This window comes from Sitophilus oryzae, unplaced genomic scaffold (assembly GCF_002938485.1).
Source record: "Sitophilus oryzae breed Bouriz unplaced genomic scaffold, Soryzae_2.0 scaffold_111_pilon_pilon, whole genome shotgun sequence".
NCBI lineage: Eukaryota > Metazoa > Arthropoda > Insecta > Coleoptera > Curculionidae > Sitophilus > Sitophilus oryzae.
This window is the reverse complement of record NW_022145749.1, coordinates 6,062,936-6,351,293: the sequence shown is the minus strand read 5'-3', so window position 1 is coordinate 6,351,293 and position 288,358 is coordinate 6,062,936. Positions and strand designations below refer to the sequence as shown.

The 288,358-nt window shown below is 31.4% G+C and overlaps 4 protein-coding genes across 5 annotated transcripts; 3 read left to right on the top strand and 1 right to left on the bottom strand.

Annotated features, from left to right (window-relative positions):
- Positions 1-9,512: 9,512 nt before the first annotated feature.
- On the top strand, positions 9,513-10,127 carry LOC115883326. The gene is made up of 3 exons (XM_030901680.1): positions 9,513-9,868; positions 9,926-10,027; positions 10,081-10,127. The coding sequence occupies exons 1-3, from the start codon at positions 9,538-9,540 to the stop codon at positions 10,125-10,127; spliced, it is 480 nt and encodes a 159-aa protein (XP_030757540.1). The 5' UTR covers positions 9,513-9,537.
- Positions 10,128-85,054: 74,927 nt separating this feature from the next.
- On the top strand, positions 85,055-277,594 carry LOC115884863 (5-hydroxytryptamine receptor-like). Its single transcript, XM_030903575.1, has 4 exons — positions 85,055-85,195; positions 233,891-234,119; positions 240,644-240,782; positions 276,240-277,594. Exons 1-4 carry the CDS (start codon positions 85,062-85,064, stop codon positions 276,755-276,757), a joined length of 1,020 nt encoding a protein of 339 aa, XP_030759435.1. The 5' UTR covers positions 85,055-85,061; the 3' UTR covers positions 276,758-277,594.
- LOC115884854 lies at positions 152,503-154,249 on the top strand. Its single transcript, XM_030903567.1, has 2 exons — positions 152,503-153,654; positions 153,736-154,249. The coding sequence occupies exons 1-2, from the start codon at positions 152,531-152,533 to the stop codon at positions 154,031-154,033; spliced, it is 1,422 nt and encodes a 473-aa protein (XP_030759427.1). The 5' UTR covers positions 152,503-152,530; the 3' UTR covers positions 154,034-154,249.
- Positions 177,577-179,625, bottom strand: LOC115884873. 2 transcript variants are annotated; one of them, XM_030903582.1, is made up of 3 exons: positions 179,082-179,625; positions 178,657-179,027; positions 177,577-177,929 (listed from the first exon to the last, which is right to left on the bottom strand). In XM_030903582.1, exons 1-3 carry the CDS (start codon positions 179,191-179,193, stop codon positions 177,903-177,905), a joined length of 510 nt encoding a protein of 169 aa, XP_030759442.1. In that variant the 5' UTR covers positions 179,194-179,625; the 3' UTR covers positions 177,577-177,902. The 2 variants fall into 2 exon arrangements, 1 of the variants encoding a protein (XP_030759442.1); XR_004050627.1 differs by having other exon boundaries at positions 178,130-179,625.
- Positions 277,595-288,358: the final 10,764 nt, after the last annotated feature.

Here is a 288,358-nt window from a genome sequence, read left to right as displayed (position 1 = left end):
CTCTGCAGCTGGTGCGTTTTGCCAAACATGACTAAAATGCGGTACATTTTGCCACGTTAGCGTAAGGCCTTCGAAACGCAGGTACATGTGCTAAACTTTACTAAAACGTGGTGTATTATGCCTGAGATCGAATGGCATTAACCTTTTCAATTGCCCTGAGAAAAATAAAAAAGAATTGACGGATTGATGACAACTTCGCCAAAAACACGCCGCCGTTATACGCTTCTCTCAAGTAGTTTTTGTGTGTTTGAATAAACTTTAGCATTTTTAATTGATATCTACCATGACATCTGAAGGTTTGACGTACATTTTATCGGATCAATTTCGATACAGTGTAAAAGAAGTTTTGGTTTAAGGCAGCATTATTTATGCAGAACTAAAAACAGCAGAAGATTGCGACGCATGGATTTCAGAATTTTCGCGACTAAATTCAGTTGCCTGGATTGTACGGTGAACTTTTACTTTGTTCTTTCCGTATTGGACAGGCTGTATGTAGGTGGCTTTGGGACAAAAATCACGCAGTTTCCAAAGAAGATCGACAATTATTATACAGGGTGGCGCACCTCATTCGCCTCGGTTGATTAAACGGAAAGATGTAGAAACAAAATTTTTTATGGGTATATGTAGAGAAACAATGTGCATAATTTAAAATTATTTTGAAATGTACAGGGTGTGTTAGAACTAAGATCCATACCAAAGTTATATTTTTTCTTATGGAACATCCAGTATTTTATTTCATTTTTGGATTCTTGGGCATAAAATAAGGCCTTTATTATAAGGGTTTAATATGTTTAGATGCTTTGGTTTTTGAGATATTTAAAGACATTTAAATATGCACGCTCTAATAAAAAAGTTTGTCAACACCCTGTACATTACTTTTCAGAGTTTATTCTTGTGGTGACTTTGAAGCCAAAGAAATTAACTTTACTAAAACAATGTATTGCTTTCTTAAATGTATACAGGGGTATCAAAAATTGCTGGTCTATTTTAAATATTTATTTTACATAAAAAACTTCGTTATTTCTACAGTACGTTTGTCCGTTCTGTAGCTACGGGGTATCCGTGAGAGGGGAAACGATATTCTCTCGATGTTTTTCGTAAAAAATTAAACGACGCGTCCCATCAATAAAAATTCGACAAATTTGCAAGTAGCTAATAAAATGAGTGGGCGGAGCGATTTGCGGTTACGTTCCCGTCAAGTCAACGTATAAAATATATTGCTGTTTATTTAAATGTTTTTTGTCCGCATTCCTTTCATAGACACAGATCCAGCAGACGTACTGTATGTATGACGCAAGCTTTTTTAAGAAGCGATATCTGCGTTTGAGACATGGTGAAACCATTTGATTCTTAAGAGTTGTCTAATATGTCTGTGTTGTAACATGTTTAATGCGTTCATATATCGGCGGTACGGCACCCAGGTCTATATAGGTACACTGCAAGTTTCGTTTTTGTGCTCAATTCATGATTATAGGAAACCCTGTCTTTTAATTTCCGGAATGCTCTTGAGGCGCTGCTAATTCTGTGCTGAATTTCAGAATCGATATTGGCCTTTTCCAAAATCAAACTGCCGAGGTAATTGAATTCCGCTACATATTCCAATAGTTCTTCTCCGATTTTTATAGCATTGTTGTGATCTTCCGGGGTAGTTCACATGATTTTAGCTAGTTAACTAAATGTCATTTAGTTCAATATGAACAGAAAATTTATGATAAAACAGCACTCTTATATATTACATTAGGTATTATTTAATTGTCAAAATCATAATCCGCTTGACGATATTTTTTTTTATCGTACGATATTGCGTATACCATTGCTCGCAGGAGAAACATATAAAATGATATAGAAAGAGCCAGAGGAGCGAGAGAAAATTATTCTACCTGAGGTATATCTTAAGAAGGGGGAGGAAAATATATTGTATACTGTAAATCATACTAAAGCCTAAATAGAGGTTCGTAGAGAAATAGAAGGAAAACAACCCTCGTGGATAGAGAACATTAGAGCGTGAAGTGGCATTCGTAACTTAGCAGAGCCCTTTACTTAGTGAGAAATCGTAAAGGCATAGGCGTAGTCACAGTAAGGCAGAATGGCAGGTAAGACCCGACTCTAGTTGGTTGATAGCACATACATAGTTTCTTGTAGTTCAAGTCAACATTCAATTGCTCAAAAATTTTAATACCAAAAGATAGGAAAACTTATATTTCTAGCAATATCGATATGATTATACGGAGTAAAATTGAATATATTATTATGGAATATAAAAAGAATAATAACATGTGAAAGCCAGATAAAACATATACTTTTTTTGTATATGTTTTGTTTGTATACAAAATTATTATTTTTTGTGACCTGATTGACATACCGTTTTAACGCCTAGGCATAGAAAAAAAGAACTTTTACACCCAAGCATAAAAGCAGTAAGTGTCAATTAGTGTATCCATTGTTGCCCGATTTATACTTACAAGTTATTAAGTTTTAACTCTTCAAAAAAGCCCAATGGGTATTTTACCACTGTAAGAAAATCTACAAAATAAAATAGTTATTTTTTAAACACTGCTGCGTTAATCCAATGGAGACTAATTGTCAGCAGTGGTTTACTAATAACGAAATTTGCCCAACGGCCAAAAAAATGCTTAACGTTTTGGGAAGTATATATCTTCCCGTCGTCGGAAGCAAACAATAACCCAAAGAGCAAAGATGAAAATTTTAAAATATCTATGCAACTATTCGAGTACACTTTAGTTTATTTTCAAACAGATACGCCTATAAAAACCGTTGATGTTTTGTTAAAATGACATTATATCAAGGTGAGCTTTAAAATTAACAATTACTACCTGATAATAATTACATAATAAGGTAAAACCAACAAGCTTCAAACGTTCTGTATGATTATTTTTTAATTTGTTTTTAGTTTTTACGTATGTTATGTTCTTTAAAATCAAAGAAGCGATTGCCATACATTACATACTAACCTCTACAGATGCATGAGCAATATATTTATTTTTATTAGATTGTATTAAAAAAGGCTCTTTTATTTTTCTTTTAGTAGGTTATTGCTTCTTTTATTATAATTTTTGCGTTATTAAAATCGACTTTCTGCCCTGTGTCCCATGAAGCTGACAAATCTTAAATTTGTGAAAATCGCCCTTTTTTTAATAATCTTTATGTTCTTTAATTCGAACATTTAAGGGTCTAGATATTTCACCAATATAAAAATTATCACGTTCACATAGTAATTAGTATATTACATTTTTTGTTTGTTTAGTTGTGGTTTTAGTATTAAGTTACTTGTAACGTTTGGAATTTTTTAAAACGTTATTTGTGACGTTAGAAAAAAATAACATTCTATTCCAAGTAAAGACTTTATGCCTCGTTACCAAATCATTTTTACAGCTTGCAACCTCTTTACGGCTCATAATAAGCAATATACTATTCTTATTAATTTAAATAGAAGTTTTAGTATTATATGGTAACATAATAGTAAAAACTTTCTATTTGATATTGTATTCTAGTAATTAGAAGCAAACACGTGAAACAGAGACACATCTATTCAAATTTAAGTTTGTTCCAAGTTGAATGAACCAGCTAAAGCAATTACAAATGAATTTATTTTATGAAGAGAAACAAAGCTCATTATCATAACGTTGAAACAGTCTCTTGTTCTCTAAGAACTTAATTAAATAACTTATTTAATTAACTAAACTAACTGAAAGTTGCATAATTTTGAATACCTTTTAGCCAAAAGTGTTAGGTATTACGTCACCCGTTTCCGTTAAATGGAATTGAAGTCTAAGTTGGAAAATAAATGGATTATTGCAGGGAAACTTTCCAGGCAGTAGTTAACTCTCGAATAGTCCAATATAAAACTTTATAATATAGGCACATTTAAAACTAAATAGATTTAGTATACTCTTTAATTACTCAGATGAGATTTCGACAGACGATGACAGAAAAAAGACAGATGACGTCCATACCAATCCATTTATTTAACTAAAAAAGTTTCTAATATTTTTTAAGTTAACTATGGATGGGTTTATATACAAATCCGTCATGGGTCGTCTCTTGTTATTTTTAACCAGTTTTATTGGTTTATTTTAAAATTGACAGATCATACATATTTCAATATTATTGGAGTGACCGAACGATGAACGATTCACGGACGTAGATGCGTATGAACTCGACTCGAGAATTTTGAGGCCCATCAAACTCTTGCAAAATTATAGGTTATAATATGTGTAAGATTATCGACAAAATAAAAACACTAAATCACCACAATACACCAAAGCACTTTTACTTTTACACTGAACGCGCGTTTCGCTAACCATGTTAGCATCATCAGCAGATGATTATAAACTAAAGTACCATCTACAAGTTGAGCGTTTATATACTAGCTCAGTGGGCACCGAGTGGGCGTGGCAAAATCTAGCTAACCGAATCAGAGCCCACTAAGCGTAACAGTTAGATTTCCGCCACTACAATAGTAGGAATAAAGAACTTGAAGGAATTGGACAGTTGACTCTGTTCATACTATCTTTACATTTATTAATTCTGATGCTTTCATATGCATCTAATTGCCTGTAATTTGAGACTTGTTTAATTAATTTTAAATTATTAAGATCTATACAATGTTCTTTATCAACAATATGTTCGGCAACGCAAGATTTATCCGGTCTACCATATCTTATCTGTCAAAAAACTCCAAGACGTCAATTTTCATCCAAAGATTGACGTTACTTTAAAAATTATTTGGAAAAAATCGAAATAGAAATGAAACTTCTACACCATGTATCTCCGAAACTAAGCAATTTAGGACATATATTTATACGAACTTTTTTACTTATTCTTGTCTGCAGAATATGCTGCCGATGTTTCCGGAATACAGTTCGAGCCACCCTGTATAATTTATATGGTTTTGTAACAAATTGCTTGCTATCTTATGGCAAATGTTGAAGCTCTGCAAACCTTAATCAAGCCTTAATCCAAGCACGTGTGTTTGGAATTTTGGGTGTGGCTTAACACGACCGGATCGGGCTAAGCTTTAGACAGATTTCTGACATAACATATATGTCCTTCGGCCACACACCCGCTTTAAGGATGATTCACGGTACACCGGACCGTACCCGAGCCGGGCACGTTCCGTGAAGTAGACACCGAGCCACGTCCGGGCCTTCAATATATGCAACACCGAGTGGACAACGGGAATCATGTCCGTGCCGAGAAAACAGTCGCTATAGGCCCGTAGACGAACGAAGTATTTAGCCGCGGCGGCTCATTTATGTTTGCCGCAATGGGGCCGGAACGTAGCGGATCCGAGGAAAAATGTACACCGACATTTCTTGGACGGGGCACGGACGCGTTCCGGCGAAGCTCGGACCGTGCTCGGCTTAGCATGAATGTATAAGTATAAATAACATTTGACAATGTTTGGCCGTGCCTTCACCGTCGCACGGCTCCGGCCCGTCACGGTGTACCGTGAATCATCCTTTACACGACCCCTGAGAGTGACCCGAACAGTACAGCGTAATAGACTTTTAAGGGGAAAACCCGAGGAAAACCTGATATAGTAATAATTGGAAAAAGTGGTAAAAACAGTACGAATCATAAAAATAATTTCTTTTTCGATTTTTCTACTAGATTAAAAGTAATTTACAAGATCCGATAAAAAAATGAATTAATTAAAATCAATTTCGTAGGCGGGCCACATAACACGACACGTTATCGTTATAGAAACATCATCTCTTCGTATCAATAACGAGGACAAAGGGCTGTATCGATTTTCAGCAATCTTTGTCAGCCAGATATTATTTACCGGCTCACCTGATCTTCGGGATTACGACATCACGATATAATGAATTATGGCAACCTTCGAAATACGTTCGGTTATCGGGAAACCTTCGAAAAAAGAAAGAAATAATTAACTCAAAGGAAGGGCTTTATTATGTCCTAGTTTCTATTACTAGGATAAAAAAAATAAAACACTTTGCAATGTATATTAATAAGATGAATTTAACCCAATAATTTCATTAAAAAATATTTTTAAATTATAGAGTAAAAATAAAACTTGATAATTTAGTAGTAATTATACAGAATAGTAGAAATTATACAGAATTTGTATTCTATTTTTTTTTCTGCTTAAGAGTGTCTCATAGTCTAGAAATATATTATTAGGTAGAATTTTTATGCATATTTTTCGTTCAAAAATTTAGTTTATTATTTTTTATTATATACTAGCGTGTACCAGCGACTTCGTTCGCGTCGAATTGATCATTTGTAATGGTGATGATAAAGCAAAGCAACAATTTCCATTAACATACAAACTGGATAAAATTTATATGGCGAAGAAAAAACTATATAGCGATATCATTATATAACTTGGTAATATTTGAGGAATAGTTTCATCTCGTTGGAATTTGACTTTCGAAAAATCCGTTTGCCACAAATAAGCTTTCTACGTCAAGCAGTTTAAGCAGAATCGTGGTTAAGAAATTACCCAACTTTTTGGGACACCCTGTATGGTTTTTTTAAAAATTTCAAAATATGTAAAAAACCAAATAAATCATGCTTGTCCAAGCGTTTTCCCGAAAGACTAACCGTTTTTTAAATAACAAATATTGTAATATTTGAGGGGCGTTTTCGCACTCTTGGAATTTGAGATTCGAGAAACCCCTCCTTATCGAACCTCTACATCCCACAGTCAATCCGTTTGCCAAAAATCAGCTTTAAACGTCAAGCAGTTTAAGCAGAATCGTGATGGTCATATTTTATGTATAAATTTATAAAAAATCTTAAAATATGTAAAACAACAAAATAAAATATACGTGTTTAAGAGTTTTTCCGAAAAATTCACCGGTTTTTAAACAAAAAATATTTTAATATTTGAGGGATAGTTTCACCCCCTTAGAATTCGAGTTTCGAAAAATCCCTTTTTATGGAACCTCTACACCCTAGAATCAACCTGTATGCCAAAACTGAGCTTCTTATGTTGAGTGGTTTGAGCAGGATCGTGATTAATCAGTATGTCAGTCACTTAAGGATTTTATATATTAGTATAGATTTTAGTTATATTAATTATTTGTTTAAACATTAATAGTCTGGCAATACGGCATTGTATCAGTCTGTGGGACCGAAAACAGTAAAACTTTATTTTAATCTTTATTTTGTATTCAGAAAATTATTTTACTTATATAAATAAGATTTTTCTCGGATTTTTCCTAATAAAATTAATACAATAAGAATAAGAAATTTCAATTCGAGACCGTACCGATTTGTATATAAGGTATATTAAATATTATTATATTTCATTTTGGGGGTATACAGTATGTCCACGGACTCTATTTACAAGAAGAAACACTTTTATTATTGACATTTTAATAAAAATGCATTCTTCGTAAAAAAAATTGCTTGTTCTAAAATGGCTAATCCCGTTTAAAGCCCTAAAAATCAAGAGGCGTTTATATGGTAATACAATTTTGATTTCATTCTTTGATAGATGGTTATTATTAATTATGATTAACGTTATATTTTTTGTTGTTTTTTTTTAAGTATTACATTTTCCGATTACTATTTTCATCCTATCCGCATTGATCTAAATAAATTTTGTGCTTCTTTAACATTTTAAAACAATATGAACAAATATGACTTAATTAAGATTCTATCAATAACAAACCCCATCAAGGAATAAAAACAAAATAATATTACCATAGAAAAGCGTTTTGATTTTTAGGATTTCAAGAAAATAAAAATTCAACTATATTTTGATGTTTTTTTTATTTTCTCTAAAACAGTGTGGAAATTTGGGAAAGTAGGATTATTAAAATTAGGATTGATTCTTTGTAGACGTACTCAATTGTTTTCGGTCACTTCCTGTTTCACCGGAAATGACTACAACTTTTGATTTTTAAATGGCACTCTCGGTATTTTGTTACTTTATTCGATAAAAAATAAAAATCTGAATAAAATGGCATATCATATGTCACCTTTTGACATTGATTTTTGAAAAACTTTTTGGAATTTGTTTTAATTTTTAGTTAAAAAACATAATTTCTTGATAATATGGTAGTAGATTAAATTTACAAAAAAAAACAGAAAATATCCAGTGGTTCTGAAAATTTATTTTTTTGGAAATTTTCAAAGAAAAATAACTCGGATATGTTGGATTTATTTGAAAAACGGTAAAGAGAAAATATGTTTCTTTTATCGAGATCTACCATCCCTGAAAATATTTGCATTGAAGTTCTTGAACCTTGTTTCTAATTTACGTTGTTTACAATTTCAATTTACTTGTCATAAAAACAAATAATACTTAATATGATTTTAAAGATAGTAGATAAGTAGATTAAGGATAGATACATTCCACTATATTCAAGTATCTGTTTTACATCCTTAATTCATGTGGAATATTTTAAGTTGCGTAAGGGCCTGTAATGTAAACATAAGGAATATTTTAAGCCTTTACGACCTATTTAAATACCAGTAGCTTCAAATACCGCTAACGAAAACTATGTAATTTTCTATTCCTTCTGTAGAATTAACGTGTGAATTGCCATATAAATATTTATGCATATGGCAACGAAGTTAATTCGTATGCTTCGCGTGAAACCTTTTGACTGTTATGCCGGTATTACTCTGAGCTCTTCGCTTTTATTATTCATAAAAAGAAGTTCTCGAATGAAGATAGTTTACAGAGCCAGGGATGTGTTTAGAAATAGCACTAAATTTCTTTGAATAGCGAACTAGAACTATTTACACTTAGACACATTTAGAAGTAAAGTTTTTGTGAGATTTAATAATAAAAATTTTACTCTTATGATATAAGGAATTGTGTAAAATATTTGAGTTATTTTAAGTCTAGTTTTAATATAATGTTATAACCTTCATTTTATATTTTGTTCGATCTTATACAGGGTGAGTCTTAAATAATTGCAAATATTTTTAGGGACAGTAGGTATAATTCACCATACATTACTTTCCCGTTTGCACCCGCCAATCAAAATCCGTTTAATTCCCAGTGCCCGATTTCGACCGAAAAGAGCCTTCGTGTAACATCGTATTTGAAAAGGTCCTCCATTCGATCAGCTAACTGGGAAATTTTACCGTTCAAGTTGGTTAATTCGTTTAATTTAATATTTAATCCATATTTAATCGTTTGCTAGCCTTTCTGGGTGTTTGAACCATTTTATATACGGTCACTACTATTTTCCCGTCAATTCGTGTTTCATGCAAAGATATTAGTCTTGTTTTTATATATTATTATACATATTCAAGGATATTAGTGTGGTTTAATATCTTTTTAATAACTAAATTTTTTGTGATTTTGGTGCTTTTCATCTTTATTTTATCATATTATAGATGTAGGTACATAGTTTGTGAATTTGTCTTGGAATTAGAATTTATCAGTGAGCAAAAAAGTACCTATATTGCCTTAAGGGTTTAATTAAATATGGATTCGGCAAGGTATGTTATTTGTGCAGTTAGGGTTAGGATTAGTACATTTATTGTATTTTGTAGCAATAACAAATTAACTTGCCCTTATGCAAAATGGTGTTTGCCAATACATTCACAAAGAATAGACATGTAAGTAAGTTCCATCCAGAAGAAGAAACAACAACAACAAGGAAGAAGCACATCAAATGTCCTATATGTCCAAATGAAGAGAATTTTTCGTTCCATGATTGTTTAATTAAACATTTAAGTACCATACATAATCTGAATATTCAACAATCTGTTTTTTATTTTAGAAATCTTGAAGAGTTTACAGCTTGGATGTCGCTGGATAATAAAGAAGGAAACTATGCTCGTCATGATAGACAAAAACATGCTAGTGGAGAAGAGACTATATTATATAACTGTAACAGAAGCAATTCTAAAGGTTGTAGACTTATTTATGTTATACAAATATTTCATTGTTAATAAAATTCATTCTTAGGATTTGTTAGTTCATGCAGCAAACGTAATATGAAAACTGGAGGTAGTATTCGTATAAATGGGACCTGCCCTTCACGAATTTTAGTGAAAATAACTACAGATGGTAATCATGATATTTTTTGTGTCTAATACCTACCTAATGATTAAAAAATACAGGTCAAATTCAAGCCAAATTTTTTGAAACATGTGGGCCATACAGATGAGTTGAGAACAAAGCGATTGTCGAAGGTGGAACAAAGTATTATTGTGGGACAATTATCAGCAGGGGTATCAAATGACAGAATAATTCAAGATGCGAGAAAAAACATTCAAAATAATAAAGTTTAGAGGATAAATTTAGTAACAAGAGGAGATTTGGCATATTTGATTCGCAAGTACAACATTGATAAGAAGAGGGATAATGATGATATGACAGCTACAGCCCTAAAAATTGAAGAATGGAATAAACAAGGAAATAACCATTTATTTTTATTTAAGAAAATTGGTAATTAAATCAAATGTTGATTAGTGTTAATTAAAAGTTTCAAAAGAAGGTTATATTATTATAAGATGTTTATTTAATTTCAGGTGAAAATTATCCAGGTTTAAAAGATGAAAATTTTGCAGTGGGGTATATGAATGCTGTTATGGAAAAAAAGCTGCTGGATTTTAGTCGCATCATATGTATTGACGGCACCCATGGAACAAACAGGAAAAATTTTAATTTAACTGTTATATGCATTAAGGATGAAAATAATTTAGTATTTCCAGTGGCGTTTTTGCTTTCCAACAGGTTGGATCAGATAATTCAAGAAATTTTTTTTAGGGCTCTTTTAACAAACCTAGGTAAACCAATTGATGCAGAATATATTATGAGCGACAATGACCCGAAATATTATGGGGGTGATGGTTATATAATTATTAGTAAATGGTTGTTACGTTAGGTTGTAATATAGTAAATTTAAAAATAACATTAATCAGTGTAGACAGAGCAAAAAGAGGAACATTCAGAGGCAAACATTATCCAGGGGAGAAAATATATGTTTTGTGTTTCACCTTCACCATTTTTAATAAGTTTTATATAATTTTGTTTTTATGTATATATTAAGTTTTTATTTTTAGAACGGGTGATGGTTATATAATTATTAGTAAATGGTTGTGGTTATTATTATTAAAAAATTGTTTTGAGAGGTTCATGGCTCAGAATGTAGTAAATTTAAAAATAACATTAATCAGTGTAAACGCTGCATAGAGAGGAACAATCAGAAGCAAACATATTATTCAGAGAAGAAAATATATGTATTATTTTTCACTATTATGAGTAACTATTATTATACTCTTTAATTGTTTTTTATGCATATAAGTTTTTATTATTTTTAGAATGGGTGATGGTAATCTGCTTGTTAAGTTTTTAGGATTTTGGAAAAACAGATTATGACTAAAATTTGATATAGTTTTTAATTATGTATTTAAAATAGTCTTTTCTCATATAACTACCACTACTGTTGTTATCTGTGTTAGGTATATTGATATTTTATTGGTTACGGTTTTGCTTCAATATATTTTCTTAAATATTATTTGTCATATCTCTGTACTTATTATATTTTGGGCTGACAAGGTTTGGTTTATAAATATATGTTTGAAATAATTTAGTTGTATAAATATCACTGTAGTTTGTATTCATGTCTTTATTACTAACAGAAATAAATTTTATCAACAAATTCTAATCTTGTGTTTTTCACCCTCATTCATGCTAAGCCTATTTATGTATGTTAACATTTTTGTTAATACATTATGGACCACAAAATAAATAATGTAAAGTTCTTTAACCAAAATGAACCATTACAAAATTTTTGCAATAAATGTAGGTAAATACAGTCTGTTCGGTATTATTATTAATCTAGGTTCTGCTACCTACTTTAAAATTTAGAAATAAAAAACTCCTAATATAGATCTTAAAATTTACAGGAATTTGTTTTAAAAATTATAAAGATACTGCAGAATCAAAAAAGGCAACTCAAATATTGACACAAATTATTTGAAAAATGGCTGTAGTATCTCCTATGGGTATATCTAAAAGTAAATATAACACACTCCTGATCTCTACATAAACCAACATATTAATTATATGTAAACGAATAAAATAATGATTACCTATAGGTATAGCTTTTTTAAATTGCACCCTCCCATTTTTCTGTATTTTAATGAAATAAAATATATAGTTATCTTTTGAAAAACAGCAATTCTACGTCAAACGTATTTTCATGGGAAATTTGTCCATTTTTTTAATTAATATTAAAATGGTATAAATAATCTCCTCATTTTCAAATAACGCGGGAAATTTGCTCCGCCCCCATTTGTGCTGAAACGATTTGATTGGCGGGTGCAAACGGGAAAGTAATGTATGGTGTATTATTCGACCTTAGAAAACACATCTTTTTTTTCGCGAAAAAAAAATTTGGAATTTTTTGAAAATTGTTTCGATTTTTTTTTAATTTTTAGTTAAAAAAGATATATCTTTATAATATGGCAACATAGGTAGTATATTAAATTTACAAGAAACAAAACCTAGAAAAGATCCAGTGGTTTCAAAGTAAAATATCTGAGGATATTTTGAACTTTCAATTGGAAAATTTGAAATACGGTAAAGAGAAAATATGTTTCCTTTATCATCCAGTTCTACCAGTCCTGAAAATATTTGCACTTATTTAAGACTCACCCTGTGTAGTTTTGTTTTATATACAGGATGAGTTTTCTACTATATTCTCCATGGGTATCTCGCAAATTTCGAAAAAGACAAATTCTGGCTATTTTAAGAATGATCACTAATTTCATTATACATATAGTCTATTATAAACAAAAAATTATTAGATAAAAGTTGTAGATAATCACATCCTTAATGAGACTGTGCTCACCGTTTTTTTCGAAAGTTTTTCATTTTTGACATATGACACAAACATGTTTTTTTTTAATGGAAAACTTAGTTGACCATAACTTCCTGAATTATAGCCAATTCTTATCTTTTTTGACTAATTTCACTTAGTTGGCGTGGCACACATATTCTATTATAATTTATAACTTACCAAAAGACAGGATATGTTATTAAACGGTTCTTTACAATTTACATTAAACAAATTAAAACTTAAAAAACTAATATCGCTACATACACTTTAAGTTATTTTAATAAATGTTCAAAAACCCGTCATTGTTTTTAGTACATAAAATGTATGTTTTTAATATTGAATTACCAGCTTTTCTCACAAGTGTTCAACATTACTAAACTTCTCCCGGACCGCCTCTTCGAGTGCCTTTCTTGATTCAAAAAAAAAGTTTTCTTGTAAACCTTGTTGTTAACCATACCGCATAAGAAGTTTGACGATGAATATCTTTTAAACGGTTAATCTAATCGACTAATCATAAGGAACCATTTTTGTAGAGCAGTGAATTTCCTACAAAACAGTGAGATACGCGATCATAATGATTTTTATTAACGATTTAAAAAATTCATAAGAAAAAAAAATGCCTTAAAATAATCAAACTTCAACCTTTAATAACTCTCCAACGGTGAGGTTTTACAAAAAAATTGAAACAGAGTTTTTTTGTAGAGAATTCAATTTCCTACAAATACATGAGACGAGATATATTTTCCAAATATTATATATACCGAGATATGAATTTTTCTTTCTAATAATAAGGAAAAATAGAAAACTGAAAGGCAGGTTTTCTATTAAAATTAAGAGCTCATACTTGGAAAGAATTTTTTTGAGGTGTCTACTAACCTTTTTTTCGAGTATAAAGTGAAAAAAAAATAGTCGATTTTTTTGATCCACCCTAATGGGGAATATCATCGATCGTCAATTTCAAACCAACTCGACGCCTTTTTTTTATTTTCATTAATTCATTTTATCATATGGCTCATATACATGCAAGAAAACCAGACACTTAAACATAGACATAAAATAAACTACAATGTAAATGAAAACATTACAATGTAAATATAAAAAAACAAGTATATTATAAAAAGACAACATAAAAAACGTATTTACGAACACTATATATAGATATATCTAGATGTCCTATCCATTCCAAAGTTGATGGAGAAGCTTTCAGAAAGTCCCTCCAGTCTTCACCATAAGCGCGTAGGTCGCACTCTCTAGTTATGTGATGGATGGTTTGGTGAGGGGATCCGCAATCACATTCTGGGCAAGGTATTTTTCCCCACTTATAAAGGGAATCCGCACATCTTCCATGGCCAAAGCGTATCCTATTCAAAGTTGACCATGTTTTCCGGTTTAGATCGGTACCCGGTGTCTGGCAATAGTTATTGTTGAACCAGGAGCACAGCTTACAGAATAATATAGCTTGGACACTCGCCAATTTTTCCCACGCTATAATTTAAAACGCCCTACTCCGACGATGCGCTAAATGAATTAAGCGACCGACAGTCAGCCTCATTCAGTCGATGCATAGCCTCCACCGGTGGCGCGTAGGGCCGTATTACGGAAGATTTTAATTCGATTTTTTTTCTTATATTTAACCATAGGTATTTGTGCTTTTATTTCAATTTTATTTTTATTGATGGAATGGGAAAAGGTTTTCCGGGATGTGCGGCTGCTGGTTGCACAAATAATTATGGAAATAATTCAAAATATAGTCTGTTTAATTTTCAATTCAATTCAAAATTAATGTTCAATTCAAAAGTATATTCACACTTTAGTGCTTTTCAAAACGATGAAGACTACTTATTTGGAGGCTTGCTAATGCCAAGTGACCATTTTTTTATTTAGTTTCCTCATTGGAGGCTAGTTTTATAAGCTTTTATTTAACTTGCTTTGTATGTAACTATCTATGTATGTATGTATGTTTGTTCGGGGCAAATCTTGTAAGCTAAATTAAAACCACTTCCTTTTATTGTAGGAGATTGAAATTTGGCATGTAGGTTCAGTCCCGATGACAATACATTTTTTTGCAAGGCATGACCCGAATTTTTGACAGCTGTCAAAATGGCGGCATTTTTGAGGTTTTTGATTTTTTAAAATTCTATTTATGAATGGATCGGGCTGAAATTATATATATATATACAGGTTGTTAACTCGACAGTTACTTATAGGGAAACAGAATGGCAACACTGCCTATTGAGAACGTATGCATTATTGATTTTTCTGCCGACTCGTCCCGTCCCGTCGTCTATCGACGAGCGGGCCGAGGTTATTTCAACCATAAAACTCTTGCCGCGAGTAATGAACAATTTAACAACCTGTATAGGTATATTGTGGGTATATACATATGAAAAAAATATATGGGCGGCCATCTTGAAAAAATGACAGTTTAATGACATGTCAAAATTTCAAAGTCAACCGATTTTCATAAAAATTGATATATGGGATGGCCATGGCTAAAATGAAAGAAAAAAATTTGAGCTGTCAAATTTGACAGCTGTCAAAAAAATTTCAAAGTTGTCCGATTTTGATAAAATCGATGATGGCCGTGGGCTAAAATGAAAGAAAAAATGTTGAGCTGTCAAATGTGACAGCTGTCAAATAATTTCAAATTTGTCCGATTTTGATAAAAATCGATATATTGATGCCCCTACCCCATAGTCGGTTTTCATTTTATTTGTCTCACATTTGAACTGTCAAATTTGACAGCTGTCGTTTTCTAAGTTCTCCTTTTTAATGAAAATCGATATACATATTATTAGGATACCCGTAGAAAGTTATTTAAGAAAAAATTGAGTTTAAGTGTGTGGCACTGAGAAACCAGCATAACTAAAAAGTAGAAAATAAATTTTATAAAAACCTTTTTAAAAACAAGCTTTTATTTAAATACACTAAAAAGAATAAAATAAACTCTTTTTCTTTAAAACTTTTATTATGAACTTAGAACGTCATTACACAATTTTAATATTAGATATATAAAAGCTTGTCGCGAGATTTCTCTACATCGATAAACAAGTAAATTAACTAAAACCTGTGTCTACCCTGTCTCATTTTCAAAGTTTGTGTTATGATAGACCACTAGACCAGGAATTACAAGATAAAGTTGTCGTACCAGATTTTTATGAGTGCAACTGTACACTCAAATCTCGCGACAAGCTTTTATATAATATTAAAATTGTGTAATGACGTTATAAGTTCATAATAAAAGTTTTAAAGAAAGAGTTTATTTTGTTCTTTTTAGTGTAGGTGTTTAAATAAAAACTTGTTTTTAAAAAAGTTTTTTTATAAAATTTTTCAGAACAATTTTGAAGAACTTTCCTTAAATGAAAATATATTATGTAAATTCGTTAAATTATTTCAGACAATTAAATTCAACCATCAATCAAAATTTTCCTATAATGTACTTTTTGTTAAAATTATACGCAAAAGTTAGAATTTATTATACCTTAAAGAATATTAATAAGAACTTAAATGTAGCAAACAAAAACCGAAAGCTCCTAATTTAGAAACATTCGTAAATAACTATAAGTAATCAATGTACCTATTTCATTTTGCTGTTATTTCTAGAAATAAATTAATTAATTTGTTTTTAAATGTTTTCTTTGAGAATGCATATTTATTTAAAGTCAACAATTTAAAAACGTGTATCTAAATTATGTTCTAGCACCAGTCGTATAATTTTTACGTCACGTGTAAATTTTTTTTGAATACATCTCTGGGCTGACTGGCGCTTAGGCGGCTATTGGTTTTGGCGAGAGAGCTCGCCGCTCTAGTGTTCCCCCTCTTTCGAATCGCAAATCCGAGCGTAAAAAGATCAAAGCGGCACGCTACACTGTCCGAGCTGGTTTTTACTTAAGCTGTGCCAGGAGTATAGGTGCGCATCGGCCATTTCTCTCCATAACTAAAGCCACTGTTCTCGAGAATTGTAGTTACTGCTTTTTAGTTGTTCAGCTGTTCGCAAAGGTGGATTCCTCGACTTAAGTCTATTCACCTGTAAAGCAGGAAGTGTTTCATGAACAGGTAGCGTTGGGGTAGCTATTATTTTATCAAATTCTCTAAGAAGAGCCTCGTTTCTGCGTAGATTTGGAGATAGAATGTTACTCAGAACTGGAAGCCAGTAACTAGGTGTGCATCTGATTGTCCCTGTAATCAGCCGCATGGTATTGTTCAACTGTCTGTCTACGAGATTTGTGTGGTGGCTGTTCAACCACACGGGTGCACAATACTCTACCACACTGAATACCAGACCAAGAGCGGAGATCCGAAGTGTTGTTGCTTTTGCACCCCCAGAAGTACCACAAAGTTTTTGTATAATGTTGTTTCGTGTTTTGATTTTCCCAGCAACATTTTCTAGGTGTTTTCGAAATGAGAGTGTACGGTCTAAAGTAATCCCCAGATATTTTGGATATTTGTTATTACGCAGAGTGGTGTTACCAAACTGGACGTTTGTTTCAGTATTCGCCAGCTTGTTATTAAGATGGAAGGTAGCCACTTCTGTCTTATTTGCACTGGGTTGAAGATTTTTTTTGATGATACGGTACAATACATTTTATTTATAATTTTCATTACACTAACCAGTCCTGTCACGGTATTGTGCATTTTAATAATTAATCTCGACTAAAAAATAGTAAACGGTCAAATCTTTAATTTTAATAAGAATGTATATTTTTTTCTTATATTATATAACTGTAGAAGTTTGATTGCCTTGGCAAATCGTGTTCTGCTATTGTGCATATATTAATTCTGATTAATCTCGACAAGGCAGTGACAAGAAGATTCAATGCCGTCAGCTCTACGAATTCGATCTATTAAGCTGCACTGCAATCTGTAATTTGTCCTTTAGACATATTGCGGTTTAATACAGTAGTTGCATGTGCTTTAATTACTTGGCGGTAATTTAGTTTTAGGCACAAACAACTATTTAGATTATATTGATTACTACACAGTATGGTATGGTATCAATAGTTCCTCACACCTAAGAAGCTTATTCTCAAACCCCGAATAGTTTGGCTCATGAATATAACAATCAGTGGCGTATCTATATTAACTCCGTTGGAAAGGTTAAATAATAATTTATTCAACAAGAAAATATATAGCGACAACTTTCTTGTCATTTTGATTCATATCTTTTAGGTGTCTTTTCATAGGTATAATCTCATATTCTTGCGTTGGACAAACTATACTCGTCTTTTATGAATAACTTATTCTGTATTTTGTTAGCGGTTATTTTTATAGGCGCATATAAATCATGAAATTAAATGAAATAAAAAATAATAATCAATTTTAACATTTATTATACAGGTCTATTATTATTTTTGACAAGTTTTAAGCTAATTTTTTTCATCAATATATTCTCAGAAAGTCAGGCGGCACTTTGGGCGCTTATGAGCCCAAAGGTATCGTCGAGTCTCGTCTGGGAATGCCTAGGTGAACTGCCGGACCACAGCGGCTTCCAAGGCAACGAAAAAGCCGATGAGCTAGCTAGTCAAGGATCATCGGCATCCCAGTCCATCCTATCTTGGTCCAGAGCCAGTATTGGGAATACCCAAATGTACGGCCCGTAATGCACTCTGGATCAGGGAAAAACAGAATGTCCACTGGAGAAACAGAAGAGACACAGGCACAGCAAGGCTTTTATCCAAGGACCTAGTCTAAAATAAAGTGCGGATTACAATAGGACCTCTTGACAGGACACATGGTTGCCAAGTGTTACCTGAACAAGCTCAACCTGTATCAAGGAAGTCTTTGCTTGTCTTTTATAGACTCTGCGATAAAGATCCTAAAACAGCGGAGCACATAATATGTCACTGCGAGGCTCTGGATCGCAAGTAACACATTTTATTTGGGAAAGCTAGGCTAGAATCGGATGACCTATGCTCCCATCCTATCAAGGACCTGCATAAGTTAGTGCAGAGCATAAGGATAGGAGAATGGGTGCTGATATATAGACTAGATATAGAGGACAAACACAATAGGCCTCACAGGTCGCAGTGTTTCCGGCAGAGGACGGCCCCTTGTTATGGAAAAAAAGCCAATTTTTTATAAATGACGTCTAGAGATTTATCTCGCAAAAATTATCATCGATTGTCATTCCCCAGCTGTCTTTGATGCCGTTTTTTTTCGATCATTCCAGTATAAAGAAACTAATTTTAATTTCAACTTTCAATTTGTTTTAAAAATATTTCTTAAGTTTATCTGTTTAGAAGTTAAATACCAATGTTTAAATTTACTTTCAAATTGAGATCAATATCCACTTTAACTTACATGTATAATCCTGGATGTAAATTTAATGGGACCTAACTAATTTATAGTCAACGAGATTAATTTTAAACTTATCTAATGTCTTAAAATTAATTAGGATCTTAGAGTTGAGATTATTAGTGTGCTAACTAGGTAATTTCCTTCTGATAAAAGTTTGTAATTAAAGTCCTTAATAATTTTATTGTAATAAATTCAAATAATTGATTATACTGCATACTGATTTAAACTTGAAACTTAAATAAATGTGTGCTAATGAAAAATGAAAATTAAAATACAAAATTTACTAACGGGAGTCAAAGAGAAATGAATTAACAAAATAAGTAATTGCTTTGTTTTGTTTGTTTTTCTTTCTTGCAAAATAAAACACTAAATCACTTCATTCGTTAAATCACTCAATCAATTTAATTTTACTTACGTAAAAGTGTTTTGGTGTATTGTAGTGATTTAGTGTTTTATTTTGCTGTTCCAAAGGTTCCAACCCCCAACTGTAATTTTCTTTGGAATATTTTGAAAATGATTTCATTCAAACATTTTTTCCGCAATAATGCATGTGGTAATGCATGGTTCAGCAATAATGCTTCGGGCATCTGTAGCTTCTAGAATATTGGTGCTAGAATAATAATAGAAAAATTGAAATTTTGTTTAAGTGGAAACCTAAAGCACAATGTACGATGTATTTCAGGAAAATATTTTAACTCTTGGAGAATCGGTATATTTTTTTTAAATTGGAACACTCTGTATATTATTGCATTTTTGGCTTCTTTTCAGATCACTTTATATAATCCCAATACATGAGTAAATATATTTCGATAGATAGAGACATTAATAAATAAATAATAAATAAATAAATATAAAAATGTTTTTAGCGTTTCTTAAAAAAATATTACGAATAAAAGAACTGTCCTGAAATCAAAATTAGATTAGGTATTTACATTATAGTCTATATTGACTTTGCTACAAAGATCATAATCTTAAATCATACTGGTTGTTCAAAATTCTACGCCAATCGAAAACGATCTGAAATAAATTAAATTTTAATAAAATTAAATAAAATTTTCAAGTTTTTTATTCTAGAAGCTACAGATGTCCGACGCACTATTGCCGAATCCTGTACATATTTTGACCATAATTGTAGAGAACCTGCTTTTTTATAACAATTTTTATATAAAAGTTTCATTTTTTAATTGATACATGTTTAACAACTAGAATTGAATCACAATTAAAATTTGTAAAACTTGGAAAATAAGTTGGTTATAATAATGGTTTTATAATTCGGAAACTCTCTATTTATTTATCTAGTAATGCTAAAACACTCTATTTTAAAGTCGATTAGAGAAAATAGTATGATTCATTGGCAAGTAATGTAAACATTTACGATCCGGTAAAATTGTGATGTAAGAGGAGGCTTAGCTTGCCTTCGGCGGTTCAGTAGTAGACTGGCTAGCCGGCTGTTGTGTTGTGTTTTGTCATAGAGGTGATATTTGGGGGTTGAGAGTCTTTTGACTATAAACATTGCAAGTACTGTAAGGCAACGGGTCGTTTGACCGGAAGAAAACCTCTGGTGACGTCTTTCCTTCGAGATTGGTCTTGAGAGTTTGAGGTCCACAGTTGAGGTCTCCCTTGTCTTCTCGATTGACACGATGCGGCGTTGGGGTAGAGAGACTAGTGAGGTACCCCAATTAGCTTATTCGATTGGGATGCGAATCTGTTTAGCGGCAGAGTTGCGTCCGGGGGAAGCCCCTATACTATTTCAGGTGACACTAGCTAGTTGTTGAAGATTATTAACCAATATATAACCGAGTGATATTTGAATTAGATGGAAAATATGGAATGGGATATATTGAATAGAATATATCAGTGGCTAGGGGGCGGAGTACCCCCGGGTGAGTCTTACTATTTAACTATTAATTTTATCCAGATCAGTAAATGTTTGTTTTGTTATTTTCATGTACAATGAGAGAGTGCTTGCCAATGATCAACTAAATGGATATTTGAGGTGAATTTGCATTGTGAGACCCGGTTGAGTAAGCCCCAGACATAAGCGATTTTACAAATTGAATATTAATGTGGTGCTGAATATTTAGAAAATTTTGGATGCATTCTAGAATCTAATATATATGTATAAATTATAAAAATGGCTATAGTAAAAAAGAATAATATAAGAAAACTATTAATTGCTATATACGCTCTATCTACACAATTTTTTTGCAAAGACAATTTTGTTTGCAAACTCTTTGCAATAATTCTATAGATGTAATTTCAACAATTTTGTTTCTAAATGAATTGTTGCATTTTTTCATTTCTTGTGCAGGCTATATACTTTTCAATAAAACATTGCTTACTTTTAACTAAAAAATGGTTAAACCTGTATTTTAATCACTCGCAGCAAACACATCTACTGTCATCAATGAATGTAGTTACCTTAGTTTCTTCTGCCTATGCTATATTTTCAAGCAATAATGTAAGTTAATTCTCACTGAAAAAAGCAAATTGTACGTATTATTTAAAAATTCGTAATTCGTAATACAAAAAAATTAAATATTCTACGATTCAAAAATTGAAATAATTCTAGTACGTCTAAGTCCACACCAAAGAGCTTGTTCACAAAACTATCCTCCTCAATTTGCCTACAATGTGTATACAAAAGCAATAATAATTAATCGATCTAAAACTGGATTTATTATCATGAAAATCGTATGAAAAATAAAATGTTATGATACGTACATCACAGTTGACAACAATTTCATTGAATCGCATTTTTTTGCTGACTGTATATTTTAATCCCTTTAGTACTGAAACGTTAAAACCAGTAAGAAAATGTTTAATGTATGTTCCAATGAAAACGACTTCAAAGCATGACTAAAAAAACATTTCAATTCGAGCTTGAAAGAATAATATTTTAGAAACAACATTTCATTTTGAGCTACTCTTCGAAAAATATGCTCTATAAAACTTATTAAGAAGAATTATTAGAATTTTTTTTTATTTTTATATGATGTACATATCCCATACAGCACATCAAATCACATTTACGATGTGTTTACATTATCAGATGTAAGACACAGGGTGGCACAATTCCCCCGATGTAAATATGCTACGTTTACACATTGTAGTTCAACGCGTATGCACAAAGGTTAAACGTCCGCCTCACGATGTAGCCACAGTATAGCATTTACGTATACACAAAGTAAGGGATACACAATGTGCCGTAGGATACACAGTGCTTGTGTATTACGTTTAAACTCTGTTTACACATTGCAGTTGTGACTACCGTGTGTATACGTATGTATTTTGCTTCGTGTATACATCTTGTGCTAGATAAAACTACTTCTTATGAACGAATTTAGGAAATAATACAAGTTTTGATGCCTCACTTTTCGTTCTTTTTAAGAAATATTTATTCAATGATACCAATTATATCTTTTTAGAACAAAAATTAGGAAGGCAAAACTTTGTATTTTCCAAAAGTATCTCGATCGTAAGTTCAAGAGAAGTAGCCTTAAAATTGTTCCATTTTTGTTTTGTATTAAATGTACCATTTTTCTTCCATGAAATGGACTAAGTGGTTAAAAAATAAAATTCTTATATTTCTTTATATCATGGAACGCAATAGCGCAAATAACATAATAATAATAATAATTATTTACACTGCAGAAACCAGAAGTAAGGAAACACTGTAAAAGAACAGAATTTGTATCAAAATGTATTAAAAATATAAGTACCTAGTATAACAACATACTAAAATGTTAAACACTGGTATATCGCCACGATTTGGTGGACCTCGTTTAGTCATTTTTTCTCCTCTTTTTCCTCCAAGCAGTTGGTTTGTTAGCATACTCATTCATCGAGCACTCTGTTGGACTTTGTTGTATTTTATTTCCAGATTAACAATATCACCCTTAAATTTTATATGAAACTGATTATTGAATATTAAACATATTTGTGTATATTGATCCATCAATAACTTACAGAATATCAGTGTAAGAAGTTCTTTGAAGTGTTTGAAATCTTTCCAATCTTTATCATTATACGAGAATATTTGGAGTTTTCATTCATTGGAGTCAAAATTTGGTAAATTGGGTATCGAGTAAGGGAAGAGTCGCTGCTATAATATTAATAATACTCTTAGGAAGGTGTAACAAGGTAATTAACAATTTGTGCTTACCTTATATAAAATCTCTTTTAAACTACACACAAACAGAACATTTATATAGAGCTTCCAAATGCTAAAACAATAATGGCTGCTAACACATACCACTCCTAGAAAGGAGAAAGGAGAGAGGACACATAAGATACACTTGGTCGGTGTATCTACGCTGAGGCTATCCGCGCGTGCGCAACCTTCATTTCATGCTAGAATGTAGACACAACAGTACACTATTACAACGTGTCTATATAGATATTTATACTATGTGTATACGTCACATTTTTACAAGGTTTGTACTATAGGCACAACTATGATACGAAGTACCATACATACATATGACTTATACATTGTATGTCTCATATACCGACGTCAGATTTCATCATTTTAATAATTATTTGTTACGTTACAAAAAACTCTTTACAATCTTGAGTGCATACGGTATACAACTAGTAAACATTGTATCACACAATTCTATCAATATAAATCTGCGTGTATCTCATATGTATATGTTAGAACTAGATGAACACTTAGGTTCGCTTTAACATATTTTGTTTCTCATGTGTCTCCCTTGTAGAAACGTAATTTCATTTGGACGTGCTGTATGGGATCTTTGACGTTTCACAGGAACGTAAAATAAATAACAAGCAGCTGCCCGTGCACGAAGCTAAGTAATATACATAGGAAAGCTGGAACCAAAATAACATTTCTACATCTTCTGTGAAAATTTGATACATATATCAATTTTTAAAAAATACCTATATCATTTTTTAAAATTTTATTAATATAAAAATAGATAGATAACTTTGTATAAAAATTGCTATATAATAAATATTACTTTTTAAATAGGTATATGCATTTCTGTTATATGCTTTATATGTAAATTTATATGAGAAATGTCATCCACCGTTAATTCCCAGCCAACTGGACGCCGGTTTTTTTTATCATACGGTACTTAGGTGTATATCGATAGCTATGAAATGAAAATCTGTCATTTTATATACAAAATTAAAGCGGGAATGCCGTTGATGTTCATTTCCAAGCCATCTGGATGCCGTTTTTTAGATATGAAGATAATTTTACTGCTTGAAACAATTGAATATTTGAGTTTTTGGATGCCGACCTTACTAGTTGAATCAATCACCATGTGACAGCTGTCAAACTAGACAGAAATGAATGTCATGACACTCCTCATGTAATTTTACATATACACAATGACAGCGATCTTCAATTCAAGGCCGCGTCTATTTTTCGGCCGTATGGTATTTTGCTATCAATGGCATCGAGTATAGTTCCTTTTTCTCTTATAAGTTTTTCTCTTATTATAAGTTTTTCTCTTGTTGGTTTCTCGTAATCTTCGATTTGAATTGTGTTGTAATCTTAATAATCGACAGCTTCCTCGCTAAAAATTAATTTCAAGAGACTGCAACTTATTTAAAAAAAGGTGTAGCTATACTACTATGGTCTCTACTATGGTCTACTATGTACTATGGTCTCGACAACGAAACTGTGACTGAATATATTGCATCCCTTACATCGCTATGTATTGAACAAAATTCTTTTCAATTGAATAACAACTTTTTTGAACAACGGAAAGGTACGGGTAATGGGGTAATGGGTAATTCATTGTCTGCATCTTTGGCTAATCTATTCATGAGCAGGTTCGCAGTTGAGGCTAAAAATCAGTTTGAGTATTTTCCAAGAGTATGGTTTAGGAATGTGGATGATATTTTTGCTGTTTTTGACACACATACTGACACCATAGATAATTTTCTTTCTAAATTAAATAATAATTTTCTTTCCATTAAATTTACCTGACATTGAGAACAACGATAGATTACCATTTATAGATGTATTAATTATGAGAAATACTACTAATTGCCTGGAATTTAATATCTATTCTATAGAAAAAATACCACTACATGCAGATACATTCCTAATAAGGCGTGTCATAGTGTTGAACATAAGATGGCTAGTTTAAATTTCTTAGTTTATAGATTACTTAGTTTTCCACTTACCAATGAAAGACATAAAATAAAAAGAAATTACATCAGGAATGTAGCTGAGTATAATGGATATGCTTCTTCACTCGTTATATACGAATCTCCCAATACTAAAATATAAAATTTTTGAAAAATAGGCCGAGCATAATCTATATTAATTCTGTACCAAGGGTTAGAAAGAAATTCCCAATTTTTTAAAGGAAACTAATTTAAAGGAGGTAAATTCTGAGTTTTTATACGATATTTACAACTTTTAATCAATTGTTCAATATCTGCATTTATGTTATAATTAGAAAATGTAGGTACAAGTTTGCGATTGCTGAAAATTCGACTTTTCAAGTGGAAAAAGATACGTCAAAATATTTTTCAATACCGTTTGACAAAGAGTTATCCCTTGGGTTAGGGTTAATTTTTAACAATGTCAATTATAAACTTGTGTATATTTTCAATACCGTTTGATAAAGAGTTATCCCGTGGGTTAGGGTTAATTTTTAAGAATGGCAATTATAAACTTGTGTATAGTACTAATAATAAATTACAACAATTATTAGGTAATCCTAAAGATAAAACACATCCACTGGAAAGGACGGGTATTTATGAAATTTCATGTAAAAATTGTAATCAGAAATATGTTGAGCAAACTAGAAGATCAATATTAACCAGATTTAAAGAACATATAGCTCAGATAAGATATGGTAGACCGGATAAATCTTGCGTTGCTGAACGTATTGTTGATAAAGAACATTGTATAGATATTAATAATTCAAAATTAGTTAAACAAGTTTCAAGGTACAGACAATTAGATGCATATGAGAGCATCAAAATTAATAAATGTAAAGATGTGAACAGAGTCCCAATTCCTTCCAGTTCTCTCTGTTCCTGCTGCTCTAGTTTCGTTAATTAATTGTTACGCTCGGTTGATTTGACTCGCTTGGCTAGTTTTGCCACGCCCACTCAGAGCTAACTGAGCGAATATAAAAACGCTCTATTTTGTAGATATTAGTTTAGTTTTAATCATCTGCTGGTGATGCTAAACGCGCGTCCAGTGTAAAAGTAAAGGTGTTTTGATGTATTGTGGTGATTTAGTGTTTTATTTTGCTATTGTACGATGAGTTATAACTCAAAAAAGGGAGACACAATAGATCTGTAAGTCGCAGTGATTAACTCCCCTCCCACTCATTCTACAAATTAGATCCTATCATAATTTTGATGACTGGTTTCTGTAAAAAAACTGTAGAAAAAGGTTTTGAAAACAATTTGAACAATTGGTATATAATACAATAAGTAGATTTTATATTCAAACATTCTCTCGTTATAGTGCGGTTGTTGTTATATTATTCTATTATTAAAAAACTTTTTAGTATTTTCCGTCAATCATATTTGTCCTAAATAACACTTTCTTTAACGTCGACATCCAGCAGAGCGTCTAGAAATTTTTCCAATTTAGAATTCGTGAACAGCAGCACACATTGACTCCAGAGATCGTCTCGATTCACAAGGAGAGAAATAACAGACGCAAGAAAAATAAGAAAAATCGTAGTCGATGAAAAGTTGTTTGCTCGAGCCAATATTTTTTTAATAAAACTTCATTTACTTTCTTTTTAGTTTGTAATATTTGTTCCTTTTAACTAACGCGATGTAACAAATCGATGTTGATGTATTTCTAAGAAACTTTTATGTAGTTTTCTGTAGTATATTAAAAAATAAATGAAAAGCTACAAAATAATTCTTATTTTATTCCTTTCAACAGTTTATATTATTCGGGTTTTTTCTATTACTTGATTTATTTTTGCTTGACTATTTCTTTAAATGTAATAATCCTAGTTTAAAAGGGTATCATAATTTTATTTTATTTTATTTAACCAGTTAATTTTGCTTTCTATCGTGTTATCTTAAAAAACTGCACTGACAATAAATATGTGCAGTTTTAGATATAATGCTGCCAATCAGAGCTACTGATATTTTTAATGCACTTGTCTAATAATTTTACACAAAAAACTATACTATGTATTGTAGTGTAACAATCCATGTTCGTCAACAAAGTTGAAGAGGTAATATTTTGGCCAACTGTATAACAAACAATTTAAATGAAAGAAAGGAACCTACGTTGTGTTAAATATTTCTTATTGTGATTACCTCGGATGCGCCTCGACAGAAGCAATATTTTGGGAAATTTGAGGAGAATCTTCTTCTTCAAATGCCTTCTTCGTTGCAAAGGTTGGCAATCATCAGTACTATACGTATTCGTGACACAGCCGACCGAAATAGTTGGTTTGTGGTGCACACTAACCAGTCACGTAAGTTTCTCATCCATGAGTGGCGCCTTCTTCCTACACTTCTCTTTCCTTGAACTTTTCCTTGTAATATCAGTTGGAGTAGGTGGTACTTTTCTCCTCTCATGACGTGTCCAAGGTACTAAAGTTTACGCTTTTTTACCGTTATGATAATTTCTTTTTCCTTTTTTATTCTTTTCAGGATTTCCATGTTGGTCACTTTATCTGTCCATTTTACCCTAAGTATTCTACGGTACAGCCACATCTCGAATGCCTCTAGTTTCCCTGTGTCAAGTTTCTTCAGAGTCCAAGCCTCTACACCATAATACAGCACCGACAAAACATAGCATCGGAGGAGAACATATGTAAATAAAACGCTAAATTTGTAAATAGCCCTACTTATTTTATTAAATGAAATGCATGGAGTGCCGTACTCTGCCTGGAATTCACATGTAAAAGAGCACGGCAAAGAAAACCCTGATCACTTCCAGAGAATCAAACTATGCTGTTCTGGACTTTAATAAAAGAGAAATAATAATAATATAGAAACTGTCCTCGTACCTAGGTTTATAGTTTAATACATTCAAAACATGCCACATTTATATCGTTCAAAACTAAAGAGAGTAGCGGGTCCCCACCGGTAGGTACGCATTCCCGAGGTGCGTAGATCGACGCTAAAGTTGAAGTTCTGGTGCAAATATCTTTAGATCATAAGTTATTCTATTTATTGTTTCTGGTTGCTCTATTGCGAGCTAAGATATCGCCCAGGCACGGTCAAAAACCACAAACATCGGCACGAAGGAACAGTAAACAATTTTATTTAGATTACTATTAAACTGAAATTATTTACAGCATAAATAGATTCCATTAAATGCCATGTTATATATTTTATACATATTTTATATATCTTTGTTAGATCAAATAAATAAAGAAAAGCTTTAGAACGGAATCACAAAAGGAAAAGTGAAATATATTCTTTAATTAACAATAGTTAAATAATGAGAAAACATTTACTTTACCTTTAATAACATTCTTTGTCAGAAAACTTACGAACCAAAATAACATCAATGCGTCTCGAACAGTACCTAGTCTAAAAGCTATTATTTAACAACTATCATCTCTGGTAATCGCCTGATCTCCTCCTCCCTAGTTTGTGAATAATATTAAATTCAAATAAAAATAAATAATTTTATTTATGTATACAGAGTGTCTTAAAAATGAATGTTTTGAATTTAAAGAAATATGTCTATTTTTAAATATGTAGGCGGTTCATCTCAGTATTTTAGGGTGGGTCAAAAAAATCCACTATTTTTTTCCTTTATACTCTTATTACAGTTGAGGGTTGGAACCTTTGGTGTTACACAGCAAAATAAAAACACTAAATCACCACAATACACCAAAACACTTTTACTTTTACACTGGACGCGCGGAAATAACCATGTAAGCATCATCAGCAGATGATTATAAACTGAATTTTGAGTTTAACATCATCTGCTGATGATGCTAACATGGTTAGCGAAACGCGCGTCCAGTGTAAAAGTAAAAGTGTTTTGGTGTATTGTGGTGATTGAGTGTTTTTATTTTCCTTTATACTCTGAAAGAAAGGTTAGATAAGGTTAGGTTAGGTTGCAGAATGATAATCAAAAACTGTTAAAATTATTGAGCATTAAAGTTTAACCATGAACATATTTTAAACGGTTAATTTAATCAAAACTATGAGTTGCACGTGTCATAGTGATTTTTGTTAACGAGTTATAAAATTCATAATAAAAAAGAAATCTGCCTTAAAATAATCAAATTTCCACCTTTTATAACTTTCGAACGGTGAGGTTTACAAAAAAAATTGTAAGAGCCCTTTTTTGTACAGAATTCAATTTCCTACTAACATGTAGGACGAGATATTTTTTCCAAGTAGCAGATACCGTAGATATCAATTTTTCTTTTTAATAATAAGGAAAAAATACAAAACTGGAAGGCGGAGGACCTTCCTAATAAAATTAAGAGCTCATACTTGGAGTGAATTTTTTTGAGGTGTCTATCAATCTTTTTCTCAGAGTGTAAAGTGAAAAAAAATAGTCGATTTGTTTGATCCACCCTAATGTATATGCAGACCCCAGTTATAGTAAACCTACGAAAATAAATAATTTAATAAAATTGATACAATGCTGAACCAAAAGATATCTTTTATTATGACAAAGGTAGTGTTAACAAAATAGTTGCAATTATACTAATTGATTTTATCCATTTCTAATTGAAACTAGGTAAAGATTAATATCCTCTAATGGCGTTTCCAGTTCAAACCTGTTAGAAAATAAAATGGAAATTAGCAGCGTCATGTACAACAACCTAATGCCGCTTTATACGCAAACCAAATGGATTTGGTCTAGTACGAACACGATAGAATTAGTCTCAATAACGTAATACTAAATTGAATTACTACTTTGGAGTTGGTAACACTTTGATCGGCATTGAACATTTAGTAATTAAGGAATTTCCGGGATTAAATGCGTACCAAATTCTCTATTCGAAAGTAAAATAAAAAATTAAGATCAGATAATTAACAGAATATATTCTAATCTTCTATATTTACTGACTAACCACTAAAAATGATCAAAGAGGTAATGAAACTTGATGTTAATTATCAATAAACAGTCCAAAAAGATCCAAAATCAACCATAATTATTGAAAAACAAATTAATAACGATATTAGAGTCTGAAAATTTTTGAAATAATTGCATATAACCATTTTCTCATTACTAAAATTCTATATTCTATAAACATATAAGTAATTTACAGATTATAACTATCTATGATGACCAGTGTATTATTGTAAAATATCGTCTCATTAAATTATGTACCGGGTGGCCAACTAAGAATGGACGCCGGCTGTATCTCAGAAACTACTTATCGTATAACTTTGGGAAAAAAATTCGTAAAGTAAATCAACCAAGAGAAATCGCTGGAAATTATTTTCAAGTTCGAAAAATGTCCGCAAGAGGGCGTTTCTCTGATAGCCAATCAGAAAACAGGGTTTTTCTCAAAAATATGCAGGTGAACAGGTATTTTTAATATTACTGTTGTAATCATCAAGAAATTTGTGATTTTTTTGATATAGAATGTTTTGCTCAATCTCATAAAATAAAGTGGTGGGGGAAGGTTAAAATAGCTTTTTTTTAATTTTTAAAAGACAACAAAATAGCGTTTAGGTTAACCGATTTAAACAAACTAGGGCTCGTTTAAAAGAGCTTCTCTTCCTTAATGATATCCTGTATAAATTTTGATTCTATAGTTTTTTTCGTGGTAGTTAGAGGGCGCTGTTTGACATCATAACAGATATTGCGCTTTTGCATAAAAAAATTAAATAAGAGGCTATATTTCTCTTTACACAGTTAAATAGAGCACAAAATTTCCAAAATATCAGCGCAAACCGCCACTTTCTATCTTGTCTCTAACCGGAGATATTAAGAGAACAAATCATGTTAGGATGCCCCTTAGGATTATATTGTCTAAAAATTATAGTAGTAGGCTAAGAAACAAAAAAAGGTAAATTGGTTACGTCAAAATATCAAAACGTTTAAGTTCAGTTTTCATGCATTCGAATTTCTGGCGTTTTCTTAAAAAAAATGACGTCATAAATTTTTAAACGTGTTTATATAACATTATCGTCCATCCACATAATTTTTATGAATTTCTTGGTTAATTATACGTAGGTATTTCTCAGGTTAAAATGTCCAAAAGTCGGACAATCAATAATTTTCTTAAAATATTTAGGAATTTTGTGTCGCCATATTGCTTTTAACAATAACAAATTTCGTATGGCCAAAAACTTCATGTAATTTCATTTAGCTATTAATCCAAGTTCGTCCTTGACTTCACTTGTTTTCGTGTTTTACCTGTTGTTTGTGTTGTTTGCTATTATAATATAAAGTTTATGTCGTTTGAGTCACTTTTCATATAGACCCGAAGGTGCGAATCTTAACAATATGCACTACTGGTCCAAATCTACCTTGAATGCAAGTAGTTCAGCACCAAGACCGTTGGTCGGTACAAGTTTAGGCAGGATTTCTAGGATGGCGAATGATTGGACTTTTTTAATTATCCGAATGAAATAAACTATGCATAATTTCTAAGACATGAATTGCCAATTTTGTTAGGGGATCCATCATGATGAAATTGCATTTGTTGCAATTTCATTAGCATGAATGCAGTTGGTGTAGATGATGCAGTTGGTGCAGCTTGGTCGCTTTTTCAGCTATGAATGTGTGAGGCTTTTTGGAAACGACTTACTTTAGTAGATAGAGACGCTGGAGTGGCATATTTCCATGGCCAGCTAGGTCATCGGATTCAATATGCCTGGGTTTTAATTTATGGGGTCGAATCAAGAACGAACATGGATAAATAACAATTAAATGGTATTAAAATGAAATTAAAATATATGTTTTGATATTTTGATGTAACCAATTTACCTCTTTTTGTTTCCTAGCCTACTACTTTAATTTTTAGACCATATAATCCTAAGCGGCAGCCTAACATGATTTCTTCTCTTAATATCTTCGTTTAGAGAGAAGATAGAAAGTTACGGTTTGCGCTGATATTTTGGAAATGTTGTGCTCTATTTAACTGTGCAAAGAGAAATATAGTCTCCTATTTAATTTTTTTATGCAAAAGCCCAATATCTGTTATGATGTCAAACAGCGCCCTCTAGCTACCACGAAAAAACTATGGAAACAAAATTTATACAGGATATCATTAAGGAAGAAAAGCTCTTTTAAACGAGCCCTAGTTTGTTTAAATCGGTTAACCTAAACCAGAGTTATCCTTATTTTAATAAAAGCTATTTTAACCTTCCCCCACCACTTTATTTTATGAGATAGAGCAAAACACTCTATATCAAAAAAATTACAAATTACGTGATGGTTACAATAGTAATATATAAAATACCTGTTCACCTGCATATTTTTGAGAAAAACCCTGTTTTCTGATTGGCTATCAGAGAAATGCCCCCTTGCGGACATTTTTCGAACTTGAAAATAATTTCCAGCGATTTCTCTTGGTGGATTTACTTATTAGATTTTTTTCCCAAAGTAATACGATAAGTAGTTTCTGAGATACAGCCGGTGTCCATTCTTAGTTGGCCACCCGGTACACAGGTTGGTCCGAACTGTATTCCGGAAACTTCGGCAGCATATTCTGCAGTTAAAAATAAGTAAAAAAGTTCGTATAAATGTATGTCCTAAAAGGCTTACTTTCGGAGATACAGGGTGTAGAAGTAGATTTTTTCTAAATAATTTTGAAGTAACGTCAATATTTGGATGAAAATTGGTGTCTGGTAGTTTTTTGACAGGAGAAATTTGATTTTGATGTCAATATGACTGCTATTAGTAGAGAGCGCCACCTACATGCGTTTTAACTGTTTTGAAGCGTAATAATTTTTTGTCCGTACCTGTATAAAACTACTGAGCGAAAAAAATTACATCTCTGTGACTTTCTACGTAAAAAATATCTCTTTGTAAAAATCGCTACGAGCAACCGTTCTTAAGATATTTAGCATGGAAATAGGCAATACATGTCATTATTGACGAAAAATAAACACGTTGAGTAGACAGTAATTTCAATGAAATAATAATTTTAGGATTTTTTTTAAATTAATCATAATTTTTTTTTTTTTTTTGGTACAAAAACATTTCAAATTTATGATTTCAGTGTAATAACTGTTTAGTCAACATGATTAATTTATGTCAATGTTGACAGGTATTAATAATTTCAATTCCAAATATCTCGAAAACCATTACTCGTAGCGATTTTTATCAAGAGACCTTTTTCACGTAAAAAACGTCGTAAATGTATATTTTTTTACTCAGTAGTTTTATACAAGTACGGACGAAAAGTTATTACTCTTCAAACCAATTAAAAGATATATAGGTGGCGCCCTCTACTAGTAGGAGTCATAATGATATCAAAATCAAATTTCTCATGTCAAAAAACTTCCAGACACCAATTTTCATCTAAATATTGACGTTACTTCAGAAATTATTTAGAAAGAATCGAAATAAAAATGAAATTTCTACACCCTGTATCTCCGAAACTAAGTATTTTAAGACATACATTTATACGAACTTTTTACTTATTTTTATCTGCAAAATATGTTGCCGAAGTTTCCGGAATGCAATTCGGACCACCCTTTTGAGGTGTTTAACACGGATCATGGCTATGCATGCGGAACCTGGACACTTATAACGGACATCATAAGGAAACTGGAGGTCGCACAACGTTCATTGAAACGAAATATGCTGGGAATAACTAAGCGAGACCGTAAAAGAATAGAGTGGATACGACAAAAGACCCAGGTAATAGATGTCATCCACAGAGTTAAATCCTTCAAATGGAAATGGGTAAGACACCACCAAGAAGAACGGACAACAGACGCACCACAAAAATTACAGCATGGTACCCACGAATAATTAAGAGACCTAGAAGAAGATCGAACCTGCGATGGCACTATGATATCAAGTAAATTAGTAGGGATAACTTGGACCCTCATTGTTGGCTATGCGGGCCCAAGACAACAATAGACAACAATGGGCCCAACTACAAAGAGAGTATCTAAATATGTGAGAGAGGCTACACCACAATTGGAAATGGTTGAATAAGCTGAGAATAGTGATGATGATGATCATGGCTAGTTATGAGCTAGTCACTAATATAATTTAGCAAATATCATTTTAGTAACTGAAAAAAGTTAATTAGCCATGGACAACTTTATTTTAATTTTTTTTTCGATCTCTTTTATTTAAAAAATAACAGACTTTTTTATAGTTTTTATGTCTAACATATCACACAGAATTATGTACTAGTGATGGGATAACTCGAGTGAAAAATACTCGGTCACTCGAGTATTCAAATCCTCGGTATGTGTCGAGGAATTTTGTCGATCCTCGAGAGTTACTCAGCACGAAACTAACAACGTGTCTGACATATTGTGCTCTTGAGAATCGAGAATACAAGGCGATTTATGGTTTATGCTTTATTCCCCGAATTATTTTTATAGAACTGTTATGATTTTCTGGGGTTCTCATGATTTTAGTTTTATAGATGTTCAGCTTAAGGCCCAAACTCTTGGATATATGTATTCAGTATTTCTTGTAATTGATGTAACGTTTTTGCAACTAGAGCGCAGTCGTCAGCGTATTGAAGTTCTGTGATGAATTTTATACGTGTTTTTGCCATGAGTCTTTTTATGTTAAAAAGACCGCCGTCGTACCTGTATCTAATACCCATTCTTATTTCCTGCAGTGTAGAGACTCATTATACCTAATTTCTGTCTTTGTCAGGAAGGGATCGCTCAGTGATTTGTTATGTGACACACCCGAGTTGTTGTTATGGAGGCTTTTGTAAGAAATTTGTTGGGTACTAAAAACTTTTGCATAATTGCTCAAAGTGCATCTCTGTTTACAGAATCGAAGGCTATTGTTAGGTCGGTTTACTCTGCTGCTACTTTACTTTTTCCTGTAGTTGGCGGATGGAGAATACGGACTCAATGGTACCGCGGTTGGTGCGAAAGCCCGTTTGTTATTCTGTGAGGATTTTTAGATTAAAAGTAATTCGTAAAGTAGCGATAAGAGACAATAATTCTCAACATTTATTCATTCAGAAAGGTACTCAAAGTAATGTGCGCTTTTCAAAGTGTTTGTTAATCAGTGGTTCAAATTGTGATGAGGCCTATATGAAAAAAATGTGTTGGTTATTTTAGCTGTTATTATAATAGCATGTACAAGTAAAGTAGCATAGTGAAGTGTATTTTAGTTAAGTGTGTATCGAAAAAGAGAACTGTCACAATTATATCCATCTGTCATAAGTATCTTTATTCAATGTTTGGTAAGTTTTTTCTTTTAATTTATTTTCTAATTTAAAGAAGGCGTCCATTCTTCTCAAAAAGACCTGGTTTAAATTAAAAAAGAAAGTAGGAAAAAGACCGAGTCTTTTTTCTACTTCTTTTTTAACTTCTTTTAACCGTAAAAATATAATGCTTATCTGCCAAACTCCTCAGGTGGTGTGATTTTATGACTTATTTTTAAACATATACTTTCTTGTCCATGTGACAACACAGGGCGTCGAATTACCGGAGATCCGGGCTTGATCTGGGTAATTGGGTGTAGTTGGCGATATCTGCCGATGCGCGGCGGTTCTCAAAATGTTGTTATTCTTCCTTCTTCTTCCTACTCTATATTAGGCAGATTGCCTGTTCATTCTTCACATCATGCCTACAGTTTTAATCGATGGTAAGGTTATCACACCATCTTTTTCTTGGCCTTCCCGTGCTTCTTCTTCCCAGTGGCGATTTGTCTCAAGCTGTCCTTACTATTCTTCCCTCGTCCATTCGGCTTATATATTCATTCCATTCGCGTTTTCGATCTGCTCAATACCCATTCGTTAATGCTATCCATCTTGCTTGTTTGCCTTATGTTGTCGCTTCGTTCTCTATCTAGCAGCGTTCTACCTGTGATTTTGCGGAGAATCTTCATCTCACCTGTTTCCAAAAATCTTTTTTGTTTTGGCTGTATCCGGTCTGGTTTCTGCTGTGTAAGTCATTATGGGTCCGACGACAGCCTTATATATTCTTGACTTGACCTCAACACCTATGTATTTATTTTTCCATATGGTGTCGTGCAGTCATCCAGCCACTCTCATTTCTTTTGTTGTTTGTTGTCTTACCCCTGTTTCGATATCGCCATCACCGGATAACTCTATACCGAGATATTTAAATTTTATTTCTTGCTGTATTATTGTGTTATCCACGACAATCTTGCATCTGATAGGTATTTTTTATGTAGTCAGACTCCTTGTTTTGGATGCAGAGATTATCATGTTATAAGATTTTGCTACTAGATTGAAGTGCCTTTGGAGATCGTTCTCATTTTCTGCGAATAGCACAGCGTCGGAGTCGTCGGCATAACATAGAATTATTGTAATATTGCGATCTCCCATTTTGTATCCATTTAAATGGCGCACTTGTTTTATTATTTCGTCCATGATTATATTAAAAAGAAGTGGGCTTAATGAATCGCCTTGTCGTATGCCTTTTTGTTGCTATTATTTTTATAAAATTTCAAAGTTAAATAACTGGGTTATTTTCAATTTATTAAAAAATTAATAATAATTTTTATTTTTAAAAATACCAAAGAGAAAATATGTTTCTTTTAACCAGATCTACCACCCCTTAAAATACTTGCACTTATTACTGGGACACCTTGTATTTAGAAGTGTTAAAAACATACATAATTTTTTTCATTTAAACTTTAAACACGACAATGGTCGATTACGTCCTGATGCGTTTAGTTCTGACCGCTTAAAAGGGGAATTCGTTTTATCTGTCAACGTTTCTTTGTAACCTTTATTTTTGCTACATAATAAAATCGCAGACGGATGAGCAACGAAAGCGTAAAGCGTATATTTCCGGCACATTAGCGCGTTAGGTTTGGTCGAGTTAGTCAATTGTCGGCTGCAAATAAACCCTATCACAGAAAAAGTTCGAAATTTGTGTTGATTATGAAACACATTTCGTTGCAGCGGAAAGATAAACATTTTATTTGCGGCTGATAATAACAGCGGCATATATATTTAACAATTTTCGTTTATTTTAAATTCTAAAAAAGGGAACCTTTTATTCCAACGTTTGTTTTATCAGTCATTTAAATAATAGCTAGTTATCTCTGTTATCTACAATCCACCTCGTTTTTTGTTCCAAAATTTAAAAAGCCCACATAATATAATATTTTTTTTTCGGCAAACAATAACAATAAATCAATCGATGGATAGGGGTTTGTAAATTTACAAAATAACTGATATAATTTTGAACAAACAAATATGATCAATTATTGTGCTTTTGTATGATGACAGATAATACGTTCTACTGAGAATTTGCATTAAAACATTTTTACTTATAAAAGTCAGTCACAATATGGGAGGGGGTTAAAAATTTAAAAAAATCGTAACTCCAAAATTACAGTAGCTAGCGAAACGCGGTTTTCAATTTAAGATTAGGAATAATATTTGCAACAAAATTTGTAATAACATAAAAATCAGTCAAAGTCGCAGTTTTTGAGATATCCCGTGTTTCCGTAGTCCGTTTTTAAGAAAATCCGTATGGAGAACTCCAAACTCCCATCGGATGCGACCCCAGGTTGCTGATAGGGGAAATAACCGCTGACCAAAATTGATAAAATTCCTTTACTTTGAAACTAAAAAAACTGCCTACCAACTTTTTATTAACATATTTTAGTATTGGCGGCTATACGTGCCTCCCGGCTCCAATTCTTTTACTTTATTCGATAGAAAATGACGTTCTGAATAGAATGACATAACATATGTCAACTTTTGACATTCTTGCTTAATAAAATATCGTATTTCAAAATTCAATCTAGAGTGCCACGGCTATCTTAAAAACATTAATTCTTAATCAATGAGCCTTGGAAAAATAGATTTGAACATCTAATGTTTTTAGTGTCTTGTCCTGGTCAGTTAGAATATGCTCAAATGATATTTCTAATCATATCTCATTTTTTTCAAATGGAACAAGGGTGGCTCATTAGCATATTTGAAAAAAGCATTTTTTACGGATAATTTGATACCACACACTTGGTATGTCGAGTCATATTTTCGTTACGAACCGCAAGTTATAATTTCAAATAAACCATATGCGAAAATGTCAAAAGTTGACATATGATATGTCATTCTATTTAGAGTGTTATTTTCTACTGAATAAAGTAAAAAAATACCGAGGGTGCCATTTAAAAATCAAAAGTTGTAGTCATTTCCGGTGAAACAGGAAGTGACCGAAAACAATTGAATACGTCAATCAATCCCAATTTATATCATATACTAACATACCAAATCTCGTTGTTTTAACTGAAAAAATTAAAAATTTATAGGGGTGAGCCACTTTTGAGACGCACCCGGTATACCCTTTTAATTCTCAAATAATCAATTATTCTAATCTGGTTAAATTATAATTATGTTTACCCTTTTATACTATCTAAATCCAAAAAATGAATTTGCATAATTTTTTTCAATTCATTATTTAATTTTAATTCGATACCTTTATACGTATCTATTGTTAACGAAACGAAATATTTTCATAAAATTAAATTGAACTTACGGCTTAACATAGAACGAATCGAAAATAATTTTCATTAAATTTGCATAAATTGAATAAATTTGCTAAAGGGATTAAACCTTTTATTTTGTCAATTATTTTGGTACTTGACATTTACATTTAGCTTTTGTATAACAGTACAAATATGATAAAATTAAAAACAAATAGTAAATTGAATTAAAAATGTATAACATTTTGACCGGCTTCGTAGCATGCAATAAAATTTTTGAACTGATCTAAAATTATCGATATGATATTAAGCTCACATATAGGTCAAATTTCAGTTACGCCTACGCGGCTCTCAAGATTGATATTTTCAGAGTAAATGTAATAAGTCGCTCGCTTCAGTATATATTATTGAAGATTGTGGGCTTTAATGTACAAAATTAATTACAGTTAAATTACATAAGATAATAATTACAGTTAAATTATAAATTACATAATATAAGGTAATTCTGTAGTTAGTAGAAATTCACGCTTTATTGTGAAATTTCTTTCAAAATCAATTTATTTAATGAAAATGTTAATCCCTACAGAGATACCTTTATTCTTTCTGACGACAGTGAAACCCATTTATGGACTGTCATAACCAATTTTACCAGAGTTTTGATTGTATGAGTGTCTTGTATATGGTAGATTAATATTGGAGGGGGAAAGTTATTCACCGCGACCTTATGGGATCTATTGTGTCCCCCTTTCTTGAGTTACAACTCATCATACACTCTCAGGACAGTATCTGAATCTGAAACAGAATCTTTAGTATCAGTTGTACTAAAGTATACAAGGTGGTGACAATTTCGATGCTCAACATTGGAATCTGAGAAAGTACGAGAGATACGAAATAGATTAAATGGGACAAAAGTTGCGTAATTAGAAGTTTGACAAACACCTATGAAGAAAACCCCGGTATCTTGATTAGTTTCGGATTTATGTCAAAAAAATGAAAATAATACGTTTATTTTAAATGAGAATATCTTGAGAACTATTGTATCTATTGCAACGTAAGTTGGTAGTAATATTTTTGACCTCGGCGAATTAAATGCCGGTTTCAGAAAATTTCTAAGCCTTCTAGATTTCGCACAACAATAGTCAAGTTATTATTTTCTTATGGCCGCCATTTTGAATTTTTATACTATTAGATGGAGCGAAAAAAAGTCTATACGGCGGTATCTAATTTTTATTGATTATTATGTAAATTCACTAAAAAATAGATTTTTTTTTAAAATTTGCTCAAAATATCAAGTCTGTCTTGGAAATTTTATTGACACTTTATATGTCAGCAAGTTATTTTTTGTTTATTCTATTAAGTGTCAAATCTGTACGCACAAAAATTGTATAGCAGAGCTCAAATACAGGTCAATACAGAGCCTAAAATTTTATTGCCAAGAATGCCAGCTCAGATGTTCAAAGAATATCTTATTTGCGGTCTGATTTCTCATATAAATGAGAATTTTTTGCACAATAATATGATTTTTTTTTCTGTTAAATGTACCAGAATTTATAAAGATTCATCCGTTCATAATATTTTTCTGGAAAAAAGGGGCTATCTTGAACACTTTCCCGAAACCATTTGCAAAATTGTAATCTTCTCTCGTGATCACCAGCATGTAAAAAATCTAAACTTGGTACACAATTTAAATTAAAAGTTGCGATATTTATGTTTTTTGATAATTTTCCCTACATAAGAATCACTTACACAACACTCGCGACTTATTTTACGGCTAGAAGTTTCCGGATTTATTTCAATCTGAGCTGGCACATTAATATCAATAAACCTTTTAAATATTGCTCTCTGGTTTTTTAAAACTACCAGCAACTGCCAAATTTCTTGAAATCATTGCAAAAATAGTACGATGAGGCTGTATCCTTTCAGGATACAATGTTCTATAACTTGTGCATACCATATCGGAATTTCTATTATTTTTTAATTAAGATCATATATATCTCGTATTTCCTCACTTGTAAACATATTGTTGACTGTTAATACTTTGACTTCACACTATCTACTATAATTTTTGTGTCCAGATTTGACACTTAATAGAGTAAACACAAGAATTAACTTGCTGTCATATAAAGTGTCATTGGATTTCCAAGGTAGACGTGATCTTTTGAGCGAATTTTTAAAAAAATTATTTTTTTGTGAATTTACCTAATAATGAATAAAAATTAGATACCACCGAATAGATTATTTTTTGCTCTGTCTAATAATACCAAAATTCAAAATAGCGGCCATAAGCAAACAAAAACTTGACTGTTGTTGTGGGAATCTAGAAGGCTTAGAAATTTTCTGAAAACGGCATTTAATTGGCCGAGGTCAAAAATATAAGACTACCAATTTACGTTCCAATAGATACAATAGTTCTGAAGATATTGTCATTTAAAATAAACGTATTATTTTCATTTTTTTGACATAAATCCGAAACTAATCAACATACCGGAGTTTTCTTCACAGGTGTTTGTCAAACTTCTAATTACGCAACTTTTGCCCCATTTAACCGAATTCCAATGTTGAGCATCGAAATTGTCACCACCTTATAAAGCATAGTTGTCGTCTCGGTGATGAGGTGTTCTGGTGTTTCCCCATTTCCCCACAGATTCTGCATTCTCCGTTGTTTCTTAGCTTCAATTTACTGAGGTATTCATTGAGGAGTCAGTGTCTTATTAAAAATCTCGTGACAATCCGAAGATTGTTCTTCCCAATCGTAAGTCATGATAAATTTCTGGATGGAGTCTTCCATGTTCTTCAGTTTCGCTTTAAGTTAGTTTCCACTTGGAAAGCCGAACGGTTCTGGTTCAGTTAGTGGTGTCTTTTTATACCGTTTGCTTTTTCACTACCTTCTATTTTTTGGTAAGCTGGCTTCCAAAGTAAGAGGACTTATTTTTTTTTTGTCTATTTTTTTCAGCTTCTTTAGGTATTCTTTAACTAACTTCAAATTGATGGTTACTAGTTGATCGCTTTTAATGCTTGCCTATCGTATAAAACAGTTATATCTTCTCTCCAATAGTTCTATCTAAGTTCTATCTATATGCGTGCAACTTATGCACGCATCTTTCAATAGCGTAGAACCTTTTGCCTGAAGGATACTGGGGTAGTGTTCGGAGTACTTACTTTTGACCCAAGTACTTCTATCCACTGTCCCTGCCGTGCTTTTGGAATCATCAGTACACATAAGAGTCTTAATATGAGACTTCTATATACACTGAACGCCAAGAAAAATAATCACATTAAACTTTTCATGTACCTATTTTAAAGTTCAACATATTTAATTCTAGTGAACCGATAATGACGATTCTTTAAGGCAGTAATGTGTAGCCAAGGTATGCAACATTTAACCCTCTTTTTATATTAAAAATTAATATCCCCATTTGTCTATTATCCGGAAATAAAATAAAGTATTGTGATTTAAGCAAAAGTTTGAAACATCCTGTGGAATAGTTTAACAAAGTAAGGTATTTAGAGACCATTTTATCAACATTTTTTTTTGACAGTTTGCTTTTGAATAATTTCTATAGCTTCATTTTTATTGGAGATATTTGCCTTTGAAAACATTTATAATATATACATCAGTTTTTTTTTTAATTTAGCATTAAAAGCATCACTTTGCTTTTGGTCGAAATCAATACACCTAGAATTTAGTGGTTATCGTTTTTTGCTTAGCATTCAAAAGGCATATTATTATTATTATTTGTTTGTTGTTACTCCGGCAGAAATGGATTTAAGTCCAAAAGTTGGATATCTAGTATGTTGAATTAAAACAAAAATAGCCAATACAACTTCTGGATTTAAAACCATCTCTCTGCTATGGTAACTCTCAACAAAAAATAATATGATTTTTTTAATGAATATTATTTTTTATAAGGCCTGTTAATAGTTACTTAAGTAAAAAAATAAATTTATCTAAACTTACTAATAATAAAATTTTTGCAAAAAATGTAATGCTTTTTTGAGAAGTTCAATTAATTTTTGTACTGAATGTGAGAAAATATACAGCGTGTGCCATTTAAAACGAAAGAAACATTAGCAAATAAAGAAGAAATAATAAATTGTGTGGTGACTTTAAACGTCAATATCTATATGTTATACCATGTTACTAATAACAGTATAAATACACTTCGCTTTACAAAGGTAAATTTATTTTAAGAAAACTTACAGAAATTTCAAGGATCTTGCACAGCTATAGATATTATTTCTTCATATAATTGAAGCCGGAAGCAAAGAAGTTTAATACAATATTCCTCAGACCCATATTATCTACGTTGTTTCCGAAAAGCTAAACGAAAATCCCTTAAACAATTACCAAGTTACCAAAACATAAATTTAATATTGTTTTCCTCGTCATCCTATTCGTAGAATCCGTTTCAATTTGGACCGCGCTGGCTTATTAAATGAAGGATTTTGTAATTCGTTTCGTTACCTCAGTATTTGAAATAATGCCCCCGTCGAGACAGCCCATTGAGATCCTGTTTCCGAAATTATTCTCTTCGGCTGTCTCCTAAACCAGAAATAATATTAATAGATAATATTACGGAACAACGGTACACAATAAGTTGACGTTTAATTACGAGCAGATGGTATTGTGAGTAGACCACATTTTGACGTAATATAACAGGCGCCTGTTTTTAGATAAACAAGTTCTTAAATATATACTTACTTAAAAGTATTTACTTAAAAAATTAGGTATTTAAAGTTATTTGTATATGGTGTTATTTACGTTAAGTGTCTTTAAGACATTTATGGATATTGATGTATAGTAAAAATCTAAAATGTTGTTTTTTTATGAATACTGAAAGATAGAACATCTATAGGATAGGAAAACAACCTTGATAAAAAAAAATTAAAAAGTTATTGAGGTAGGCCACTTTTTTGAGAAACACTCGGTATAATATTTAAAAATAAAAACTTATTTTTCATAATTATTGGATGTACGATTGCCATTCCTTTAAATAAGACTTTATTGTTACGTTTAGACTTAAGCACGCACGAGCTGAGCGTGCGCGCACGGCATTCGTTCGCGCTCTCGGCTCCGTTCAAATTAAAAACTTATTTTTCGACGAATGAAGTGATCCATTTGTGCGCGCACAGCAGAGTTCTGTTGGCGAAAATAATGGACGACCAAGAAATAGTCGAGGCTGCAGTCTTTGTTATGCAGAGCTTAATTATTAAAAAGGAGAAAAATCGAAAACATCGTCGCTGGGTGGCAAACCCAAATTTTTAGAATTCGATATAATTTACTGCAACAACTTAGTGTCTGAGGAGGGCTATGATCAGTTCAAAAACCTTACAAGAATGACCAGACCCGACTTTGAATATTTACAAAATTTAATAACACAAAAAATTACGAACAAAAGATACAAATTTTAGAATAGCAATTTTATTAATATTGACATATTCAATATTAATTTTATTTACAAGATCTTGCCATGCGTTTTTTTTATTTTTTAATAATACAAAGAATGTTTAACATCCCATAATATAGGCAACTTTTCATATTCTTCAATTACTAATAACGAAGATTCATTGATCCACTCCATAATTTTAATAAAGGAAACGAAAAAAAAATCACACACGCACGCACTAACGCAGACAAAACAAATTGCCGGTGCAAACTGAGCGTTCGCGCAAACATAAAATCTCTTTGAGCACGGACCAAAAACCGACACCAGACGGCTCACGTTCGCGGCTGCTCGCGCACAGACAGATTCAGAGTGAGCGTGCGCGCACAGCCGTTTACACTTGAGCATTCGCGGAGAATCAGTGCGTGCGTGCTCAAGTCTAAACGCACCATATCAAGCCATTTATGTCACGATATCTTGATTGTTTCTCAATATATGTTGAGTGGATATGTATATCTTATATTTGAGTATCTAAATATTTATAATATATCAAATAATAAAGTAAAAAAATTATAATAACGTTAGTTCGAAATGTATTTGACCCTAGGGAAGTATATTCAATTTAGTTTGTATAACTGGTAATACATACAAACAGTAGTAAATACGAGGAAAAATAAAATATTGCTATTTAGGCGAAAGTTTGAAACATCCTGTGGAATGGTTTTAAACAAAGTATGGAATTTAAAGACCACAATAAAACAATTTTTTAGTTTGTTTTTAAGTTTTAAGTAATTTCTATACCTTCATTTTTATTGGAGATATTTGCTTTTAAAAACAATAATAATTTACAATTTTTTGGTTTGGTATTATTTTGCATTAAAAGCATCTCTTTGCTTTTTGTCGATCTCAACATACCTACAAGTTAGTGGTTATTGTTTTTGTCTTATCGCAGAGATGTCTAGCAGAGACGGTTTTAAGTTATGTAACTTCTGGACTTTCTGGACTTCGATGTAACTTCTGGATTTAAAACCATATCTGCTAAAGTAATTGCCAACAAACAAAATATATCACTATAACTTATAAGGCCTTTAGTAAATTAAGTAAAAGACTAAAATTTACCTAAACCTACCAATAATGAAATTTTTGTAAAAGTGAAATACGTTTCTGAGAAGTTCAATGCATGTTTGTGTTTAATGTTATAAGATATACACTGTGTGCCGTTTTAAAGGAAACAGACTTTAGGTAATATAAAAGAAGGCGTAAATTGTGTCGTGACTTTAAACGTCAATATCTATAAGTTAAACATGTCCCAAATAACAGTATAAATATACTTCACTGTACAAAATATAAGATAAACTTATTTTAAGAAAATTTATAAAAATTACAAGGAACTTGCACAGCTTAAAGATATTATTTTTTCATATAATTGAAACCGGATGCAAAGAAGTTTAATACCTCAGAACCATATTATCTACGCTGTTTCTGAAAATCTAAACGAGAAACCCTTAAACAAAGCCAAGTTACGAAAATATAAATTGAATATTGTTTTCCTCATTGTCCCATTCGTAGGATCCGTTTCAATTTGGACCGCGCTGGTTTATTAAATGAAGGATTTTGTAATTCGTTATCTTCACTCTTGGCTTTTCCCGTTTCTACCAGCCATCTTTTCCATCTATTTGAAATAATGCCTCCGTCGAGACAGCCCATTGAGATCCTGTTTCCGAAATTCTCCTCTTCGCTTTCTCTTCGGCTGTCTCCTAAACCAGAAATAATATTGATAGATAATATTACGGAACAACGGTACACAGTAAGTTGACGTTTAATTACGAGCAAATGGTATTGTGAGTAGACCGCATTTTGACGTAATTTTTTTAATTTTCAATTTTGTTAATTTAATTCAAAGTAATGGTCCGTAGAAAAGCTACAAATCAAAAACTACGAGAAATTATCATTCGTCAATACAGTACGGGAAAAACAATTCGAAACATTTCTGATGATTTAAGTATTCCAAAAACCACGGTCTTTAATATAATAAAAAAAAATACGGCAATCTGCCAATGTAGACGTTAGAGGTAAAAGTTCGGGAAGGCCAAAAGTTGTATCTCTTGGCTTTTGGTCGAAATCAACACACCTACAATTTAGTGGTTATTTTTTATGTCTTATCACTCAAAAGACTTATATAGAGATATTGTTATTATTTATTAGCAGTTTACTCTAGCAGAGATGGTTTTAAGTTCAAAAGTTGATATCTAGCATGTTCAATTAAAGCAACAATAGTCGATTGAACTTCTGGACTTAAAACCATCTCTGCTAGAGTAATTGCCAATAAACAAAAATATCACTTTCATAACAAAAATATCACTTCATAAATTGTGTTGTGACTTTAAATGTCAATATCTATATGTGAAACTTGACACAAATAACAGTATAAAACTACTTCACTCTCCAAAATATAAGGTAAACTTATTTTAAGAATAATTATAGAAATTGCAAGGATCTTGCACAGCCTATAGATATTAGTTCTCCATATAATTCAAACCGGAAGCAAAGATGTTTAATATAATTATTCATCAGACCTATATTATCTACATTGTTTCCGAAAAGCTGAACGAGAATCCCTTAAACAATTACCAAGTTATCAAAACATAAATTGAATATTGTTTTCCTCGTCGTCCCATTCGAAGAATCCGTTTCAATTTGGACCGCGTTGGCTTATTAAATGAAGGATTTTGTAATTCGTTATCTTCACTCTTGGCTTTTCCCACTCCTACCAGCCATCTTTTACGTTTATTTGAAATAATGCCCCCGTCGAGACAGCCCATTGAGATCCTGTTTCCGAAATTCTCTTCTTAGCTTTCTCTCCGGCTGTCGCCCAAACGAGAAATAATATTAATAGATAATATTACGAAACAAAGGTAGACAATAAGTTGACGTTTAATTACGAGCAGATGGTATTTTGAGTAGACCGCAATTTAAAATATAACAGACGCCTGCTTTTAAATACACAGGTTCTTAAATAAATAATTACTTAGAAGTATTTATTTAAAAATTTCGTTATTTAAAGTTATTTGTATATGGTGTTATTTACGTTAAGTGTCTTTTAGACAATTATGAATATTTATGTATAGTAAAAATCTCAAATGTTGTTTTTTGATGAACACCGAAAGATAGAACGTCTATAGGATATAAAAGCAACCTTGATAAAAAAAATAAGTTAAAAAGTTATAGGGGTGAGCCACTTTTGAGTAGGTATAATTAAAAATAAAAACTTATTTATCATAATTGTTGGATGTATGATAGACATTTTTTTATATAAGATTTTATCAATCCTTTTATGTCACGATATTTTGATTGCTTCTCAATATATGTTTAGTGGATATGTATGTCTTATATTTGAGTATCCAAATATTTATTATGTATCAAATAATAAAGTTAAAAAATAATAATGAAGTTAGTTTGAAATGTATTTGACCCTATGAAAGTATATTCATTATAGTTTGTATAACTAGTAATAAATAGCAACAGTAATAAATACGAGAAAAAATAAAATATTGTTATTTAGGCAAAAGTTTGAAACATCATATGGAATAGTTTTTTTTTGACAAAATATGGAATTTAAAGACCACTTTGTCATATTAAATCATTTTTTTAGTTTGTTTTTAAGTTTTGAGTCATTCCTATACCTTCATTCTTATTGAAGATATTTACTTTTTGAAGACAATAATAATTTACAACAGTTTTTTGGATTGGCATTATTTACCATTGAAAGCATCTTTTTGCTTTTGGTCGAAATCAACACACCCACGAGTTAGTGGTAATAATTGTTAGGTCTTGTCACTCAAAAGACTTATATAGAGATATTGTTATTATTTATTGGCTTATTGGCAGTTTACTCTAGCACAGATGGTTTTAAGTTCAAAAGTTGATATCTAGCATGTTCAATTAAAGCAACAATAGTCGATTGAACTTCTGGACTTAAAACCATCTCTGCTAGAGTAATTGCCAGCAAACAAAAATATCACTATTATTAATAAGGCTTGTTAATAGTATATAAATTAAGTAAAAAACTAAAATTTCCCTAAACCTACCAATAATCAAATTTTTGTAAAAGTGAAATAAGTTTCTGAAAAGGTCAATGCATATTTATTTGCATCGAATGGTAGAAAAGGTAGAAAATATATACGGTGTGTCATTTTAAAGGAAACAGACTTGAGGTAATAATGAAAAAAGCATAAATTGTGTTGTCACTTTAAACGTCAATATCTATATGTGAAACTTGACGCAAATAACAGTATAAAAATACTTCACTCTACAAAATATAAGATAAATTTATTTTAAGAATACTTGTAGAAATTGCAAGGATCTTGCACTGCCTAAAGATATTATTTCTCTATATAAATGAAACCGGAAGCAAAGAAGTTTGATATAATTATTCGTGACCTATATTATCTACGTTGTGTCCGAAAAGCTGAACAAGAATCCCTTAAACAATTACCAAGTTACCAAAACATAAATTGAATATTGTTTTCCTCGTCGTTCCATTCGTAGGATCCGTTTCAATTTGGACCACGCTGGCTTAATAATTGAAGGATTTTGTAATTCGTTATCTTCACTCTTGGCTTTTCCCGCTCCTACCAGCCATCTTTTTCGTCTATTTGAAATAATGCCCCCTTCGAGACAGCCCATTCAGATCCTGTTTCCGAAATTCTCCTCTTTGCTTTCTCTCCGGCTGTCTCCTAAACGATAAATAATATTAATAGATAATATTACGAAACAAGGGTAGAGAATAAGTTTACGTTTAATTACGAGCAGATGGTATTGTGAGTAGATCGCAATTTGACATATTATAATAGACGAGTGCTTTTAAATACACAAGTTCTTAAGTAAATACGTACTTATTTATTTAAAAATTTAGTTATTTAAAGATATTTATATATAGTGTTATTTATGTTAAGCGTCTTTTAGACATTTATGTCAAGATATAAGAACAGCCTTGATAAAAAAAAGTTAAAAAGTTATAGGGTTGAGCCACTTTTGAGAAACACCCGGTATAATATTTAAAAATGAAATCGTATTTATCATAATTATTGTATGTACGATTGTCATTTTTTTTAAATAAGATTTTATCTCGTTTGCTTTTCAATGTATGTTTAGTGGATATGTATTTTTTATATTTGATAATTATAATATATATAAACTTATATTTAATATTTTTAATATATCAAATAATAAAGTAAAAAAATAATAATATAGTTCGAAATGCATTTGACCCTATGGAAGTATATTCAATATAATTTGTATAACTAGTAATAAATACAAACAGTAAAAATTTGGGAAAAAATAAAATATTGTTATTTAGGCGAAAGTTTGAAACATCCTGTGGAATGGTTTTTAAGAAAGTATGAAATTTAAAGACCATTTTTTTAGTTAAAAAATTCATTTCCTTCATTTTTATTGAAGATATTTGCTTTTGAGGACAATCATAATTTACAACAGTTTTTTGGCTTGGCATTATTTAGCATTAAAAGCATCTCTTTGCTTTTGGTTGAAATTAACACACCTACCAGTTAGTGGTTATTTCTTTTGTCTTATCACTCGAAAGACAAATTGTTATTATTTATTGGCAGTTCACTCTAGCAGAGATGGTTTTAAGTTCTAAAGTTGATATCTAGCATGTTCAATTAAAGCAACAATAGTCGATGTAACTTCTTTGACTTAGAACCATCTCTAGTAGAGTAATTGCCAACAAACAAAAATATCACTATTATTTATAAAGACTGTTAATAGTAAATCAAGTAAAAAACTAAAATTTACCTAAACCTACCAATAATCAAATTTTTGTGTAAAAGTGAAATACGTATCTGAGAAGTTCAATGCATGTTTATGTTGAATGATAGATAATATACACGGTGTGTCATTTTAAAGGAAACAGACTTTAGGTAATAAAGAGGAAAGCATACATTTTGTCGGGACTTTTAACGTTAATATCTATATGTTAAACATGTCACTAATAACAGTGTAAATATACTTCACTGTACAAAATATACGGTAAATTTATTTTAAGAAAACTTCAAGGAACTTGCACAGGCTATAGATAATTTCTCCATATAATTGAAACCGGAAGCAAAGAAGTTTGATATTTAATTATTCGCCAGACCTATATTATCTACGTTGTTAAGTTACCAAAACATAAATTGAATATTGTTTTTCTCGTCGTGCCATTCGTAGAATCTGTTTCAATTTGGACCGCGCAGGTTTTTAAATGAAGGATTTTGTAATTCGTTATTTTCACTCTTGGCTTTTCCAGCTCCTTCAAGCAATCTTTTCCGTCTATTTGAAATAATGCCCCCGCCGAGACAGCCCATTGAAATCCTCTTTCCGAAATTCTCCTCTTTGCTTTCTGTCCGGCTGTCTCCTAAACGAGACATAATATTAATAGATAATATTGCCAAACAAATATAGACAATAAGTTGACGTTTAATTACTAGCAGATGGTATTGCGGGTAGACCGCAATTTGACATATTATAATAGTCGCCTGCTTTTAGATAAACAAGTTCTCAAATATACTTACTTAGAAGTATATATTTAGAAACTTAGGTGTTTAAGGGTATTTGTGTATGGTGTTGTTTACTGTAAGTGTCTTTTAGACTTTCATGGATATTTATTTATAGAAAAAGTCTCATATATTAGATGTTTAAGAACACTAAAAGATAGAACAATATCTATAGAATATAAAAAACAACCTTGTTTTAATAAATACGACGAAAAATAATATGTTGTTAAATAACATAATAGTAATCGCCTAAATAGGCGAAAGTTTGAAACATCCTGTAGAATGGTCGTCTGTGGATTGGGTTAACAAACTAAGAAGTTTAAAGACCACTTTGTCATAACTTTTTTTTTTGATAGTTTTTTTTTGAGTTTTGAGCCATTCCTATAGAATATTATTATTTTTTTTATTGGAGATATTTGCTGTTAAATTTATCTAAACCTAATAATAACCATAATTTCTGATTTCAGTCCATTTTTGTACTGTATGTGAGAAAATATACCGGGTGCGTCTCAAAAGTGTCACCCCCTATAACTTTTTTATTTTTTCAGATAAAAAAACGAGATTTGGTATCTTAGTATATGACATAAATTAGGATTGATTGACGTATTCAATTGTTTTTAGTCACATTCTGTTTCACCGGAAATTCTGAAAATGTCTACAACTTTTGATTTTTAGCACCCTTCGTATTTTTTTACTTTCTTCGCTAGAAAATAGCACTCTGAATCGAATAATCGCTCAAAAACAAATTGTATTTTAAATTTCAATCTAGAGTGCCATGGCTGTGTTAAAAACCCTAATTTTTAATCAAAGAGCCTTGGAACAATAGATTTGATCCTCTAATGTTTTTAGTGTTTTATCCTGGCCGGTTAAAAGATGCCCAAATCGTATTTTTAATCATATCTCAATTTTTTCAAATGGAACGAGGCGAGGGTGTTCATTAGCATATTGGAAAAGGCATTTTATTAGGAATAATTTGATACCACAAACTTGGTATTTCGAGTCAAATTGTCGTTATGACCCGCAGGTTAGAATTTCAAATAAACCATATGCGAAAATATCAAAAGTTGACGTATGATATGTGATTCTATTCAAAGTGTCATTTTTTATCAAATAAAGTAAAAAAATACCTAGTAAATAAATAAAAGAAACATACATATATGTTAATATCCTACATTAATAAGCAACGTCATCTCTGAAAATATTAACTCAAATTTAAAGCAAGATTCTTGTAAATCAGCTTAAACTGAAATCTCAGCAAGATTTCTTTAAATCTGCAAAACGCCTGAACGAGTGACCGAAAAATAAGTTTTAACTAACGAGTTGAAATTTAGTTTGCGGAATGGCGAATATTCTATATTAGCTTAATTTCAGTTTACCTAAGGAAATGTTAATAAATCATTACATACTATTTACTTTTCTAAAATGAGCCATTAAAAAAAGTCATTAATTTACTTCTTCTTTCAGTGTCATGCTCTACCGGGTGCATCTCGAAAGTAGCTCACCCCTATAACTTTTTTATTTTTTTATATAAAAAAACGAGATTTGGTCTGTTTTACCGGAAATGACTACAAGCAACCTTATATGGGACATGTCATCGATCGTCACTTCCAAGCCAATTGGACGCCGTTTTTTTTCGATCATACGGTACTTTTGCTGTATTTTCCTTAATTTGTGTTAATGTTTTTAAAAAATGTTGTCACAAAATAGTGTATCTAACTTCGGTGGCTGATTCTACAGACAAAAATAAAAAACAAAAAGTTTCTATAAACATATTATGGCCTAAAATGCTTCCAGAGGAAGTTACAGCCCTCGAAAGGTTAAATAAAAATAAAACATTTTGTTTATTTTTAAGAACATTGATAAACCGTTTTTTTCCGAAATTTGGTACCCTTGCTCATATTTTAATACCAAGGCGAATGACAATCTTGTAAAATTCCTTAACAGCCCTGAAGTGGTACTTTCCACTAGGGTAGATAGTATTGTTGGTGGTAGTTCTTTTTTTATTATGATTACAGTAGTTTCAATAAATGAAATAAAAAGCTAGTACTTTTTTTATGAAAAAAAGATGCTCTTTGTTTAGTTCGAAACGGTGAACGGTTTTTAAGATATTTGGATTTAAAGGATAACGATGCATCGACTTTAGTATTAGTGAAATGATAAAATGTAAAAGAAAATAAATAAATTAATTTGCCGATTTCGCTAATGATAAAATTTTTGCACGGGAACCTTTAAACGGAAATGTCTTGAAACCCGTTGACTGTTTTGGAACTAAACAAAGAGAACCTTTTTTAGGTAAAAAAGTTCTAGCTTTAATTTTCTTACTTTATCTATAAGTACAAAAGAAGTACCACCAGTAATACTCACTACACTAATGGAAAATGTGACGGAATTCTACGCTATCGCCATCTGCTTTGGCATTTAAATGTGTGTAAGAGTACCAAATTTGAAGAAAAACAGTTTAGTAATTTTGTTAAAAACAGACAAAATGTATTATTTTTATGTCCCTTTTCGAGGGCTGTAATTTCTCCGGGAAGCATTTTAGGGCATATGTTCATAGGAACGTTTTGTTTTATTTTTCTCTGTAGGATTACCTATCGAAGGATTGCCCAACGACAGTGACAGTGACAATTTATTAATAACATTTTATTAGTGACAATTAATTTCGCAGACTTTTTGGACAGACTTTATTCATGCTAGTTGTATATACAAGAGTTAAGAGTTCTATCCTATTCCAATTGACTTCGGAAAAACTATAACTAGCTCAATGTATCTCAAAGTTCAAACGAAAAATTCGAATACGAATTCTATTATATTAATAAATTCGTTAATTTTAACTCAGTCTATAAAAAGTAAGTTGCGCTAATATTCCGGTTCCTTCAACATTGTGAGACACCCTGTTATCGAGTAAGGAAAATCTGTTACCTTCAATGAAAAAACAAAAGCCAACCAAATTTAACCAACTGTCAAATATACAGGGTGTTGCAAAAAACATGTGCCATCTCTCGTGGGGAGATTTCTCACGTAAAAATAAAGTAAAGAAAAAGATTTCAGTTAACGTCTTAAAAACTTAATAATCTTTCGATTTATTATAATTTTCTTCCAAGTACTTTTAGTGATTTGAATGAAATTTTGAGGGTAAAAATTACTATAAGTCCTACATACAGGGTAAGTTTCCTACGATGTTCTCTATGGGTATCTCGGAAACTACTGGAGATAGAGAGTCGGTTAAATGGGGAAAGAATTGCAGTTTTATGGGGTCATAAATATGCGCCTTGCAGATTTTTGAAAAAGTTTATGGCTTACTAGATATTTCGAAAAAAACAAATTTCGGCTATTTTAAAAATTGTCCCTAACTCCAATATAAGCTGTTTTAGACAAAAAGTTTTCAGATAAAAGTTGTAGATAATCACATCCCTAATAACAGGCCCTCCGTTTTCTTCTAAAGCCTGTCATTTTTGACATATAACACAAACATATATTTTTTTAAATGGAAACCATAGTTGGCCATGACTTCATAAAAAGCACCATTTTTTAAGCTTTTCATTTATAGCTATATATTTCACTTATATATGGAGTTATAGCCAATTCTTATAATTTTTAAACAATTTCACTTAGTTAGCCACGAGAACCAGTTTAATCGTCTTTGCTCTCGGAAATGTGAAGCTGTCACATCCAAACTTTGTAAATTAAAATAAGCAAAAATTGTAAAAATTAATTTTTCAAATCAGAAAAGCGTGTAGGATTATCGGTTCAACTTTTCTTGACCATACATTTTCGAGGATACGTTAACCGGTGAATGTTACGTTTTTTAGAGAACGGGTTTCAAGACATGTTAGAAAAGTTACATTTAGTTATAGCCAATTCTGATCTTTCTTGATTAATTTCAATTGGATTGCATTGTATTTTTATTCTATTATGATTTATAAAACTTATAAAAAGTTAGAATATATTACTAAATGGTTCCTTTCAATTTACATTACACAAACTAAAACTTAAAAAATAATATCACTGCATACACTTTAAGTTATTTTAGAAAATCCGCCATTGTTTTGAGTTGCATCTTTTTAAAACTGAATTACTACCTATTCTCATAGAAGGACCGGTGGACTTAATTAAACTTCTCTCGTACCGCCACTTCGAGTGCCTCTCTTAATTCACAAATTCTTTTGTAAACCTTATTGTTAACCATACCGCATAAACAAAATCTAAAATGGATAGGTCAGGTGATCGAGGAGGCCCATGCAATTGGTCCACCTCTTTCTATTCCTGAGTTTGTATAATTATGATGTAAATAATTTTTAACATTTCTTTCATTATGAGGGGGGGGGGTCGTAATAAATGTCATGTTGGAACCACTCTATTGATGCGGGAGTATCTACACGCTTTTCTTCATTTCAAAAATTCATATTTACAATTTTTGTTTATTTTAACTTACAAAATTTGGATGTGACAGCTTCACATTTCCGAGAGCAAAAACGATTAAACTTGTTTCCATGGCTAACTAAGTGAAATTGTTTAAAAATGATAAGTATTGACTATAACTCTGTAATTTTTCGAAGAAAACATATTATAGCTTATATCGCTGAAAAGCTTAAAAATGGCGCTTTTTATGAAGTCATGGCCAACTATGGTTTCCATTTAAAAAAACATATGTTTGTGTCATATGTCGAAAATGACAGGATTTAGAAAAAAACGGAGGGCACAGTCTCATAAAGGATGTAATTATCTACAACTTTTATCTGAAAACTTTTTGTCTAAAATAGCTTATAATGGAGTTAGGGACAATTTTTAAAATAGCCAAAATTTGCTTTTTTCGAAATATCTAGTAAGCCATGAACTTATTTAAAAATCTGAAAGGCGCATATAGACCCCACAAAACTGCAATTCTTTCCCCATTTAACCTACTCTCTATCTCCAGTAGTTTCCGAGATACCCATAGAGAACATCGTAGGAAACTCACCCTGTATTTTAATGCTAAAGAAGTGTCGACAAATTCATCAGGGACTCGCATATGGGTTATCAGTGGAATATTTCATTAAAATTTAAAATTATCATTTATCAAAAAATCAAGTTACTGATATTAATATTTTTAAAAAGTTTGCTATTAGACTTGGATCAAGGCAAATTAAATTGGGTTTATCTCATCAAAAAGGTCGAAATCAACAAAATATCAAGAGAAAACTTTTAATCCGTTTAAACTGTTTACACTATTTTGCTAACAAGAGAAAAAAAGTCAGTGACGTACATGCTGTTTTTTAGAAAAATATACCAGTGATAACCCATATGCACGTCCCTGGTGAATAGTCTACACTTTTTTAGCTTTAAAATATGTGTATGTGTTATTTATAGTAACTTTTACCCTCAAAAGTTCATTCGAAACGCTAAAAGTACTTGGAAGAAAATTATAATGAATCGAAAAAATATTAAAACTTTAACACCCTGTAGCTACGAAACAAAGCAGAATCGGACCTATGTTGATATGAAAAATAAGTCTTATTTTTACGTAAGGAATCTCCCTACGAGAGATGTTCTGAAACACCATGTATAACATGTATAGTTATTATCCAAACCTTGAAAACAGAAAACAGAAATATTTGAAAATTCTGCTTTAATTTGACAAAAATTGCTTTTGTATTATAAATGTTTCCGTTGATGAGGGAAAAATACAGGTTGATACCGGTAAACAAGTAACCCAGTGTTTTAAATTACCGTTTACTGGTAAATTGAAAAGTCGGTAAATTTGTAATCCCTAAATGAAAAGGGCCGTTGACAACATCTATCCAGTTTTCATTTGAAAAATTAACTCCAAAATGATGTAAATATAATCGTAAGTTGGTGTTAACATAATTTTAATCAATTGAATGAGAAATTTTAGCAATTTAATATAAATATATAATTACCGGCTGCTATGTGGCGAAATTAATTCAATCTTTCGGATGGGTTTATTCGATTTTCCCAAGCGTTATTAATTTTGCCATAAATTTAATAAACCGTTGTTAAATCAACGATAAACTCGTTAGGCGGTAATAAAATTACTGTTCGTTATGTGCGGTTTTAATAACATTTAAAGGTTTTTAAAAATTATATATTCTCGATTGAAAAAAGGTATAATGGAAATAATTGAAATAGTTGAAATAATACAAGTAGAAAGAGCTCCAATTTTCTTCTTCTTTTATTTATTTATTTATATTTATTTACATTTATTTTTGATAAAATTTATTAATTTGATGATATATTTATCATCAAATTAATAAAAGTCTTCTATAGTCTACAGGGTGGCCCACCTTATTCACCTCGGTTGATTATACGAAAACAGAAACATGTAGAAATAAAATATTTTATGAGTATATGTGGGAAGGCAATGTGCACAATTTAAAATTATTTGGAAATGTACAGGATATGTCAGAACTGAGATCCACGCCAAAGTTTTTTTTTTCTTATGGAACACCTGGTATTTTATGTCATATTTGGATACTTGGACACAAAATAAGGCATTTATTATAAGGGTTTTAAATACGTTTACAAGCTTTGGTTTTTGAGATATTTAAAAATATTTAAATATGCTATAATAAAAAAGGTTGTCAATACCCTGTACATTGCTTTTCAGAATTAATTTTTTTGCTGACATTTAAGCAAAAGAAATAAACTTTACGGAAAAAAATGCTTTGCTTAAGGAATATCAAAAATTGCTGGTCTATTTTAAATATTTATTTTACATAAAAATTTCATTATTTCAAATACAACAACCTGTAATTTTTAAAATAAATCGAAGCGTATTCAAATGCTTTTTCACACTATATTAAGGTTTCTAAGCGCTAATAAAGAGCAGTTTTTCAATAAGATGGCAACCAAGAGGGCTAGTGTCGTCATGGCAAGTTTCTAGTGACAGTTAGTAGCTATTTTCAAGATCGAAATTAGTTTCTGGACTTATTTAAATTTATACCAATTTACTTAAATAGTATAATAAAAATATTTATTAAATATGTATTTATTATTCTATCAAGTAAAATGAAGAAGCAGTTCTTTAATTTATTTTACAATGACTTGTAGATAGAGCCAATTGCGGCAAATTCATTTTCTTACACTTCCAAAGACAGGTTTCTGTCTAATAGGTTTTTTAAACACACGACCAGCTCTACGAAATAGGACAAGTAATTTTTGAAAGGAACGCTTATCATGAAGATTTCTATTTGGATATCTTTGAGCATAAGCCCTTGAGGCCAAGAAAAACAATTTTCGTCACAAAATAATATCACTAAACATATCAATTCGTTCCGCCGCAGACACTGCTTTATTTTTCTTGATAAAATAATGATAGTTACTTATTAAACTATCGTAGGTACATTTTTAAGTAAACTGTTGTAAATTATAAATAATAATGTACATAAACTCATGTCGATTTTGAAAATAGATACTAACTGTCACTAGAAAATTATTGCCATGGCGACACCACCCATCTTGATTGCCATTTTATTTAAAAACCGCTTTTTATTCAAAATCTGGGCTAGATAAGTATAGGAAACGCTAATATAGTTCGAAAGAGAATTTGAATCTGCTTAGATTTATTTAAAAAAATACAGGGTGTTAATAGATCAGCAATTTTAGTACTCCTGTCTAAATTTAAGGAAGCAATAACATTTTTCAGTAAAGCTTATTTCTCTACCTTTAAACTCAGCACAAGAATTAATTTTGAAAAGTAATGTGCTGGGTGTTAATAATCTATTCTATGGCGAAATACTCAAAGGACTTTTTTTTGTTTGAAGAGATGAATCCGCCACAGAGGTTAAGGCATTTTTTAACAATTATTATATATTTAAATAAAAAAAGTTTCTTAAAAAAAAATGAATATAATAATAAAATTAAATAATAAATTCTTTTGTTAGACAAGGTCTAGTTTATATTTATAGGGTGGCCTAAATTAGGCATATTATAAATTATAGTGCTGACCTAGGATGGCTTATTTTTCAGAGATAACTTTGTTAACGATTTACTCACAATAAAATTTTAATTAAAGATAGTCGATAATTATTAAATTCTTCAAAAGTTTTTAATTGATTCATTTTTCAAGCATCAATATTCAGAAGAAAAAACTTTAAAAGTTAATTAAGATACGAATCGATTAAATTTAATAATGATAATAAAAAATAGTTCCTCGGTACGGTATAAAGAAAGCTAAAAATATAAAAGTAATCTATACTAATATATAAAATTTTTAAGTGACTGACTGATTAATCACGATCCTGTTCAAACCACTCAACGTAAGAAGCTCAATTTTGGCATACAGATTGATCTAGGGTGTAGAGGTTCGATAAGAAGGGATTTTTCGAAATTCCAGTTCCAAGAGGGTGAAACCACCCTTCAAATATTACAAATTTTTTTATTTAAAAAACGGTCAAGTTTCCGAAAAAACGCTTAAACACGTATATTTTATTTTGTTTTTTACATAATTTAAGATTTTTTAAAAATGTATACAGGGTGTTTCGAGAAATCTGGTAATTGATTAGTCACGATCCTGCTTAAAGCGCTTGACATAAAAAGCTGATTTTTGGAAAACAGATTGACTTTAGGGTGTAGCGGTTCGATAAGAAGGGATTTTTCGAAACTTGAATTCTTAGGGGGTGAAACTATCCCTCAAATATTAAAATATTTTTTATTTAAAAACCGGTGAGTTTTTCGGAAAAACTCTTAAATACGTATATTTTATTTTGTCGTTTTACAGATTTTAAGATTTTTTATAAATGTATACAGGGTGTTTCATAAAATATGACCATTGAGTAATCACGATTCTGCTTAAACTGTTTGACGTTTGAAGCTGATTTTTGGCAAACGGATTGACTGTGGGGTGTAGAGGTTCGATAAGGAGGGGTTTCTCGAATCTCAAATTCCAAGAGGGCAAAAACGCCCCTCAAATATTACAATATTTGTTATTTAAAAAACGGTTAGTCTTTCGGGAAAACGCTTGGACAAGCATAATTTTTTTTTGTTTTTTTACATATTTTGAAATTTTTAAAAAAATCATACAAGGTGTTCCAAAAAGTTGGGTAATTTCTTAACCACGATTCTGCTTAAACTGCTTGACGTAAAAAGCTTATTTTTGGCAAACGGATTTTTCGAAAGTCAAATTCCAACAAGATGAAACTACCCCTCAAATATTACCAAGCTATATAATAATATCGCCATATTGTTTTTTCTCATGTTGACATAAATGTGAAAAAATTTTATCCAGTTTGTATGTTAATGGAAATTCTTGTTTTGCTTTATCATCACCATTACAAATGATGGGGGAAATGGATAATGGATTATTATATTGAATGTAGCTGCTCAGTGAGATTCTATTTACCTATAATCAAATTTTATAAACCAACAAAAAACGTTTTTTTTCAGAAATGAACTCGCTACAAAGATAGATATGCAAAATGATTTATCTATTTTGTCATAGACCAGGAATGCCAAAGGGTTGCAAAAATTTTTTTTTAGTTGTGCAATTGTTTGTCACTCGTCCCATCGTGTGAGCACTATAAGCCCATTCTCACGACTCGTGTACTTGACAAACATTTGTTATTGGAATATACTCGCCATGTCGTGAGAATGGTTTCCTTGTGCAATTATTTGTTCACTCGTCGCGTTCCCACTCTCTATCGGTAATCATAGCCCGAATCAAAGGATCACAATTATTCGTATACTTGCCAAGTGTAGACTTGGCCAGCCTTGGCTATACTTGCCGAGGCGCAAAAAAACGAGTGCGCAAATAATTCTACTGTTATACCTTATGTCCCGTTTATTTCCGGATCGTAGTGCTTTTCGAGGTAATTGCGGATAATTTAAAACGTTAAAACAATAATAGATTATGTAATATCAAATTTACATTAATAACTTCAATATTGGCGACATATCTAAATCGTTTTCACAGCAATAAGTGGAGTGGACAAATGTTAACGTCATTAAACGTCATAAAATAATACGCTTAGTTCCAGATATATTACAGCTTGGTTATTTTGTCGTACAAGGGAAAAACCAAAATAGTCGACGCATAAATGGTAAAAACCAGAGATGTCTTCACACATGGACGACAAGCATGCACCTTGCAATTAGTATTACATGTAGTAAATAAATAAATGTAGTAAAAAAATAAAAACCTACTTAGATATTATTTTTTTCCTACAAAAAAAATAATAGTTTAGATTTAGGTTTTATACAACCTTTAATTGGACATCCCTGGTTTTTCCCCTGTTTTATTTTGCATATTGACATTTTTATTTCGGTATTTTAGAATAAGGCGATAATTATCAATACTAATAATTCAGAATTGGTAGTAATATATTTTTTCTAATTATTATTCAACCGAAAATAACATATTTCTTTAACAGCACTAAATTGCATTTTTCTCGATTCCAATTAAAATGGACAAAGCTGGTTTTCCCGTGTAGTCTTCAAATGATGCTGTTTTGGAATTTATGGATTTATACGAAAATGAGCCAGCCCTTTATATGGATGGCGAAACATAAAGAACATAGAAATCGTATTGCAGTGTACAGTAAAAGAACTTAAAAAGAAAAAAGAATCACTAGCAACGACAATTTCGGGACTTCGCCAAGGATTTAAACAATGTTTGTGCTGGCGTACTTGTTGAAATGAACACTGCGCGTCGTGTGAGCGCCACACTTGCCAATGTTGTTTACAAAGTGGGGACAGGTGGGACTACTTGCCAAGTATGCAAATATTGGCGTACTTGCCAACTAGACGAGTCGTGAGAGTGCGCCTTAAGCTTGCCATTGTTTTTTACAAAGATGATAATAAATAGGTGTTCCATTAGTTTAGATTGTTTTATTTGAGTTCTACTAATAAAAAAGATAAAAGTTCTTGTCTAATTTATATCCTTCTAGTCTTATCTCTACTTCTGCATTTAATATAAACGATAGCTGGGCCTTTAAAAGTGTAATGAGGAAAATGCATGTTTTTAAATAATGGTTTTAAAAAATAGTTCATATAATTACAAATTGAACAAAAAATAAATCGTTGATATCGGTTAAGAAATGCCTCTAATATAAAATAATTAAATATTGTTAATTTAAATGGCCGGGCAAACGCTCTCTACCGCGCCTTGCCGCTGTGACGTCACCCGCCGTTCTTCTGGTTGAGTGGAGCCAGACGCGTGTTTATTTTACACAGTTTGCTTTTAAACGCTGTTGAATCCGAGTCAAAATTTTAGTTATTTGTGTTAATTAATACATAATTAGTAATTAGTGATATTTATAAATAGTAATGGATGAGCGAAAACAGAAAAAAATGGTCCAAGGCCATGAGAAGAGATGAAAAGAAAAACGTTAAATTATCCACTATTTTTACGATTTATTGTTGTGAAGATCATTTTGATGTAAGTTCATATATTTATAAACAAAAATACTAGTAGCGGAAAAAAGGGGCCAAAAAGTCATATTCGGGCCAAAAAGTCATAATTTTACTTTTGCAATAGTGCGTGTTGCGTTACCAGCACAGAAATACTTTTGTATTTAAATGGTTATAATTAAGAAAAAATTCACAGTCCTTTACAAAGATGCAACGGGGGGGCATTGAAAATGATGAATAAAAACGTAAAAATATGATTAGTGTTAATATGAGTGTATTACATACATATGTTTAAATAACGAACTTAAAAAAAAACAACAGATTTAAAGATTCACTGAAAAAGTAGTAATGTTAAAATTAAATAAAACATTATCAATAATAATTATGCGATCGCACCTATCCGTAAAACAAGCAAGCAAAAAAACCTCGAAAAAAACAAAATAACATACAAAACATCAGGTTAACATGATGACAGATCATGATCAATGACAGATAAAGAATTCTTACGGAAAGTTACACTTTACGATATAATTTTAACTGTTAAAGGCAAACCCATTTAAACACAAAACTTTTTAATAGCTACTACTGTATCTAAAAGACTTTTTTTAAATTACTAAATTCTTAGCCACGCTTCTGTTTTTTTTTGGCTGTTGTGCGTCACGTCACAGATTAACAGGCCCACGTTTGCACCACAAGGCGATGCTGCAGACCACTAGGTAGATCGGTCGTAGAAATTTATGTTATACAACTTGTAGTCAATCTACACAAATATTATCAAAAACTTTCAAAAACTTTTTTCTTTTAAAATGTGTTCAAATTTTGTAAAAAGTATAAGTCAAAATCGCAAAACTTAAATTTGATATGAGTTTCTTAGGTTTTAACTAATATAGTGGCGAATTACAAAAATTCCTTTTCAATGAAAATTAATGAGTTAAATAAAATAATTTAATAAATTACTAGCTTTTTCTCGCGACTACGTTCGCGTTACACCTCGAATCGTTCATGCATTGATTTAAATGATTTTTTATTTTTTTTATTTTAGATGTTTTTTATTTTTCATCTTTTTTTATTTATTAAGAGCACTAATACTCTCTTTATAGGTTATTTTTTATTCTTTGAAGCATAATTGAGGAAGATATATTTCGTAATGATGTCACTAAATAAACCCTTATATAAAATTTTATACTGTCTGGTTTATAATGTTATAGTATTGCATTTTCGTACAGCAAACTTTCATTCCCTATTCTACTCCCTAAGGGTATAAATTTCATAAATTCGCTTTACCTTTGTGCCAATTTTTATGTGTATAATCCAGAGCTTACCAAGTTTTATATAAATTTTTACTAACATTACCCATTTGGTTGATGAATTTCAAAAATTTCTTCTAATTCTTTTTGTGGGATTTCATTCTTCTAGACCAAATAGTAAGGAATTTTCATACAACAAACTGTTCCGAGATAATTTTACTCTCTAAGAGGACGAATTTCCTAAAATCGCTTTGTGTAGCTAATTCACTAATGTCGTTTAAACGAACCTTTGTGCTAATATTTATGTATCTAAAGCTGGCGGCATGAACTCACTCTAAAATATCTAAAAACGTAATATATAATCTAACTGACACACCACTGACAATGACAAATAATTTATTTCTGGAGGTATTGTGTGTAGGTGTTTTTCAGGTATGTTTTAGTATTTAGTCGTTTTACACAAAGAAATAGCCATTAAGCACTATAAAAATACTTCATAACAAATCTACACATATATACCTTTCATTTAAAAAAAGAATCATCAAGATTGGTAAAGCGGTTTCGGCGGGATGGATGCAACAAAAAAACCCTTTGAGCTTTTATATATGTATGGATTAATTATTTTTCCAACATATTTTACTTTGCAAATTTTTATAAATATTCAGACTCGCCAATATCGTACTCCACCGTGTCCAGCCTGTTTAGCCAAACGTAGGCCGATTCCTCTTCGGCGGCGTCGTGACCCTGGCCGAAGGAAGAGTCTTGAAGACGCTCATCCGCGCATAGGAATAAGTTGACTGCGTAGCGTATTGCGTATTAATCGATTCTGAAACTTTCTATCTCGTGTATAACATGTTACGCAAGTTTATTATTTTAATCTCGATTTTAATAGATAAATGTGTGAAATGCCACCTGAATATCTTCCGCCATGACATGTTTTTACTTTTTTGTTATGGTAAAGTGATTTGTATAAACTTTATTCAATAACGTATATTTTCCTCCATTTGTGATTTTTTAATTTTAAGCGAAAATTAAGTATAACATTTTAGGAAAAAGAAACACTGTAATATTTAAAAGAATAAGAAGAAATTAGTCTTATTTTGAAAGGAAAATATAGAAAAAACTCTTTCTATAGAAAAAGTCTTTATACTAACCAGAATCCGGTGACATATACGCGGTCTCACCGGAAACATTACTTATTACTTCGCATAACTTGAAGAATATCTACTTTTAATAATGAACACTTCAGAAATACACCAGTAAAAACATTTATTATTTGAGATTAAAACTCGAATTAAATTATAAATATTAGTTACCTATGTTGTTATAGCTTTTATAGGCCTGTTTAACGACTTAATAAGTTACCTAGCGAAAAAATCTGTGCGCGTACCTACCACTATTGTTACAGGTTAATTCGTTAAAGAAATATGTTACACAAGTTAAAAACGCTAAAATTTTAATGGTATTACTTGTGCATTATTGGCCTTATAATGTAATTTGTTGGAATTATATCTTCTTTAAATATAATTAGACTTTTTAACGACTTTTAAGTTACCTAGGAAAAAATCTGTGCACGTACCTACCAGTATTGTTACAGGTTAATTCGTGAAACAAATGTGTTACATATTATTCGTGGTATTAGTGGTATTATATTGGAATCAGCTTGGCATTAGTGGGGCATTATATGAGAAATTTTGGTATTTAATTTGTATTTTTGGCATTACTTTGGCATTAGTATACAGACATTTGTCAGCGGTTTACTCCTTGTAGATAATCAAAAAGTTTTTTGATAAAATTTGCTTTTCATGTCAGATCATTTCTATGAAAAATTACATTAGATTTTTATTAAAGACGCTGGGTAATTAAAACATTGACTAATAAACCTTGTCCACTTTAAATACGGGGTCACGAAATATCCTCCTTGGAGTGTTTGGGTTAAGGGGTGTATAATAAATTAATCGTTGTTTTATAATAAAAACCATAAAACATTTATTTGTGAGTAAAATAATGCAATGGTTGGATATCTCTCCTTTATAATTCGGTGACTAAAAATACACTAAAATAATTAGAAAAAAAATCTTGTACTTATTTAGTAATTACGTCAATATTAATTAATTGACTTTCTAGTCTATTTTATTTTATGTACAAATATATTATTAAATTTTAAGCATTAAGTAATAAAACACTTTGTGCCCTCTTATATCGTAAAAGGTTACGAAATATACTCCTGGTTACACCCCTTACAGAAAACAGTGTAAGGGGTGTAAATAAATTGTATAATCACTGTTTTTTATAATAAAAACTATAAAATATTTCTTATTTGTGAGATTAAAAAAACAAAACAATGCATTGGTTAAAATAAGTACATTCAATACTGTTTTCAATTGTTAATTCAATAATGTGTTATAACATAATATAGCCATTACTATTATACTATTATTATTAAAATAATATGTGTGTAACATATTTCTTTAACGAATTAACCTGTAACAGACATTTATATGCCCAGTATATTTTTGTTTAACAAACCAATCAGGAAAAATCCAAAACCTACCGTTATAGGAGGTATAAGACGATTAAACTTATATAATGACAACTACTTATCGGATAACAAATTAATTACTACTGTCAGCTAGTTCAGCTACTGTCTAGGTAGAATTTACCTAGAGTACCTACACCTACCTATGATGATGTAGGTAGATTAAAGCTTATTTTGACGTTACCTCTCACTTCGGTGTCACAAGCTGAATTTTTCAGGGATGGAAGTACAGTACATCACAGTACATGATATGGGGACCCTTATTCCGAAAGTAGTACAAAATTAAACAGGGTAAAAAGGCACTATCATCAAAAATCGATATATTAATACCACCGTATAGAGAAAACAAATACTTATTTTTTGATCCAGTACAGAATAAAGTCTTCGTAGGGAGTAATTTTTTATAATTATTTACAAAAAAACATTTCCATTAGCGCTTATGACCAAAAAAACTTTAAACATGAATAATAATTTCAATCATGCGAAAATTTGGTTTAAAAATAGATTTTTTTTAATATAACTTTCATTTAACGAAAAACGAAGGCCTAAATGAAAAAAAGAAACAATTTAAAAGTTTCGCTTATGTCTTGACAAGGTATCAAAGCAAACCCCATATTTTTTGCTTTTAAACTAATAAAGATATATCAATAAACAATTAGCGGTTTTTGCGCGCGCTGGCCGACTGCCGCCGCTGCGCCGAGATTTCCTATACCCTTGTATATATAACGTCATGGTGTGGTAAATGTAGCATTTTAATTCGATTTGGGCTCCCTTATATAGGATAACAGAAACATCTTCAATGTTAAAAAATTAAAGTTTTGAAAAATGTTTTATTTTTACAGTATTTGACCCTAGGTATTAGAATAATACACAGAACAAAAATTATGTGTCTGTAAATAGTTTTTGTTAGATTTGTCTTTGTTTTAAATTTAATGAACCACTTGAAATAAAAAGTTTTAAAATACATTTATAAACATTTTCCACTAACTCCGAACATTTCTGTGCTAGACCCTTCTTTTTATATTTGGTTTTTTCTCTCTTCTACAATCAGATTTGCTCCCCTGATTAGTGTCGTTGTTCCAAAAAAAGAAAAACTTGCGATATAATAAAGCGCCTAATTTAAGCTCTTAATGTTCCCAAGCTGTAACACTCTGAACGTAATTTAGAGATAAGATATCTTCAGAAGATATTATTAAAGATAGAACTCGCCAATTTCTCCTAGCCACTTCAAATGAAACTTTCGCGATTACAACAAACATTTTCAGTTCGAGAGGTTTTCACATGAGTGAAAATGTTGTTACCGAACGGCTTCGTTATTGTATAAAATGTACTTGCCTGTTATTAGGATCCAAGTTCCAAGCGCGGATTTTTTGAACCTACATAAAACATGTGTCCAAATACTGTGTTTTAGTTATACTAAAATTTAAAAGTTGATTCTCTCTATTAGTTTTCGTGCAAAATCGTAACGAAAAACGAAGTTTTGTACAATTTTATTGTTATTTCTCAAATATTAATATTCTAATAGGAAATAAGATTCGAACTACTAGATTTCTCCTAGAACATAAAATGTTTTATTATACAGGGTGAGTTTCCTACGATGTTCTGTATGGGCTTCTCGGAAACTACTTGAGATAGAGAGTCGGTTAAATGTGGAAAGAATTGCAGTTTTGTAAGGTCATAAATATGCGCCTTTTAGATTTATGAAAAAGTTCATGGCTTACTAGATATTTCGAAAAAAACAAATTTTGGCTATTTTAAATATTGTCCCTAATTCCATTATAATCTATTTTAGACAAAAATGTTCAGATAAAAGCTGTAGATAATCACATTTCTAATGAGGTTGTGTTCTCCGATTTTTTCTAAAGCCTGTCATTTTTGACATATGACACAAACATATGTTTTTTTAAATGGAAACCATAGTTGGCCATGACTTCATAAAAAGCACCATTTTTTAAGCTTTTGATCGATGTAAGCTATAATATGTTTCTTTTACAAAATTACTGAGTTATAGCCAATTCTTATCTTTCTTGACTAATTTCACTTAGTTAGCCATGGAAACAAGTTCAATCGTCGTTGCTCTCAGAAATGTGAAATTGTCACATCCAATCTTTGTAAATTAAAATAGACAAAAATTGTAAATATTTTTTTTAAATGAAGAAAAGCGTGTAGGTTCAACTTTTCTTAACCATACAAGATACGTTGACCAGTGAAAGTTTCTTACGTCTTTTAGAGAACGGTTTCCAATGGTGTTCTAATTTTGTTATGATTTATAACTGATAAAAAGACAAAATATATTATTAAACGGCTCTTTACAATTTACATTACACAAACTAAAACTTAAAAAATAATCAATACATACACTTTAAGTTATTTTAGAAAATATTCAAAAAATCCGCAATTGTTTTGAGTACATAAATGCATCTTTTTAAAACTAAATTTCTAGCTATTGTCACAGAACGACCGGTCGACTTAATTAAACTTCTCCTGTTCCGCCTCTTCGAGTGCCTCTCATAAGTTCATAAGTTCTTTTGTAAACCTTGTTGTTAACCATACCGCATAATAACTAGACAGGGTGGTCCGAAATGTATTCCGGAAACTTTGGCAGCATATTCTGCAGATAAAAATAAGTACAAAAAGTCATATAAATATATGTCCTAAAACGCTTAATTTCGGAGATATAGCGTGTAGAAGTTTCATTTTTATTTTTATTTTTTCCAAATAATTTCTGAAGTAACATGAATATTTGGATGAAAATTGGTGTCTGGAAGTTTTTTGACATGAGAAATTTGATTTTGATGTCAATATGACTCCTACTGGTAGAGGGCGCCACCTACATATTTTTTAACTGGTTTGAAGAGTAATAACTTTTCATCGGTACCTGTATAAAACTACTGAGTCAGAAAATATACATTTACAACGTTTTGTACGTAAAAAAAGTCTTTTGGTGAAAATCGCTACGAGTAATGGTTCTCGAGATATTTGGAATCGAAATATAAATACCTGTCGTGACTGACATAAATTAAACATGTTGACTAAATAGAAATTAGACTGAAATCATAAATTTCAAATGTTTTTGAACCAAAAGTTCAACAGAAACTGTTTTATCATCATTTTTTCGAAGAAAAATTTATGATTAATTAAAAAAAATAAAAAAGTTCCCAAATTGGTCATTTTAGTCAAATAACTATCTACTCAACAGGTTTATTTTTTGTCAATAATGACATGTATTGACTGTTCCAATTTTAAATATCTTGAGAACGGTTGCCCGTAGCGAGTTTTACCAAGAGACATTTTTTACGTGGAAATATATATTTTTTCACTCAGTAGTTTTATACAGGCACGGACGAAAAGTTATTACAATTCAAAACAATTAAAGCACAAGTAGGTGGCGCCCCCTACAAATAAGAGTCATACTGACATCAAAATCAAATTTCGTGTGGCAAAAAGCTCCCAGTCACCAATTTTCATCTCAATATTGACGTTGCTTCAGAAATTATTTGGAAAAAATTGAAATAAAATGAAACTTCTACCCCACCCTGTATCTTCGATATTAAGCAATTTAGGACATACATTTATACGAACTTATTTTTATCTGCAGAATATGCTGCCGAAGTTTTCGGAATTCAGGTCCACCCTGTATACAGGCTTAATTAGAGCACATTTTAAAAATATATAAATTCATTGAAAATAGAAAAAATAAAATAAACAATAAACATTTCACATTAAAAAATTAAAAATAGTGTCTGGTTTTGTCAAATATTTAACTTTACTAACTAATCCGACATTATTAAAGATTCTTACAAGAAAACTAAAACGTTTTGTTCTTGTTCTATCTCCTATTTGCCTATTGATCGATCAGTAATCTTGCTATTAAATTTTTATTATACCTCTAGCAGGATTGACACTAATTATACCTTCATATTCTCTATATCCGTCCTAATAAATTAATAGTTTTACATTACGACGTGTCATGTTCTGAAAAGAAGCAGTAGTTCAATACTGAACAGAACTAGTTTATTAAAAATTAATAAAGTTATTTTCAGACTGACTCTCCAGACGGTACAAATTTTGCTACAAATGAAGGTCTTTTTTTATGTATTCGTTATGAACTTTACTTCGTAGAGTTTCCGAGCATTTTCAATAAAATAGTAGACAAGTTTAAAAGAGCGGTGTTCAATAAGAATACAGATTTAGAAATAAAGAAGGTTTACTACTGTATTTAAATATAAATAAATATCAACAGAAAATATAGACAGTTGTTTGAATTTTATAGAAATAACAAAACTATACAGCTTAATTGATTGCAATGGTAAACTAGACATATAATTTTTTTTAAACTAGACATATAATTTATCTAAATTATTTTTAGCGTTACGGTGTTGCGCTTTATTTAAAAAGAAGTAGAATACTTATTCTTTTAAATGGAACACTCGCTATGTTATTACATTTTTGAAATCTTCTTTCTTTTCTCATAATATTTTTATTATGCTTTTTTACTCTCTTATTATCTATTTATCGAGAATACTACAAACAATACAATTCTAATAACTGAGAATACCACAAAATTTTAAAAATTAAATATGTACTGCAGAAAATAATCATAGTGACACCATTTATGTTGTTCACCCTGTGTATTTTCAAGAGTCAAATGAGATCCGGTGTAAACAAATATAATATTTGTAACAATAGACAAAAACCAAAATTTGTAAGTAATATTTTAATTGCAAAAAAACTTCTTTGTTACTCTCTGTTTGTCAGATATATTTGAGATATCGTACAATCAAAAAAAAAGTGTGAACCTTTTTAAAATTTTACATTTTTCCAATGGAACAACAGCACAACTGTTAAGAAGCTGGAAACTCTACCAGACTGTCACCCGTCCATTTATTGGCATCGTCTGACGTCGCTTAAAATAGTTGATCCATCGGGAACCGGTGTTTCTAGTTGGCCTGGACCTATTTTGAAAAGAAAGTCGTTGGCGTCATTTCTACAGAAAACTAGAGATCCAGATTATGTATAATACATACCAAACATAGTAGTAGTTTTTTTCTTATGTATAACCATCCCATTCTTCTTCAGAACTCACGAGCCGCTCCTGGCACAAAGTAAAATATCCAATTCTAAAATACAATATCTACAATACTAAAATAACAGGAGCGTGATACCATGGAGTGTCATACCTTGGATATAATTATGATATATAATATCTACTTATAAATAATAAAGATCTTATACCATGTGGTGCATCGGAACATGGGACATAAGAAATCCCATGTAAATTTTGAAAAGGTAAAATATTACCTCCCCAGATGATTATATGCAAAAATTGTATTAGACTTTTTTGAAGAGGCATTAATAATCTTTATTTCTCAAGTCATACAATTTTTTTTGAAACAAAAACAATTTTTTTATGCACCTAATATTAAATAATATAGAATTAACCTAATTAATGCAAATATTTATAAACTGGTAGACGTAATTTGTTTAATAAATACATACCCTTTGAATTCTGCAGTGACTGCATTTTTTTTCCAATTCTAGGACAATATAAATAAAGTATTTAATTAATAATAAAAAAGCAACGGTATATATTTTCATTTGTTTGTTATAGTTTTTTTTTTAATTCACAACATTTAATAAAAATATATTCATCCTAATTCCAACTCAAGAAATAAACTGAAACTCCAGAAGTCCGTAAACTTGTACGGGGGAGTCTATCAAAGTATCTGTGTTAATAAATAAATGTTTGAAATAAATAAGTATTTTTGCTTAAAATACAATAAAAAATGAATACTAAATATACAAGTAACGTACACGTCAGATTAAAGAAAAAATATATATGAATTTAATTACAAGTAAAGAACAAAAAAACAAAACAAAATGTTCAACTTAATGTTATACAATATTATATACATAAAATATAAATATAATTTTCCATAGTACTCGTACATGACAGTGTTAAAACAATACAAAAAAATGCAAAAAATACGTGGTAAAAAAAGTTAAAAATCTCAGACAATGCCATGTTTCCGAAAATATTAACACACTAGTTAATAAAATGTTTACATCATCCCTCATTCACAGCCAAACAATACCTCAAGTGATTGTAAAATTCACGTCTCAAAAGAGAAAGACGTTAAGGGGAGAATCTTTCTGGTCCTGTGATCTGAAAAATCTATGATCTGAAAAATCCTGTGGTATTTTCTTACTGTATCCCCAATAGACGGACAACAACAACAACAACAACAACAAACAACGCTTTATTGTACAAAATACAAATCACAAAAAAAGTACAAACAACAAAAAATACACAATACAAATAATACAATTCAAAAAAATTTAAGTCTTTAAAATTACAAAAAGAATATACATGGACAATTTTAGAACAGTACGCAGTAAATAGATATAATTTTAGAGTTATAAAATATTAAATACTTGACCTTTGACCAGTGTGTGAGATGATCAAAATTTTAAAGTTCAAAATTGTTCATAATTAAACATCAACAAAAAAGTCGTTTACCGCATATAGGGCTCTCTCCAGTAGGTATGATTTTAGAGCTTTGCGAAATGCATGAAAGAATGAAAGCGACTTGATATTCAAAGGCAGATGATTGTAAAAGTTATTGATTGAAGTCAAATGTTTTTCTTTTCTTCGACATGAAGAACATTCAATTTATTGGAAGTTAAGGAATACTATTTCCAGCAAAATGCCGTTAAACCATCGTAGCTTTTTTAGAAGATGCAAAAATCAAATTATTTTATACAAAATTACTCTGCATAAAATTATTTTGGGGAGATAATATTTGATCTTTTCAAAATTTACATAGGATGTCTTATGACCCGTGTCCCGATGCACCACACGGTATATTGATATATAGGGTGAGTCTTAAATAAGTGCAAATATTTTCAGGGGTGGTATATTTCGACCCCAGGAACACGTCTATGAGGTTTTTTTCGCAGAAAAAGATGTTGAAAATCGTGCATTTTCTTTTAAATTTCCCAGAATATTTTTCGAAAATTTTTTAGAACTGCCTGCACTGCACCGGAAATTTTCTCACGGTATAATTTCTTAATCTTTGATATTACCATAGTTACGGATTTATTCCATGGTTACGGCACTAAAAGAATGCAAATACAGAAAAAATCCGGTGGCTCTCAAAATTTTTTCAAACTTAAATAGTTATTTTGGACTTATCTGAAAAATGCCAGAGGAAAAATATGTTTCTTTTATCGAGATCTACCAGCCCTGAAAATATTTGCACTTATTTAAGACTCACCCTGTATAGTATTAGTATTCCTAATATGTTAGCCGCTAATATGTTGTTCAGAAATAAAAAAAAAATTATATGTGCGACACAAAATAACAGCTTACGTCATATTTTATCTAAAGATTTTAAAACAACTAAAATTATATATTTTGTGCCATCCATTATACGAAGAAGATAGTTAAACACACATTTTCCATATGCAGGATATTTCACAAGCGAATGACTTTTCCTACCATAGCGTAATATCACAAAGTACACAAAGTGTCTCCACAAATCGTATTATGATTATATCCCGGAATAACTTTTATACGCTACAGTTAAGCGGACTTTAACTTGAAAAGAAACATACTTTAAAACAACTTTTACACAATTTTCGGCTGTAATGGCTTTGGAGAGGAGCTGACTGGAATGTTCTTTTCGCAATAAGTTTTGTTAACTGCTTTTCACAACGGTATAGCTTTTACAATTCGATTTTCTAGAAAAGAATTTGCATTTCTATGAAGCTAAATGCATTGATCCTATTCGAATTTTATATTTTATATGCTTTTTTATTAAGACATGAAAATGCCTTTTTATTTCATTTGCCTATTTCTATTTTAGTGTCCTGAAAATAAATTCTCTCAGGTGTTTTAATTAACGTTCTTTTTTATATTTGTCCTGATAGTGATTTACACAATCAATTATATTGGATATACAGGGTTATTCACCACATACGACACGGATGTTTAAATGGCAATAAATTAATAGCCAATAAAATAAAGCAATAAAATACAATTTAAAGTTATTTTTAAAAGATACGTAGTGTACCAAATAAAGAAATAAATATCAAAGTTGTATTTTTTTAAACGAAAGACCCTGTATGTTATTACATTTTTGTTTCTACGATTAAAATAAAGGTAAATTTCATTAGGGATTTTGTGAAAATGCAGTAGCAATTTTAATGCTTCATTTCTATAGGCATGTTTAAGTTTTTAAAACCAAATATTGTACTGAAGTTTTTCTATTTACTAAATTTTGTGTTGCAATAATAAAGAAAATGCTACCTTACACAGATTGTCTTAATTTTTTTAATAACTACTAGCTTTAAATGGCAATAACTTGTTTAATTTAAATAGAACACTTTATATTTTTTTCGAGAATCAGATGCACAATTTAATGGTCTATCAAATTGTATTATACCATTTTTTACCTATCTCTTCTTTTTTTTAGAAAATGCATTTCCTTATAATTATGACCTTATTTATCAATATACCCATGGAATCTTGACATTTTAGATTATTTTTATAGATGTAACAAATTTTCAAAGGGTACAGTAATGGGACGGATTGTAGGGGTTTAATTGGAGATGAAAAATACTGTGTAGACGATCAGACTCAGCTTTATTCAATCTATTCAATCTAGTGCTTCAGGCTCGATCTAATAAAAAAAATCCCTTAATCATGGTAACAGGTAATTTGTGATTAGCAAACAGAAAAATTTACCTAATACCGGGATATAGCTCACTAATATACAGGGTGAGTTTCCTACGATGTTCTCTATGGGCATCTCGCAAACTACTGGAGATAGAAAGTCTGTTAAATGGGGAAAGAATTGCAGTTTTGTGGGGTCATAAATATGCGCCTTTCTGATTTTTGAAAATTGTCCCTAATTCCAATATAATCTATTTTAGACAAAAAGTGTTCAGATAAAAGTTGTAGATAATTACATTCCTAATGAGATTGTGTTCTCCGATTTTTTCTAAAGCCTGTCACTTTTGACATATGACACAAACATATGTTTTTTTAAATGGAAACCATAGTTGGCTATGACTTCATAAAAAGCGCCATTTTTTAAGCTTTTCAGCGATATAAGCTATAATATGTTTCTTTTACAAAATTACTGAGTTGTAGCCAATTCTTATCTTTTTTGACTAATATCACTTAGTTAGCCATGCAAACAAGTTCAATCGTCGTTGCTCTCAGAAATGTGAAATTGTCACATCCAATCTTTGTAAATTAAAATAAACAAAAATTGTAAATATTTTTTTTTTAAATGAAAAAAAAATGTGTAGGATTACTGGTTCAACTTTTCTTCACCATAAAAGATACGTCGACCAGTGAAAGTTACTTACGTTTTTTAGAGAACGGTTTTCAATGGTGTTCTAATTTTGTTGTGGTTTATAACTTATAAAAGGACAAAATATATTATTAAACGGCTCTTTACAATTTACATTACACAAATTAAAACTTAAAAAAATAATCAATACATACATTTTAAGTTATTTTAGAAAATGTTCAAAAAATCCGCAATTGTTTTAAGTACATAAATCATCTAGATACAGCATCTTTTTAAAACTGAATTTCTAGCTATTAGGTACCACAGAACGACCGGTCGACTTAATTAAACTTCTCTTGTTCCGCCTCTTCGAGTGCCTCTCTTAATTCATAAGTTCTTTTGTAACCCTTGTTGTTAACCATACCGCATAAAAAAAATCTAAAATGGATAGGTCAGATGACCGAGGAGACCCATGCAATTGTTCCACCCCTTTCTATCCCTGAGTCTACATAATTATAATAATGAAATAATTTTTAACATTTTTTACATTGTGAGAGGGGGTTTAGTGTGTCATAATGAAAGTCATGTTGGAACCACGCTGTTAATGCGCGAGTATCTAAATTTAACTTTTCTACCATGTCTTGAAAACCGTTCTCTAAAAAACGTAAGTAACGTTCACCGGTCAACGTATCCTTGAAACTGTATGGTCAAGAAAAGTTGAACCAATAATCCTACACGCTTTTATTCATTTGAAAAACTCGTATTTACAATTTTTGTTTATTTTAATTTACAAAGATTGGATGTGACAATTTCACATTTCTCAAAGCAACGACGATTGAACTTGTTTCCATGGCTAACTAAGTGAAATTAGCCAAGAAAGATAAGAATTGGCTATAATTCAGTAATTTTGTGAAAGAAACATATTATAGCTTATATCGCTGAAAAACTTAAAAAACGGCGCTTTTTATGAAGTCATTGCCTAACTATGGTTTCCATTTAAAAAAACATATGTTTGTGTCAGATGTCAAAAATGACAGGCTTTAGAAAAAATCGGAGAACACAATCTCATTAGGAATGTGATTATCTGCAACTTTTGTCTGAACACTTTTTGTCTAAAATAGGTTATAATGCAATTAGGGACAATTTTTAAAATAACCAAGATTTGTTTTTTTCAAAATATCTGGTAAGCCATGAACTTTTCCGAAAATCTAAAAGGCGCACATTTATGACCCCACAAAACTGCAATTCTTTCCCCATTTAACTGACTCTCTATCTCCAGTAGTTTCCGAGATACCCATAGAGAACATCCGAGGAAACTCACCCTGTATTCGTGACTAAACTAATATATTCGTTCACTAACACCCTCGTGGCTATTTGATCGGCCATCAAACTGCGAATATCCACACGAGCAGTAAAAACCTACCTACCTTTTAATAGAATAGCAGATTTTTTGCGGGATATAAACCATAATGGTTCATTCGCACTTGCTCAGCGCATTCACCGTTTTTATACTAACAATTTTACTAACAATTTAATAATAACAACAATAATACCAAATAATTCCCGTTACAGTACAGAGTAGTATATATTGTCGATATAGTTCGCTTATTTCATTAAAAAAAAATAAAAATTAACTAAATATTTGTAAAAGAGAACCAATTAATTTGATCCCAGTATTCGAACTACATTAATTGACTACTTCCGTTGATTAATAATAGCTCCAAATACTAAAAAAAATGTTTGTGTATTAGACAGTGTGGAAAAAAGTAAAACCACCTTCTAAATTTCATTTTATTTTTTTACGAATGCTTATTTATAACAACAGGATTTCACAATTGTAACTTATTATTATATTGATTTCTGATTCAAATCCACATATAGGTATATAGAATAATTTATTAAATAACAAAATTAAGTATGTTACTGGTTAATATTTAGGCGGAAATAATGGTGGTATATTTCATTATTATACACTTTTACAAAGATTTATATAGTTTTCTTGTTCGAAACAAATGGGCTAGTAGTATTATTGATTTTAGTACCTGTACATTTTCTACACATCCCGTCTCACAGACGCAACGGACTAGCTGGACATATGACATCTCCCCTCCTCTCCGTTTCTAATTATCATCCAACTATGTAATTTCAATACGCATCAAAACAAGTTAAATACCGGCAGGGCAATTTGCGAAAGTGTGTAGTTTTCAAAATATTTTAGTTTAAACTGTCGATGCCTTCTGACAGACGGAGTGTTAGCGTTAACGTAAGTTTTTTTTTCTAATTTGTGGAATGAATCAAGCCCCTAGTAGCTCAAAACATGTGAAGTATGGCGAGCAAAATTACAAGGATACTCTTCTAAAGTGGTTTGAAGAGATTGACAGCGATAATAGCAAAATAGTCACATAGAATCCGAGCAATCATAATTCTGAATTCGAATTAGAAGGTAAAAAAACGGTTTTTAACTAATATCTAAAGGTATGTAGCTGTGTATGCTTTGTTATAGGTGAAAATATGGATGTGAACGATCAGTATACTAATATCGAAGAAAATGAAGAGAACAATTTGTTTGGAATGCGCAAAAAAGTGTGTAGGGAACAAGCCCATCTTTAGGCATTGTCATTTTGTTTATTTTTTTTTATATTCTTCTTTTGCTTTTTTGTGCTTAATAGATAAGTTTTTATATGCTAAATATCATAACAAGTATATTTTTCCATTTTCCTTTCGTTTTTTTTTCTATCTCGATGATAAACAAAGATATGTCAAAAAAAATACAAAACTAGTACTTTTAGTTCAAAAATATAAAACATGTTTGCATAATATAAGCATTAGATATTTTTTTCCTGTAGTTTTAATGCTAATGATTCACTCCACTTACAAAAAATCTATTAGACACAAACAAAATATGTATTTTTTTAATGCGTCTCTCAGACGGTCTGTTAGTATATGCGCGACTATTTCAATATGTTAGACTTAAGGGTCAAAAAAAAACCTAAAATGTCAAAATTCCATGGATATATTGACAAATGGGGTCTTAATTATAAGATTCTATAAAAACTTGAAGAGATAGGTAAAAAATAGTATAATACAATTTGATAGACAATTAAATTGTGCATCTGATTATCGTAAAATATATAGGGTGTTCATTTGAATTAAACAAGTTATTGCCATTTAAAGCTAATAATTATTTAAAAAAAAATTAAGACACTCTGTATAAGGTTTCATTATTTTTATTATTGCAACACAAAATTTAATAAATAGAAAAACTTTAGTACAATATTTGGTTTTAAAAACTTAAACACGCCTAGAGTAACGAAGCATTAAAATTGCTACTGCGTTTTCACAAATCGCAAATATTTCAAAAATGGTGAGTTTGGTAAGTTTCATATTATGGCAGAATTATGAAGAGTCGACGCAATGCCACATAAAGATGATAATAGGTTGGAAGCGCAAATATTTTGAGATTGCATGGTCGTACGTTTTTAGGAGACATTAATAGTTTATGAGATTACAGTCTCGCTATCAATGTTGCAACCCACAAATGTTGTTTGTCATCGTAACTTTCATATAGAGATTGGATATTTAATAGTGGTCATTAATCAAGACTGAATAGATAGATGAGAGCTTGGTTGATTTTTTTATTATACAGTGCGCGTTATAGGTAGTTCTCGATAATCTATACTAATATATAAAATCCTTAACTAACTGACATACTGATTAATCACGATCCTGCTCAAACCACTCAACGTAAGAAACTCAATTTTGGCATACAGGTTGATTCTAAATAAATAAATAAATAAATAAATGCTTTTATTGTCAAAAAATTTTTCAATTTGTAGACAAAGGTAAACTAACAAACAAAGTAGAAAAAAAAACAAGGTACACAAACAAACAAACAAAAGATAATACAAAACATTATATAAATAATATTGTCAGTCTTATTGTTAAAATAAACATTTATAAATGTTTACAATGTCAAAGAACAAAAAATTTAAAATAATATTCAAAAAGATTTAGCCAGTTTATAGCAAAATATCAATGACCTCTAAATAAATTCATTTCGATGTCATTAGTAAATATAGCAATAGCAAACATTAGACCAGTGTTTTCAAGATCAAATTCGATTTTCAATTCAAATATAATTCATTTACGGCGTAGAAAGCCTTGTCTAGTAAATAAGAGTTCAATGCTTTGCGAAATGAAAAAAATGATGTTATGGATTTGATTTCAAATTGCAGGTGATTGTGCATTTTTTTCGAGTTAATATAATATTGAACTTTTAACTAACTCTGAGCGTGGGGTAGGTAGATAAAGATCTTGCTCCGCGTTCCTGAGTGGATAAGTGTGAGATGGCCTTTCTTGAGAAGCTGATACATGTTTACGTATTAGGCAAACGGATTCAAATATAAATAAGGAAGGAAGAGTCAATATTCTTAATTCCTTAAAAGTCCCGGCAATGAGTTCTGCTGTTTAGTCCTAGTGAATATCGAACAGCTCTCTTCTGGAGCTTGAAAATGCGGTCAAATTGAGTCGCACAACACGTACCCCAGAATGGAAGGGCATACCTGAGGTGCGACTCAAAAAGTGCATAACAAACAGTTCTAGCCACTGACAAGTTAAGCTCCTTAGAAACAGACCTTAATGCAAAACAGGCAGAGCTCAATTTTTTCGACAAAGCTTCGATATGTATGTCCCATTTCAGAGAATTGTCCACAACAAGCCCCAAAAATTTTACAGATTTGACGACGTCAATGGTGGTGTTGTTAAGTACAAAAGGCTGCAACGAGTTTTTATACGACAAAGCTTTAGTTTTAGAAATGTTGAGACTCAGGAGGTTCGAATCGCACCAAGATTTAATGGTGATTAAGTCATTTGATATAATCCTATGAAGTGCCGTGATGTCCTTGTTGCTCCAAGTGAAGCTAGTGTCGTCCGCAAAAGACATATTTTGCCACTGATGTTTATGTTAGCAATGTCGTTAATAAAAAGAAGAAACAAAATAGGGCCTAGTACTGAGCCTTGTGGTACTCCACATTCTATTGGCTTGCTAGAAGACAACGTGGTATCCACCCTCACAAGTTGACTTCTGTTGCTCAGATACGACTTAAACCATTCGAGAGATGATCCCCTGAACCCATAGTGCTGCAGTTTATTAATTAGGATCTTATGACTTACACAATCGAACGCCTTAGAAAAATCACAGAAAATTGTTGCTGTAGAATGATGGTTGTTTAGGCTGGAGTAAACTTTAGCTGGAGTAAACTCTAGGGTGTAGAGGTTCGATAAGAGGGAATTTTTCGAAATTCCAGTTTCAAGAGGGTGACACCACCCCTCAAATATTGCTATATTTTTTATTTAAAAAACGGTCAAGTTTCCCAAAAAACGCTTAAACACGTATATTTTATTTTGTTTTTTTACATATTTTAAGATTTTTTAAAAATGTATACAGGGCGTTTCGAAAAATCTGGTCATTGATTAATCGCGATCCTACTTAAAGCGCTTGACGTAAAAAGCTAATTTTTGGAAAACAGATTCACTTTAGGGTGTAGAGGTTCGATAAGAAGGGATCTTTCGAAATTCGAATTCTAAGGGGGTGAAACTATCCCTCAAATATTAAAATATTTTTTATTTAAAAACCGGTGAGTTTTTCGGAAAAACTCTTAAACACCTATATTTTATTTTGTTGTTTTACATATTTTAAGATTTTTTATAAATTTATACAGGCTGTTTCATAAAAGATGACCATTGAGTAATCACGATTCTGCTTAAACTGCTTGACATTTAAAGCTGATTTTTGGCAAACGGATTGACTGTGGGGTGTAGAGGTTCGATATGGAGGGGTTTCTCGAATCTCAAATTCCAAGAGGGTGAAAACGTCCCTCAAATATTACAATATTTGTTATTTAAAAAGCGGTTAGTCTTTCGGGAAAACGCTTGGACAAGCATAATTTATTTGGTTTTTTTACATATTTTGAAATTTTTTAAAAAATCATACAGGGTGTTTCAAAAAGTTAGGTAATTTCTTAACCACGATTCTGCTTAAACTGCTTGACGTAAAAAGCTTATTTTTGGCAAACGGATTTTTCGAAAGTCAAATTCCAACGAGATGAAACTACCCCTCAAATATTACCAAGTTATATAATAATATCGCCATATTGTTTTTTCTCATGCTGACATAAATGTGAGAAAATTTTATCCAGTTTGCATGTTAATGGAAATTCTTGCTTTGCTTTATAATCATCATTACAAATGATTAATTCGACGCGAACGAAGTCGCTGGTGCACGCTAGTAGGAACATATTTTCTCTTTACCATTTTTCAAATAAGTCTAAAATAGTCGTTTTTACTTTAAAATTTAAGAGAATTTGTTTTTTTTTTAATTTTGAGAACCGCTGGATTACTGCATCAATGTTGCCTATATTGTGTGTGTGTGTATGTTGCCTGTTTACCAATACAAGGTGGCGCACCTCATTCGCCTCTGTTGATTATACGAAAACGGGAAGATGTAGAAACAAAATTTTTTATGGGTATATGTAGAGAGGTAATGTGCATAATTTAGAATTAATTTCAAATGTACAGGGTGTGTCAGAACTAAGATCCATACCAAATTTATATTTTTTCTTATGGAACACTATGGATTACTTATGGTATTTTATTTCATTTTTGAATTCTTGGGCATAAAATAAGGCATTTATTATAAGGGTTTAATATGTTAAAATGCTTTGGTTTTTGAGATATTTAAAGATATTTAAATATGCATGCTATCTAAATATTTATTTTAAGAACTTCGTTATTTCAAATGTAACACTATGTATATTTTTAAATAAGTCGAAGCAGATTTTAATGCTCTTTCAAACTATATTATCTTTTCCTATTTCGCAGAGCTGATAGTGTGGAATATGAAAAACCTATTAAGCATAAACCTGTCATTGAAAAAGAAGAAAATGAATTTGCCTTAATTGGTTCTTTTATAGAAAATCCAATACATCTACAAATCATCGTAATATAAATCACAGGTCTACTTCTTTATTTTTCTTGATAAAATAATAAATACTTATTAAACTATTGTTGGGTAAATTTAAATAAACTATAACAGTTCATTTAAATTAACTAAGTACCCTAAATAATAATATCCATAAACTAATATCGATTTTGAAAATAGTTACTAACTGTCAGTAGAAAATTGTCATGGTGACACCAGCCATGTTGACTGCCATTTTATTAAAAAATCCTTTTTTATTCAAAATCTGAGCCAGATAGGTATAGGAAACCCTAATATAGTTTGAAAGAGCATTTAATTGAGAGCATTGCTTCGACTTATTTAAAAAAATACGTAGTGTTGTATTTGAAATAACGAAGTTTTCATGTAAAATAAATATTTAAAATAGACCAGCATTTTTTGATACCCCTGTATACATTTAAGGAAACAGTAATTTTTTTTTAGCAAAATTTATTGCTCTGCATCAATGTCAGCACAAGAATTAATTCTGAAAAGTAATGGACAGGGTGTCGACAAACTTTTTTATTATAGCATGCATATATTTAAATATCTCTAAATATAAAAAAACAAAGCATTTAAACATATTAAACCCTTATAATAAATGTCTTATTTTATGCCCAAGTATCCAAAAATGAAATAAAATACCGGGTGTTCCATAAGAAAAAGTATAAATTTGGTATGGATTCTTGGTTCTGATACACTATAATATATACCCATAAAATATTTTGTTTCTACATCTTTCCGTTTTCGTATAATCAACCGAAGCGAATGAGGTGCGCTACCCTGTATAATCAAGATATTTTTTTAATGAAAAATAAAAATTTAGTATTTTCACTTAGTCAAAATTTGATAAATTTTTACTAATTGAAAATTCGCCCTATATTTTTTATGATAGAATAAATAATAGGTACAGTGATGCATTTAAAAAAACCATGTTATATCCGCCACACTTTTTCGAATTACCCTGTATAGTCAAAATAATTTTAAATCGTGTATATTAACATTCTCTAGAACCTTGCCATTTGATATTTTTCCGTAATTATATAGTACAATTCTTTTAAAAGTTCCTCAATATGGCCGACCTAGTTACGAAAATTGGTAATTTTTTTTAATGAAAAATAAGTTCACAAATAAAAACATAGATTATTGATATTATTTAATAAGAATAAAGGTATTTTACCGCAGATCCGAAGAGATTTTACTTAAAGGTATTTTATAAACTTTCTCAGTCAGAATATTAACTCCCCTGTTTCTTATATTTCATTTAAAGGGACGTAGGAACTATAGGAAGTGAATTTTTGTTTTCATGTTTTGACGATATCTGAGAGTTCCTAGAATTATCAAGATTATTGAATAAAAATAGTTGTTTGATAAGTGAAATTAATAGAAGACTTGGAAATAGGATGATGCGTTTCATGTTATAGATCACCCCATTTCTCCTAATTTATTTTTATTTCAGTACAGTTAATCACAAATTGAATTGATGTGATCTTATTTAAATAGTTCTTTTATATACTATTAAATTGTATCAACTACAAAGTCTTTAGCAAAAAGTTATAAGGTAATAAATTTTGTAGATATAATTTATGAAAATTTATATATAAAGATTAGAACACAATCCTCTGAGGGAAAAAGAAATACTGAAAAACTCATTAAATATACTTTATTAAAAATAACAACATACAAAAACAGTCATCCATGCAAACTGTAATAATCAGAACATTATCCACATTATACCTTTATTAAATTTGTGTTCACACTCCTGTCAGGAAAGCCAGAAATATTTCTTTAAATATTAACTTATTTTAAATTGCCAGAAACACATCAGAATATGTCACAACCACAACTATAGGTCTGGAATCAGTACTAAATTTTATACCTAGTGATGCGTCAAACACGTATAGGATGAAAAACTAACAAGTATAGGATGAAAAAAAATTATTAATATAGAGTGTACTATACGATGTCCTTCTGCATATTTATGAAATAACTTTCCTTTTAAATGTGAGGAATACCAGTAAAATAAAACATAATTTTTGGTTTGGTTTGGTGTTTGATATTCTAACTACATCTATTACAAACCTTAAGTGCTTTTAGTGAGTAACTGTATTTTTTATTATTGTTTGTGTATCCTGTAAAGTAAAAAAATATATATTTCAAGAAATATAAAAACAATGCAATAGATATTAAACAGATTCATAAAAACTACTTACAATTGTACATATTATATATTTCAAGTGTTATTTGATCTTTGGTCCCCCCCATTACCAACATTACCTTATTTAGGTCTTCTCTACTAACTCAACTTTTAAACCTGTTTTAAACCTTCTTTATATTTTAAAACTAATTTACAACAATCTGTAATTCCCGCGCTGTTTCCTGAAATTAATATAAGTTTTAATCTATTTATTATCATATACATATTACAAACCTGAATATTACTGATACGAGGAAACTTCTCAAAATAATTAGAGACCTTTTTCCAAACATCTGGACCAATTGATTTTCACGAATTTGTGGACTAGTCAATGTTTTCTAATACGTTTTTAAGCGTTTTACACTTTTGAATATCTTCCAGCCTATTCCACAGTTCTTGATGGGTGAAAAGATTATTTATTAGTATATAATTAGTACTGCAGGCTGCAGGTTAAATAAAAGAACAAAATCAAGTAGAATTTGTGAAAAAGACTCAAAAAATAATGAAAATATTTAGAAAAAGGAACCGTAAACGTCAGTCAGCCAAGTGTCAGAGTTCAATTAGATTTACCACAGATTATCAATTTGAACGATTTGAACTACAGTCGATTCCAGTCTAGAGATTTTCGTTTTTTAAGCCTCCCATACTGAAGTCCGCCATATTGGGAAGTTTTAGGTGAAAACAAGTAACTGTATCGTTGAGTTACCTCGTACAATACAATATGGAGAAATAAAATTTTGATAGAATATTTTTGTTACAGGAAACGTTTTTGTAATAGCAGCCATCCTACTGGAAAGAAATTTGCAGAACGTAGCGAATTACCTCATATTGTCTCTGGCAGTGGCAGATCTTCTTGTGGCTTGTTTAGTCATGCCCCTAGGAGCGGTTTATGAAGTCAGCCAAGAATGGTCATTGGGTCCGGAACTTTGTGATATGTGGACCTCAAGCGATGTTCTCTGTTGTACGGCGTCCATTCTTCATCTTGTAGCAATTGCTCTTGACAGGTAAATGTTTTTATTAGGAAATTTTATTATGTATAAATATAAATTAAGAGTCCATTTCACTAGTCCAGAAAAATAGCAAAATAAGCATTCGGTATTTAACGTTTTATGTAAAAGTGGCTAGGTATTTTTACACAAATGAAGAAGGAAATTAAAGATAAAGGATTATACTATATCCGTATTGTAGCACATTTGAGACAACTTCTTTATTTTTAAGATTATGATCGTCAAACATGAACAAAATATTCCTTATGTTTGAACTAAATTTTCTCGAAAATAAAGACAAAATTTAAAATTCCGTTACAATAAGGAAATAGATTGAGGTTTTGCGATTACAGTGATATATAATTTATATGGTTTTGTAACAAATTGCTCGCTATTTTATGTCAAATTACAGAGCTTCAGCATTCACAACCTTAATCGGCTTAATCAAGCCTTAATCAAGGCACGTGTGTTTGGAATTTTGTGGCTTAACACGACAGGAACGGGCTAAGCCTTAGGCAGATTTTTGAAATATACAAACAAAAAAAAATAACTACCTTGAAACTACGAATTTTATTATTAACAATAAAGAAAAATTCTAGTTTAAATTTATAATTTTTTAAAAATGTATTTAGAGCTAATAGTAAAAGGTACTTACCCTTAAGCTCTGCAAACCTTAATCAAGGCTTAATCAAAGCAAGTGTGTTTGAAATTTTGGATGTGGCTTAACACGACAGGATCGGGCTAAGCTTTAGGCAGATTTCTGAAATATAATATATATTTCCTTCGGCCACACACCTGCTTTACCCGGCCCCTGAGAGCGCCCCGAACAGCACAGCCGTAATAGACTCTTATTAAACAACTACTTGTACACAATAAATTAAAATAAATACTGTATTATATGTAGAATTAAGGAGCACAAGAACGATACCTTAAGTAATACAAAAAGAACTGGAATATACATTATATTGTATCGAAAAAAAAACATTTCTCGGAAAAACAACAATATCATTACCATTAATGACCACCAACGTATGTACAGGGTGTCCCACTAAGAATAGTTCTCGGCTGTATCTCGGAAAGTATTAGCCGTAGGGCTTACGAAAAAAAAATATCTATAACTAAAGGGGCTATGAGAAATTGCTGGAAATTATTTTCAAGTTTGTAAAACGGCCGCTAGGAGGCGCAATTGCTATGGAAAATAAGAAAATAGATTTTTTTACAGAATTTTGCCCAGATAATGGGTACTATAAATAATAGCTTGATAATCTTAAGTAAATTTTGGATTTTTTTTGTTAGAACCATTTTCCCCTATCTGCTAAAGTAAAGTGGTGGGGGAAGGTTAGATCTATCTTTATTTAAATGTTGATAACTGCGGACTGGATGATCAGAATCAAACAAACGAGGGTTCGTTTAAAAGAGCGTTTCTTACTCTATATTATACTATAAAAATAATAATAATAAGGTTTTGAACGTAGACGCTAGGGGGCGCTTTCTTACAATTTAACAAACATAGCGAGTTTTTTCAAAAAAATTAAATACGATAGTATGTGTTATTTTAGCTGATAGTAAAGAGTAGTAAAAGCTTAAAATGTCTGCGAAAACCGCATCTTGATATCTTCTTTCAAACCGAAGATATTAGCAAAATTATAATAAATACTAAAAAATAAGCCCTTAATTACCTTATTTTTACAATACAGTATCAGTAGCCCTCTTGATTAGGCCCATTCTAACAAAAAAATAAGATAGAAACAGTTAGTTTATTTTAAAATCGACGAAATACCAGAATACCATAATACCAGATGTATTAATATCTGATAATTAAGATATTAATAATAGTGAACAAGAAACGATGATTAGGTGAAGCCTACCTTGACAGGCTTTAGAAAAAAGTTGCTTTTCGCGTAATAGTATAAACGTCAAATTGTTATTAGATCAACATTTTGATAGTCTTAGCAGCGTTTTTTTTATCTTTTAAATGATTTTTCAAAATGCCTTTATTATTTGAAGTTGTTGGCATTTTGTAAAACCAAATAAAAGATAAAAACGCTGCTAAGACTATCAAAATGTTGATCTAATGACAATTTGACGTTTATACTATTACGTCAAAAGCAACTTTTTTCCAAAGCCTACCATGACTTCACTAAATCATCGTTTCTTGTTCACTATTATTAATATCTTAATTATTAAATATTAATACATCTGATATTATGATATTCTGGCATATCGTCAATTTTAAAATAAACTAACTGTTTCTATCTTATTTTTAGGTTAGAATGGGCATAATCAAGAGGGCTACTGATACCGTGTTGTAAAAATAAGGTAATTAAGGGCTTATTTTTTGGTATTTATTATAATTTTGCTAATATCTTCGATTTGAAAGAAGATATCAAGATGCGGTTTTCGCTGACTTTTTAAGATTTTACTACTCTTTACTATCAGCTAAAATTACATATACTATTGCATTTAATTTTTTTGAAAAAACGCGCAATGTTTGTTAAATTGTAAGACAACGCCCCCTAGCGTCTACGTTCAAAAGCTTATTATTATTGTTTATATGGTACAATATAGAGTAAGAAACGCTCTTTTAAACGAGCACTCGCTCAGTTGGATTCCGATCATCCAGAGTTACTAATATTCAAATAAAAACAGATGTAACCTTCCCCCACCACTTTATTGTGGTAGATAGGGGAAAATGGCTCTAACAAAAAATATTTAAAATTTACTGAAGATTATGAAGCTGTTACTTATAGTACACCTTATCTAGGCATAATTGTGTAAAAACTCCATTTTCTTATTTTTTGTTGCAGTTGCGCCCCCTAGTGGTCGTTCTATAAACTTGAAAATAATTTCCAGCAATATCCCATAGCCTCTTTAGTTATAAATATTTTTTTCCGCAGCCGCTACGGCTAATACTTACCGAGATACGGCCGATCGCTATTCATAGGGACACCATGTATACTAACCTAGAAGTATACTGTAATTTCCACACAAGGCTTTCTCATGTCTATTTAAAATATTGAAACAGAACTTATTTTGATTATTGTCAATAGTGTTGTTAATAATTTCACCTATACCGGGTGCGTCTCAAAAGTGGCTCACTCAGATACAATAAACGAGATTACCAAATTATATTTTTTTAATTTAATTTGTGTCATATACTAATATACAATGTTAGTATATTGATTGTTATGATTGATCGACGTATTAAATTGTTTTCGGTCACTTTCTTATTCACATTCTATTCGGACTGTCATTTTCTGTCAAATAAATTAAAAACATACCGAGGGTGCCATTTAAAAATTAATAGTTGTAGTTATTTCCGTTAAAACAATAAGTAACCGAAAAAAATTGAATACGTCAATCAATCCTCATTTATGTCATATACTAAAATACGAAATATCGATATTTTATCTGAAAAAATAAAAAAGTTATAGGGGTGAGCCCCTTTTGAGACGCACCCGGTATATTTGAAACCTTAATTTAACAGAAAGTAGTATTAAGTTACTTTTAATAAAGCTCTAAGAAGATGAAACATAACAACAGAGAAATCAGTTGGAATAGATTGGGACTCTTAACTTCGGCACTGTCTTTGTCGGCGCCTTTGTGGGCAACTTCGGAACAAAGAAATTCCCAATTGACATCGGAAATACTATACAATCTACCTTCCTATAGTTTAGTATTATTTGGGTTTTATACTTTTGAAGTAAAGTGTAATTTATTTTAGATGAAATAGCAATATTCAAATTTTCATGCCATATTTTTCTACTGTGAAACAGTCGTTTTGAAACAATATAGTTCAAAGTTTAATACATGTATGTAATTTAGTTGAAGTAGACAAGTTAAGGTAACAAAGCAGGGTCTATTAACTTACTACTCCAAAGTTATAAGAAAGTTATTCAAAATCTAAAAGCGAGTCAAATTATGTCTCAAATTATTTCTAGAAATGTATTTAATGTTGAACATTTAACCAAAATTTCTATGTTATTAAGCTCTTTTTTAAGAAAAATGCATTCTTCATAAAAATTTTTGCTTCTTTTGACATGGTTAAGCCCCTTTATACTTTTCCAAATTTCCATAACGTTTAAGAGAAAATAAAAAAAAAACATGAAAATATGGTTGAATTTAATCCCAAAATATCAAAAAGTGTTTCTATGGTAATATAATTTCGATTTCATTTGGTGAAATTGGACTTATCAAGTTTTGCGTGAATGCTCCTCAAATGTTAAAGTACTTAACAAAATATAGATACCCAAAATCTCATTCAGATCGGAATAACGGATCTAAAAAAATCTGAAAAAATTAGTTTTTTTTAAAGTTTCATGCCCTCTAGCGGACAAACGAAGCACTTTTGTATAGAGGCAAATTGTGTCTAATAAACTTATTTTGATTCCAAAAATACGTAGCAGTTCTATGTCCATCGAATATTGGGACACACTGTATACCCAAGTAACAAAATTCGGACTTCCGTCTAGTTTTGATTACGCGCAACGTTGAAATTGGTACTTTTCCCTACCCTATGCATACCCAAACCTCAAATTACGTAGCCAAAACGTCGCTACGACGTTGCACTTAAATAGTTGTATATTTTGACCCTTATCAAAGTTGGTAAACGTTGTAGGGCACAATGTTGTTAGAAGTTGGATTTTATACCGTTGTCATTACGTCGCCAGAAGGCATGTTTATTGTACTACAGAATAACAAACGTAGTACAATGTTGTGCAACGTACTTTTAAATTACGAGTGTAAGTACATGCTAACTACCACGTAATACAACGTTTCATTAAACGACCCAAAGCAACTTCAAAATTATAACCAATTACTACCTTGCATTACGGCGACCAGCGCGACGATATCGATTTTTGTTGTGGAAGCTAAACTATCTACATCTAACACCTAACCTCAAAAAATTCTGTACTGTACTGTCATATTTTTTCTGTTGTATTTACTGTGTAAAGCAAAAAGAAGATGTATAGGAAAAAAGTAGATAAATACTCTAATAACAGTACACCTGAAGCCCATACAACAAAGGAATACTATGAGAATAATGATCCTCCAGAAGAGCAGTCAACTGAAGTTCAGTTTCAGCATAAATTGGAGAGAATATTAGATTTTAATTTTCAAATGAGTGGTAAAATCGACAATACTTCCTGTACGGCTTTTTTTAACAATAAATAAATAGAAATACTGATCTAATGTCAGCGATATTATTAACGAGTATGTGACCACCACAAAGACATTACAAGGATAGACCGAACATCTCATTCATAAATACTCGTTGGTAGTGTATCAAACATTCCAATGTGTCAAACAAGGACAGAAGAGACAGAGAAGTCTAAAATTTCCGACCCCGGCAACTAGGCGCATTTGGATTGTTCTACTGGCCAGTGGCGTATCGTTTTTTGGAACGAATTTAATTAGTAAAGTAATTAGTAAAATTTTTACTCCATATTAATATACTACATTAACACTTTTTCGTCAGATGAGTTTTGTTATAAGGTCTAATATAATAATACAATTAATATCCCATATATACTTACGTTGAAACGTTAGTAGTTTTCGAAAATCGCTCCAACGTCGATTTTCAATTTAAACGTTCAGTTACTTCTATATAAACTTTCAGTTACTTTTGAATATTTACAGGGTGACTCAGGCTTCCGAAACAGTTCTATATTAAGTTTGTGGTTGGTGACTTTTCTTTCAATTTTTTTTTCAGAATGTGGAGGCATTTAGGCACATTTTAGACATTTTTGTAAACATAGGTGGCCGGAACATATTTTCAAACCAAAGTTGTAGATTTGCCATTAAATTTCCATTCCAGAAATACCTAGGGTTGCCACTTGTCCTTTTTTGAAAAGGACAGTCCTTTTTTAGAATAACTTGTTCTTTTGACTTTTTTTGACTTAAAAAGTCATTTTTATTTACGTATTTTCCCTGAGAAAATTACCTACAGCAAACAGAAATATTCTTTTCGCCCAAATTTTATTAGGAATGTTATAAAACTTAACTTATAAATAAAATTTTCTTCTTTAGAATAGACAACATTATTTAGAACTTCCCGTTTAATCTCAAATGATAGTTTAGGTTTTAGTTTTACCTTTTTATCTTAAAAAGAACCTTTCAAAATCAGTACCTAATTAGTAACGATTTAGTTAGTTCGCAATCGATAGCTTCCTGTGAAGTACTGTGTAATAGTTGTTTAATCTTGTATTATTAATAACTTCCTATACCTAAAATCAATATTTAATGAGAAAATTGTGTTTTTTTTTAAATATAAGACAAGATTTGACTTCGGTCTTCTTCTTGTATTATGATGGCTCTGATAAGAGGCAAATGCCTTTTAGTCTCGCAATAGAAGGCATTTATCATTAAAAGTATAAAATCTGTGTGCTACAGTATGGGATTTCTGTCGCATAATAATGAATACCTATTACGTTTATTTACAAATCCATTACTTTTAAAGGTAGCTTCATCAGATAATCAAATTTTAGTTAAATGTCCTAATCTTCTTGAACTGTATTAAGCATATGTATTGCGGTTTGAATCACCCTGTATGTTGACAAAAATATTTTGAAAATGTGCGTTACAATGGCCCCCATCTTATGTAAAAATTTAAATAAAAATCACAAACCAAAAACGTAATAGGTAAAAAGCTTTTTTGGAGGCCTGGGTCACTCTCTATACAAGGTAAGCATAAAACTAGTAGCCTAAGAATTATTTACAGTTCGTCCCATTCTAAAAAAAGTTAAACACACCGTACAAATAACTCTAGGAAGATGTATTTGTATGGTGGTAAAAAATTGTCTAAACAAGGCCGAAGGGGCAGATATAATAAAGCAATAAAATGTAAAAAAGGTCGGGTAAACACCTTTGTTTATTTGTTGAGCAAAATTCCTTTAGAATATCGTATATAATGACCAAAATAGGACGCAATTTTAAGAAAAAAATGTCACTTTCTGGCTTATAATAAAGTTTCAAATGTAACGTTTATATTCAAATTTGTTATGATCTACAACAGTTAGGTAGTAATTGAGACGAATTATAATTTAATTACCGGCTACTACGTTCTTGTTTTAATAGATCAAAATTCAACAAATATAATTGGAAATTATTTTAATTGTGAGAGGCTCCCTTGTGGGACGCCTATGTACGATTACGGCGCGGCGGGAACAATACCTACCTGTGAAAAGACAAATTCGGGTAATTTCAGCTTATTTGTCCACACATTTGACACTGTCGTACCATATTGAATATTCGCAGATTCAAAAGTACATTAAACAAAAACAAAAACTACTGAAAAACACTGAAAAGTTAACTTCGGACTTGATTCCGACTTCAAACACACCGTAAGCTAAACATAGTACGCTATAACGGACCAAGGGCCGTCGCGAGGAGTGGTGGGACGGACGGCTCATTTCATTCTGGAAGACTAGTAGCGACGTTGCCAATAGTTCTAGACGTTTCAGCACATTAAACAGTAAACATGTACTTTAATAGTAACGCATATATCCTCTGGTTAATAACGTATTATTACGCATGCTTCTTTAAAAATAAACTATTAATTTAATTAAGAAATTGAGATTTATTGATATCCGGTGAAGGTTTTAAATTCACCTTTTCTGCAAATCAAACTAAGTAGATAGGCACAAATTTGATATGTGGCAATGTCGCCTTCTCTATCTCAGTTGGTTTTTACAGTACGTAGTCAACCTCCGAATGTTTGATCGGGTTAAAATGCATAATGTGATATCTGTTCTTCCTAAATCTATGGACCACCACCACCAAAGGATGACCCCAGCTTCCTTTTTTATTTTATTATTCCTAGGTAAAAAAGAGCACTGTAAGAAGGAATTTTCTTATTTACCTCCTAGATGTCGGTAGGGTTCAGAAGTCCTATTTCGTCAAAGCAGGTGTCAATTTTTGAACCAAAGGTTGACATAGGTGACCCAAAGGTCGGTTACCGCACCTTATGCACTATATTGGTATTTTAAAGGTTTGCCTTAGGCAACTCCGCCGCCATTTTAATACGATTTATCTTTTCGTGCGTTGTGGACGAATCGAATAAAATATCAAAAACCACGAAATACTACGAATTTCGTTAAAAACTGTATCTGTTAGGGTTGCAAGCTAATTTTCATGATAAATTTCGTATAGTTGTCTCAAAATTAAAAAAAAAGTTAGGTTAACCAAGTAAACTATAATTTTAAAATTAAAACTAGGAAATAAAAAAGGGGTTTTGCCATATTTCGAAGTATCATGGTCACTTTCAACAGTAAACTAATCTTCGTTGATGGATTTCGATTGCCAACATCTCAAAACTTCGCAGATTTGTCGAAGTTAAATTCACCTAGTTATTTCTTAATGGAGCATAATATATTCCATTTCTAATTCATACATCATCAGCCATTACCAATTGCATTGTTTTGGTTTGCCCATGGTTGAATATAGTAATATTTGACGACGAATATTTTTAACTCTTACCTCAAAATATCGCGAATCGTCATGAAAAACAACTTTTGGCACACGACGTACTACGTCGCCTCAAGCAACGTTGACGGCGACGTTGTGGCGACCCTAAAAACATCCACTATTTTGGTGCAAATATGGGTCGCTTAGACGTCGCTTCGACGTTGTCCAACGTTGGGTTGCTCCTGGCGACGTTGTGATTACGTTGAACAACGTAATTTTACTACTTGGGTATGATCATATGTTAGAAAAAAAACTTAAATACGAAAGACTATCATATATTTAATTATTGCAGAAGTTTAAAGCTGCTGTCGACTATAATAATTGTAGTTTTTTTTTCAACAGAGCGTTCAAAATCGAACGATTTTTCTACTTTAGCTCTAGCTTGGATATACAGAATTTTATTTCCGGTGGCTCGGTTAAATCCAGATATATAGGTCCCCAGGTTCAGGTTATTATTAGTTCGGTTAATCCATAGCTACATTAATCAAAAATCGATAAGCTGGGCTTGCGGTTATACAGTATTTAAGCCGAGTAGATATTTAGGTAAGTCTCATATAAAAATGATCACGATTTCTAATACTGAAAACCGTTTTCGTGTATTTTACAGGGCTTCTCGTTTATTAGTAGAGATACGAAAATGCAGTTTTTATATCGCTGTGCTACTTTTTTTAAACTAAAGATACTACACACAGATTTGTCCTAACCCTCTTAGTTGTTGAAATACAGGGCGAATTTTCTAATTTTGCATTTTTTGATTGAGATGGTGCTATTAAATGTTTAAACTGGTAGTAGTTTTCAGGGCTGTATTAAAAACACTAATTTTTAATTAAGGAGCATTGGAAAAATAGATTTGATCGACTAATAATTTTCGTGTATTATTATGGCCGGTCCCAAATCGTATTTTTAATCATATCTTATTTTTTCAAACGGAACAAATATGGCTCATTTTTTGACGAAAAATCATTTTTTGACGAATAATTTAGTACCACACACTTTATATATCGAGTCAAATTGTCGTTATGAACCGCATGTTACAATTTCAAATAAACATGAGAAAATGTCAAATAATGACATATGAGATATCATTCTATTCGGAGTGTCATTAGAGTAAAAAAGTGGAGTGAATTAAAGTAAAAAAATACCTAGAGTGTTATTTAAAAATCAAAACTTGTAGTCACTTCCGGTGAAACAGGAAGTGACCAAACATAACTGAATACTTCAATCAATCCTAATTTATGTCATATACTAACATACCAAGTCTCGTTTTTTTCTAAAAAATAAAAATGTTATAGGGGCGAGCTCCTTTTGAGACGTACCCGGTATACGGATTTTTTGATAGAATAGAATTTATATTACTACTAGCGTGTACCCGCGACTTCGTTCGCGTCGAATTAATCATTTGTAATGGTGATGATAAAGCAGAGCAATATACAACATTTTCTCACATTTATGTCAGCATGGGAAAAACAATCGAGAAAACCCTCCTTATCGAACCTCTACACCCCACAATCAATCCGTTTGCCAAAAATCAGCTATAAACGTCAAGCAGTTTAAGCGGAATCGTGATTACTCAATGGTCATATTTTATGAAACACCCTGTATAAATTTTGAAAAAATCTTAAAATATGTAAAACAACAAAATAAAATATACGTGTTTAAGAGTTTTTCCGAAAAACTCACCGGTTTTTAAATAAAAAATATTCTAATATTTGAGGGGTGGTTCACCCCCTTAGAATTCGAGTTTCGAAAAATCCCTTCTTATCGAACCTCTACACCCTAAAGTCAATCCGTTTTCCAAAAATCAGCTTTTTACGTCAAGCGCTTTAAACAGGATCATGATTAATCAATGACCAGATCTTTCGAAACACCCTGTATATATTTTTAAAAAATCCTAAAATATGTAAAAAACAAAATAAAATACACGTGTTTAAGCGTTTTTTATAAAAAATTATTGTAATATTTGAGGAGTGGTTTCATTGGAATTTCGAAAAATCCCTTCTTATCGAACCTCTACACTCTACACCCTAGAATCAACCTGTATGCTAAAATTGAGCTTCTTACGTTGAGTGGTTTGAGCAGGATCGTGATTAATTAGTGAGTCAGTCACTTAAGGATTTTATATATTAGTATAGATAAATAATTATATTCCATAGAAAGTCACATTATTACTATTTATCATACTTAAATAAAGAAATAACCATTTAAATTTTATTTTAGTTTATACCATCATAAACATCAACTTTATGATACAATACGATGCTTTTACACATCGTCATTTTCATCGGCCGCAGTAGCAAGAAAATTTGCAATAGTAACTCCCACTTACAGCACATATGATTAAAAATTACCCTATTCGAAACTTCGCCACAAATTTTAATATAGATACTGCAAGCCAGTGTTATTAATTCCAGGCCGTAATTATCCTTTATTAGAAAATAAGTATCGTTTCAGTACATAAGTAATACATTTGTAACAAATTTAACGGACTAAGCTAAAATAAACCGAGAATAGCTCGATCATGTGGTATAATACGATTTTTATTGTACAGGCTCCGGCAATAGTGCGTCGCGTATCTGTAGCTTCTAGAATAAAAAAAAAATTGGGAATTTTGTTTTAGTGCAAACATAAAGTATGTACTAGGATGTATTTCAGGAAAGATATTTTAACTTCTATAGGGTGGCTGAAAGAAGTGTGAGTGAATCGGGATGATTTTTTTAAATAGAACACCCTGTATATTATTGAATTTTTGGCTTCCTTTCAGATCACTTTAATATATAAACTCAAATCATCTATGTCTGTCATTCGGTTTAAAGTACGCGGACATTCATTTATAGCCACCATCTCCAAAAACTTCCTCCTAAAAGTGTTCTTCTCCACATAGAAGATCTCACAATCGTCATAGGCTACTCTATGATCTTCATCAATAACATGTTCCGCCAGCGAGCATGACCTAATGGACCTCCTACAATCACTTTTGTGAGAAGTAATTCTACCCTTGAGGGACCTAGAAGTTTGGCCAACATAGAACGAATCACAGTCCGAGCATCTGAGTCTGTATACAACATTGATTTTTTGTTTTTTTTCCAATGGTGTTTTTATTCTTGTATACAGGGTCTTCAGCTGGCCAGTGAGGCGTAGCGCAAACTTGATGTTTTCACCCTTAAAAACTTGAATCAATTTAGGAGTCAAGTCTTTTATGAATGGAAGACAACTAAAAATAATGTTAACCTCTTCGCGAGGAGGGGTACTTAACTCTTGATCCAGAGCGGGTATGGTGGTCGACCTATGATTTAAAATCTGATTTTTATTATATAAAATTTTATTAATTATAGAGGGGGGATATGAATTTTTCACAAGAATGGACCTGAGGTCACTCAAGCAGGCACCCCTGTAAGAATTGTGTGAGAGACGAGAGACCCTGTCACCAAGAGCACCGACGAGACCCAGTTTCATTCGTGTAGGGTGGTCTGAATGGTAGTTAATGTATCTACCACTACTGGTAGGTTTTCTATACCATTTCGTGACTATTTTATTGTCAGGTCTCCTAATAAGCCTCATGTCGAGGAAAGGAATTGAATTATCAACCTCCCTTTCAATAGTGAATTTAAGACTGTCACTAAGATCGTTAAAAACGTCTAGAATGTGATCAGTCATGTCCATAGGAACCGACAATATAAGGTCGTCAACATACCTCTTAATAAACGGAATGTTATATGGGACCTGCTCAATGCCCTGGGCGAGGAGCCCGTCCAGAACATAGCTCGAAATTATGGGGGAAATGCTATCTCCCATGGGTGTGCCATAAATTTGCTTATAAAATTTGTCATTAAAGACAAAGACTGTAGAATCAAAAACAAAATTTAAAATTTGTGTGAAAGAAGCCAAATCAAATGGTGTGTGGGGGGATATAGTATCCCATTTGTCTTTTATGGTCTTCTGGGCTAGATCAAGAGGTAAGTTAGTAAAGAGCGAAACAACATCGAGGCTAACAAGAACGTAGTTCTGAGGCAATTGAAATTCATTAATAAATTCACAAAAAACAAATGAATCGTCAATGTAAAAAGGGTTAGATTTGTTGTATGCTTTAGTGAGTACAGTGGTGAGATATTTTTCTAATTTACTATTGGGGGAATTGATTGAGGAGATAATTGGTCTAAGTGCAAGGGCAGGCTTGTGAATCTTAGGAAGTCCATAATATCTAGCTGCCGTAGACTTATAGGTTTTTAGACTTTTGGCCAATTCTTTATCAATAATTTCCAAGTTACTGAAATTGAAATTAATATATATATATATATATATATATATATATATATATATATATATATATATATATATATATATATATATATATATATATATATATATATATATATCGCTGTAAACCCGTTGAGTAACATGCTATAGCGCATACGGATACGAAGCGCATACGGATACAAGATTGACGACCGAACGAAGCTTACACATCTATTTTACATGGATGACCTCAAGTTGTATGCAAAAAGTCGAGAGCAGCTTGAGGGACAGCTTGAGCTGGTCAGAAGTTTCAGCCAGGGTATTTGTATGAGGTTTGGGCTCGATAAATGTGCGACTATCCATATAAAGAGGGGAAAGCTAACTGAAAGCGCAGACATAACGCTAGCGGACGGAAGCGAAATTCGAAATTTGGGAGCGGAGACTTCATACAAATATTTAGGCATACAACAAACCTACGAGCTGAAACAGAAAGACAATAAAAAGCAGGCCGAAAAGGAATTGGCACGAAGAACAAATAAAATATTAAAAACACAACTCGATGCCAAAAATAAGTTTACTGCATACAACATCTGGGCAGTACCGGTGCTAACATACACCGCCGGCATACTCACGTGGTCAAAAACGGATCTAGAAAGATTGGACCGGAAAATTAGATCTCTACTTACAAAGCATGGCATACTACACCCAAACTCGGCCATAGAAAGGTTGTACTTACCTAGGGATGAAGGGGTCGAGGACTAATCAGTTTAGAGTCTGCTAGCCAGGAAGAAAGACAGAAATTACGAAAATATTTACTCACCAACAATGCACCTGTGTATAAAAGCATACGAGTCTTAGATAAAAACTATACATCACTCAACCTGGCCAGCGACCAAGAACCGGAAGCTGTAAATCTTGCTGGACAGATGAAACAGCGCTGGCAGAGTAAAGAACTGCATGGCAGATTTTACGCCTCCTTACACCAAGAAGATGTGGATTTCAAGGCCTCAAATACCTACCTAACAGCTGGATACCTCTTCCCAGGAACCGAAGGCGCAATACTATCCATTCAAGACCAAGTAGTAAAAACCCGAACATATGCACGGTATATATTAAAACGACAAGTTGAAAACACAAAATGTCGATTGTGTAATATTAGTGAGGAGTCTGTACAGCACTTGTCTTCTGGATGCAGTAAAATAGCCGGGACCAGATACCTAGAAAGACATAATAACATGGGAAAAGTAGTGCACCAGTTGGTATGCCTGAATAAGGGCCTCCTTGACACATTTACCCCCCACCACATGTACGTTCCAAAAGCTGTATTAGAGAATAACACCACCAAGATATACTGGGACTTTACAGTAGAAACAGATATAGGAGTAGAACATGATAAACCCGATATTGTAATATGGAATAAACCTGAAAAAACCGCCACCATAATCGACTTCTCAGTACCGCAGGATTATAACGTGGCTAAAGCCTATGCAGATAAGATAAACAAGTACGCTACACTTTCTCAGGAAATAAAAGCAATCTGGGAACTGCGGAAGGTGATTATAGTACCGTTAATAATAAGTGCCAATGGACTTGTACACAAAATGACAAACCAACATATCAAAGAATTAAACCTCCCGAACAACACCATAATGTGGATGCAAAAAGCAGTTGTGCTTGGTACCGTCGGAATTATTCGAAGAATTGTCTCACCTTATTGACAATATTCGTCGTGCCCTTGGCTGGTTACAGCCCGGACATGGACTAGAACTACCACTAACAGTGTGAGAAAAAAAAAAAAAATATATATATATATATATATATATATATATATATATATATATATATATATATATATATATATATATATATATATATATATATATATATATATATATATATATATATATATAAATATAAATATATATACAGGGTGCTACAAATTTGAGATACGAGCATTGGTATCTCGGAAACCGTAAGAGATACGAAGATGGTTAAATTGGGACAAAGTTGCGCTTTAGGATGTTCACCAAGATGCCATCAAAAAAGTTTTAAAAATTTCAAGGATTGCTGAGTTTTTTGGAAAAAACGGATTTTTTGGAAAATCAATTTTATTTTTTCCTGTTGTTACTTTTTAGAAAATCAAAAAACTAATTGCACGTTCTCATGGCTACTTTATTAGGGCTATCTGATAGTGTTTTTAGATTTTCAAATTAGCTGATAATTTGTAAGATACAGAGGCCAACTTAATTTTTTTAAATACGGACCTGCATTTTTTATTTGAAGTTTTGAAAGAACTCGATCTCCTGAGTACAATAATATGTCACACTTGATACTTTTTTTTGTTTTATGTACCTTAACAATAAGAAAACTATTTAATTATTATTTAAAATAATTTCAAGTCCCACTCTGGTTTTTTAAATTATTTAATCTGATTATATTCATCGCAACAATATGGATCAGCGCTAATTAACATTGAATCGAGACAATTGAAAAATTCAAACAAATAATACCCTTAATTAGTCAGCAATTTAAAAATATTATTTATAACTTTTTTTATTGTGATTTTGAAATATCAGTGTATACATCAAATCTCAGTGTAATCTCAGTCTATACATAAACGATCTAGTAATATGCATAATATTAATCGTAGTTATTATAAATAAATCAACTTCTACAAACTAGTTTCTAATCGGTCTACATGTTCGAAAGGGTTACCACCGTCCCTAATGCACAAATTAATGTATTTTTCGTTCAATCTTATTTATAGCTCTTTGAACATATCTTCTTCTTATACTTCCGAACGCATTCTGTACTCTTTATTGTAATGTTGAAATGTATTGTCATTTTCAAAAATGACGTCAAGTAATGCCCAATAATTTTATATTATTTTTTATTATTTAATTGCATTTGATTATCCGTATTCAATGTTTTACTCCATGTCATTGTTAAGTTTGATTAAATATCTAAAAAAAAACAGAGGTGGACTTGAAATTAGTTTAATTAAATTGTGTTCAAATGTCCGAAACAAAAAAAATATTAAGTGTGGCATATCATTGTACTCAGGAGACCGAGTTCTTTTAAAATCTGAAATAAAAAATGCAGGTCCGCATTTAAAAAAATTAAGTTGCCTTCTGTATCTCACAAATTATCCGCTAATTTAAAAATCTAAAAATGCTATCAGATAACCCTAATAAAGTAGCCATGAGAATATGCAATTAGTTTTTTGATTTTCTAAAAAGTAACGCCAGGAAAAAATAAAATTGATTTTCAAAAAAATCCGTTTTTCCAAAATACTCAGCAATCCTTGAAATTTTTAAAACTTTTTTGATGGTATCTTGGTAAACATCCTAAAGCGCAACTTTGCCCCAATTTAACTATCTTCGTATCTCTTACGGTTTCCAAGATACCAATGCTCGTACCTCGAATTTGTAGCACCCTGTATATATCGATAATTTTAGAGATATTAATAAATAAATAAAAAATTACATATTTTTCAGCCTTTCTTAAAAAAATAATAATACAAGAACTGTCCTGAAATCAAAACTATATTAGGTATTTAATTATTAAAAAAATCATCCAGATCCACTCACACTTTTTTGAGCCACTCTGTAGAAGTATAATATTAATATTTTAATAAAAATATTTTCTTGAAATACATCCTGGTATATACTTTAGGTTTGCACTTAAACAACATTCTCTGGTTTTTTATTCTAGGAGCTACAGATACCACACGCACTATTGGCGGACCCTGTATAATATTCTTTCAACAACATAAAATTTTTGCAACTTTCTTTGCAGTCGAGATGCTCTTTACCCTTTATATTGAGCAGCTGTGTGCACCAAACATTACCAGTCAATAAAAGCGTTAACCTGTTTAACCGGTTTCTTACAGCCGGTGCTTCGAGAAATACTAAAATTCCCATACCGAGTTTTAATTTCATCGATTTTTATGGGAATTTAATTAAATTGTGCATTGGAGCTCGGCGGCTCTGTTGTTTAGTCGCCGTTCGTCTTGCTCTATTTTACAATATTGGAGCAGGGAGAGCGGCAGACTTATAAATTTTATTTTAGCTAAATTAAAGACTATTTTCTCTCTATATTTTATCGAAATAAGTCATTTTTAAATAATCTATAAAAATAGAAATATTTTATTTTAATTTTGAAGAACATTTTTAAGGAGAGACATTTTATTTAAATATGTTCATTATTTAAAAATGTAATCTATCGTTGAATCACCCTGTACAGGGTGGTCGAAATTGATCTGTTTTAACAGAGAAAACCTATTACCTGACTAGATACGAGGTCTTTTTGAATTTGTTACCATTTGGAAAATTGCCCATAACTTTTTTATTTCGCGGAATTTTTTTTCAGCACAATCCAGTGGCGTAGTCAGATTTTTTCTATACTTGCTCTTTTTGTCAGAAATAATAAAAAATATTATTTTTTAAATGGAAATCATAGTTGAACTGAAAAAAATGCTGGCATTTAACCCTTTCCAACGCTATAAAGTTATATGGATTTATTTCTGAGAAATGAGAGAAATATTAGGAGTTTTTTTATCTTTGCATCGAGGTGGGCCTTGATTTTCTGTTGACTTGGTTGCCTAATTATTTTTTATTACAATTTAATATTCTATATTATTATTTATCTGCATAATTAAAAAGTTTTGAAAAGGCAAATTAACATTCTATATTAGCATTAGTAATTACACATGAAATCGATACAATAAATAAAGAACAAAACTAAAAAGACGTATTTTTTCGGTGACGAATATAGTTTTCTAAAACAATCATCTAAGATGTTCAAACGGAGCGCCTCCTTGTTGAATAAACATCTTTTGCGCACAGAGTTACAACGATTTATTACAGCGAACTGGTGTAATAAGTCCAAAAGCTGGCCTAGTAGCCTTCTGCAATTCTTCTCTCGTCCCAACGGTTCTTTCCTTATATATAAGGTCTTTTAATCTTTCCAATAAAAAGTTAAAAAGAAGTTAAATAACAGGACCTAGCACGCTAGGATATGGGGCCCCTTGTTCCAATCCGATTCTCTCGAAATTCTCCATTTAATAGTTCAGTTGTAACCCTGGCGTTTTAATTGTAATTGGTAATACTAATATAGAATGTTGATTTACCTTATCAACAGTCTTTAATTATGCGGATAAATAAAAATATAGAATATTAAATTGTGATAAAAAATAATTAGGCAACTAGGTCAACACAAAATCAAGGCCCGCTTCCATACAAAGATAAAAAACCTAATATTTCTCTCATTCTTAGAAATAAATACCTACAACTTTATATTGTTGGAAATGGTTAAACGCCAGCATTTTTTAAGTTTATAGCCAACTATGATTTCTATTTAAAAAATTATATTTACTATTATTTCTGACAAAAATATTATTTCTGACAAAAAGAGCAAGTATAGAAAAAAACTGACTACGCCACTGGATTGTGCTTAAAAAAGTGCCTTAAGAACGTTTTTACAAAACTTTATTATTCCGCGATATACAAAAGTTATGGGCAATTTTCCAAATGGTAAAAAATCAAAAATACCCCGTATCTCAGTCGGCAGTAAAAATATCAACAGGCGGTTAATGTCATTAAACGTGTCTCAGAAATAGAGCCCAGGACAACTATGTCGGTTTTGCTCTATCTAGTCAGGAAATAGGTTTTCTCTGTTTAAACAGACCAATTTCGACCACCCTGGACAATAGAAAAGAATGGAGATAATGTAAGTCATTCTGTGAATTTATAATATGAAGAACTGGTTAAAACTATAGTATTTTTTTTTATAAAATCTGATTCAAATTGAAATTTCTGGTTTTCAAATGTCAATGTTTCAAATTCTTTAAGAAATTGTGCATCATAGCATACAAAGTTATGCATGCCGTTTTTTAGATATAAATTTTAATTAAATAATTATCTGTTTAGCATCTATAGTGACACTTAATTTATGTTAAGTTATTTATTTATTTACACATTTTTTTATTTTACAAAATTTAAGAAATTTTCACAAAAATGTATTAAAACAATTAGGGAATATTAACAACATATTTTTTTAAATATATTTATATTTCTTCAATAAAGAATTAATATAATTTCATATTCATATTATGTTATACCGGGTGGTGCAATGTCGTTTTGTCGGAAAGATAGGAAATCCCATGCAAATTTTGAACTATTTTATTATAACCATATTGATTTAATAGCGAAGTCGTAAATATATTTAATCTACGACAATGTCATTATGACACATTTAACATTGTTATTTGGATGTCATTATGGCTTTCATAATGGCACTAGTGCTATTATGAATTCATAATAACACGCAAATTTTAAAATAAGAAACAAGGAAAAAAAGGTACCTAAATACGTTTATTTATTCTAAACATTAATTATAATATCAGTTTAATTGGTTAAATTAATTCCAGACGATGACAGGTGAGTTGAATTTTTAGAAAGTAAATTTATTTCCTGAGTGCTTGAACTTGTTGAAGACCCATCATTGCCAGAAATGTTACCCAAAATATTACATGACACTTTTTTCTTATTTTCTTTGGAATTTTCTATATAGCTCTCTGCCACTGTGTTAGAACCATGTCTTTTAACAACCACCATGTCTTTTAACAGTTAATAAATCCACTCTTGAATCTGCAAGTAACGACGCAGACGATCTACGGAAACAATGTCCAGTGTATTGTTCTGGATTTGGAAGACTTCCAATTTGGAAAATAAAAATGTAAAACAATGTATACCTAAAATAAACATAAGATACTATTGAGTGAACTGTAGATTGTATGGGGATCATCAACAGTCTGAGGGCTTTCACAAAAGCCAGTATCTGAGTCAGTGTTCATTGAGGAGGCAGTGTCCTGTTAAAAATTCCATGACAATCCGAAGTTTATTCTTACTTAAATCGAGAAAAATCTTTGATTTTTCTTTCGGGAAGATCTTCTTTTCAAAAATATTTCGTCTTCAAGTCAGTTGAAGTAAAACGGACACATAATGTTTTACTTGATACATTTTGACTGACAGGTAAAACGTAATGTGTAGAATGGGCTTTAAAGGAAAAACTATATATTTTGTTCTTTCTTCGCTTCCAGAGGCTACACATTACAAATTTGTTTAAACTATGCTAAAATTTTAAAAAAAGTTTTATTTAGATGATGATATTTTATTCACATTTCATTCTATACAAGGTGTCCCAGAAATAAGTGCAAGTATTTTAAGGGGTGGTAGATCTCGATAAAAGAAACATATTTTCTCTTTATCGTTTTTCAAATAACTCCAAAATAACGGAGTTATTTTACTTTGAAAATTTCCAAAAAATATATTTTTTGCTAAAATTTTGAGAACAACTTGATCTTTTCAGGATTTTCTTTCTTGCAAATTTAATCTACTACCTATATGGCCATATTATCAAGAAATTATGTTTTTAACTAAAAACTAAAAAAAATCCAAAAATTTTTTCAAAAAATTCCTAATTTTCAAAAATTTTGGATTTGGAACAACTTGCTATTTTATACGGCATTTTCCCTAAAGTATTAATGCCAACGGGTTGCTTAATACATTTTCCATTTCTGTACCCCACAAAAATTGAGTATGCTCTGTGTTGGGCCGCATAGCTATATATCTTCGAACCATTTCCACCATATTTATTCCTTCAACATTCCCTTTCGTTATAAAAAATCTCGTGATATCTTTGTTTTCGTAAATGGAATAATGACATGAATGCATTGTCCTTCATCTTTAACATTTTGCAGCTGCAGATTTGTCAACTCGATACGCCGGCAGGCTCCCGCAAATCCCACTATCAATGAAACTTTTGTCAGGATATAAGTTTTATCATCGGCTTCCAACAAAAAACGAGTTATGTCTTCTTTTCTTAAAATTCTCGATTTTTTTGACCGAAATCCATCCGATTTTCTTTTTAGAAATGCAATTAAATGGACGTATTTACTAATATTTGTATTTTTCTTCACTGATATAACTGAACGTAGCATGGAATAATATACCCAAAGCGATGAAGCCTTCCTATGTTTTGAAAGATGTTCAAAATATGCCAGGAGAACCTTTTCGTTACTACTATTCTTGATTCCTTTCCCTTTATGCCAATCTCCAAGTTTTACATAGGCTTGCTCGTACGTTTGACTTGATTTTTCGGGAAGTAGGGAATTGACAACGTTTTGCGCAATGCCTTCAATATCCAAAGGAACACTTTCAGAATAAGAATCACCCATATTAATATTATTTTTTGCTTTATGCTAAAACTGAACGTTTAACACAAAATTGAGCATCAATAATTGAGTTGTCAAAGTCAAAATGGAAACAATCAACAAGCATGCTTACCACGGCGTCGACTAATATGGGCACCTGATAATTTTGAATTTTAATTTTTATGAGGATATCTCTGATATTTTAAATTAAATCAAATCTCTTTGGATCGTCCCTCGCGTCGCGTCGTACATTAAATTTTGAATGATACACGTTCAATACGAACTTTTTAATGAAACTTATGTAACTAAGCCACTCGGCTAACGCCTCGTGGCTTAACGTTACACGCGTTTCATTATGATGTTTGTATCAAACTTGTATCATTAATAACTATTTTAAAGGTCTGCGTTTGGTAAACACACATCAACATACCTTAAGTTGTCAACACCCTTAAGTTAAGTAACGCCTAAATATAAAATATATAGTTCTATCTATACAGGGTGCTACAAATTCGAGGTTCTGGTTTCCGAGTTTCTACTTTAAAAAACCTTGTATCATAGCATACAAAGTTATGCATATGGTTTTTAGATATACATTTTAATTAAACAATTATCAGTTTAACATCCATAGTGACACTTAATTTATGTTAAGTTATTTATTTATTTATTTACACTTTTTTTACCATACAAAGTTTAAAAAATACATTCACGAAAATGTATTAAAGCAATAATAAAAGAAAATTAACAATATATTTTTTATAAAACATCAGGTTTTATCGTGACTGACTAGGTTAAGAAAAAACTCAAAAACTTCAAAATTCAAGTGAGGATGCAGTCAATAATCACCACGTAGGCTAATAAAACTACTTTTTCTATTTGTCAAGCTTTCGAGAATTTTATTCCCATCATAAGGACAGTTTCAATGAATCAATTAACAAAACAACATCCCCTGCACAACAAGGCCTTAAATACTAACATCATAGGACATTAGATTCACAAGGAAATTTCCTTTATAAAATATTAAAATACATATACATCTAACGACGTTCTTTCTTCTTCCTTTTAAACGTCATTTTAAAAAGTAACTTAATTTGAATAAAATTATAATATTCAGTACTAGTAATAATTTATTGTTATACACATAATCAAGAGTACACAAGAATATAGAACTTTAAACAGAGAGATATCCAAAGAAATCAGAAAGCATAGGAGGCAACAGAATACGGAAAAAATTAGGAACGTCATAGAGAAGAATCAAAGTTTGAAGGTATTGAGAAATAGTACAATGGGAAGAAAAGAAATACAAAAGATCAGGGATATGCACGGCAACATAGTAACACACAAACAGGAAATCCTACACTCTATTAAACTTTTCTATCAAGAACTTTACACATCAAAACAGCAGGGGATCAAAACCGACATCCGACAGGTAATAAATCAGGGGTCGGAAGAAATTCCAGAAATAACCGAGGAAGAAATTATCAGTGCTCTTAGAGATATGAAAAACAATAGAGCTGCCGGCGACGATGGACTGGTAATAGAGTCAATCAAAGAAGGAGGACCAGAAATAATCAAAGCTTTAAATGTCCTATTTAATAAATGCATTGAAGAAGAAATAACCCCATCACAGTGGAACAACGCAACCATCATTATTGTACACAAGAAAGGTAACGTTACAGACCTTAAAAACTATAAGCCCATCAGCCTTCTTAGCCACGTATACAAATTATTTACTAAAATACTCACCAAGCGTTTGACAAATAAAATAGACTTTTTTCTTTCGAGTGAACAAGCAGGTTTCCGATCAGGTTACGGAACAAATAACCATCTTCTGACAGTCAAGATCCTTATCGAGAAATGCATTGAGTATAATAGACCACTAATGCTTGTCTTCGTGGATTTCGAGAAGGCCTTCGATTCGGTAGACCAGTGGAAACATCTAGAGACACTAAGTGAGAGTCGCAGCGATCATCGATACTCCTCAATCATAAGACATATATATGATAATGCCACGGCAAACGTCAGAATATCGACAAATCAATGCACAAACAAATTCAATATCGATCGAGGGGTAAGACAAGGCGACACACTGTCCCCTAAACTATTCGTTGCTGTGCTAGAAAGTATGTTAAAAATGATAAACTGGGATTCAACAGGAATTAACATCGATGGCAAATTGATAAATCATCTCTGTTTTGCAGATGACATTATTTTAATAACAGACAGCATACAGGAGGCACAGAATATGCTGGATATGCTAAATGATGCTTTGGAAAATGTCGGTTTGAAAATTAACTTGTCAAAGACACAATACATGACAAACCTAGTACTAAGTGGAAATTTAAACATTAATAACATACCTTTGGAACAAGTGCATATATATAAATACTTAGGGCATGAGATCGGTATTAGAAGGGATAATCAGACCTACGAAATTCTACGAAGAATAGGTTTGTCGTGGGCGACATTTAGCAAACTAAAGCATATACTGAGATCTGATATTCCCATATGTTTAAGAAGAAAGATCTTTAACCAGTGTGTCTTGCCTGTCCTCACGTATGGAGCTGAAACGCTTAGTTTGACAAAAAAGAACATACATAGAATACAGGTCATGCAACAGAAAATGGAAAGGTCTATGTTGGGAGTTACACTCAGAGATATAATACCCAATCATACAATACGAAATCGAACAGGAGTAAGAGATGCGGTGATATCTGTCTTGCATCTTAAATGGAATTGGGCAGGACATGTGGCTAGGATGACAGATGGACGGTGGACAAAGAGACTTGTGGAATGGAGACCGAGACACGAGGCCTATAGAAGCAGAGGACGACCTCCTAGTCGATGGACAGATGATATTTAGAGGGTGGCTGGAAACTGGATTCAAGTGGCACAAAATAGAACGAAATGGCTAGAGTTAAGGGAGGCTTTTGTTCAGCAGTGAACGGTATAAGCTAAATGATGATGATGATGATGACATAAAAAAGTGAGCATGGTAAAATGGTACTACGCCGGGAAATAGCTTAAACAGTGTATCTGAAATGTTTTGGTTAATTTCTTTTGAATATTAAAATTTTATTAAAATAATTACTGTTGACAATGAAAATCATAAATGGTAAACCTCAGATATGTCAGTTTTTGACTGGTGTTACCTGATCGGTTTTAGTGTAAAAACAGATGCAATATTTTTTAAATTACTCAAAATCGGCTGGTCCAAAATAGTTCACATTTGGATTGTGCATTTACGGTACATAAACCTTTAAAAAATATATTTAAATGCTTTTATTTCATCAAGGAGATTGAAATCGACAAAATATCAAGAGACAAATTTTAATCAGCATACGACGGTCTATACAATTCTGCCAACAAAAGAAAAAAACGTCAATGGCGGACAATTTTTTTTTACATTCCAGTGCCAACCCATATGCACGTCCCTGGTGAATATGTCGAAAATTTTTTAGCCATAAAATATATCGCACTTATAGTAACTTTTACCCTCAAATTTTCTTTTGAACCTCTAAAAGCACTTTAAGGGAAGAAAATTATGAAAAATCGAAAAAATATGAAGACTTTAAGCCCCTGTAGCTGCGAACCAAAGCAGAATCGGCCCTATGTTAATATGAAAAATAAATCTTATTTTTACGAGAGGAATCTCCCCGCGAGAGATGGACATGTTTTTTGAAACACCCTCTATAAACAATAGTTAAATTAACAGCTCTTGTTTAAACTAACGTAAGTATTACAAGTAATAAGTATTACATTTGTAACAAATGTAACATATTTTTTTACACCTTTCTCTACAGTCGAGGTGCACTTTACCCTTTATATTCAGCAGTTGTGTGCGCCATACATTATCAGTGAATAAACTCGTTGACCTGTTTAACCGATTGCTTACAGCTGGTGCTTCCAGAAATACTAAAATGTTTGTACCCAGTTTTAACTTCATCGATTTTTATGAGAATTTAATAAAATTGTGCATCAGGGCTCGCGGCTCTGCAGTTTAGTCGCCGTTCGTCTTGCTCTATTTTACAATAATGGAGCAGCGATAGCGGCAGATTTTATATATAATTTCTTTCTCTATTTCATCGAAATAAGGCAAGTAATCTATATAGTTGTATCTATACAGGGTGCTACAAATTCGACGATCTGGTTTTCGAGTTTCTGCTTTAAGAAACTGTGTATCATAGCATACAAAATTATGCATATGGTGTTTAGATACACATTTTAATTAAACAATTATCAGTTTAACATCCATAGTGATACTTAATTTATGTTAAGTTATTTATTTATTTACACTTTTTTTACCTTACAAAGTTTAAAAAATACTTTCACAAAAGTTTATTAAAGCAATAATTAAAGAAAATTTATGTAATTTTTTTTTAAAAAAACAGCAGGTTTAATCGTGACTGACTAGGTTGAGAAAAAACTCAAAATTCAAGTGAGGATGCAGTCAATAATCACCACGTAGGCTAATAAAACTACATTTTCTATTTGTCAAGTTTTCGAGAATTTTATTCCCATCATAAGGACAGTTTTAACGAATCAATTAACAAAACAACATCCCCTGCACAACAAAGCCTTAAATACTAACATCATAGGACATTAGATTCACAAGGAAATTTCCTTTATAAAATATTAAAATACATATACATATAACGACGTTCTTTTTTATAAAAAAAAATCAAAAATAAATTGCTACATTGTTGTTCCGAGCTCGATCAAACAGTAACTGATAGTTACTGTTTCATCGAGCTAAAAGCTAAATAATATATACCTTGCTGGCAACTGTTACTTTTAACTTTAGCTGGCAACTGTCCCTAGAAGTAAATCGCATAGGGATCTTATTCAGTCGGAGTGAGAGAAATGCGACCGACCGACGCGACGCGCGACGGTGTGCTGTTGCGGCGTTGCCGATACGCCTTTCCCTGTCAAGTAAAGTAAAAGCACGATCGCAAACCGCTTATTTTTAAAAGACTTTTTTTAAGAGATAAAATCATTAGGTTTGTAATGTTTCTGAGCATCTGAAATGGAATTATAAGGATATCGTTAGGGTGTCATTTTTTTTATAACGAGAAAACATCAGTAATCGCGATAATTTAAAAACTCAACTTTTTAACTCATAACAGGCCATAACTCAAGAACCACTTTAGATATTGAAACTTTTTTTTATTTTCAAGATCGGATATTTCACAATATGTTTACATAAGAAAAATTCGATAGGGTTGTTTTTTCCATTCAAAAATTGTAAACAATCCATTCATTTGCCTTTAGAACATAGCAATTTTCAGTAATCGTGTAATTTTTTTTATTGATAAAGATTTTCACATACTGTCTACAAAGAAAATACAGCAGAAATATTAACAAAGTTCTTGAAAAAACTCTATCTATTATTCCTGATTGATCTACTATTATTAAATCTATTATTTCTAATAGATTTCGAGATATCGATTTTTGAATTCAGAGTTTTAATAGCTCGAGCACTATCGAACACCCACTTAATTCCACTTATTTTTACCAAAAATGCAAGTGTTTCTAGCTTGCACTTAAAAAAATTCAAGCTATAGGGAAAATTACAACGAGTCGTTAATAAAGAAACAAATCAAGTATCACGAGACGTAATTAAATCGTGAAGCTGAACACATGACGTACACCTTTCCCTAGAACTTTAAGTACTGACAGAGGTATTGATTGGCTCGACCGGTCAACTGCGACAAATCTGCTATATCCCCTTCCACGTCTCTTAGCGATGTGCACAGTTTCTCGGTTTATTTCATACGTTTGGCAACGTGTTTACTGTCCTCTCTTTGTTCAGTACATTATAAACGCATTGTACTCTTCTTACATACGAAATCTCGACCCAAGACTAACCTTTGCCAGCCCTTAGTATAAATATTATAGTCAAAAATAATTTGATAAAAAAGTATTATATTGTTGTTCTATCGATTTATCTATCATGCTCTTTCAAGATATATTGATAAATCAAATGTACAACTAAAAACTAGATATAAAGACAAAATTCATTTATAACAAACTTTATAAAGGTACAAACAGCGAATCTTGTTCTATATCGTCCAATTTCTCTCTCGTAATTTTCCACATCGGGAATTTCACCGTAAAGCTAGATGATGGCTGAAACAAAATACCTTTATAAAAGATTTTTGATAAGGTTGTGCGCAGATTCTTGGAAAATCTGATTACTTTATTTAAGCTAGAAAAAGTCTTTATCAAACGCAATTGTGTTTCTTTGATTTATTAGAAATATTTAGAACTCAGTAGAAAAAATATGCTTTGCAATATAAATTATAAATTTGTAAAACAAGTGCAATTCACATCTATTGATAGTCAAAGATAGGATTTGAAACTTCCAACATGATAAGAACGATAGAAAAAAACGTGGTGATATATACTCGATAAATATTGCTGCCGAGTCCACCTCTATACTGGGTGCTTCTCAAAAGTGGCTCACCTCTATAACTGTTTTATTTTTTCAATTAAAAAATGATATTTGTTTGGTTAGTATACGAGATAAATTAGGATTGATTGAAGAATTCAGTTGTTTAAGATCCATTTATGTTTCACCGGAAATGACTACAACTTTCTATATAGGTATGGTATTTTTACTTTCTGAATAGAATGACATAATATCACATATCAATCTTTGACATTTTTAATTAAAAAATATAACTTTACATTTCAATCTAGAGTACCATAGCCATTAATGTAACGAAAGTTTGACTAGAAATATTAAGTGTGAAATTTATAGCAAACTATTTTGAAAAACAGATTTGTTTAGTTCTTAGATTTTTTTCTGGAGATATATTATTTTTTACAAACTCCTGTCAGATTTTAATATTTAACAAGTCGGCTCGAAGGAAATTATCATCGGATATCATTTTAAACGCTACTTGGATGCAGTTTCATTTATCATTCCAGTTTGGACATCTCTTATATATCAAACAAAAACGAAAAATTTTACTTATTTTATTGAGTGTTATTTTAATAGATTTTAATAGATTCACTTTACTTATTTAATCCCTTATAATTTGTAATGAAAAATATCAATAAACTTTTAATTGATTTCTATATCATTTTTACCTATAATACTCAGGAACTATGTTAAACCCAGAAATTTGTTCGAACTCGAACTTTGTTTGACGAATACGTCGGAAATTATATTTATAATGAATTTCTACAAATATTCGTGATGGAGAAAAAATTATGAAAATAATTTAGATACGTGTATACCTTTGCAAGAACAAGCTTTAAATAAATAGCATTTTCTATTTAATAGTTGTTATGGGCCATTCCTTAATTGAAATTATTTATGAATAGTATACTCAGTAGAGATATTGCAAATGTGTGCACATATTAAAGTTTTTGTAATTTAATTTATTATTTTTTTATGCAGCTGAGAGAACTATAAATAACATTCCTTAGCCTTTCGAAATGTTAAAACTTTCTCAAACCATATGTTGACTAGCAAAAACGATTGTAGTTTTGAAACAAAATTATTTATTTAATAAATAATAATAACTTTGTATTGCCATTTGTGTTCTCAACTAAACAATTAGATTATTTTGAGTAAAGTTCGCATTGTTGGGTATTGTAGATGTCGATGTAGATTTTATTCGACGGGGAAGTTAATCGCCGGGACCTTATAGATCTGTTGTGTCCCCCTTCCTTGAATCATAACTCATCATACATTCTCAGAGCTTTAAAAACAGCCAGCATCTAAGACGGTTTTATAGAAGTTAGTTCTCCATATCCTATATCAGCACGCTTATGACACGAATGGTTCTTGTCTCGGCGCACTCAGTGATGAGGTGTTCTGGTGTTTCCCCATTTTCCGCGCAGAATCTGCATTCGCTTTTGTTTCTTAACTTCAATCTACTGAGATGTTCGTTGAGGGAACAGGATAAATCATGGAAAATATTTTATTTTTCTCGGTTGTAAGTTCCGATTAATTCCTGAAAGTGTCTTAGATCTTTGGAGGATTCCCATTCCAGGTTACGGATGGAGTCTTCCGAGTCCCGCTTTAAGTTGGTTTCTTCATTTTTTTGGGAAGCAGAACGGTTTTGGTCCTGAAGCAGAACGAATAGTGGAATGTTTGCTCCTTTTCTAGCTAGATTGTTTCTTTTTTTATTCCCAGAGTCGGGGGACTTTGTTTTCTTTGCCTAATTTATTCAGCTTTTCTAGGTGTTCTTTGACCAGCTTCGAATTGATAGTTACTGAATTAATCGCTTTTAATGCTCCTTGACTATGGATAAAATTACTATTTCTTGTTTCCCATAGTTCCTTATCTAATATAAATTGTACACATCTTTTGATAGTGTAGATTTCTGCCTGAAGGATGCTGGGGTAGGATACCCAAGGGTTCGGAGTATTTAGTTTTTGACCCAAATACTTGGTTTTGGAAGCATCAGCATACTACGTTATGGTATGGCCTTTTACCTACTGAGCAAAAGTTTCTCTCTTCCAATTGTTTTTATTGCTCAATACTACAGTGAGGTGTTTCTCAAAGCTGTAAATTTTTGGAATGCCATCTACTGGGAGTTGAAGGATAGGAATTTTCTTTTTGACGGTATTCCAAGCTCCTGCGCTGACAAGAGTACCTACTGTTGCCGTCAATAACCATTCTAATCATTGACGCATTGGCATATCAACCGATGGCAATATGGAGTGATGTTAGGTCTAAAATAACCTCCATGCTGCTCTTGGGTAGGTTCTCATGTCTCCTGTGATGCAGATACATGTCTCTACATTTTTCACTGGTTTTGCCTTGCTGTACACTGCTCTAGTTTTGAGTACCGAGCAACTATTAGTATACACCTCCAGCGTAAAATGCTAGGAGCACAGCTTCATCTATTTCCCGCCAGTCTTATGCATATCGTGAGAACCTTTGTGGCTTTGCTGGCAATGTTCTTAATATTTCTGTTTCATTGAAGTTTAGTGTCCAGAGGGTTATTTCAAGATATTTGACTTCCTGTGATGGCAGTATTTCTTTTGCGTCTAGTTGGTTTTCTTCGCTTTCTGGTAAATGGCACTACCGCGATTTTTTGTTGGGTACTGACAACATGGTATTTAATATAAAACCAGAAACTTAAAATATATTTATTTAGTAAGAATGAAAAATAAATAAAATAATATTTAACATTATTTTATTTATTTTTATTTCCAGCAATTTAATTCATGTTTTGAACTAAAACAAATAGTACTGACAAACAACATTTTTTTAATATCATGATAAAAAATATTCTAGTTTTTCTATCCTGCTAAACTGTAATATAACTATTTAATCTAAAATAAAAAAGGTACCGTCATAATATTTCTTTTCTATATTTATATATACAGGGTGTCCCAGAAATAAGTGCAAGTATTTTAACTGGTAGTATAGTTCAACCCCAGAAACACGCTTATGAGTTTCTTTTTCACAAAAAAATTTTTTGAAAATTCGAAATTTTTTGAAAAATTTTTTGGATTTTTTTTTAGATTTTAGTTATAAAACATAATTTCTTGATAATATGGCAACATAGGTATTAGATTAAATTTACAAGAAAGAAAATCCAGTAAAAATCTAGTGGTTCTCAAAATTTTAGCAAAAAATCATTTTTTTTTGGAAATTTTGAAAGTAAAATAACTCCGTTATTTTGGTCTTATTTGAAAAACGATAAAGAGAAAATATGTTTCTTTTATCGAGATCTACCACCCTTTAAAATACTTGCACTTATTTCTGGGACACCCTATATAAATATAATGACGGAATATATTATCATTATATTTTTTTTTCGCTAAAATTATTCCAATATTATTAACAAAATATTGTTGAATTTTTCTTTCACAAAATATGTATAGGAACTTTGTTATTAGAGATAAAGAAATTTTATTACTTAATTTCTTCGATTTATTCCATCCATTGCTTGTCATCTTGTTAATTTCCAACTCATGAAACTGGATATTAAATTAAAGAGATTTGTTTTTCTATTTTCTTTAATAGAATTTTTTCTTACCGCAAAGTTTCCTCAACGTGCCGCCAGTTGATCGCTGAAACAAAATACCTTCCTGAATTGTTTTTATTAGGGCGTTGCGCTGGCTCGTGGAAAATCTGATTATTTTGTTTGGACTCGAGAAGGATTTCTAGAAATTACGGTCGCAAACAATGTTATTTTTTCTTAAATAAACGCCACCGGAAAATTTATTTACAGTAGCGGTTTATTTTTATGTATATAAAAGAAAAAATCTGAGAAAATGTATATTATGTTACAAAAACCGAACTGTCGATAGATATGTAAAGAGTGATTTGTTTAGTTTTAAATATCTTTAAACTACAGACTGTTACAATCATTTTTATATTTTTTTATTATTTTCGTTTGAGCGAATTTTTAAATTTAATTATAATAAACATATAATATGAGATTATTTGTATTCAATATCATTGGAATGTTAGAGGTAGGGATAACATAGTTGGATATTGTTTATGCTCTAAAAAATTAATTATACCGTGTGGTGCATTGGAACACAGGACATAGGAAATCCTATTATGTAAATTTTGAAAAGGTCAAATATTATCTCCCCAGATAATTTGATACGAAAGTTGTATGAGACTTTTTTGAAGAGGCGTTAAAGTTGTACTTTTGTCTAGAATTTCGTTTCATTTGGAGTTTCGTACTCATTTAAAAAAGTAAGAAATAGTATTCATAGGAGAGCCTAGAGACCTGCGCGGGCCGGTTTTTTGTAGCCCGACCCGGCCCGGCCCGAGAAGTAGGTTTTGTAAGCCCGGCCCGGTTTGTGGAAAGTTAAAACTTAAACTAGTCCGGCCCGGCCCGAACCATTAAAATAAAATGATCAAAATAAAATTACAAAATCCTTTCAATTACAATTATTCCAAGTAGTTCTTTGTCGATTCCAGACAATCTATCAATTTCACATAAACATAGCCTAAAAATACCTGTTATAATAGAGGGTGTCTAAAAAACATGTACAGAATCAAAGTTGTATTTTTTTAAAGTGCGGAACCGGCCCGGGCCGAGGCCCGACCCCTATTGAGAGTGCGAAACCGGCCTGGCCCGAGGCCCGGTTTCGGGCCGGGCCGGGCCTGAGGCCCGTTCGGTCTACCCGGCCCGTGCAGATATCTAGGAGAGCCTAATACAGCATGATTTTTATGCGTCCGTTGTCCGACGATACGATGATACGATATTAATTTTATTGGTTGAATTTAAAGACTTCGATTGGTTAGAAAATTACGCAGTTTTTAAATTTATTGCATTTTCATACCTCCGTTCATCGGATATACGATTTGCTTGTGAATGGTGTCATTTTATATTTTAATTTCCATAACGATTTCGCTATTTTACTATTAGTCTAAGAGCTAGCAACGTTTTCGAGAGAGAATTTTAAGAAAGCTGATTCTTTATTATACCTTTTACTATGCTCCCCTGAACAGGGAGCAGACTGTCTAGCTGCCGGTAGACGTTCCGTTCACTACTGCGCATCACATCTTTATTCAACATCTGTTCACTACTGCGCATCATAAATTCGCTCTGTATTTAAGGAACTAAGGATGCTAGGTCAAATCTGTGTGTAGCATATTTAGTTTCATAAAAAAGTAGCAAAGTAATGTGAAAATGACATTATTGTATCTCTTCGCATAAACCAAAAATCCCATAAAATACGCGAAAATGGGATACTCTGTACAGATGTGATGCGCAGTAGTGAACCCCAGGAGTCTACAAGCAGCCAGACACTTTGGTCAGGAGAGCGCAGTAGAGCATAGCAAAAAATCAAGCTTAAGGCGCGATTCTCACTATAACCACAGATTATACAGATTATAAACTTTGTTTTTTCTTTACTGTTTTGCGTGGTTCCAATTTTCGGAATCAGGTACTAGTTAGGTTACTAGTTTGCGCACATAGCACGCCCACTTATGGCCTCTAAAATTGTGCACAGCGCCTGACCGGCACAGCTATTAGAGAGATATCGGAAAACCGAATAGCGTCATGCAGTATTTACGCGTACCTTATCATGGTACTTATATGCGCGAGTCAATTTTTAACGCAACGCCCGCTAATAACGTTACCACCTGACGTAATTTGCGGATCAATTACACCCACGACTGTTATTGAATTACACCAAGCGATATTTCTAAATAACGTTTAAATTCTAAATAACAATAAAATTGCTTAAATGGGCATGTGCGGGTCTTGTGTGCGGATATTTGACAACTGGGGCCGGCCTGCGAGATCTTTTATTTTAGGTTATGTTTGAATTGTTTTGAATTATTATACTTTAGTTTTATTAGGTAATTTGATATTTAAATAGCTGGGATTAGTTATAATTAAATAAATATGGTCCAAAATATGGATTCCACCTCTTCCAATATTAAAGAACCTATAAAGAGGCTTAGGTTTATAGCAGATGACGACTTAGCCCTTCTAAAAGAATTTGTTGCCCTAAACCCACTGGCAGACGTTGAACAATAAAGCACTGGAAATAGGCACTTTAGCCCTTTAGTGTTAAAATACCTAGTAAACAAAACAATTTCAAAGTTTTAAATTCATTTAATTTAAATTCAGTTAGGTTAAGTTTAAATAGCGGACGCGACGCGAATAGAATTCTTTCTGATTTATAGTTATCGGTATAAATGAAGAGAGTTAATACCACCTCACGTAAAGTAAATAACACCTGGCCTTATTAACGTCCATGCACGCTATTCGGTTTACCGATATCTCTCTATTACGCTGTTTATTGTTATTTTACGCGAGTTTATTTTTGCGCACAGAAAATTTTACTCGTTTGCACATCGTCATAAAAAAACAATTTTTGTACCACGAATTAGGGATAAGATCTGTATACATATAGTATACCTAATCTGTGCTACAACATACAGCCACCGTCAGGTCTAGTCGCCGCGCGCCGGCTTGCCGTCAGCCACCACGGTAATCCTTGAATGGCCAACAATGATCATATTCATACTACCCGTAGCGTCGCCGTCGCGTCATGGCAACGTCCTTCTCCCATTTACTTCATGCTTTCTGTCGAAACGGCGCGGCGCGGCGCGGCGACTAGACGTGATGGTAACGGTAAGTTATAGTAAGACTCGCGCCTAAGTCAACAGTTTAAAGAATAAACTAGGCAAAGGTTTGAAACTAAAGACACGTGATTAAGCACATGGAAATATAAAGACAAGTATAACTGAACAGGAAGAAAACAACAACTTGAACATTCTTTATGTTAAAGAAAAGCAAAACATTGACTCCCGTCTATTGGGGTTAAAGGAGGAAAAGACCACAGGATCTTTCGCCGAACGACTTCCTTCCTGTAGAGAACACTCCAAAACCCGTCTTTATGGGCATAGTAACATTTTGACATTTTTGCTTAAATTAATAATAAAATTATACAAGAAATTTTTAATGCAACTTTTTCCACGACAATAAATATAACACGTATGTGGTACCAAATTATTCGTAAAAAAATGTTTTTTCTTTTCAAATATGCTAATGAGCCACATTCGTTCTATTTGAAAAAAAAATTATTCATGATTAAAAATACTATTTGGGCATCTTTTAACCGGCCAGGATAAGACACGAAAAACATTATAATCTATTTTTCCAAGGCTCTTTGATTAAAAATTGGTGGTTTTATAACAGCCAATGGCACTCTAGATTGAAATTTAAAATCCTATATTTTTTCAATTGAAAATCTAAAGTTGACATATGATATGTCATTCTACTCAGAAAGTCATTTTCAATCAAATAAAGTTAAAAATACCGAGTTACTACCTCAGTCAAAAAATCGTGTGAATTGTGACTGATAAAGAATTTTATGAGGAATTACATTATTTTTTTAACTCAGTATTAGCTAGGCTATAAGTCTCTGTCCACTTGATCATCATGCACTTTAAATGTACCGTATATGGACGAATATGGCGGGATGACAAATCGCAATCCTCACAATCTTCAGAGTTATAATAGTCTACCTTCGTTCAGATTTATTTCATGAAGAGGATCATGCTACACGAACTACATTAAAAATAATGACCATACCTTCGCGGGTGGTTTATTTCTTGAAAAAACTGTGTTGAAAAATTTTACAACTGAGAGAGAAACCTGTATTGTAAATAATGTATATATATATATATATATATATATATATATATATATATATATATATATATATATATATATATTTATTAAATCGACGGAGTCAGACCCGGTACGTTTAAGATAGGCCGTCAGACCCGGGGTATATCGGACGAAAAATGTTCAAGCGATGCCTTCAGGCCCTGATGCTGGACCGTTTAATTTGTCCCATTTGTATAAAAAATAGACGTTTATTCGTTTTCGCCAGACCCACGACGTTGCCGCTTTTAATTCTCAAATATTTATATTAGAATTAGACGAACGGACCTTTTGACACGGTAATTGATCACAGTGTAGAAGTAAAAACGGTGCATTTCTGCTATAGTGAATATTATTGTACTTATTGTTAGTATTAGATATATTCTGTCTTATAAATGCATCTGTACGAAAGCGTTTTTATATGAAATTTCTTTAAAAATTAAATTTCTTTGTAATAAGCATAATCAAGTTACAATGCATTATCAATTTCGTTTAGTAGATTTTGTAAGTGTTTACTAAGTGATGATGGAACCCCGTTTATTATCTTTATACTTTAAAAGAAAAAAAAAGTTTAGCTACTTCTACAACGAAATCATAGCATCGAAATAAATTTTTAGATATTCGTACAATTTTTTGACACGACGATCGATTCCGACATTGACGTTTGTCATTTCAAAGGTAATTTGACGCCGTTTTTTGGAATCATATATATGCCATGTGTATACTTATCTAATAAGTAAAGTGTATTCATTTAGAATATTAAGAGATTCAGACGAAAAAAATCAAAATAGGTAGTAAGTATTCTTTAAGATTGTTTCTACAAGTTTTATTTAAAAATTGTAACAGAGAACTATTATTATTATAGGGCCCCTCTCGGACCGCTTGGACGAGTCCATTATAAAAAAGATCGAGGGACAGTAGGTAGAAAAAACATATGATTTGATTTGTCACGGAAACGTAAACTTTAATAAAAGTGTTTTGTTGAAATTCTTCGAGTTTTATCATAAAGTTTATGGTTCGACACCCAACAAAATAATTGTAACGAATCCCCGTCACAAAATATAAATAATTTAAAGTCTAATCTGGCGAGTTGAGTTTGGATGAAACTGTAAGCAAAATGTTTAAAAGTGTAATGTAATCATTTAAATTTAAATAAAATTCGTATAGCAGTAAAGTAGTAAAAAAAGTGTAGGTTTAAAAGCATGAACTTCTGGGAATTCCCTATTTGTATAGTCTGGGAACCACCTACTTTTCTGAGAAACATACTTTCAAGTTCAATTTATTAGAATTGTGATTAAAAGAAAGCACTATGTAGAATATACAATGTTAAATCTACATATTGTTACTACAAGTAATACTGTATCTATAAGGTTTGATAGTCGTAGTTTAGATAGTTACGGTGTCTACTTGTGTTAATAGTCGAGAGTGTCGAGAATAAGAGTTGACAGTTAAGTTTGTTAAAAAGAAAAACCCTTTTTGTTTCTTTTATAAGTTCTGTATTTAAAGTATTGTTTATTAACAATAAACTTTTACCTTTTATTGTTACTTTGATTCACGTCCAACAACAGGTTATTGGCCCAGTCAAGCCAGTGAAAGTACAATAAAAGAGTAATAAGTGTGAAAAAGAAAACAGGGTTAGAAAAGTCAACGCGGTGTTCAAGTTCAAAAAATAAAAATGGAGAATCAAGGACAGATTGTAACAACATTAAAGTTAAATGGAGAAAATTGGGTCCCATGGAAGTTCCAGACGGCAGTTATCCTAAAAGGAAAAGGTCTCTATGACATAGTTACTGGAGAGAAAGTAAAGCCAGAAACGGAAAGCGAAAAATGGGTTAAAGATGATGCAAGAGCTCAAGAAATTATTGTTACACGAATAGAACAAGGTCCATTGACTCATTTATTGACTTGTGAAACATCGAAAGAAATGTGGACAAAACTCAGATCAGTTTACGATAAGGAATCAGTCGTAAGTATCCACTTGATGCAACAAAAGTTTTTTATGCTAAATTGTAGTCCAGACGATACAATATCGACATTTATATCTAAACTTGAAGATATAAGAAATAAGTTAAAACAAGCTGGAGAAAACTTATCAGAAAAAATGATGATTACAAAAATTCTAATGTCATTACCTGAAAGATATAGGCATTTCTGCTCAGCTTGGGAGTCAGTTCCCACTGAGAAGCAGTCACTTGATGAACTAACCTCAAGATTATTAATTGAAGAGGAGAGATGGAAGACAACAGAGCCAACAACCGCTTTAGCAAGTCTTCAGATAAAATGCAGAGAGCCCACACGGAAAGGGGGTGCAACAAAACAGTTTCAAGGAGTGTGTTATGTATGTCACAAACCAGGGCATATAGCAAGAAACTGTACGAAAAGAAAAGAGAGAGATCAAGAAATAAAGAAATGCACATACTGCAAAAAGGTAGGCCATCTACAGTCTGAATGTTGGCACAGAAAAAATAGAGAGAGACAAGACAAAAAGCAAGAGGAAAAGGTCGAAACAAATGCGTTCATAGGAACACCGAAGATGTTAAATGATTATGATTGGTGCATGGATACAGGAGCAACAGAACACATGTGTAGAAACAAAGACATGTTTGAAGACATGAAAATGACTGAAGTAAATAGAAAAGTTAAGTTAGGTGATGGAAATCTTTTAGAAGTCAAAGGTATAGGGACAGTTAGAGTATATGCAGATAATGGAGACGAGATTATACCAACAGTATTGTCAAACGTGCTGTACGTTCCCAATCTAAAGGTGAATTTATTTTCAGTTGGTTGTGTTTTAGATAAAGGGTTCACTATGGTATCAAATAGCGACAGATGTGAACTAAAAGATAAAAATGGAAAAGTAAGAGCGATAGCTGAAAGATCAAGTAAGCTATATAAGATGAAGTTTTCAAGAGTAAGCTATGGATGTGTAGCAGAAAGCTCTAATGAGAAAAAGCAAGACATTGTAACTTGGCATAACAGGTTGGCACATCAAGACATAAATCATATAAGAGACGTTCTAAGAAGAAGTAACATTAAATATAAAGATAATGAAGCAGAGTTTGTATGTGAGCGATGTCTAGAAGGAAAGCAGCATAAGTTTCCATACCAAGGAAGTGATTCACGAGCGTCAAAGGTCCTAGAACTTGTACACGCTGATGTTTGTGGCCCCATGGAGACAGAATCACTTGGTGGTGCTCGCTACTTCCTACTACTAAAAGATGACTACTCTTCTTACCGCCATGTATACTTCATGAAGAACAAGTCTGAAGTAAGAAAAAACATTGAAAAGTTTATATTAAAAGCTGAAAACGAAACGGATAACAAACTGAAGGTCCTCAGAACCGACAATGGTCTTGAATTCACAAACAGAGAAGTCCAAGAAATGTTAGATAAAAGAGGCATTAAACATCAAAGGTCAGTGGTATATACTCCTCAACAGAATGGCAGAGCTGAGCGAGATATGAGAACTCTTGTAGAAGCAGCTAGAAGTATGTTAAATGGAATGAACAAGAAATTTTGGGCAGAAGCTGTGAACAATGCTGTTTACACCATAAACAGAACCGGAAAAAGTCATGTGAGTAACAAGTCACCTTATGAAGTTTGGTATCAAAAAGATGTCAGTCTAAACCAGTTCAAGGTTTTTGGTTCAAGAGTGTCAGTACATGTTCCAAAAGAACAGCGATTGAAATGGGATTCAAAGAACAAGATTGGAATTCTAATGGGTTACAGTGACACTACAAAAGGCTATAGAATTTACTTTGAAGATTCAAATAAAGTAGAAATATATCGTGATGTTGTATTTTTACCAGAGAAAACAGACCAAAAACAAATAGAAGTTACAGAACAAGTTAACAGTAGTTTTCAAAGCGAAAATGAAGAAGATACAGAAGAACCAGAAAGTGAAAAAGAGCAAGAAGAAAGACATGACAGGTACAACCTACGCCAAAACAGACAAAGACCATCCAGGCTTGATGATTATGATGTTCAATGGGAAGCCAGTTTCCTAAGTGTATATGAAGAGGATGAACCAACTACATATGAGATGGCAGTCACATCAAATGAAAAGGACAAATGGAAAGAAGCAATCCAAGAAGAAATTAAAGCACTGGAAGACAACGAAACATGGACATGCAATGAGAAACCTTATGAAAACAGAGTTGTTGAGTGTAAGTGGGTGTTCAAAAGAAAAAGAAATGAAAGTGGTAGTGTAGTGAAACACAAAGCTCGTCTAGTAGCTAAAGGCTTTCAACAGACTGGTATGTTATTTAATGACTTTTATAGTCCAGTAGCTAAGTTGCCATCCATAAGAATTTTCTTAGCAATTTGTAATTATCTTAAAATTGAAGTATGTCAGTTAGACATATGTAGTGCGTTTTTAAATGGTACTATTTCTGAAGATGTTTATATATCATTACCAAAAGGTTTTAAACAAAAAGAAGGCACAATTTGCAAACTAAGAAAATCCTTATACGGCTTAAAAAGTTCACCAAAAAGCTGGTATAATAAATTTCATAATTTAATGTTATCCTTAAAGTTTAAAAGATCTGAAAATGAATATTGTTTTTATGTAAAAATTTCAGAAACTGACAAATTGTACATTTTAATATATGTGGATGATGTATTACTAGCAGGAACAGATAAGAGTAAAGTTAAAAAGTTAAGAATGCTTTAAAAGAAAATTTTAAATTAAAAGATTTAGGTTTAGTAAGTCACTTTTTAGGCATGATAATTAAACAAGATATAATTAAAGGTGAAACAATAATAAGTCAAACAAAATATGTAGAAAATATATTGCAAAAATATAACATGTTAGAATGTAAATCAGTAACAACACCAATGGATGTAAATTTCAAGCATGATATTTTAAAAAGAGATTTTTCAGAGAGTCCTGAAATCGAGAATAGATGCAGAATACTGATAGGTTTGCTTATGTACTTAATGCTATGTACTAGACCAGATTTATGTATAACAGTTAGCATTTTAAGTAGATATCAGTCTTGTGCTTCTATAGATCTATGGCAGTCATTAAAGAGAATATTAAGATATTTAAAAGGTACCAAAAATTTATGTTTAAACTTTAAAGTTCCAAATGAAGATATAAACATGTTAACGGGATATGTTGATTCTGATTGGGCAGGTGACAGAGTTGACAGAAAATCTACATCTGGGTATGTATTTAAATTGTTGAATTGTTCAGTATCTTGGTGCTCACGAAAACAATGTACAGTAGCCCTGTCAACTACCGAAGCAGAATACATTGCTCTGAGTTTAGGTGTAAGTGAAGCATGTTGGATTAGATATTTTGTACATGATTTCAAATTAGATAACGATTTTATTTGTGTAAAAATCTTTGCAGATAATCAGTCCGCTATAAAAGTTTCTAAAAATCCCGAGTTTCATAAGAGACTAAAACATGTAGATATAAAGTTTCATTTTGTAAGAGATAAAATTAATAATGGTGTAGTAACAGTTAATTATTTAAGTACTGATAACCAGATAGCAGATATGTTTACGAAACCATTAAGTTTATATATGTTTAATAAGTTTAGAAACCAATTAGGCCTAGAGATTTACCATTGAGGGGGTGTGTAGAATATACAATGTTAAATCTACATATTGTTACTACAAGCAATACTGTATCTATAAGGTTTGATAGTCGTAGTTTAGATAGTTACGGTGTCTACTTGTGTTAATAGTCGAGAGTGTCGAGAATAAGAGTTGACAGTTAAGTTTGTTAAAAAGAAAAACCCTTTTTGTTTCTTTTATAAGTTCTGTATTTAAAGTATTGTTTATTAACAATAAACTTTTACCTTTTATTGTTACTTTGATTCACGTCCAACAACACACTACTTTCATTCATATTGCGATTAATGAATATTAATATTAATAATATTATACTACCATATATTACTCAAATTAAGTTTTCGAATACATAGTAAGTAAACATAGATAGAAGATAGAACATATTATAGAGATGCAACCATAGAACGTGTTTGTCATATTTATATGGTGTTGGTAGATAGCATCCAACCGTAAACTGAATTATACAACGTATTACCACAGTATTACTGTAGCAATCAACATTTTTGTTACACTAAAATTACTATTTTAGATCTTAGTGAACGTAGTAATGTAATAAAATTAATTATTGTACTGATTAACTACCATATCGAAAAAAAAACGGCGTCAGCGGTGGCATGAAATGAATATTGCTGTCATTTTATACCGGGTGCGTCTCAAAAGTGGCTCACCGCTATAACTTTTTTATTTTTTTTAGATAAAAAACGAGATTTGGTATGTAAGTATATGACATAAATTAGGAATTATTGACGTATTCAATTGTTTTTGGTCACTTCCTGTTTCACCGGAAATGACTACAACTTTTGATTTTTAAATGACACCCCGGTATGTTTTTGCATTATTTGATAGAAAATGACACTCTGAATCGAATGACATATCATATGTCAACTTTTGACATTCTCGCTTTAAAAAAATTGTATTTTAAATTTCAATCTAGAGTGCCATGGCTGTGTTAAAAACACGAATTTTTAATCAAGGAGCCTTGGAAAAATAGATTTGATAATCTAATGATTTTTGTGTCTTGTCGGGGCCCGTTCTTATAAGATGCCCAAATCGTATTTTTAATCATATCTCAATTTTTCCAAACGGAACAAGGGAGGCTCGTTAGCATATTTGAAAAAAGCATTTTTTACGAATAATTTGGTACCACACACATGGTATTTCGAGTCAAATTGTCATTATGAACCGCATGTTACAATTTCAAATAAACATATGCGAAAATGTAAAAAAATTGACATATTATGATATGTCATTCTATTGAGGGTGCATCCACACTATCCTAAAAACGGCGTATCGGCGTAACGGCGTAACGACCTTGAATAGATTTCCAGTAATTCTATTGACTGAAAAATTCATCTATCAGAAATTTTATCTGTCAAATTCATCTGTCAAAAATTTCAGCCAATAGAATTACTGGAAATCGATTCAAGGTCGTTACGCCGTTACGCAGATACGCCGTTTTTAGAATAGTGTGGATGCACCCTCAGAGTGTAATTTTGTATCGAATGTCAAAACACAAATACGACGACCGATTTAAACGAAAAAAATTTTAGGTACTACTACAACGAAATCATAGTACCGAAATAAATCTCTAGGTATTTCTACGTACAATTCTTTGATACGACGATCTGTTTTCTGAGACGAAAAGCATTTTTAGGTACTTCTACGTAAATTTCTTGGTACTCGTACAATTTTTGACCCATCGATCGATTTAGATTAATAAAATCTTTAAGTACTTCTGTAACATATTATAATAGTACCGAAATAAATTTTTGGGTACCTACTCGTACATTTTTTTGACACGATGATCGATTTAGATGAAAATAATTTTTAGGTATTTCTGGTACTTCTACAACGAAACCATAGTATCAAAATACATTTTTAGGTACTCGTACAACTTTTTGATCGATTCCGAGAAAAAAAATTATGTACTTCTTCAACGAAATCATAGCATCGAGATAAATTTTTAGGTACTCCTACAATTTTTGACCGTCGCGCGTCGCGTCTATCGATTTAGATGAAAAAAATCTTTAAGTACTTCTATAACGAAATAATAACACGAAATAAATTTTTAGGTACTCGTACAATTTTTTGACACGGTGATCGATTTAGATGAAAAAAACTTTAGATACTCGTACAATTTTTTGACACGACGATCGATTCTGACGATTGTCATTTCAAAGGTAATTTGACGCCGTTTTTTGGAATCATATATATGCCATGTGTATACTTATCTAATAAGTAAAGTGTATTCACTTAGAATATTAAGAGATTCAGACGGAAAAAATCAAAATAGGTAGTACCTAAGTATTCTTTAAGATTGTTTCTACAAGTTTTATTTAAAAATTGTAACAGAGAACTATTATTATTATAGGGCCCCTCTCGGACCGCCTGGACGAGTCCATTATAAAAAAGATCGAGGGACAGTAGGTAGAAAAAACATGATTTGATTTGTCACGGAAACGTAAAGTTTAATAAAAGCGTTTTGTTGAAATTCTTCGAGTTTTATCATAAAGTTTATGGTTCGACACCCAACAAAATAATTGTAACGAATCCCCGTCACAAAATATAAATAATTTAAAGTCTAATCTGGCGAGTTGAATTTGGATGAAACTGTAAACAAAATGTTAAAAAGTGTAATGTAATCATTTAAATTTAAATAAAATTCGTATAGCAGTAAAGTAGTAAACAAAGTGTAGGTTTAAAAGCATGACCTTCTGGGAATTCCCTATTTGTATAGTCTGGGAACCACCTACTTTTCTGGGAAACATACTTTGAAGTTCAATTTATTAGAATTGTGATTAAAAGAAAGCACTATTCTCATTCATATTGCGATTAATGAATATTAATATTAATAATATTATACTACCATATATTACTCAAATTAAGTTTTCGAATACATAGTAAGTAAACATAGATAGAAGATAGAACATATTATCGAGATGCAACCATAGAACGTGTTTTTTATATTTATATGGTGTTGGTAGATGGCATCCAACCGTAAACTGAATATACAACGTATTACCACAGTATTACTGTAGCAATCAACATTTTTGTTACACTAAAATTACTATTTTAGATCTTAGTGAACGTAGTAATGTAATAAAATTAATTATTGTACTGATTAACTACCATATCGAAAAAAAAACGGCGTCAGCGGTGGTATGAAATGAATATTGCTGTCATTTTATACCGGGTGCGTCTCAAAAGTGGCTAACCGCTATAACTTTTTAATTTTTTTTTAGATAAAAGAACGAGATTTGGTATGTAAGTATATGACATAAATTAGGAATTATTGGACGTATTCAATTGTTTTTGGTCACTTCCTGTTTCACCGGAAATGACTACAACTTTTGATTTTTAAATGACACCCCTGGTATGTTTTGCATTATTTGATAGAAAATGACACTCTGAATCGAACGACATATCATATGTCAACTTTTGACATTCTCGCTTTAAAAAATTGTATTTTAAATTTCAATCTAGAGTGCCATGACTGTGTTAAAAACACTAATTTTTAATCAAGGAGCCTTGGAAAAATAGATTTGATAATCTAATGATTTTCGTGTCTTGTCCGGGCCCGTTCTTATAAGATGCCCAAATCGTATTTTTAGTCATATCTCAATTTTTCCAAACGGAACAAGGGAAGCTCGTTAGCATATTTGGAAAAAGCATTTTTTACGAATAATTTGGTACGTTATAATTGGCATGTTACAATTTCAAATAAACCATATGCGAAAATGTAAAAAATTGACATATTATGATATGTCATTCTATTGAGGGTACATCCACACTATCCTAAAAACGGCGTATCGGCGTAACGGCGTAACGACCTTGAAAAGATTTCCAGTAATTCTATTGGCGGATGCGTCTCAAAAGTGGTCCACCGCTATATCTTTTTTATTTATTTATTTTTTGGATAAAAAAACGAGATTTGGTATGTTAGTATATGACATAAATTGGAATTGATTGACGTATTTAATTGTTTTTGGTCACTTCCAGTTTCACCGGGAATGACTACAACTTTTGATTATTAAATGGCATCCCCGGTATGTTTTTACATTATTCGATAGAAAATGACACTCTGAATAGAATAATATATCATATGTCAACTTTTGACATTTTCGCTTAAAAAATAGTATTTTAAATTTCTATCTATTATAGAGTGCCATGGATGTGTTAAAAACACTAATTTTTAATCAAGGAGCCTTGGAAAATAGATTTGATAGTCTAATGATTTTCGTGTCTTGTCCGGGCCCGTTATAAGATATCAAAATCGAATTTTTAATCATATCTCAATTTTTTCAAACGGAACAAAGGTGGCTCGTTAGCATATTTGGAAAAAGCATTTTTCTACGAATAATTTGGTACCACAATTTGGTACTCGAGTCAAATTGTCATTATGAACCGCATGTTACAAATAAATCATATGTGAAAATGTCAAAAATTGACATATTTATGATATGCCATTCTATTCAGTGTGATTTTCTATCGAATAATGTAAAAACATACCGGGGGTGCCATTTAAAAATCAAAAGTTGTAGTCATTTCCGGTGAAACAGGAAGTGACCAAAAACAATTGAATACGTCAATCAATCTTAATTTATGTTATATATAACATACCAAAACTCGTTTTTATCTGACAAAATAAAAAAAGTTGTAGGGGTGAGCCACTTTTGAGACGCACCCGGTATACGACGATCGATTTAAATGAAAATAATGTTTAAATACAACGAAGTCATAGTATGGAAGTAAATTTCTAGGTACTCGTACATTTTTTTGACACGATGATCGATTTAGACGAAAAAATTTTAGGTACCTACTTCTACAGCGAAATCACAGCATCGAAATAATTTTGTAGTTACTCCTACAATTCTTTGACACGACGCGCGACGCGACGATCGCTGATCGATTTAGATGAAAAAAAAATTAGGTACTTCTACAACGAAATCATAGCATCGAAATAAATTTTAGGTACTCGTACAATTTTTAACCCGCCGATCGAAATAATTTTGTTTCTAATATTTATTAGCCGAACGACCGGTTTCGACAATAAAAGTTTAGTTACTTCTACAAATCCGGTGATGACAGCAATTCAAAAAAAAAGATTAGACCGTAAATTATTGATATTTTTAAATGAAACTAGTAGGAATAATTTTAAAAGAATACTTATTTTCATTTTTTCGTCTGAATTTCTTAATATTCTAATTAGAGTATGAGCATTTTGTTTTCTACCAAATATAACACGGCTATATCTTCGTTTCCCTTTAATAGTTTGCTTTACCGTGTTGCCGGTTCTTGGGTCTGAATACATCGATTCAACGTAAATCGGCTTATACACTTATACTAATGTCGAAGGTGGCGCCGCCCGTGACAATACCGGTGTACCCCCAATCGTATATAAAAAACATAAAACCATTTTTTCAGGCCCAGCTGAAATTTGTTCAGGGAAGTGGGGGAAACCGTTCTAGACGATAACCACTGAAATCGTACTCAGACCCGACCCCGGGCCTGAAATGTCGAAATCGGGTCTGAGCCCAATGAAGCAACGTAGTTTTTGGGCTCGTATAAGCGGTTTAATAAATCTATATATATATATATATATATATATATATATATATATATATATATATATATATATATATATATATATATATATATATATATATATATATATATATATATATATATATATATATATATAGCAGTGGAAGGGTAGTCTTGGCCGACTAGTTAACAATAGAACCAGAAATTTTGAATTGGGGAGTAACGGCCTTGTCGTAAGGGCAAAATTTAATGAAAACTCATTTATTACTACTGCCAAGGTTTCGAAAAGTCTTTATTTTCTTCTTCAAGGCTACAATATGGAGACAGATATTAACTTTAAGTTGAAATACATATTAATAAAAAATATATTACCTTATATTGGCCTTACTCGCATTGCACACAAGGTAATATATTTTTTATTAATATGTATTTCAACTTAAAGTTAATATCTGTCTCCATATTGTGGCCTTGAAGAAGAAAATAAAGACTTTTCGAAAGCTTGGCAGTAGTAATAAATGAGTTTTCATTAAATTTTGCCCTTACGACAAGGCAAGTTACCCCCAACTAAAATTTCTGGTTATATATATATATATATATATATATATATATATATATATATATATATATATATATATATATATATATATATATATATATATATATATATATATATATATATATATATATATATATATATATATATATATATATATATATATATATATATATATATATATATATATATATATATATATATATATATATATTTGTGACTAACTCATTTCTTGAAAATAAAATGATATTTTGCCAATGAAAAAGAAATATAAGTTATTTTTTGTAAACACCGCTGGGGGCGTAGAAACCAAACGGAAAGTAACTTGGGATTGGCTTTTTACAAGTAAAACAAAACTAAATAAACTAACAACGATATTAATAAATAAATATATGTCTCGTGAGCCTGATAATTGGGATGATCAAGAGGAGAGAAAATTGAGGAAGGCCAAACTTAAAAAATTAAAAGAAAAAACCCACAACATTAAAAAAAGATACTTATTTGAAGAAAGAGTTCGATGTAACTCTGACAGTTTAAAAAAATTAAATTTTCAGCAATTTTTTTTTGCAAAAAAACTCATAGGCGTGTTTCTGGGGTCGAAATATAATACCAGTTAAAATATCTGCACTTATTTCTGAGACACCCACGAAAGATGGCACATGTTTTTTGAAACAGTGTAACAGTTAAATTTCATCGCTACGACCTCTGTGTGCTAGCTCATAAATTATCGCAAATAACTATTTTTTTTGCATCATGTTTACTATAATTTTATTGTTAAATATTATTTTATTTAAGTTTTACGATTATGCAACCCGATATACACCGCGATATTATACAGCTACAGCTCCACAATATTGTCACTGGATCCGCCTAGGTGTAGTTTTTTTGTCGACCTCTCTTTATCTTTGAGATCACCTGTCCGTCACTTGTCACTGTCAGATCAAATCAGATGTTTTTGGATTTATTTATCTTTTGTTTTGGTTATTGAAATTTTATAATTATCAGATAAAATTTCGTAGTTAAATTGTTTATTTTTGATGTGGATCGCAGTGTGCAAATCGTTCATTTAATTGTGGGAATTTCTGAGTTAAGTTTCCCGACCAATTTCCGCAATGGGATTAAAATAGCCAAATTTTCCGACCGATATTCCGATTCCACGTGTCCCCGAGTAGTTCCAGGAGCAAGAAGACCGATCCAGACCGTAAAGCACAGAACAGTCCAGAATTCCATCCGTTCCTGTTGCCCGTGTTTCTGTTACCTGTTGGACATCATAATAAATATGTATCTCATCAATTTGCGCTGTGTATTGTATTTCTGTACTTTCATAGCGTATATGGCTATATACAGGGTATTTCAGAAAACATAAGCCATTTCTGATGGGGAGATTTCTCATGTAAAGATAAAATTTACTGTTAATATACTAATAATACAATTTTATTAGTCTTAATTTTATGTTCACCGATTGAAACCTCAACAACTTGCCTTTCCTCTGCATGTCTGCTGTCAATTGTAGGCTCCAGTGACATTCATCGGTCTGCTGTGCACCGCCCTAGCAACCCTGTAGCTTTACACCGTAGCTCAGCCGGAGGAACTTATGGGAATAGGGGAATAGTTTTCAATTATATACATACATCGAGTAAGACTGTACAATTTTAATTTAGGTTTAGATTAGTTATTTGTATTCCGCTCTTAGAGTATACTTAGTTTAAGTTAAGGGTGATGACGTCTTAGATTTAGTATAGCTTAGACCATTTTCATTTTTCATTTATTCTTATCGATTTAAACTTTAGTTCATTTCACATACATTTGATCATTCTCTTTATACATTTAACCTTTTTGATATCTCAATAAATTGCTTAAATATTTTTAGTAGTATTATTTGCAGTCTGGTCTCATAGTTACGTTAGAGTCACTTAAGTACAAATAGTTATAGAATATTTGAAGTTCATGATAGTTGCACTCAACAGTTCGAGGTTAGTGTTGAAGTCTAATTAATAGTAACATCTTATATGCCGAGTTCATTGAGTATAATCTTGTGGCGCCCTTTTATTAAGATATCTGAACCCCGACCACCCGACTGTTAAAATTAAAAAGCTAGTGGCCTCTATGTAACTCATTCTGCTTTAAGTAAACTTTGTGTTTTATTGAACTTCAAATTAGAAAAGGACGCGGCAACAGCCTGTATACATTGTAAAACCAGTTAAAGAACAACTAGTTATAAAACTCATATATCGTTTGATAACTTTAATCTAACAAAACCATAAGCAAACAACGAAATTATATTTTCATTTCTAAATTGTTTTTGAAAATACTGCAACTATAGCTGACTTTCTTCTCAAATATATTAACATTTTAAATTGCAAAATAAATATACAGCCACTATGCGATACATAATGGAGAGACCATTATTTTTAGTTTTTTCTTTTTACTAGCCTCGTTCTTTTTCCATTAGTACTAGCCTGTTAGATAAATAACGGCAGTTACTGAACTTTACTTAAATCTAGGACGGCGCTCAATTTCTCCACATGTGTTTCCACTTTCCAACTTCCTTTAATGCGGTTAAATTGCTCGGGAAAGGAAGAAGCTTAAAGCAAACCCGAATAAACATTATTCTGAGGATTTGAGGTGGAAGATTATTTACACACTTGTTGAAGATTCTGAGATAAAACTGAGAAAGTGAAAATATTTAATAGTTAGTTAACCAACTAGCTACTAAAATAGAATTTCAAAATTTGTCGTGGCTCGCCCTCAACGGTTACATTAGTGTAATCTGGATTCTGTTTTAATGATATTTGATACATTCTATCAGAAAAAAAGCGATAATACAACTATTATTACATTTTGTTTCCAGTTTTTTCTATTTCGACATTTTTGATGCTTAAATAATTTTGATATACAGGGTGGCGCACCTCATTCTCCTCGGTTGATTATACGAAAACGGAAAGATGTAGAAACAAAATATTTTATGGATATATGTGGGGAGACAATGTGCACAATTTAAAATTATTTTGAAATATACAGGGTGTTTTAGAACTATGAGTAGTAATGTAGAATGAGTAAGAGGGGGGTTAATCACTGCGACCTTGAAGATCTACTGTGTCCATTTCACAACTAAGATCCATACCAAAGTAATATTTTTTCTTATGGAACACCCGGTATTTTATTTCATTTTTGGATTCTTGGACCCCAGAAAGGGCATTTATTATAACGGTTGAATATGTTTAAAATATTTAGTTTTTATTTAAAGATATTTAAATTTGCATGCTACGATAGAATAGACTATTAACACACTGTACATTAATTAAGTAGAGAAATAAACTTTACTGAAAAAATGCTATTAGTTCCTTAAATTTATAAAGGGCTATCAAAAGTTTTACCTAAATTTACCTACAATGGTTAAATAAGTAAGTATTGATTATTTTACCAAGAAAATTAAAGCAGTATCTGCTGGACGAACGGATAGATAATATGTTACTAGTGATATTATTTTGTAAGGAAAATTTCTTCTTGGCCTCCAGGGCTTATGTTCAAAGATATCCAAATAGTAATCTTCCTGATAAGCGTTTCTTTGAAAAACTACTTGTCTTATTTTGCAGAGCCGGTAGTGTGATTTATAAAAAAACTATTAGGCACAAACCTGTCATTGGATGTGAAGCTAATCAATTTGCCGTAATTGGCTCTTTTATAGAAAATCCACAAATCTACAAGATATCGTAAAATAATTCAAAGAACTACTTCTTCGTTTTTCTTGAGAGAATAATAAACACATATTTAATAAATATTATTTATTAAACTATTGTAGGTAAATTAAATAAAAGTAAACTGGTATAAATTTAAATAAACTAATTTCGATTTTGAAAATAGCTACTAACTGTCACTAGAAACTTGCCATGACGACACTAGCCATCTTGATTACAATTTTATTGAAAAATCCCTTTTTATTTAAAATCTGAACCAGATAGGTATAGGAAACCCTAATATAGTTTGAAAGAGCACCTAAATCTGCTTCGACTTATTTTAAAAAATACATAGTATTGCATTTGAAATAACGAAGTTTTTATGTAAAATAAATATTTAAAATTTTTGATACACCTGTATACATTTAAGGAAGCAATAACATTTTTCTGTAAAGTTTATTTCTCTACCTTTAAACTCAGCACAAGAATTAATTCTGAAAAGTAATTTACAGGGTGTTAATAATCTATTCTATTGTAGCATGCAAATTTAAATATCTCAAAAACCAAAGATTTTAAACATATTTAACCCTTATCATAAATACCTTTTTTTGGGCTCAAGAATCCAAAAATGAAATAAAATACCGGGTGTTCAGTAAGAAAAAATATAACTTTGGTATGGATCTTAGTTCTGAAACAGCCTGTATATTTCTAAATAATTTTAAATTATGCACATTTTCTCCCCGCATATACCCATAAAATATTTTGTTTCTTTATCTTTCCGTTTTCGTATAATCGATCCATGCGAATGAGGTGCGCCACCCTGTATTATGAACAAATATGATCTCATCGATTTGCGCTGTGTATTGTATTCCCTGTATTTTCATAGCATATACTGCTATATACAGGGTGTTTCAAAAAACATAAGCCATTTCTGATGGGCAGATTTCTCATGTAAAGATAAGAGTTACTATTAATGGCCGATTTCCACTAGGCGCTCAAGTCACAGTACGTTCACTGTCCGCTCACGGTCAAAATTTATTATTCAATGTAATTTATACGGAGCATCCACATTTGCAAATCCGCTCACGGTACGCTCACGCTCTTTGATCGCGGAATTTCTCGGAGACAATATTTTGAACAGATCGAGACCTGACTGTCGGATGACTGGACGGCAGTGTGAATATAGTGCGATCAGGTGCCGGTCAAATTCTGTTCTGATTCTGCGTTTGGGGTAAATACTTTCTTCCCTGTGAATGTGTTTTTCAAATTTTCAATATAAAATGGACGAACAAATGATAGAGGCAGTGCGTGACAATGCAGAATTGTATTGAATTGTTGAACGCAAAAATTCGGAAAAATCAAATAAAGAAAAAGATCATTTAGATCTATTTTTCGATAGTATTAAGGCAACGGTGCGTAATTTTTCACCCGCCGATATTCACACGACTAAAAAACAAATATTTAATTATGTGTCCGATATTGAAGACAAATATATTTGGATGCGTGGCCGCCCTAATAATGATCGAGGCTGTGCTGATCAACCTGCTTCAAATTCCACTTCCCGTCATACTTTTAATAAGATCGAGCAGCTCCAAAGATACCAACAAGACTCCGTCCATGATTTCCAATCCACTTCCAGTTTCATTTGCATCGAGCAGCCGCAAAGACATCTCAAGACTCCCTCCATATTGCTCAATCCACTTCCGGTCGAACTTTTAACAGCATCGAGCGTCTCCAAAGACACCAACAAGACTCTCTCCATGATTTTCAGTCTACTTCTGGTCCTAGTTTTAATAGAATCGAGCAGCCTCAAAGAGAATACCAAAAATTACCACTTCAAACAAACACTGATGGTTCTGTAACTCCGTCTACCCCACTTTCCTCAGCAGTCTCATCATATTATGAAGATTTCTCGTGTGAAGAACAAATATAATTTCACAGCTTTGTAGGTATTATTAAAAATAAAAGGGTTTTGTAGGTGCCTATAATCCGATTTGTATTCAATTTGGTTTTTAACAATAATTTTTTATTAAAATAAGTTATTTTCTTACCTTAAACAAACACATAATTTCTCCAGTGGTGTGATAGATTCTCAAAAGGTGGTATTTTTTCTTATCAAGTCCGACGAAATTTTATTTAAAATACCCATATCTCCGTTTCTTTTTATTTTCATACTCTCCTTCATCAAAATCATAATATCTTAATTAACAAATTGCAATACTATGGTTTCAGGGGAGTGCCGCTCGAATGGCTTAAGTCATATCTTGGCAACAGAAGGCAGCTTGTGAGGATTGATTCGTCTATGTCTTCTTGTAAGCCTATAGAATGTGGTGTCCCTCAGGGTTCAGTACTTGGCCCTATTTTGTTTCTAGTGTTTATCAACGACATTGCAAATCTGACATTAGCGGTAAAATCTGCCTCTTTGCGGACGATACTAGTTTCACTTGGAGCGGCCCAGATGTTGCGGCGCTATATGATACTATATCAATGACTTACGCACCATTAAGTCTTGGTGCGATTCTAATCTCCTATGCCTCAACCTATCAAAAACTAAAGTTTTGTCATATAAAAGTACTATACAACCTTTTGTACTTAATAACACTACTATTGACGTCGTGGACTCTGTGAAATTCTTAGGACTTCTTGTAGACAACTCGTTAAAATGGGACTCTCACATTGAAGCTCTATCAAAGAAACTAAGCGCTGCCTGTTTTGCGCTAAGATCAGTTTCTAAGGAACTTAACTTCTCAACCTCTAGAATAGCCTATTATGCCCTTTTTGAGTCACATCTTCGTTATGCCCTTCCATTCTGGGGTACTTGCTGCGCAACAAAATTTGATCGTGTTTTCATACTTCAAAAGAGAGCAGTTCGATATTTATTGGGACTGAACAGTAGAACTCACTGCCAGAATTTCTTTAAAAATTTGAAAATACTGACTCTTCCTTCTTTATTCATTTTTGAATCCGTTTGCTTAATCCGCAAGCACATATCTGCTATTCCCGAAAGGCCATCTCATAACTATCCACTTAGGAATGCAGAGCACGATCTTTATCTGCCAACCCCGAGCTCAGAACTAGTTAAGGGTTCAATACTGTACAATGCCAAAAAAATGTACAATCATCTGCCTTTGAATATCAATCGCTTTCATTCTTTCCCGCATTTCGCAAGGCTCTAAAATCATACCTACTGGAGAGAGCCCTATATGCGGTAAACGACTTTTTTGTTGATGTTTGATTATGAACAATTTTGAATTTTAAAATTTTGATCATCTCACACACTGGTCAAAGGTCAAGTATTTAATATTCTATAACTTTAAAATTATATCTATTTACTGCGTACTGTTCTTAAATTGTCCATGTATATTCTTTTTGTAATTTTAAAGACTTAAATTTTTTTGAATTGTATTATTTGTATTGTGTATATTTTGTTGTTTGTATTTTTTTGTAATTTTGTTGTTTGTGAGTGCTTTGTCGATGAAGCTGTTTTGGCTTTTTGCACAATAAAGCGTTGTTTGTTTGTTTGTTTCATCCAAACATATTGCAATAGCAGCCAATTCACTATTCGAAAAGCTTTTAAACATTTTTAGCCGACCATACCAATAGGTATGGTAGGCTATTAGGATCGGCAAAAAAAAGTTTTTTTAATTTCACTCAAAATGAGTTATTTGGGTCACAAATGACCTAAATACAAAATATTTTCGTGGTGTCTGTCTGTCTGTCTGTCTGTCTGTCGGATGACTGGACGGCAGTGTGAATATAGTGCGATCAGGTGCCGGTCAAATTCTGTTCTGATTCTGCGTTTGGAGTAAATACTTTCTTCCCTGTGAATGTGTTTTTCAAATTTTCAATATAAAATGGACGAACAAATGATAGAGGCAGTGCGTGACAGTGCAGAATTGTATTGAATTGTTGAACGCAAAAATTCGGAAAAATCAAAAAAAGAAAAAGATCATTTAGATTGTAGAAAATTGTAACACGATAACTCAAAAACCGCTTAACCGATTTTAACCAAATTTGGCACAAAAATACTGTGGCACCCGAGAATCTGGCCATTAGTTTTTGGTGGGGGTGGGGGGTTTGTAAGGGGGTATAGGAGGGTGTTAAAATTTTTAAAAAATCGTAACTCCAAAATTACAGTAGCTAGCGAAACGCGGTTTTCAAATTAAGATTAGGAATAACATTTGCAACAAAATTTGTAATAACATCAAAATCAGTCAAAGTCGCAGTTTTCGAGATATTGACATATTTTAGTATGGGCGGCTATACGTGCCTTTCGGCGCCAATTTTTTTAAAATCAGTTTTACAACTTCGCGACCACACAAAATTGAACGACGTTTGATTGAAGAGTGTAAATACTGTCGAAAAATCTTGACCGTGAGCGGACCATGAGCGTACTGTGACCTGATCGCCTAGTGGAAATCGACCTTAATATCGACATAGATCCAATTCTACCTTGTTTCGTAGCTACAGGGGTTTAAATTCTTCTTTTTTATTATTTATTATAATTTTCTTCCAAGTAGCTATAGCCATTCGAATAACATTTGACGGTGAAAATTACTTTAAATGTTATATAACTTAATTATAAAAAAGTGTCCACAGATTTACTAGGGATGTGCCTATAGCACTTCTCTAATATAACACGTACACCGGAGACTTACTGTTAGCATAATTGTTTAGGTCGTGTAATGCCGATTAAAAGTTGTCACTTGATTGTGTATTTCTATCTCCTTTATGAGAGATACAGGTACAATTTTATTAGTCTTAATAAACTTAAATAAGAAAGGTAAATAAATTATTTATATAATCTTATTTATTTATTAACACATTCAGTGCTACCTACAGCAAATTTAAAAAAAGAATGGTATTATGATAATTTCAAGATTTATTTTTTAAAGTTTTAACATACTGTATCTTTAAAACTATGCGTTTCCACATCCATGTTTATAGGAACTTATTTTTACATTTTTTGATGAAGAAATATCAATAGTTATTTTTATTCAACAGTAGCATTGTTTACTACTAACTTCACTGAGATACATACATACATAGGTCCTTTTTCGTATCATAGTAATATTATTGTTAATAAATCGATGTCAATATGAACTAAGACTAAGAAAATAAACCATTTTACCACGTAATAGCTTGCCACGTTTGCATATAAATATCGAACATCGAAAATTAGGTTAAACTTGGTCAGTTCCATATCAACAAGTACAAACTAAACAATATTATGCTTATATTCTATTTGTATATCGTAACCATCAAACGCTATACGTGCCTAGAATTAAGTGTAGTGAGTATGCTTAGGGGGGACACAACAACAAAAATATCAAATTCTTTTAACGTTATAAAACTACTCTTGGAAAATGTAGGAAAACAACTATGAAATTAAAACTAATATGAAATTTTATATAAATGAAAATTATGGATAAATGAAAGTTTTAAGTTTATTTAGTGATATTATTCCTGTACCTACTGGTAAGTGTCTTGTTACACTGGTAAGTGTCCCAGAAATAAGTGCAAGTATTTTAACTGGTAGTACAGTTCGACCCCGGAAGCACGCCAATGAGGTTTTTTGGGATAAAAATGTTGAAAATGTTATATTTTTCTTGACATTTTTCGGAAAATATTGAAAAACTTTAGAGTGCCTCTTGTTCAGTTTCGGGAAATTTGTTTATAATGCTCGAGAGAATGCAATGTTGCCACCTCTTATGTTATCCGCTTTCTGTAAGTTGTAAGTTGACAAATCGCAACAAAAGAAAAATACTTTAATTAATTTTATTTATTGTAGATTACTATTATAAACTAATCAAAACGAATTAGGAATCACATATACAGGGTGAGTTTCCTACGATATTCTATATGGGTATCACGGAAATTACTGAATATAGACAGTCGGTTAAGTGGGGAAAGAATTGCAGTTTTGTGGGGTCATAAACATGCGCCTTTCAGATTTTTGAAAAACTTCATGCCTTACTAGATATTTCGAAAAATTTTCGGCTAGGTATTTCAAAAATTGTCACTTAGTTAGCCATGGGAATAAGTTCAATCGTCATTGCTCTTGTAATGGAATATTTTAGAGCAGACAACAAACCTAGCTTGTTAAAAGTTTGTCATGTGTTTCCGCCCTTAAATTGGTTTTTTTCAGAAGATCGTAAAAACTGTTTAGAATGAAGGACCCGTTTCTCTGGAAAAAACTAAATATTTTTCTGTTGGGTTTAAAATCCCACGTCCATAAATTAATATAATACTTGCTTTGAAACAGCTAGAAACGACTAGCATCAATCATTAAAGCTGTAAAACCCTAAATTTTAACTTCGAGATTATATAAGCAAAACCCCTAGAAAGCAATAAAACTCTAAGACGACACTCTTCTCACGATAGACCTCTCACGGGCCAATACAAACAGATTTTGGATAAAAACAAATATAATTGTTAATTTAAATATTAAAATAAAGTTCACGTAATGATATTCTGAAAGTTAAGGACTGTCTTGATTTTTTATCCAAAATATCCAAAATATGTGAAATAAATAAACATAAGATAAAACAGCGAAATCTAATGAAATCAAATTATAAATGTGATTTGTTTGGTTTTTTTAAGGACAGACATAAAATATACTTTAGTTAGGGTTAGATTTAATCATGTGTAATTGTGTTTACGGTAATTATAATATTTACACGGATATTAGTAATAATTTGGAAATAATGTAGAAATGGTCATAGTAACGACATCTGTGACAAGTAGGGCGAACTAGACCGGGAACGACAGGGTAGTTGAGGTTTTCTCAGACCAATCAGACGGTTCCTGAAAAGCGAACCCGGAGAGGATTTGACAATGGCTCGGCTTTTGGTGGTTCCCTATTCTTTTTACCCGCCCATTTTAGATATTTGGAGGTTTAGGAAAATAGATTTTTGGATCAGTTCGGTACTGACTTTTAAATTAGACGGTCGAATTTTCTCCGTGTAGATCTTATATTATCCAGTGGTTTCTTTTTAATAATTTTAGTAAGTTTTCAATTTAAAGATTTTCTTAAATATTCAATTCTCAAGTTAGGAAATTTTAAACATTTCATGTATAAAGATTTTTAATTTGTTGTTTTAGATTTTCTTTAATATTTTTTATTAACGATTTAAGACTTTCTGTTTGTTCTAAAGGCTTTAGTAAAAGTTAAATTTCATCACACAAATGATTATTTTGCAATTGTTGTTTTTATTAAATTCTAATTTAAATCCAATTGTTCAGTTAATATTTTTTTCCACATATTAATTTTCTGGCAACGAAAATTCTAGGAGAGATTTGAATCGTATACTAATTTTAGATAATTTAGATTAGACTAATAAGAAGAATATTTTGTATTTTTAACTTTATCACTTCTGAATTTTAATATCATTCTTTAATTATTTTTGATTAAATTTCTTTCCTTTTTTTATATTTCGTTAATTATAAATGTCTTGTTAAATATTTTTCTTTATTTTTCTTTATTTATTTTTTTTATATTAAATATAGTTAGGTGTTGTGAAAATTCGGCATTTTATTTCTTAATCTCACCTTTTTACTAAAATATTAAACTATTTAAAAGAACACTGTGATAACCGGTCGAGTGGTTTAATCTAAAGAATGAGTCCAAGACCGAAGCGGTAGATCTACAAGGGGATCAATGAAGTCTTCGACAGGTTCATGTTATTGATGAAATGCTGACGGATGTTGACGTACTAAGGTAAGTGGCAATAGAGTTTATAGTAACTGAATTTAGAAAGAGCCCTTACCATAAAAGTGCGATACCTTAATTTCTATTTTTAGCTGGCTAGATTTTGTTTTTTATATTTAAACGATAAACTATATTTACGCTCTGAAAAGACGGTGTTCTCATTAATCCAAGTTTTGCCTTCCGCTCAATAATTTATTTTAATTATAATTATATAAAGGCCACACTACCATGATAACGGACAAAATCTTGAAAGTTTTGTCACACTCTCAGTAATGTGAAACTGTCACATCCAAACTTTGTAAATTAAAATAAACAAAAATTGCAAATATGAATTTTTCAAATTAAGAAAAGCGTGTAGGATTATTGGTTCAACTTTTCTTGGCCATTTATTTTCGAGGATACGTTGACCAGTGAACGTCACTTACGTTTTTTAGAAAAGTTAAATTTAGATACTCGCGCATCAATAAAGAGATTCTAAAAAAACTTTCATTATAACACTCCCCCTCATAATGAAGGAAATGTTAAAAATTATTTATATCATAATTATACAAACTCAGGGATACAAAGAGGTGAACCAATTGCATGGGCCTCATCGATCACCTGATCTATCCATTTTAGATTTTTTATGCCGTATGGTTAACAAGAAGGTTTACAATAGAACTTAAAGAAGAGGTAACTGAGGCACTCGAAGAGGCGGTACGGGAGAAGTTTATTAAAGTCAACCGGCCGTTCTGTGAAAAAAACTTGTAATTTAGTTTTAAAAAGATGCATTTTATGTACTCAAAATAATGGCGGTTTTTTTTGAACATTTGCTAAAATAGCTTAAAGTGTATGTAGTGATATTATTTTTTTTAAGTTTTAGTTTGTGTAATGTAAATTGTAAAGTACAGTTTAATAAAATATTCTGTCTTTTTATAAGTTATAAATCATAACAGAGTAAGAATACCATACCAACTAAGTCAAATTAGTGAAGAAAGATAAGAATTGTCTATAACTCAGTAATTTTTCGAAAAAAAAAACATATTACAAATCGCTTATCTCGCTGAAAATCTTAAAAAAATGGCACTTTTTATGAAGTCATGGCCAACTATGGTTTCGATTTAAAAAAAACATATGTTTATGTCATTACACGTGTCAAAAATGGCAGGCTTTAGAAAAAATCGTAGAACACAAACTCATTAGGGATGTGCTTATCTACAACTTTTATCTGAAAACTTTTTGTCTAAAATAGATTATAATGGAATTAGGGACAATTTTTAAAATAGCCGACATTTGTTGTTTTCGAAATATCTAGTAAGCTATGAACTTTTTCAAAAATCTGAAAGGCGCATATTTATGACCCCACAAAACTGCAATTCTTTCCCCATTTAACCGACTCTCTATCTCCAGCAGTTTCCGAGATACCCATAGAGATACCCCCGAGATACCCATAGGAAACTCACCCTGATTGTGTATCTGTATTTATTATAATATACATACGTATTGTCACAGAAGTTGGTAATATATTTTTTTTATTTTTTTTTGTTGTGGTGGGAGGAGATATACATTATTATACGGTAAGCGTTTTTTTGTCGGTCAGGGAAATATACAAGGTGTCCCAGAAATAAGTGCAAGTATTTTAACTGGTAGTATAGCTCAACCCCAGAAACACGTCTATGAGGATTTTTTCGCCAAAATTTTTTTTTAAAAATTCGAAGTTTTTTTATTTGTTGGAAATTTTTTTAGTTTTTAGCTAAAAAACATAATTTCTTGATAATATGGCAACATATGTATTAGCTCGAGTATTAAATATACAAGAAAGAAAATCCATAAAAGATCCAGTGGTTCTCAAAATATTAGCAAAAAATCATTTATTTTGGAAATTTCCAAAGTAAAATAACTCCGTTATTTTGGACTTATTTAAAAAACGATAAAGAGAAAATATGTTTCTTTTATCGAGATCTACCACCTCTTAAAATACTTGCATTTATTTCTAGGACACCCTGTATTTTAGTGGTAAAAAGTCACTGACAATCCCGTTTTACTTTAGATTATACACAGTGACATTTTACAAAAGATACCTGTTTTATTCTTTTTTTTATTTCTGTTCTGGGACGATAAACCCAGGCATTTTATAAATAATATAAAAATTGACAGAATAATTTACTGGTTTTATTTATTACCTAGTTGCACTGCTACTGTCGAAATCGATATAATTCAGAGCCACTCGAATACGAAATAATTTATGATGAGAGTTGTCCTTATTAACCACATGGGACCATTGAATTCTGAGATTTTTCTCTCTAACGGATCGTTATAGTCATAACTTACAGTAATTAATTTTGATACCAAAAGGCTTTATCGGCTTAAAAATATGACTGTAACTTACAAATTTATTTGTTGTCTCTGTGTAACCATATACAGGGTGTCCCAGGCTGAGCGTGCATTAGAAGTTTCTAGAGAACTACAATATCTAGATCGGAGATTTTTTGTACATCATTGTTTCTTTCGCAACGAGATCTATCTATTAAAAATATTTTCAATATGGCACCACTTCCGGAAATACCGGAAATTGGCAGCAACTTTTTTATTGTAAATGGGTGCCACCATTTTTTATTACTTATTTAAATTCTCTGTAAAATTTTATGAATTTTGATATTATGATTTATTTTATGATTATGATATGATTACTCTATACCTAACATTAACCGTTTTTGAGAAAAAAAAATATTTAAAATTTTTGGACAAAAAAAACTGCCTGTCAGAAATATGTGTATATAAACGTCAAATTTAGTGATTACCAGAGCCATTGTGACATAAAGACAAGACATGTGGCTATCTATTTCAAAAATGAAATTGTTCGAATGTCATATAATAATGACCGCAGCTGTCATAGAATTGAGCGATTAAAAAATTATCGTAAATCATTTTTTTTTCAAATGGAAACCCTTTTTATATTTCACTAGTGAAAAGACTTTTCAATTAGTTACTTTTTGATTATACATGTTCCTGTACCTAAAATAAATTGTTTCTAAGTTATTTAAGATTTAGTTTTAAAGCGTATATTTTTCTTGATTTTAATCAGTAGCCTATGATTTTAAACGTCAAGTGACGTAAAACAATAGATCTGCCTATGTCATATTGTGACACTTTGTTCAAAAAGCAGTAGGTATATTATCGATCATCATTTCCAAGCCAACTTTGAACTGTTTTTTTTTCGGTCATAGGTATATTATTAATACTATCAACTATTAGATATTACTAAAGAGCAAAAATATGAGATATAGTTTTATTAATACATTTTTTAAACTCTTAAGAACTAGTACTTATATTTATAATATAAGAAATTCAAATAATTCGTCTTCTGACAGATGGAAATAAATTGTCTGACTGTTTGACACTTAATGTCAATGAAGGTAAATAAAATCAAGAAAAATATACGTTTTCAAACTAAATCTTAAATAACTTGAAAACGATTTATTTTAGGTAGAGGAAGGTGTATACCGACAAAGTAACGAATTGGAAAACATTTTCCCCAGTGAAATAAAGAAGTGGAGTTATGTATCCAGCCTTCATTGTTCAATAATGCTGATGCAAGATACCCTTTAATTATAAATAGCGAAGACAGGACTTCGAACGACGGATTGATCTATCGACAGCAGTGCAGAACGAATCTCTGCCCGTCACCATATCAATTTTTTCTATTGTTAATTAAATAAGTTAAAAATAAATAAATCTTTGGTTTTCTGAGTTAGAATTATTTATTAAAAATCAATTTTTAATATTGGAAAACATAAAGTGGCGCAGTCATCGGCAGGATTGGAAAAGAGAAATTTTTGAGAAAAATCATCTCTTTTGCTATCAAGCATTAATTCCAAGAAAAGAACTTCGTGCATCGTGCAAGAAGAAGAACCGCTGGAGAGAAAATAGAGACAGACTACGGCACTTCTAGGACCAACGAAGTGGGTCACTCTATTCGCTGTATCTCCCGGTCAACGTCAGAAAAAAAAAAAAAGAAGCTATGGTGAGAAGACTACTCATGTAAGTACTTCCTGTCCATGTCAATTCCCTCGTTATCACCTAATTCCTTGGCGGAAAGTAGCGAAAATAGCGAGTTAAATTTAAGCGAATTAGATTTAAGACAAGAAAACGTAACTAGAAACGCGGATTTAGATTTAACAGATTTATTATCTAGCTTATCAATTAATTCTCCTAAGTTAAGTTCTAAAGATAAGTTTAATTTTAATTTAGAAAAACCAGAAAGCTTAAACATGTCAGCACCACCGCATTTTGATGCAAAAATTTTAGAAATTGTACCTAAATTCGATGGTAATCCATTAGAACTATCATCTTACTTAGAGACAGCTAATACTTTAATTTCAAATTTTTGGGATACTAGACCAGATCATGTAAATTGTGTTCAAAATGTGACTATTATTTATGGCATATATTCAAAATTAATTGGCAAGGCTAGAGAGGTTTATAGTATTTCTATAAATAAAGATTGGCAAAGCATTAAAACTTCTTTAATTGCTCATTTTGGAGACCAACGTGATGAAAATGGCTTGCTTTTTGATTTAGACCAATTAAGACAAACAAATCATGAAACACCACTACAATTCCACACTCGTGTCATGTCTAATTTAAGTGCTTTACATAATTATATCGACACACACGAAACTATTGAAGCAACAAAACAATTAAAAAAACAATTTTACAACACCCATGCATTGAAAATATTTTTAGCAGGTTTAAAAGAACCATTAGGATCTAGCATTAGGGCTATGAGACCAGAATGTTTGGCTTCAGCACGACAATTCATAATTTCGGAAAATAACATAAGACATTTACAAAAACCACACATACCACAAGTCACACCAAAATTTAATGTTCCAACATTCACACAATATTTTCCAAACCAACCCTTCCAAAATCAACAATTTAATCAATTTAATCAACCTTTTAGACAGAACTTTCCAAGTAATTTCTCAAGACAAACCAAACCTGTCTTTCCTTCTCAACCTATTGATATAAGACCGAGGCAGTTACCACCGCCCAAATTTTTCACAAACAAACAAGTTTTTGGGACTAATAAAAATACCAATGTCTTTAAACCTAGAAATATCCCTCAAAATCAATTTCCAAAACCTACACCGATGAGCGGAATATCTCACGGAACTTTTCCAAAACCCCCCGTAAATCAACAAAGATATTTTAATCCACCTCATTTTGTTTTCGAGGAATTGCACAACGTAGAACAAAATAACAATGAGCCTTATATTTCAAACAATGAGTTCGAAGGTTATCAATATTCCTATCCCGAACAACAGTACTACTCAGAGTCGGAATATGCTGATACACACACTATAAATGAAACTCAAACATATGATGACACAAACCAACCACATACATCATCATACAATGAACAAAATTTTCCCGACATCAACGAAAAAAACCAGAACACGTAGAAATTCACTCGATATACGATAAAAAAGATTTACCATATATTCAAATTAAAAATCCTCCTTTAAAATTATTAATTGATACCGGTGCAACTAAATCTTTTATAAATCCAGAAAAGGCTGAAAAATACTTTTATAATTCAATAAAAAAGGAACCATTTACTATATCATCAATTTTCCAAACAACAACTAGGAATCACTGTATAGAAATTCCAGCTTTTGATGAATTTAGATCAAAACAAAAAATGAAATTCTATCTTTTTAAATTTCATCACTTTTTTGACGGCTTAATAGGTTACGAAACATTAAAAGATTTAAAAGTTCAATTAGATTTGAATAACTATAAATTAAAAACACCTTTTAGTGAAATTCCTTTATCTCACTACGAAGCAAAAAATAAACTTTTATTTTTCGCTCGAATTGAATCAAAATCTATCGAACAATTAAATATTCCTGTTTCAATTTCTAATGGTCAAATAAGTTTAGAAAATACAAATATTTATAATTGTTTTATCCCAGCCTGTATAACAGTTTCTAAAAATAATTATGCACCAGTAGAAATTCATAACAACACCGACGATATTCAAGAAATATGCTTATATAGTCCAATAAAAGTTAATAGCTTAGATTTAAATAATTTCGAATTATATAATTTTTCTATTAATAGTCCTTATTCAGATGGTCATACTGATATAAGTTCACTTATTAGAACTGATCATATGAATAGAGAGGAACAAAGCAAACTTTTAAAATTATGTTATTCATATTCAGATATTTTTCATAAACCAAATATACCCTTAACATTTACTAATACTATAAAACACCAAATTAAGATGAAAGACGAAATTCCTATATACACAAAATCGTATCGCTATCCATTTATACACAAAGAAGAAGTCCAACGACAAATCGAAGATATGTTGAATCAGAATATAATTAGACCAAGCGATTCACCATGGTCGTCCCCGATATGGATCGTTCCGAAGAAAGCAGATGCTTCGAATAGGAAAAAATGGCGTCTAGTTATCGATTTTCGAAAATTAAACGAAAAAACAATCGACGACAGATACCCTATTCCGAACGTATCAGATATTCTAGATAAACTTGGTCGCTGTCAATATTTTTCGACACTAGATCTTGCAAGTGGATTTTACCAAATAGAAATGCACCCAGATGATATCAAGAAAACAGCTTTTAGTGTTGAAAATGGGCACTACGAATATTTACGTATGCCCTTTGGCCTAAAAAATGCCCCAGCCACGTTCCAGCGTGTGATGGACAACGTTTTAAGAGGAATGGTCAACAAAACATGTCTCGTATACATGGACGATATAATAGTATTTTCGACTTCTTTACAAGAACACCTCGTAAATTTGAAAAAAGTATTTGATAGATTACGAGAGAGCAACCTGAAAATTCAGTTAGACAAATCAGAATTTTTACACAAAGAAGTAAAATTTTTAGGACACATTATTACCCCTAACGGAATAAAGCCAAATCCAGACAAAATAAAAACAATTGAGAATTTTCCTATTCCAAAAACTGTAAAACAAATAAAATCATTTCTCGGACTTTTAGGATATTACAGAAAATTCATTCAGAATTTTGCAAATTTAACTAAACCATTTACACAGTGTCTTAAAAAAGGAGCTAATATAAATATAAAAGACCCAATTTACATCAAGACCTTTGAAGATTGTAAAAAATTATTAAGCAATGAACCATTATTGCAATATCCAGATTTTAATCAAGAATTTATTCTTACAACGGATGCTAGCAATATAGCTATAGGAGCAATATTATCGCAAGGAAGAATCGGAAGTGATAAACCTATTGCCTATGCATCAAGGACGTTGAACAGCTCTGAACAGAACTACTCGACAATTGAAAAAGAGCTACTAGCTATAGTATGGGCTACAAAATACTTTAGACCCTATCTATACGGTAGAAAGTTCAAAATAGTTACTGATCATAAGCCTTTACAATGGCTAATGTCATTAAAAGAACCTCATTCTAGATTAGTAAGATGGCGTCTCAAACTGGAAGAATTCGATTATGAAGTAATTTACAAGAAAGGTAAATTAAATGTAAATGCAGATGCTCTATCTCGTATTGAAATATATCCAACAGAAACAAATGTAGCAACACCTCCTATACTAAGAGATATGGAAAGGTTCAACGAAAACCCTTCACTATATGAAGATCCACAACCATCAACGAGTAGACAAGCAGACAATGAATCTATCGTAGGACAAGTCGACCCTGAAGAACGTTCTGATTTAGACACAGTTCACACTAGCGCGGAAGACCCTATTTTGACAATAAATATTTCTGAGAAACCTTTAAATTATTTTCTATGTCAAGTAATTTTAACTGAAGTTGATGTAAACCCAAGAATTGAAATAAAGAAAATATTTGGTCCACCTATCAATAGAACTCGATGGCGTATATATTTTCTAAAAGAAACCTTTACACAACAATTAATAAGTTTTCTTAAAGAATATGCCGAACCAAAAAGACAGTATGTCTTTTACTTTGAAAACGATAATGATGATCAAAACTTTTATAAAGAAATGTGTAGAGTTCTTCCTCAGATATTTAAAAATTCTAGTTTTAGACTTTTAAAAACAAATAAAATTTTACAAGATATCACTCGTGAAAATTCACAACAAAGTTTGATAAAATTACAACACGAAGGCATAACAAACCATCGTGGGATAAAAGAAACTATCGACGAATTACGGATTAAATATTACTGGCCGAAATTAAGCGATGACGTCAGAAATTTTGTTAATAATTGTACTATTTGTCAACAAGTAAAATATGAACGACATCCACCCCTAATTAAATTACAATTAACACCAACACCTAAAAAACCATTTGAAACTATACACATTGACACATTTAAATTTGATAACACAATTGCTTTGACAATTTGTGACAGCTTCTCGAAATTCGGACAAGCTTATGTCATTCCTTCTTTATCAGCTCTACATGTATATCAATCTCTTTTACAATTTATTTCAACTTATAAAATCCCAGAGAATATAATCTCTGATAATGGTATTGAATTTTCTCAAAGTATTCTTAAAGATTTTGCTAAAGTTTATAAAATCAATTGGCATTACTGTTTGGCACAAAACCCGAACTCTAATGCAATTGTCGAAAGATTTCATTTAACACTTTTAGAACATATGAGAACTTTAAAGTTAACTAATCCAAGATTAAACCCCTTCGAAAAATTACATTATTCTATTATCGGTTATAACAATTCTATTCATTCTTCAACAAATAAAAAACCTGTTGATTTATTATTAGGACATTTAGAACTTCGAGAACCAATCGATATTAATAATGACGTGAGAACTGTTAATGAACAATTAGAAACGCATAAAGAAGTAATGAATGATTTATATAAGAATATAGCTGAAAAAATATCAACTGAAAAGAAAAAAATTATCGATAAAAGAAATGAGAAACGTGACCACCCTGTAGATATCGAACCTGGTACTATAGGATATCGTAAACAATCTGAAAGACAATCTAAAACAAATCCCCTGTATAAACCTGAACATATTTTACAAAGCAATGATTTGACAGTCACTACTACAGCTAAAAATAAATATCATAAACAATGTTTTAAAAAACCAAGAAAATTAACTGATAAATCATTGTTACAGATTGACGATTCTCTCACGAATCTTGATGGCACAGCAAATACAAGTACAGAACCTTGACTCAAATCCTGGCATACTTCCTTTTAAGTTAGGAGAGGTCAGTTTAAAAACTGCAACACATACATTTCTACACTATATTGATATGAATGAAATTAATAAGCAAGTTCTTGAAACGAATAAACACTATGACGATTTAAAATTATTAATTGATCAATTTTCAGACGACATAAATCGTATCACACTTCTAAATACTTGTAACAGTTTAAATTATGAGCTAAAGTTAGTAAATTATAAAATTCGTTCATTAATGCCAAATCTAAGAACTAAACGAGGTTTAATAAATCCTCTAGGCTCGTTAGTAAAATTTATTTCAGGAAATCTTGATCAACAGGATGCCGAAGAAATACATAATCACTTAAAAGAGTTAGAAAATAATGAAAATAAGATTATCAATAAATTTAATAATCATTTGTCTCTTTCTAAAATATCTATGCGTAATATGAATAAAACAATGACAGTTTTAATTGATAACCAAAACGCAATTAAATATAAAGTCGAAGAAATAAGAAATACTTTAAACGGTACTCTATTTCATTTTTATCATACATTGGAAATAAATAGTATATCTGGACAAATAAAGAATAACCTTGACATCTTAATGAACTTTCTTACAAATTTAGAAACTTCTATAAGTTTTTCTAATTTAAAGATTATGCATTCGAGTTTAATAACTCATGAAGAATTAAAAGAACTTTTATATAATATGTCAAATATTTATAATGAAGAACAATTACCTTTTAAAAATAAAGATTTCTTAGATTATTATAAAGTGGTAGAAACAAATACATTCTTTTACGAAAATAAAATAATATTTTCGCTAAATTTTCCATTGATACATCCACATCCTTTAGAATATTATCATTTATATTCTATTCCTAATGTTAATCAAACAATAATTATCCCACCTTCAAATTACCTTATCCTGGGAAAACATGAGTATCAATACGACACTGAAGAATGTATGAAGACCAGTACAAAGTATTTTTGCCAAAGAAGTCATCTCCTACCACTACCTCAAAGTGAAGATTGCGTTACGTCAATGCTATCCACTACGAAGAATACACAAACTTGTAATCAAATATCTATCAATATGAAGAATAACATCATAGAAGAAGTAGATCAAATGCATTATATTGCAGTATTTCCAAAAGAAGAAAAAATAACTACTATATGTGAAGAAAAACAAGTAATGGCCCTGAAAGGAACATATTTATTCACATTACCGAAAAATTGTGAATTTATAATGTCACAAGCGACTTATACTAATAAACAAGGAATTATTAGTACACACCCTGTATTGATTTCTGGAATACAGACATTGACAAATATAAATGTTATTCCAATCAAGAAATTAAATATTGAAAAAGTACCCTTGGATAAAATGCATTTAATTCAATTAGAAGAAGAAAACCCAATGGAAAACTTCTACATTCATTCCCATGCAGTGAATTGGACACTTTGGAGCATCTTCTTCATTCTAATTATTTTTGCAACTTCTTATTTCATTTTTAGAAAAAGAAAACTTCAACCGAAGCCCGTTCCCCATCCAAGGATGATTAACGAAACTCAAGTTAGTCCACCCTAGAGTTTCTTCTTCGCAGGGAGGAGTTATGTATCCAGCCTTCATTGTTCAATAATGCTGATGCAAGATACCCTTTAATTATAAATAGCGAAGACAGGACTTCGAACGACGGATTGATCTATCGACAGCAGTGCAGAACGAATCTCTGCCCGTCACCATATCAATTTTTTCTATTGTTAATTAAATAAGTTAAAAATAAATAAATCTTTGGTTTTCTGAGTTAGAATTATTTATTAAAAATCAATTTTTAATATTGGAAAACATAAAGGTGGATTTCCATTTGAAAAAAATGATTTATTAAAATTTTTTAATCGCTCAATTCCATGACAGGTACCGCCATTATTGTATGACATTTGAACAATGTAATTTTTGAAATAGATAGCCACATGTCTTCTCTTTATGTCCCAGTAGCTGTGGTAATCACAAAATTTGACGTTTAGGCTATACAAATTTTTTTGCCAGGCAGTTTTTTTACTCCAAATATTTTAAATATTTTTTTTCTCAAAAACAGTTAATATTAGATATAGAGTGTTTGATATTCAAATTCATAAAATTTTACAGAGAATATAAGCATGTAATAGAAAATTGGGGTACCCTTTTAAAATAAGAAAGTTGCTGTCAATTCCCGGCAAGTGCCTCCATTTTGAAAATATTTTTAATCGATAGATCTTATTGTGAAACAATAATGTGCAAAAAATCTCCGACTTAGATTTTGTAGTTCTCTAGAAACTTCTAATGCCCGCTCAGCCTTGGACACCCTGTATAAGGATATGCGCCCTCGTAAGATACCATTCGTTTTACAAAAATAATACATTCTCATAGTAATATCAATAAAAAGTTTAATTTTGCACAGAGTTATTATTATTAAACAAATATACAAAAACAAACTTTAAAAGATAAACATGGAACATCGAACGAGTGGTTTCAATCTTGAAATTTTATCAAAATTAAAACTGCTTCGATGAAACAAACTTCGTCTAAGTAAAGCAAAATAAAGTCGATATTCCATTGTGTGAAAATATTAGCTTTGACGAAAATTCAATTTACTGTTATTATTACTGTCTATATCGTATTATTACGGGATGCGAAGTTAAATAATTTTCTTATCTCTTGCACCACCTAAACTTCTGAATTCAGTAATTAAATCTGAAAGACATTTCATCTCTGTTTAAAGTTATAATGGAAAAGGCAAGCAGTATACTTATTTTTTTGAAATATAATGAAAATAAAGCATTATTAAACAGAATTTTTTAAGTTTATGAGTTTTTTAAATTTTATAGACACCCAATAACACTTCAGAATGTAGATTTTTTGTGGCCACAAATCAAACACAGTCTATCAAATTGACGTAAAAAAATGTGTGTGTACTATGTGCGCATATTTGAAGTGAAACTTCTTCGTACTCCCGTCTGTCTGTCTGTCCCTCTGCCTGCCTCTCCCTCTGTCCGTCTAAGGATTCCATTCGTGTACTTCTATCCAGGTGCCGAGTTTGGTTCCAATCGACCCATGAATCCATAATTAAGAAAAATCTTGATGATTTCGTTCATTTACATTAGTTCGGAACGTCGAGGGCGTCATCCTGTAGCCCGTTCACAATTATGCCGAAATTGACCCACATTTTTCTTCAATATCAAATCTGTAGTCTCATCCTGATGGAAATGTAAACGAAACGTCGTATCCACCTTTACAGGGTGGGACCGTGTGCACCGTCGCTCATATGAGCCTACCCACCAAATTTGGTCGCGATAGGACATCAACTTTTAACATTTCTTACGTCAAAACTAACTATCACAGTGACACGTGTGGTACACGGTCAAGTTGATCTGGGTTCAATCTATCGACATACCAAATTTCATTTAAATCGGACGATTTTTCGATATGATTCATTGATGATGGGGTTTCGTAGTGCACGAAACGTCGTCGAAATATCATGTAAAGGTGGAGCTCTTCGATCCCCCATCCATTCCGAGTTTCAGCCCCCTAACTCACATAGGGTCTGAGGTACGACGTTCCAAAGTCCCATTAAATCGGATGATTTTTTCGCCATTGATGATGGGGTTTCGTAGTGCACGAAACGTCTTCAAAATATCATGAAAAAATGCCCCATCTACATTCCGAGTTTCAGCCCCCCAGCTCACATAGGTCCCGAATTACGACGCTTCAAAGACCCATCTCAACTTCATCATTGACTTACCATTTTTTTATCGCTAGCTCGTATGTCAAGGCCGCTCGTATGTCAAGGCCGCTCGTATGTCAAGGCTCGCTCTCAAACGACCTTGAATTTTTACTCCAATCGCGCTAAAGAACTTTCACTTCAAAAATTATCAAATATTTTACGTTATTTACAGGCGGTATTTATTGACGGTGGACAATATTTCAGTTGAAGTGGAAACTTAGAAACCCACAAAAATATTATTTTCTCAAATCAGACCAAAATAAATCGGACGAATATATAAATTAAACATTATCACAGGAAAATTGTTTTTTTGTCTTGACAAAGCTAGAGCCCAATACTCACCATTCGCTGATTCAGCTCGGCGAAGCAGTTCGTTAATTCGTTTGGAAATTCGTCCATTTATATTCGTCATATTTCTTTTGATGATTCGCCCAAAAACCGATATTTTGCCGAATCACCGCATCAAAGAACGAGCCGCATGAGCAAATAGTGAGTATGGAAATTTAAGAAGCGTTGTGACAAAAACAATACTTAGGTACCAGAATCGACCTAGAGTACATCTATCAGATAGTCTGTGAATGCTGTGAGCCGTATATTAGAGAGTCAAAATATTCTCAAAATGTGCGACTTAACGAGCAAAAAAATATGCAAAGAATCAACTTTTAACATTTCTTACGTCAAAACTAACTATCACAGTGACACGTGTGGTACACGGTCAAGTTGATCTGGGTTCAATCTATCGACATACCAAATTTCATTTAAATCGGACGATTTTTCGATATGATTCATTGATGATGGGGTTTCGTAGTGCACGAAACGTCGTCGAAATATCATGTAAAGGTGGAGCTCTTCGATCCCCCATCCATTCCGAGTTTCAGCCCCCTAACTCACATAGGGTCTGAGGTACGACGTTCCAAAGTCCCATTAAATCGGATGATTTTTTCGCCATTGATGATGGGGTTTCGTAGTGCACGAAACGTCTTCAAAATATCATGAAAAAATGCCCCATCTACATTCCGAGTTTTAGCCCCCCAGCTCACATAGGTCCCGAATTACGACGCTTCAAAGACCCATCTCAACTTCATCATTGACTTACCATTTTTTTATCGCTAGCTCGTATGTCAAGGCCGCTCGTATGTCAAGGCTCGCTCTCAAACGACCTTGAATTTTTACTCCCATCGCGCTAAAGAACTTTCACTTCAAAAATTATCAAATATTTTACGTTATTTACAGGCGGAATTTATTGACGGTGGACAATATTTCAGTTGAAGTGGAAACTTAGAAACCCACAAAAATATTATTTTCTCAAATCAGACCAAAATAAATCGGACGAATATATAAATTAAACATTATCACAGGAAAATTGTTTTTTTGTCTTGACAAAACTAGAGCCCAATACTCACCATTCGCTGATTCAGCTCGGCGAAGCAGTTCGTTAATTCGTTTGGAAATTCGTCCATTTATATTCGTCATATTTCTTTTGATGATTCGCCCAAAAACCGATATTTTGCCGAATCACCGCATCAAAGAACGAGCCGCATGAGGAAATAGTGAGTATGGAAATTTAAGAAGCGTTGTGACAAAAACAATACTTAGGTACCAGAATCGACCTAGAGTACATCTACCAGATAGTCTGTGAATGCGGTGAGCCGTATATTAGAGAGTCAAAATATTCTCAAAATGTGCGACTTAACGAGCATAAAAAATATGCAAAGAAGGAAAAAATTAACCTTTATTGGAAAAACTTCCGATATATTTGAAGAGAAAGGGATTTAATCAATGTGTACTACCTGTTCTGATGTATCATGCGGAGACAGTAACATTAACCTATAAAACAGGAAACAAAATCAGAATAACACAAAGAGCAATGGAAAGATCAATTAAAACTAGAATAATTTCGGACTATTTTATTTATTTATTTTGCTTACACAACATTTAGATCAGAAGTATCACTGACCATTATCAAGTTCGAGGTCGTGTCCATTTCTAACCATAGTAGAATCGTTAGCAATCTAAGTATGGAAATGTCAACAATATGACAACCACCCATAAAACGTTTCAATGCAGGTATTCTTAGTGGAGAAACTCATTCTTGACTGCAACCAACTAATTCACATATAAGCATATAAGCTCAGTAGTTTTAGGATTTAGAGTAGTTCACACTTGATAATGGTCAGTGCTACTTACTATAACGGTCAGTGATATACCGATCGAAACGTTGTGTAAGCAAAATAAATAAAGGCAATAGAAGTCCGAAATTATTTTAATTTTTAATACTGAATCATTATCTATCACATTCAAAGGAAAGATCAATGTTGTAACTATCCCTGAGAGACAAATTAAAAGACCGAATATCGAAGTACGAAACAGAACAAAAGTCACTGATGCAATAGAAAAAATTACAACTTTAAAATGGAATTTGGCAGAGCACATTGCAAGGCTTATCATTGGCAGAGCACATTAGCAAGGCTGCTTTGGCAGAGCATTAGCACAAGGCTGCATTGGCAGAGCACATTACATGATACATTCAGGAGCAGAGGCCATCCTCCAACCAAATGGCATGAGGACTTACGACGTATCCACAGAAACTGCATGCAAATTGCTCAAGATACAGAGTTATGGAAGCAAAAAAAGGCCTACGTCCAGCGGTGGACTTTAGTGGCTAGTTGATGATAATTATCCGAAAAATTATGTAAAGTAAAAAATAAGAACACCTTTTGTTCAAACATTTTTACAATTTATTGATTTGTTGGTTAGAGTAGAAATACGTATCAGTTCTATAAGCATTAACAAACTGTATTTTAAGGGCATCAGTTGCATTCTTAATACGTTAATGATATTCGGAACAGAAATATACGAATGTACGTATACTATCAATACACTAAAATTTACTTTTGCGGTACTTCATATGCATGAACTGAATATGCAACTAGTTCATAACTAAGTTAATACCACCTGTTAAGAGTTTTGTAAAAAATAATAGCTCTATGAACAAAAAGGGCCGTAGAAACTCAACTTGTTTATAACTAGATTTATTTCAGTTAATTCTCTAGACACGTCTATTTCGGATTTATTATGTCGTACAATAAATATGAATAAAACTACCCATTTTAATACTGGTAGTTTTTGACCAACAGAATTTAAATTAATTTATTTTAACGGGTTATTAAACTTTATATGTGAAATTCTACATTTGAACGCGATGAGAAAAGTTTTGTGCTGACGTAAAAGACTTTGTTTCCTTCCTCTTCTCTCATTAGTATAATTAAATTCACTACGAATATTTCCAATTTTTTTTAATACACTGTTATTATTAATCGAGTATATATCGAGTATAATCTTCTGTGGTCAAGTAAAACATACATCGAAACAAAACTAAGGATTTACAAAGCAATCGTAGAGCCAATTCTAGCATGCGGTGCCGAATGCTGGCAATTTACATCAAAAGAAAGAAGGATGGTCGAGTCAGTGGAGATAGACTCTCTCAGAAGAGCATGCCGATTATCAAGAATGGAGCACATTAGAAATGAGGAGATCAGGCGAAGAACAAGGTGGATATATAACAGCACCGACAACATCGAATCGAGACAGCTACTATGGTATGGGCACGTAAAAAGAATAGGAGAGAAAAGATGGCCAAAAAGGGCAATGGAGTATCGTCCCCAAAGTAGAAAGAAAAGAGGGAGACCTACAACTACGTGGTTTGATGGAGTAGACATAAGAAATAGAGCTATTAAGGAAGAAGAATGGCAAAATCGAATGATATGGAGGTTGAAATGCGGGATGCGGCAGAAGCTGTAGGACCCCCGCTTTATATAGATATATAATACATACTAGCGTGTACCCGCGACTTCGTTCGCGTCGAATTAATCATTTGTAATGGTGATGATAAAAATAAGCTTTTTACGCCAAGCAGTTTACGCAGAATCGTGGTTAATGAATTACCAAACTTTTTAGAACAACCTGTATGATTTTTTAAAAAATTTCAAAATATGTAAAAAACAAAATAAATTATGCGTGTCCAGGCGTTTTCCCGAAAGATTAACCGTTTTTTAAATAACAAATATTGCAATATTTGATAGGGGTTTTCACCCTCTTGGAATTTGAGATTCGAGAAACCCCTCCTTATCGAACCTCTACACCCCACAGTCAAACCGTTTGTCACAAATCAGCTTTAAACGTCAAGCAGTTTAAGCAGAATCGTGATTACTCAATGGCCATATTTTATGAAACAATCTGTATACATTTTTAAAAAATCTTAAAATATGTAAAACAACAAAATAAATACGTGTTTAAGAGTTTTTCCGAAAAAAATCACCGGTTTTTAAATAAAAAATATTCTAATATTTGAGGGGTGGTTTCACCCCCGTAGAATTCGAGTTTCGAAAAATCCCGTCTTATCGTACCTCTACACCCCACAGTCAATCCGTTTGTCACAAATCAGCTTTAAACGTCAAGCAGTTTAAGCAGAATCGTGATTACTCAATGGTCATATTTTATGAAACACCCTGTATAAATTTTTAAAAAATCTTAAAATATGTAAAACAACAAAATAAATACGTGTTTAAGAGTTTTTCCGAAAAAAATCACCGGTTTATAAATAAAAAATATTCTAATATTTGAGCGGTGGTTTCACCCCCTTAGAATTCGAGTTTCGAAAAATCCCGTCTTATCGAACCTCTACACCCTAAAGTCAATCCGTTTTCCAAAAATCAGATTTTTACGTCAAGCGCTTTATGCAGGATCATGATTAATCAATGACCAGGTTTTTAGAAACATCCTGTATACATTTTTAAAAAATCTTAAAATATGTAAAAAACAAAATATAAAAATAAAAACACTAAATCACCACAATACACCAAAACATTTTTACTTTTACACTGGACGCGCGTTTCGCTAACCATGTTAGCATCATCAGCAGATGATTATAAACTGTTGAGTTTATAATCATCTGAAACTCAACAGTTTATAATCATCTGCTGATGATGCTAACTTGGTTAGCGAAACGCGCGTCCAGTGTAAAAGTAAAAGTGTTTTGGTGTATTGTGGTGATTTAGTGTTTTTATTTTGCTGTGTAACACCAAAGGTTCCAACCCTCAACTCTAATATGTAAAAAAACAAAATAATATATACATGTTTAAAAGTTTTTTTCGGAAACTTGACCGTTTTTTAAATAAAAAATATTTTAATATTTGAGGGGTGGTTTGGAACCCCCCTTGGAACTGGAATTTCGAAAAATCCCTTCTTATTGAACCTGTACACCCTAGAATCAACCTGTATACCAAAATTGAGCTTCTGACGTTGAGTGGTTTGAGCAGGATCATGATTAATCCGTGAGTCACTTAAGGATTTTATATATTAATATAGATATTTTGTTTGGTCTGAGGATCACTGTTCCACGATTATTTGTGGAACACCAAAAATTCAACACAACATTCTTTCTCCAGAAAAAAATACTAGCTCAACTCTATTTTACGAAATTTAAAGGCGATTTTCTAAAATCAATTTGTAAATCAACGCGTATCGTAAATCACAGACACTTGAATATATGCTCTGCCCTAGTCCCTGACTCTAAAACAGGAACAGCGACTCAAAGCGATATCTGTACAGAACCGTACCATCTCGTGCGTTTCGAGGTCACGTTTTCCCCATCCCCCATCCTTCTCTGCCATTTTGAAATTCCCTATATTGCGTTTTAAACTAACAGCCCTCTAAAAGCTATCCTTAATTATTAAAGGGTTCCACGCTTCTTTATAAATCTTCTTTTTTGGCATGAAATATTATGTAGCTTCACGAATTGAAAAATGTTCTTTTAGTGAATTCGCGTAACGTTCTTTTAGTATAGAAATAAACCACATTTATTTATTAGGTCCTTAACTAAAATACTTTTATATGATATTATTTATTAAGACATAAAATATAACAAATGAAATGAAAATACCATGAAAAAAATATTGCGCTATATAAATTGAATCGTGAAGTTAAAAGCCACCACAATAAGTCAGATATCGACCAATGTAAGTGTTAAATTTTTACGACAGTAGTATTTGTTTAGGGTCATTTAATGACGGAAAACCAATTTATATTTTTATATTATTTACTAATTATATCTGACAAGGTACAAAATATCAGAATTTGCTCTACCCCTATTTATTATATTTCCAATTTAGCGTTAAACTAATTAACTGTGTAACTCTGTTAAGGTGCGTATTCATTATCCGAACGAACGAACGAACGAATGAAAGTGCGGTATATTTAGACGGGGACCGAACGCATGCGGCCGTTCGTTCGTTCGTTCGCTCGACCATCCGTTTCGAGTCGGTACATCAAAGGCGTTCGCCAACAAATGCCTCCGGTCTTCTCGTGCGGTCCTATCGTGCGGTCCCCGTCCATACCACTAGCGTACATTCGTTCGTTCGTTCGTTCGTTCGTTCGTTTGTTCGTTCGGATAATGAATACGCACCTTTTTAAAGGTAACGTAAAGCTTGCTTCTGAGATCTCCTCTGTTATGAAATATAGTATATTACCGTAATATTGCAGTAATAATAGCCACGGTTTAGACAATGGTTTTTTAATAATAGCAGAACTCATTCAAATCATTTTAAAGCCAACTTTCTAAAATATAAAATCAATTTTTTACATTATATTATTTTTCTTATTAGATGGAGATTTAAAAAATAAACATTTTTGGTATTTAATGTATAACAATTTCTTTAATGGTTTCGCAGATATACGCAGTATTATTTTCATATGACTCTTTCAACGGTAAAATACGAGAGAAAAATCATTGGGTGGCTTTTGATAAAAATTTACTGGGAAAAATGCCGTATGAAATATAAAATCGCGAATATCTGCGCAACCGTTAAAAAATTTTAAATACTCTAAATACAAAAAAAATATTTCTTAATTCTCCATCTATTGATAAAATAATATATAGGGTGTTCTATTTAAAAAAACGAAGAAAAATTTGTTTATATATTAGAAAGTTTAGGGTAGAATTTTTAACATCCTGTATGATTAACGATCATCATATTTATACAGATCATCTAAAGTAAATACCTAATATAGTTTTTCCAAGACAATTCTTGTACTTTCAATAATTTTTTAAGAAAGGCTGAAATATATATATAAAGGGTGTTTCAAAACAAATGCGAAAAACTTCAGGGGGTGATTCCTTATTCAAAATAAAGGGTAGTTTGCTTCATAAACGTTGGGTCAAAAGTCAACCATTAGGGAGATATTGCGGTACAAAGATGGCGGAAAAATAATGTTTTTATTTTTTATCTTGAAAACGAAAAGAGATAGACTAATAAAATGTTATGGGAGCATTACTGTTATGAAAACACACTTTCTGGTAATTTTTTCACTTTTTTAAAATGAGTGGAAGGGGTTGAAATAATCTACCCCTATCATTCTTGTTAACGAAATTTAAAGAAAATTCTTATCAAATACATGCAAAAAAATTAATTTGGATAATTTAGTTTGTTTAGAAACTTTTTTATATCTTGTATTTTTTTGATAAAACTCACCGATTTGAAATTAAAAAATAAAATGTAAAACATTACATGTCAGGACAAAAAACATTTTCTGATAAAGAATCTAGTGGGCTGCTGTAATTTTTTTAGGAAAAAATATAGTCGGCCGCTGTTACTTTTTAGGATGTTCCTAATATTATTTTATTTGACATTACTCTACTGCAATACGTTATTATCTAGATGATTATTATTATCGTTATTATCACTAGATTCTTAATCTAAAAATGTTTTTTGTCCTGATGCTTTACATTTTTTTGTTTTTTGTCGCAATGCTTTACATTTTATTTTTTAATTTCCAATCGGTGAGTTTTATCAAAAAAACACAAGAGGTAAAAAAGTTTCTAAACAAACTAAACTATCCAAATTAAAGCATTTGCATGTGTTTGATAAGATTTTTCTTTAAATTTCGTTAACAAGAATGATAGGGGTAGTTTATTTCAACCCCTTCCACTCATTTTAAAAAAAGTAAAAAATTACCTGAAAGTGTGTTTTCATAACAGTAATGCTTCCATAAAATTTTATTAGTCTATCTCTTTCGTTTTCAAGATAAAAAAATAAAACATTTTTCCGCCATCTTTGTACCGCGATATCTCCCTAATGGTTGACTTTTTGACCCAACGTTTATAAAACAAACTACCCTTTATTTTGAACAAGGAATCACCCCTAAAGTTTTTCGCATTTGTTTTGAAAACACCCTGTATATATATATATATATATATATATATATATATATATATATATATATATATATATATATATATATATATATATATATATATATATATATATATATATATATATATATATATATATATATATATATATATATATCAATCAATCTAATTTACGTCATATACTAACATACCAAATCTCGTTTATATATATATATATATATATATATATATATATATATATATATATATATATATATATATATATATATATATATATATATATATATATATATATATATATATATATATATATATATATATATATATATATATATATATATATATACCGGGTGCGTCTCAAAAGTGGCTCACCCCTATAACTTAACTTTTTATTTTTTCAGATAAATAAACGAGATTTGGTATGTTAGTATATGACGTAAATTGGGATTGATTGACGTATTCAATTGTTATCGGTCACTTATATATATATATATATATATATATATATATATATATATATATATATATATATATATATATATATGTATATACCGGGTGCGTCTCAAAAGTGGCTCACCCCTATAACTTAACTTTTTTATTTTTTCAGATAAATAAACGAGATTTGGTATGTTAGTATATGACGTAAATTGGGATTGATTGACGTATTCAATTGTTATCGGTCACTTCCTGTTTAACCGGAAATGACTACAACTTTTGATTTTGAAATAGAACTTTCGGTATTTGTTTTACTTTATTCGATAGAAAATAACACTCTGAATAGAATGACATATATGTCAACTTTTGACATTTTTGCATATGGTTTATTTGAAATTATAACTTGCGGTTCGTAACGCCAATTTGACTCGAAATACCAAGGGTGTGGTATCAAATTATTCGTAAAAAAATTCTTTCTCCAAATTTGCTAATGAGCCACCCTCATTCCATTTGAAAAAATTGAGATATGATTAAAAATACGATTTGAGCATTTTCTAACTGGCCAGGACAAGACACTAAAAACATTAGATGATCAAATCTATTTTTCCAAGGCTGCTTGATTAAAAATTAGTGTTTTTAACATAGCCATAGCACTCTAGATTGCATTTTAAAATACAATTCATATATTTTATTAAGAGAAAATGTCAAAAGTTGACATAAGATATGTCATTCTATTTAGAATGAATCATTTTCTATCCAATAAAGCAAAAAAATACCGACGGTGCCATTTAAAAATCAAAAGTTGCAGTAATTTCCGGTGAAACAGGAAGTGACCAAAAACAATTGAATACACCAATCAATCCTAATTTATGTCATATACAAACCAAATCTCGTTTTTTATCTGACAACATAAAAAAGTGTAAAATCGCTATTTTTGGGGCTTAGTCAAGCGGGTCTCACAATGCAAATTCACCTCAAATATCCATTTAGTTGGTCATTGGCAAGCACTCTCTCATTGTACATGAAAATAACAAAACAAACATTTACTGATCTGGATAAAATTGATAGTTAAATAGTAAGACTCACCCGGAGGTACTCCGCCCCCTAGCCACTGATATATTCTATTCAATATATCCTATTCCATATTTTCCATCTAATTCAAATATCATTCGGTTATATATTGGTTAATCATCTTCAACAACTAGCTAGTGTCACCTGAAACAGTATAGGGGCTTCCCCCGGACGCAATTCTGCCGCTAAACAGATTCGCATCCCAATCGAATAGGCTAATTGGGGCAGCTCACTACCCCAACGCCGCATCATCAATCGAGAAGGCGTTATGGAGACCTCAAACTCTCAAGACCAACTCGAAGGCAGGACGTCACAAGAGGTTTTCTTCCTGTGGTCAAACGACCCCGTTGGCTTACAGTCAAACGACTTACAACTATATTAGTCAAAAGACTCGTATCCAAATAGTCAATAAGACTCGTATCCTAATAGATAAAAAGACTCGTATCCTAATAGTCAATAAGACTCGTATCTAAATAGTCAATAAGACTCGTAACCTTAGTCAAAAGACTTGTAACCTCCAAATGTCAGCTCTGTGACAAAACACAACACAACACTACTACACAGCTGGCCGGCACGTCTACTACTGACCTGCCGCAGGCAAGCTAAGCCTCCTCTTACATCACAATTTTACCTGATCGTAAATATTTACATTACTTGCCAATGAATCATACTATTTTCTCTAATCGACTTTCAAATAGAGTTTTTTAGCATTACTATATAAATAAATGAGAGTTTCCGAATTATAAAACCATTATCATAACCAACGTATTTTCCAAGTTTTACAAAAGTTAGAGGGGTTTGGTTTTTTATTATTTATTTATTAATATCTCTGAAACTATCGAAATATATTTACTCATATTTTAGGATGATGTAAAGTGATCTGAAAGGAAGCCAAAAATGCAATAATATACAGGGTGTTCCCTTTAAAAAAATCATCCCGATCCAGTCATACTTTTTTGAGCCACCCTATAGAAGTTAAAATATTTTCTCGAGATACATCCTAATACATACCTTAAACAAAATTCAGTTTTTTATTCTAAAGCTCTGTCTGTTGTGCTACGCTGATGATGCAGCCATTATTGCGAAAACAAACGACGATATGCAGAGGCAGCTTAAATTCTACCAAGTATACCGAGAATTAAACATGATTATAATACACAAAAAATAATATAAATAATATGAATATTGCTAATGTATTATAATACGTTAAATAATTCATTTTTATAAAATGAGTTACTAAAATGTTGTTTCTGTTATATTAAATTAAGTTAAATGGGATGTTATTTTTATTTTCGGCTTAAATTTAGCACGTAATCGGGTCAAAGAGAAAAAAGGGACTGCTCGAGATGAGGTTGCTTTTTTGAGAGCGGTTTCCGATATTTGATAGGTCCGAAAATGATTTTAAGAGCCAATTTTTAGCCCTATTACCCGGGGTCAAAGAGGGTTTTTTTTCAAAGGGATTTAGCGGTCTCGATACTACCCATCCGTTCAATTTATATAAGCAATGCCCGCAATATAACAGCTATTAAATAACATGAATATCACCTGCGGGATTATTACAGAGATGTAGACGAAAATAGAATTTTACGAAAAAGGCAATACATTTTTTTTGGCTTTGCTTTTGGAATTAATAAGCCGTGCTTGGGGTTATATATTTTACAAATAAATGAAAAAAAAAACTAGGAAAAATCATTATCTAAACTAAAATTTCTTCAAAAAAGTCCTCTAGGTATTAAGTTACTGTAAGAAAACTTGGTGCCAGAAGACTTTTTGAAGAAAAGAATCCCCCACAAAGATATACCGGGTGCGTCTCAAAAGTGTGTAACTGTAACTTTTTTATTTTTTCAGATAAAAAAACGAGATTTGGTATGTTAGTATATGACATAAATTAGGATTGATTGACGTATTCAACTTTTTCAACGGCCACTTCCTGTTTCACCAGAAATGACACAATTTTTGATTTTTAAATGGCACCCTAGGTATTTTTTTACTTTATTCGATAGAAAATGACACTCTGAATAGAATGGCATATCACATGCGAACTTTTGGCATTCTCACTTTAAAAAAAATCATTTTTTTAAATTTCAATCTAGAGCAAGGATAGAAACGGAACAAAAAAGGGTGGCTTATTAACATATTCGGAAAAAATAATTTTTTTACAAAATATTTTGAACCACACACTGGGTATTTCTCTATTATTGATATTTTGAGAAAAATGCATCCTTCATAAAGATTTTTGCTTGTTCTAAAATGGTTAATACCGTTTATACTTTTTCAAATTTCTATACCGATTTAGAGAAAATTAAAAAAACATGAAAATATGTTTAAATTTTTCTAAAAATCCTTTCTAAAAGTCTTAAAAATCAAAACGCGTTTCTATGGTAATTTAATTTGGATTTCATTTTCATTGTTTGATAGAATTTTAATTAACATCATATTTTTTGCTTTTCTAAAGTGTTATAGAAGCCCAACATTTATTTAATTCAGTGCTATGGAAAAGGGGTAATAGTTAGTGATGGGAAAAACCGATTAATTTCAATAATCGAGTACGCGAGTTTCAAGCGATTCCAATGATCGAGCGATCACTCGAGCGAAATATCGCTCGTATTTAAAAATACGGGTTTTTGCCCGTCGCTTGTTGTACCTACTCGTAAGTAGGTTGCTTGCGCAGAGCACATCTTCTTTCGGTGATGAATGGCAAGTAGCAAGCGACGAGCGATTCGCTTGATTGCTTGATTTAGTTTATTTCAAGGCAATGTCGATGTAGGTCGTAAAATTTTGTCACTCAACTACGCAACGGATAACGTCGTATAAATTTGCTACCTGCCATGAATGTAGAAAATTCGCTCGGCTTTTTATCGTATGTCACATGAAAATCGGATTTCAATTTATTTCTTTCTACGATCGCTTGCGTTCGTCGCTCGTAACTCGTCACTTGCATCTCTTGTTCATAATCGGGCAATGTCGGTTATTTCAATAATCGAGTACTCGAGCGAATTTTCGCTCGAGTTATCCCATCACTAGTAATAGTTTTTGGAAAATCTTGTACTTTAATAACAGCAAAAAACATAACATTAATCAAAATTAATAATAAGGCTAGTATTACACTTTAAAATTTCTTTGTCATAGATTTTATTTAGAAGATGTTTTATGAAGAATTTGGCAGTGTAATTTGTGTAGTTCTACTAAATATTGTATATAACCCTTTCCAATTTTTGCTTAAAATATATTTTATAAAAGATCTTTGACAAAAAGATAAGAAGGTGTGACGACTTTTCTGTCGTTACCCAAATAGAATGAAAAAAGAATCCGTTGCTCAGGGTTAGAGGAAAGCTGGGTTCGTAGGTAAGGCTTCTGACTCACAGTGACTTTCTAATGTTGTTAAAAAATAAAAAAAATGATAACATATTTAGGCTGCAGAGATTTTAATATTGATGTTAAGAATTCAAATAGGTATGGTCAAAGACAGTGAAAAGGGCGCCACTTACTTTGTTTATGAGAGTGGTAAAGTAAGAAACCAAAAAGAAAAATACGATATCATAACATAGCTAAAATAAAATAATCAACAGCATTAAGGGTCTATTATGTTTATCAGGAATAAAAGTCAGAAATAACTATCCTACATTAAACATTTATTGAAAACGAACACAAGTATCATCAATTAGTCACAGTGATCCCAATAAAACCGCAAGTTATTTTAAATAGATTCGAATTTAGTAACTGTATTCTTTGAACTAAGTAAGCTACTTAATAAAAACAGGTGAAATTTATGTATGTCTCAATACGATGATGTTTCGAAACATGTCGTGTACAAAAACCTTTAAAATGAATACGTGTTAATAATTTTCATATAAAATATCATAGCTAAGTAAGAGTGTACTGTACGAATCAAATTATAACTTATAACGTTAAATAAAAAATAATTTTGACTACAATATGTGGGATAAATAGTGGTAATTTACCAGGTTATTAAATCTGTTGTCTCAAAAATTATAAAATAAAAGCGTACCTTGTGTATCAAACTTAAGAGAGACTTATCTGTATATAGTTTCTTATGATGTAAACAGGTAGTTAGGTATTCTCCAGACTAACAGAAGTGGATGCAGATGACTATGGCAGGAGAAGTCTTCGATATCAGCCAAAAGAACGATTGTAATGTCAGGAACATTGTCTTAAGGTCTGTATAGGTCCATACAAAATGAAATGGGTGAAACATACAATAATTACTGCATACCATGTGGTAGTTTTACTCTATAAATAAAAAATAGTTTTCAGGACAGATACTAAATAAAAAAAACAACTTGCGGTCTGAAAATCAGCTTTACATAAATATATTCAAACCATATGCCGATCCAAACCAGTAATTAAATACTCAAGTAAACGAAATAACAAACGGAAATAACTGAAATAGAATTTAGTTAGATAGGGCTATATAAAATGGCGGATAAACTTACGGTGGTCATTCCAAGAAGAAACCAAACAAATACGATCTATACTCTGGATTGTATACTTTACAAGGTTTTCAAATCTCCAAATCGGATACCCATGCAATCGAAATCGAAAAGTGGATTCAGAGTGCTTTTCACTGGAAAATTTGTCGGACGCCAAAACACGCGTCTTCCTCAGATCCAAATTCCCAGAAAAAAGACCTTCTTCTCCGTTTCAGAAACGAAAACAAAAAACCCTTTTCACCACAGACAAGTGAAATGCAATTAAAGAAGTTTGGCATATAGCGAATAGATGGCGCTAATAAACAAGACAAATGAACTGTAATAAATGAAGTTTGACATCTAGCGAATAGATGCGCTAATAAAAATTAAATATCGAAACAAGTGACCTGTAACAAATGGAGTTTGGTATCTTTGGCATCTAGCAAATAGATGGCGCCAATACTAAGAAATTTAAATAAAAATAGATTTTTAAATTCAATTTTATTAAAGGAAATAAAAAATGCTACAAAGGTTTTTCCCAAAATGTCAGTAATAAAAAAATTCCCCTTGTAAAGACAATCCGGGGACATACTGTATATCTATTAGTTAACGGCTGCACCAATCGCTGACAGTATTGTAGTCCATAAGTCCATTTAATTTAGAATTGATTTTGTTCTGTTAAGGGCATTTAAATAAGAGCTTGTTTTTAAAAACAATTTTTTACTCTCCAAAAAAATCCTTTGTGGGTTTTTCTTAAATTTCGCCACTGCACTGCAAGAAAATCTACAAAATAAAATAGTTATTTTTTGTAAAACACTTCTGCGTTAAACCTAAACGGACACTGCTTGTCAAAAGTTATGTTTACAGTTATACAAATTTTCCTAACAAAGAAAAAAATGCTCAACGTTTCGGAAAGTTTATCTCTTTCCGTCGTCGGAAGCAAAAAAATATAAAGAATAAAGAAAAAAAAACTATTTAAAATACTTAAATTCAACTATTCGAGAACACTTTACTTTTTTAAAACGATACGTCTACAAGAAACCGTTGACGTTCTATTAAAATAACATTAATTCTGTTAATTTTAGCAGTGTCTGTTCTGACAAGCAGTGTCCGTTTAGGTTTAACGCAGAAGTGTTTACAAAAGATAACTATTTTATTTTGTAGATTTTCTTGCAGTGCAGTGGCGAAATACCCATAAAGGATTTTTTTGGAGAGATGAATCCGCCACATAGGCATTTTTTAACAATTTTTTAGTTAATATTTTTAATAAACTATACTTTGAATCCAAGTTTCAAGTTTATTTGATAAAAGACAATGAAATAGTAATTTGTGCAAGGTTGAGTTTTAACGTAAAAAAATATATAATTATTTTATTTTTCCCTTTTCAATCCCACACTCAAACAATATTATTTCGCAAATAATATTTGCTCTAGGAAATTCTCCAAAATCTAAACAACATAAAAATATACGTATTTTCAAATTGCCCTTACGTTTACTTGAAACAACGATTACTTCTTGGCAGATATTTCACTTTTTATAGCCCATCAAAAAAGCAATAGACTGACAAATTACGATTTTTACGCTTTCCACAATCTTGATATATTTCTAATGTTTTGTTCAGTTTCCTTTATCTAAACCACTAAAGCTTCTAAACAAAAAATTGGATTTTTACTCATCACGAAAATGAGAAGGCAAAACGATTTTTTATTTTTCTTGTTAATTTTTTTGAGAAAGCTCGTCAGGGTGTAGTAAAATCTTAATTTTCGTTTTATATTCTACGTTTCTGTGTTTTCACATTTTATTTAACTGTGCGAACTAAAGTATAGCCATAAATATTTGAATCATCAATTTTTACATTTACTAAAATCGTCTGTCATATTTAATGCAATATTTTGATTGCTGTCTATGATTTATACACAAAATTTTTTTCCTCGAATGTAAACTATCGTATTTTTTACTTTTAGCCCTATTTTAATACTTTTTTTAGCAAACTGTGTATAAGTATATCTACTTTAATTGATAAACTAAGTTTTCTATAGACTTTAGTATTTGGCTTATTATACCAGGTTAATCGAAGGGTTGTTTTTTAGCCTATATTTAAAACAACCTGTGCAATAATTTAGTGAGCAAATTTTTCTAAAACATTATTTTTCGGTCAGACCATCTCTTCTGAGCATTTAGTTTTTGGCTTATGTCAACACATGTCTTGGTTAGTTTTTAAAAACGAAATGAACTTGCAACCCACAATTTGTACTTTTTACAATTATCATGACTTTTTGATGTTATTTTTTAATATGACGAGGTGGCTTAGTCACACAATAGTCACTGTCATAAGATCATATTGACAATTATAATTTGTATTCCAATGATTGAATATTGGATTTGGTTTAGAAAACTTTGCAAAAGCCGTCCCTCTTGGGTGAAGTTATGAATATATCGCTAGGGTAATACACACTTATCGTTCTACGTGTGCAGTGGCTTGTTGGTGAGTTTGGATAGCAGGTCTATGCATCAGGTGGGCTTTTTCCTAGAACCTCGCCCTGTATAATTGAGTCTTTTCATACAATCAGTATCCCTTCTCATAACGTGACCGAAATATTTAAGCATACGTGATTGAAGTTGAGAGACGTTCTGTGATGTTAAGTTCTTGGATTATAGATTCATTGGTTCGTCGGGCTGTCCAGAGAATTCTGAGCATTCGTCGCCAGCAGTACGTCATTTTTTTTTAATTCTGACAGTCTCATTGTCCAGAACTCGGAGCCATACATTAGTATAGGAAATACTAGGCAGTAAATTAACAAGCCTCTTTTTTAAGTTTTTTGATATATTTTTGTCTCGCCATATCTTTGAGAGTTTTCGAGAATTTTCAAAATTAAAATAATAGTCACTAAAGCCACTACGTTATATTAAAATATAACATCAAAAAGTAATGATAATTGAAAAGATTGCAAATTGTTGGTGGCAAGTTCATTTTGGCTCTTAAAAGTTATGCAAGGCATGTGTTGACATGAATGAAATAACAACATGCTCAAGAGTCACGCTTCTGACCGTATTATAATGTTCTAGAAAAATTTGCTCAATAATTTATTGCACAGGGTGTTTTAAAGTTAAAGTAAAAAACACTTTTTCAATTAACCCCGTATAATAAGCCAAGTAATAAAGTTAATAAAAACTTTTCATAAATTAAATTTGATATATTTATACAGGGTCGCTTTTATGCATGGAAACGTCGATTATTAGGTAAGATATACGAGATACCGCAAAAAAAATAATATAAAAGTTATAGAATTTTTAAATATCTATTAGCGGGTAATAAATTTAAGTATACAGGGTCGGTCATAAAGTCTTAGCACATCAAAGTTTCATTTTTTTTTTAAATGATACCCCCTGTATATTATTCCATATTTCGGTTCTTTTTTCAATTCGAAGCAAAAATGGAGATACACACAATGTACCTCAAACCAACCGTTTCCGAGTTATTGACTTTTGAACATATCACTTAAACAATTTGATTGACTTGATCACAAAGGAAATGGTAGTCACAAACAATAAAAGTCTTAAAAATGTACTTTTTTTATAAACAAGCTATTTTATAATACCCACACACACACCTATGTCCCCTCCAGAAAGTCTTTAACAGAGTATGGTTCCATACCAATGATAAGTGCCAATGTGATTGTTTGAATCTTCTAAAATTTGATATTTTTTTTATATTATTTGGTAGTTTATTAAATAACCTGAGACACATATAATATGGTCTCAGGTTATTTAATAAACTCAGACTTCTCAGTCAGAGTCAATCTGTGTACTGGGTAAGTTACATTTAGGGTTCTGGTGTTATATCCATGAGACATCTGTAAATCAAATGAATTCCTATTTTTAAAAAAGAAAAGCAGAGCTTCATAAATATAAACCCCATGCACCGTCATCAAACCCTCACTCTTGAAAAGTCCTCGGCAACTATCTCTACATTTCATATTTTTCATTGTCCTCAGCAGTCGCTTTTGAACAACAAATATTTTCTGTATGTTCCTATATCCACCCCAAAAAATGATTCCATACCTCAACACTGATAAGAAATTTGCATAATATAATATCTTAATAGTATTATAGTCCACATATCTTTTTACAACTCTTATCCCGTAATATATAGCATTTAGTCGTTTTAACAGAGAGCTTATGTGGTCTGACCAATCCATAAACTCATCAACTTTTACACCTAAAAATTTAACACTATCTACAATATTTACACATTTCTTATTACATACTTTTACATACTTTTACATATTATTACTACATTTACTTCTACAGTAGCTGGTTTAATCAAGTTAGACTGCTTTGTTCGAAACATAATGGCATTTGATTTTTCATTGTTTATAACTAATTTGTTCTTTTTAAACCAGCTATCTGTTTCATTGAATATTATGTTGGATTTATTCAATATATCGGTAACATCTTTCCCACCAACAAGCAAGTTTGTATCATCCGCGTAGCACACAACATTTCCTTTATTCAGGTCCATCACTGAATATATGTCATTTAGATATATTATAAATAAAACTGGCCCGATTATACTGCCTTGAGCAATTCCATCTACACTTGCTCTTTCTTCTGAGAAATATGAATATCCATCTTGTGGTATTTTTACTATTTGCTTTCTATTCGGTAAATAGGACCTGAACAAAGCTAGTACCTGCCCTCTTACACCATATAAGTCTAATTTCTTAAGCAGAAGATCCCGGTCAATGCAATCATAGGCTTTCGACAAGTGCAAAAAGATTCCGAGTGACAGTCTATCATTTTCAATATGTCTTAGAATTATTTTGGTAAATTGAAATAAAGCAGTTTCAGTGGTCTTGCCAAAAGTATACCCATGCTGATGCTCCCTAAATAAATGGCATTCATTAAAAAAATGTGTTATTCTTTTACACATTACTAATTCAAAAAGTTTTGAAAATCCAGGTAGCAAACTAATAGGCCTATAGTTGTCAAGCAGTTCTGGATCGCCTTTTTGTAAAGTGGCTTTATTAGAGCCGTTTTCAATTGATCCGCAAAAATTGCAGTTTTAAAACTATTGTTAATTATATAGGACAAGATATTTTTGATATGTGGAATTGATAATTTTACAATGCTAGTTGGAATTTCGTCATAACCAGAGCTGTTTGTTTTTTATTTTATTTCCTTGTTCGCAAATCTCATCAGTCGACACCGGTTTTAAGAACATTGATTTATTATTGGGTGTTATTTTACAGCTATGAGGTTTCTGTTCCAATTTATTAATTAAGTCGGTTATAATTGAAAGTAAAAAATTGTTATATTGATTTGCATTATCCCTGGGATCTCCACTTTTCCTACAATTACTATAATTACCTTTTTTGCCCAAAATCTCATCACATACTGTCCACATGGACTTCGTTTTATTATCTGAGTTTCATTTATAGATGAGATATTTATGATTTATTGGGTTAGCATTTATAGATGTATAAAATGAGATTATATCAAGTCTGGAAATTACAAAATTTTCGTTTAACATTTCAATTCTTCAATTTATGTACATTGGAGCTGTATGTTACTATTATTGCTTAAAATTGAAGGAAGAATTGAAATATGCAATAATATATAGGGGGTTTCATTTAAAAAAAAAGTTTGATGTGCCACAACCTTATGACCGACCATGTATGCTTAAATTTACTAGTAGCTCATAGGCATTTAAAAACCCAGTACAACAGTATCACAGTTTCGGCAGAATGGTATCTTTATATGAAACTGAACATATCGAAATTAATTAAATCAGATTGTTTAAGTGATATGTTCAAAAGTCAATAATAAAAAGCGTAAATGGTTGGTTTGAGGTACATTGTGTGCATTTCGATTTTTGATTTAGTTACTTTGCTTGAATTGAAGGAAGAATGTGCAATAATATACAGGGGGTTCTATTTAAAAATGTAACTTTGATGTGTCACGATTTTATGACCGACCCTGTGTCCATAAATTTATTACTCGCCACTAGACATTTAAAAACCCTATAATTTTTGTATTTGACTTTTTGCGGTACCTTGTGTATGTTACCTAATAATCGACCGTTTCCATACATAACAGCAACCCTGTATACAGTTTGCTAAAAAAATCATAAAAATAAAAAATATAACAATTTAAATTTAAGTGTAAATACAAAAAATGCATTTCTAGGCATTATTTACATTAGATTACCCCCCTATAAAGAACTCTTGTTTAAAGGATGTTCTATTTATAAACTAGAGGATCTTTATTCTCTTCCGAACATTTTGTTTGGAAATCTCCATTTTCTTTAGCGGCTCCAGTTACGAACAATTTTAACCGTAGTCTTCTTCTTCGCACTTATTTTCAAGAAAATAAAAGAGGAATTTAGCCAGATATTTGACACGGTCGTCAACTTTTTATTAAGTAAACGTTCAAAGTTTAGAGCTTGCTGATATTTTACGGCTCAAAGCGTAAGTTGTGTTTTCCGTGTTCTTTTGAACATACACGAAAAGTGCTATCTCTTTTGTACAGGAAGCTGTATTTAGTAAAACAAAAATAAAATAAACTGGTTTTTGTTTACAGACCAAACAAAATCGGAGTTTGCTTTCAGAGAAAGATAACGGGAATTTTCGCTTAAGCTTTTCTAGAAATGTTTGCTGCTGATCATAACTTACACTTTAGGGAATTACAGGAATATTATAGGAAAATTTAATTTCTTTAGCTAGGCCCTTTAGAGACATACAGAGATGTGAGTTATTTTAAATACAAGTATTTGAAATACAAATACAAGATATCTACAAAATACGTATTTTATCTTAAGCGGCGTTTACACGATGCAAGTGTTGCTTGCGCAAATACTTTATTGCAAGTCCTTGCAATTGAACATTTTAATATCACTTTATTTTCATCAAATAATTGTAAAATTGGTTTACTAGTAATAATATTTTTAATGTATGCATTTCTGTATCATGAATATTAGTCCATTCAAATTTAACATTATTTTTTATTAAATTTCTCATATTAAATGTTAATTTTGAAAGATTAGCAATAAATCTTGAGAAGAAATTAAATAATCCTAATACTCTAAGTAACTATTTCTTATTTTTAGGAGTTTCAATTGCTAAGACTGCTTCTATATTTTTATTAGATGGTTTAACACCATTTTTAGAAATATCTTGACCTAAATATGTTACTTCAGATAACTTATATTGTAATTTATCAAAATTAAATTTAACATTATATTTTAATGCTCTATTTAATACCATTTTAAAAGCTCTATCATGTTCATATTCGTTAATTCCACTAACAATTAAATCATCAAAATATATATTTACGTTAGGTATATCTCCAAAAATTTCTATACTTTTTCTTTGAAATATTTCAGGAATAGAATTTAAACCAAAGGGTACTCTGTTAAACTTATATCTACCAAATGGCGTATTGAAGGTACACAGTTTGGAACTTTCTTCAGTTAACTGAATCTGCCAAAACCCATCCTTCATGTCAATGACGGAGAAAATGGTCTTGCCTTCAAGTTTACTAAAAATGTCCTCACATTTCGGTATTGGATAATGTTCTCTATAAATGAATTTATTTAATGGTTTTGGATCTAGACATAATCGAAGACTACCATTAGGCTTTTCAACTATCATTAATGAATTTACCCAATCTGTTGGATAATCAACTTTAGAAATAATTTTTTTATCAACAAGGTCATCTAAACTATCTTTAAGTCTTTTATGTAAAGCTAATGGTACTTTTCTTTGTGGTTGTATTACTGGTATAGCATTAGGTTTTAATTTAATATCCACATATCCAGGCATTGATCCTAGTCCATTAAAAATTTCATTATAATTTTTATAAATATCATTTTTGTCTTTTGATAAACAAGTTTCAAAATTTTCATCAATAGTATCTAAACGACAAATTAATTTTAATTTTATACAATCAATTAAACCTAAAATTGATTCTGATTCAAAATCTACTAGTAAGAATGAAATCTTACTAGATATATCTTTATAATTACAATTTAAAGTATTTTTTCCTATGGTTTTAGATTTAAAATTTCCATATGATAATATTATACATGTTGATGGTGCAATACTGCTTTTATCTATATTTAACATATGTAAATATTTTACTGGCAAAATACTTGATTCAGCCCCAGTATCAAGTTTAAAATTAATAATTTTATTACATATATTAATTTTTTGATACCAACTTGAATTAATATTACTGTCTTTCTGTTCATAAATAAAATGTTATCAATACCTTGTACAGGTTCAACTAAATTATTTATTTTTACTTGATCATTTTTTACTTCAATCTTGTTTTTTATATTTCTATCTTCTTGTCGTTCACTCTCTTCAACTTCATTTTTCTTAGATTGAATTGGAATTGTATCTTCAACTTTTGATTTGCACATTTTTGCAAAATGACCCTTGTTACAAACTACACAGGTTTTATGAAATGCTGGGCATCTTCCTTTAGTATGTTTATAACCACATCTTCTACATTTAAAAGTAATTTCTACGGCATTAATGTTTTCTTCATTTGGGCTCAACAATTTAATATGTTGCTGTGATAATTCTATAGATTTACAATATTCTTGAATTTTTGTTAATGACATTTCATTTTCTCTAATCAACCTTTGTTGTATCTGTTTATTGCTAAGTCCTAAAATTACTCTATCTTTTAACATTTATTCTTCATACGATTTTCTACAAGTACCATTTGAACAAATAAATTCACAGTTTGCTGCTTGTCTTTTTAATTCAGTTATAAAAGAATCAATACTTTGATTTTCTTTTTGACAAATGTTATTAAAGTTAAATGTTTCCATAGTAACATTTTTCTTTGGTAAAAAATATTCATCAAAACATTTTAGAACATCTTCAATAGTTTTTACCTTTTCTGTTGGAAAAGTGTTAAAATACCGCTATTTTAACATCTTCTTCCTCTTTATTTTTTCCTGATGCTAATAAAAATATATTGAATTTTTGTTTCCATTTTGGCCATGCTACAAAATCTGCAACACAAAACTGCTCTGGTGCTTTATATTCCATCTTACTTTGTATAGTCTTCTTTCTAGGGGGCTATCTAGCGAGACTAGAGTGGAACTTTTTGTGTTTCAGCTTTCTCTTTTTCTTTTTCTCGTTTCCCTATGCCTATTTTACACACCTGACACCATGTTTCGTACTTTACTAATGGATAAGCCTCAGTAAGACGATATTTATTAATTAAACATACAGAGATAATTACATGACTTTATATGTCAAATACAACTAAACAACTAACTGTTATGACTACGCTTAGCCAACTATTTAATTATAATAATATCTATTACTAAGGTAATCTATATTATACAACAAGAGACATACAGAGATGTGAGTTATTTTAAATACAAGTATTTGAAATACAAATACAAGATATCTACAAAATACGTATTTTATCTTAAGCGGCGTTTACACGATGCAAGTGTTGATTGCGCAAATACTTTATTGCAAGTACTTGCAATTGAACGTTTTAATAGTATATTAAACAACGAGTTTCGAAAACGACGTATTGCACACGAGTTCGACAGTTTGTTTTGTCACAAATCGAACGAGTGTACAAAGAAGTTTTCGAACGAGTTTTTTACGCTATTTTTTCTACGACTACAAATTAGCAGCAGACTCACTCAGTTTTTGTCAGTTTTGTGGAATAATTTGCGATGTAATGATGACACTTTTCTGACGGCTGCATTGCGTTTCGCGTTTTAGCTAAACATTGGAGGTTAAAAATGTTAAAACTGGCACATGTCGTGTACACTATGTCGTGCGCTAAATCCTAAAGCACACGACAGTTTGGAAAACGCCAATTAGAGTTTTCCGTGTGTCAAACTGCATTTTCTATGTTATTTACATTTTACGTAAGAATTATACCGTATCATCGAAAAAAATCGGCGTCTAGTTGGCTTGGAAATGAACATCGATGGCACCTTAAATAACTGTACACATAAAATAATTAACTAGAATTTTACAATCTTGGAAAATTTGATATTCTTGAACCTTGTTTCTAAAAAATATTCTAAATTTTTTGATTTTCTTGGGATTTAGATTCGGGAAAAACGCTGATTAAGTTTTCATTTGGTTTTTCATTATTTTTATTTGGTTTAAAAAAAAACGTTTCGGCTAACATTATAGCCTTCATCAGTGTTGTCATATGAAAAAAATAGTGTCGAATATAATCCAAAAAATTACATATAAAATATTCACACCACACACATAATGTTTACTGCGTACTCCATAGTCAATGTAGATAATTTTAGTGTTAAGAATAATAATTTTAAAAAATATGTGGTCATCTTTTGATAAGTTTATATTAGTTTATTAATTGCAGTAAACATTATGTGGTGTGAATTATATTGTATATGTAATTTTTTGGATTATATTCGACACTATTTTTCTCATATGACACAACACTGATAAAGGCTATGGTTAGCCGAAACGTTTTTTTTAAACCAAATAAAAATAATGAAAACTTAAATCAGCGTTTTTCCCGAACCTAAAAATCCCAAGAAAATCAAAAATTTTAGAATAATTTTACATATAAAATGCCAGCGATCTTCATTTCATAGCCATCGCTGACGCCTTTTTTTAGATAATATTGTATTATTTGTAAATATAATTTTTCGAACATTGATACTTGCAAAATATACATATGAATTTTGTGAATGCAAATAATAATACATCACTATTAGTAGATATTGAATGTTTTTTGTTAAATTAGATCGATTTTCAAATCCCAAAATTTAAAATATATTTACATTTTACCCAGTATCTTATGTACCTATACATTATTTGTACATTGTAAAACATTTGCTGCATTTGTATGGTTCATAGTTTATTTGCCAAAGTATTTATTACTATAAATAGGTATATATGTTGTAGTTATTAACTGTATATTATGTATATTTCATGTAAACTATATCATTTTTAAAATACAAACCAAAAATCTGAGGAATAACTATGTTTTCCATGTATTCTACAACATATTTATTAATCCGTTATATCTAACTAGCGTGACGTCATAAATCTCGCCCGTAGGCTGACCTTTTAATAGAAGGCACTGAGTCAAGTTATTGTACAAGAGCTATGGATACCACAGAGATTGTTAAATGCGGTGTAAATATTTTATGTCATACGTTAAGTGATGAATTGCGTACTTTGTTATTGTTAGAAATCAAAAAGCAAGAGTATGGGTAAAACCATGGATATATCTGAGCAAAATTTATTTATTCCAAAACGCTTTCAGAGACAGCAAATTTCATATTATGATTTATATAGTGTAAGTATAGTGTACACTAAGGTGTACACTTCTAACGTTCTACAAACATTCACGTTTTTCGTAAATTGTTAAAAACCTCATAATTTGGTCGTCAGACAACCTGCTTGGCGTTATTTTTCCTACAACTGCTACTGCAAGAACTTGAGAACGTGTCTACATGTCAAATTTTCGCTCTGCAAGTTCAAGAACGCAAGAAAAGTAGACCTGTGGTCAATTTTGCTTACAAGCTGATTATTCTTGTACAACTATTTGAGCAAGTACTTGAAACACTGTTTACATTGTTCAATTACTTGAAATCAAGTACTTGCGCAAGCAAAACTTCCATCGTGTAAACACCCCTTTATATCTGAAATCCTTTATTTAATTTTTATTTTTCATTTGTATTTAGATACATTGTTTTAGTATAGTGTAATACATGATTTTGTAATATGTGTATGTCGCCTTTGTGGATTATGAGAAGCATTTCGACTTTATAGAGCTACACGCCATCCTCGATGCCCTACAAAATGCCAGAATAGACTACAGATACTCGGGCATAATATCATCTATTTACAAATCAGCTACAATGACTATCAAACTGGATGACATAAATATCACAAATAAAATTAAAATGGAAAGAGGAATCCGACAGGGAGATACTATTTCCCCCAAACTTTTTACACTGGCCCTGGAGGACGTATTTAAGAAGCTGAACTAGGACAAGAAGGGTATTAGGGTCGATGGTGGGATGCTTAACCACTTGCGCTTCGCTGATGATGTCGTTGTCCTGGCCTCATCGTTGGAAGAACTTCAAACAATGCTCGAACAACTTCACCACACATCTGCGCAAGTAGGTTTAAAAATGAATTTGTCAAAAACTAAAACCCTAAATGAAAATGAAGAGCAAGTTATTGTTAATGGACAAAGGATTGAGAACGTTAAAAAGTATATATATCTAAGTCATGCCATAAAACTCGGCAAGGAAAATCAAACAACCGAAATTTCTAGAAGGATCAAACTCGGATGGGCAGCTTTTGGTAAACTTAACTTTATATTCAAAAGCAAAATCCCAAATAGCCTAAAAAGAGATGTTTACAACAAATGCTTCTTGCCTGTAATGACCTATGGTTTGGAGACTATGACGATGACGGCACGAAGTGTGAACAGGTTGCGAGGGAGCCAAAGAGCTATGGAAAGAGCCATGATGGGTATCAGTCTTCGCGACCACATTAGAAATGAAGACATTCGCCGACAGACGAGGATAACGGACATCGTAGAGAGGATAGCTAACTCTAAATGGTCTTGGGCAGGACACTTGGCCAGACAGTCCGAGGAAAGATGGGCAAAAAGACTTCTTTGTTGGAGGCCACGCCTAGCAAAACGCCCAGTCGGCCGACCTCCTAAAAGATGGACTGATGATATCCAAACCGTAGCCGGTAAGAACTGGATGAGGAGGGCACAGAATCGAAACGAGTGGAAGAAACCGAGAGGCCTACATTCTGCAGTGAATGGCTGAGAAGAGAAGAAAAGAGAGTTTTAGTATCTTAGTATTTATTACAAATTTAGGTTTGTTAACTAGTTTTACTAATAATTATTTTATGCATATTTTTACTTAAAGACATCCCATAATATGGACCAAACTCAAAAATACAATGAGCTAAATGTAAATACTAAAACTAAACGTTCTTTTCGTTTAAAAAGACTTTTGTTTGAGTATGCTTTTATTTTAAAGAACCCAAGTTTAATTAAATTAAAATAAAAAATAATTCTTCTACATATTATATAAATTAAAATAAATATGAAATTTCTAAAAATGAAACTAAAGTAAATATTAATTTTCTACAATATATAAATTTGAAATATAAATTAAAATTCAACATATACTAATTAAAAAATTAAAAAATAAACATAATTCTTAACTTATTCTTAACTAACATAACTAAAAAAAAAATATCTTACAAAATTGAATATACAGCATATACAGATTGAAATAATTTACTCTCAACTTACATTACTAATACAAAAAAATATATAAAAAAAATATATCACTCAAAATAAATATAACTATTGCTTAAGTAATTTTCTTTGAATTGTGCATTGAGGTATGATTTGATTATTACCTTGTTTTTTCTTTCAATTTATCTAATTATAGTTGATTATAATACGGCTCCCCTCACCTTATGATTTTAGTCTAGTTGTTTTTAATTTTTTAAATTTAGCATACCATATTGTCAGAGTAAGTAAACCGCCGAACAGCGACAGTCCCGTTTTCAATTTTCTTTGCGGCTGCGCGAAATAAGTAGGTTATCTGTCATATGAAGAAGCGAAGTTGCCACTGTTGCCATTTATCAAATATCTCTATATACTTTATTTCATAGTATACCTCAGGCAACGAATCGTTTTTTTAATTATTTATTAGCTGTAAGATATTTTATACATTCAAATTTAAAAATAAGGATAAAACAAAACAAAAAAAATATGTATAAAACTTTATAATTAATTCCACTTCAAATTATGAGCAGTGTATACCATGTTTATAGGACCACTTTATAAGTTGAGCAGTTAAATGCGTGTGAAATTTCTTGGCAACACTAAGATTTATTTTTATATTAACGTAGGTGTACGTAGTAACGTAGGGTCTGTTTTGTTTCGTAGCTATAAAAGGTTAAAGTCTTAATTTTAGTACGATTTACTATAATTTTCTTCCAAATGCTTTAAAATGAAATTTTGCGGGTAATATACAGGGTGAGTCTTAAGTAAGTACAAATATTTTCTGGGCTGGTAGATCTCGATAAATGAAACATATTTTCTCTTTACCGTTTTTCAAATAAGTCCAAAATAACGGAGTTATTTTACTTTGAAAATTTTCAAAAATAATTTTTTTTTTCTTAAATTTTGAAAACCACCGGATCTTTTCTGTGTTCTTGAAAATTTAATCTACTACCTATGTTGCCATATTATCAAGAAATTATGCTTTTTAACTTATAACTAAAACAATTCCTAATTTTTTTCTCAAAAAAAAACTGATACTCGTACTCGTGTTTCTGGGGTCGAAATATACTACCCCTAAAATATTTGCACTTATTTAATTCTCACCCTGTATATATATAACTGTATACAGACCGGACCACCGTAGTAGTAACATAGGCAGAACCGGACGAATAGCGTATACCCGTCCGCCATAGGCGAAAAAATACGATAAAATAAAAATAAGTAGATATGTGATAAGAATGTTTCATAATTTGTATTTATTCGTGTTTTAATAGCCAAAACGAATACATTGATTCTCGCGACAGTTCTCGTGTAAAATTTATTTTTTAAGTAAAATAATGGATGTTTACGAAGTTCGTGAGAAAATTCAAATTGTAAAATGGTATTTCCAAAATAGGTCTTATCGGGATATACAAACAATTTTTCCACAAACTTTTGTAAACAGGGCAATTCTATCTTTACCTACTATATCAAGAATTATTAATAATTTTGAAACACATGGGTGCGTGTCCCCACAAAAAAATAATAAGCCTGATGTGTTGATTAATGAAGAACAGGAGTTAAAGCAAGTGTTTAACCGTTTAATTAGTATATATGGAACTATTTTGTGGCCCTCTAGATCACCAGATCTTTCTCCCAATGATTTCTTTTTGTGAGGTTATGTAAAACCCAAAGTGTATGGTCATAATAGGGCTAATAATCTGGATGAGCTTCAAGTAGAAATACGAGAGACTTTCCAAGCTATTAGCCCTAATATGTTAGCCAATGTCAGACGGGGATTTTAAGACCGCCTAGGCTTCTGTCTAGCACAAGAAGGTGGTCTTTTTCAGCACTTGTTATAACTTTTTTTTATTTAGAGTAATATTTTAGTTTTTTTTGGGTTTAGAGAATTTATTTATTTTTAGTTTTGGCTTGTAAACACACTTAAATAATAAAGATTTAAGTATTTTTATTTTAAATGTAAATAATAAATACTCGGCACTCATCGCGTCGTATTCCTAGTCTGTCACGACCGACCCGTCCAAGCATAACTGCAACTGCGTACTACCTAAATAGCCGACTAGCCGGCAATGAATCTCGAGTACGAACGCAAATTGGGTAAACGTAAATTCGTCCGGCATTTTGCTAGTAGCCTGGTCTTCTCTGTATAAATGTGACAGATTTTAATTATAAAAATGTCACTGAAATATTTTTCTAAAAAAAAATCTGTGCCCCACTGATTTTTGCAATGTTGCCAGTATTACTCATCAAAAAAATACTACTGTTATATTAATCAATTAAGGCCCCGTAAACAAACATATCATATACAATTTTATATACTAATTCATTATAATAAAATTAAATCTTAAAAATATTGTAATTATATTCCTGCAGTTTAAGTGAAAAGTTTTGTTCCTAAATATCTACTATACATATTATAAACGCGTGTTCAAATATTAATCTTGTGTAATATATATCAACATAAAACGAGATGTAATTAATGAAATACCATCGTAACAACAGCTATTTTAGAAACGTCTAGGTTTACTTAGTTCACTGAGATTTATAAAAAAAATGTCCTTTGCCTTGGGTATAGATACCGCCACGTTTTGGAAATATCTCAAAACGAAACAAAATTGAACGAGACAACAGAACGCCAAAAAAATCGCCCCCGCTCTCCTCATGAGTAGTTTTCAGCCGCTTTTAAGAATCGAAAGTAGGTCGAGGCAAACCGAAGTGGGATAAGAAAACTGGAAATAAACCGAAATGCGACAAAGTTGGGCGACGAAATGCGACCTTGACCTGTTTCGAAGAGTTCTCCGCATAGTGTAGAGGCTGTTTAACACTCTATCAAAATAATAAACTCAACCCTCAACTGTAATAACACTCTATCGTTATGAAACAAAGCAAATTCCAATGTTGATACAAAAATTAATCTTATTTTACGTGAAGAATCTCCCCACCAAAGATGCCATATGTTTTTTGAAACATCCTATATTATTATTTAAAGATTAAATTATACCTGTGATATAATTTTACGAGAAAATTAAAGCTTAACACCAGTACATACTAGATAAAAATGAATGCCTATGTTCTTTTCCAAAACACCTCCATACACAAATTATCGTAATACTCACCTTGTAATTTAATTATTCCAGAAATATAAACGAATTACTAATTATCTAGAAACAAACAGCTGGAACGAAATGAAATGCTAATGAAACTGTGTATAGCTACCTATCTTTGACTCAAACCGAATATAATGTAATTAAAGACTTACACTTGACTGAGTGTGTATACAATGTAAAAATATAACGTTACGTCTGTAAAATAAAGCTAGTAAAAGCAACCTGCACCATTAACTTTATGTTCTTTCATATTCCACACAATAATACTTTATGCTTTCTGCTCCTATATGTTCATATATATTGTCAACAGTGAATAGCGGAAAACCTTATTTATATCCTTAAAAGGTTTGTAACATAAAAGCTCTTCCTTTCAGATTTTGATTTTATACAATATTCCAATTTAATACATGGCAGCGACATCAGCAGCAAGAATTTGCAAGCAAAGCAAGCGAATCTCGTGTGAAACTAAGCAAGAACATTTTGGCTCTAAACAAAGAGATGTATAGTGAAATTATAGAGTATATTAATCGAGATTGTGTTTTATAAAACTTTGATTATGAAGAAAAATTCGTCCGCCAGGAACAGAAAAGCGATGGAAAATGTTATCGCAAACATTCATTAATGGATTTGCACTAGAAGATGAAGAAGAAAAATATATTTTTTCGAAAAGCGTGAAGAATTTTTGAATACCGGAATTTCGACAATGTTATCCAGCCTCGCAAGAATAAAAGTGTCTAACATTTAAAAATTATTTTCTTTCGCTCGCTCGCAGTTGTCTTTACTTTAACAAGTTCAGAATAGAAACATTGGGTAAATCAATATAGTTTAACTTTTGTACTGATTTTCTTTGTTTAGATATATTTATATAATACTTCTGACAACACTACATCAAATATTGCTGAGATGCTAATAATTTAGATGTGAAATCAATCATCTAAACATCTAATAGATGAGATGTTTTTACATGATCTTCAATGAAATCAACAATTTAAAATGCTTCACAATTCGTGCATTTCAACACATTAATCTTATGAAATATTTTTTCAGGCGCTTTTTTGACTTTAACTAGTTTAGAATAGGGATAATTAGAAAAAAACTGATTCTTTATTAAACTAGTTCTAGAGAAAGTAATTTTACTAATTTTTTGTTTAGGAATATCTATTACTTCTGACTACACTATACAGGGTGGCGCCTCTCATACGCCGCGGAGGGTCCATAGAGAACGACAGTGTATTGAAATGAAATTTTGTGAGCATATGTAGGTTAATTCAGAGCACTTTTTAAAAATATAGAGAGTTCTACAGGGTGTCCCCAGAAAAAGTTACATATCAAAGTTGTGTTTTTTGTAATGGAACACCCTATATATTAATTGATTTTCGGATTCTAGGAGAAAAATAAGAGAAGTATGTAACTAAAATGTAAGGTTTTTGACATATTTAACATTTTTTAGAAATAAAGAACAATTATTAAATTACAATAAAACCTACCTAAATTGGAATTTACATGGTATGTTATTATTAGGTTGTTAAATTAACTATTGTACTTTAAATCAAATTAAAACTTGATCCAGAAAGTTATACAGGGTGAGACAAAATTAATATTCAACATTGGTCACATTTAAAAGCATGTTACTCTCTTATTTTAAATGGAACACCCAGTATATTATTCCGATATTCAATGGAGAATTTATGTCTCTTCAAAATACTATTAAGGTTGCCTACCCTACAAACAAAGATTTTCCTAGATATTTTCGTTTACATGATTTGATCTGAGTAGATCTTTATTATTTGATAAAATCTAGGTGGCTGTGATATGTCTGAAGTTAATTCAAAATAGTCTTTTAAATCTGTCTAATTAGTCGAATTTTAACAACTAGTTATCATGTTGTGTCAGTTAAAATTAAAAAAATTCTCAGAAATTTGCCGAAAATGCAAACTTACCCTACATCAGAAAGAATTGATATGATTCTATTAGTTGGTGAATGCAGTGTGCATTCACCAATTAATAGAATACTTAAATGCTCCTGATTTTATCTAGTCTGGTTTTTTTTAACGGGAATATGTTAAAGACTGTGTTCACAAAAGTCGACCAATTAGTGTCGACAACATGAGAGAAATTATTGTAGCTGCTTTTCGAGATAGAACTCCACATATGCCTTTTAAAATGAAAAGATCCTTTTGAAAAGACAATTTTATGCAGTTGACAGGAAAGGAAGCATTTTGAGCATTTGATTTCATCTAGCTAATTTTTGTCGCATAATTATAGGTTTATATTGTAGCCTTTTTTTTTAAACATCACTGCGAACGGCAGCTTTTCGTTGGTAGAGCAGTCGTGGATAAGGTATTTCACTGGAAAGAAACTAATTAACAATAATAACTCGAAATTATAAATATTGGGCGCCAGGCATGCACAGAGAAAGAAAACACAGTTGTATATTACTTAAAACTAATAACTATATTTATACATGATGTTCTTAGATGATACATGACATTGTAGAGTTCTAATAAATATATAGTGGTTATATGTCAAAGAAAGTGGTGGTAAGAGTCGTACTAAATATCAATGAAAACAACTACGATAAAATACAAGACATGTAAAGTTTAAGAGAATATATGAAATGTAGCATTACTTTAATTAATTTGATATATTCCATATGATGCTAGGACACCATGAATTGATACAGCCGTAACTAACTAGCTTATAGCTGGGAACGAAGCAGCATGGGACTCAAGCTACATCCACGCTGTGGCACTTATATGTAAGAAAAAATCAATCTTACTGGGGACACTCGTCCACAGGACATCCGTACATAAGATAATGTCCGTACATAAGACACTACCCGTACCTTGGACCCTAAAAATATGAAACTCTTGTTTAAAACTAAACAAGGTCTAATAAACAAAATAAACCTACCTTGAAATACTCCCGAGGGCTCAATAAATAATAAACAAACTGTCCTTTCTTCCATGTGACATTCTGGAGGACAAAAGAAAAGGGAAGCCAACGTGCCAGCAAAATACAAATACAAGTTGGGACATCCGTAACTCTAAAAAATATTCAATAATAATGTAATGTAATAAAAAAAATATCAATAATAATATCGAATCTATAAAAGGTAATAACTCATCTTTACCTGTAGCCTCGAAATAGCAGCTGATTCGAATTATACAGCAAGATTTAAATAATCACCATTTCTAAAAGCTGGGATACGACAGAGCGTCAAAACAAAGTGATGTTAAGCACGGAGAGAGTTGACAGAAGCGATGTTGACAGCGCCTCCTCAGAGCGATAACAGGGTTGACGACTAGGGAACGTAAAAATTACGCGTCAAATAAACTATCCGGCCTGAACGAGAGGGAATCCGGTGATGATAGGCCAGACATCATATATTATATATAAAAAAGACATGTAACGAACTAAAAACGTTACAATATCTAGTTTTAACTCTGTAATAATTAAAATATGTTTTAAACGTGTATCTTTTTATTACCCTTGCGTATTCTACTCTACAGTCTTTAATTTTTGTTAAATTAACAAAAGATATATCACACAGCCACCTAGATTATTTCAAATAATAAAGATTTATTAAAATTAAAATATCTAGGAAAATCTTTGTCTGAGTGGTAGGCAACCTTAATAATATTTTGAAGATATATGAATTCCCCATTGAACACCGGAAAAATACACTGGGTGTTCCATTTAAAATAAAGGAGTAACTTGCTGTTAAATGTGACTTATGTTCCATGTTGATTTTGTCTCACCCTGTATAACTTTTCCGGTCAATTTTCAATATGGTTTAACATACAATGTTTACTGTAATTAAATATCAGGCTGTACAAAGTCAACTAAAATTTAGGTCGCTGTTATCGAAATTTAAAATTTACTCTTCATTTTCATAAAATGTGAAATATGTCAAAATTCTTAGGTTTTAGGTATATGCTTCTTTAATAAAACTCACCTTTATTTTTTTCTTCGAATCCGAAAATCAATTAATATATAGGGTGTTCCATTAGAAAAAAAAACACAACTTTGATGTGTAACGTTCTTTTGGGGACGCTCTGTATAATTCTATATATTTTTATAAAATGCTTTCAGTTAACCTATACAGGCTGCCAAAATATAACTTCGATATAAACTACCGTTCTCCTTGGAGTTTCCGCGGCGTATGGGAGGCGCCTCCCTGTACACTAGAGGTAGGCAAAGATTGAACGAGTCGTTCATTTAAACGATTAATAAAAATGAATCGTGAGATTCGATTCACCGCTTAGAATTCGGTTCGTTCAATTGAATCGTAGCCAGTACGGTGTTGTATTATTGATAAATATTGAATGAACGAGTCGTAAAAAAGAGTCGTAAGAATTGAATCGAACGAATCACAATTAACGTCGCGTCGTCTTCATAATTATGAAAAATCAATAGACGCGAATAAAAGCTCTAAACAAACATCGTAGATATAAAATACAAGCGATGTTAAAGTTATTTACAAAAAAATATCTATTTATACTGTGCATACGATACTTTAACTGTGTTTGTAGTTTGTTCAAATGAACGAATCCTAAGAGTCGATTCATTATGAGAAATAGAATCGCGTAATTTGATTCACTAAATAGAATCGTAATGCACATCACTACTATACACTTTGTATTGAACTTTTCCGAGAGATATTGCTGAGGTAGTAATTACTGAGAAGAAATTAATTTTTTAATTAAATCGGCATGTGGAACAATTTAAAATGGAGATAAAAGTATTTGTTCGTATGGCCGATTCGGAATAAACGGAAATTCAATTTAAATGTCACTTGGAGATTTATATTATTATCTATGCTTTACTGTTACGTCTGCTCAATAAAATAACTTAAGAATACATTAATTGTACGTTCTCATATATGCCTATCGATCTATTTCCGCTCCCACTAACCAATACCGCATAAAATTCATAGTGTGCCTTAGAGACTGTATAAATAATACTTGTTATCTATATCGTTGATTGAAAGAATTGGGAAGATACGAAACCTAATGGACAAATTTGTGATAAGGCTGATTTGATTTCCCCTTACGGCTCAAGTGCTGTACGGTGGAGCCTCTATTCTTTCTGCAGCCAACACATAAAGCATTCATTTTCTCTAATTCAGCTAGCGAAGCCATATCGAAGACGATGTAGAACTGAAAGCGACAGTGTTGCCATATTAAAATGTGTAATGTCTGTAATACGTTTTGCGAAAATATCTTTGGATGACAAATCTGTCTTTATGTATTGAAATATTATTCGTGTTAAATATAGAATAAACAACAAAAAGAAAAATTGTTTTGTAGGTACTGAATATATCGCATGATCGGAAAAATTTGTTTAGTTGACCGGCGATCTTCATTTTCAAGCCAACTCTGACACCGTTCTTTGTTTAATCATATAATATTGTCATAAATTGTTTAATGTTAGAAAATCCGTATTATTAACGTACTGGTACCCAAAATCCGTAAATGTACGGATTAATCCGTAGTTCTGGCAACTCTATCTCCGACAACTATCCACTCTGTCGACTGAAAGCAGAACTACGGTACAGTATTCTTTATCCGCTGCGCTGTAAACGATTATCAACGCGCAACTGCGCGGCGCAGAGCTAAAATAAATCTCGGATAGGTTGACTAGCAGCGACCATAGAATAGAATAAGTGGGAGGGGGGTTAATCTCTGCGATTTTAGAGATCTATTGTGTCCACCTTTCTTGAGTTATAGCTCATTATACAGTCCCAGGACTTCCTACCGAGACCCGTGTCCTTCACAGTCGAGGAGCTACGACCCAGGCCGGGTAGACGAAACGGTAGCTTGTGTCGCCTGTTGGGTTTAGAGGTAGGAGGTAGGCTCCCGACCCTCGGAGGAGGTGGTAACTTGTATGCCACTTGCGGAGGATGGTCTCACGCAAGTATCAGCCACCTCTCCTGTAGTTCTCTTTGGGTTTGGCCCCTTGGAACTTTCATTGTTACTGTTCCCAGTGTTGCTAGGGGGTTTCCCCACAGCTTTACCGGTGATGTTTTTATTACTATTATTACCAGATCTCGTAGTGTTCCCATGAGTCGCTAGGGACAGTCGGTCCACTTTTACAGAGCCCCGCATGTAGAAGTAAGGGGTAAAATACAATGGGGTGCCCCCCGATGCCCCAAGGTTGAGGCTGTCCGTAGCCCCGCCCGGTATCGTTATATGTCTTGGTGCAATTCCCTGGCCACGACACTACAGTCAGGGACAAGACGATTAGTGAGATGCTTCTTAGACCAAGCCAAGTGCTAGGGGGATTCCCCCCAGCGCCTGACTAGGAGCTTCTCCACCAACGACAAGGTCTTGCATCTCCTAGGGGAAGGGCTAGCAGCGACGGTATCACCAGCTACATCTCGGACAGGCTTTGTGCCATGCAAGAGGTTGCGCATCTTCTTATTTCTTCAATCGACGCGCGACGACTATGTCATATGTAGTAGCGGTTGCATTGATTTTATGGAAGCGGTTGCATGACCAAAACAATTAAAAAACGATTCACGCAAATATAGAGAAACCATAATATGTGTCTCTTGAAATGGTAGGCATTAATTTTCTTCCTCTAAAAAAAGAGGTGTCGAATGGAAAATATAGCTCCACTATATAATAGAACTGGATTGTCTAATAATGCTCGATCAAGTGGAAAACACGCCTTTTTGGAAATATTTTTATTTCGAAGAAGACCCTAAAACATTTTAAGTAAAGAATTTTGAGGAGATTGCCTTATATCTCGAGTTATCAAACTGTCACAACTTTTTACTTTAACTAGTTCAGCGTAGGAAAAATCGTAAAAGCGGATTCTTGATTATAACTATAGTTTAGAAATCTACTGTTTTTTTTTTGTTATTACTTCCACCCACACTATATATTGTGGTTTAGCTTTTTTCTACAAATATTGTCGAGGCGGTAACATATCAATTTAGATGAATTCTTTAGTGCAAATCAACAACTGGACCAATTTAAAATAGAGATAAAATTGTTTGTTCCTATTAGTGATGAGAATACCGGTTCCACATTAGTCGCGTTCTTTGAAGAAAAAATGTCGCGTTACAATAGCGACCGTTCCAGACAAATACGGCGATTTTGTAACCGAGGCTCCGGCTTCCAAAGTGTCGCTGTTCCCGCCTATGCGGTATTTCTGGTCACTGTACCTACCTACTCCTATCCCTGCCGTTATCTCTGTGTCCGTGCAAATTCATAAACAATAACAATTCAAAAACCCCCCAAATTTATAAACAATAAACAACATGCAGATGGCTAGAAGAATTTAGTTATGTTAGCTTTTCCTTTTGAAAAAAAAACGATAAATTAAAGATATTAAATATAATATAATCTATGGGAATTCAATACTTTTAATTAGCCATCTTTTCTTCAGACTGAAGGGAGAATAGCTTTTTTATAAGTTTTACATTTTTGCCAATAATATTTAGATTTATATTCGATAATAAGATGAGAATTGTTGTATTTTTCAGGCAACTTTCTGGTTCGCTAAAATGTTTTTAGGGAAATTATGATTTCGGGACATTTTCCATTAGGGCAATCTTCGTTTCGGTGATTTGCTTTCGGTCAATTATCCTTCGGCCGTTTATTCTCGGACAATTTTTTGGATACCCAATACAGCTATGTGCAGAGTCTAACTCATTCTGACCATTTTTTGGCAGACTTAAAATAACACTGTAGAAGAGAGCTGCTGCTATGGTAGAAGTTTTATTTTTTGTCCCAAGCAATCATCAGAAAATAATTAGGCAGAATGTGCGATTTTCTCTCGCACGCATTTTCATAACTTAAAACAAAAAGACGTATCTCAAATTTCATCTCTCTTGTGGTATAACAATTGGTATAACAAGTGATATAACAAAGAGCCCTATCTCAAAAATCTAGTATTTGAGATGGACGAAATTCCAGATGGACGAAAATTGAGATGGGCAAATTTTTAAACGAATATAAAATAAAAAGGTATAGTGTGACCAACGGATCTGTAGCTACGGGGTATCGGCAGGGGAACGCAGTTGTAAACAAAACACGCCCAATTTCATTCATAAAATAGGCATGGGCGTACGGTGTTATATGAAAATAATGTGTATCATAAATATAATACTCAGATTAATAATTTTTTTCAAAAAACTTTATGCTGTTTGAATTGTTACTGTTGAGTCAGCAGGTAAACACTAAAAGCTTTTATTAAAGCTCCCTTAAATATTTTGAATCATTTTATTATTGTGTTGTTAATATAATAGAAGAAATAATTACAGCTAAGGGATGGAACCTTTGGTGTTACACAGCAAAATAAAACACTAAATCAGTACAATACACCAAAACACTTTTAATTTTACACTGGACGCACGTTTCGCTAACCATGTCTGCCATCAGCACATGATCAAGACTGAGTCTTGAGGTATATTTATTTATATATCTGTACTAACTATATTTTTTTCTATAATACATAATTTTAGATATAACTATTTTCAGCAAAAAAAAATCTTGAAAATAGTTAACTTTGGAAGCGCAAACAAAACATAATTTTACTCACCAGTAGATCCAATATTGCCTATTACACCAGATATGGTATCGCTCCGCCAGCAGTTCTTAAAGGTTAGGTCATTGTCTACCCATATGTTTTATCCAAATAGATAATACTTGGCTATATTTTCGAATTTCGCGTATATATTTATATCTCTCTCTGCAATATAATGGGCCGCTCCATTAATATTTATCTCTTATTTTGACATTTACGCCAAAAAAATTCATTTGATTTTAATAACCCCTAAGCGTTTCCCTGCAAAAGGAAAATTCGATTCTTTTTGCAATTTTTGCAAAAGCTTTCTAATTGTGGGGACGAGTTTGAATTCGAGATAAAATCTATTTATCAAATTCCTGACTACTTCGAAAAAGTCGTCGAGCTTTTCGACAGCAGTCTCACGTGGTCGTTTCTTTCCAGAGCTGAATATCATTTTATCGCGGTTAGTTTTCAGACTTTTTTTATCTTCTGTGTGAATTTTTTTATAGCCGATACGCTAACTCCGTAATAAAGAAATATTCGCTCAAGTTTACGTTTAAGCTGCAACAAGCGAACTCTCTGTAGCTTCTTCATCGCAAACCCTATTATGAACACATGGAAATAAACCAAATGAGATTTTATCCACGTTATTATTAACTTACCTATATAAATTAGCTATTATTTCTCTTGACTGACTATGTAGCGTCTTACCCTGAACAAATTTATTCATTTTAAAACACAAATATACGATCAAACCTGATATTAATAATTAAAAACTACGAACGAAAAACATTATAACAAGATAACAAAACAATAAAATACAACTTAACTATCAAATATACGAAAAATATAGGAATAAAGTTTAGGATAATCGGTATAAAATAATGAAATAAAGTAATAATGATCAAAAAAATAACACCGCCACTGGATATTTCAATAGTATTCAATATTCCTACTCTTTTCAGAAGAGACCGTGAAGTTGGGGATAAAGCAAGCGAATAGGAAAGGCGTAAAAGCCATGGCAATCGCGTGGTAACAAATCCTGTGACGTACTCTCGCCAATCATGTTCGATGTATAGGCGGCCATGCCGGTTTGCCAATGATATCGTTGAAAAATCTTCAACTTTCATAATAAGCAGATTATACAGAATGAAAGAAATAAATTATTAAATAAAACATATCGAACAATATGAACTACGTTAAAATTCCTTAGTAATATACGTCAGAATATATGCTAAACACATTATATATAATAAAAATATATTATTACAGTTGAGGGTTGGAACCTTTGGTGTTACAAAGCAAAATAAAAACACTAAATCACCACAATACACCAAAACACTTTTACTTTTACACTGGACGCGCGTTTCGCTAACCATGTTAGCATCATCAGCAGATGATTATAAACTAAAGTACAATCTACAAGTTGAGCGTTTATATACTCGCTCAGTGGGCCCCGAGTGGGCGTGGCAAAATCTAGCCAACCGAGTCAGAGCCAACTGAGCGTAACAGTTAGATTTCCGCCACTAGAGTAGTAGGAACAAAGAACTTGAAGGAATTGGACCGTTGACTCTGTTCATACTATCTTTACATTTATTAATTCTGATGCTTTCATATGCATCTAATTGTCTGTAATTTGAGACTTGTTTAATTAATTTTAAATTATTAAGATCTATACAATGTTCATTATCAACAATATGTTCGGCAACGCAAGATTTATCCGGTCTACCATATCTTATCTGAGCTAAATGTTCTTTAAATCTAGTTAATATTGATTTTCTAGTTTGCCCAACATATTTCTGATTACAATCTTTACAAGAAATTTCATCAATTTTTTTTTCTCTTTCACTTTCCAGTGGAGGTGTTTTATCTTTTGGATTACCTAATAATTGTTGTAATTTATTATTAGCACTATACACAAGTTTATAATTGACATTCTTAAAAATTCCTTTTAGACCACGGGATAACTCTCTATCAAACGGTATCGAAAAATATTTAGACGTATCTACTCCACTTGAAAAGTCGAATTTTCAGAAATCATTAACCTATACCTACGTTTTCTAATTAATTTATCAACTAGTGAAGGAGAATATCCATTACACTCAGCTACATTCCTAATGTAATCTCTTTCTATTTCATATCTTTCGTTGGAAAGTGGGAAACTAAGTAATCTATGAACTAAGAAATTTAAACTAGCCATTTTATGTTCAACACTATGATGTGATTCATTAGGAATATATCTGCGTGTGGTCGTATTTTTCCTATAGATATCAAATTCCAGGCAATTATTAGTATTTCTAATAACTAATACATCTAGAAATGGTAATCTGTCGTTGTTCTCAATTTCATGCGTAAACTTAATGGAAGGAAAACGATAATTTAACTTATAGATAAAATTATCTATGGTGTCTGAATGTGTATCAAAAACAGCAAAAATATCATCCACATACCTAAACCATACTCTTGGAAAATACTCAAACTGATTCTTAGCCTCCACTTCAAACCTGCTCATGAATAAATTAGCCAAAAATGGAGACAATGGATTACCCATTGCTGTACCTTCCCGCTGTTCAAAAAAGTTGTTATTAAATTGAAAACAATTTTGTTTCATACATAACGATGTAAGCTCAATATATTCACTCACAGTTTTGTTGTCGAGACCATTTGCGTTCAGTAATTCCTTTAAGTAGCCTAAAGTATGTGGAATTGGAACACTTGGGAACAACGAAGATACATCAAAGGAGACCAAAATTTCACCTTCATGCAATGTTATATCTTTAATTTTGTTAATGAATTCAATATTATTTTTAACTGAGAAAGAAGGTTCATGATCAGGTAAATTTTCGAACTCCCTTGATAACCATTTTGCCAAATTATAAGTCGGAGAACCTACAGCCGAAACAATTGGGCGCATAGACTTGTCCGGCTTATGAATTTTTGGCAAAGCATACAATTTTGGTAATGAGGGATTGGATACTTGCAATTTCCTCTTTAAAGAAAGATCAATAAGGGTGTTACATTCTTTTAGAGTTTTTTTAACGTCTGCTACCATCTTAGACAAGGGATTCTTTAATAAATTTAAATTTTTAAAAAATATATTAAATTTATAGTTCATGTCTGGCAATTTTGCAATTTTATAGATAAACATGGCAATATCGATTTTTTTTTTCTCACATTCCTTCCGTAGCTTCAGATCCGCTGGTCAAACAGTATAATATTGAGATGCGGCAATTTTGCTGTTAAAAAATGACCCAATGGGCGTGTGTGACGTTGATATCTCAAAATCGAAAAATCGAAATACGCCTTTTCGTCATAAAGCCGACGATATGTGTTGGCAACGTCGAACAGCAGAAAACTGTATTTATATCTTTGAAAGCCTTGTAACGTAAAAGCTCTTTCTTTCAGAATTTTATTTTATACAATATTCTAGTTTAATAGATGGCAGCGACATCGTCAGGAACGGCACCAGCGGCAATAGCAAAGCAACGGAGTCTCGTATGAAGCTAGGCATTAACTTTCGGGCTCTAAACAAAGAGGTGTCGAATGGAAAATAGAGTAAACTATAAAGTAGATTAGTCGGGATTGTCTAATAAACTTCGATCAAGCGGAAAAGTTTCCCCCTTGCAATATTTTTTGGAGAAGACCGTAAAGAAATTTTGAGTAAAGGAATTCTGAGGGGATTACTCTACATCTCGTGAGGATAAAACTGTCACAGATTTGGAAAGTTTTTTCTTGGCGTGCATTTTTAATTTAACTAGTTCAGTTTAGGAAAAATCGTAAAAGTGCATTCTTTATTATACCTAGTTTAGAGAAGACAAAAATTTTGAACACTTTGTATGGTTTAAGATTACAGTATTTATAGCAAAGTAAGTACAGACCAACTGTAGTAAATACCTGGTATAGTTTTGATATTAGGACATTTCTTATATTTTTAATTTTTTTAAAAACTGAAAAAATATTTCTTTATTTTTTATTAATATTTGTGAAACTATCCAAAACATACAGGGTGGCGCCTCTCATACGCCGCGGAAGCTCAAAGGAGAACGGCAGTTTATATCGAGAAGAAATTTTGCCCGCATATGTAGGTTAACTGAAAGTATTTTATAAAAATATATAGAATTATACAGGGTGTCCTCAAAAAAAGTTACACATCAAAGTTGTGTTTTTTTTATAATGGAACACCCTATATATTAATTGATTTTCTGATTCTAGGAAAAAAATAAAGGTGAGTTTTATTAAAGAAGCATATACCTAAAATCTAAGGATTTTGACATATTTCACATTTTGTGAAAATGAAGAGTAAATTTTAAATTTGGATAACAGCTAACTAAATTTTAGTTGACCTTGTATAGCCTGATATTTAATTACAGTAACCATTGTATGTTAAACCAAATTGAAATTTGACCCGGAAAGTTATACAGGGTGAGACAAAATTAATATGGAACATTAGTCACTTTTGTAAGCAAGTTACTCCTTTATTTTAAATGGAACACCTAGTATATTTTTCCGGTGTTCTTAAATTCCGGGGAATTTATATATCTTCAAAATATTATTAAGGTTGCCTACCCCTCAGACAAATATTTTCCCAGATATTTTAATTTTTATGATTTTGCGTTAGTAAATCTTTATTATTTGAAAAAATCTAGGTGGCTGTGTGATATACCTTTTGTTAATATAACAAAAAATAAAGATTGTAGAGTAAAATAATCAAGGGTAATAAAAAGATACACGTTTAAAACATATTTTAAGTATTACAGAATTAAAACTAGATATAGACCTATAATTGAAGACTTGAAATGAAAACCGGGCTAAGTACCAAAAATTTAAAAAATAACTTTTAACCTCTAATGCGTGCTAAATGCCATCGCCAATAACGCATAAAGCGGGCTATGTGCCCTACGCTCTGGAACTATTTTAAATACTGTAACAAAGATATCGCCCAAGTCAAGTCCCACATATTGTGTTTTGAAAACCGTGCTAAGTGCCACTACAGTATCCACATGGCACAGCTGTTTCGAGTCACATTTTAAGTTTTCGAAGACTGTTCTTGTGTTCACGTTTTTTTTACATATTGCTTGTTTATAATGGAAACTAATAAAAATAATAAAAAGAAAAATAGAAAATCTGGCGAAGGTTGCGCCAAATCGAATAATAAACTGAGAAGAAGCCAAGGTTTAGAATACGTTGGCAACAATAAGGAATTCGTGAAAACCAAGGCCGCACCAGCAGCAACAGTAAGATGGCGGTTTTTATCTAATTTCAAACGTTTTATTTTACTTTTTGTTTTTAGGTTGATTGTAAGTGCCGATACAAGTGTGCTGATATTCCATATGAACAAAAATGTACCCTCTTTAGGGAATTCTATGCGCTGAGTGATAATGTAAAGCAAAATTCGTATATAATGGGCCTTTTGACGGTTTGTCCTATAAAAAGAAGACGGCATGGAACATATGAAGTTTCTACTGAACCTAACTACATTACCTAATGGCTCAGGTGATGTTGTGCAGGTATGTAAGAAGACATTCTTGCATAGTTTTGGAATATCTAAAAGGCGCGTTGAAACTCTTGTCAAGTTAAAGAAACAGGGTGAATTTACTTATGTGGAGCGTAGAGGAAACAAAACTAAATATAGAAAATTTTCACCTGCAGATGAAGATTTGGTAATTCAGCACATTTCTTCCTTCCCAAGGGAACAAAGCCATTACAGTAGGTTGAAGAGTCAGAAGGAATATTTAAGTCAAGATCTAAATATCAATAGATTGTATTACTCATTTAAAGACCGCCATCCTAATTCTGCAGTAACGTACCGTTTTTACTTTAGTATCTTCAAAAGAAAATTCTCAAATTTAAGCTTCCACCATCCTCGAACCGATACCTGCAAAACCTGCGATCTGTTGAATATAAAGATAAAAGCAAACCCAAATGACAAAGAGAGCAAGAGAAAACTTGATCTGCATCATAGACAAGCTGAAAAAGCAATGAACACCATGAAAGAAGATCACTGCTTATCCCAACTTCTAAGTGGCACATGCTCCATTTCTATTGATCTACAACAAGTGCTGTCTCTTCCAGCCTTAACACATGGGCAAATGTTTTATCTTCGACAACTCTAATGTTATAATTTTGGTATTCATGTAGGTGACACTAATAAGGGACTTATGCATCTATGGCACGAGGGAATAACTCGACGAGGTGGGAATGAGATTGCCTCTTGTGTTTTAAAAACATTACTTAGTGGTTTTACGAAAAAACGAAAACTGGTGGTTTGGAGCGATAATTGCGTCGGCCAAAACAAAAACAAAATGTTGCTGTTTTTGTGGATTTACTTGGTTACGAAAGGATACTTTCAAGAAATAAATCAGAAGTTTTTAATGTCAGGGCATTCTTTTTTAAGTTGCGATAGAGATTTCGCGCATATAGAGAAGAGAAAGAGAGTCGAAAAGTGCGAGGTGCCTTTTGATTTAGTAAGATTGATAGCAACTGCAACTCCAAACAATCCCTTTACGGTAACTCTTATGCAGGCTGAGGATTTCTTTGACTTCAAGGCTGCCGCTGATTTAACCTTAAACACAACCAGGACAAAAATTTCTACAGCCAAATGGATTCAAGTTTCAGCTGACAATCCCAAACAGGTTAAAATTAGGGAAACCCTAAACGAAATGAAAGCGTGGAAAAACATCAATGTTTTCAAGAAAAATGTTACGGAACAATCGATTAGGGATATGGTTGTACCGCAACTCAATTGCCAAAATCAGATTAAAGAAAATAAGAAACCTGATTTACGAGCCGTCTTGCCATTTTTGAAGCCTGAAAATAGACGTTTTTACGAGAACCTATTAATTTAAATTTCGTTCTTACTTGTTATTTTGTAAAATATTTCCATTAAAGTTACTTTGAAATAAAAAAAAGTTGTTTTATTTTTTATTACTTACATATTCTAAAAAATGGGATAAGTGCCAATGGTATATCGAGGTGTTGGCATTTAGCACAGTTTTTGAATCCCAAGGTTGGCACATATCACTTCTTACAAAACTTCATGTTTTTGATTTTATAGAGGCTCTCAAACTGATCCCATTAACAAATCCGTTTTATAGGATTGAAGTATTATAGATGATAAATGTATACATTTTTTTGTGGATTTTTTATGGAAGAATAAACTGTAAAAACAAAAAACATTGATTTTCTCAAAATTTTGATTTTGGCACTTAGCCCGGTTTTCATTTCAAGTCTTCAATTATGCGACAAAAATTAGCTAGATTAAATCAAATGCTCATAATGCTTTCTTTCCTGTTAACTGCATAAAATTTTTGTGGAGTTCTACCTCGAAAAGCAGCTAAAATAATTTCTCTCATGTTGTCGACACTAGCGTTGGTTGAGTTTTGTAAACACTGTCTTTAATATCTGAATATTAACTAAAAAAAATCAGACTAGATTAAATCAGGAGCATTTAAGTATTCTATTAATAATTGGTGAATACACATTGCATTCACCAACTTATAGAATCATATCAATTTTGTCTGATGTAGGATATGTTTGCATTTTCGGCAAATTTCTGAGAATTTTTTTTGTTTTATTTAATACAAAATGATAACTACTTGTTAAAGTTGGACTAACTAGACAGCTATGTTGAAGTAACGTCAGACATATCACAGCCAACTAGATTTTATCAAATACTAAAGATCTACTCAGATCAAATCATGTAAATGAAAATATTTAGGAAAATATTTGTTTCAGGGGTAGGCAACCTTAATAGTATTTTGTAGAGACATGGATTCTCCATTGAATATTGGAATAATATACTGGCTGTTCGATTTAAAATAAGAGAGTAACATGCTTTTAAAGGTGACCAATGTTCAATATTAATTTTGTCTCACCCTGTATAACTTTTTGGATCAAATTTTAATTTGATTTAAAGTACAATAGTTAATTTAACTACATATTAGACTATACCGGCTAAATTCCAATTTAGGTAGCTTTTATTGTAATTTAAAAAATTGTTCTATATTTCTAGAAAATGTTAAATATGTCAAAAACCTTACATTTTAGTCATGTACTTCTCTTATAAAACTCACCTTTATTTTTCTCCCAGAATCCGAAAATCAATTAATATATAGGGTGTTCCATTACAAAAAACACAACTTTGATATGTAACTTTTTTTGGGGACACCCTGTAGAACCCTCTATATTTTTAAAAAGTGCTCTGAATTAACCTACATATGCTCACAAAATTTCATTTCAGTACAAACTGTCGATCTCCTTAGAGTTTCCGCGGCATATGAGAGGCGCCACCCTGTATGTAATAATATCTTATGATTATCTAAAGTGATCAGAAAGGAAGCCACAAATGCAATAATTTACATTTTCAGACCGCTGCTGTAGTAAAATATAACAATATAACAAATGAACCAGCAAACATACAAAAAGGTGTCCTGGGTTGCCTTTTATGACCAATGTTATTTAATTTATACTCCGAACGTATTTTTGAAGAGGCAACAAAAGACACGAGTGATGGGATTAAGATCAACGGTGTAACACTTAACCTAAGATATGCTGATGTTACCGCGGTACTAGCAGATAGTCCAGAAGCCTTGCAACGCTTGATAAATCAACTTACTGCAGTCCAAGATCGTTACTTAAAATAAATACCACTAAAACAAAAATATAATATCAGAAACCCCAGAGCCGCCCATAGATATTAGTATAGGTACATATGTATATGGGAAAGGAATGGAAGTGGTAGAAAAATTCAAATATTTGGGGACCTGGATTTGCAACAACCTAGATCCAGAAGTAGAAATTAGATCCAGAATCGAGCAAGCAAGAGCCACTTTTAACCTGATGAGTACACACGGTTTTGTTGTATGGCTGTGAGTCATGGACTCTGAAGGTTAACACCATTAACAGAATAGAAGAAGACGTGGATTCTTCGTAGACTTCTCAAAATACCTTGGACGGCACATGTCACAAACGAAGAGGTGCTGATGCGAGCCCGGTGCGAAAGAGAATTAGTGCACATAGCCAAGAAACGTAAGACAGTATATCTGGGTCATATAATGCGTGAAGTAGATATGAGCTGTTAAAATTATTGATAATTGAGGGAAAAATTGAAGGCAAGCGGGGTATAGGTAGAAAGAAACATTCATGGTTAAAAAACATCAGAGATTGGACGGGTATGGTTGCATACTCATTATTTCGAGCTGCCCAATGAGCCAACCTTCAATGAACAATGAAGACGGCACTCTGAGAAGAAGAAGAAGTTAATGCATAGGTTTTGATATTAGACATTTCTTATATTTTTATTTTTTTTTCAAGACTGAAGAAATATCTTTTTTTTTATTAATATTTCTGAAACTATCCAAACATATTTAATAATATCTTAGGATTATCTAAAGTGATCAGAAAGGAAGGCACAATAATAGTATACAGTATGTTCCATTTAAAAGACAGCATCCCGATCTACTTTTTTGAGCCATCCTGTAAATGTTAAAATATTTTCTTGAAATAGATCCTACTTTAGGTCTGCACTTATCCCAAATTCCTAAGCTTTTTATTATAAGAGCTACACATGCCCGACGCATTGTTGCCGAACCCATATAAAATAGCTGGAAAAAAATTGAACCGTGGCAACCCTTATTATATGCGGCAACTGTTTGATTCGCATCGTGTTAAAAGTGTATATAAATAGATGTAAAAATTAGGTTTCGATTAAAAATATGATTATAGTAACAATCCTGCCGCCCGATCTTGTACTATGAAGTTGTACGAGCCCTAACAACTATATGTTGGGACAAGGTCATATTATGGAACTATTGTCATGGTTTTTCAAAATGACTGAAAAATATATGTTTAATTTTTTAAATATAAACATAGCCATATATCCTAAACAACTTGACAATATTTTTATGAATTTGTAAATCAATCCATATTTACAGTAGCGGATTTTGTTCATAAGAAGACAAATTTGCTGACAACTAAATGTTGGGACAAGTATTTTTAAATAATTAATATCATCATAGGCGGCTTTGCTATAAACGTCACAAATGTCGCAAACTGTTTACTTCAGCATTGACAGCTTGTAAGTGACTCGATACTTTAAGTATTGAGATTTACTGTAAGAAATTTTAATTTTTTTAATTTTCAATTTTGTTAATTTAATCTAAAGTAATGGTCCGTGGAAAAGCTACAAATCAAAAACTGCGCGAAATTATCATTCGTCAATACAGTACGGGAAAAACAATTCGAACAATTTCTGATGATTTAAGTATTCCAAAAACCACGGTCTTTAATATAATAAAAAAATACGGCGAATCTGCCAATGTGGACGTTAGAGGTAAAAGTTCGGGAAGGCCAAAAGTTTGTATCTCAGAGAGATTTACGAAATTTAGTAAAAATTTGCAAGTCTGCGAGAAGAAGTACTCTTTGCGCAGTAACAGATAAATGGAATACTGTAACTGGTTTAAATATATCAAGAAAATGTTGCCGAAAATATATCCACAAATGCGGTCTGGGGTTTTACAAGGTAAACTTTATTTTGTGTGGATACTCAATTAGCTGAAGATTATTGATACAAATTCTTATTTAGGCCAAAGGAAAACCGCTACTGACAGAAATTCAAAAGAAAAATCGCTACAATTGGGCAAAATCTAAATTATCGTGAACACAAAATGATTGGAATAAGGTCATATTTAGCGATGAGTCTAAATTTGATGTTTGCGTTGGAGATCATCAAAAACGAATATTACGAAATAAAGCAGAAGCCTTTCATAAAGATTGCTTAAAGAGGGTTGTTAAATTTCCTAAGGGGATTATGGTTTGGGGTTGCATGTCAGCAAGAGGTTTGGGCAAATTAAATTTTATAGATGGCACTGTTAACGCCCAAAAATATCAATATATTCTTGAGACCTCACTTTTGCCTAGTGCTCAAGAATTGTTTCCAAACGAAGACTATATTTTCCAACAAGATGGAGCATCGTGCCATTCAGCAAGATCAACTAAAAATTGGTTTGGTAATAATAATATAAAAGTTCTCTCCCATCGGTCAAGTAGTCCGGACCTCAATGTTATAGAAACTGTGTGGCATAAAATGAAGCAATATTTAAGAAACCACCCTCAACGAACAATTTTTGATTTGCGGACAAAACTGCAGGAAATTTGGGATAATATTTCTCCTCAAATGTGCCAATCTTTGGTAAATACAATGCCATTAAGAGTTCAGGCAGTTGTTAAGACGAAAGGTGATGTAACTCCGTATTAAACAAATTTCTTGTTGTGCTGTCCCAATATATAGTTGTCAGCAAATTTGGTTTGATCTTGTCAAAATAAGCTGTTATCAAAAGTTATTAATTTGCAAAGTTATAAGAATATAGTAAAATTGTCTAGATCATATTGTAATGTTTGAATTTAGAATAATAAACAAAATAAATTGAGTCGTTTTAACAAATTACTATTTTTATTGCAAAAAAAGTCCTTGTCCCAACATATAGTTGTTAGGGCTCGTAATACAATATAACATGACAATTTAGATGAATGATATCTCATCAACTGGACCAATTTAAAAAGAGAATAAAATTGTTTGTTCCTTTGATCGATTAGGAATAAACAAAAAATCTCATTTATATTTTGAACATATCGGAGTGTTCATACAATGTAAAGCTTCATTCAGAACCTCGCAATTAGTGGAATAAATTAGTGGTTTCAATTAGCGGAGAAGTTTGTTCCTGTAAATTCAATGTAAGCATTCAGAACGAAAAATTAGTGGTAGACATTTTCAATCAGTAGAAAAAGTTATCAAACTTTTAACTTTTCCACTAATTATACTTCAAAATTTGCGAGAAATTTCATTTTGGCCTTTGATTATCTTCCGCCAAGCGAAATTGTGGTTAGAAATCAAAAGTTGATTGTTTTATAAGTTAAATATTGGCTTTTTCTATGGATACAACTGACTAACGCAAGCTGTTGCTAGGATATTCTATTAATTTTAACTGTGTTTTTTAAATATTGTGAATGATCGTAAACTAAAAAGTATAAAGTGTAATTGAAACCACTAATTTATTTCACTAATTGCGAGGTTCTGAATGAAGCTTAAACCAAACCAAACCTGTTATGTCTGCCCACTAAAGTTACTTAAGTGACATTAAATTTACTCTCTTATTATATTCCTCACGATTTATTTTATAAAAATATACATATGTGTTGGCAACGTTGAACAGCAGAAAATTTTATTTATACCCTTGAAAGCCTTGTAACGTAAAAGCTCTTTCTTCCAGATTTTTATTTTATACAATATTCTAGTTTAATAGAGGGCAGCGACATCGTCAGCGGCAATAGCAAAGCAAAGTATTCTTGTATGAAGCTAGGCATTAACTTTCGGGCTCTAAACAAAGAGGTGTCGAATGGAAAATAGGATAAAACTATAAAGTAGATTAGTGGTGATTGTCTAATAAACTTCGATCAAGCGAAAAAGTCCTTCTTGCAATATTTTTCGGCGAAATAAAGCGTTAAGAACTCTTGAGTAAGGGAATTTCGAGAAGATTACCCTATATCGCGAGGATAAAATTGACAAAGATTACAAAAGTATTTTCTTCCACGTGCTTTTTTCCTTCAACTAGTTTAGACAAGGAAAAATGAAGTGGATTACACCATATTGCTAGTATGAAACTGAATATTTTACAAAATACTTTTCTTCCAGGTAGCTTTAATAATATAATAAAGCTTTTTGCTTTAATTAGTTCACAGAAGGAAAGTGTGTTCAACAGAATAATTCAACTCATTTCTCTTCTTTAGTATTGCCTTGGAGTATAGCCTTGGAAATAAGTAGGTAGTAGTAATAGGCCGATCGTACAATAGTTATACCGTGCTGGCAACTGTTACTTTTGGGTCGGCATTTACGAGTCGGAGTGAGAGAAATGCAACGTTGTGTTGTTGCGGCGTTGCTGGTACGCCTTTCTCTATCAAGTAAAGTAAAATCACGATCGCAAACCGCTTATTTTAATAAGCGAATTATAAGGATATCGTTAGGGTGTCATTTTTTATAACGAGAAAACGTCAGTAATCGCGATAATTTAAAAACTCAAGTTTTGAACACATAACACGCCATAACTCAAGAACCACTTTAGATAGTGAAACTTTTTTTTTTATTTTGAAGATCGGATCTTTTACAATATGTTTATATAAGAAAAATTCGATAATATTGTTTTTTTTTCCATTCAAAAATTGTAAACCACCCATCCATTTACTTTTAGAGCCTACCATTTTTCAGCAATCGTGTAATTTTTTTATTGATAAAGACTTTCACATACTGTCTGCGAAGAAAATACAGCAGAAATATTAAGAAAGTTTTTAAAAAAAACTACAATCATTTATTTTTAATAGATTTCGAGATATCGATTTTTGAATTCAGACTTCAAATAGCAACTACCAAACCACTGTCGAACACCAACTCAATTCCACTCGTTTTTACCAAAAGTGTTTCTAGCTTGCACTTAAAAATTTTCAAGCTATAGGGAAAATTACAACGACTCGTTAATCAATAAACAAATAACGTATCACGAGACGTAATTAAATCGTGAAGCTGAACGCATGATGTACACCTTTCCCTAGAACTTTAAGTACTGACACATGATACAATAACGGAAAAACACGATATTACGCATGTAGTGGGCGGAGCTTAACAGAAAATTACTATCCGGAAACAGATTTTTATGTCGGGAAACGTTTTGTAATTGTTCTATAATTAGTGTTAATTTTTGACAAGCTTTATGTCAATTTTTAGTAAATGCCGTATAAAAACTGGCCTCGCCAAAATTATCATCGATTGTCATTCTCTAGTGCCTTTGGCGTCCTTTTTTCGATCATAGCAAAGAGATGTCGAATAGAAAATAGAGCAAAACTATAAAGTAGATTAGTGTAGAGATAAAGCAGAAAAGTCGCTTCCTTAAAATATTTTTGGGAGAAGAGCACCCAGAATTTTTGAATAAAGGATTTTTAAGATTATCTCAGTTCGCGCGGATGAAACTGCAAAAGTTTTAGAAAGAAGTTTCTTCCACGTGCCGTTCTATTTTAACTAATTCAGGGGGAAAATGAGGAAAATTGCTTATTTAAAACAACTAGTTTAGAAATTTTCTGATTTCATTCGTTTAGAAGTGGCTATTACTTTCGAAATCTCAACAGAAATTATAGAAATAATGGCCTTGTGAGAAATAGTTATAAAAAATTAAAGCTATACAGGGTGTCCCAAGCTGAGCGTGCATTAGAAGTTTATTAACTTTCAAAATAAAAAATAATAGATACAGAGGTATCCCGTTGAATTTGTCTAGTGACGAATGGTTTTTATAATATTCTGGAATCTACTTTTATTAGATTCCTTCAAAGGTCAGAGAGATTCTAAAAAAACAACGTTTAGTTAAATATACGACAAACTTTTCTCTATCTTAAAACTGGAGTTAACCTGGAACAGACAATTTTTCTATACAGGGTTGGCAAACTATTGGCATTTCCGAAACGCCAGGTGATACAGAGTCGACTAAATTATAGAAAAATTGCCATTTTTAATGCTCATTTAAGAACTTGTTGCACCACATACATATAATAGACTTCCTGTATTTATGATCCAGTAAAATTCAATCTATGAACGTTAAAGGAGTAGCAACATGTTTTACTCTCTTCTGTTAGTCCCCAAAAAATATGTTTAACAAAAAACGTAATTTTCTATTGAAAAAAAGAAAGAAAAGTTTTCTTGTAAGATTAAAAGAGTTAATAGGGTCGCTACTCGCTACCATTCACTGAAAACAAAAGAATGCTAAATAGAAATTCCTACGTGTTTCATTTAAGATCAAAAAATAGAAATATTATAGGTGCAATCCACATATTATATACTACTATATATACTGCCATTACTCGCTGACGAGTATTTGACACGCATCAGAAGATGGTCACGCAAGGCGTTTTCTTTCATGAGCTTTTCTGTGACTGAAAAGCCCAATACGTGATGTTATTTGTCTACCGCACTCCGGACATTCAAAAATCTCATTGCTTTGCTGCCTCTTAACTTTTTGGTTCTCGCTGTTAACTGAGTTTACAATTCTTCTCCATTGAGTTCTATTGTGAGCTGCTACTTCCCACTCATTCTGCACATTAATTCCCTTTAAGTTTTCGTGGAAAATGTCCTTGTACCTTGGTGCAATCCACATATTATATAAAGAATTTTTGAAAAATAACAAATTTTCAGGTTTTCTATGTCGTATAATTGCAAAAACAGTATTTTTTAGGTTTCTACCGCCACTATAGATGAGAAAACCGCGCCATGATGAATTTAAAAAATGGTGTTCTTAAATAACTCCACAATTACATTTTTTAGCTAAAAAATAGTGTAGTTGCGTAACAAATTAAATTTTCTATACAAATTTCTGTTCTGTATATTCTGTAATGGTAATTAATATGTTTTTTTTATCTTTCATATTGGTACGAGCTGTAGTAAGTTCCACTTGTTTAACAATTTTTCTAGTTTGAATTCGTCTTCATTTACATCTGAGTTCTCATCATCTGCCGAAATATTACTTTGCAAATTTGAATTGTTGAATTCGTCCAGCGTTAAATTCAAAATCACAACGTTTTTGGCCTCGGTATTATTTCCATCACTTAAAATGAAACGTTTGATTTTGCCATAATGCTATATATATATTTCGTATGGCGTATTAAGAGTACACATGATATCAAGAAATTAAAAAAAAGAAATCAATACAATAATTCAAACAATTCAAAGATCAACAATCAGATGTGTAAGAGACATATCACAATGTTACAGTAAAAACGAACAACTATAAATTTACACTACAAGATTTAGCTCTGCGATCCATTCTATAGCATCCAGGTCAGCCTCATGAAGGCGATTTAAAGAGAACTGCGCCTTTGTTAATGGGCACTCTGTTGCGATATGAAAAGGTGTATGTTCAGAATGTCCGCAATCGCAGTTAGGGCTGTCGGTTAGTCCCCATATGTGTGTCCAGAAGCGGGTTCTGCCATGGTTTGGTTTGGTTTGGTTTGGTTTGGTAAGTGATGAAGGTCAGGATTATTTTGTGACCATTCATCTCGCCAGCAGTCTTCAACCCGAAAGTTGGAATTTAGTAGCTTCTGCCCTAATACCCATGGCGGTTTTCAGGATTTCAGGCGATTCAAGAAATTTTCGCAATCATCATGGATGGGCAGATATTTTTTCCACTCTCTGACTAGGGCCGCCTGTCTTCTCAGATGAGGAGGAGTAATGTTTGACAATACAGAGAGCCACTGGATCGGAATGCTTCTGATAGTGCCCGTTATAATTCTCATCGCGCTGTTAAGACGAGTGTCAATAAGATGAGTATGATTGCTATTTATCCAGACAGGGCAGCAATATTCTGCCACCGAATATGTGAGGGCCATTGCAGTTGTATTAAGTACCCTGGCGTTTGCTCCCCAGCTGCTACCTGCGATCTTGTGCAGTATATTATTTCTAGTATTTATTTTTGCAGCCGTCTTGGTGAGGTGTGGCTTGAACGTGAGAGACCGATCCAATGTGACTCCTAAGTATTTTGGGTGAGAGTTGTATTTTACCAGTTGCCATAATGCTACTAAATTAATATTAACTTTTGATTATTCTAAACAACAACTAAAACAACACATTACCTGTAATCGATACAATTCTCCTTTTTGTCACTATTAACTGTCACACACACTAAATGCTATTGCACTATTCAAAATAATGTTAATAGAACACGACCTACGATGTACACGGAACGGAACGGAACACGGAAAACACCAGTACGTCGATCCAGGGTCGCACTAGGCCAAAGTGGCCCGGGTGGCAGTGTAAGGAGGGGCCCGTGTGGATTTTTTTGCATATTTTTTTGCCTTACGTTTTGATCAATTTTTCCCTATTATATACAGGGTGAGTCTTCAATAAGTGCAAATATCTCCCTAGTGTGCTATAATGCAAATATCTCCCTAGTGTGTCTGAAAAAAATTAAGTAACACGAAATATTGAGTTTTATTGTTCCCCAGCAAATAAAATGCTTATTTCTTTATCTTATTAACGCATGAAAATACTTCCTACATACAGAAAATACATATCAATATGTGCATATTTTTTTGTACCGTTTTTTTGCTCTCCTGTAAAATTAGGAATAATGGAGTTAGCAGTTTATCATATTTCACCGGCGATATATTGCATATAATAGACATATTATACATATCTATTCACTGTTAAAATTTTACGTCAATCGGTGCAGGTGTTCAGAATTCGGACCCTAAAACCCTCGCTTACTGGCCTAATTATCAGCAATCGTTTATGAAACAAATGACTTAGCAAAATAAAAACACTAAATCACCACAATACACCAAAACACTTTTACTTTTACACTGGACGCGCGTTTCGCTAACCATGTTAGCATCATCAGCAGATGATTATAAACTAAAGTACAATCTACAAGTTGAGCGTTTATATACTCGCTCAGTGGGCCCCGAGTGGGCGTGGCAAAATCTAGCCAACTAGATTTCCGCCACTAGAGTAGTAGGAACAAAGAACTTGAAGGAATTGGACCGTTGACTCTGTTCATACTATCTTTACATTTATTAATTCTGATGCTTTCATATGCATCTAATTGTCTGTAATTTGAGACTTGTTTAATTAATTTTAAATTATTAAGATCTATACAATGTTCATTATCAACAATATGTTCGGCAACGCAAGATTTATCCGGTCTACCATATCTTATCTGAGCTTAAATGTTCTTTAAATCTAGTTAATATTGATCTTCTAGTTTGCCCAACATATTTCTGATTACAATCTTTACAAGAAATTTCATAAATACCCGACCTTTCCAGTGGAGGTGTTTTATCTTTTGGATTACCTAATAATTATTGTAATTTATTATTAGCACTATACACAAGTTTATAATTGACATTCTTAAAAATTCCTTTTAGACCACGGGATAACTCTCTATCAAACGGTATCGAAAAATATTTAGACGTATCTTTCTCCACTTGAAAAGTCGAATTTTCAGAAATCATTAACCTATACCTACGTTTTCTAATTAATTTATCAACTAGTGAAGGAGAATATCCATTACACTCAGCTACATTCCTAATGTAATCTCTTTCTATTTCATATCTTTCGTTGGAAAGTGGGAAACTAAGTAATCTATGAACTAAGAAATTTAAACTAGCCATTTTATGTTCAACACTATGATGTGATTCATTAGGAATATATCTGCGTGTGGTCGTATTTTTCCTATAGATATCAAATTCCAGGCAATTATTAGTATTTCTAATAACTAATACATCTAGAAATGGTAATCTGTCGTTGTTCTCAATTTCATGCGTAAATTTAATGGAAGGAAAACGATTATTTAACTTAGAAATAAAATTATCTATGGTGTCTGAATGTGTATCAAAAACAGCAAAAATATCATCCACATACCTAAACCATACTCTTGGAAAATACTCAAACTGATTCTTAGCCTCCACTTCAAACCTGCTCATGAATAAATTAGCTAAAAATCGAGACAATGGATTACCCATTGCTGTACCTTCCCGCTGTTCAAAAAAGTTGTTATTAAATTGAAAACAATTTTGTTTCATACATAACGATGTAAGCTCAATATATTCACTCACAGTTTTGTTGTCGAGACCATTTGCGTTCAGTAATTCCTTTAAGTAACCTAAAGTATGTGGGATTGGAACACTTGGGAACAACGAAGATACATCAAAGGAGACCAAAATTTCACCTTCATGCAATGTTATATCTTTAATTTTGTTAATGAATTCAATATAATTTTTAACTGAGAAAGAAGGTTCATGATCAGGTAAATTTTCGAACTCCCTTGATAACCATTTTGCCAAATTATAAGTCGGAGAACCTACAGCCGAAACAATTGGGCGCATAGACTTGTCCGGCTTATGAATTTTTGGCAAAGCATACAATTTTGGTAATGAGGGATTGGATACTTGCAATTTCCTCTTTAAAGAAAGATCAATAAGGGTGTTACATTCTTTTAGAGTTTTTTTAACGTCTGCTACCATCTTAGACAAGGGATTCTTTTTCAAATTTATGTAGGGGCCATTATCGATTAAGTTGTTAACCTTCTCGTAATAGTCTTTTTTATCTAATATAACAACCTTATTTCCCTTATCAGCTTTTAGATAGAAACAATCTTTGTTACGCAAACTCTTGGCAATATTGTGCTCTTTGTTAGATTTTAATGAATTACTTGAAACAATATTTTTTGATAACTGATTTCTACAAGCCTCTCGTGTAAATACTTTAGAAGCCTCGGGCAAGTGCTGAATAGCAGTTTCAACACCAACGACGATTTCCTCCAAAGCGCTACCAGAGTTGGGCAATGCATACTTTAAACCTTTGTTTAATAAACTGAGCTCTTGTTTATCAAAAGTCTGCGAAGAAAGATTTTCCACTATGTTTATGTCTCTCTGGAAAACATGTTTGTTTTAGAGCTTTTTAATTTTTTTAAACTTATTATTCAAAATGGACATTTTCTTAACAAATTTTGAATTGATAACCACAAACATATTTCTCTGAAAGAGACACCAACATTCATACTCTACATTAGTTAGCTTATAAGTAAGTTTTTTGTAAAGTCCATAGGCTTCAATTTCAAGCATACTTCGTTTACTATACAGAAATTTGATTTCTAAATCAAGCCATTTTTGTTTTGCAATTTTCTACCTTATCACTAACGTTACTTTTCGGAATATCAACTTTAATAAAACTAGGATAAACTGAATTGGCTTTGCATGATTTAAGAAACCAAATATCTGCTCCTAATAACCTAATCTTAGTACTAAACTTACGATAAAGATTCAGTTCCGTTGACCGTGAAGCCATCGAAGATTACAGTTGAGGGTTGGAACCTTTGGTGTTACACAGCAAAATAAAAACACTAAATCACCACAATACACCAAAACACTTTTACTTTTACACTGGACGCGCGTTTCGCTAACCATGTTAGCATCATCAGCAGATGATTATAAAATGACTTAGGTAAATTGAATTAAATAGAACAAGTTAATTATTTTAACGTGATTTAATGTGCATTTTACAAGGCATATTTTTTTTTCTGAGTGTGTATTTTTATTTTTTTGTGAATAATTTTAATGTAAACGAAAAGTAGAGTTAAAAAAAGAAGATTGTGTTAGGTTAGGGTTAGGTTAGGTTAGATGACACAGTAACTTTGTGTCGAAAATTGATATTATTTTTTGCTATTTTTACAGTACAGTACAGTAAGTACAGTATTTTACAAAAACTGTAATAAAACTGTTTCTTCTCAAGGTCTGAATAAACAAATTGCAGAAGCAATGAATTTAAATTCGAAATCTTCCACTTGGACTGAAGGTCCTTACAGTGTAAAATTTACTCTTTGTTACGACAGCAAAGTATACTGACTTAAAACAGAATAAAAGAATTTCCATTTTATTCAAGGACTTTTTACATGATGTATCTACATATGCATAGAAGTTGTCACAGTGAAAAATGCAGAAAACTTTATTTATATCCTTGAAAGCTTCGTAACGTAAAAGCTCTTCTATCCGTATTTTGATTTTATACAGTATTCTAGTTTAATAGACGCCAGCGACAGCAGCAGGAAAGGCAATAGCAAGGCAAACGGGTCCCACGTGAAGCTAGGCATGAACATTTTGGCTTTAAACAGGGACGTGTCGAATAGAAAATAGAGCAAAACTATAGAGTATATTAGTCAAGATTGTCTAATAAACTTCGATCAAGCTAGAAAGTCGTCTCTTTGTAATATATTTGGCATTAACGATTTTTGAGTAAAGAAATTTTGAGAGGATTTTTCTACATCACGAGGATGGAACTATAAAATATTAGATTTCCTTTTATGTGCATTTTTATTTTAACGAGTTTAGGATAGAAAAATTTGGGAAATTACAACTTTTAACTTTCTTTTGAAATATTACCTCCAGATTTTGATCTACATCCATCTACATTTTATAAAATATTATAGTACAGTATCGTCAGAATTGGAATCATTGGCAATGAAAATTTTTAGATTCTTGGGTCCAAAAAAAGGCATTCATTATAAGGCTTAAATATGCTTAAATATACTAATAATAAATTATCTTTGGTTTTTGAGATATTTAAATATATTTAAATATGCATGCTACAATAGGATATATTATTATCACCCTGTACATTACTTTCATAATTAATTCTTGTGCTGAGTTTAAAGTTAGAGAAATAAACTTTACTGAAAAAGTTATTGCTGCCTTAAATTTATACAGGGGTACAAAAATTGCTGATCTATTTTAAGGGTTTCTTTTATATTAAAACTTCGTTATTACAAATGCAGCACACTGCTAAATCGATGCAGATTCAAATGCTATTTCAAACTATATTAGGGTTTCCTATACTTATCTAGTTCAGATTTTGAATAAAAAGCGATTTTTCAATAAAATGGCAATCAAGATGGCGGGTGTCGCTAGGCAATTTTCAAGTGACAGTTAGTAACTATTTTCAAAATCGACATTAGTTTATGGACATTATTATTTAGATTTGTAACAGTTTACTTAAATTTATCTACAACAGTTTAATAGGTAAATATTCATTACTTTATCAAGATAAATAAAGCAGGATCTGCTGGCGGAACGAATGAGTTTGTTACTAGTGATTTTATTTTGAGGAAAATTGCTTCTTGGCCTTAATGGCTTATGCTGAAAGATATCCAAATAGGAATCTTCCTAATAGGGGTTTCTTTGAAAAACTACTTGTCCTATTTCACAGAGCTGCTAGTGTGGTTTATAAAAAACCTGTTAGGCAGACACCTGTCGTTGGAAGTGAAGAAAATGAATTTACCGTAATTGGCTCTTTTATAGAAAATCCATCGTAAAATAAATCAAAGAACTACTTCTTCGTTTCTCTTGATATAATAGTACATAATATTTAATGAATATTAATTATTAAACTACTGTGGGTAAATTAAATAAAAGAAAACTGGTATAAATTTAAATAAAGTCCATAAACTAATTTTGATTTTGATATACTTGCCACTATAAACTTGCCACTATATAAATGACGACACTAGCCCTCTTGGTTTCCATTTTATTGAAAAATTGCTCTTTATTCAAAATCTGATTCGATTTATTTTTAAAAATACAGGATGTTGTATTTGAAATAACAAATTTTTTATGTGAAATAAATATTTGAAATAGACCAGCAATTTTTGATACCCCTATATACATTAAACGAAGCAATCAAATTTTTCAAAGTTTATTTCTTTGGCTTAAAAGTCAACAGAAATTAGAGACTTATCTATTCTTCTATAGTGGTTATTATGGTCTTTTCTGTATCCAAATCTTGTCTTTTAAAAATGTTTCTTCACATCCTGCAAATCGCTTCAATATTTTTGTTCGAAAATGTCACAAAAATGTCACAAAAAACAGTATGTGGTACAAAGATCACTAGGATCTTTGTACCACATACTGTTTCTGCATTTTTCCGTATATCCTCGTAAGCGTGACACTCAAATAGTGTATGGTTGACCGAGTCTAATGCCTCACAATACCAGCCTGTAAGAGAGTCCGCCTTGCGGATCCTGTGCAGATACTCGCCAACTGCATGGCCAGTCATAGCTCACCTATGTTAAAAGATTGGGTCTTCAGGATGAACTTTAATATTTTTTCTTTGAAAAGTTTGTAGCACTAGTCCAAAATAGACCCATATTGGAGGGTCCCACATAGTAAGTACAATACAAGTACAAATCCGACCGAGACTGGACCCTGCAATACCAGGCCAAGACTGAGACTAATTATTAACTACAAGACCAAGACCAGGGGAGTCTTGATCTTGGTTTTGGTATTGCATTTGCTTATTACTTGGCATAGTCGCTTGGCATAGTCGTTCCAGATTTTCCTAAAAATGAATTAATCCATGTGAGTGATATACCGAACGAGCCGAGAAATATTCAGTAACTATTCAGTAGTATTATAACAGTAAAGCCTTATGAAGCCTAGACCCATAGCTGTAACATTATAGCTTATTTTGATAAAGCTCAAATTTTTTTTAGTTTTATTAGGCTTTACGTTATATAATATTTTTTGCCCGCCACCTACCTATATTTTTTATAACAGAAAGACGGTATTCTGCTGTTTTGAACAGACGTTAGATCGCTATTTTTCTACCCATCCATCACAATCAATCAGCATCCGAATCAATCAATCCCGAATAAAAAAAAAACTGCGGCAAATATATCTAAGTATGGAGCAACAAAAAGCATTTAGTTAAAAAGGTTTTTTTCTCTCGTACGAATTAATTGCGATACTTAATTGATGAAACGATTTTCGATAAAAATACTTTCTCTAATACATTAAATGGGATGGAGAGTATTTTTGTAAATGTTATTTAATTGTCAGTTCTCAGCTTTACAACAAAACAAGTTAGGTGCTCATGATCTTTAATATTTCTTAGAAGGATTTTTTGAAAATAGTTTGTTGTGTATATCAGTATTTGGCTATATTGCCTGTAAAACACAGACATCAAATAAATTTATCCCTTTACTAATATTAAATAAAAAAATAGAAATGTTACAGACTTTTTACACCATGGTCTATACAAGACTATGAAAAATATAGTAAAGTAAAAAGACTATGAAATAGGCAAAAAAACGAGAATTACTCACAAAGATTCAACAACAACACGATATTATACAAAATAATTACTGACACTAGGATAATTGTCAAATAATAAAGGACAACATTACTGAACACGGCGCAATGTGACCAATATAGCGATAATAAAATTCGGTTTAAACTAATAATTTTTGCAGCTTTAATCTAAATAAAATATCTGTTACAATCATTTACTCTAAAAAGTAAAATGAAGAGCGGCTCGGTATCTTAAATTATGCAACAAATTTAAACATTTTTGCCAAAATTTAATTTAGTCAGGTTTATAGACTTTAGTGTCAATGTCGATATGATTGATGACGTGCATCGGAAAATGTTTTGCGAATACTATAGTTACATTTTATTCACGAGTCTGAACATCATCATCAATTCAATTTGTATTTTTTGGCCATCTCCAAGTTCATCTTTGTCTCGCGTTTTAGGGTCATCATTATCCAATTCCTAGCGATTCTTTTTATATCATCGGTAAAGCACATCGGTGGTCTACCTCTATTACTTTTTTCCCTCGGTTTATCCTCTCGTGGCCGCCATTCGAATATTATTTTAAGATTCAATTTTTCAAATGTAATAAAAAAATGTTAAAAAAGTTATAAATTAATAAATAATTTGATTCATTTTCACAAAATTTGTATTAAAATTACCGTCTGTCGGTCTGTCATAATTTGATTCACTTTCACAGAATTTGTAGTAAAATATCAATATTTTTGATAAACACGTGGGCTGCTCACAAATACACGCCGCGCATAGACTTAAAATAAAATATAGACTACACTATTTACATCTCAACGCGGACAAACAATATTTTTTGTACACATGTTTACTTCTGGGTACAGTCGACCGAGCCTTCCTCATCCAGCCTATGTTGTCACGTCTTTAATATTATCAATATTTTTTTTCTTGTTATACACATATATTGAGATATTAATACTACAGTTTAATAAAGTAGGTTTTAATATTCCATAGATGTATTAAATAGTCCTTATACTACTAAATTATAAGTCGGATACTGTTCAAAAAGGATAAGTTCTTGACAATATGACAACACCGATTAGAGGCGAGGGAGCCTATTCATTCATTTATTGCCTTGTAGTACGTGTCGCACGTGTGCGGTAAAGCTTTGTTGCCGCTATCTCCCCGGCTGTATTAACGCATTTTCTTAGCTTGTAATCCTTAAGTGTTTATTTTATTGACTTTTTCTGTTCAAGAACTATAAAATATGGTTTGCCAGTGCCAAATTTGCAAGAAATTTGACTTAAATAATCCATTTAAGTCTTGAAACGACTTTTGACCGGTAGGCAACTCTCAATTTACCCATTGGGAGTCAGTGGCGTTGTTGTAGAAAGGCGCTTATTTAGATAATATTTTAGTAAAATGTAAAATCTGAATTTTGTCTCTTACATTACATTATTTATTTACTTACATTGTAACAAAATCATAATTATAACCCTGTTAATAATTAATAATGTTTTTTATTAAAAATATATTCCAGTTTATTCTAAAATTATCTTCAGAATCTAAAATAACATACAAGAATTTTAAAATGATATTACATTATGAAACAATATTTTTTAATATACCGGGTCGTCTCAAAAGTGGCTCACCCCTATAACTTTTTTATTTTTTCAGATTAAAAAAAACAGATTTGTATGTTAGTAAGTATATGGCATAAATTAGGATTTATTGACGTATTCAATTGTTTTTGGTCTCTTCCTGTTTCACCGAAATGATTACATCTTTTGATTTTTAAAGGCACCCTCGGTATATTGCTACTTTATTCGATACAAAATGACACTCTGAATAGAATGACATATCATATGTCAACTTTTGACATTGTCGCTTAAAAACAAATCCTATTTAAAATTTCAATCCAGGGTGCCATGGTGTTGTTCAAAACACTAAGTTTTAATCAAGGAGCCTTGGAAAAATAGTTTTGATCGTCTAATAGGTTTCGTGTCTTGTCTAGGCCGGTTAAAAGATGTACATATCGTATTTTTAATCATACATATGTCAATTTTTTCAAATGGAACAAGGGTGACTCGTTAGCATATTTGGAAAAAGCATTTTTTTATGAATATATTGATACCACACACTTGGTATTTCGAGTCAAATTGTCGTTATGAACCGCGTGTTACAATTAAACCATATGCGAAAATGTCAAAAGTTGACATATCATATGTCATTCTATTCAGAGTGTCATTTTCTATCGAATAAAGTAGAAATATACCAAGGGTGCCGTTTAAAAATTAAAAGCTATAGTAATTTCCGATGAAACAGGAAGTGACCAAAAACAATTGAATGCGTCAATCAATCCTAATTTATGTCATATACTAACATACTAAATCTTAGTTTTTATTTCAAAATATAAAAAAATTATGGGGATGAGCCACTTTTGGGATGCACCCGGTATAATAAAGACAGTACCGAGTTAAATAAATGTAGTTTTCATTTTATCCACTTCCTATCACCTTCCTTGCTTTAATGGATTGGATTTATGTTTTCTCTAATTTACATAAGACATAACTTAACCAGAAAAAAAATTACAACAATCATATATTATTTTTTCTCTCCCTGTCGCCGATTCTATTATATCTGTGGAATAGATCCTGTTTTGATTAATATTAGGGGTTGTAAATGTTTGACTAAAATTAATAATTTATTATTAATTTCAAAAATTACGTAATTTCGATTATAAAATTTCTTCTATAACGTGTATTTTATTATTTTTATCCTTTTGGACTCTAAATTGTTTTTTCTAAACTTTTATTTAAAAACCTGTCCTAAATCTTAATAAAATATAAAAAGTTTAAATACGATATATTTTTAATTTAATTATAGCTTCATTAAAATAAAAAAATTACCCGGCTATGATACGGAGAGTTCAGGTGTACTTGAGAAACGAAAGACAGTGTTGTGTTTCTCGGCGGAGTCGTCAGGGAACGACCGTTACGACAGAGACAACCTATCTATCGCTCGTGTCGCACTCGTTATAACCTAAAACAATAACACAACAATAACAGGACAGTGTCTGACCGCATGTTCCAGCTATTTATGAATGAGATGCTCAGTCTATATTTTATTTTAAGTCTATGACGCCGCGACACTACGTATTTCTAAGCCGTAGGCTGTCCTTACCACTTTTCGTCTCGTGCTTGTGTGTCACGGCCTTGAATTTTACTCACAGCGCTCGTAACGAAGTTTTACTTCAAAAATATGAAGAGAACGAAAATAGGCTCATTACTCATCATTCTTTGTATGAAGTTTGTGCATATTGAATAAAAGTGATGTTTTTTAAGGTCTAAATTGGTCCGAGGACTAGTGTAGATATATTCTATCAATAATTATAATCACTGTTGTTCATTAATTGAATACAACACAATTTTAATGTTTTAAGTATTTTTTATTTCATGTTCTTTTATACCGCATATGTTAAAATTCTAGCTACGCCCTTGACTATCAACAGTGTTATTAAAACATTTTAATAAACGTAACCTGAATTTGCAGAGACTATTACGAAAGTAAATCTTAAATCCTTAAATGAGTTTGAAAACAAGCGGAGCAGACAACAGACAATAACAGTTTCCATTTGTGGAGAAACGTTTTGAAATTGTATTTCATTTATTTTAATAATACACACATATACACACCTTTTTCTGCCTTATTTAGCATTAATTAGGATTTTCTTTGTCTAATATTTTAGTAACAGTAACAGTATTAAAAAAAGAATATTTAAGGATGTCTTAAAAATACAGCAACTACTAGTTAACCCTACAGATAAAAAGAAAAACTTATGGAAATAGAGTAATAGGAATAAAGAACTAATAGGAATTTGATCATTATCTTTGTCCATCTTTTCTTTAGGTTTATTAATTTTAATGCTTTCATCAACATCTATATTGAAATTTGTTTTATTAATCTTAAACTAAATGAAAAAAATTGAAATAATCTTGATCATGTGGTGCACCAAATTTACTTTTGTATGCATATCTTAATTGAGTCATACACTTTTTACATCTAGCTATAATTGATCTTCTAGTCTGCTCAGCATACATCTGATCCCAGTTCTATTATGATATTTTATAATTAGTCCACTCTCCCAGTAGATCTACTAACTAGAGATACTAAAGATAGATTACTAAAGAAAGTAAATTTGGTGCTCCACATGATCAAGATCATTTCATAGATGTAATTTAAGATTAATAAAACATATTTCAAATTACGAGCAATTAGAGATGTCGATGAAAGCATAAAATTAATAAACCTAAAGAAAAGATGGACAAAGATAATGATCAAATTCCTTTAGTTCTTTATTCCTATTACTCTATTTCCATAAGTTTTTTTCTTCTTCTTCTACTTATTTGAGATCTAGTCCATCTGTTAGTTTTAAGGTTGCCTCTGTAGTAGTTCTTGGGAGATGGACTGCCAACTGTGTTACCCATGGGTAGGTTACCCATTCCCTTCAAGAGATATTCGTGGTAGCCTGTTTTCTTTTATGCGTTTTAAGTGTTGGGCTCTTAAGAGAAAGTTAAGCATTTAGTTTTTTTGCAGATATAATCATATTTAATTCTCGGCTTACTTGATAGGATTTATGAAGCTGTCTCGGCATATCGTCCGCTGTCTCCGCGATAATGCCTGCATCATCAGTGTAACATATATGCTAACTCTGTTGTGTCCCATTTGATAACCGATATTCATCGAGGTCACCTTCTCTATGATGATCAATAAAGGATTGAATAAGAAGGGGCTAAGGCTGTCTCCTTGTCTAATGTCTCCTGGTGTTATGTCTCGTGTTATTGTTCCCGGCCTTTACCCAGCATTCATTTAGAGTTGTGTTATCGATATTTACCTTTCTGATGGTTTTCACAATGTTATCGCGTACTTTTTTTGTTTTTGAATATGTTTATAATGTCAGATAGGCATATTTTATCGAATGCTTTAGTCAAGTCGATGAAACAGATATAGGCTGGTGTATTAAACTTTATTACTTTTTCTTTAATTTGTTTAATGATAAATACGGCGTCTGTAGTAAATCTATTTCGTCTAAACCCTTGTTATTTATCCCTATTCGTAATTTGTACATCGAGTTTTTCTTTCAAAATATTAGTGAAGAGTTTTATGGTTGTATTGAGGAGAATTATGTCTCTGTAGTTTTCGGATGTAGTTTTTTGTCCTTTTTTCGTAAGTTTTTGTTGAGCTCGATTGGTTTTAACCTAGTACCTATACAACTGCTCAATTTGTGAATAATTGCTTAGTTTTGACAACGCTAACATTGTTTTGGTACCTATAGTGTCGTAAATGAGTAAAATTTTTTCTTGTAACGCCAAAAATTCAATTCTTAACTGTATTAACCAAATCTAGACAACCGCATTTAAAATGTGCGTATTTTTGGCCACATTTTTATCTAACTGAGCGACATAATTTTTAAACGATATTTAATTTAATTAATATATAACTCGTTCTTTATATCATACCAACTAACTTTATTTGCATTATTATGTTATTTTGTTCTATAAAAATGTTTAGTTTTGTTATAAATAATCTTATATTTTATTTCGATATGCATTTTGGGAACAACCGAACTACTGAAATATGAAATTCTCAAAACAAATAACGCTGGGCTTCGATCAGTGAACGACCACTTAGTATGTGCTTAGTGATGGGCAAAACTGTTATTTTTAGATAACAGTTGAAACTGTTATAGTTATTTATAAAAAACAGCTTAAAATAAAAGCTTAAAAATAACAGGTTTCTTTATTTTATTGCTAAATATCTGAAAGAATATGAGGCGGTCACCGCCAGGCGTATTAACGCAGTTGCAACAATGACGTGCTCGGTGGTAGTATTTCCAGGGTGTCATAACATTTCTAAATATCGATTGTTATCTAAAATACCTCTCTAAAAACGGAGGTTGTTTACAAATAAGCGCTGTTTACAAATTGCGATATAAAAAAGCCAAAATGCCGCCACTCGTCTATATCTATAAATTCCGATCTACCTACGCCCTACCCCTCGATCCGCGTAGATTCTGAATTGCGTAGCAGTGTACAGGGTGCATCTCACTCGACGGGCGAGAAGCTCTTCGTTATGATTTTACCATTTGCGGTCAAAAAATAGCAATATAAGAAAATGTGTAGTATATTCTTCATAAGTAAACCAACTACACACTAGAGTTCGAATTAATTTTACACTTAAACTAGCATGTACAGTTTGACAAATATAGGAAGAGACTTGGGGATAGCACCGGTCGCGCACACGATAGAGAGAGAACGCATTCGGCGGAAGAGAGATGCAGTTACGCTACGAAAAATCTGATTGAAGCAAATTTGTGGGATGTCCACTGCGCATCGGGGGGCGTCTCTTATTTTATATTTCTCACGTCTCTAGCTATACTTGTTAAGTTGTACCCGCGACTTCGTTCGCATCGAATTATTAATTTGTAATGGTGATGATAAAGCAAAGCAAGAATTTCCATTAACATACAAACTGGATAAAATTTTCTCACATTTGCCAAAAATATGCTTTAAACGTCGAGCAGTTTAAGCAGAATCGTGGTTAATCAATTACTCAACTTTTTGGAACACCCTGTATTATTTTTTAAAAAATTTCAAAATATGTAAAAAAACAAAATAAATTATGCGTGTCCAATCGTTTTCCCGAAAGACTAACCGTTTTTTAAATAATAAATATTGTAATATTTGAGGGGCGTTTTCACCCTCTTGGAATTTGAGATTCGAGAAACCCCTCCTTATCGCACCTCTACACCCCACAGTCAATCCGTTTACCAAAAATCAGCTTTAAACGTCAAGCAGTTTAAGCAGAATAGTGATTACTCAGTGGTCATATTTTATGAAACACCCTGTATATATTTTGTAAAAATCTCAAAATATGTAAAACAACAAAATAAAATATACGTGTTTAAGAGTTTTTTCGAAAAACTCACCAGTTTTTAAATAAAAAATATTCTAATATTTGAGGGTGGTTTCACCCCCTTAGAATTTGAGTTTCGAAAAATCCCTTCTTATCGCACCTCTACACCCTAAAGTCAATCCGTTTTCCAAAAATCAGCTTTTTACGTCAAGGGCTTTAAGCAGGATCGTGATTAATCAATGACCAGATTTTTCAAAACACCCTGTATACATTTTTAAAAAATCTTAAAATATTATTCTGAAAATTTTTCAGAATAAATAAATACTTAAATATTGAAACTTAATAACAAAGTATTGAAACATACAGCGCCATAATATCTCGACCTCCGCCCGTTATGCTCGTAACAGGTTGAAAAACAATATGTATCTAAAACAACTGATGCGTTATTCTCCAACCTGTTTCAAACCTCCGATTATCTCGAACGCCGTTCTGTTATGCTCGTAACAGGTAAAAAAACAACATAGCTAAAACAACTGATGCGTTATTCTCCAACCCGTTGCGAGCCTCCATCGACAATCGACCGATGCAGCAGCGCTCCTTTCCCACTCCTGTTATCTCGACAGCCAGGCGTTATGCCCGCAACTGTTTCAAAAAAGCTGCTTCTTTTATATCCTATTATTTTTAAGCTGTTGTCAGCCCAACACGACGCGCCGCGCCGTAGCGCATACCCCACTCCGTTGTCCGTTGTATCTCGCCGCCTGTATCGATGGTTGTCGAAATAATAGGTTTTCCATACTAGTTGTTTTTTGGAATTGCTTCGAGCAGCATCGAATTTCGTGGCGGTGCAGAGCGCCGACTTCGTTTCACGAACACTCGATCTCTGCGTGTCGTTATTTTATATCTGTTATTTTTTAAAAGCAGTAACGGTTGCGTTATGTTATTTCTAAATAATTGTTATAAAATAACAGATAGTTAAATAACAACCCATCACTATATGTGCTTAATATTTTGTGTAGTTTAGTTAACAAACTCGAATGATGAATTATACAAACTTTAATGTACTACCCAATTAAAGTGTGATTAGTGTACCTGAATTACATTATATATGTATTTATAAATTGCCAGGCTTACAAGAGTAGTTTATTTTCAATGCGAAAATGTATTGAACGTTGTTTATTAATAATATCCTGTAAACGAATTTATAGTTAGAATCACATCATTTTTAAATAAATATACATATATTAATTTTAAATTATTAAATGTATGTAGACAAAAATTATATTGCTTAATGCAATTTATTTCAAAATTGTGATTTTTTGGCTAATTTATAATGTTTATATTCATTACAAAATAATAAAAGTATGTCTTTGATGTTTACATAAGTTTGTATATTTTTATAATTTTCTTCATATTAGTTGACATACCATACTTCTTTCGTATTTGTACTTTTGCATAAAAGTTATTCTTTTTTGTAAAAAAAAACCTAACATTATGTTTCCACATATTTTATTTAATTTTCTTTATACAAAATGTGTTTTGAGAATTTGATTGTATATTGTTTTAATCTTGTTTTTAAAACCTTAATAATATCGATACACTTAGCAAAAATGAAAATATAATGCTAATTATAGCACAATTGTTTAAGAATATGGCTATCATAGCTAGAAAAATTATGCATATTTTTTTCAGATCCAGATATACGGCTGCAATAACCAGGCAGCTCCACTTTTTTCAAAAATGAGATTTTTAGTGCATTACCATTTAAAAAATCGGCTGATCGTTTCCTGCAACAATAAGTTCTCTCAATGTAACAGTACATAAATGGCGACGTTAGTTGGAGCTGTCTTGCCCTTTGCGCGTTTTAAAAGGACTGACTATTTTTTTAACCGAAGCTTTAATAGATCATTACCAACAGTTTTGTTTCCATAGTTATTAAAAAGAAGAATCAATAAAATTCTTGTTAAAATATGGTCTCTAACACCCGATTGACCCAAATTTTAGTTTTAAATAGTATTGTTATGGAATCAATAAACTCAGCAAAAAATAAAATATAATGTTAAATATAGCGTAATTTGTGTAGACCTGATATGCAGGGTGTTTCAAAAAACATTTGACATCTCTCGTGGGAAGATTCCTCACGTAAAAATAAGATTTATTTTTCATATTAATATAGGCCCGATTCTGCTTTGTTTCGTAGCTACAGGGTGTTAAACTCTTAATATTTTTTCGATTTATTTTAATTTTCTTCCAAGTACTTTTAGCGTTTCGTATGAAATTTTTATTAAAAATTTCCTAACGGCGACATATTTAAAGGCAAAAAAAAATGTCGACATATTCACCAGGGACGTGCATATGGGTTATCATTGGAATATTTTTCTAAAAAAAGCATGTACGCCACTGACTTTTTTTTCTCTTGTTAGGGAAATAGTGTAAGCAGTTTAATGCCGATTAAAAGTTGTCTCTTGATATTTTGTCGATTTCGGCCTCCTTGATGAGATAAACTCAATTTTATTAATTTACCTTGATCCAAGTCTAAGCAATTTTTAAAAAAATAATATCATTAACTTGCGAAAGTTTTAAATAAGTACTCATTGATTCCTCATAAAAAAATATGAAAAAAAGTTCCTATAAACATGGGTATGGAAATGCATAGTTTTAGAGTTACAGGATGTTAAAACTTTTTAATATTAGGTTTTTTATAATAATTATCTAAAATACCATTATTTTTCGGTTGAAATTGCTGTTAGGGTGGAATAATAGTAATAATAACTAATAGTAATAATATTTAATAATAAATTAGATAAAATATATGATTTATAAATTTTATCTTCATTTTAATTTTATTAAATATAATTAATAAAATACCGTTTATCTCATCAAGAAGGCCGAATTAGACAAAATATCAAGAGATAGCTTTCAATCGGCATTAAACGGCCGAAATAATTAACGTAAACATAATAAACGGAGCGACATAATTTTTAAACTACTCAATATCTCAATATTTAATTTAATTAAAATATAACTCGTTCTTTATTTCATACAAGCTAACTTTATTTGCATTATTATGTTATCTTTTTCTGTAAAAATGTTTAGTTTTGTTATAAATAATCTTATATTTTATTTCGATATGCATTTTGGGAACAACCGAGCTACTGAGTTATGAAATTCTCAAAACAAATAACGCTGGGTTTCGATCAGTGAACGACCACTTAGTATGTGCTTAATATTTTGTGTAGTTTAGTTAACAAACTCGAATGATGAATAATACAAACTTTAATCTACAGTTGTACAAATATAGGAAGAGACTTGGGGATAGCACCGGTCGCGTGTTATTTTATATTTCTCGCGTCTCTAGCTATACTTGTTAAGTTGTACTACCCAATTAAAGTGTGATTAGTGTACCTGAATTAAATTATATATGTATTTATAAATTGCCAGGCTTATAGGAGTAGTATATTTTCAATACGAAAATGTATTGAACGTTGATTATTGACAATATCCTCTAAACGAATTTATAGTTAGAATCAGATCATTTTTAAATAAATATACATATATCCATTTTATATTATTAAATGTATGTAGACAAAAATTATATTGCTTATTTATATTTATTTCAAAGTTGTGATTTTTTGGTTAATTTATAATTTTTATATTCATTACAAATTATTAAAAATAAATCCTATTTGATGTTTACATAAGATTGTATATTTTTAAAATTTTCTTCACTTAGTTGAACATACCATAATTCTTTTGTATTTGTGCTTTTGCATTAAAATTAGCCTTTTAGGGTTGCGTAACATGTATGTTTCCACATATTTTAATTAATTTGATCTCTACAAAATATGTTTTGAGAATTTTATTCTATATTTCTTCAGTCTTGTTTTCAAAACTTTAATAATATCGATAATAGCAAAATATAAAAACTAAAAAATAAATCTCAGCAAAATATAATACTAATTATAGCACAATTGTTTAAGAATATGTCTATCATATCTAGAAAAGTTATGCATAATTTTTCTTGATATGATAGCCATATTCTTAAACAATTGAAGGGGTGGCTGCAATAACCAGGCAGCTTCATTTTAAGGAATTTTGCTTGCTGTAAACAGCTCCCAGGAGCTACCCTGGTTTTTGCTGCAAACCGACAGCAAGTTAGCTTCAAATAACGTTGTCATTTACTGACTGTTAAATGGAGTTATCTGATTGTTGCAGGAAACGATTGCACTATTTGTTAAAAGACAATTCAGTAAAAATCCCATTTTCGTTAAAAGTGGCACTGTCTGGTTATTGCAACCACCCCTTCAATTGTGCAATATTACTCTCCCAAGGACTTTGAGTACTTGTTTAACCGAAGTTTTAATTACCAACCATAGACTTAAAATAAAATATAGACTACACTATTTACATCTTAACGCGGTCAAACAATCTTTTTTATACACATGTTTACTTCTGGGTACAGTCGACCGAGCCTTCCTCATCCAGCGTATGTTGTCACGTCTTTAATATTATCAATATTTTTTTCTTCTTATACACATATATTGAGATATATGTATATATACTACATTTTAATAAAGTAGGTTTCAATATTCCATAGATGTATTAAATAGTCCTTATACTACTAAATTATAAGTCGGATACTATTTAAAAAGAAATTTATGAAATTCACTTAAATTCTAAACTAAATTATATATTTTTCTTGCATTTTAGCTTTTATTTATTACTTGTCAAAGATTAGATGTCAAAGAATTTAGATACGTTAATTTGACTTACCTGCTTCAGTAGCGTATCGGATGTTTGTGTTAATAAATACTTATTATAACTTATATATTTTTATTAGAATTATATATTTTTATAACAATTTTAATAACTACCAACATTTATTCACATCGTAAAATAAAACAACAACTTATTGAGTCTACCCCAGGTCTACCCTACATCATAGTTTTACATTTTTTAAATAAAATTAGAACGACACTGATAAACCGGAATTTAAGTTGGCCATATTTGAGGCCTATCGCGGTGTACCTAAGATTTTTGATATGCTCCTTCCTTAGTCTTCTTGTTCAAGGAAATATACCGAGGGTGCCATTTAAAAATTAAAAGTTATAGTCATTTCCGGTGAAACAGGAAGTGAACAAAAATAATTGAATGCATCAATCAATCCTAATTTATGTCATATACTAGCATACTAAATCTTGTTTTTTTATTTGAAAAAATAAAAAAATTATGGGGATGAGCCACTTTTGGGACGCACCCGGTATAATAAAGACAGTACCGAGTTAAATAAATGTAGTTTTTCATTTCATCTACTTCCTATCACCTTCCTTCTTTTAATGGAACAGATTTATGTTTTCTCTAATTTACATAAATAAAACATCACTTAACCAGAAAAAAAAAATTACAACAATCATAATTTTTTTTCTATCTGTCGTCGATTCTATTATATCTGTAGAATAGGTCCTTTTTTATTAGGGGTTGTAAATGTTTGACTAAAATTAATATTTTTTTAATAATTTCAAAAATTACGTAATTTCGATTATAAAATTTCTTCTATAACATGTATTTTATTATTTTTATCCTTTTTGGACTCTAAGACGTTTTTTCTAAACTTTTATTTAAAAAAAACTCTCCTAAATCTTAATAAAATATAAAAAAGTTTAAATACGATATATTTTTAATTTAATTATAGCTTCATTAAAATGAAAAAATTACCCGGCTATGATACGGAGAGTTCAGGTGTACTTGAGAAACGAAAGGCAGTGTTGCGTTTCTCGTTGCGAGTCGTCAGGGAACGACCGTTACGACAGAGACAACCTATCTATCGCTCGTGTCGCACTCGTTATAACCTAAAACAATAACAAGACATTGTCTGACCGCATCTTCCAGCTATTTATGAATGAGATGCTCAGTCTATATTTTATTTTAAGTCTGTGTTACCAACAGTTTTTTAAATAGATAAAATTTTAGTCAATACATGTGCTCTAACAGCCGATTGACAAAAATTTTAGTTTTGAATCTAAACTCAGCAAAAAATAAAATATAATGCTAAATATAGCGTAATTTGTGTAGACCTCATATTCATATTCTTAAACCATTTTGCAATATTGACGTTCCAAGACATACTATTTCTTAACGAAGGCTTTAATAGATCTTCATTAACAGTTTTTTACACTTGTTGGTACTGGGCATTTTGAATTCGCTGTTAAAAATAAAAGGAAATAAAACTGTGCTGCAACACCCTATTGACAGAAATTTTATTATTAAGTATACCGGGTGTGCCCAGAAAGTGGCTCACCCCTATAACTTTTTTATTTTTTTTTCAGATCAAAAAACGAAATTTGGTATGTTTGTATATGATAAAAATTAGGATTGATTGACATATAACACCCTCTGTAAATTTTTAAAAAATATTTAAACGTATGTAAAACAACAAAATAAAATATAAGTGTTTAAGGGTTTTTCCGAAAAACTCAGCGGTTTTTAAATAAAAAATATTCTAATATTTGAGGGGTGGTTTCACCCTTTTAGAAATCGAATTTCGAAAAATCCCTTCTTATGGAACCTCTGCACCCTAAATGAACAGTTTTATTTGTATCCATTTTTGTTTACACCTGCCCACTACTACCCCCTGTACTATTTGTAAATTGATTTGTCTATATTGTGTCATGTATCAAGCGATGGCGACATCTGTTACCTATAATGTTTGTTAAAATCTATATCGGTCGATAAAAGGTATTTTCTTTTCCTGTCAATCAAGATTATCGATCGGTAAAGATGTTTTTAAAATGTAATGTTTGATCTCCTCGACAACGAAAAACAAAATAATAATTTGTAAAATAACTTGTCAAAATTATCTGTTGTAAGATACTCTTTGAAATAAATGTAAAAAAACCTTTTGCCAACAAGGCCTTGTAATAATTATAACCTAATACAGTCCACTAAATAAATATTCAAAATTAAACAGTGCATCCATCATAACCCGGTAGGCATAGAAGCTTCTCGTCCAAGCCTTTTTGGAAGCAGTGAAAACTATCCTCCACTAAAGTCAATCCGTTTTCCAAAATTCAGCTTTTTGCGTCAAGTGCTTTAAACAGGATCGTGATTAATCAATGACCAGATTTTTCGAAAAACATTTTTAAAAAATCTTAAAATATTGTTGCAGACCGGTGTGGACTTGACCTAACCTAACTATATAGCCCGCCCTCGAATGACCTTAACATCGCATTAAAGAATAGACACCGTAATAATTCATTCGAAGATTCGAGAAGCATCGAGTTCTACTGGAATGGAGTAGTACATACGAGAACAATCGAAACCTTCTCTATGCACCTAACGATCTATGGACTATTCTAGAGACCTTTAGCTGTAGGTATAAAAGCGAGCGGCTGTGGCCTAAAGAGGGCAGTTATAAATAGACGAGTGTAGTTGACGCGCTAAAATTCAAAATAAATTCTTAGTTATAAATCGTTTGTAAATAGTTCTTTAAGTCTTTTATCGTTATTGTTTTTGTTAATTAGTGTTAAATAAATAGTCTTTAAATAAATTGTAAATTTCTATTCACACGGAACCGACGAAAAAACGTAACAATATGTATAAAACAAAATAAAATATACGTGTTTAAGCGTTTTTTCGGAAACTTGACCGTTTTTTAAATAAAAAATATTGTAATATTTGAGGGGTGGTTTCACCCCCTTGGAACTGGAATTTCGAAAAATCCCTTCGTATCGAACCTCTACACCCTAGAATCAACCTGTATGCCAAAATTGAGCTTCTTACGTTGAGTGGTTTGAGCTGGATCGTGATTAATCAGTGAGTCAGTCACTTAAGGATTTTATATATTAGTATAGATCGGTGGTTAAGTTTTGCTATTAAAACTTTGGAAACAAAATGAATATATCAATAATTAAAAAAAAATCTAATAATAACAGAAATAATCACTAATTACGGCAATTATAGGATGCACCACCCAAGATTCTATTTAAAAAATACTTTTTATTTTAGAAAATTTGAAAAAGTTAGCGTCTTTGACCCATTTTTTATCTTTTCCTTTATTTCCAGATACTGGGCAGTAACGAACGTCGAATACATCCATCACCGGACCTCGAAAAGAATAGGCATGATGATATTCATTATTTGGGTCGTTTCGTTTCTGGTATGTATTGCCCCGCTGCTCGGCTGGAAGGATCCACAATGGGACGACAGGATACGAGATAAAAAGTGCCTGATAAGTCAGGACCTTTATTATCAGATATTCGCCACCGCTTCGTCCTTCTATCTGCCCTTACTGGTAAGCAACGTACAATCGTTTATCTTTCTCTGAGGCTAATAGGTTTTATATTTTATATCCGATACAAATTGTTTTTTTGTCTGTCGCTTTATGGCCATATTCATCGAAATGACATTAATCTAATTTCCCCCTTTTTCTCTCCTGTTTTTTTTTCATTCTGTACAAATTATTTTAATATACAGGTCGTTCCGAATTGTATTTGGGAATTTTTGGCAACATCTTCTGCAAACTAAAATAAGGTAAAAATTTTCATATAAATATACAGGCGTCATTATACGAAAACGGAAAGATATACAGGGTGAGTTTCCTACGATGTTCTCTATGGGCATCTCGGAAACTACTGGAGATAGAGAGTCGGTTAAATGGGGAAAGAATTGCAGTTTTGTGGGGTCATAAAAATGCGCTTTTCAGATTTTTGAAAAAGTTCATGGCTTACTAGATATTTCGAAAAAAACAAATTTTGCCTATTTTAAAAATTGTCCCAAATTCCATTATAATCTATTTTAGACAAAAAGTGTTCAGATAAAAGTTGTAGATAATCACATTCCTAATGAGTGAGTGTTCTCCGATTTTTTCTAAAGCCTGTCATTTTTAACATATGACACAAACATATGTTATTTTAGTTAGTCATGGAAACAAGTTGAATCGTCGTTGCTCTCAGAAATGTGAAATTGTCACATCCGATCTTTGTAAATTAAAATAGACAAAAATTCTAAATAAAAATTTTTCAAATGAAGAAAAGCGTGTAGGATTATTGGTTCAAATTTTCTTGGCCATACAGTTTCGAGGATACGTTGACTGGTGAAAGTTACTTGCGTTTTTTAGAGAACGGTTTTCAATAGTGTTCTAATTTTGTTATGATTTATAACTTATAAAAAGACAAAATATATTATTAAACGGCTCTTTACAATTTGCATTACACAAACTAAAGCTTAAAAAAATAATATCACTACAAGTTATTTTAGAAAATTTTCAAAAAATCCGCAATTGTTTTGAGTACCTACATAAATGCATCTTTTTAAAACTGAATTTCTAGCTATTCTCACAGAACGACCGGTCGACTTAATTAAACTTCTCCTGTTTCGCCTCTTCGAGTGCTTCTCTCAATTCATAAGTTCTTTTGTACCTTGTTGTTACCCATACCGCATAAAAAAAAATCTAAAATGGATAGGTCAAGTGACCGAGGAGACCCATGCAATTGGTCCACCTCTTTCTATCCCTGAGTCTACATAATTATGATATAAATAATGTTTAACATTTCTTTCATTGTGGGGGGGGGGTTAGTGTGTCATAATGAAAGTCATGTTTGAACCACTCTATTAATGCGCTAGTATCAAAATTTAACTTTTCTAACATGTCTTGAAAACCGTTCTCTAAAAAACGTAAATAACGTTCACCGGTCAACGGCCAACGTATCTTCGAAACTGTATGGCCAAGAAAAATTGAACCAATAATCCTACACGCTTTTCTTCATTTGAAAAACTCTTATTTACAATTTTTGTTTATTTTAATTTAGAAAGATTGAATGTGACAATTTCATATTTCTGAGAGCAACGACGACTGAACTTGTAGTCTGTCCATAGCTAACTAAGTGAAATTAGTCAAGAAAGATAAGAATTGGCTATAACTCAGTAATTTTGCGAAAGAAACATATTGTTACGTTTTTCGTCGGTTCCGTGTGGATAGAAAGTCACAATTTATTTAAACACTATTTATTTAACACTAATTAACAAAAACAATAACAATAAAAGGCTTATAGAACTATTTACAAACGATTTATAACTAAGAATTTATTTTGAATTTTAGCGCGTCAACTGCACTGGTATATTTATAACTGCCCTCTCTAGGCCACAGCCGCCGGCTTTTATACCTACAGCAAAAGAAATCTAGAATAGTCCATAGATTGTTAGGTGCATAGAGAGGGTTTTCGAATGTTCTCGTATGTACTAGTCCATTCCAGTGGGACTCGATTCTTCTCGAACGAATGAATCATTACGGTGTCTATTCTTTAATGCGATGATAAGGTCATCTGAGGGCGGGGCATATAGTTAGGTTAGGTCGAGTCCACACGGGTCCGCAACAATATTATAGCTTATATCGCTGAAAAGCTTAAAAAATGGCGCTTTGTATGAAGTCATGGCCAACTATGGTTTCCATTTAATAAAACATATGTTTGTGTCATATGTCAAAAATGACAGGCTTTAGAAAAAGTCGGAGAACACAATCTCATTAGGGTTGTGATTATCTACAACTTTTATCGGAAAACTTATTGTCTAAAATAGATTATAATGGAATTAGGCACAATTTTTAAAATACCCAAAATTTGTTTTTTTCGAAATATCTAGTAAGCCATGAACTTCTTCAAAAATCTGAAAGGCGCATATTTATGACCCCACAAAACTGCAATTCTTTCCCCATTTAACCGACTCTCTATCTCCAGTAGTTTCCGAGATACCCATAGAGAACATCGTAGGAAACTCACCCTAGAAAAAAAAGTAGAAACAAAATATTTTATTGATATATGAAATGGGTAAGGCGCACAAGTATGCATTGGGGTATTTTATTTAATTTTTGGATTCTTGGGCCCAAAAAAGGCATTAATTATAAGGGTTAAATATGTTTAAAATCGTTGGTTTTTGAGATATTTAAAGATATTTAAATATACATGCTATAATAGAATAGATTAACACCCTGTACATTACTTTTCAGAATTAATTCTTGTGCTGAGTTTAAGGATGGGGAAATATACTTTACTGAAAAATGTTATTGCTTCCTGAAATTTATACAGGGGTACTAGAACTGGCTGATCTATTTTAAGGATTTATTTTATATAAAAACTTCGTTATTTTAAATTCAACACCCTGTATTTTTTTAAATATATCGAAACAGATTCAAATGAATTTCAATAAAATCGCAATCAAGATGGCTGGTGTCGCCATGGCATTTTTCTAATGACAGTTAGTAACTATTTACAAAATAGACATTAGTTTATGGATATTATTTTTTAGATTTATAACAGTTTACTTAAAAAAAAATACCTACAACAGTTTAAGAAGTAAGTATTCATTATTTTATCAAGAAAAATATAGCAGTATCTGCTAGCGGAACGAATGTTACTAGTGATTTTATTTTGTGAGAAAAATTGCTTCTTGGCCTCAAGGGCTTATATATGCTTAAAGATATCCAAATAGGAATCTTCCTGATAAGCGTTCCTTTGAAAAAGTACTTGTCCTATTTCGTAGAGCGGGTAGTTTAGTTTATAAAAAACCTATTAGGGCAGAAACATGTTGGAAGTGAAGAAAATTAATTTGCCGTAATTGTCTCTTTTATAGAAAATATATACAGGGTGTTTCAAAACAAAGGCGAAAAACTTCAGGGGGCGATTCCTTGTTCAAAATAAAGGGTAGTTTGCTTCATAAAGGTTGGGTCAAAAGTCAACCATTAGGGAGATATCGCGGTACAAAGATGGCGGAAAAATAATGTTTTTATTTTTTATCTTGAAAACGAAAAGAGATAGACTAATAAAATTTTATGGAAGCGTTACTGTTATGAAAACACACTTTCTGGTAATTTTTTCACTTTTTTAAAATGAGTGGAAGGGGTTGAAATAAACTACCCCTATCATTCTTGTTAACGAAATTTAAAGAAAAATCTTATCAAACACATGCAAAAAATTAATTTGGATAGCTTAGTTTGTTTAGAAACTTTTTTATCTCTTGTATTTTTTTGATAAAACTCACCGATTTGAAATTAAAAAATAAAATGTAAAGCATTACATGTCAGGACAAAAAACATTTTCTGATAAAGAATCTAGTGGGCTGCTGTAATTTTTTTAGGAAAAAATCTAGTTGGCCGCTGTTACTTTTTAGGATGTTCCTAATAATATTTTATTTGACATTACTCTACTGCAATACGTTATTATCTAGATGATTATTATTATCGTTATTATCACTAGATTCTTAATCTAAAAATGTTCTTTGTTGTAATGCTTTACATTTTATTTTTTAATTTCAAATCGGTGAGTTTTATCAAAAGAACACAAGAGATAAAAAAGTTTCTAAACAAACTAAACTTCCAAATTAAAGCATTTGCATGTGTTTGATAAGATTTTTCTTTAAATTTCGTTAACAAGAATGATAGGGGTAGTTTATTTCAACCCCTTCCACTCATTTTAAAAAAGTGAAAAAATTACCAGAAAGTGTGTTTTCATAACAGTAATGCTTCCATAAAATTTTATTAGTCTATCTCTTTTCGTTTTCAAGATAAAAAATAAAAACATTAATTTTCCGCCATCTTTGTACCGCGATATCTCCCTAATGGTTGACTTTTGACCCAACGTTTATAAAGCAAACTACCCTTTATTTTGAACAAGGAATCACCCCCTAAAGTTTTTCGCATTTGTTTTGAAACACCCTGTATATATCTACAAGTCATGGTAAAATAAATGAAAAAACTAAATATTCGTTTTTCTTGATAGAATAATAAATACATATTTAATAAATATAATTTATTAAAGTATTATAGGTAAATTAAAGAAAGTAAACAGGTGTAAATATAAATAAAGTCCATAAACAAACATCGATTTTAAAAATAGCTACTAACTGTCACTAGAAACTTGCCTTGACGACACTAGCCCTCTTGGTTGCCATTTTATTGAAAATTTGCTCTTCATTCAAAATCTGAACTAGGTAGGCATAGAAAACCCTAATATAGATTGACAGAGCGTTTGAATCTGCTTCAATTTATTTTAAAAAATACAGGGTGTTTGGTTAAGTATATAAAATAACAAAGTTTTTATGTAAAATAAATATTCAAAATAGACCAGCAATTTTTGATACCCCTTAATAGATACATTAAACGAAGCAATCAAATTTTTCAGTAAAGTTTATTTCTTTCGCTTAAAAGTTAACAAAAGAATTAATTCTGAAAAGCAATGTACAGGGTGTTGACAATCTTTTTTAGTATAGCATGCATATTTAAATATCTCTAAATATCTCAAAAACCAAAGCTTGTAAACATATTTGACCCTTATAATAAATGCCTTATTTTGTATCGACGGATCCAAATATGAAATAAAATACCGGGTGTTCCATAAGAAAAAATATAACTTTGGTGTGGATCTTAGTTCTGAGATACCGTGTACATTTCAAAATAATTTTAAATTATCCACATTGCCTTCCCAAATATACTCATAAAATATTTAGATTCCGCATCTTTTCGTTTTCGTATCTATAATCAACCGAGGCGAATGAGGTGCGCCAGCCTGTATGTCACTGTATGTATGATTTTTTCCAAATAAAAATATAATTTCTGAACTAACGTCAATATTTGGATAAAAATTGGTGTCTGGTTGTTTTTTGACATGGGAAATTTGATTTTGATATCAATATGGCTCCAACTTGTAGGGGCGTTACCTACATAATTTTTAACTGTTTTAAAGAGTAATAACTTTCTATCTGTACCTGTATTATACCAATCTGAGAAAAAATATATGTTTTTTTTTCAAATTTATCATTTCAGTCAAATAAATATCTAGTGATTAGGTTTAATTTTTGTTAATAATGGCATGTAGACATGCATTGAATATTTGATCATTGATTTCAAGTATTTTGAGAAACTGTGGCTCATTTAGTAGCAATTTTTTCCCAAGATAGTTTTTTTACGTAAAAATGGTGAAAATGGTGAAATGTATTTCTTTGTCTTTCTTTTGTTATTATTCAAATCATTTAAAAATATTTAGGTGGTGCCCTATACAAGTACAAGTCATACTGACACACAGACGCTAATTTTCATCTAAATATCTGCGTTAATTCAAAAATTATTGGCAAAAAATCTAAATTAAAATAAAACTTCTACACCCTGTATCTCATAAGCATTTTAAAACATACATTTTTACGAACTTCTTTACTTATTTTTATCTGCAGAATAAGGTTTTTAATTTTTATAATAATTGTTCTCTGAGTAGTTATATTTACATATTTTAAATAATGTATTTATTCTTTTGTCAACGGGGTAGATATACCCCCTGAAATGTTAAATAATTTTGTCTGGTAGGCAAATTTGTTTTGCGAGGAAAAATTCACTGAAAATTTGATTTCCGTTTGGTAATTTTGTGTAAAAGTGGTATTTTTTATTTTTTTTTAATTTTTAGTCTTTTTTTATTGACAAATTCTAGGCTGTATTGTATAAGAAATATTACTAATAATATTATGCCTTTATCAAACAAACATAATAACGATAGAATACATTCTATACATATTGCGATATTTATCTAAATTATTCGAAATAAATTGCAAAGAAAGCTTCTATATTAAGAATAATAATTAACATAATAATTATCCCTTACACAGAACAGTCCATTAGCGATAACTATATAAACAAAAACGCAACAATAGCGTCTAAACCCGTCAAAAGTTAATGAATCTTAAACAAATCTTGGACTTAATGAAGACAAACAAGCTTGTTTTTGCCGGCTGTATAACCCAAGACGTGAGCTAATTTTATAAAGAAAACTCTTTTCGCAGGTCATCCTCATTCTCTATTGGAGGATATTCCAGACGGCTAGGAAACGTATCAGAAGAAGACAAATGATGAACCAGACGCAGCAAGCCGAGAGGAATCCCGCAGCCGGCGGTATAGCAGGAGGATTAGCGGCCGCTAGCGGTACAGGTAGTTTTTTATTATAAAAAAAACGAATAATTAGAGAATCTGTTTATAGAAAAAGATCGAACGAATTCTCTTTATTTCAGCCGTGTAAAATAATAATTTCACTATATTTTCATTATATTATAGTTTATCTAGAAGCCACATCTGATTGAGGATATAAAAATGTCCAAAATTTTACTGAAAAACACTTTTCTTAACCAAATAACAAAGAAAATTGAGGCAAGATGGAAGTTTGACAGTTCTCTCTCCTATGCAGTGAAAGAGACAAATATATTCTAGATCTAATCTAGAAATTTGAAAATTGGCAACGTTTCCATATCTTGTTTTTATTTGGGTTGATTATGGATTCTAAATAAATTACCTATTACGAGATTTGACAATAGTTAAATATATTACCACAAAGTCGCACGCAAGTGTTTGCATTGGTGTTGGTTTTGATTGTGTTGGTTTAAACTTCTTTGCGGTGGAGGTTAATTTTTTTTTGATATAATATAACAAAAAAAAAGATTATCCCCCTCCGCAAAGAAGTTGAAACCAATGCAATCAAAACTCTTTCGTGCAACTTGGTGATTATAAATAGACAGATCTCGTTGGTAAAATAGCAGTTATGGTAAAGACGGTAAGAGACCGCCAGAAAAAAGGTCAGATTCGTAATCTACGACCTCAAAATAGGGTGTATACCAATTTTTGTCCAAATCGGACGATTTCCAGTTTTTCCTATAATTACCTAAACTATTATTAATTCTGCTATGATATTTGTATAGTTTATTTCTTTCAAAACGGTTATTATATCTGGCTATAGTAAGTATTTACCCTTATAGGAGAAAAACTCATCGTATTAAAACGTTTCCTTTGACATTGACCCCAATAATGAAAACGATCTTGCGACAGCAAACAGAATTCGAAATAGTCCTAATCAAACAACCAATCAAGCAGAACGTGTAAACAAAAAAGCAAACAGGAAAGGTCAATTGAAAATAATTAAGGGAAATGGAAAATTTCTGATTTATATTATAAAAAAAACGAACAAGATAATGAAAATAATTGACTGCAATATTTTATGTATTGTGGTAAATGGTTATATTTTAAGAAAGTTTTTCAAAAATAAGTTATTCTTGATTTAATGAATTATACAGTGTGTCCCAGAAATGGGTGCCAGTATTTTAACTGGTAGTATAGTTCGACTCCAGAAGCACGCCCAGGAGTTTTCTGTTGCTCAGATACGACTTAAACCATTCGAGAGATGATCCCCTGAACCCATAGTGCTGCAGTTTATTAATTAAGATCTTATGATTTACACAATCGAACGCCTTAAAAAAATCACAGAAAATTGTTGCTGTAGAATGATGGTTGTTTAGGCTGGAGTAAACTTTATTAAGGAGGGAAAACATAGCGTTATTTGTGGACTTGTTGCTTAGAAATCCAAATTGATATTCAGTAAGTGTTTTGTACTTAAACAGAAAAGATATCAGCCTTCTTTTAACCAACCTTTCTATGATCTTAGACAGCGTTGGAAGGAGTGCAATTGGGCGATAGTTAGAAGCTTCATCTTTGTCTCCTCCTTTATGCAGAGGAATGATTATTGCCGTCTTAAGACATTTTGGAAAAATACTATTTGGAACGACATGTTTATTAAAGTTGTTAGGTGATTCAGAGTGCTTTCTGGCAGATTCGAAAACATTTTTAAAGTTAGCCCGTCGGTCCCACAAGAGGATTTATTTTTGATGGTATTAATTGTACTGCGAAGCTCTTCTAAAAACTACGGGCGAAAAAAAGAAACTGTGTAAGTTTACAATATCATTAGAGAGATAAGAAAGTAGATCATGAGGAGGACATATGGTATTAGTTAAGTTTTTCGCTGTACTATTTTGGTGATCTATAGGGCCCGTCTGCGTTGAAATGGATTTTTTCCGCTGCATATTGTGATTGGTACAGGTCTTATCCCTTGTAACAAGCTTTTCCAATGTGAGCGACATTTGTTTAACGCTCTGCCTAAGGTCAGCCATTTCCTTCGCCATTTCTTCCTTAGATGGGTCATGAACTTGGACTTTAACAGACCCATCATGGTTGTCCATTAAAATTGATGATAAATTGAAGGTGTCTTGCTTTATCTCATTTATTGACTTAAATAAGGATTCTTGTGTGGTATCTGATATCCTGGATATGTCATCAATTTTCTTGAGTAAAATTTTCCACTTGGAATCGTGGTCACTCAGCATGTCATACTAATAATAAGTATTATTTCAGTTATGACTGGAAAAATGTCCATGTTTTTTTTTTAAACAGAATCCTAGTGCTTCGATGATTTCTGGTTGGGCCATTCTTTCGACCAGTTGGCATTCTTGAAGCTGTGTTATTCTATCATGAACATATTTTAATGTAGGGAAAGTGCAGAAAAATTTAACATTGTGGTACTTTTGTTGACATAGCATCTTTGTTGTTGCCTTATCCAGTCCTGTACAGGTCATACAAAAACTTCTTCGACACTCTCCACTACAGCGAACCTTATAACTGTCCTTTTGGATTTTTTGACAAGAATCGCACTTAAATTCAGCCATAATAATGTAAATGATTAATAATATTAATAAAAGTCGATGACAGCTGAATAAAATTCGGAAGTATAAACAAGCTAAAACTCACGCACAGCGGAAACAAGTACGCCGAAAAATTATCAATTAAGGTTGCAAAAAACTAACACAAGTAAACAAAGTCAAGTTTAAACGAACAGTGAACTTAGAGTTGATTTCGGGTCAGGAACAAAAACAAATCAAAACAAGTCAAATCAAAACAAAACAAACGTTCAATAACCGGCAGACAAAACGCACGAACGGTAACACAACCTTATCGTACGACTGCTAAACTGTTACTGAATATTATTTGATGTAAAATTCTAATTTGATGCTCTGTGACTTTTATTGTATGGCTTTTTATTTAGAATGATCGTTTCCGTGTGACGAACGTTTGAATGTCACTTTAATGCCTTTATCAGCAGAATAGGTAAATATCACCATTCTTCATCTTTTAATTTCTGCGATACTACTGGACCGAATTGAATAAATTGATGTTAAAATTGATGATAAATGTCTTTAATTTTTATAATAATAAAATATTGGATAGAACGCAACATTTCGGAACTATAGGCGAAAATCTGAAAAAAGTCCAAGAATTTTACCATCTTTTGGCCTTCCTGAGTCGAGCGGCGGTCGAGCAACCGTGCAAAACTAAGATACTTATCTTTCATGTCAACTGGACAAATCAAGACCATAATTAGCTTTCCAACACTTTTTTCCAAATGAACCCTCAAATTTGATTGGCCTAGGCAAATGTAAGATAAGCCTGTTAAAATACTTTTATTATTCAAATAGAAATATCAATTATTTTGGTGTTTATATGCGAAAAGAGTGTGAGACAGAAAAACAGAAGAGCATAAATTGTCAAAAAATTATTTTGAATTTTCCAAGTCGTTTTTAAATCATTCTAGTCGATGTGTCAACACTTGTTCGGGCGCCGAAAAAGTTTAGAATCTTTTCTGCAATAATAGCAAAGTAATTTTCTGCAAAGTAATTGCTTGATATTTGCGGCTGATTATCAATTGCTGCAGGCGACTCTCAAAATGTTGCCATTTTTTTTAATTTTCAAAATTAAATAACTCGGTTATTATCAATTTATTTTAAAAACGGTAAAGAGAAAATATGTTTCTTTTGTCCAGATCTACTTTTTTGAAAATTTGGAATTTTTTGGAAATTATTTTAGTTGTAAGTTAAAAACATAACTTCTTGATAATATGGCAACATAGGTAGTAGCTTAAATTTACATGAAAGAAAATCCAGATAAGATCCAGTGGTTCTCAAAAAATATTATTTTTTGGAAATTTTCAAAGTAAAATAACTTGGTTATTCTGGACTTATTTGAAAAACGGTAAAGAGAAAAAATGTTTCTTTTGACAACCTAACCTAACCTAACCCCTTAAATTACTTGCACTTATTTCTGGGATACTCTCTATATGGTAAGTAGGGTAACCTACTATTTCAAAAAGCTTTATTCGCTTATATAAGATAAGTAAGTAAATCTATCCACCTGGAATTGTGGTACTGTCAACTGAAATGCCAATTTTTTTTTCATTAGGATTGATGTTCAAATAATCGATCAGAAAAAAAGCCGATCCGTTTTTTTTATTATTTATGAGTCATTTTATCGGCATTTTTTCTTTACGATCCACAAAGTAAAATTCAATCTTCATTCTAGGCTCTTCTGTAACTTATTTAGGTAGATACTTGGATAATTAAATAATAAAGTAACAGAACGAGAAATTTATTGCCTTAATTTCAACAGCTTCTAAATTAATCAGAAAATAAATATTATTTATTTGTCTGGAGATAGTAGAAACTCATTTAGTAGGCAGTATATTTAATTTATTAAGTACCTAATATATTTCATATTTTACTACATATAATATGTCTATTTTAAGTTATTAAATAATTAAAAATATATCTTTGAAACAATGCCAATATGTACAGGTTGTCCAATTTCGTTTGGTTCATGGTGGTTCTGGTTTATGAGCAAAGATACAAAGATGCGGTTTTAACATCACTGTGCAACTTTTTATGAAAATAAAAATGCTACACACAGATTTGTCCTAGCTCTCTTGGTTTCTGAAATACAGGGCGAATTTGAAAATGTTGCATTTTTTACTTTTCCAGTAAGATGTGTGTTCAGTCCCGTAGAGCATTTTACATACAAACCAATATCGTAACTATTTTTGCACTGGGAGCTGTCATATCCGAAATGTGACTCAAAATTATGTCTTTGTTTTAAATGGGACACCCTGTATATGTATTTTCTTTATTTTATGAAGGCGCCTGTTGCCTCTCTCTTCTTATTTATTTTTATATTTAAGGTTTATTTATTTATTTATAACCGCTAAGTTCAGTTCAATCACTTATTACTGGTTACCACTGTGGTCATTTAGTGAACCCTTATTTTTTTATTTTAAGGACCACTTTTTCAAAATAAAGTCCCATAAGAGTAATCATACCAAAAACTTGTGAACCAAGAACCACTTCCTGTTTCACCGGAAGTGACTACAACTTTTCATTTTTAAATGGCGCTCTCGGTATATTTCTACTTTACTGAACTGAAAATGACACTCTAAATAAAATAACCCTGGCTAACGTCATATTCAAGGCCTGACTGTTTTGACAGTTCTACCGAAGTGGTCCAGAATTAGTAGTCGTAAACAAACCAATTATAGTTTTCATTAGTTTCGCAACAAATCTGTGTTTTTTACGCGTTTCTATGCTAATAAAACGAAAACTATTTTACATAAAAAAGTGACGTGTATTTTTATGTAAAACAGTTTTCGTTTCTTTATTTTTACTTTGTGAAATAATGTCTGTGCCTTGTAGCAGCAATTATAATAAGTCCTCAGGATCTGTCTACATTCTGTTTCCCAACAATATTAACTGTAACTAGGTCACGTCCAAAACCTACAGAACATGCTGTGCCTACAATTTTTCCAAATCAACCCTCTTATGGACCCTCTGTGCATGTTCCCATAAAGAGAAAACGTCCCGATGAAAAAAAAACAAGATTTGGAAATTCAGGATGAAATAAATATTGAAAAGTATTATTTTTATTATGAAATATATATTATTATTATGAAATGGCAATATATTTTAAAGAAATTAAATGAATTTGTACTTTATTTCAGTATTTTATATAAAAAAAATGATATCTTTATCTTTTAATTTATGATTTATGGAGATGGTTACTTGATGAACATCGAACTACAAATTACTTAATGTTAATAGTTAATTCTATCTGATATCCACATTTTTTAAATATGTTAGGCAAATGTTTACAATTATTTTTAATTAAACTTTTTAAACTGTCGTTATCATATACAATACATTTTCTTAACTTGTCGATAAACGTATAGTTTTCAATTTTTTTAATATTTGAAAACTTTTTATCGCAGGTATATTATTACTAGTTGCTAAATACTCGCTAACGCAATTTTAGGACACGCTTTTTATTATCTAGATTTTATTTTGTTCATCTTATGCTGTGGTTTATTTCATATTAATATTCGTGCTTTAGATCTAAATTTTAATGCTATTCAATTACTTTAACGCGATAAAAAGTTAATGTTATTTTTTAATACCTTTCTGTATAATATTTTTCATATTATATCTGGCAAAACTATCAATAAATACTATTATTTATGCAAAAACTATATGCAATACCATATGGCACAATACAAAAGCCCGACTAGTGCGGTGACGTCACAAATCGATGTCACTGGCCTGTATGTCATGTTGGTTATGAAAATAACATCTCATATGTCAACTTTTGACATTTTTACGGACATGGTTTATTTGAAATTGTAACATACGGTTCATAACGACAATTTAACTTGAAATATCTAATGTGTGGTATCAAATTATTCGTAAAAAAATGCTTTTTCCAAAATACTAATGTTGTATACAGGGTGTTTCAAAAAACATGTGCCACCTATCGTGGGGAGATTCCTTACGTAAAAATAAGATTTATTATTTATACCAACATAGGTCCGATTCGGCTTTGTTTAGCAGCTACAGGATGTTAAAGTCTTATTTTTTTTTTGATTTATTATAATTTTCTTCCAAGTACTTTTATTGTTTTGAATGAAATTTTGAGGGTAAAATTTGCTATAAATGCGACATATTTTAAAGCTAAAAAAGTATCGACATATTCACCAAAGACATATGGGTTATCACTGGAATATTTTTCTAAAGAAAGCATGTACGCTACTGACTTTTTTATCTCGTTAGCGAAATAGTGTAAGCAGTTTAATGCCGATTAAAAGTTGTCTCTTGATATTTTGTCGATTTCAGCCTACTTGATGAAATAAACGCAATTTTATTAATTTGCGTTGATCCAAGTCTAATAGGAACTTAAATAAAATAATATCATTAACTTGCGAGAGTTTTAAATAAGTACTCATTGGTTCCTCATCAAAAAATATGAAAAACTTCCTATAAACATGAGTATGGAAATGCATAGTTTTAGAGTTACAGGATGTTAAAATTTTTTAAAATTGGGTTTTTTTAATTATCTTAAATACCATTATTTTTTTACTGGAAATTGCTTTATGTTGGACTAAAAGTAATAATAACTAATTGTAATAATATTTAATAATGAATTAGGTAAAATATATAATTTATTAATTTTATTTTTATTTTAGCTTTATTAATTGTGATTAATAAAATAGCGTTTACCTCATCAAGGAGGCTGAATTCGACAAAATATCAGGAGATAACTTTTAATTGGCATTAAACGGCCTACACAATTTCGATATCAAAAGAAAAAAAGTGTGTGACGCACATGTTTTTTTTAAATATTCCAGTGATAACCCATATGCACGTCCCTGATGAATTTATCGATACTTTTGTAGCATTAAAATATGTAGCACTTATAGTAACTCTTACCCTCAAAATTTCGTTCGAATCACTAAAAGTACTTGGAAGAAAATTAAAATAAATCGACACATTTTTATACTTTAACACCCTGTAGCTACGAAAGAAAGCAGAATCGGACCTATGTTGATATAAAAAATAAATCTTATTTTTACGAGAGGAATCTCCCCAGGAGAGATGGAAAATGTTTTTTGAAACACCCTGTATAAATAATGTAATATAACATTTGGTCATCTTTTAACCGGCCAGGGCAAGACACAAAAAACATTAGAAGATCAAAACTATTTTTTCAAGGCTCCTTGAGCAGTTTTTGTTCCTTTTTTGAGTTGATTTTGTTTCAAACGAATATGTCTAAAGTTGACATATGATATGTCATTCTATTCAAGAGTGTCATTTTCTATCGAATAAAGTAAAAAATATCGAGAGTGCCATTTAAAAATCAAAAGTTAGTAATTTCCGGTCATATTAACATTAATTAACATACCAAATCTTGTTTTTTATCTGAAAAAAAAATAAAAAAGTTATAGGGGTGGGCACTTTTGAGACGCACCCGGTATTCTCCATCTATTTTTAATATAATAAATAATTTATACGATGATACATCTACCAAAAAAATTGGGTAAAAAAGCGTTGAAGAATTTGTCTCTGTGAAAATTTAACCAAATGGTTTTTAAATTAAGATCAGCTAATTTGTTTCAAATGTAGTTTTTTTCTACAGATTCTCATAAACCTATTATAATAGAAATCAGCTTGTTCAAACTAGGCTTTCGTTCAATTCTCGAACATACATAAATTCTTAAAAACCACCGTCTAATTTTCCAGTTACATTCAATTTTTGCTATACCGTAAGAAACACGATATAATATTACTGTTGATTTATAGTTGCGCTGCGAGTATGAAAGAACCACTTTGTAAAATGAAAATGAAAATTTTCCCATGAATATTTAAAAAACTAGCTTTAAATATTTATTGCGCAGAACATTGGCAATTAGCATTGTATACGAAATTATATTTTGAAGCAGGAGAGGTATTTTTTTCAAATAAAATTAAATTTTCGCGAAAAATGGATTTTAGGAAAACTATACAGGGTACGTTTCAAAAATGGCTCACCCGTACAACTTTTTTATTTTTTCAGATAAAAAAACGAAATTTGGTATGTTAGTATATGACATAAATTGGGATTGATTGACGTATTCAGTTTTATTTAGTCACTTCCTGTTTCGCCGGAAATGACTACAACTTTTGATTTTTAAATGGCATCCTCTGTATTTTTTTACTTTACTCGACAGAAAATGACACTCTGAATAGAATGACGTATCATATGTCAACTTTTGACATTTTCTCATAATATGATATTTGAAATTGTAACATGCGGTTCATAACAATAATTTGACTCGAAATACCAAATTATTCGTAAAAAAATGCTTATTCCAAATATGCTAATGAGCCACCCTCATTCCTCCATTGAAAAAATTGAGATATGATTAAAAATACTATTTGTGCATCTTTTAACCGGCCAGGACAAGACACGAAAAACATTAGACGATCAAATCTATTTTTCCAAGGTTTCTTGAATAAAAATTTGTGTTTTTAATACAACCATGGCTCTCTAGATTGAAATTTAAAATACAATTTTTTTACAGCGAAAATGTCAAAAGTTGTCATATGATATGTCGTTCTATCCAGAGTGTCATTTTCTATCGAATAAAGTAAAAAATACCGAGAGTGTCATTTAAAAATCAAAAATTGTAGTCATTTCCGGTGAAACAGGAAGTGACCAAAACAATTGAATACGTCAATGAATACTAATTTATGTCATATACCAAAATACCAAATCTCGTTTTTTTATCTAAAAAATTAAAAAAGTCATAGGGTTGAGCCACTTTTGACACGCACCCGGTATATCTGGTATATAATTTAAAAGAACATTAGTCAAAATTCTAATTGGAATTGTCTGTTTTAAAGTAAAAGGCTGTAAGCTGTTTTAAACTTTTAAAGAGCAATTTGTTTCTGCGTCCTCCATTTACGTTGTATCTAACAAAACTGTAATAGAAACTTACATATAGGAAGGCTTTATATCCCGAATTTAAGAACGCGGTTAAAGTATTAAATTATTTATTTATTGCAATAATAACTACTAAAACTTTTAAAATGAGATTTACCTAAATATAAAATTGCACAACGCCAAGATTTAGTACTCGTATAAGCATTCAATTTATTCTATTTTCGATAAAGCTTCGTAAAATACCGACTTATACAAATACACCAGTTTAAATAGTTTTACGCACCGGTTTTGCTAGTTCGGACATAACTGGCTACCAGAACTGTAACAAAAAATTTTAAAGGTAGGTACATAATTATAATTTTAAAAGACGCTTATAAAACAATTAAGCACTAGTTGATTAAAAAAAGTATATTATTAATACTGATCAAATTTTATATTTTTCTCCGTAGTACATGTCTATTTAATGTTTTGATTATGTTATGAGCACTTTATACACACTTGTTTCGTCGAACTGACTGAATCCTGTATTGCTTTTGTTCAAATCAGTGTGAAAAAGCTGGGAAGCTGTAAGATGTTATTCCGGGAGAGTTGTATTGTATTCTTGCACCTAACAACCACGCAACCCTCCTTCTCCTGTTGATATTTAACGATGATGACAACACAACGCGTCGCTCAGTTCGGAATTTATTTCATTTAACTTTATAACCCACAAAATTCTGGATGTTGATGAATTTAGAAGTATGCTTTGGAATTAAATAAAACAAGATCTTTTTTTAAAATACTACCTATATTCTAACTTATACTAATACAATTGGCTGGCTGTGACAGTCTTGACTATATAAGGTTAGATACAATATAACTGGGATACTTAAATTTTCATCTGCTTCGGTTGGTTCGTTGGTTGGGAGAAAGGCCTCACCCTCTTCGCTGCGGACGAGTGCTGGTGGGTAGCGTAACTGTTCGGCTAACGTTGGAGAGCTTGTGAGACTCCACCAGTCTCAGTGCGTGAGCTACTTATGGGCAGGATCAATTCTCGTATCTTCCTATAAGATAACAAACAGCAGTATGCTATTCGAAATAATGGTTAAGTACCCAGTTATGTGGTAGTGTTCAACAGTACCAAGTCGACTGTCTGTTGTGGCCAATAAAATGTACAATGACGGTAAATCAAAATTTAAATCAAAGGTATAGTTATTTAGCTTAACAATATTTAAATTAAATCTAATTACTACTAATAAGAGTTAAAATTAAAGCTAGCTTTAAAATTAAAATTAAAATTGATCAATTTTAAAATACAAAAGCCGAACGGCATCAAAAACAAATTGGTATTTAACCAATAAATTGTTAGTCTTCTCTAAAAGCCAACCAATAAAAAAATTATGAATAACAGACAAAATTCTACTATCAACTTGAAAATTTAATATTAATAATTAAATTTAATAAAATTTTAATTTAATTGAATAAATTTTGAAATCTGGCTATAACAGCTTAAATGAAATTAGAATTGAGTATTGTCCAAATTATTTTAAAAAAATAGGCAAAGATAAAATGTATATCTCTCTCTGTCTCTCTCTCAAAAAAATGTAAAATCAATTTAATAAAAAAAAAATATCAAGACCACTACCACACTATAGGTACGATTTTATAATAAAATATATATATATATATATATATATATATATATATATATATATATATATATATATATATATATATATATATATATATATATATATATATATATATATATATATATATATATATATATATATATATATATATATATATATATATATATAATAAAATTATATAAGAGTTTCTTGCCTTGAACTGCTAATATAGAAATTAATTCCACGCTGTGTTCGACATAATCTATATTAGCAGTTCAAGGCAAGAAACTCTTATACAGGCCCGGCAATGGATCTCTAGACATAGGAATTATATGCATTGGAATGAAACGCCTATAAAAAGTCTATGCTTAAACAGAGATGGACAACAACTTCCCCGTTTCCACTTCCACTACGACTGTCTACTTAGACAAACTCCAATAAGATAACAAATTTTGGAAATTCCGCCACCTCCCATCCACTCATGATACCCATCTCCCTGCCCTTTATTTATCGCCATTATTTTATTTCCCTTCCCGCGCCTCCGCACCTCGCTATTCTGACTCCCGTCAGTTCATCACAGAGTTGCCAGGTCTACCGGTTTCGTCTGTAAGCTACCGATCTACCGATTTAAAGAAAAATCTAACGATATATTCAACTGCGTCTTTAGTTTTTACAATAGAAGCACTTATAAAAAGCTGACTTATTTGACTAAAAATTAAGCGACTGCCGTGTTGGAATCTGTATAATTTGACTTTATTATTGTTTCATTAAATTTTATTTAGTAATAACACACATACAGGTCATCGTTCTGTCTAGTTGCAGAGTTACAGAGATATTCCTAAAAATCCTTATTACTCCTTATTACTCCTTATTAGGCGCGGTATTGGCGACATGCCCGAAGAAGTTGATATCTTTTGAAAAGATTTTATTTCATTCATCTACTAAAGTTGAACCCATATTTTCCCCAAAAAATGTAAACAAAAAACAAAATTTAAGTTAAGAAACAACCTAAATTCGGACAAATATTTTAGTGATTTTCCCGTCAAAAAAATATATTATATGAAAAAAGAGTTGAGAGTTGCTACAGCTTTCCCATTGAAATGAAATTAATTTTAGATATCACTGATCAAAATTTGTACAAAGGTAAAAAGTGACTGCTACACTAATTTGTGACTGCTATCCCTACTTGTTATAGTTTTATATGTTTTTATTAATATATTAATATTATTTAATTCAATATTTTTTTTAATATTAAATAATATACCTAGCTATTTCTAATTCTTGTTATATTTATTATATTTGTATTTTATTTGAGTGATCTATTATTACGACACATAGGAATGCTAATTTTGGACTTAAATATTATATTTTATTTCGTTTCTGTACTTTTAATTTTTGTTGAAGATCTACCGAGAATTTTGTTCTCGTATGGAATTATAATCTAACAAACCCGGCAACCCTGTTCGTCTACTCCTTATAAAGTTTTTTTCGGCCTAATTCCTTTGTCACAGCCGCGGCTTTGTGAAGCGCCGCCGCCGACCGACTGTGTCGGGGCGACTGCTAGGAAGATCGTACAGTATTGCCATTTCATAGAATTGCACTTGCTATTTTAGAAATGATATCAAAGTTTTGCATGTTACTTTTCGTTTTAGAAAGAAGTTATGTGCCTAGAGAAAACATTCGTAAAATTGTTTCGTACTTTATTTAATATTTCATTAAGTAGGCAAGATAATGGGATTAGAAGATTTAGGATTTTGACAAGCCAACATAATTTCGATTTAATTGAATGGCAACACTGTCCGTCCTGTTTCTATTTTTTCGATTCTGTTCTATTAGTAGGCGGTAGCCCCCACACAAGGCGTCTTAAAGACCCGCCCGGCGCCCCCTCTCGCAGGGGCTCTCTCGTCGTATGTCTATGATCACTTCCCCTATACGATGGTAGGGAAAAGACACTTTATCCGTCTCTGTTGCACTGCAGTGTATTTTGCAGCCTTACCATCTTTTTTTATCGCATTGAAAACCTCCTATTGCTAATATTCCTTTGCCAGTAGTGTATAATTTTATTATACACCTAAAAACTGCAAGAAATTTATTTATATATATATATATATATATATATATATATATATATATATATATATATATATATATATATATATATATATATATATATATATATATATATATATATATATATATATATATATATATATATATATATATATATATATATATATATATATATATATATATATATATATATATATATATATATATATATATATATATATATATATATTTATTCAATATAACTTTTATTTAAAACATTAGTTCTTTCAATGATTGCAATAATATATTACCCAAGTATACGTAGTGTTCGGAGAAATAGATGGGTGAATAAACCACATACCCAGTAGACGCCATTTTAACAATACATTGGAGGTGACAATAGTTGATAATATCAGAGGAAAACCAATGGAATAAAAATAAGGAAGGTTATATTATAGGTTATATTATAGGTTAGGTTAGAATTCTGCATCTGTGATGCTTTACATTTTTGAGTTTTAGAGAGTTAGGTGACTGAAAGGACTCTAGCGTGTCTGACAATATTATAATGACTGGCTTCCTTTTTGCAAAAAGTTTTTTGTAAAAACCGCTTGTTCTAAACAGGAATCGCATGTATATAGGGTGTCCCAGGCTAAGCGTGCACTAGAAGTTTCTAGAGAACTACAATTTATAGATTGGAGATTTTTTGCACATCATTGTTTTACAACGAGATCTATCGATTAAAAATATTTTCAATATGGCGACACTTCCGGAAATACCGGAAGTTGACAGCAATTTTCTTATTTAAATGGGTATCCCCATTTTTTATTACATACTTAAATTTTCTGTAAAAGTTTATTAACACTCTATACCTAACATTAACCGTTTTTGAGAAAAAAAAATATTTAAAATTTTTGGACGAAAAAAACTGCCTGTCAAAAATATGTGTATAGTCTAAACGTCAAATTTAGTGATCACCACAGCCACTGTGCTATAAAGAGAAGACACATAGCTATCTATTTCGAAAATTAAATTGTTTGAATATCATATAATAATGGCGGCAGATGTCATGGAATTGAGCGATTAAAAAATTATCATAAATCATTTTTTTTAAATGGATACCCACTATTTTTATTTCACTAGTGAAAAGGTTTTTTAATTTGTTACTTTTTGACTATACACCTTCATTTTTGGTTTTAATTAAAATTTTGAAAATTGCATATTTTGGCAGATATTTGTGAAAAACTGGTTTTTAGACCATTTGGAGCCATTTTTCAGCCAAAGCTGGCCAAGCACGGTGTTACAATTGTTTACTAAGCTATTCCCTAAAAGGTACATAATCCGCCTAAAAAGTTTCAGTCGGTGAATTAAACCGTGTTTCAACCTTCATTTACTAGACTAATATACCATATGATCGAAAATAATGGCGTCCAGTTGGCTGGGAAATGACGCTCGATGACATTTCCCATTTAAGTTTATATATAAAATGACAGCGATCTTCATTTCATAGATATCGCTGACGCTGTTTTTTTTTCGATCATACGGTATCTAATACATACGTATAACGTGCAATCACATTTGACGTCACGTTCAGGGAAAATCATCCTCCATACTTATTTATTTTTATCAGTTTACTAACTAATGAATATTACTAGTAAAAATATAAGGTTACTTTGTAATTCAGCTTATGATAACTGAAACTATATTGTCAATTATAAAGACATTAAAAGTGCAATATCTCCTGTGGTAAATAACAATAGTGGTTTCTCTTCTTACTGTGGCCGTTTTAATAGGGTTTGCTGATTTTATGATGGTAATATAGAAAATAATTACGCTATTTGGACAATGTTAGTACTATAACGCAGTAAACTGTTATAGGAGTATTAAGGTTTTATTTGACGAGACACTGTAATCACAATATCTAATATTGCTTTTCTGTCCAAATCGAGTCCGAAGAGGAATAATTGAAGACTTGATGTAAATAATGTTCTAAGTTTAAAATCATTATTTCGAGAAAAAACATTTTTTGTTTTATGTATAACCAATGTATAAGAACGGGCGGTGTATTGGTTAATATTTTTTTCAATACAATTCAATAATAGCTGTGGCACATAGCGCTTTATACAGGGTGTCCCAGGCTGGGCGTGCATTATAAGTTTTTAGAAAACTACAATATTTATATCGGACATTTTTTACCCTTTCCCAAGCAACACACAATGGTATATTATACGTTTAAACTGATCTAATACCGTCCGTCTTATCTAGGTATGCGACAAAGAATGTGAAACGTATCATAAACTGCAAAATGTCCGCGACTTCAACGTATATATTTAAGGTTTCTATATTCCTTTTATAATCGTATATACATATACCCATATTATACAAGATGGTAAACGTATATTAGCAATTTATGATATACTAGGATTACACGTAGACTAAATACGTGTATTAAATGTTATTTTTCTTTATAAATTTATATGTGAAACAGAACCGTTTGTTAAATGTTATTTTTACATACAAATTTATACGTATCCAGGAAATGAGATTTAGTAATATAACCACCTAGCATTATTGTTTTTCATTAATATGAAGTATTTTTGAACCAGTATAACCTTAGGTTACTTAAGAAATGCTACCATAATGGTGACATAAATTATACCCTATAACCCCTTTATATAACATAATATTCCAATCTTTAAGTAACCTAAAATTAAAAAGTTTGTTTTTACTGCTTCAAAAATTCTTCCTATTAATAAAAACAATAATGCTAGGTGGTTAAATTACTAAATTTAATTACCTAAGATATTTTTTATGGTTAACGGTAGGATTTTAATTGAATAAGTATAAAAAACTTAATTGGAAATCTTCTTTAATAACATTTTAAAAATTGGAGACATACATATACCGTACATTAAACGAAATATAAATAAACAAAACATATCATAATTCTTAAAATAAGAAAACTGACAATGCATAAATATAACTAAACATAAAATATAAAGAATAATATATACATACGTTCACATTTTTTCTCTGTTATACGAGTAGTATATTATTTTACAAAATCGTTTAAATTAATCCATTTGTCTACCAGAATAAGAAAGTTTGACAGCTTCTAAAAAATGGAGAAAGGGCAAACAATATATTATACAATTACTGATAGGGTGTAATAAATAACTTTCTAACAACAAATTTTAATCCATGTACTAAAAGTAATAAAAAAAGTTTAGGTTTAAGAAAGGTCTGTTTTTTAAAAAAGCGTTTGGGGCGAATTGTTTTTTTAATTTGCAACAGAGGTATGTAAACGGCATACAGTATACGTCTACAAAACCTATGCTCAGTACTGCAAAAACTTGTCATTGACATGAACATATTCATGCATATAAAAATATACATAAATACATACATGTGAAGTTAAATAAAAGCTTATAATTAATAAATTTAAAACTTACCCTCAATTCCGTTTCCGAAGGAAAAAAATGATGAAAAAAAATCCTCAAAATTCACATCAGAGCCTAAGTATACATTCACAACAGAGCCTAATTGTACTTCCTCTTTCTTCTGCAATTGAACTATAAATTGTGTAAAAGAAGTAGCTGGATATACCATATTTATGTCTTTAGGAAAAGTATTATATTAAATAACGCACCTTATATTGATATCAAACAAACAATGTGTGGACACAATGGCGGCTTATGAATACCCTGCAGGGCCGGCGGAAGGGCCGGGCGACCAGGGCGGCCGCCCGGGGCGCCGTATACGAGGGGCGCCACGACGGCAACTAAAATATTTAAAAACAGTAATCTAAAAAAAGAGTAGGTAACGAATGACCAGATCAATAATTAATCGGTACTACCAATTTCCACATTAAAATATTACCAATTACCACACCACATAGGGAAGAATAGCTGACTAAAAATTATAAACACTACTATATCCTAGACGTATCCTATTATAGCTTACTGAAATTAGGCTCAAAAAAATTTTGGGATAGTTTTAATTTCTTCCATTCTATATATTTTTGGGTGCTCTATTCGAAACTGGGATTGGCGAATTCATTTTCGTGGAAAAATCTTAAACAAAATAAAATAAAAAAATATAAATCTGATTTGTTCGTGGTATTTTACTTATAATTCAAAAGCTATCAACTTTTTGTAAATAACCTTTTTTTCTATAATTCGTGTTTTTATAAATTTTCTCTAAACAAACTCTTTTGGGTCAAGAGCCAGCAAAATTGACAGTTTTAGACTGACTGCTCAAAATAGCACTTTTTCTACTACCATTTTATTTGTTATTAATGGCTGATGTACCCTAAAATTATATGAGGTAAATATTCATTTGCAAGAAGCTCGATGTCCTTATTATCAAAAAAAAAGCTTATAATTTTGCCTCATTAGTTAAATTAATTTATTAAGTGGGAAAATATATATCAATATTTTGACGATTTTGATTTTCCCAATTGAATGTGTAATAATACACGGAAAATGGTAGCAGAATCGTAGAATTTTCTCATTAGAGCAAGACAAAGGAATGCATCTCAAGCACTGGCTGAACCTCATTTTGAAGTATATGATCAGATACAAAACTGTATCTGATCATAAACTGATTCTGCATGAAATAATTGATTGTGAAAAAGAAAAGAAAATTTTCTTAAATTCTAATAGAAAAATAATGCTTGAAATTGCTTGAAACTAAATACTAATATTTTCAAAGATCATTTATACCAGAACGAGACTGCCGAAGTTGGAATTCTATTTCTCATAACTCTATATACCGGGTGCGTCTCAAAAGTGGTTCACCCCTATAACTTGTTTATTTTTTCAGAAAAACGAAATTTGGTATGTTAGTATACGACATAAATTAGGATTAATTGACGTATTCAATTGTTTTTGGCCACTTCCTGTTTCACCGGAAATTACTACCTACAACTTTTGATTTTTAAATGGCACCCTCGATAGCCTCCTCGGTATATTTCTACTTTATGACATATGTCATCTTTTGATATTTTCGATTAAAAATATGATTTTGGCATCTTTTGGACCGGGGTTGTCATCTTTTGATATTTTCGATTAAAAATATGATTTCGGCATCTTTTGGACCGGCCAGGGCAAGACATGAAAAACATTAGACGATTAAATCTATTTTTCCAAGGCTCCTTGTTTAAAAATTAGTGTTTTTAACACAGCCATGGCAGTCTAGATTGAAATTTAAAATACAAAGCTTTTTGAACGAAAATGTCAAAAGTTGATATATGATAAATATGTCATTCTACTCAGAGTGTCATTTTCTATCGAATAAAGTAGAAATATATCGAAGTGCCATTTAAAAATCAGAAATGTTAGTCATTTCCGGTGAAACAGGAAGTGGCCAAAAACAATTGAATAGTCAATCCTAATAATTTATGTCATATACTAACATACCAAATCTCGTTTTTATGTAAAAAAATAAAAAAGTTATAGGGGTGAGTAAATGACGCACCCGGTATACAAAAAACAAAAACCGCAGACTAAGATTGATAGAAGAGAAGAATTTTGAAGTAGCTTTAAGTGAAAATTTATTGTTAAAGTAGCATAAATATGCTTAGTTGTAGTTAAAGGACAGTATTGAAAGAAAAAGAGAATTATAATAACTATTGGGGGGGGGGGCAGATAGGGTACTCGCCCGGTCTCAATATTTGCCTTCCGCCGGCCCTGATACCCTGAGCCTAGATGTTTCATAGAAGACGCAACGTGATTGGGTAGATTTGTGACAACAATCATGTGACAACAATCATTGTGACAACAATCATTTGTGACAACAATCATGTGACAAGATTTTATAGTGTCGAGTAAAGGTTTCATATACGTATATCATATTCCATTTAGATTCCATCTGCTGTAAAGAGTCTAACGAAATATGATTGGTAGATCTAATCACGTGACTAGAATTTATAGTGTCGAATAAACGTTTCGTATATGTAGTCTATATACCATTTCTATACAATTTAGTATTTCTAGTTATATACGTTTTTGAAATTCAGTTCTTTTCGATATTTTTATATTGGAGTTCATATTTATCAAAAAATCACAAAAAAAGTTTGATAATGACTTACTATGCCCTTTGTGTCTGAACTTTTCAAAAATTCCAAATATAACTGACTTAAATCCAAAATCGAAATATTATATACTTAAAATATATGTTTCGAATATACGTTAAAAAGCATTATAATAATATTCAGTATAACAAACGTATATATTAAGATTAACGGAAAATAAAGCCCTTTAATATGCGTATATTATATGTTGCATATAAAAAAGTAATATGAAATACGTATATTATTTATACCTTTAAAAAAATATACGATATTTATACGGATACTACGTTTATTAAACGTATATACTCTTGAACGGTGTTGCTTGGGTTGTTTCACAACGAGACCTATCGACTCAAAATATTTTCAATATGGCAGCACTTCCGGAAATACCGTAAGTTGGAGGCAACTTTCTTTTTTTCAATGGGTACCCCCATTTTTTATTAAATACATACTTAAATTACACACAATAATAACATTAACCGTTTTTGAGAAATAAATATGTCAAAAATAGAAAATATTTGATCTAACATTATTTTATAATAATGCATCATCATTACCTTCAGAAATAGTATATTGTTTTTGTTAGGTAAAAATTACAATTTTTATGGCGGGGCTGTAAGTTTGACGCCCATTACGCGAGGTACGAAAAGTCACTTTTACCCCGAATAGAAGATGCTATTTATTTTTCCAACATCACAAATAATTTTTTAAACAACTTCAAACGTTGCAAATTATACAGGGTGGTCCGAATTGTATTCCGGAAACTTCAGCAGCATATTCTGCAGATAAAAATAAGTAAAAAAGTTCTTGTAAATGTATGTCCTAAAATGCTTAGTTTCAGAGATACAGCATGTAGAAGTTTCATTTTTATTTCGATTTTTTCCAAATAATTTCTGAAGTAAAATTAATATTTGGATGAAATTTGATGTCTGGGAGTTTTTTGATATGAGAAATTCGATTTTGATGTCAATATGGCTCCTACTTGTAGAGGACGTCACCTACATATTTTTAACTGGTATGAAGAGTAATAACTTTTCGTCCGTACCTGTATAAAACTACTAAGTAAAGAAATATACATTTACGACGTTTTTAACGTAAAAAAGATCTCTTAATAAAAATCGTTACGAGTAATAGTTCTCGAGATATTTGAAATCGAAATTATCAATACCTGTCATCATTGACATTAATTAAACATGTTGACTAAATAGTTAATAGAAGGAAATCATAAATTCGAAATATTTTTGTGCCAAATCATCACCAATCGTCATTTTTTCGAAGAAAATTTTATGGTTAATTTAAAAAAAAATTCCGAATTTATCTTTTTAGTCCAATAACTCTACTCAACATGTTTATTTTTTGTCAATAAAGACATGTATTGACTATTTCCATTCTAAATATCTCGAGAAGGGTTGCTCGTAACGATTTTTACCAAGAGACATTTTTTACGTAAAAGAATACGGAAGTGTATATTTTTTTACTCGGCAGTTCTATACAGGTACGGACAAAAAGTTATTACTCTTCAAAACAGTTAAAATACATGTAGGTGGCGCCCTCTACAAATAGGAGTCATAATAACATCAAAATCAAATTTCTCATGTCAAAAACAACCAGACACCAATTTTCATCCAAATATTTACGTTACTTCAGAAATTATTTGGAAAAAATCGAAATAAAAATGAAACTTCTACACCCTGTATCTCCGAAACTAAACATTTTTGGACATACATTTATAAAAAAGTTTTTTACTTCTTTTTATCTGCAGAATATGCTCCCGAAGTTTCCGGAATACAGTTCGGACCACCCTGTACAATAATATTTAAAAGAGATACTTTATAAGTAATTATATATCGAGAAACTATGGTTACGCTTGTTGAATTTAACACTTTATGTCAGTTTAGTAATATATTTTCGTACTTTTTCCTACGAGTATCCCATAGACTAATGTCACGTACTAGAGATAGATTGGACACTGATATTAAACAAATGGGTCCGGAAACTAATGGAGAGTTTTGGCATAACATAATTTTAGCGTTCCGTTACTTATTAACGCTAATTAAAACTGTAACGTTATTCAAGCGCAAAATTATTCCTTGTAAAATATAAAATAATAAATATAGACTTTTTTACTGCCATTTTATGTTTTATTAGATCATTAGAAGTGTAACATAATTACAACAAAATTAAAATTATACATACATAGATTTTAAACACCAACAATAGATCACATAGCGCCTATTTTTATTTATTTAACAACTAAATTATAATATAGTAAAAATATTATAGACTACTAATTAACTGTTACTAAAAATACTATATATTACCAACTATGTACTTACTTATTTATGATTAAACTATTTTTTTATTTGGTTTAAAAATTATTATTTCTAAAATGTCAAAATGACTTTAATAAAAAAGTTTAGTATCTAACACGAAAATGATGATCGACTGTAAATATCAGAATGCACCAAAAGAATGCACAAACTAATAAAAACACAAACTATAAACACAAATCACTGAACTTTCCGACAAATCAGGAATATCTGGGAATATCTGAATTAATAATTATTTAAATAATAATTTAAAAATAACTTGACGGATCACCAACATTTTGTCAACTAGACAAAAACTAGACCATAGACAGTAGTTAACATAGAGACTGTCATGTCATCTTCATAATATAAATTAGAAACCTGTACTTTAATGTCTTTTGCGCCGTCTGGCGATGCGGAAGAAACTAAATTTGTAGTTCTATAAAATTACCATTGAGTGTCTAGGGCATGGAGTATCCGAAAGTAAGCGTTAAAATGACGTTTTTGTATTGTCAATCACGTCGCAAAAATTAATATTTTTGTGACGTTTGAAAAAAAATACATTTATTAAAGCACTTTCTGTTCATTATCACCTAATACGTTGTAAAACTTTTAGAGGAATTATCGAAGTAGCTTTGACTTTCATGTCTTTTTGAAACGTTTAAAAACCCTAAAAAACGTTTTAAGATACTAAACTAATTAGCTCATTTGCATATTTTAAAATTAAACTAATTATTTTAAAGTTTATTTCAAAATATTATATGATTGCGAATAATCAACAAATTCAAAATCGCTAATAATAGATAAATAACAGACTTTATTTTATACGAACCCCACCGAGCTATGAGCTCCATCTACGGTAACGTAGATGAAGCAAGCATGAATAATCAATAATTATCATCATCATCGTAGTAGGCCTCCCACAAATCTTTCCACTCTTCTCGGTCCTGTGCCACTTGGATCCAGTTTCCTCTAAATCTCTTTAAGTCATCTGACCATCTTGTCGGATGTTTTAGCATGAATAATAGTTGGTTAATAATAGATAACTTTATGAAAAATATAATTAAAACAAAAGAGTAAAAAATATTAAATTAACTGAATAGGCGCATTTGCTTTTAATGTGTTGTTCTCGCAATAAAGATTATATTATTATATACCAACGAGGTATTTGCACATTTACAGACAATATAAAAAAGAGGTGTAAATGAAACTTAATTTTCCCACATGATTTATGGCTAGACGTTTATTTAAAAAGCGCTTATGAATTTATCTGACGGTAGAAGCAAAATACTAGTTTTTTTAGAACAGAGGCAGCTTGCACATTTTAAACCAATTATCTCCTTAATTATAAGGTTTACATGTTGTGTTTTCATTCTATCTAAATTAATTTTATTACTGATTTACTGATTTTATTATATGATATTTCTTACGTACGACATTTACTATTTTGCATACAATAAGAATGGAGTCTAATATTATTTATCTATTCATGAATTAAAGGAATTAAAAAAATCGACATCATGAACCCCCGAGTTTGATTGTTTTGTTTGACACATCAATTGACACATTTGAAATTGATACGAAATTTTAGGGATTTTTATGGCCTCCTAAGCTTATTTTATGTTTGTTATTATTTATTCTACATTTCTACAATAACTGGTTTTATTCAGACGTAGTAATTCTAGAAGAATATTATGCCACAACTTACATTAACAGTATTGTGAATTCCAAAAAAACATTGTTCATTCAATTTTACAAAATTCAAATACAAATTATTCACAAATGGCTTTTATACTTTTCCAAATTTCCATGCCATTTTAGAAAAAATTAAAAAAACAAGAAAATATAGTTGAATTTTGTCCTAATTTGTTTTGTTTTTATTTTTTGTTTTCATTTTTATTTCACATGTTTTCGTTTTTGTTCTTTGGTAGATAGTTATAGATAGAATATTAACGTCATAATTGTTGCTGTTTAAAATGTTAAAGAAGCAAACCAAACCAAACCAAAATTTATTTAGTTCAATGCTACTGAGAGCATGATGATAGTTATTGGAAAATATCATACTTTAACTGCAAAAATATGACGTTAATTAATATTAATATTAAACTTCTATTAAAGAATGATATCGAAGTTTGATTGTCATACAAAAAAAGTGCTAAAAATCAAAGGAATCATTTTTAGAACTATTTTTGTTTTTTTATTTGCTCTAATTCTGTAAATCATCTCCATCGCGCTTGGCCAAATCATTTTTATCAAAACGTTTTATTTCTGTTTTGGCGCAGTCGGTCGGATTTATAGGCGATATCCACAAAATGACAGAAAATACAATAATTAATTTATTTTTGAATTAAAACGACTACATATCTATCATTACTACTTTGTATATCACTATTATATTTTTTTGACCATTTGACCATTGACCATTATTTCTGTACATGTTATCTTTATATTTATTTATTTTGATGCTTCCATATGCATCTAATTTGATACTTGTTTTAAATTATTAACATCTATACAATAATATTTATCAACATATATTGAGCAACGCAAGATTTATCCGCTCTGCTATATCTTATCTAAGCCATATGTTTATTTTGATCTTCTAGTCTACCGAATATCCCAAGCAGCATTTGGACGTCGGGACAACGTTGTGTCACGCGACCAAACGTCGGGGCGCAACGTCGGCACAACCTCGTGCCAACCCTAGTCTGCACTAGTTTGGAGAATAATTTTTGGGTCGAAACGACGTTGGATACCGACGTTGGCTAGAAGCCTAATTTAGTACAAACTGCAACGTTGTTTAAAATCCTAATTCACAGAAATACAAAACTAATATGGCGTCTAAGTCGCGTTTTATCCTAAATTGGGATAATTATAGTAAAAATATTATTTTTATGATTTAGTTAGAGACATATGTCAGATGGCAGTGAAGGAAAACAAAACAAAAGTATTTAAGTGTGGAGGATGTTTGAAGATCATAATTATTGAAACACTTTAACCGACTCTGTAACTCATTACCCAAGACAAAAAAGTTAAACGCAAACAACTTTATTGATAAATGTATTGTTGCTACTTTGAAAAATACTAATGGGCCTTAAAATTAAAGGAGTTTTAAAAATTATCTTGAATTTTTTTTTTTAGTAAAATGAGAATAATTTATTCGCAGTCGAAAAAATTGTTTCCGCGTGTTTTTTAGGATCAAATATTTCAAGTTAATGTATTCAAAAAGCAGGAATTGCTATTTTAGGAACGAAACATTTTCTTATTTAACAACATGGCGGCTTTCACTTGTTTTGGAGATTAAGATGGAGTAGTTCAAGTAGTCGCATACTGGACTAATAAAGTCGCAGTTCGGCCTTAACAGGTAGTATACTCGTCGCAAGATTGCCTAATTTAGTCATCCTAGAGTCTAGCTTGTGCCGCACTCTATAATCTAAATAAACGAGGGAGTGGATAAACTATCGGTAATATATGTCGATGTATATTTAAATTTAGTTTTATATGTACCTTTCTTATGTCCCATTTTAATTAAGTTTTTTTTATAAAAACAAAAACAGCACTGAACTGTCTGACTGAACAGAACAATGAAGTGAAAATTTAAGATTTAAGGTTATGGTTCAATACAGTTGCAAAAAGGTAGTGACTCGACGTCCTAGCAACGTAAGAATAAGGAAATCTAAACAACGTTGGAATTAGTAAAACAGACGACGTTTGCATAACGTTGGAATAGGTCCTGAAACTGACGTCGGAAAACTATATATTGTCCAACGTTGTAACTACGTGGTCCGAATCACCTAAAGATCACTTAAGCAAAAAAGGTTAGAAGACAACGTTTATTCGACGTCGCAGAAGCTTCCTACTTTGCTGTAGTACTATTCCAACGTTGGCACAACGTTATAAAAACGTTTAAATTTATTTTAATACCCAAGGTAGGGAGCTAACTATTTTTTGTAACTAATCCAACGTTGTGTTTAGTAAACATGTGGTCGCAAGTCGTGAAAATGCTACTTGGGATGTTTATGATTACAATCTTTATCAGTGCCGGGCTCAAGAGGGGGGGGGGGGGAGCTATCCCCCCCAAAGTCGAGCCAGTTGGTTCCAAATGCGGTTGGCAAAATCTACCTACCAAGCTACTAATCGTAATAAGAAAATAGAATATAATAAAAAATAGAATATAATTTTTAACTAACTAAAATTACTAAAAATCAAAAAATAAAATAAAAATTTCAATTCAAAAATCTTAATTTAGTTTGCATTAAAAAAAGTTTTGACCGGGACTCGCGGGTAGTAGGCTGCTACTCGCTACTCTAATTGGTTATTGGTCTTATCATGCAAACGTGCAAACGTCTTTAAAAAATATTATAGGTATCCGAATTCCGAGGCAGCAGATAGAAAATTCCCTTTCTTTAAAAAATCTTTCCAAAACGCGATGGACTGCTCGTGCAGAAACTTTAAATTAAAACATTTCAATGGAAATTATTATAAAGACTTTGGAAGATATCTCTACAAGATGTCGACAGTAGTACTAAAGGAAAAGCATATGGTCTATTTAAACGTATGTTAAATTTTGATTTTATCTGCTGTCTAATGTTTTTAAAAACTGTTTTTTTAAAGATGAAAATTGTTACCAAAATCCTAGAATCCGACAAGTTAAATGTTATTGATGCCTTCTCTAATATAAATAGTGTCAAAAATACCCTGCAAACCATTAGATCAAATCCCGTTGAAGTAAACAATCTAATTGAAGCCTCCAAAACATTTGGGCATCATTAGATGTCAATGCAGACGAAGATTTTAAAAGGCACCATCGACGGAAAGTTATTCCAAAAAAGTTTGATCAACAAAATGAAATTGCTGCACTCATGGACATAAACGCATTTTATCGGCACGAATTCTTTCAAGTTTTAGATATCCTCATCAGTTTTTTGAAAAAAAAAAATATTTGAAGTCCTAAAAATTATACAACCTTTCGTAAAAATATTTTCTTTCCCATTTTCTAAAACAGCCGTTATGGACAGTAAAATATTGAAGCAGCGATCTTATTATTTCCCTCCAATAAACCCGATCCAGCTAGTTTACAGGGCAAATTGGAGGTATTTTTTGATATTTGTATAGAGAAAAAGGTTGCTTCCATGGAAGATGTAATGAAAATTGCCATCGAGCAAAAATACGTTTTTAAAGACAGTTTTCTTTTTTGTCAACTTATCTATACCGCTGCGTTTTCAGTTGCAACAAACGAGCGAAAATTTAGCACTTTAAAATTCGTAAAAAACATTTTACGTACCACCATGGCTAATGATCGATTAGATTTCTTAATGAGCCTGAAAAGCGAGCGCGACATAACACTGACTGAGGGTTCAAACTCAGTAATATTATTAGTAGGTAAATTTAATCAAGTATCATTCTTACTTGGAACCTAAACCTAAGAAGTACCTAGTCTTGTCAAAGATTAAAGAGTTATATTCTATTTTTATTTTTTTATTATGGGATAGGTGTAGGTACAAATACATAATTTTCTTTTTTAATTCCAGTGGTATTTTGATATTGTGATATTAATATTAATATTACGAATTGGTTCACAATGGTTTTTTTATCAACTGTTATTGATTTTATTTTCTAATGTTAGTATGTGAACAAATACCTATTTCTGTTTAATTGTTTCTATTTTTCGGTTAAGTATGATTTTGGATTTCATTTTGATTTTTTAATTATTATATTTTTTGAGACAGTGCATTGGGTTTATTTTTTAGATTTTGTAGATTACATTTTTAAAATTTTTAATGCTGTTTTTATAATAGGAATAAATATTCGCCATACTTATATTATATATAATATACTAAATAGGTATCTATTTTATAAAAAAAAGTCAAGTTGGTTTATTCTTACTTTCTTCCCCCCACCCCCCAAAAAAAGTAGCCTTCGGTACGGCCCTGATCTTTATATGCAATTTCATAAATAACCGACCTTTCCAGTGGAGGTGTTTCATCTTTATATTACCTAATAGCTTATTGTAATTTATTATTAGCGCTATACACAAGTTGATCACGGGATAACTCTAAAGTTAATCTCAATAATCCTAATATTAGTCAGAACTTAGACCTATTTACAAATGTCAACATAGACAAAAGTTCCATGAGGGGCTGATTTCAATCTGTTTAGACAGATAAAGGTGCATCTAATTTAGATAGATATTATCCACTCAGATTATACCCATTCAGGAATTCTCAGAAGTTTCTATTATCTATTTAATTAAAGCTGTACCATAACTATCTCTAAACTTTAATGCAATGTTTCCAAATGACAATTAATAGTTTGTCAACTGAAAATTAATATTTACTATGTCTAATGAATATGTCGAACTCAGTAAAGCATATATCTGAAAATAATTACGTGAGATCAAATAGACTGGTGGAAATTTACTTTTTTTAATTAATTTTACTTTTTTTATGTGGAATATAATATATTTAAACATAAAAGTTAAAAATTAAACTAAGAAAAATCAAAACTATATTTAACGAACTAGATTTTTAATAAAATTAATCCCATTTGTTATTGACAACAGAGCCGAGATACTTAATCCTAATCACCTGATCAATGATCTCGCCGCTTAGAGTGAGGTTAACATTTTGGATTAGTCTACTTATCACCATGGTCTTTGTTTTTGAGGTATTATTATGCAGCCCGCACTGTTGCCACACTATTTATCTTGTTTAGAAGTTTTTGAAGATCTTCCATAGTGGAGGCCAATAAAACTTATTATACAGCCCAAAAAAATTATATCACCAAGTTTGAATATTTGAAAATACCAATTTTTAGAACTAACCCGTTCAAACGTTTTCTATATTTAGAAATAGTGTCTTACATTTACAAAACATTAAAAGCAACTTTATTTATGACTTTACTAAACTTATTTATTAATCTACAATTATAACAATTTAACAATTTCCAAGTAAAGAATCAAATTCAAGTACTCAGTGTATCAGCTGCTGCTGCGACTCCCAGTTTTTTAATGTAGTACCGTAGATCGAAAAAGATGGCGTCCAGTTGGCTTGGGAATGACGCGATCAGTGATGATTATTTTATTACATATAAAGTGATAATAATCTTCATTTCAAAGCCATCGCTGACGCGGTCTTTTTCGATCATATTGTGTTAAAAATTATAATAAATGTTATATTTCTTACATTTGCACAAGGTATTAAACTTAATTCAAAACACTTAATTTTATTAGGTGACCCAGCCGCCTTAACGAAACAGAAAAAGGCTGTTGCCAGAGTTTATGAAACTAAGGGTAATATTTTGAATGTAAAATAAATTATTAACTTTAAACAGCTTTTTAGATTAAAAAATTATTGTGTTTCAGTCCAAACGCGCTTGCAGCTATAACTAAATTCCAAGCTAATTTAATGCAACTTTATTACAAAATTAATATTGTTTATATAGCTTTAAAATTCAAAATATTAAATGTAACTCAATTTTCTGTGAATCAATGTGGCTTAGCTTTTATACAAATGGTTCTCTTTTGCTTTTATATCGCGGCGTCATGTGCTGAAATCCGTCGTTCCCTGAAAAGCCTAGTTGTTTCACGTATTGATAACAAATAACGTAACTCTTTAATTGGTAAATCGTTCGACTGTGGATCTCAAGCATTCCCGGTAATGACAGAGATATTTCAACTGATTTATGACAATTTTATCACTCAATGTTATGCTTTTGGTTTTTAGTTCCTAATTTTCTATGAAATGTATGTATTTTATTTAGTAGGTTTAGGTTATACTTCACGCACAAAGTTTTTCATAATAATAAATATAATACGAGTATATTACGTTTCAAATTTAATATCTACCTGTACCTCCAGTTTAATAATATAAATTTTCCTTATAAAATGGTAATAATTAGAAACTTTTCGACGTATTTTTTATCTTAAATATCGTAATAACAGAAAATGCCTTACTATGATGTACTAAAAAGCAACTCTGTCTTAAGTTCAATGATTTCCTAAAACCGTCAAATACAATAACTTAAAATAATTTTATCTACAACCGTTTAGTTATAACGTTTTTACATCACTATTTTTTTAGTATTTCAGTTACGTTATGAGATTCATAACACAACTAGTGATCTTATGAATCTATAACACAACTAGTTTTTATAATAATGAAAAACAACTACGAATACCATCTAAATATATTAATTTTTGATACAAATTCCTACTACTAATTATTATAAATAATAATAACAGATTTTTTACAAACGTCCATAGACTTGATTCGCTGTATTTCCGTGCAAGATTTTCAAAATATGCTAAAATTACTTTTCACCATGTCAGGATGTCAAAAACTGGTTGTATGTTTTTTTTATATTTTGATCGCGACTTTTCCGGCAATAATGATTCCGTGACACGTACTGTGGCAACTTCTACATCTGAAGGGAAACTTTCGGAATCGCTCATCGTAATTTTTAAAATGATTTTTCTGGGCAAAAAGTGCTGGCGTTTACTTGACAGGGCAAACTGACTTTTCAGAAAAAAAAGCTCTCTACTTCATAAACAACGTTTGTAACTATAGTCTGAAGCAGGTAACAATTCCCCACAATTATAATTAAAAAAAGGTGACAAATGTCATAGTAAAAGGTGTTAAAGGTGGGCGACTAATAAACGAAAATTAAAACAGCATTTTCTTATTTTTCGGTTGTAGATAAAACGTTGTACATGATACATGATTACAACACGTGTGATTAGAATTCGTTCTAATCGTTCACACTCGTTGTTGTAATCATGTTCATAAACACACTTGTACTGTAAATAACTATTACGTATTATTATAGTAATAATATAATTTATTACGGCGTTTCGCTGAAATATTCCGTCAACACGGGGAACGACTGAGATCCACAGTTAAACGATGTATCAATTGAATATTGCTGTTTACCAACAATACGTGAATTGACTAGTCATCTTAGGGAATGACGAATTTCAATGTTTAACGCCGATATATACAATTCTGAATTCGATAACTTACAGCTTTATGTACTTGTATATTTTTATATCGTTAGGTTATTTTGGTATAAATGTGTTGTTTTTGGATATTAAATCAACCCTAAAAAGGAAAATGGAGAATTTCTAAAAGATACTTTATACATGAGACATAAAAAGTGTTTCATACATTTACAAATTATGTCCTATCAGTTTATTAAATATAATTTTTCACATATAAAGGTTAAACCTAAAAATTGAAAATATAGTATTTATACATTTTTTAACGACTAGAATAAAATATTTTTTTTTTGATGGTACAAATAAATAAATTCCTCAATTGAAATTCCTAGTTGGAATAATCTAGCACAATAAACCTCTAGGTATCTACATACATACATACATACATACAGCCGCTACTCGCTGACACGTACTCGACACACATAAAGAAGATGGTCACGCAAGACGTTTTCTTTCATGAGCCTTCCTGTGACTGAAAAGCCCGATACGTGATGTTATCTGCCTACCGCACTCCGGACATTCAAAAATCTCATTGCTTTGTTGCCTCTTTACTTTTTGTTTGTCGCTGTTAACTGAGTTTACAATTCTTCTCCATTGAGTTCTATTGTGAGCTGCTTTTTCCCACTCATTCTGCATGTTAAGCCCCTTTAAGTTTTCGTGGAAAATGTCCTTGTACCTTTTCAGTTGTCCACCTGGCCTCCTCTTACCGTCTACAAGCTCACCGTAATGCAGAGATTTTGGTATGCTGTTTTCTTGCATTCTGCATACGTGACCAGCCCATCTTAAGCGGGATTTTGTAACCATTACTTCAATACTCTCGTAGTTAGCTTTTTCAAGGACCGATACGTTTGAGACATGGTGGAACCACCGGATTCTTAAGGGTTGTCTAAGGTATCTCTGTTGCAACTTGTTTAATGCGTTCATGTGTGCGCGGTACGGCACCCAGGTTTCACTCCCATATAACAATGTGCGGATTATAATTGCTCGGTACACTGCAAGTTTTGTTTTTGTACTCAAGTCATGATTGTAGAAAACCCTGTCTTTTAATTTCCAGAATGCTCTTGAGGCGCTACTAATCTTGTGCTGAATTTCAGAGTCAATATTGGCCTTTTCCGAAATCAAACTGCCAAGGTAATTGAATTCCGCCACATATTCCAATAGTTCTTCTCCGATTTTTATAGCATTGTTATGATTTTCTGGGGGAGTGCACATGATTTTAGTTTTGTCCAGGTATATGTGTTCAACATTTCTTGTAATTGTTGTACCGTGTTTGCAACTAGAGCGCAGTCGTCAGCGTATTGAAGTTCTGTGATGAATTTTTTTTGTGCTTTTGCACACACGTGCTTTTGCCCTGAGTCTTTTTATGTTGAACAGACCGCCGTCGTATCTGTATCTAATGCCTAATCCTCTCTCCTGCAGTTTGCTGTCCACTATAATGGAGAGCGCTGCCATGAATATGTTGAATAGGAGAGGCGCTAAGACACATCCCTGCCTAACTCCTGTATTTGTTAGGAATGCGTCGCTCAGTGGTCCATGATGTGACACTCTTGACTTGTTATGTTGTTGTTATGGAGGCTTTTACACACTGTAAGAAATTTGTTGGGTACTCCGAACTTTTTCATAATTGCCCAAAGCGCATCTCTGTTCACAGAGTCGAAGGCTTTTGTTTGATGAATGCAACGTAAAGTTTAGACTGCTGCTCTCTTACTTTTTCCTGTAGTTGACAGATGGAAAATATGGAATCGACGGTGCCGCGGTTGGAACGAAAACCCGTGTGCGATTCTGGAAGGATTTTTTCTATATATGGGTGCAGGCGATTTGACATTATTTTTGCAAGAATTTTGCCGCCGATAGCCAATAGTGAAATTCCCCGGTAATTTCCGCAGTCTGATGCAATTCCTTTGTTCTTAAATATATTCACTATATTCGCGTTGCAAAAGTCCTGAGGTACCTCTCCGCTCTCTCATACGACATCGAAGAGAGCCTTAAGATGACCAATATTTCTTTACTTGCACACTTATAGATTTCCACCAGAATCTTGTCACAGCCAGCCGATTTGTTTTTCTTAAGCTGTCTTATGGAGGTCTCTGTTTCCTGTTCTGTTATTGGGATGTCTAATATATCGAGGCTGTTATACTGAGGTATTGTGTTTAGTGCTTCCATATTGGGGTTGTTTTCTTGGTTAAGGATATGGCTGTAATGTTCTTTCCAGCGATTTCTGATTTGTTCTTCCTCTTTTAGAAGTTCGCCATTTTGTGCCATGATTGGGCAGCTTACCTTCTTAGTTGGACCGTATACTTCTTTTACAGCCTCGAAGAATTTACGATAATCGTGATGCGTGGCGTACTCTTGAATCTGATTCGCTTTTTGTGACCACCAGTTATCTTTTACTTGGCGCAGTTCTCTTCGAAGCGTGTTGTTGGCTGCTTTAAAGTTGTCTACCAGTCTTGGATTATGCGGATTAGCAGTGACTGCTTGATGTGCTCTATGCTTTTGTTCCAACAAAGCCTATATATGCGGTTGATTTTCGTTAAACCGGTCTGGTTGTTTCTTTTTGTTCGACTTTCCCAGTACTGCTTCGCTGGTTTTATGAATTGCATCCCTTAATTGTGTCCAGCCTTGTTCAGCTTCCAAGATTGAGATTGAAGCTATCGGTGGAAGTGATTCTTTGATGGCTTCCCGGAGGGCGTCGGCGGTATTGTTGTTCTCTAGACCCCGTACGTTCAATCTGGTCAAGTTGTTTTGCTTTTTACAGTGTGGATGTTTGGGTTTAAACTGAATTTTCATTTTTGAAATTAAACTAGGTATCTAACATAAACATGGCGGTAAAATAACGAAAAGCAAAGGATAAATCTATATAATATCTTGTTTTAAATTCATTGCGGATATGACATTTCTTTTTGATGAGGTAACCTAACTAGTAGACAGGGCAGTATCAAAAAATATTTTTAATGTGGTAGTAAAAAATATCGTATCAGGTAAAAAGCATAAATTATTAAGCTCCACTTTATACAGTGTACATTCATTTTTAAAAATGATACTCTAGGATATAGCTAGATTAATTATTTAATTTTAATTAATTAAACCAAGTTGGTTTAAAGCTCTATATTTACAGAACCAAATAATTAAAATGTAATTTAATTATTTTTTGTCGATTCAGTGTGGGCTAACTTTAATGCGACGCTAAAAAATATATTATTAAATGCTTTATGTTTTTGTATATTTTTATTAACTCTAGATTGTTTTTATATGTGTCGTTATTTAATATTCGTTCAAGTCAATGTTAGCAAAAAATTGACATTTCTTTTACTGGTCCATTACAATAATATGTACCTCTAAAAAATTATAATAAACTGTTACACCTACTTAAAACAGACCTGACGTCACTGTTCTTTATACCTGCAATATCTTATTTAAGTTGATTCAAATAAAATCAAGCAGCTGCAATAGTTAGTAGGAATTATATTAAATTTTTAACTAAATTGGCATAGTATTCAGTGTAAAACCTTTTTCCGAAGAAGCTCCATGTCAGTTTTTCTATTCAAGATTTTCACTCCAAACATTTTTGCAAAATATGCCATATGACAATGATAGCCCAAATATGAAAAATAATTTCACAGATGGATACGGTAACTGAGGAATATTTTACACTAAAGTTGTATTTTTGCGCCGTATATATTTAGTTTCTGGTGTAGTTTAGATTTATCCAATCTATTTATCCAAACCAAACCAAACCTTATTTGATGGAGATTGGTTTAGATTGGATAAACCATAGAAGACAATGGTCAAGTGCCAAAAGGATTTATAGGGAGTGCCTAAAGCAGCGGCCTACAATATACGATTGGAGCTATACTTTTAGTTTACCGAGCAGTCAAGAACATGTATAGTTCATACCAAATAAACTTTTAGTCACGTGATTGACCGGCCCAGCGTTGCCCAATTTTATATATTTTCTTTTATTCAAAATATTTTAGGAAACAAAAGTAAATTAGTTATAAATATTTAAAAAAGAAAAAAGAATTTATTGGGCAAGTCTACAGTAAGATTAGCCATGAAACATGACTAAAACATGACTACCCGTAGACACTCAGTGTTTCTGCCTTCCGGCTTCATCAATACGGGAGGAATCAGCAACGATGAACTAGTGATCCTGAAAAAAGAAAAAGGGAAGCAAACGAGGCACAAGGCACCATTTGCAGCCTGGTTAGGAAGTAGCTCACAATTCGCAAGCGTTACCACCGAAAAACCGCTGCGGAGGCATTCCAAAAACACCTCGCCGCTATCACCTTGGCCTAGAGAAAACAATAAACAAAAGATGTTATCGTGATGACTATAATGAAAAAGAAGCAATAATTTATTGGGCAAGTCTACAGTAAGATTAGCCATGAAACATGCCCAATAAATTCTTTCTTCCCAATAAATTCTAGCTAGCACGGCGCGGCGCCGAATATGTGCATGGTTGGCAACAATGGAAAGAACGCGCACTCGATTACGTAACTAAAAGTTTAATTGATATCAGATATAGATGCCAATCATCAGCGATCTGAAAGGGTTCACTACATGGACTCTGTAGTGATTTCGTTATATGTATGATATAATTATATAATTATAAGTCGCTAAAATTATACATTTATGGTTCAACATGAAAGTTAAGACTAAATTAAACTGTAAAATTTGAAAATTGACTACTATTCAAGTCAGTCCAAAAAGCTGTTTTTTAGAAAACTTGATATTGAGCTAATTCGGAGTATTATATCACCCTGTACAATGAAGGTTCTTTATTATCCTAAACTAGTACAAGAGCAGAATCATTTAAATATATTAATTAAGAATCCAATTTTCTCTTGTGTTTTAGATTTTTTGATGCATTAGAACATTATTAAGAAAGGACACATTTTTGCTAAATTTGGCTGACCCATTACAGTTGTAAAATATTTAATAAAGGTACTATATTTTCAGGAGGAATAGCAGCAGCAGTCGTGACGGTAATAGGCCGACCCCTCCCCACCATTTCGGAAGCCACCACCACCACAGCTTTCACCAACGTCTCCTCGAACAACTCGAGTCCAGAGAAAACTTCCTTCGCCAACGGCCTGGAAGCGGACATGCCCACCACCACCGACTCTTGCGCCACCTACCAGCCTCAGTACCACCCGGTCAAACGAAAAACTCGCGACGGCATTGACTCGAAACGAGAGCGAAAAGCGGCCAAAACGCTGGCCATCATCACGGGCGCCTTCGTGCTCTGCTGGCTACCGTTCTTTATCATGGCTGTGATAATGCCCATAAACGCTAACCTGTTCGAAAAGTACATGGTGTCGATTTTTCTGTGGCTGGGCTACTTCAACTCGACCCTGAATCCCATCATTTACACAATATTCAGCCCGGAATTTCGACATGCTTTCAAGAAGATCCTTTGCGGAAGGAACTACGCCAGACGCAATAGGCGATTTGGCGTCAGGGGCCATTTTGCATGATGGCGGCAGAGTGGTCGTTTACCTTCGGACAGCGAGCCGCCGGTGGCCGCGCGGCTGGCCGCTATAGTGGCTGCGCCGGCGGTGGCAGCTGGCCCCAAAAACGTCACGTTTAAGTGTGACTGATACGAAGATAAACGACCACGAAACGTCGTATCGCCCATTGTAGACTATGAGAGTAGTAGTAGCAACGAGAGGGTTGTTCTTGAGCTTAAAGTCATCCCTGAAGTCTAGCTTTATATTGTACAATAATATAAACAAAATCGGTGTATTACAGTATTTTATTACCCAGAGACAACTGTAAAATATGAAGTAAAACTCTGATTTCGAACTTTCAATTTCTTTAAATATTTGATAGTTAGATAGTAAGTTTAAAATGATTTTGAATGTTGTAACAGTAACGCCTATGGTTCTAACAAAGTTTACAGAATTTTCTCTAAACGTTGCGTTGGTTCTAATGTCAACGACTTGTCTTAATAATATTTCCGTAATCTACTGTCTTAATTACTAAAATATATGCAAAGAATCATTGATGTGATTGTGGCTTAATTATTGATGTATGTTTAAATTAACATTTGTCTCTAAACATGCCGTATCAGAGGGTAATATAAAAAATGCAGAACTAAATAAAATTTTAATTCTTTCACAATTTTTTCCGGGCGGTTACAAAATTTATTTTATCAGTTATTGTTACGCTTACTAGACTTATTTAGTTATGAATAATCTTTATGTACCTATTTATATTTTTAATAAATTTTTCGTCTACGCCTATGGTGGATGCTGCTTCTTCAGGTGGTATCATGCAAAATAACAATAAAAACACGTATTAAAACGTTTACAAAAGGTACAAAACTAGTATGGACTATTATGCACAATATTTTAGGATATATCATAGTATAATATCAGAAAATTCACTACGAAATTCGATAAAGAAACTAAAAAGATAGAGTGAACTGTTTATTTATCTATGAAACGTAATTCCTATTGCGGCTTTTACACCTGAAAACTGAACAAATCACCATAGTAATAAAGTTGTTCACCATACAAAGTTCACAAACGCTAAAATTGTCGCTTGTGACACATCCGTTGTCTCCATAAAATGGCGTCTAACATCACAAATTCACGAGTCCTTCTATTCTTTAGTCACTGGTTTAAATAATAAGTCCATTTCAGTTTGGTAGATTGTTCTTTACTATAACATTTGAAATCTCTGTACTGCAATGGTTTAAGGCAATTACTAAAGAATACAAGAACATGTAACGTTCATATACGGGCTGCAGTAGAATTTGTGATGTTAGACGCCATTTTTTTGGAAGATTTGGGTTTGGATTGGCTAATGGAACGAAGGTTGGGATTGGAAGGAATGAATAAGTAATCAGCTGGTTATCAGCGACAATTTTAGCTATTTTTAATAGTTTGAGTGTAGTGAACTTTGTATAAACTTTATTACCATGGTGATTAGTTGTTTAGATTTCAAGTGTAAAACCCGCAGCGATAAGAAAAAGCCAGCTGTTACGTTTCCTAGGCAAATAAACAGCATACTCCACCTTTTTAGTCTTGTTTTTATTGAAAATTATTTTTCTAAATATGTATGTACTTCATATGTACTATACGTCGATACTAGTTAAGCATGGTAACAATTTGGTCTCCGGTGTTATTAGTCTTTGTATTCTTTAGTCATTGGTTAAAGGTAATTTCACTCAATATTTTATCTTAATGACGATCAATTGACAATACACCACCGGCTCGAAACATCGCTACAAAATTTAATAAAGACATTACAATGCCGAAATCTGTGTTTTACTCAAGATCACACTGTATATTTCATATAACATTCAAATATGTGGAAAAAATACATTAAAATCATTAGCTTTAAATACAATTCATGTAATGAAAGTAAAAATAAGTATTATAAATATATTAAATATTACAATTTGGCATTGTTTTTTTTTTGTTTTTAAACATTTTTCTAATACTCTCATTTTAAAGCACAGATAACATACTATGTATCTGTGATTACGGTTGACATGTAAAAAATATATTAGAAACAATGTCAATTATTCATTATATTATTATGAGTACATGTTCATAAAGCTAATTCTTTTCAATTATAAAAATATCAATTTAATATACGAGATTATGTCCGATTATAGAAAAACATGCCTGGGATCAGTAGCAAATAATAGTAGATGTATCCATGGACTGACATTTCCAAGCCAACTGGACGCCTTTTTTTTCTATCATACGTTATTTTGTATAAATTTTCGATACATATTTCTTCAAACTCGAAAAAAAAATCAAAAATTCACCTCTAGTAGACTAATGTGTTGTTTTGAAATCGATTTGCGCTTTGCCGATTCTGCAGGTATTTTTTCCTGTTGTAGTAATTATAAATGCAGTAAATATACAGAGCGTTTCAGAATAAGTGTAAAATATTTCACCGGGTGATTTCTCAAGTGTCTTTAAAGTAAAAACCTATACCTATAAACATGTATTTTAAAATGGTTTGTTTTCGAGATACAGGATGTCAAAGTTTTGAGCAAAAATTTTTTTTATAATATCAGCTACTACTGGAGCTACTGAAGTTATTTTTATTATTTTTTTACACGTATTTTCATTTTCGTTAAGAAATAATTTTTTAAAAATTTTCCAGTGGCTTTCGTACTGGATATCGACTGAATATTTTTAAAACATATTGCGGTTCATCGCAAATTTTCCCACGGTATAATTTCTTAATCTCTGGTTACGGCAGTATTCTATGGTTACGACTAGTGATGGGATAACTCGAGTGAAAATTCGCTCGAGTACTCGATTATTGAAATAACCGACGTCGCTCGATTATGAACGAGTGATGCAAGTGACGAGTACCAAGCGACGAACGCAAGCGATCCTAGAATTAAATAAATTGAAATCCGATTTTAATGTGACATACTCGATAAAAAGCCGAGTGAATTTTCTACATACATTGCAGGTAGCAAATTTGTACGACGCCGTATATACAGGGTGCGTCTCAGAAGTGGCTCACCCCTATTACTTTTTTATTTTTTAGGTAAAAAACTGAGATGTTAGTATGTTTTTTCTGTCACTTTCTGTTTCACTGGAAATGACAATTTTTGATTTTTAAATGGCACCCTCGGTATTTTTTTTTACTTTATTCGATAGAAAATGACATTCTAAATAGAATGACGTATCATATGTCAACTTTTGAGATATTCGCTTAAAAACAAACTGTATTTTAAATTTCAATCTAGAGTGCCATGGTTGTGTTAAAAACCCTAATTTTTCAGGGAGCCTTGGAAAAATAGATTTGATCGTCTAATGTTTTTAGTATCTTTCCCTGGGCAGTTAAAAGATGCCCAAATCGTATTTTTGATCATATCTCAATTTTTTCAAATGTAACGAGGGTGGCTCATTAGCATATTTCGAAAAAGATTTTTTTACGAATAATTTGATACCACACACTTGGTACTTCGAACCAAATTGTCGTTATGAACCGCATGTTACAATTTCAAATAAACCATATGCGAAAATGTCAAAAGTTGACATGCGATATGTCATTCTATTGAGAGTGTCATTTTCTACCGAATAAAGTAAAAAAATACCGGGGGTGCGATTTAAAAATCAAAAGTGGTAGTCACTTCCGGTGAAACCGGAAGTGATTAAAAACATTTGAATATGTCAATCAATCCTAATTTATGTCATATACTAACATACCAAACTCGTTGTTTTATCTGAAAAAATAAAAAAGTTATAGGGGTGAGCCACTTTTGAGACGCACCCGGTATATTTATCCGTTGCGTATCTGAGGGACAAAATTTTACAACGTACATCGACAATGCTTCGAAATAAACTAAATCAAGCGATCAAGCGAATCGGTCGCCGCTTACTACTTGCCGTTCATTACCGAAAGAATATGTGCCCTGCGCACGCAGCGTACTGCTTGGCGCTTGGCGTTAACGAGTACTTACAATATGCGACGGACAAAAAACCGTATTTTTAAATACGAGCGATATTTCGCTCGAGTGATCACTCGGTTATTGCAATCGCTTGATACTCGAGTACTCGATTATCGAAATTAATCGGTTTTTCCCATCACTAGTTACGACACTATAAGGGATGCAAATACAGAAAAAATTCGGTGGCTCTCAAACTTTTTTAAAATAAATCATTTTTTTTTAATGTTCAAACTTGAATAACTCAGTTATATCGGACTTATTTGAAAAAAAAACGGTATAGAGAAAATATGATGCTTTTATCGAGATCAACCAGCCCTGAAAATATTTGCACCTATTTTATTATGCACTCTGTATTATACAAAACCACATATTTTATGACTAAAAATCATTAAAGACACACTTTAAAAAAATATTTATAAATAATAAATAATAATAATATAAAACATTTTCCTATTTTTGTCAAGTAACAATTTTTTATTTAGTAGTAAGTAGATACAATACATTGTGTACTATTTCAAATCATATTTATATTTTTAGATAACTGGACATTGACTGGACTGACTTAGTATATCACTGACCTGAAGGTTATCAAAGATAATATGATAGTTTTAAGAAGAAAAGTAAAGCAAAAGAGTTGTTAACTTTTTTATATATCACTCCACGCAACAATTCAAAAAACTCTGACTGAATTTTGTCTAAAATAGCCTTAAAATGCAGTGTGTAACGATTAATAAACGCTGAATTAAGTTCTAAAAAACTCCCTGACGTTATTTCGATAATTTTATTGATTGATATTTTAATCCAATTTATATTTATCTTGAGTTCTTAATAGGATTAATAAATTTATTCAAAAATATAGAATTCCTTTCCAGAATCTAATAAATACTTAGATGCGATACTATCGTAAGTAATTTGTACCATACAATGTATATGTAGAAAAGTAAGTATTCAAAAGTATAAATTAAATAAAATTACAAATCAAGTACATATAGACATAACACCAATCCTTAGACTTCAATCAATGGACTTAAAACTTTTTTAAAATGTATAATGTATAAGTAAAAACACTGTATATAGTGTAACAAAAATCTCCGCCGAATGGGCTTTCTATTATTAATTCTGTACAAAGTATTTAAAATATCTTGATAGAATCTGTAACTCTAGAGATAGAAATATTAAAATCAAATATGTCTCTAGAATATTATTATAGCACAAATATCTATATAAAATTTTAAAATGTATATCCTCTATGTTTTAGTTGTAAGGATAATTAAAATAAACTAATAATAGTAGTTTCCTAAAACAGAAACTAATATTTGGTTATGTAAATTTCATATCAAATATTGTAAATTTGTATAATTTGACCAAATATAAATATTAAGGTTAAACAACTATTATTACGGATAAAATTAAGATCGGGGAAGTTAGCAACTCACTGAAAAAGCAGGAATTATAAAATACGATCCTGCTTGGGCTTCAAATACCAACCCAGCCACACCTACCAATTTTGAGCTATAGTTACTTTTATTTTGGTTGCTAACTTCCCAGTTGGCAACACATGAGAAGCAGAATCGCCAAAACTGGTTCCTGCTTCCGCTGCTATACCCCTGTTGCATCCTGCTCTAAATTTCATCCCAGCAACAATTGCTGTTTTTAAGATACAGCAAGTTTAAGTCTGATTGGTGACGTCACACATAGCAACACAATAAAAGCGGGATGGCTGAAACAAGTTCCTGTTTTCGCTGCTATAATCCTGCTTCATCCTGCTTCAAACCCTATACCAGCCACCCTTGCCGTTTTTGAAATACATACATCCATACATAATACATACATTGTGAATAAAAGCTTTTAAAAATATTTTTAAAAACAAGCTTTTATTTAAATGCTCTCAAAAGAAGAAAATAATTTTACACGAAACTTTTACTATCAACTTATAATCTCATTACACAATTTATATGATATAAAAGAGTTTGTTGACAGCTTTATTGTTGCTTGATGAAATGACGAAACGTAAAAAATAAGAGTATAGGGATAGATTGACCGTCAAAAATTCTTACGTTTCTTAAAAAAACACAAAATAACACAATCACACTTGTGAGAACTATGAATTCAAATTCATAGTAGAAAACTGGAAAATTTGAGGTAAACCTGCCTAATTTGGTTCAACTGTTCGGAATAATTATTTATGGCTTGGAAGCTTATACATATTTTAGGCAAATAAAGCAAAAAATAGCAGCCTATGCTGAAACTTATCAAGTTAAAAAAAATCATTCTTAATCTTAATGTGCGACTGATTAGCAGGAATCGATTCGCTCTATTTTAACCCTACGACAAGAGTGGCTGGCATGGGGTTTGAAGCAGGATAAGGCAGGATTATACCCACCAAGCAAAAAACCTCACATTACATTTGCAACATTGCAGTCAATCACCAAACAATTTGCTTTGTAATGTTGATTTCTAAACGTTGTGTCGTGATTGATGAAACCTTGCTACAGAAACATTGTTTTTGAATGGTAATTAAAACGTTTTTTCTGCAACGTTGCAACAAAGATTCAAATGAAAGATCCGCGCAAGTAAATATTAATTAATAATATAACAAATATACCATAGAATCGAAAAAAAACGGCGTCTAGTTGGCTTGGAAATGAATATTGATGACATTCCCCATATAAAATGACAGCGATTTTCTTTTCATAGCCATCGCTGACGTCTTTTTTTTCGATCATACGGTATAAGAAGTTAGGTTAGGTTAACGCACTTGTTTTTTTACGTTTCTGGTATCACATTTTATGCTTTTCGAATGAGATTTTAATGAATGTAAATGTAAGTATAATTTTATTATTATGTGTGTTTTAATAATACTTAGCCATGAATAAGTATAAAATTTTGTTTAGTTTAGTGTGTTTTTGAGCTAAATTTTATGTTTTAGGTTAGCTTTTAGCCAACTGAAAATTGAAGTAGATAAAATCAGGATACGAGTATATCAAACTAATGATAAAATCACAAATAATATTCAGTATTAATTATTCTCAATAATATTTTTTTAATGATGTTATAGTCATTTGAAATTTTTAAAATAAGGACATAAAGGGGCCTCAAAGATTACTGTCTCAAAAGGTAACTTTCTCATTGCTTTATTTATTACAACTGATTGTTTTTATTTTTACTACTTTAAAAATGATTGGATACAGATTTCAAAACTTTACCGAAGGGGAACTTGAAACCATGAATAAGACAATTCAACATGCGAAGACAAAATATGAAAGATCCAAAAAATCAATTAAAATATAAGTTTGCTTTTCCTTCTACATACATTTAATGTTATACTTTCCTTTTTGTATTTTTGAATAAGAAATATAAAATAATGTTTATACTGTACCTATATATTTTGTATTATTTCAGACATTCAACTTTAAGATTTTTTTTAGAAATTCGACTCGGAGGTCAGAGTTGAGTAATTCCTTATTTAATGAGCAGCCGAAAAGATCAGTAAGTTCTCAGTACTTGACAGTATTTTTGATATTTTTTGAAACAAGTAAGTGATAAATTTCTAATTTTTATTTGTTTTTTTCCAATTTGTTTGACAAATTCGACTTTCTTTGTAGGGATATATTTACCGAGCATTTTTTTTTTCTAAGTCAATGGATATAGAGATATGCATATTTTTATTAATATTGTTTATGTTTCTCGTCAATACAATATTAGTAAAAGTATATTATACCTATCTGAAAGTCTACAATTTAATACCCATTAATGTTTCTGTTGATTATAACCTATTACTCATGTATTATTGTTAACATAAAATTGCATAAAATTGCTAATGTTGGCAAGAAAAAACTGTTTCATTAATTGATAAGTAAATATTAAAAAATAAATTTTATATTTTCCGTCTGATGAATGAAATGTTTTTTTAATGCAAACATCTATTTCTTGCTATATTATTTTAGCAATAAGTCAGTTAATTATAATTAATAATATAATTTTACCAATATTGTTTTGACGTAAATTTAATAATATTGCTAATACATCCCAATTTAGTACTTTCTTGAACGTTACATTAGCAACATTTCAATAATATTGTGAAATGCAACCTTGCACTGCAATGTTATTTGGCGGAAGATTAAGCTACCCTGAAACCTTGCATAAACCTCCCTACAATGAAAAAAGCAATGTTACACCTTGCTTTGCGAAGTTTTGGCAATGTTCCAGCAATAAATTTTGCTTGTTGGGTAGCAGCCAAAGCAGGAACTTGTTTCAGCCATCCTGCTGTTATTGTGTTGCCATGTGTGACGTCACCAATCAGGTTTAAACTTGCTGTATCTTAAAAACAGCAAGTGTTGCTGGGATAAAATTTAGAGCAGTATGCAACAGGGTATAGCAGCACTAGCAGGAACCAGTTTTGGCGATCCTGCTTCTCATGTGTTGCCAACTGGGAAGTTAGCAACCAAAATAAAAGTAACTATAGCTCAAAATTGGTAGGTGTGGCTGGGTTGGTATTTGAAGCCCAAGCAGGATCCTATTTTATAATTCCTGCTTTCAATGAGTTGCTAACTTCCCCGAAAGTATGAATAAGATTATAATCTAATATGTTTATATAGCTTTGTAATATGTGTGGTTGATACCTTTATTATTTTTATTATTATAACGCAAAATATTTACACACAAAAAGAATGACAGCACAAAAATGTGAAATAAGGTACTACTGATTAAAGTTATAATGAAAATACCTAAATCTTGAGTATAATTATTTTGTCCAATAACCTTTTTAAGTGTAAATATTTTTATAGAACTAGTACTTCTATAATTTTCTTGTAACAAAACAAAAATTTCAACCTTTGATATCATAGTGTAAATGAATGTAATTTAAAGATCGATATTACTCTTTTTAATTACAATAAAAATAGTGACTTAAAATTAGGCATCAGTTTTTATAAAACTACATCATTAGGGTACCAAATAATCCTACCTGTGGGTATTTTAGAAATGCCTGTTTTCTGTGATACAATTAATTATGTAATTACCAATCAAATGTTAAATTAGAATGCTTAATACAATATTGTTTAATATACAAACCGACAAAAAAAGTATCGATATGCAATAAATGTTGTGTAATATAAAAGTTTATTTGAGATATTGCCTATGCATAATTCTTAGAGAACCAAAATGCAATGTGATGTACAATCATATACAGGGAAAGCAATAGACCACTAATTTCCTTACTAAACTATGTACTTAAATAGAGAAATCAATCCACAGAAATATCCTTATGCTGCAGTATAATATATATTTATTTGTGTGCACAATAGATATTTAAAAGTGATACAATTTCTATATAAATAAAATAAGATAATTTTTTTAAAAACTCTTTTTATATGATTCCTTAATTAAAATCTCCCCAATTACATTTGGGAGAGCGAAAATATGTTCCAAATTATTATTCAAAGCTATTCTCTCTCGGAATATTACGGTTGCGATTCCCAAAGGTAAGGCGTTTGAAGCTTATCTTTAATTTAGCTTAAAAAGAGTTTCTTAGTTTTAAATGAGATTTGAACATGCAGATGGAAACAAAATTATCGCCTTTTCAAAAAGTAACTTCAGAAACTTGTGTATTACAAAAATATGAGAAAAAATTGAAACAAGAATATTCAGGGTGGCGCCTCTCATACGCCGCGGAGGCTCCAAGGAGAACGACAGTTTGTATTGAAATGAAATTTTGTGAGCATATGTAGGTTAATTCAGATCACTTTTTAAAAATATAGAGAGTTCTATAGGGCGTCCCCAAAAAAAGTTATATATCAAAGTTGTTTTTTTTTGTAATGGAACACCCTATATATTAATTAATTTTCGGATTCTGGGAGAAAAATAGAGGTGAGTTTTATAAGAAAAGTATATGGCTAAAATGTAAGGTTTTTGACATATTTAACATTTTCTAGAAATAAAGAACAATTTTTAAATTACAATAAAAGCTACCTAAATTGGAATTTACCCGGTATAGCCTAATATGTAGTTAAATTAACTATTGTACTTTAAATCAAATTAAAAATTGATCCAAAAATTTATACAGAATGAGACAAAATTAATATTGAACGTTGGTCACCTTTAAAAGCATATTACTCATTTATTTTAAATGGAACACCCAGTATATTATTCCGATATTCAATGGAGAATTCATGTCTCTTCAAAATACTATTCTAAATCATCCATGATGTTATGCTGACCCTACACTCCCTAATGGGGGTCAGGACTGAAGAGAGAGACCCCTCAAACAAAGATTTTCCGAGATATTTTCATTTACATGATTTGATCTGGGTAGATCTTTATTATTTGATAAAATCTAGGGTGGCTGTGATATGTCTGACGTTACTTCAACATAGCTGTCTAAATAGTCCAACTTTAACAACTAGTTATTATTTTGTGTCATTTAAGACAATAAAATTTCTCAGAAATTTGCCGAAAATACAAACTTATCCTATATCCGAGATAATTGATATGATTCTATTAGTTGGTAAATGCAGTGTGCATTCACCAATTAATACACACACAATTATATATTTTTATAAAATGCTTTCAGTTAACCTACATATGCTGGCAAAATTTCATCTCGATATAAACTACCGTTCTTGTTCGTGTCTTGGAGCTTGCGCGGCGTATGAGAGGCACCACCCTGTACAGGTGCCAAGTATTAGATTTTTGGAAATTGTGATTGATGGGATCGTTGAAGGGATACTAAAACTACAATTTGAAATTATTTTCAAAAGGCACAATTCCAAATTAATAACAAATATCAAACTTGTATTTTTTAAAATGGAAAATACTCTGTATATTATTACATTTTTAGTTAATACGATCAAGGGTGGCTGCAACGACGTCTCGTAATCCTGCTGTTAAAATATAACAATTGGGTTTTATATATAATAACCAGCTGTTACGTTTGAACAGCAGGATTACGGGACGTCGCCGTCGTTGCAGCCACCCTAAAACAAAGGTAAATTTGATTAAGGTTACTGCACTTTAATCTTACTGTTTTTGAAATATTTACCATTTTGTGAAAACGCAGTAACAATTTTAATGCTTCATTTCTCTAGGTGTATTTAAGTTTTTAAAACCAAATATTGTAATGAAGTTTTTATATTTATTAAATTTTGTATGGCAGTTAAAAATTATTATTGTTAAAAATTATACTAGCTTATACAGAGTGTCTAAAAATTTATATTAACTAATTACTGGCTTTAGACGGCAATAATTTATTTAATTTAAATGGAACACTCTCTATATTTTACGTAAATCAGATGCACAATTTAATTGTCTATCAAATTGTATTATACCATTTTTTCACCTACCACTTCAAGTTTTTGAATAAAATGAATTTTTTTATAATTAAGACCTCGTTTATCAATATATACCCATGGAATATTGACATTTTAGATTGTTTTTTAAAGCAACAAATGCACACAATTTACAGGTGCTAAAAACGATAATATTACTAGCCTATTTGTTTACTAAAAGAAAGAACTTCAGTTTTTAGCAAACTTAAATATGCCTAAAGAAATTAAACATTAAAATTGTTACTTTATTTTCACAAAAACGTAAATATTTCAAAAACTTTAAGATTAAAGTACAGTAAGCCTTCATTAAAATTTACGTTTAT

Excerpts from the sequence above, each read along its gene's own strand:
- LOC115883326 (XM_030901680.1), top strand. The coding sequence starts at position 9,538 with ATGGTGTTTGCCAATACATTCACAAAGAATAGACATGTAAGTAAGTTC. Across the intron at positions 9,869-9,925 it reads TAACAGAAGCAATTCTAAAG|GATTTGTTAGTTCATGCAGC; the intron begins GTTGTAGACTTA and ends ATTCATTCTTAG. Across the intron at positions 10,028-10,080 it reads AGTGAAAATAACTACAGATG|GTCAAATTCAAGCCAAATTT; the intron begins GTAATCATGATA and ends TAAAAAATACAG.
- LOC115884863 (XM_030903575.1), top strand. The coding sequence starts at position 85,062 with ATGCCCCTAGGAGCGGTTTATGAAGTCAGCCAAGAATGGTCATTGGGT. Across the intron at positions 85,196-233,890 it reads GTAGCAATTGCTCTTGACAG|ATACTGGGCAGTAACGAACG; the intron begins GTAAATGTTTTT and ends CTTTATTTCCAG. Across the intron at positions 240,783-276,239 it reads AGGATTAGCGGCCGCTAGCG|GAGGAATAGCAGCAGCAGTC; the intron begins GTACAGGTAGTT and ends CTATATTTTCAG.
- LOC115884854 (XM_030903567.1), top strand. The coding sequence starts at position 152,531 with ATGAATGAAATTAATAAGCAAGTTCTTGAAACGAATAAACACTATGAC. Across the intron at positions 153,655-153,735 it reads GTAATGGCCCTGAAAGGAAC|ACACCCTGTATTGATTTCTG; the intron begins ATATTTATTCAC and ends AATTATTAGTAC.
- LOC115884873 (XM_030903582.1), bottom strand. The coding sequence starts at position 179,193 with ATGGAAACATTTAACTTTAATAACATTTGTCAAAAAGAAAATCAAAGT. Across the intron at positions 179,028-179,081 it reads TGAATTTATTTGTTCAAATG|GACTTAGCAATAAACAGATA; the intron begins GTACTTGTAGAA and ends GAGTAATTTTAG. Across the intron at positions 177,930-178,656 it reads TTGAAGTAAAAAATGATCAA|AGAACATTATCCAATACCGA; the intron begins GTAAAAATAAAT and ends ATTCATTTATAG.